Source organism: Tetrao urogallus (genome assembly GCF_951394365.1).
Source record: "Tetrao urogallus genome assembly, chromosome: 17".
NCBI classification, from domain to species: domain Eukaryota; kingdom Metazoa; phylum Chordata; class Aves; order Galliformes; family Phasianidae; genus Tetrao; species Tetrao urogallus.
The window spans coordinates 1181768-1470125 of NC_136830.1; the positions used below are offsets into that span (position 1 = coordinate 1181768).

General features: G+C 43.0%; 8 protein-coding genes across 11 annotated transcripts; 5 read left to right on the forward strand and 3 right to left on the reverse strand.

Annotated features, from left to right (window-relative positions):
* Nucleotides 1-79587: 79587 nt before the first annotated feature.
* Nucleotides 79588-88952, forward strand: TANGO2 (transport and golgi organization 2 homolog; the record flags this gene model as incomplete). Of its 2 annotated transcripts, XM_079543952.1 has the most annotated exons (8): nt 79588-79643; nt 82563-82651; nt 84296-84415; nt 84589-84703; nt 87278-87348; nt 88354-88507; nt 88618-88722; nt 88832-88952. In XM_079543952.1, 8 exons carry the CDS (start codon nt 79588-79590, stop codon nt 88950-88952), a joined length of 831 nt encoding a protein of 276 aa, XP_079400078.1. The 2 variants fall into 2 exon arrangements, with proteins under 2 accessions (XP_079400078.1, XP_079400079.1); XM_079543953.1 differs by lacking the exon at nt 84296-84415.
* An 8111-nt stretch (nt 88953-97063) lies between these two features.
* DGCR8 (DGCR8 microprocessor complex subunit) lies at nt 97064-107350 on the forward strand (the record flags this gene model as incomplete). Its single annotated transcript, XM_079543744.1, has 13 exons — nt 97064-97786; nt 98229-98391; nt 99642-99784; nt 100485-100767; nt 101196-101393; nt 102531-102632; nt 103664-103762; nt 105029-105111; nt 105376-105476; nt 105941-106047; nt 106255-106382; nt 106789-106902; nt 107267-107350. 13 exons carry the CDS (start codon nt 97064-97066, stop codon nt 107348-107350), a joined length of 2328 nt encoding a protein of 775 aa, XP_079399870.1.
* Nucleotides 107351-111545: 4195 nt separating this feature from the next.
* TRMT2A (tRNA methyltransferase 2 homolog A) lies at nt 111546-118237 on the reverse strand (the record flags this gene model as incomplete). The annotated part of the gene is made up of 11 exons (XM_079544083.1): nt 111546-111834; nt 112115-112211; nt 112421-112537; nt 113032-113107; nt 114065-114187; nt 114795-114906; nt 115423-115538; nt 115784-115898; nt 116521-116702; nt 117148-117256; nt 117777-118237. 11 exons carry the CDS (start codon nt 118235-118237, stop codon nt 111546-111548), a joined length of 1797 nt encoding a protein of 598 aa, XP_079400209.1.
* Nucleotides 118238-119613: 1376 nt separating this feature from the next.
* RANBP1 (RAN binding protein 1) lies at nt 119614-125400 on the forward strand (the record flags this gene model as incomplete). Its single annotated transcript, XM_079543646.1, has 6 exons — nt 119614-119622; nt 120079-120215; nt 121359-121516; nt 123039-123167; nt 124203-124268; nt 125279-125400. 6 exons carry the CDS (start codon nt 119614-119616, stop codon nt 125398-125400), a joined length of 621 nt encoding a protein of 206 aa, XP_079399772.1.
* A 3402-nt stretch (nt 125401-128802) lies between these two features.
* ZDHHC8 (zDHHC palmitoyltransferase 8) lies at nt 128803-211125 on the forward strand (the record flags this gene model as incomplete). 2 transcript variants are annotated; one of them, XM_079544097.1, is made up of 12 exons in its annotated part: nt 128803-128906; nt 192755-192876; nt 197105-197262; nt 199962-200134; nt 200794-200896; nt 204358-204449; nt 205675-205719; nt 206047-206179; nt 206720-206837; nt 207538-207647; nt 208489-209525; nt 210954-211125. In XM_079544097.1, the coding sequence occupies 12 exons, from the start codon at nt 128803-128805 to the stop codon at nt 211123-211125; spliced, it is 2367 nt and encodes a 788-aa protein (XP_079400223.1). The 2 variants fall into 2 exon arrangements, with proteins under 2 accessions (XP_079400223.1, XP_079400224.1); XM_079544098.1 differs by lacking the exon at nt 205675-205719.
* A 14592-nt stretch (nt 211126-225717) lies between these two features.
* On the forward strand, nt 225718-230150 carry PGAM5 (PGAM family member 5, mitochondrial serine/threonine protein phosphatase; the record flags this gene model as incomplete). Of its 2 annotated transcripts, none has more annotated exons than XM_079543784.1 (6): nt 225718-225981; nt 226427-226724; nt 227132-227257; nt 227660-227748; nt 228035-228168; nt 230000-230150. In XM_079543784.1, 6 exons carry the CDS (start codon nt 225718-225720, stop codon nt 230148-230150), a joined length of 1062 nt encoding a protein of 353 aa, XP_079399910.1. The 2 variants fall into 2 exon arrangements, with proteins under 2 accessions (XP_079399910.1, XP_079399911.1); XM_079543785.1 differs by having other exon boundaries at nt 225718-225977; nt 226546-226724.
* A 4571-nt stretch (nt 230151-234721) lies between these two features.
* On the reverse strand, nt 234722-250345 carry ANKLE2 (ankyrin repeat and LEM domain containing 2; the record flags this gene model as incomplete). The annotated part of the gene is given in 14 exon segments (XM_079543730.1): nt 234722-234767; nt 237075-237206; nt 237754-238477; nt 238936-239129; nt 239983-240089; nt 241184-241365; nt 242033-242099; nt 242472-242594; nt 242867-243055; nt 243221-243414; nt 243988-244179; nt 245421-245897; nt 249957-250212; nt 250214-250345. Coding segments are annotated over 14 exon segments (3015 nt in total).
* Nucleotides 250346-255012: 4667 nt separating this feature from the next.
* On the reverse strand, nt 255013-276716 carry GOLGA3 (golgin A3; the record flags this gene model as incomplete). The annotated part of the gene is made up of 23 exons (XM_079544065.1): nt 255013-255220; nt 256223-256377; nt 257277-257441; nt 257833-257955; nt 258160-258292; nt 259063-259202; nt 259707-259823; nt 260330-260527; nt 261113-261256; nt 261681-261897; nt 262668-262762; nt 263239-263502; nt 264412-264489; nt 265685-266053; nt 266478-266639; nt 267233-267370; nt 267749-267951; nt 268327-268633; nt 269179-269290; nt 270403-271097; nt 272234-272346; nt 273177-273458; nt 276584-276716. The coding sequence occupies 23 exons, from the start codon at nt 276714-276716 to the stop codon at nt 255013-255015; spliced, it is 4551 nt and encodes a 1516-aa protein (XP_079400191.1).
* Between the last annotated feature and the right edge of the window lie 11642 nt (nt 276717-288358).

Below are 288358 nucleotides of genomic sequence, written 5' to 3' on the forward strand. Positions count from 1 at the left end.
TGATCTTTTTGCTAAAACTCCTCAACAGGAATACACATCCCTCTTGCAGAACTAATCTCACTATGCAAATACTAACAGACTTGGAAAGAATTATATAAAAGACAACTGGAGGGGTGAGGAATGCCACCTTTCTCTCTACAGACACCTGGCATGTTTGACTTGAACAGCAAACGAGAAGTCTAACATTTTTGAAGCTAAACTACATAGTACAAAAAACAATTGCATTCATTTTTCCAAGTGAATGGAATCCCCCCAAATTTAGCAAACAGCAGCTGAAAATAGTTTTCCATTTTAAATTACAGGAGTATGCCGTAACATGAAAGATATTTTTAAATACAGACAGTGCAATTGCAGTTGAAATGCGCTTGATGATTTCAGCATGGGAGCCAATGAAGCAGTCCTTCATGCAGCTGTTCACTAATAATGTAAATGAAAAAGCCCAAATCAAACATCTTCAATGGAAAACACACAGGATTGCTTGTCTTTCAGTGCAGGAAAAAGAATTCAGAGAAGTAGATGTGTGATGTATGTCCTGCCTTCTGTCTTCACGAGAGTTATGAAGAATTTAATTTAAAACCATTTCCACCTGTATGGTACACGGAGCAAAACTCCCCTTCAATTCACAGATCTATCATTCCAACATCAGTTAAGATGTTTTTATAACTGTATAAAACCAGCAACAGAACATAAGCATTAAGTGGTGGCTTCAATGGAATCCTTTTCACTAAAGCTAAACTACTAACTAGTTTACTACTGCATGCTAGTAAAATACCCGCAGCTTTTTGGAGCAGAGCACACAGAGGTACAATTTTCTTCAGGTCCTGTAATCCAAGTGAATTTTATACCAATTTTATGCCAAGAGTTACACTACCTAGAAAGGACCCCTTCACGTGCATCAAAAGCAATGCTTCCTCTCACCAGAGAGATTCTTTGTTTCCCCCATCTATCAACAGTTAACATGAGCACTGGTGATACCAAAGCTTGGCTTCCAGAAGCTGAGCATTTCATCACTGTGTGTGAATTGGTGCTTTTTTCACATCCAATACATTTATCAGGTCTTTTTCCTGTGTTGAATCCATAGCAGCTAATAATAACATTCTGCAGTATTCCCAAAAGAGAGGTATTAGTGAGTATAGCTACTCACTATATATGTGATAACTGCATGTTATCACGTAAGTTTGCTGGAAACTTATAAATAACCTTGAGGTTTCTCTTCTCCTGAAGTCATCCAGAAGCCCACAAGACACTGAAGCAGAAGCAATTGACTAAAAACCCACAGCAGATACTTTGATTTCATAGGAAACAACCTGTCAATAGCTCTGTAGTTCAATGTTAGCTCCTAAAAAGTTGCTTTTGAAAGGAATCCGAGTGTTGGAAAGCGTAAGGACTACTATGTATTAATTTCACAATGTTTGCCATCATGATTTCAGTTTCTCATGCTTTCAGCTCAGTAAGCAAAAGTGTAATATAATAGAAAGACTTACTTATTCCTGTCTTATACTTGTTCTTACTTATGCATTGGATTTAAATCCTATTGATATCCTGAAGGAAAACCAAAAACCAAAGGGTTTCCAGATGCCATACACTGGTCAAACATAGACCATGCTGTCAACCATCCAACAGAACAGTGAACTTGCAGGAAGTCCATGCAAGGCAGGACAGTACTGCAGGACTCACCTGCTACAGCTCAGCAAGATTTAGCCCCAGCACAGCTTACACATAAATACAGCCATGCTTCCTGGACCTTAGCTGTCTGATGTGTAGCCAACTTGCAAATATCAACTTCTGTGCTTCCCTGCTTTACACAGATGGAGCCAGCTTTGCCTCCCAGCAGTGCAGACATGCTCACAGATTCCTCAGGATTTTATCCTGGATGTATTCATCCTGGATGTTGAGATGAAACTCAGAAATCCAATGCAGGATGAAACTTTTCTGTCCTAAATTAAACAACGGGCTTGTGTCATGATGGTAAGCCCACATACACGTAACAGAAGGAAGCAGAATCAAACGATAGGAGTCCTAAGCATTCCTCCAGGTTTTTCATCAGGAAAAGGTCAGAACTGAGCTCTAGTGGAAAGTAATCACTGTAGAGCTCATCAAATATGCTGTAACAATTTACCGCATTTCTTCATGGAGACAAGAGTTCCATCTTAAAAATAAGAAAGCACTAAAAATTATTCAGCCTCAGATTAAGCTTCATTTCAAGGATTTAAAAGACTCTCTACTTAAAAAATACCTGAGCCTCACCTGAGAACATATAACTGGAAGTTTCCTTTGTAGGACCTTCAGATTACACAGGGAGTTTGTTGTCTGCAGCTAAAACCACTTTTTCCTCATATGTGACCATGATATGAGATAGCTGTTCTCTTTTGGAAGCCCTGTGAGCTGGATAGGTCTATGGACTGAATTCAAAACATGAACCATTAGGACTGTGAGAAGAATACAAGATGTCAACTACAGTAACTAAATTCACAAAACACACTCCCTTTAAAATACATTTTGAAAGTTTCTGTTCTGAGGAAAGGCATTAGCAAGAGCAGCATGTGAAACTGAAGCATCTCCTCTACTACAGATTCTGAAGCAGTAACAGCTGGAATGATTGAAGCTAATTCTGATGGCTTAGCTAATGTATAACTTTCAAGTCACATTCAGAGAACGTGACAGAGACCCCATTCTGAAAATTCCTAATGAGCTGTAAGAACTTGATGCCACACATGAGAGATCCTAGAAACTTGGGTTCTCTAAACAGTACAAATCTCTTGAGAGCTATAGAGATCTCCATGCAGAAAATGAAACATTAACCTCCTTCCAACAGTAAATGTGGTGCTTCTTTTCTCTGCACAGAGAAAGACATAAGGCTGAAAATAAACATATATTTTCAGACGTACAATTAGTGACCATAAAATTCCTAATTGCTATGCAGAAACAGCAGCAGGACCAGTAACTGCCTTTTAAGAACAATTGGACAAAGACTGGCTTCTGCATTTCAAATGATTTATTAGCAGATAAATACTTGTTTGCTGTTGATTGCACTCCCAGTTATTTACTCAGGGTTTCAACAATTTACATTATCAGCAGTCTAGACTACAGACTAGAGGAGGAAAACAGAAGTACTGACTCATGAGTTACTCAGGCCGCCACTAGCAATTTGCTGCAATTTGTGACTAAATTAAAGTGCACTGAAAAGCCTATGACTAAATGAAAATATTAGACCTATAGCAGCCAGGTAAAGTATATTCCTTAGGCTGCACTTCTAAAAACAGCAAACACTTTCCTACGAGGTGTCAAAGGCTACGCTGACAGCAGCAAATCCTCTCCCACCCGCCTATGTGACTCTAAACACATTATTGTGCTGTGTTAGAGTTGAAGCCAAGTAAGAGGATCTATTTTTTTTTTTTTGACTGTTCACGTGAAGAACTAACGCATCAAATGACCACCTATAGGTCAATACAGCTTAAGTGTTCAAAAGGGATGAAAATCATCCCTGTGCAAAGGCGCAAAAGATGGGAGCCTGTACACTGCTAATGCCCCAGCTCACACTCGAGTTTGAAGGATCTTGGAGCTACTGGCACGCCCAGGGCCACTTGGTCCTCTGCACATTAATTTTGGTAATACAGAATGTAGCTGATGGTCAATAACTGTCAAAGAGCCCTTGAAATAGAGGTATCAGTTTCTCTGATATTTGTGCTTCTAAACTGAACAGTCCTTGAGAACCTCAAATCCCAGAATTGGGATGCTCAGAATGCTCTGCCATTTCTAATCTAAAGCAATTGCACACTAGAGTGAGCTGTGCCTGAAGAGAGCAGCCCACCAGAGCATTGCAGAACCTTCTCTTGGGGAAAGGGAAGTGCCTCTCAAGGCACACAGGAAATGTCTCAGCTCCAATAGTCCAAACACTGAGCGTTGCTATTGCACAGGACAGCCCAGTCTAAGTCCACTAGGTCCTGCTAGCAAGAAATGGTACTATGATGAGCAACAAGAAGCCTGTATGTACAGCAAATTGACAGCTGTAGTAGCTAACATGAAAGCATGCATGGAAACAGTTGCTATGTGCTTCTACAGGGAGGAAAAACATCAGCTTAAAAGCAAAAGCGGGACTAAAATAATTTGTGAAACTGAAGCATAGCGCATGCTAATTATGTTTTCACCCTGAAGTGCTGCAAGAGATGAGCAGCACAAAATGACTGTTATCACCCATGCCGTAGCACAAAGCATGCAGAGAAAACCAAGCAAGATACACACCTAGTGAATTACTGGGGTCTGAATGTCAGAGATGCTGTGACATCACTCGCTAAGACTAGGAAAGTAGTGACAAAGTAGGACAGCAGCCTCAAGCAGAACCAGCTAGAAGAGAGGAAAGAAGAAAGAGTTGGTTAATAAGGTATTACAGCCTCTTCTGCATACAGTCACTTCCCAGGTTCTCCTTAGCATGTTGTATAAATTATTTATAATGCTGTTTTGCTCCTAACATGGAAGAAAAAGAAAGAAACAACATTCAAAGGAGGCAATCTTGAGACTGCTGTAGACTACAAAATAATACCAAAAAAGGTTTGTGATCTGTTATCAGCAGTCAATACCTGCAATTCCTGAGAGTCTGCTGAACTGGGGCAGACTAAACTGGAGCACTGAGTTTGAACATTACAGAACTGGATGTTGTAGCCAAACATTTTACAACATAGAAATCTAACGTGACACCCTTTAATTAACAGCAATTATCTAGGCACACAACTTGGGCCTCGTTTTTGATGTATGAGCCCCCAAACAGTGCAAGATTGTTTCATGGATACCAATCAGAGGGTCGGTTTCTTTCTAAAAAATGCACGCAGCACAATAGTTTGAAGTCACTTTCTTTAGCCTGTTCGTAAACAATCCTACAAGAAAACTAAGTGAAAGTAGGCTCTTGGATGTTAGGTCTTTTATTTAACTTGGTAAATCTCTGACCTGTTTAGTCATAAAACATTAAGCACCACACTTCTCTGGGTCACTGGTTGCAAATACAGTACCTGTTTTTGCTGGATAACGTAGAGAATAGAATCCATTTCACAAAGGCATGGTTCCACGAAGCAGCATATCCAGTTTTAAGCTACAACCCTGCAGACATGGAGCAACCACACGGCACGAAGTACAGAGCCAATACAAACTAACTTTTGCTGGTCCAAATATTTCAGAACACTTTCAAAGAGTAATTTTGCCCCAGCAGATTTCATGCTTGACCAGGTACCGTCTGCCTTCCTGAAGCCAGCATAAACACCATTTCATATCTTTCTGCCAAATTACCAGAAATAGGATCCTTTCATTGCATTGATTCAGTCTCAAAGGGCAAGGAATTGCCATGTGAAAGAGCAACAACTCATTTTCCTTAAACTAAAGGAAGTAAATGCTGTGCTCAGAACTTACTAGATAGAATAACAGTGGTGAGGGTATGCCCAAACATGAAAGCAAGGAGGCAGAGTGAGAGAAACACTAACCTGAAGTAAATGACCAGGAGGAATAAATTAAGCATAATTCAGTTTCTACAGACAAAAGAGCAATACTTTGCAAAAACAAATTCCAAATAAACTGCTTCTCAGACCTTACGGTGAGATTTGTCTTGAGCGCGGCTCTCCTGCTGCTGCTGCTCTGGTTGAGGGAGCTCTAAATTGACCCTTACGTGACAATCTCCACCAATGAATAGCAATGAGGAATTCACAAAGAAGGCTATTTCAGTATAGTTCTCTCATAGGCACAGACAGACGCTGTGTTGGCATCAAAAGAAACAAAAAAGCTGGTCAGGGCTTTTTTTTAATTGTTAGGACAGAAGCAGTCTGTGAGACAAGGCTTCCACTAGGGAGAAGGCAAGAGGAGAGGAAATGCAGAACTAAGAAGGAACTTTGGATCTTAAAAAGCACAGCAACGAACGCTACAGCTTGCCAGTTCTATCACTGCAGAAAAATGTCTGCATAAAGTATTTGAGCACTACATCAGTACGAGATTTCATCCAGACATCCAGCAGGAATCATTTCACAGAAACAAACTGCAGAGTTACAGAACAAACTACACTCTGGGCTTGGCAACACACACAGAACCACATATACATACATCACTGCATGCACTGTGCTCTTCTAGGAGCTATACAGAGGTTCTACACAGCTTTTAAGTAGTACTTAAATATATATATAAGTATATATATATTTAAGCACATGTATATATATACTTACATACACTAAAATATATAAATGTTGTATTATGTTATAGATAGTATATTCTACATACTAATATATATTTAAATATATGGAAATGGAGGATACATATATAAAAACTATACTAATTCAAAGCACTTCTTGCATCATCACACCTGTACTTAATCTCACGCAGAAAGAAGTGCACTGAACAAAGTCCTCCCAGAACAGATACAAACCTGCTGGCAAAGGTGCATTTTGGATCACAAGCTCAGTTTGCAAGAACAAAGCTAATTCTACAATTGTACCAATGCCTACCACTGTCAGCAGAAATCTGCACTGAGACTTCCACCTTAATGTGCCACTTAAATACAGACCTTCTAGCTCATCTCTCCTGATTCACCTGTGCACATTTAAATGACACCAACCAGGGATTTTCTATGGACTTGGAAAATGACTCCTCACTTCCTAGCAACACATTACATCAAATTCTTCTGGATTTTCTTCTAAAATCCCATGCAGTGTTTTCAGGGCTTGATGACACAGCAGGCCCACATAGCTTTAATTATACTGTCATTCTGTCTCCCTAGTAAGATACACTTCTATTGCTACAGCATGCTCCCAAAGGGAGAGAAAAATAAATTAGAGAAATACAAAACACCTCTATAACTACATGCATATAATAGCATAAATAATTCAGAAGAGCATTATACAAAAATCACCCTTGTAAAGATATTTCAATATGAAGGAAAAGTTTGAGCTTATGAGTAGGTCTGCCCCAAAGTTCCATTTCATTCTGAAATTTATCATTTATAGACCAGAAGAGCATGACAGCGCCTTGCTGAAGCACAGCCCTTGCTCCTCCAGCCCTAAGAACTTGTCTGCACCAAGTAAGCTTAATTCTTCAATCACAGAGCATTCGTTATGCCACACTTCCCCTGAAGATCAGCGTTGGTGTTAATTAAGCATAAAATAGCACAGCAAAGTGGTGCTGTGTTCGCTCACACTAAGTGTCCACCCTAAGGTTTAATGGAGTACGCGATGCACTGTGAGTTCACACTGTGCACTGCAAGTTCTCTGCACAAATGCCTCCTCCCCCCACATTTTCACACGAGCATTTAGGTGGAGCAGTTTTTTTTAAAGTCACATATCAAAAGATGGGACAATGCAGAGATGGCTGCATTCGGACTGTGGTACAAGCCTGCAGAACATGAATGTGACAGCTCAAATCCCCTGCTATTGTTCCACCTCACTGAGTGCTAATTCCACCAAACTCAGTCAGGACCATGAAAACACAGGCATCATTCATTTTTTTCATTGCCATCATTAAAAGAATCACTGGTTTGCAGAACTTAATTTCCATTTATCTACTTTACTCGGGTAGCATTTGGGAAACAGCACTTTATTCTCCCATATCAAGAAGCCAACCCTGTAACACAAATAGCATATCTGCTACTTCTCAAACCTCTGACTCATTTTCTTCGTGGCTTGAAATTCTGCAAGTATGATTGCTACTGGCCTGATTAGTTCACAGGCCAATCACTTTAACGCCCTATAGCACATGCCAACGCATCCTAAAACAGCTGCATGTCATTGATTTTTCAAAGGTCTCCCCCGCTGAAATCAATAAGCAGCTCTACTTAAAAAAACGGATTGCACTTTGTGGCCCCTTTCTGATTCATGTATATTCAGGTTTCAAAGTATTCTCACAGCTGCTGTTGGCAGAAGCTATAGCTATGAGCTGCAGCTCTGCCCTGACCGCAGCCCAACTCCCACTGCCGTGGCGTTTGCCTGGCCCTCCACACTGAGCAGAACCAACCTGCACCTGTCTGCATCAACTTTAACCTAGCAGAAAGCTCCACCAGAAAGCAGGAAATTTCAGTAGAAGATTGCCATTTTACAAAGTACTGCCTTCCACACAGCCAGAGCAAAACTCTCCAGCAGTGCAGCTTACATGAATGCAAGATTCCAGGTGTTGCAGTAACTACTGGTGCACTAGCACTGCTACCTGCACTGGACAATATTGACAGACCTGGTCCATCTCATTTTCAACAGAAAGACTTCCTTACCATGCTGCACTGCCTTGCTGGGCTATACTGCAAGCAATGCCACTAAAAATCAATAGGTCTATTGTCAGAACAGGGCTATTTCAAGGAAAAAGAGGTATCTAAATCAAAAGCAGTGCATTTCATAACTTCACTCTCCAGTCCTTATTTTAGCATTTTAAGGCTTGCCTCCATTCATGCAAAGTCATGTTTGGCCATAGGTAAGTCAATCACATGAACAAACTGCAACTGCATTATAAAATTATTTATTTTATTTTTTTTAAACACAGAATACTTATACATTTCACTATACAATACAACCCTACCCTCATTTTTCCTGGCCTCCAGGTGTACTTTGGTAAAAGTGCTACCATTATGAGAGAAAGGCTACAGAAAGCAACACAACCCAGAGCGTCTGCATGCTGCCTACAGCTGAGAACTGCCATGTTTACAGCCCTTGCATCTCCATCTTCTGAAGTGCAAGAACAGAGGCAGCGCTAGGCAGCATCTCCCGTAGCCAGACCAGTTCTCCTCACTGATAAAATGGAACAACTAAAATACTACAGTAAGGCTGGAAAATCCCACAGATGGTTGTGATCATCATTTCACAGAGGATATTGTTGTGGTATCTTCTAACACAGACAAAATAACAAAATGGCAAAGCAACAACCATCAGGACGGCTCTGCGGTTCAGCTGAACAGCAGCCTGCTTTCTCTCTCCCAAGTGCTCCAGCAGCAGTGGCAGCAGGCAGCACGCTGCAGCCAGCGGACACCGGGAAACGGCCCTTCATTGCAGTTAGAGAGGAAAAAATTAAACGTGACCCCACAAAGCGGTGAGCGCTTAAAGCTCAGCAACAGATGTGCCAAATGACTTATCCCAAGCAGGAGGAGTTAACTGATGTTATAAATAGTGCTCTGAATTAAAAAAAGAAAAAAAGGCCAAAGCCACAAAAACCGCTCCCAAACAGATAAGTCTGACATCCAAGGCACACTGTGCAGCTTCACTTAGGAACTATTTTCCTTTAAAACGTGGGCTTGGGTGTTCTACATGCAGATTAACAGAGATAATTTGATTTCAGGCTACTGAGAGATTTCCTTCCTTTCATGTTTCAGAACAGGGCTGCAAGCAGCTAAATGAGATCTGTAGATTACAGTAGAAGAAAGGCTAATAGAACTGCACAGCTACATTCCTGGGTAATAACCAACGTTCAGTAAAACAGGGCTCCAGTCTCAAGGTTTATGAAGACATTTCCCATTAGTGCTTTTAAGATTAACGCAAATAAATGCATCAAAAGGAAACAGATCTTTTAACCCATCTGAATCAAACACTTAGCATTTTACTCCAATAAACCATCTGTCATTGCTAGGGAACAAAATAATCACAACTCATGTTTAAAGCAAGCATCTTTCCTGTGGTTTTCCTATGGCTTTCAGGAGGAAAACAAAGAGCAAACCTCTGCTGCCTTCCTTCTGAACATGCATCTTGGTTAACTCTCACTGCCATGTCTGGTGGGTTGTGAGGCTTCTGCGTCACCCAGAAGGAAACTGAAGATATTGGTACGGACAGGAAGGATAAAGTGGCAACATTCACGTTTAATTCTTGAAGCCACTACATCAAATGAGTTTTATTAGCTGCTTACCAATCAATCCTACTGCATTACTCACTCATTAATGAGGTATTTCAACCTCTTTAAAACCAGCCAGATTTAGACCCCACATTGCTTTAGATCAGGACCAGTATCAATGAAAAGGAGATTAAAGCAATATGAAGAGGGATGGAACAGAATGAGGCCCACTAGCTCTAATTCTCTCCAGTAACATCTGTCTTATTCTAAATCAAGTGTTTTTTTTCTACCAAGCTGAATGTGGAAGCCTGAGGCACAATGTAAAACCTACTTAGAGCAGAACTATAGATCTGCTTTCTGCAGTCGTATGTGCAGATAAAGATGGCTCAGATAGTCCCTCTGCTGTCTCAGCATCTGTAAATTTAAAATGCAATCGAGTTCATTTTACCCTCATAAGTTTAGGATGAAATGCAAGTTTGTCATGGTTAACACCACAGCTGTTGTAGAGCTACAAGACAGGCATGCATCTGAGAACTGATAAATAATATCTGAACAAAATAGAAGTACTGAGCTCATCTTGTGTCATGAATGGTCATTCAGTTAATGCATAAACATTTAAGGGCAGAAAAAACAGATACATTTTAATGACAGTCTCAAAGAAACTCACCATTCCATATGGTGGATTTTGGCAAGTAAGATCTCTAACGCTGCCAGCAAAACAGCTGTTGCTACACATTGCAAAACATCCCCTCCAGAGCCTTGCTGTCTGAGGGCAGAAACAATGCCATCAGAACTGCCCATTTACTCCTCTGCATTCAGGTGCAAGACATTGTTTCATCTTCAGAGTAGGAATCTTGTGTCACCCAGAAGTATTTTCTGTTCTATCAGCCAAGCATGTTGTCTTCTTCAGGGTTATACTAGCAGCCAAAATAGCCTTCAGAGAATAATGTTCAGCACATGACTTGTTCATATCACTGGGTAAATCAAGAAGCCACAGTAACCCAATTGATTGTGCACAATCTAGTGTTCTGTACTCATTTAGTGCTTTCACTTGCATGGAATAGAAGTGCATAGCGTTTGTTATTTCATCTGTTTATCGATAAAGATTTTTGACACCACTGCAAGTAACAATTTAAATTAACATTAAATTCAGATTAAGATTTGACTATTTACTATACAAGTTCTACTTTAAGAAAAACACATTCGTTTATAACTACCAACATTTGAACATCTCAAGTTTTCCCTGACAGGCCTGTCTCCCAGCTCACTTTCTCTTTCAGAAAAACTTCAGCTACAATAATTTGACAGTCTCCCACATCACTAAGAAAAAACACAAGCGTGTGCTTCTTCCAGTAGTGGCCCAGAAGACAGAGCCAAGCAATTTGCTATCAGTCGGCAGCCCCACAGCTGCCAGCACAGTGTAGAGGTGCTGGATGTCTCTCTTCAGCTTTGCCCAAAGGCTGCAGAGTCACCACAACCTTGCTATCACCAACATATTAACACCTAAACTGAACCTCAAGGGATTTCCCTCTTTCCTGCCTATAAGACCTGCTCCAAATTTACCTCATCATAAGACTTTATCTAGACTCCATTTAGACTACTACTATTGCGCTGATGCTCCTCTTGAATCTGCAGTTCAGAACAACAAAAGGAAACTTCATGCTTTTGCTGTTGGCATCCAAGCAAAATGAAAATGAGTTTCTGAGACAAAGAGAAGATTAAAGGTAATGTAATATCTATTTCCCAGAAGATGAATTCAAGTCTCACAAGACAGCCCTAATTACAGACATATCCTAGTTTTCTAAACACTTAGATTCCAAACACCTTTATCACTAGATTCTATTCCATCACAGCAAAGAAGAACCAGAGAGCCTTAAAACCAATCAGTCACAGGAAGAAGTGGTACAGATAACTTCCTCAGTGGCATGCTGAATTAGGAAAGATTTCCTTTCTGTTCTCTAATTCATGACAAGAAATCCAGCAGTTACAACTGAACACTCTGGTACCAGACATGGAAAAAATACTGATAGCAGAGGCAGTAGAAATCTGTGCATTCAATTATTTTCTAAAATAGCAGAAACAGTTGTGCACCTTGGCCTCAAAGCCTTTCAAGTGCTGCACTTGAAGGCCCTTCTGTTTGTGGCCTGGTGGCACATAGAGTTTAGGTACCACGTTTTTAATACTTGCCATCCTACCACTACTTGAAAATCAATTTTAGTTGGCCTTCAATATTCTACAGACTGATGCATTTCCAAGAGGTGTAAAAACAAAACAAAAAACAAAGTGTAATATCTTAACATACACAGAAACAAAGCAGCAAACTACTAAAGAGACACCTGGTAAGCAACTGAAGAAACAATACCTTTTACAGTGTTCTTCTCTTGCAGAGGCTTTACAACAGGAATTCTGCCTTGATTTGATGATAATTCTGTCAGAGAAACAAAGAAAGGAAAAAAGACATTAAATCTGGGGAAAATGGAAAGAGAGAATTATATTTATATAACAAATACTGTTCACATTGTAAAGGGGAAATCTGTTAGTTCTGTCTTTACTTGATTTCTATTCCCTGAGTCATGCAGGCACGCAAGAATCCTGTGTTACTTCAGGCATCTGTGCCACCATCACCTGAGACCCTCAGAGATCCCATACAACTGGAGTACAGAAAGTAAGCTCGACAGGAAACGTTCTTTGGCTAAGGAGCCCTTCCAACCCTCTTGATTTTTGTCCCAGTAGCAAATTCCATGTATCAAATAATTCCAAACATAGAACTTAAATCAAAGAACATTTAATTTGCCACTGATTCATAGCAAAAAATGTTTCCTCCATTAGCACACATCACAGCATTTTCAGTCATTCAGGCCTAAATGCCATCTAGTTGACTCTAAAAATGTCAACTGTGGACACAAATACATCCCATACTGCTTGACATTTCCTACTGCTAGAAGATACAATATGAGAAATCAGGACAGGGAGAAATTCACCAGAAAGAACTCAACACTTTAAGACTCTTTTTTTTTTAGTTTGAGCTTCAGATGCACCCTATGGACAGGCAAAGAATGGGAAACTGCACAGGTTGCTCCCTGCCATACAGTTTGCACAAAACCACCCATGAAAGGCATTCTTTGCTCCTGAGCAGATCCCTCTCCTGTGCACAGATACAATTAAACTGCTACATGTGAGGCAAGTAGAAGAGATGAGAGACATGACAGTGTGACGCGGCCAGACAAGCAGGCTACTTCTCAGTTCAGTCGGACACTGCTTTATAAGCAGGTATTGCAACACCTTGCCAGCAGAAGCCTCTATCTTCAGATCCTTCTGTCAGTTGAGCTTCTCTCTGGCTTTTCTGGCACTGTAATAACTAATATGTGGTTGACATGGGTTACGTGGGAATGGAACAACTACCTGCAGAATCATTGCTGCCACTCTCACTGCACTCAAACAGCCCAGAATGTAATATTTCCCTTACACTAATAATTATGCAGGCAGCACAATTTTGATTAACAACAGAATTACACAGATGAAAATGAGGCCAGCGGAAAAGAACTCACTTGGTCTAAAGAGAAGTCTGTCAGTGTCTTGTCTGTACTGATTGCCAGCAGCCCATGCCTCCAGCTGTGTGTTTGCCTCAGCAAGGACTTTGTCACAGATAAATCACTGGGAGCACAGGCAGAGCTGAGCTGTACTCCTCACGCTGTATTCTGCCCCTGTTGTGAACTGCTTCTCTTAAACAACACAAGGGAACGAGCAGAAGGAATTTCCTACCGAATCTCCTTCTCCCTTCACCTTCCATTCTCCTTCGCCAAATTGCTGTTCCGTTTCTCTGGGAAAAGCAGACAATTGTGACAACAGGGCTCTGCGTTCACAGCGATCGCCACACAGGAGCCATGAGGTGCCTCCACTGCACGGCTCCGTGCGGGCACACCGTCTGTCACAACTGCATCACCGCGTATCAGACACCCGTGGGAAGCACGAGCTCCGCACTGAAGGATGTGGTACAAACACAGCTACCACACCATGCGTAGCAGCAGTGAAACTGCTACAACATTCCACCAAGAGATGAACGACCAGCTGTTTGATATTCCAATATTTGCCTTCAATTATCTTTACAAATTCATTTTGAAAAGCATTTTCTGTGTCACATATGCACTTGGAGTTCCCTTATAAACTCCTACTCATTCTTAATTATAATGTAAATCAGTGGATCGACATCAAACAAGCAACCATTAACTAAATCAGCTGATAAAAACACAAAGTTCAGACAGCAGTGGCAAAACGCCCAGAACATCAGAAAAAGCCTCCTAACAGCTCAGTCAACATGGATAGACACATAGACCTTTCAAAATAGATGCTCTGGGTAATAACAGTTACTGCCAGTAAGTGGTATATAAGTACTGCAAAAGAGATAAAAAGCCCACGTACCACTACAGACGTGTCACAGGTCTGATCCGTGGCTTTTCTAAATGTCAGAACTGAAGACACACCACAAGCCAGAAAATGCCACTGAAGTCATTACATGCAGAACAGTGAAGTAAATTATTTGTTAGGGTAACGATGGCTGAGCTAACTTCAGCAACCTACCTGCACCTATCTCCTGCAGTTTGAATGCGCCATGTCTTTATCGACAAAGAAAACTTGACAAATGCAGAACAGAAGGCAACACTACAAGGTAGTATGAGAAGAGCAAGTGGCCCTTACGCTAACCCTCTGCTGAAGGAAATGCACAGTAGTGTTTATAAGCAGCCCAGAGAGCATTTCCTGTAAGACCAGGATTATCTACTGAACATCAAAGTTACATTAAAACTGCCAATTCTGCATACAGATCTATGAAGGGCAGCATTTCCAAGATTTGCTTTCCATCACATTGTACAGATTAGCAAACAAGTTGCAAAATCCACCAGGTAGCCATGAATTATACGTTGCTATCGGTATTTAAAGTTCACAATCCTCCTACCAAGATTCTGCTGACAGCAGGTCATACCACTACTAGGCATCCAGGAGCTAAAGGACAGGTAGGTGTGCACAATTTCATTATGATTACAAGAACCAGAAGCACCCTGCAGCCAACATCAGATGACTCTGGGTCCATCAGGCATCCTTCTAGCAGCTGAGCAATGCTGCTCCAGCTGCCAGTGGCTAAAACATCTCCCAGGCTGGCAACTGAGCCAGCAAGGTCTCAGTTCTGAACAAAGGAGAGTTACCAGATATTCTGTCAGTAGAGATTCAGGTTTTTTCCCAATTTCCAGGAAAAGAAAAAGCAGCTAAAAGGTGATCTTAACTCCCAGAAATGCGTGTCTCCATATTCACAAAAAGATTATGCTACTACCTATAATTTCATGTTAGCTGGTGCATGCTAAGCACATTTATTACATATTACATATCTTGTTCCCCGGTGCTTTCAGTTCAATAGGTTTAGGAATGGTGGAGTCATAACAGTTTGTTGGGTATTACCTTGGTTTTAAACACTAAAGCAGGGTTCTGGCTCTTACTTAAAAAAGGCTAAGGGGTAACAGCAGGAGGAATCTGGTTATCCTGGCACTACCTGAGCAGAGTTACTTGCTTTGCTGTACTATTTCCATTTTTATGACTGCTCTCATCTCTTTTCACGTACTGCTTTCCCTCTGCCAACATAGAAAAATTTACTATGATCCTGCTGTAAAGAAATGGAAGCGATTTCCTAATGCTCACACGGTTTTATATTTATCATTCATGTCAATGAAAGGAGATTAAGCTAAATCATATTCCTAAAATGCTGGCAATCCTTCTAATTGAGAACAGTTTTTCTAAGAAATGTTGCTTTTTCTAAGAAATACTGTGGTGTGGAATGCTAGAGAAAACCCAGACAAGAAACATCCAGGGAAAGCACAAGCCAGTAGAAAAGGAGAGGAAGGAGAGGGCAGACTGACCACTGGAAATTTGGTAGCATAAAGCAGTTAATCTAGTTCAGTGACAGCTTGACCTTAGAGTCCCAAATAATGCATTTTGTTAAAAGTGGAGCCATAAACAAGAGATGGAAGATGTCTCTGAAAGGTCACTAACCCACTAAATACAGTGGCAGCAAAATGGAAGAGTATGGCACACGCTAGAAAACCTCGCAATGAAACGTGCTGACACCAAATAAATTGGAGTGGGAAAAGCGCAAGAACAGGCAAAAAAAGGCACTTGGGAGATGAACACTTCCAGGGTAAACAGTAGCAGTAGTGCCAAGTGCAAACCGGCTGTGTAAGCACTGCCAAAACGTCTTTGGAGCTACGACCAGGAGTGTCAGTAAGCGCCTGAATAATTACATCTCTCCCTCTCAGGATACTTGTCTTGTGGCTGCTGTGATAGCTTGCTCACATAAGTATTAGAAGGCATGGAAGTAATAACAGACATCTGAAATTAATGTTTTTGATACATGATTTAGAGACTGCAGAGAATTTTTTTGTTCCTTGGCAGAGGGAAAATAAGCAGAAAAACATACACAGAAGCAGGGAAACAAGGAGAGTAAGGTCAGAAGGCGGCAAACACTATGTCTAAAATGACAGAGAAATACATAATATGTATTTAATGTAATTAATACATCATTAATATAGAAATAAACAGATGAACAATTTGCAAAAACGTGAATCATGCTGCTGGTTTTGCTCCCAAAACAAAGAGAAATAAAGTAAGAACAGAAGCCAGAGGGACAAATGAGCACATTATGCATTTTAAAATGCAGATGCACAATGCACTCGAGCTTCCTGAGCTCAGATGCCATCAAGATGCTGAGACTTGCAGAACCCTTTTGTCAAAGCACACCGCTCACAGTTCAAACTCACCCTCCACTCACCAGAACACAGGCAGAAAGGAGAGCAAGACAGCACAGGTAGCCACAAAGCAGGAAGAAAAGCTGGCAGGTCTCATTCTAGCTCTGCCAGCCTGGACAGCCTTCTCCTAACAAACCGCAAATGTGATAAAACTGAGGAACGGGCATGACTGTCAAAAATACAAAAGCAATAGCTCTACCACACAAGTCTTATCTGCATCTTAAATGTTTATAGTCTTCAGATTTCAGAGAGAGTGTGGCTGCACATCTGCTGTCAGTCTGAATGCACGCCTTCTAAAATAAGTGACTGCAGACACTACAGAGCCACAGCAGCTCAGGGGGAATTCAGACGCCAGCTCCCAGTCTGCCTCCATCACTGGAAGGCTGTGGCAGACCAGCACTGCTCAGATGCTAGATTGCTCCTCTCTAATTATATTATTCCTTCTGAATGATTCAGTGACATCTCCAGTTTCTGTGGCATTAAAAAAGCAGTGAAAAAGCTGAGGCCAATATTCTAGACTCAGAAATCCTCAGCTTGACTCGTTAATTATTAGAAAATAATACATGTCCTGAAGGTACCTTGAAAATAAGCAAGATATTTTGATTTCCAGCCACAACAGTACCACACAGGTTGCAGGTGTTTCTCAGATGTGAAAACACATAGACATTAAACAGATCTACAAACACTGTAAGGGAGATGGTACCGTATCAGCCCTGCAACGTTGCACACAAATCTATTTGTCTGTAACTGTAGAATTATTGTAATGAAAGAACAATGTTTTGCTTGCTACCAGAAAGAGATAATCATCCTTAGTAGGCTGACAGAACTTCACACAGCTGCTGAGCACTAAGCTGCCCATACGATGTTAATACAGCCCCATGACAAAACCTAACCAGCTGCCGTTCCCTCCAGCCCTCCTGTGGCTCTTAGTCACCAGCCCTCAGAAAGGCAGACAGCCTTTTCCATCTGTCCAAACACCAAGAGCCTCCACCCTCCACTGAAACTATGTTATTAACAAAGTTCAATGGATAGCACTGGAGTTTGAACACTGTTGTCCATAAATTTTGGAAAAGCTATAGCTTTGTGCTGTGCATTTTCCTGAAGCTGTTACATGCATAATCTTAGTATTACAAAACCTAGCAATCTTCCCAACTGCTGACCACACACAAGTTCCGCACGAAGGCAATGAGAAAGCAGACTGTCCAAGAGCTGCACAACTTCAGGATAGATGTTAATAAAAAGAAATCAAAAATCCCATGAAAGCTTAAACTGTTAACAGATTAAAAGCTCGCATTCAGGAGGAATCAAAACCTAGGGCTAAGGCCAGAATCAACCTAAACAGCACTCCACTGCATTCACTGGTGTTGAGCCCTGTAAATCGCACTGTCTTTGCTGGTACAATTCACAGTCGCATCCTTTTATTAACGTTGTTGAAGAATACCATTGAGCTTTCCTTAGGTCTCTGTGGTTTACACTTCTGAAGGGCAGCTTTCAATTGTGTGTCAATCATAAGCTCCATCCAATTGTCACGGAAACACTCACTCCAATGAAGAGTCCAATGACTGACTTGGCTGCAGGAACACAAGTTTTATTGCTGTAATTCAGCAAAACTGCCTAGTTTGCATATATTATGCTGAATGGAATCACAGCAATGGCCATGCTGCTGGACACTGTGCTCTGCCAAGACTTTAAATGGATTTAACTTTTTTGTAAAAAAACAATCATATATTATTCTCACTGTATCTAAGAGAGCACAACATTACAGGGCACACTTCACTCTGTAACACTCCTACGGTTTTCGTCTGTTTCTCTTTCCAGCATAGTTTCTACCCACAGTCATGACTAGGCAGGTTAATTGAGTTAATTGAGAATTTAAGGCATAAGCAGGACCATTCAGGCTTAATGCACTGCTTTGACAAGTGCTGCAGATTCGTGTCGTAGCACTGTGATAACCCAATGTTCAAGAGGTGATGTTCAAAGACAGTCACAAAGGTTTGGCCATGACTGCTTTCCCAAATCAAGGAACACGCATACTTGGCTCCCATCACCCAAAAATCCTAAAACAGAAGCAGCAGAACTTTTTTTTAAGCATCCAATCACCAGAACAAACTCACCATTAACATCACAACACCAGTGTTTTGTATTTGAGCAGCTTTTTCAACTACAGACAATGTATCTGACAAGGTAAAGGAAAGGTACCACCAGAAATCATAACAGACAACACACTGTAACATGTCAAATGCAAAATACACAGCAAAACGTGGAATTGAAAATATATATATATTTTTTTTACTTTGATATCCATGTTCCTATTCTTCAAGCCTCAGATGTACTCCTAAGAGCCAAAGTAGCTTAAAAGAAAATTGAAAACTTTTCATTAAAATTCAAAACCCGTAGATAAAGGAATGTATTAATGATACATGATTTCCTGCACACACAAGTGGATGCATTCCCACACCTTCACAGTGATTTCCAAAGTCCTGTGGAAATGGACTAGCTGTAGTAGCAGCCTGCTGCAGGTTCGATGCCCGTGAGTTCCAGCAGCCTGCAGCAGGCCCTCGGCACACTGTGTCAACTACCAGAAGGTTTTAACTTCATTTCTTGAGTAACAGTTGCAGCCAAACACAGAGGCTTACATCAATAACCATACTTCAAATTATAACAGGAAAGCTGAAACCTTGCATAATTTAGAAGAGAAAGATTTTATGCCACATCTACATACTTTTATATTCAGCTACATTTTAATACACATAATATTCTTTTTAATTTATACATTAATGTAAAGGAGCAAGATTGCATCAACTCATTCTGCTGAGAAATTAAGACAATGTTAACTGGCTATAAAAGAATTAGACTGCAGAAACTATAGAGGCTAACTCTATAGGAAAACTGCAACTGTAAGCAACGGATTAAGATTGCGTCCCAAAGCAATGTAACACAGCAGCACACAATGAGATTGAACACTGTCCATTAAAGGAACAGGCACGGGCAGGTGGTTATTTGGGGAGGGGTGTGTGTGCCTCCACTGTTTGTCCCCACAGCCACATACAGGTAAGGGCTTGAGGTCAAACACCCACACGCAGAACCAAGTGCAGAGGTGAGAATGGGTAGGGATGAAATATGGTCAGTCTTACTCAGAGAAGTGGGAAATTAGAGTAAAATAGAAGCAACCACGACTGCCAAGCTGTACCCAAATCTGTGGGACTTTCAAGAAATCACAGTGAAATGGAAATAAACTAATTTTAGCAGGCTGAGGAATACTTCTTCCTTGCCTATGGAAGAACGCCCTCAGTTGGAAATGCAATCATTTTATGTTTCCATTTAATTAGAGAGCAGGTGATTAAATCAAATAGTGTAAACTGCACAGTGTTCATCTTGAATAATATCTGGTAATATAAGTTACCCAGTCATAACCTTGAGATCTCATTCCCCCACCACAGTTCCCAGCCTTTACATCCACTGTAACATTCTGAAGTGTCCACCTGGTTCCTCCTGCACATAAAACTGCTCTTCTGAGTCCAACTGAGAAGGAAATCAGACCATTAGAAACCCTCTTCATACAGAAACACATGAACAAAGCTGAAAATGTCACTAATCCTGTGTTTTCCTTTCCATTTATTATATCAATTTACTCAGAATCACTCACTATAGGCAGCTCTCTGACTTAAATTTTCCCACTCTCTTAATACAGGCTGCCCAGGAACACAGGTACTACGCTGCAGACTCTTGTTACACAGAAAAATTCCCATTTGTATGAAATTTATGCATAAGCATATAAACTGTGACAACATTCACCTTGAAGAACAAGCTGTGATAGTGAGTTCCATTAAAGAAAAGAACTGACACGGAACTGTGCTCTGTATTCACACCACCAGACCACAGGAGGAAAGGGAACTGCCACACCAGTGCTGCTGCCCTCAGGCCACAGCTTGGAGGGTATGAAATTTCATGCTACGGCATCTAAAAATATGTAGAAATTGGAACAAACTCAACTTCATTGTAGAAGACTGGCCTGAACTATTCCAGCTATTCTAGTACTCTAGACTGCTACGTTAACAGCGGCCAGTACCAAACGCCAAGGAAAAACACAGACAAAACTACAGTGCTACTTTGTTGGGACAACGTTACACACAGAGCGAACGCAGGCTCCTATCCTGAATAACAAATCTAGACGTTCTGCTGCAGTGGTGGCACACATCCACAGCCCAAATGCTACAGAACAGCACATCAGCTGTTATCTGAACTCCATGCAATTGCAATTCGCAGTGAAATCCTCAAATGTTGAATCTTTCCATCCACAGATCTTTTCTGAAAGGAAAGGCAGAGGATTATAGAATCCACAGCAGACTGTAAATTATGAAACATGGGAATGCTTCTGAACACTTCTGAGTCCTGAAGGCATTAATTTTCTGCATATTTCCTTTACGACGAGATATGAGGTTTCTCACTGAGAAACTGGCAAAGTGTCTTTGGATTCATCCTTCCTCCATTCCACAACACTGAGCCAAGAGCTCTCATTTTTTCCTTTATAATCTTCTCAGTATTGTCAATAAGCTTCCATGACAATGTGAGAAGCATAGAGATTGGGAAGATTTTGGGACATACAATATTTTTAAATAAGCCTAAACCACACAGTCCTACATTTTAACTTGATGCAATCTGAAACTGATTTTTATTTTTATTTTTTACAACCTAAGACAGTCCTTGTCTTTACTGTATTTTGCACTTCAAATGCATCTCCTAAAACTGTCTGTTTTTCCTGCAACCATTTGTTTTGGAAGTCCTCCAGGATACACTGCCATCATCCACAAACATCTCTTAAGATTTTCATAAGGCACTACAATCCAAGTCCTAAACATAAGCCCAACTGCTGCACACTTCACTGTGGGTAAAATTAATCCAACTCTCCTGCAGCAGTACCTCACTATGGTGAGCTGAGTGAGTCCTGCTCTGTAAACGTAGGAGGATTGAGCTTAATTACACTGGCAGATTACACTTGGATCTCAACATTCACAAAAACTTCATAATATTAAGCATTCAGTGATAAATCCATCTTTAAAATCTAAACACAGTTCTGGTCCATGACTAGGCATGAGGAGAGCCTATCCATATGAGGGGTTCGTACCTATTTTGATAAAGTGATGGAGGATTAGAAAAACAGAAAGTCACATATTTTGTATATTAAATCACCTGTTTTATATATACAAATACACATATAATATGTTCGTTATCTCTAAAATTGAGATAGAGATAGATAATGCAGTTCTCCCTGCGTTATTGGGTTGTGCTCTGAAGACATAAAAACCAGAAGTACTATTTAGCCACTAGAATTGTCTGGTAGGGAATGAGCCACTGCTAAAGAAAGGCACTGGAAGCAGAACTGCACTTGTTTGGATTGGTTACTGGACAGATTTAACTGACACGCCAGCAGGCCACTTTGCTGAACTCACTGTGTGTACTCTGGTTCTACTCGCAGATGAATCAGTGATGTTCAAATCTTGTTACCTGCCCCTGTAGCTTCAAAATATCTCACTGTGCAAATTATTATTTTATCCCTTTTGATTTAGTAGGCTAGCTGTGCTGTCTCTTCACGAAAACATTGTGCACTTTTTTTTTTTTTAAGCATTTCAGGATAGCTTATAATTAAGAGTCATTTCCTAATACGCCTGTACCTGCCAAGCCGTTAACCCCACACAAGGTAAATGAATCGGACCTGCCAGGAAGCCTGTTAAAACAGAGGAGGATGAAAATTAAACTCTTGCAGCAAACCTTAAGGCTTCCCTTCTATGGCAGTCACTTCACATTTTCTGGGCAAACTGCCACGAGGAACGTTAGCCCTCAGGATCAAACATCTTACGTTAGACTGACACACACCTCGATCTTCCTTCGAGCCAATGCCCAGGACGGCCCAGCCCCAGCTCCCCGAGGGCCGGGCTGCAGGCAGCAGAGCCTCGGCTCCTTCGGATGAGCCATGCCCCCTCCTGGCAGACGCCAGCACTGTTCCGGCACGGCTGGTGCGCGCCCGGATGAGGAAAACCCAGCCTTTCTGCTATCAGTACCGGCACACGTCACTGCAGTGCTTCTATTACAACTGGTTTATTAAGCATTCGTGTACCATTAGCCTTCCTTGACGCTATAGCAAATATACCGAATACACACACACCAAATAACCCCGCATTTTTATTGCGGGTCTGGCCTTACAGGACAGACAGAGCATTTAAGACAGCGAGAAAGTCATCACAATACCCAATAGCAACCAAGGAAGGAGAGTGGGGGAACGTAGAATATAAAGCCTAGTCTCAGCTCCGATACTTTTAATTAACAACGGGTTCACAGACCTCCCCTCGTGGAGCAGTGAGTTCTCCCGCTCTCAACTCAGTACCATTTAGCTAAATGGAAGGACTTCTCCATGAAATTCATGCTACATTTCTTCACCAAGTCCTGCCACTCACAAGCAGACCCTAAAAGCAAAAGAGGGCAGGACAGAAAAGCTGCTGTTAACATTAAACAGCACAGGTTTGTTGTTGGTCAGTGCCTTGAAGTAGGTTCTACCAGCAGCCTGATACTCCCAGGTGGAGCCGCTTTGGAGCCACCTGCTTTGAGCGCTGGGCTTCGAGTGCCAGCAGAACTGCCCTGCTGCTCTCTAACCTTACAGCTGCAGCAGATTTAAAGTCACTGCCTGAAAAATATTTATGACTATGTATTTTTCCCCTCAGTAGCTGTCATTGCATTTCTGCTTCCTCAAGTATTCTTGGGCAAAAAGTTTGACCAAGCAAATGTTTACGAAACAAATAAGTTTGGGGAAAAAAGTCAAAATGTTTGTAACAGCAAATATTCAATCATTAATAAATTATATTTGATACATGAACTCACGCCCCACGTACCTTATGTCAAACCCAGACCATCTTGAATTCCAAATATTAAAATAATTTATTGTGCCTATGGAATAAAAAGACCCTTAGAAAAGGAGAACCGATGACGACAAGACAGTGTCACTTGATATTAAAAGTGCCATTGCTGCTAACATCTGAAGCACAGAGATCAAACTGCCATGCGAAGCACTGGCTATGAGACAACAACATGAAGATGTTTCCTAGAAGAAATGAATGAATTTCATTTTTTGAATTTCTGTCATAGGACAGAGGCCTTTGTGCCTCCTCTTCTCATCACACTGGTGAATAAACGTGATTCATTGCTGAAAACAGTGCAAGCCTACTCTAATCTGATAAGGAAATCTAAGAATTAGCAACGCTGTATGATTCAGGAAGTAAGAGTTCAATAGGAAAAAAACTGCCTGGATTACCCAGGAAGGAATGGCTTCTTGGCTTCTAAGATTTCTGTGAAGATTAAAGCAGATGCTTTAAGCAAAGAGATCCAGAGATTTTTGAGACCTCTGGAAATGGAATTATAATGGAAATGGACAAAATATGAAGCAAATTTTAAGTATAGCAGAAAAAAAAAGTATCACCTTCCCTCCGGATTGGACTGCTCTGCTTCTTTGAGGTGCAGGAACAGCAAACTGGCACAACTTTTGCCTTCTATTTAATAGATCCTATACAATCTCAGGCATACTGCAGTTTCTCATACTTCCCTTCTCCTATAGCTTTTCTGAGTTTTCCTCAAGGGCACTGCTTACATTTGCACAGTGCCCCATATGGAATTACAGCAAGTAACCATAAATGGAAAATGAATCCACTCCTGCAGAGAGATGCTGCTCTGAGGATCCACGGGGTAAGAACTGGGTCCTGGTGGATGCTGGGGTGCTATTCACTGGACATGGTGCAAACGCTGCAGTTAACAGACAGTAATGCATCATTAAGTATTACTGAAGTGACATTCCTGCTTCCAACTTGCACACTTGCTCTCTGTCCCTCCTTTCTTCCCTCTACTTTCAAGAGAGCACAGAACTGCTCATTAACATCGTTAGAGTCTCATTCCAGACTGTTTCCAGGTTCCACACCGCCCATCCATTTTGCCAAACTAAGAGAGGATTATAATTCTATTTCCATCTTATTTTTCCCAAGGAAAAGTGAAAATGAATTCATGTTTTTCACCTCATCCATTCCACATTGGTGCCGAGCTCTAGAGCCAAAATGCTAATCAGAACCAAGAGCCCGGGCAGGAAGGAACTTCACAACAAGTCAGACATCAATTGTTTTGATTTATACCCACAGGAAACCAAGTCAATCTCAAAAGACTAAGCTTAAGTTAATTAGCTATTCAGAGCTATCTATAAGACATGATTAGCCTGAAAGATATAAGAAGTGAGTATGAAGCATGAGTCTGAAATTGCTCCTGCTGAACAAAAACGGCTTACAATTTCATCTTCATAATGGTCATACATCCAGAACACCCCCTTATTCCATCCAGGCTTCACATCTAGATTTTTCTGCCACCCACATCAAGCACAAAGCACTGGGCACTTGTACAGCTATTGACTTAAAAGAACACTGAATATGCAACACCTCCAGCTGCATCAGCTTTATGACATTCTATCACTGGACTGACCATCTCCAGCATCTGTTTGGGACGCACAGCATAAGGCAAGTTCACCAGTTCAAACCTTGCCTATAAATAGATTCTGCAGACGCATTTCATAGTAGATACTGTAGACTCTTTTCCACTTAACACTGCATCTTTCAGGTAATGCACGTACATGAATACAAAACAGTAACATAACAGCTTAAGAGATGCAACCCGGTGCATTTTAAGCTAGATAAAAATTTGCTGTTTTATGATGGCATGAAAACAGTTGTTAGATTCAGATGCAGGTCAATGCACAGTATGCAGTTTTCAGCTCTGTTTTAAGTTGGGTGTCCGCTTCGTGCAGATCAGAAGGTTAACTTCAGGCTGAGCAAGCACTGCCAGAAACCGTGCAGCACAGCACAAATCTTCCCCCAGCAAAGCCACTGGGGAAGGGCCATCTCATCTCCCCATATGCCACAGGTATGCAGCTCTCAGCCACTCACACGCTCCCCACATTTTAAACAACAAATTCACTTCCCAAAGCTAAGCTGTCTCCAATTCCAGTCATCCAATATTGTAATTATGTTTCTGATTGTGGTAACATGGAATGAAGCAGGGAGGAAGAGAAGGTTAACTGTAGAGTTCCAGTTTACAATCTTTTTTTAATAAATAATGAACCCAGAAAGGAAGGACTATAGATGAATGGAAGATAGAACAAAAACTTAACCATTTGCTGAGGTCATTTAGTCTGTCAGTATAAAAAGAAATGGAAGCCTTCTAATTTAGTTCTTTGCATAAGGCCCCAGTATGAAAATCCACAATGAATTCTCAGCATTTAACTTCAAATAAAAATCAGTACTGTAGCTTAATAGTTATCTCTCAGGCATTAAGGCAAACAAAGGTCAGATTCCAGACAGCATCACCAGCTGTTTAGAGCTCGGGCAACTTCTTTGTTCAGACAGTAAATCAGTATGTATCCCAACTTGGAAAGCAAAGTCTGATGACCTATGTATTTTAAGTATTATTTTATTCACTCTGTGGAGTTCTGTTCCAGACATGGCCTACATCAACCTAGGCCAAGCATCCACAATGAACCAGACATGCATGGCACACTTAAAAATTCTCACCAGCAGAGACGACCCATTATCAGCACTGCTGAAATTCACCACCCAGCCCTCACTGAGCTCACAGCCACTGCTTGGCCTCCATCACCATTCAGCAAGCATTGATGAATGTCAGTGGGTGCAGTTCTTTCCACATGGAGCACCCAGTGACACACCTGTGCTCCATACACACTCCCATGTCAGATGCCATTCTGTCAGAGTGCCGCCCTGCTGCCATCTGTCACACAGCAACCAAACATAGCGGGATGTTGGTGGGAAGCTTCAACCTCTGCTGCCATGCCACCAGCAGCCGCCTCTGATGTCATGGCCAGCATAATGGAACAGGAGGCATTACTTTTGGAGCAGCCTTAGTAGATCCATCCCGTCTTACCAGTAGAATTATTAACCCAGAGGTATCATTCAGTTTGCTTTCTTCCACCACGGGGCACCATCCTCCTGCTGTGGTTTCCACATGCCCTACAGGTCCCAGTCCCTTCTCCAGGAATGGCCATACCCACCAGAGAGGCTCTCAAGAGCTGTTCTCTTGCACGTAACACAAACAGAGCCAGAATTCTACTGTTCAAAATATTTCATTTTTGTCATACCTGCTGGTTTTAATATTCAGAAGTTAAAGCACTGCTGAGATGGCATGCAGTGTGATTTCGGAGCTGAATGTAAAGAGGAATTACTAAAAAAAAAAAGCCCTGCAATGACTGAGTAGTACAGTCAAAAAATACTGCAGTTGCAAGACCTCTCCCATCAAACATTGAGGATATGAGGCAAATAAAACCCACACACATTCCTGTCTTTCAGGCCTGGCCAGATAACCCCACAAAACACACATGGAGAGAACTGACTGCAGTAAGTGCAAGACAAAAACAAATCCAGTTACAATCACTATCAATAAGCAAGACAAAATAAGTATGTTCTACACGTGGATATTTGGCAGCCCATTACTCTGCTGTCTTTTTGTCCTACACGATATAAAGACAAATGCAGAAAAAACAGAAATAAGAATTGTTCATGCTTCATATTCTCAATAACTGGAGCTGATTTTTTTCAGTTTAAAATGCATCCACAGAGACCTAACCACAACTGTCATCACAGCAAGATTTTTTTCAGCTGAGTAGTTTGGGAAAGGACTGACTTAATTCCCCTCATTTGCACTGTGCCAAGCACAGTATGGTCTCAGTCCCAGCTGAGGCCCCCAGGCACTGTCACAACCCAGTCACCAGATGAGCAAGGTGATGTGCTCAGTGCTGAGCTCCTCAGCTTTAGCAGGCAGCCTGAAAGATGCAAGGATAAGCCACTCCAGCAGCAGTAAGCATGACTTGATTAACTTTTAAAATTAAGCTCGATTTTTACTGCTTAATCCTCCATTCACTCTCCTGCATCTGTTACCTCCTCTGCGTAACACTGGGGATAGAATTTACATTTATTATTTGCTCTGACAGGTACTTAGCACATCCCAGGAACACCATAAAATTAGAACAATATAAAGTGGGTTGGAGGGTTAACATCTTTTTGTTTCTATCACCACTGGAAGAAAAAAAAAAAGACTGAAACATTCTTTTTTCAGCTATAATGACAAGATAAGCGTCAGACTTAAAAAAAAAATAATAAATAAAGTTCCACTAGAGCTTTCTGCAGCTTAAAGCCCTGTTAAATGTATTCATATTCAATTCCCACCCTCAGAAAGTCAGTCCTCTTTTGCCTTTTGTTGTTTGTGTTAGATACAGTGAGTCACAGAAATAAAGTGACATGAAGCCACATTTATGCTAAAGAAATCATCCTACATCTTTCCAGACTCTCTTGCCTGCTATTTCCGTGCCATACCTCCTATTGAGTCTGTGAGACTGATTACCCAACTGAGGGCTAAGCACAAATTCTTGACTCCAGATATGTAGATGCTTACATTCTCTTCTTGGCTGACAACTCAGAGGAAACAGATGCACCATCCATCCGTCACCAAACCTCAGTGAGCTTACAGTGCTACCTACCTGAGCAGCGCATACAAATAACAAAATGAAGCTAACAGAAAACAAACACAGCCATCTAAGAGTGCCATTAGTTTCCTTTTCTTTACATTCGCATAGCTTATGATTTAACCTAGTAGAGATCCCCATCCTTCTGCATGTAAGAAGTCAAGCACAAAATTTCAAGGTGAGTTTTTTCTACCCACTGTTTACTAGAGCTAAAATGGTTACAATTTCAGGTTTATGACTGAGTGATTTCTAACCACAGCTTCAAACTACCCACACGTGCCCAGTCTTACAAGGACGTCATCAAAGGTTTGAAGACCCTGTTTTGAGCAGAGGTTGGACCAGATGACCTCCAAAAGTCCCTTCCAACATAAATTATTCAATGATTCAAAGACTAAAACCACTCTGGTTTCCGACAGCATGCACTACATAGCAAGACAACAACCTTCAAGAAAAAAAACAAAAAAAAAGGATGTACACCCTCAGGCTTTACTCCTCTGAATTTTCAGAAGGTCAAATGCTGACAGGAATTGGGCATTGGCAATTCCTGTTGGAGTCAAAGGAAATCACAGCCTCTCGTCCCTTCAGTGGCTTCACAAACACCACTTTTTTTTTTTTTTTTTTTTAACCACTGACAAATAGAAGCAGAACACAGGCATACAGGTTTGCTTAAGGGCTGACCACTTCACCTCACCATCACTCCAAGTCCCTGCCTACCTACAAAGCACCTCCAGCAGGACGAATCTCTCCTGATACCTTTTAACTGATACATCCGTATGTAATTACTAGATCTTTCATGCACAGTATGCATTTCTAAGGTGTTTTTGCAATCAGCACACAAATGTGTTTCAGTTCAACTTACACTGCCATCTTTTCATCAGGTTTCTGTATGGAAGTCCCACCCAGTGTGAGCAGCAAATCCTCCATGCCAGCCCCAGCACGGTGCCTCCATGGTTAGTGCTGTGTGCAGCTGCCAGGGATGGGGAGCAAGAGCAACTGGGAGATGTCTGTTCACAATAATTCTAGCATCAATCCAGGTAACAAAGGATCCTCTTTCTGGACTTGCTAGGATCATGTCACTGAGATGAAGAGTGTGCTTCCAGCCTCTCAGACAAATCGCTCCTGTGAAAGATGCTGTGCTTTGGAAACTGCACAGGGGAAAGTTGATCCCTGCCTCCCACTTAGGGGTTATTTGCTCAGAACTCTACTTCATGTAGCAAGCTTGTTCTTTAGGAAGCACTGGAACTGCTAACTCTCATTTCTTTGAAACATTATGTTCTTTATTACAAAGCACCTAAAAATAAGCAAAGGAAGCCCTCCTCTTAACAGCTCCATCAATGCACAAACAAAATGTTACTGTTTGTGTTGCCTCCAGGAAAGGGAGCATAGGAAATAATTGCCAATGATCTCAAGTTTAGTTACAGACCTTTAAATACAGTCCCAAACAGCATGCAGTGACAGTGTATGATTGTTCTTTTATGGGCAATATTTGTGAGAGGCAGAAGTCCTACATACCAACATTTTGGAAAAACATGGAGTGCTTTTTCTTTGTATTTTCAGTACATAATTAATGCTATACAGAACTCCTGCTGTAGCTGGGATATGCTGTGACATCCCTGGAAGGGTGATAGAGGAACTGAGGTTTTTATTATGTCTTTAGGAAGTATTGCAATGAAACAAAACTTAGAGACGGAAGGATGTGAACGTGAATTAAACGTTGTTTCATACCTGAAATAACAATCTCGCTCTTGACTTCAGCTAGCACTGCAGAAAAGGTGAAGTCCTCTTGCTGTAACTTGGTTTTAAGTCTTAACGCAATAGGTATACCTACCTACACACATCATCTTACTTCATTAAGCTCCAGTATCAATCCTTTCACACAGGCAGCTTATACTAAAGGATGGAAGAAACTGCTCTGCCAGAGCCTCACAGCAGGATGTTTCCCTGAATGCTCCACAACTTCAAGATGTTCAGGTACCTCCATCATACCGACCAGTTTTGCAACCTACATGAGACCAGTTTATCTGGATAATACACAGCATTTCTAAGAGCAGGCATTCATGTTAGAGCCTTCACAAATGCCTGTCTTTAAGACTGTAGAATCATGCAACCCATGCAGGAAAGTCAAGGACATCTAGAGCCTTTAAGTGACAACAGGAGAAAGCAGCCAATTACCTCAGTACAGTGATCAGAACTCCAGCTAAGCCTGCAGATGGTAAAGAATGCTGTATTACAAGTCATTAGTGACCCGTGGGGATAGGAAGAAGATAGTCTGGTAACAATCCTCACAGGCAATACCAGGACGTACTGAGAGGACAGCAAATACAGAAGACAAATTGCATCAGCATCTTGCTTCAACAGCCTACTTCTCAGCAGAAAGGACTTCCAGCACTCATAAGTGTCCTACAGCTATGTAGCCCACTGGGAGCCCCACGTTACATGGTTCCCCCACCGCCCTGAGGCAGATGGCATTCTCATGCATCCAGCAAAACCAGGCCTGCAGGGAAATGTTTCTAAGGGACAGGCAGCACTTCCCAGCTTTTCTTGGAGTTGGCAACTGGCTCTGCAGCAAGAATATAATCTTTTGATTAAGAGAAAAACATTGGGATTGAGCTGACCAGGATTTGATTTGTTTCTCTGGTGTATCATTATAGCTGGAGATAGGCAACTATTTTAGAGAGACGCAGAATTATTGTGTGCTTGGTATGCAAGTCCCAGAAGCATCTATTGCTATAATTTTCCTTGTCACACATCAGCTTTTACTGTAATGAAACCCCGAATTAGAAGAAATATAAAAGGGAAAAAAAATCAATAAGTGTCATTTCAACTCTTCTATGTCCAAGATGAAGCACCAGGTTTCATCAGCAGCAGTTGTCATACCAATTCAAAATTAAAATTCTACATATTAAACCCAATCCTTAGTGAACACAATGTTCACTGTTCTGCCTACACTTAATTCTATGAAATTATTCATTTTCATGCGTGACACTCAGAATATACATCATACCTAAATACAGCAAAGGTGGCTGTGCACACAGGAACGACAAGCAGTAGCAGTAAATCACTTGGTACTTGAAGAGTGGAATTACAATTAAAAGTGGGAAAATGAAGCCGACTTGGATGGATTATTTCCTTACTGACCAATCCCCTGCGTTTTTCAGTAAACCCACATGGATTTCCGCTGGGTTCTAGATCTTCAATCCAAAAAAAGTTTCGCTGTGGAACTCCTACAACCCTCTGGTAGATGACTGCTTTAAAGCACAATATGCTTATTGCTGATAAGTGCAATCATCCTGATGGAGCACGCTTCTACACGTGCAGCTGCCTGGTAAACCTCCCTCACCCATGATTCTAACAGCACAGCACCAGTATGACAAGTTTCAACTGCAGTTCCAGGGTACATTTAGCAACAAACACATTGGTGTAATTCTCCTAAGCTCCACAAGAAGGGCTGAGAACTTCCAACAGAAAAGGCTGAACTACTCCACGCATCCTACCAAGAGCAGCAAACAGATCCTAGAAATTAGAATGTGGGGAATTACATTTCACTCCACTATTAAAAAGACAATAGGAAAAATTCAGACCAAAAAAAATCTATCAGCTGAATTCAAGTTGCATTGGCAAGGTTCTGTGCCTTGCAAATCACGGACACAAAGATTCTAGCTAGGAGCCTGTACCATCCAGCTGCCCTTGCCATCAAAGCACCACACATATTTGCCTTCAGACACCAACGCAGCAAGCAGTAACACACCTAATGTTATGGATTCTAACCCTGCACAAAACAAGCTACAGATAAAAGCCACGATAATTTTGAGTCCCACGCTTGTTCCAGTAGAATATCAGTGTACCAGTTTCCAGCTGTACTGCAAATGCAGAAAAGCCACAAGTCCTGCTGACAAGGGGAACGAGGGGACTAAAAAAAAGTGCTGCAGAGCACAAGAGGAACAGAAAACCTTTCTGAAACAAACACTTTTAAAAAAACTTGCATGTTCACTTCTTCGTGTAATATCTTTACATATTTACATCAAATCCCATGTGCCTGTTGCTGAGTACCAGCAGAATTAAAGAAATAAAAGAATGAGAAACTGGAAAAAAACCACAGCAGCACATTGACTCAACATCGGAACATTCCAGGCGTGGTATCAGTCATCTTTAACAATTACATTTAGAAACTGATGAAAAACCCTCACCAAACCGGCAAGCTCCGTAGCTATAGCAACATGCTTAGCTTTGTAGGAGAAAAATTTCTTCAGCTGGTTCAAATCAAATAACCTGCTCTAAAATAGATGCAAAATACCTGACATAGCACATGTGCAGTTTCAGATACAGAACACAGCTACAGAAGGAGGTTTTCTCCAAATACACAGAGCTCACCAAACAGCCAATGGATGAGAAGTGAGTTTGATTCCATTACTCTCGGCATTTGAAAAGCCAAGTGCTTTATCCCAGTGCTAAGTTGCGCCTCCTAGCAAATCAGGCTTCACTGAAAATCATCTTTTTTCCCTTTTCTTGCTACGCTTTGAAGGAAGCATCTGTTAAAGAGCCAAAATGAACCATTTTCTCTTCATCACACAAAGAGTTAGAAGCCATCCCAAGTTCACAGTGCTTCAGAAAGGAATTCCTGTTCATCAGAACTATTTGATGTGCATTCACTCCTCTGCATGCAGTTTTGTGGTCAAGTTTCCTCAAATATTTAGCCTTATCTTGGCTTTAATATGCCATTAATATGACTGTTACAGAAACTGTAGGTTTCTTTAAGTTGTTATTCCATGTTAGCACTGCTAAAAATATTCCTTGGGTTGCCTATGTGTTATGCTGTGTGATCGCATGTTCCTCCTAAGGAATCACACCACAAAGCCACAGTGGCAGAACCCACCTGTGCCATGGACCTGACCCACATCCTGGAGCCAAGCAGAAGCCTCCTGCTCTGCCTTCTGCAAGAGAAAGAAGGGCAGCTCATCTCTGCCCACTCCTGAAGGTGTTTCAGAGCAGCAGCCACATCGTAGGCCATTACACAGCAGACAGTGACAATCAACGTGACACATTTTTACAAGTTAGGAAAACATTAAAACATTCTTCCTAAATATAGAACACAATTTAGCACAAGGACAGCTTAGTTTATGTATTTTTCATATAGAATACCTAGACTGATTAAAATCTCTGCAATTAAAAACGTTATTTTCCACAAGATTTAATCTGTTAATCAGTTAAATGTGATCTCTCGTTAAAAATTTGACAGATAACCAAGCCGCACAGTTTCACAATCTTTATCAACATAATTCACAGCCAGTTAAAATTATCACGTGCTCCACGTTAAAAATAATCACGATTCTCATCTTCTGATTGTGCTACACTGCAGATCTCACCACTGACCTTGCCCCTGCCGCACAGACGTGGCAGAGCTCTGACTCCTCCCTGCTCAGAGTCCAGTGGTATGAAGTGCTTCATCCAAAGCCTTTCGCTGAGCAGAAGCGCGCGCTCTCCCCCTCTACAAGCAGAGAAGGGCTGCAGAGCAGTTCTGACCTCTAGACAGACATCACACGAGAGAATTATATAGAATTAAGTTCCCAGCAAATCAAAAAACATTGGTTCTACTTTCACCAGTTACTGTACAGCCTGCACCCTCACAACAGGCAAGCACTTGGCACAGCCTTCTCTTCATGTTCAGCACTGCCCTCTGCATTAGCCAGGCAGATGCATCTTCTCAGTAATGAATGGGATTGCCTCCTTAAATTTGCTTGTTTCATTTTAAACAGACCACATTTTTTCCATCAAAATGATAAATGTAATCTTAAAAGCCTGGATCAAGAGCAACTATTAATTCCCTAATCTCTTGTCAAATACCATTGATCTTCATGGAACTTCTCATTAAAAATACTATCCAGAGTATTTTAAAATCGTTTCCTAGATCGTCTGATTCGGTTTCACAAACAAAAAGCTGTGTGCAAGACTCAGCTCTGCAACCACTGCTCTCAGATCAGCACCTAACAACACTGGGAAGATTAAGGAAATGATTCCAAGGCCTGGTAAAACAGAACAGGGCTGATTTTGGTTTAGGTTTCACACGGAATTGTCTATTACAGATTTTAAAAGCCTGAATATGATCTGACTTAATCAAATCCTTTCCTTAATGATATGACAACAAAGACAAAACGGTGTTTGTACCTTCCTCATTTCAGTTGCTTAAAGGAAGGGCTTAACGTAGTTTCAGGATTCAGCATGTTTCTCATGAGAAGTTTAAGCACACACTTTCAGTTAACTCACAGAAAGCGTCATGCCTACTGTTCAACAGCTCCTCTCTGCAATGACTGACCAAGTAAGTCTTAACAGATGAATTTACCAATCAGATACTAATTGGCACAACAAGGCTGTTGCCACACAAGCCCAGCACTATGCTATGAGCAAGGACCATCAGCCAGCTTTATTGTCACTACCTGAGTACAGCTATGTAACTTATCTGAAACCATCAGGCAAGATTTACACTCAGAGGCCAACAACAAGAAGGACCTACAAGTATCATAACTGTCATCAGGAAAATGAAGTTCCTAATGCATCTGGGAAAAAAAATCCCCTTCTGAATCACAGGCACATGATCTGTAAGCTTAGAATTCACTTTAAGTAGCCAGCAAGTTTCGAGAAAGTTATCGTCAATTCTGAATTAGTGATTTCAAAGCTCACTTTCCTCCTGCAAACAGACAAAGCTAAAGGCATTTGCTGGCTGTTGGCTGTGCTAAAATGAATGAGCTCCAAATGAGAGCTGTCATCCTACCAATGATATTAAAGCACCTCCCCTCTAGCACTACAGACCATCACAGTATTCACAACAGGATGCAAACTGCTTCCTCAACATCATGTAAACAGGTTTTAGCAGGGATGTGTCAGAAGTCTCACACAGGAATTCTGAATCAGAACAAAAGTGAGAAATAATGCATTTTAAGTAACTTAAACCTGTCTGAAGTAGACAAAGTCAAAATTTGTTTTCATCTAAAAATGCCTGTCAGGCTTTAAGTGCTATGTTATGTACATAAGTTACTGCACCTGTTGCTAATATGGCATTCCTTATGTTCCAATGGTGCTGCCTTGAAGGCAGATGGAGTAAAACAAAGTATCTTGAAGAAAACTTCTCCACAGGCAAAAGTTAGTGCCACTACTTCATTAGTGGTGCTAAAGCAACATGCTGTGCCCTGCAGAGCAGATGAAGATGTTGAGCCCATACCATAGATGCCAGTTCAAGGGCACAAAGCAAAGCTCAGCGCTTACTACTGTGACTAGTTCTGTCCAAATCAGGGAAGTCGTTCAGAAGAATAAGCAGAACCCTCACTGCAAGCATGGAGCTTTACCCCAGATACCAGATATAATGAAACACTGCAATGAAGAGAAAGAATAGGAGCAAAAGCAGAGTGGTAAGAAACAAACTGTATTCTCAAGCTGTACACCACAAACGTACACATCTCCCAAGTTACACATTCATTTATACAGCTCTTTAATAGATGGATGCCTCACAGGAGTTGTAAACAAATGCACTTTATGTAAATACTTAAGGTTTCAGGCATTTGTGTGAAGGAAAAGTGAGGAGTATCCTAAGTTTATTCCCTTTGTGCTTAAAACAGCAAGCCAACAGCTACAATCAAACAAATTTAGCTGACTTTAAGCTTCATAAAGCCACAATTCAGATAAGGAAACTCCTAGTAGTCACAGAGAAGAAAGAATAACTAGCTGTAAGGAATGGAAAATGCTTCTGAAGAAACCAGCTTGAGTTTCCAGCATAGATAATTCATCTTCAGACTACGGAATGTGCCACAAAGAAGATGGAGCTGCAGCAAGACATCTAAGTGACCCTGCGAGGGTGCAGTCAAATTTAGACTGGCTTATAACTACACAGAGAGAAAACTTTTCCATATATTGTTATCGTATTTTTAGTATATTTGAAAGGAAACTGGAATGAATATTTTCAGTTATGTTTTCCAAGAACAGTAGGCTGTATTAAGTTCCGTACCTTAAACAAAAACATGTTCCATTTTAAATTAATCCATTGCTCAGCAGCATAAGTTGTTTTCCCAGAAACAGAACTATATAGGTAAGAAGCAGAAGAGAGATCAAAAGTTAGAGGCAACTTCTGAGCATTATTATGTACTTCATTGCTATTTTCCACTATGGATCAGTACAGACAAATGCTTTGGTAAAATCTTTTTCTTTCCTGTCACCTATGCTATAAGAACAAACTATTACTCCAAATCTTGTCTTTTTTCTCCTACCTAAGAGGATACTCACATTCTCACTCACTATTTGGATACCTGCACACTTGCTTAAGTTTGGACTTGCAAGCATACCAGCCAACACCTGCTGCTCAGCTGGGACAGAAGCAAGCACATGGCAGTTAAGAAGCAGTCTAATTTCCCTTTAATTGCTAGCTACCAACATGATATCATTGATGTGAAACTGTAAAAAGAGAACGGGAAGATTGATCAGCTACTGTCCTCAAGCAGCACGTCAGCTCTCACCACCACCACAGCCCAGCACGTTCCTTCACAGCTCTCTTGCTCGCTGAAGACAACCTGCTTTATTTTCTGCGAGAGGAGAGCAGAAGCCTCATATGGCAGAGACACTGCACAGCACCCTTCTGAGACACAGGAAGGATGCTCTCCTTCAGGGGGGAAGGGCTCTTCCAGCAACTCCCTCCCATGAACTCAGCACAGTCAGGATGGATGGCACAGAAGTGCTCTGCAGGTGGAAGTAGTCGCACAGCTGGCTTCTGCTCCGAGGGAGGGAAGGTCTAATTGCTGGTGCAAACACACCCTAAGGCTTTGTTCCTCACACCACGCCATGAGCAAGAGCAAGTTCTGTATAGCAAGTAATTAATACCCTAAGGGAAACTGCAGGGGATTCCAGGTAGTTCAGAGCTGCATTTCCCTCATTAGCACCAACTGCCACTGAACTCTAGTGAGCAAACAAGTAGCCCCAGTATTCCCACACTTGTTTGGAACCAAGAGCACATGGAAAATTCTCACTTGCGCCTGGCTGGGTGTAATTGTGATTTGCCCAGATCAGCTACAAGTCAGGTCATCTAAACAGCATAAGCAGCCCTAGGACTCCAGCACTGCAGAACTTTCTGCACTGAAGAGTTACAGAAAGCCAGATGTGCCTCTCTGAATTGAGTTTCACAGAAAACAACCAAAGCACTCATAACCTGCATTAGATTACAGCTGCTTCCAAAATTAAGAAACAGGCTGACAGGAGCGCAATCATATCAAGCCATTAACACTTAACTTGGATGCTGTGCAAGAATGAGAGACAAAACAAATGCACTGCATTGAAGAGCCAAAACCCATTCTTTATCAATTCAGGAAGTTTTCTTAGAAACCTAAATGCCATTGAGATGAAAACAACTGAAGACCTTTTTCATAGTGCTACATCCTCAGCGTAACAAATAAGAAATGACTGGCCTGAGACTTCAACTTGCACCATGAGGCTCCACATACTGAACTGCACAGGCTGCACACCGGCAGGTTGACACAGCCATTGCTGGGATAGACTTGCTCCAGTGAAAATTCACACAGAGGCTGAAATGGTCTTCAGGAAACGTCTGGCACCTGCGTGCAAGGCAGCCTGGGGATTTCTGACTTTTATTTACAACCTACTGCTTCAGGTTCAGCACAACCTATAGTTATTATAGATCAAATTGTACATTAAGTGCACATGCCCTGCAGTCACATAAGGTATGACAGAACTGAAATATGTAAAGTTACTCTTTTTAAGAAATTTTATATTTACCTTCACTGATGTTAGAATGTTGTTTGGAAATGAGCATCAAAAATAAAGAACTGTTAGAAAATGTGCAATTTTGTGTCTTCTTAAAAATACCACCTCCTTTCCAGCAGTGAGCACATCCAGTGCATGCATTGCATAACAGATCCCCAAGTTCCATTACATAACAAATCCCTAAATCCCAATCACATTAGCTACGTGCTATGCATATTTTTCCACATAACTGCACACTTGACATTTACAAAACCTGGCTGAACATTTTTCTTCTTACATGCGTATTTATTTAAAACTATATACTGCCCTTCCATCTTCAAGTTATCATTTTTTTAATACATTTCTGCTTTTCCTCAAACTCTACTCTCTAAAATACCCGATTTAAGCTTGTTTCTACATCTGATGTGTAATGTGTAAATCTCATTTACTTCTCTAAAGGTACACACGTATTACACGTGACTAATGCATTCAATTAGAAAGATCTCTGCCTTCAGTGACTTATAAGGGCCCGAAGCATGCAGCCAACTGTGTTACTTTATGCATAGATATACAAGGATGTGAAACAGGCAAACATGTACACACTTTTCCAACAGTATCTGACACTGCATGACAAGTAGAAAAACTCAACCATTCAGTTTTGTGCTATACAGCTAGAACATACCTGCCTTCCAAATCAAGTTCTGCCCTAAACACCATTAAATTTAACATTGCTGAGTTTGATGCCAGTTGAGTTTACTTGAAACATGCACACGTTCGTAAGAATACTGCATTAGATACAAGAAAGCTCCAGATTATTAATGTGTGTACTTTTACTATACATCACATTTACCAAGGAAATATTTGGAGCATCATTTTTAAGTGGTACAGCCATAGCTTTAGAACAAGAACAAACAGCAAAAACTGCATTCATTTGACCTCTAAACCTTAGCTGTGTGCACATCTGTCACGCGCTCTGAGCAAGACATAATGCCTCCTGCTGGCACCCCTCACACCACTGCACGCACGACAGGGAGCAACACAATCCTCAGGTTTGCTGCTGGGATGTTGCTTCCAGCTCCCACAGTTCTCAGCACAGTCTAAGTTAAAAGAAAACTGAGTATTATTACTGTGTATTTTTTTCAAAAAAAAGTGCCAAATGAGTATTAGGGGCACCAGTAATAACAGACACCATGAACCAGCGCAGCTATTGCGTAAGGCTTCACTAGAACTTGAAGGTAATTTTGCATTGTCGTAAAGATGCATCTCACCCCCAGCAGAACAGTACACAGCCCTTCTCCTCTGCCCGCTTCTTTTTCAGTCGAGTCCATTCCCATTTAAGCTGGGCACGAACCTTAAATCCCATTAACTATAGCAGCAAACAAACCAAACAAACAGAAATGGTGTTTGTTCTGAAAGGCGTGCAGAATAAAGACAGATCATCGTCCAGAGCAGCACAATTCATCTAGGAGAATAATTCTCACTAATAGCCTGGCATCCTTACATAGCTCTCAAAAAATTTAATGGTTTAGCTGCAGAAAGGTCTACTATTATGGAGATTTCATTACTTTCGTGGAATACTACAGCATACAAGAAGAATCATAAATAATGAAAATTAAATTACACTTGTGAAGACAAATAGCCCATAGAACATTTTGTGATGCTACATCCTTGAGTATTTATGATATTAGTTCACTTACTAGGAAGACAGAACATATGAAACACCCACATATGGAAACCTTGCAGTTTGTAAGACAGAGGTGAGCATCCAGCACAAACCAGCAGTACAGCACTGCGCCTTGACTCATATTTTCAGTCTGATCCCAAAATTTAAGCTTCAATTTCAATTTAAGGGCAAATCAGGTTCTCAGTATCAGTCAGGATAAGAGCATACACTGGCAATATTTTAAGATGATTAAAAATTGGTTTGGGAAGTCATAACAGATAATGCCATCGCCATAGTACCGGCTTCATCACAGGCACTGCAGAATGGGACCTCATGAATCACTCCGTAATGCACTGCATCATCGTACTGCCATGAATCAAAATCTCCTAATAGAAACGCAGGCCCAGTTCTGCAGGCAGCAAGCCCTCCCTTCCAGCAGGCAGCATGACCTTCATCACAGGGCTGGAGAACCAGCAGCCAGACACACAAAACAGAACGCAGTAAATCCAAGTAGAGCGCCATGCACAAACATTAGCTTCACAACATTATTAGGATGGCTCTTATTCAGTAAGACAGATTAATGTTTTGATTTGCTTCCTATTCCTCTGAAATAGAAGAATAAATATGCGTATGTATGCTTGAAGATGATGAAAAGGAGATGGGGAAAAAGCAATCCTAATTTCCAAAGTTCCGCAGTTGTACATAACTGAGCTGCACACTGCAGCACATAAATACCACAGCTACTGTCAAAAGTTTTGTTCCCTGCACTCTTGCATTAATGCAGACCTAAAGCACCTGATGGTTCTTCGTTGTTGACCCCATGGCAGATGGAGCCACTCACCATTTCACAGCAGCTCCCAGAGGGGGGCTCAAAGCAGGACGCCAGAGCACCTGTGAGGGCTGCTCCAAAAGTAATGCCTCCTATTTTGTTAGCCCACGTCATTTTTTTATGTAAATTCACACAGAGAACAAAAGTAAACCTTAGGGTACACACATGGGAAAAGAGGAAAAGACTACAGTAAATCTGGAAACTTTAGAGTGCACATAACACTCAAGAAACAAGAAAAATAATACAGCAATTGGATGTTCACCTTAAATTTGGATTAATTACAGAGAGCATCTTTCCCAATATCTCCATGGATAAATTGTATTTATTCAAATGCATTGTGTTTTAGGATGAAAGGGTGCTGTTAATTGTCCTGTTTTCTCTAAAGATTGCATTATAAGCTAAATTATAGGATGGCTGATGCACTGTGACATAGCTAACACCATCCTATGGCCAAACTCCTCTCCCAAACTCAAGTCTAAGCCATAAGCTCTCTGGAGGAAGTTGTTAGAGCCTGAACCAATCAGCACAATCCTGCTTGACTTTAAGGGTACCCTGCCTGAACAAGCAGGAAAACCGCCTCAGAAACATGCTAACAAGGTGCAGTTTGAACTCCTAAGGAAAAATGTACAGACATTTAAATATCTAATGCTATTACAAAGAAAAAAACAAGTTTAAGTTGATAATCTACTACATTTAAGAATATCTCACCTACTTTCAAAAAGCCACCTGTCAGAGATGGCGATGAGAGGAGACAGGCATATAACAGCTGTTGAACAACAGCAAAAAGCAATCATAGCTTTTGGGCATAACAGAGACACTATTTTTTGAGTTCAAACTCAGAATGTGCAAATTAAAGATAGCACCTACATATCAAGTTCCAGCACGGAATTATAACAAGAACAATATTTATGATGTAGCAAATCCACTGATGAGGATTTGTCAGTTTTCTAAGAACTCAAAAACCACTTTAAAAAAAACACATTATTAATGGTGGCACTTATCTATCACTGCCATCTCCACACTCCTTTTGTTTAAAAAAAAAAAAAAAAAAAAAAAAACAACCCAAAGTGTCATTAAAGGCTCAAGAGCATGAAAATGAATTGTGCAACACTGCAGCACATCAATGTAAGAGCTAGGCATAGAAAACAGACCTCCTAGTAGCAAATCCTTTATCTCACTCATTAGACCATGTCTCTGATTTCAGCACGTTGCATTTTATACTTTTAGCTAAACAGCAAGCTCTAAATTAAAAACCCAACCTTTTGTGCATTCTTTGTGCAGTCAGGTTCCTCCGAAGCAAATTCCAAAGCTGTCAGGAGCATCTGACAAGCACACTGTAAGAACGAAAGGTTACCAGGGAGGATCACTGCAGGAGCTACAGGGTGGACTGAATGCAGAAAATGCAGCAACTCGGAACGCCTAGAGAGCAGCTCAGTCACTGGCAAGGGCAAACTCCTTAGAGCACTAGAGGAACCACGCCTCCACGGGTCCATGCCAGTACTTACAAGATAAAATTAAAAGCAATCAAACAAGATTTAAGCAGTCCATTCTCCATTTCCTGAAAGCACCATCTCAAAGTCTTGCAATTACCCCTCTGGTTCTGGGAGACCCTCACACCAACAGTCCCAGCAGCTGCTTCTCTCTATTCTAGCTACTAAGGAACAGCAATTCGAGGCATACAAACTAGCATTACAAAATTTGTCTGCCCCAAAGCCTTTTCCTCTAAGAGGATTTTAACTACTCACATGGGTAGAAATTGCAGGAGACATAATTTGTCCTTGCTCGAAACTAGATAAAACGCTCCCATAGTAGATGTGGCTCGACTGAATCTCCAAATAGTTTAAATTAACAAGTTCCAAGCTTATCCCATCTTGTGCATTTGCAACAACCTTGTAGATCCAGCCTTCCTCTTAGGCTCCATTTACACACAGAGGTTGTTTACAATAAATCTTCAATACAAAAATCTCTGCTCATTTAAACCAATATAGATATCTTTTCTTGATAATAACGTGAGAAAAAGCTTGAGACAAACATTCAGTTCCTGGTATGTTAGGTTTTCTGCCTGTTTGTTTTAATAGAAAGTCAATCTACTTCAAGAAAATATCAAAGATAATAGTTCAGCCTAAACAACACTTGGATTATGAGGTGCATTACACACACAAAAGAGCTGGAAAGACATTTGATTACTGTCACTTCTGCAGCAGAATCTGTGTGAGCATCAGAAAATGGCTGCTTTTCTTCTGCGCTGGGGGAAGGTTAAAAAAGGCAAGAGGAGGACTGATCAAATAGCAAAAGGCATTCAAGCAAAAAAAACATTCTATGAGAAAAATCAAATACAAACACAGCACATTGTTTTGGTAGATTGTTTTAGGAAGGCTTGTGAAAGAAAACTGAAACTTTCTCAAGTTTTAGAGCAAGAAAGAGTTGTTATTGTCTGAAATTTGAGGATTACTCTCCTGGAGAAACTGTCAATTAGCATAACTTTGAACCCAGCAAAACTCTTCCTGACTAGCAGATGTAACTATGGAAACAAGATCCAGGAACCTACAATAAATATGATACAGTGTCAATAACAGTCTTTTTCATGTAAATAGATAAAGCACAAGGAAGACTGAAGACTGTTTCCAGTGCTTTAGATAAAATTTAGACCTCTTCCATGCCAGGAATGTTAACACATTCCAATGAGTAGTGACAGAGAGAAAACCAAAGCGAAAAGAAAACAATTCTCGTTGGAGTAAAAAGGAAAAGCCTCAGAACTTAAGAGAATGAGGCCACACTTACGGATTTGCTCCCATCAAATCTGTGAAATTTTATGTACAGAAATATGCCCTATTAAATTATTCAAATAGGTTTGAAATCGTTCCAGAATACCTACTCTGTTTAATGAATAATTGAGGTCTTTCTAGTGGAATATTTAAGTCAATCCTAGAAATGAAATAAACAGAACAGAGAGCTTTACAGGGCTCTTACTGGCTACGTCTCCCAGTTGCATCTGTAAAGGAATGTTATTTTCATATACAGCAACGTTAAGTCAGAGCTTCATGCAACAGCACAAACAGCAACAGAGCATAAAGCCCAGCTTCTATAGAGGACAATTTCCCCAGCTTTTACAGCCATGAATCACAGCTTTAATTAAGCTCCCTGCCCCTTTCAGGATAGTTATGGGAGCTTCATGGAAAGGTATAACGCTCTTCCTTCCCCGCAGTTTAGAACTATCAGTGTAGACATTTAGAAGGGATGATATCAGAAGCACAACAAAAGCATTACCACCAGGGGAGAGAATGGCTTTCTGCCACCTGAACCTGCCCTTCCCCCTAAAGGAAAGGGATATACAAACCAGCCTATAAACAAACAACAGAAAAACATGTCCTCTGACCAGGAAGATGTTGCATGTTTCAGAGCACAGAGCTGCAACACGTGGTGTTGTCAAAAAGCCCTAGAGCAGAAAACATAGAATGAAGTCGTGGGATTGAACCAGAGAAAGGGATAAGGCATAAAGCTGGAAACTAATGAGCAAACTGGAACGAAATAGGCAGGGAGAAAACTCTTGAAGAAAAGTAAAACTAGAACAGAAAATTCACAAAAAGGGACTGCTGACAGAATGACAAATCCCAGACAAGATGCAGAAGTGACACCAGGGAAATGAAAACCCATTATAAACATGAGCACTGTGAGCAAGAAAGCTATAAAGTCACTGCCTACCAAAAAGATCCTAATCCACATGCCATTTCTGCCTCCCTATATCTCTCTCCAGTTGCGTCCAAGTATGAATAGCTGACTCCCTTCTATCCCACTATAAATAGCTTGAAGCCACAGTATTAAATCACTGCAAGAGCTCGACACACGTGCTGGCCTGGGGTTACCAGATGAGTACAATAAGGACAATTCCATCTCCATATAGATGGGTCTCCAGAAGGGCAGAAAGACACTCCACCCTGATAGCAAAGATTTACCGCGGCATCTTCATATCCACTGAAGTCATAACATGGGCCATCAGGGTTGTGTATTACCTCCAATTATTTGCTACATTATTTTTCCTACAGGTCAAAAATTCCTTTAAGGTACGGATATTCTGCATGCAAGTCAAAGCACACAGAATAGGATGGCTTAATATTAGGCATATTTTTAGAGATGGTATAAAAGGAAAGGCAATAAAAAAATTGGAATTTCACAGAATTAAATCAAAAGAGCCTGAGATTAGGTCAGAAGAGACTCATTTATTCAAATACACATAGTTAACATTTTAAAGTTTCTTGCTATTCAATGACCTATTTTCTTATATAACAGATTATCAATAGCTGAAAGCACATCTGTATTTGTGTTCTGCCAGTATACCACCACAACCCAGACACGACCCTGTGACAACTCCCCATGTAAGCTGCTTCAGCTTCACACCACAGATGGCCAGAGCTGAAATAAGCTGACTTGAAAGTTTTGGCATTTTCCTTTCCATCTAGTCAACAATAGCTACCCAACCCAAATGCTGGATTTGCTATACTGCATCCAGTCAGAGAGCCACCGTTCTATGAGGGTGGGGAGGGGGAAAACCACAGACATATATTCTGCTCGATACTCCTGAGAAAAAAATAACTAGAGATAATATACTATTTCATTCTGTGTCCTAGCTCGGGCTGTGTGAATAACTGATTTCTCAGTTCAGCAGATTGAACTGAGTTTGAAATACCTCCTTCCTTTGCTCAAACCTACCCACATTTTGACATAACACGTTCCATTTCACAGCCTCGTAACAAAAGCAGCGGAACAAAGAACACAGAACAGGGAGGAAAAAGAGGAATTCCCTTAATAGAAAAGGGCAGGGTACCCTCACCTTGTCCCTGGGACTCCACAAGAGAGCTAAGCTAATGCCTCAGCTCCACGGCACTGAGAGGAGCCAAGTGTCCTCCCTCCCTGTGCTCCCACAAGGACACACAAGTGCAGGGACCTTTTGTGCAGCACTGCCTACTTACCAAGTTAGCTTAGCTGTACCACAGAACCCCATTCTCAATGATCAAGCACTCAAAGTGAACCTTCTCCAACAGAACAGACCAAAGACGACCTACCTAAAAAGCAAGCAGCTGAGACGTCTTACCAAACAAGTGTCCTGTCACTCAAATTTAGCCTTCAGTAAACACAAACACACCATTGTAAGCATCAGCCTTCAGTAAGCACTCACTGGAGACACTGGAGGTAGGAGTTACAGTATTCTGTGCTGGATCATCCTGGGCAGTCAGCACACTTTTGGACTGAAGGCTGAACGATGTACCATTTTACATTTTTTTCAACTTTTTCCACAAATAGTTTGAGAACTTACTCAATTTTTATTTTTTTTTTTAATTTATTTATTTTTTTTTAAGTCTTCCTATTCACCAAAAACATTCCCTGAACTGTTGAATAGCAGCATGTTAAGGATCATTCCTGCTCAACACTTCACTTGTGGACAGCGAGTGCTACAAGCAGGCTGTGTTCTCAGGAGATGTTCCCAGGAAGAAACGGCAACGCAGGAAAATACTGATGCTGTTCAAAATACAAATTCAGTTTTTGAAAGGAGGGAGAGAAGAACCATGATAAAACTGGAACAGCAAGTGGAAACCTCCTGCTCTTACCCAGCTGCTAAGCAAGGTGACAGCACTCAGCTGTGAGCACAGCTGACAAGCACCAAGCATACATGAAGATTTGATCACAGGGTTTTGAAATTACCTCAGAATTATAAAAATATTTTGGTCACTAAATGAATGCAAATACTAACAAACATGCTGCACAAATATCTAAATCCCACATCAAGCATGTCATACTTTTAAATTGACCATTTAAAAATAAGAAGCGTTAACTTTCCTAAGGTAATAACTTCATTACTGGACAATACTTTATTTCACATGAGAATGTGATTCATCCAAGATTACAGCCTACATTTGCTGACATCCCATTATACAACCACAGTAATTGCAACTTTTAGCACATCAGATATGAGGGAGAACCATGCCAGCAGCAGCTCAGAACTCGGGCTTTCAGCCTCCCCGAGACACAGAGGATGCTTCTGACTGCTGCCTTCTGTACGATGCTGTCAGCGCTGCAGTCCTGCAGCCCAGAGCTGCCCGTCCCATTGAGGTCTGCCTGCCCTAAGATCCAACTCTGCAGTACAGTAAAACGTTACCTTTAAGAACTTGCAGATCCCTCCAGACCCTTCCAGGAGCAGAAGTGTACGGAAGCAAAAAGGAGCTGTTTCTAAGGAGCAGTAACAAATAGAAAATTAAAACTAGGAACTACTCCACACTCAAAGTTCTTATTCATGATGCACCAGCTGATTATCTATGCCCCAACTGCAATGCTCAGGACACCAAGTAATGCAGTTTCCCTTTAATAAGCTGTTCCTTCTGATTATTATTGTTTTCTTTAATTCCCTCAACAGCCTACCATGTAGCTTATGAACAGTTAATGCCAGTACTATCAGCTTTTGCCAAATTGGATATTGAATTTATTAATAATTTACTGTAACTTTCAGTAACACTGTTAAAAATAGCTGTCCTGTGAGCTTTCAGTTCATATCAGAGCCTCTAGTAATTATCCTCAGCATCTAAATCATTACACTAAAAGCAAAATAACTCAGTGGTGCAGAAGCCAAATTTTAATCTTTGTGGGTGACATTTCTCACTTAGTGCCAATTCCTGCATGTATCCTGGAGAACACTGGAACACAGACAGTTAATTGCACACTCCTGAAATTAAAAAAGCATGCTGCAAAAAATGAGGAAAGAGCCATCTCTAAGCCCCTCTTTCCACATGAAGGACTTTAAATCACCTCCCTTGCTTTCCTTATAATCCCTTCTGCTCTTTTCTCCGTGCTGCCCCCACCTACATACAATCACTATGGAAAATAAGCTCATTATAGTGCAGCACGGGTAAGCCATCGCCGGTCAGAAACGCATCAATTGATCCAAAGCTTCATATTAGTGCCTGCCATTTGCATCACAAGGCAAGCGTGCTGGCATTCCTGCAGACAGTCACCGACACTGAGATCCACCCCCATCTCGATGAGTTTATGCTACCAGAACAAACCTTGTTTATTCCTCTGTCTTCCAGGTCATCTTGACGGATTCCCTGCTGCATGATGCTAAGCTCAGTCACTATGAGTAATAATCCATGTTATTTCATTTTGGCATTAAAGTTAATTGTATGCAAAATGCTGTTGATTCTATAACCATAAGAGTCAAACAAATCAATACCTATTCACCTCTGTCTCTCTGCAGTAAGTGTCAGTATATTTATCCCCAATTTTGAATTATTTTAGCTTTGTCTCTACAGACATTGATGACAAGCAGCCTCTTTCATTCCTTCGTATTTAATTTTGTCACAGAACTTGGATGTGACTCAGCTGAAGTCAAAAGGACGCAATTAATAGGATTTTGTCTCAGGTTTGTCACAGGAGATTTATATTGCCATAACCAAGATACATGCAGTAATAGAACTGTTCAATTATTAAACTTCCTACAGTATCTCAATAACAGGGATTGCACAAATCATCCCCCGCGTGTTGGAACACAAAAGACACCTGCCTACACAAGCACTTCTTGATGGCAAGTGTTTTAACACAATCCATAGTTGTTTTCAACTAACAATACCCATCTCATTTTTACTGTTCCCATGCATCGTTATGCTTAAATCAAGATAATCTGGACCTTCGGTTCTTAACACAATTAATGTAATATTCTCATGTAATACAAAGGGAAAGAGAGAAACAAGTATCACTGAAAAAGAAATCAGTGTAATTTTCATCTACTAACACTCTTTTCATTTAAAGCTCTACAACAGCTTTTACAGGTACACTCTTCCTTCCTAAAGGATTCCAAAGATGTCCACTAATTCTACTTTTAGTATATTTCTGCATGTCTACTCCCATTAAAAACTAAACCCTATTTCAGATCGTGGCAAAGCCAAATGGCACAAAGGTTGGGAGATGTTCCAGACTATTGAGAAAGCACCTTTAAGATGATTTGACATCTTGATTCCTTAGGAGAGCCTCCATAGGCAGCCCCATTTCAGTGAGCTCATTACTGACATTTTTGCTCAACCAAAAGACAGAGAATCAGGCACAAAGTTATTCCTAAGGTTCGTGTTTGACCAGATTGGTCTGAGCTGTATCCTGTTCTGTGTGACTACGGAGAAAGTTCACATCTCCTACACTGCCATTGCTGTCATACACACAAAAAACCAGCAGCCCTGCCTTCACTTATCAGACTGTCAGTTAAGAAGAGAAATTAAGAAAATAGCTCACTTTATCTCTTCTATAAATTTACTGCAGAGATACAGAATTTCAAGGATTTAAAATAATTGCTCTGAGCATCCTTTGACCCCAAGCATAGACAGCGATTTTTGTGACAGGTTTCAGTATTATTAAAGCATACCTTAGCATCTGGCATGTTTTGTTAGAATTTGCAGGAAAGGTCTGCAATCATGGAAAAGACAAATGTAAGGGGAAAGGGAGATCATGTTTAAAATTCCTTCCATTCCCCTGCAGTGGTTAACCAGCCTCTAAAAATTGTTCAATAATGGTTAAAGCCGAGATTCCTAAAGGGATTAAGAGAAATGGGAGAGGAGCTAGCACAGTGAAAACAAGCTTTATGTACCAGATGTCCTGTCTAGTAACTCACAAGGCATAGAATTGCCTCAGATGCTATTTGGTTTTGCTCTAAAGCAAGTTTAGTTTGCCAATTCCAGAGAAAAGAAAAATCAACATAACGCTAAAGCAGAAACTGTGATGTATTTACTTCATGGATTTCAGGATCAAAATAGGCCACTGCTTTGTTTAGGAATTTTTTTTTTCCAAGCAGGTATGATTCACTCCCTTCCCACAGCCCTACGTAGGACAACACATACTTTTCTTTCCACTTCAACCAGTGCACAATGAATGCGATGATCTTAAAGGTCTTTCCCAAGCTAAGTGATTATAAGGTTCACAACTCACTGAGGGCACAGAGCGGGGAAGGAGTGCAGCTCAGGGGGTGGAAATAAAGCAAAACAAAACAGTTTCTACCTTTTGCTTCACAGGTGAGTGAACAAACTGAAGTTTAGAAAGACTCAAGTGGTGACACTGGAAGCAGCTGTTGTCAGTGATGTCATGAGAGCTGGGAGAAGAACAATTCATGAAAATAAAATGCATCTAAAAGTTACAAGCCAGAGTTGTAACTGTCAGAAAGAAGCCTGACAATGTGGTTCAGTAATTCAATGGATTCTCTAGCTCCTGGGTTCTGTCTCTCCTTCATCTGCCACCCCTTCCCAGCAGCATTTCTTCTTGACCTCACAATCCATGAATAAAACACAGTTTCGGTCTTGCACCCTGTCAGCCACTCGTCACTCTGAAGTCTCTGTGCTTGCTACTTGCCAATTTATGCATCGTAAAATTCTGTACGTGTTTAAGAGACCAGCTATTTAGAAATAGTTTTTTTTTTTATAGAAGGCTTAATGCTCAAACAGGTCTGCCACTTCAACTTCTCCATTCTGCTGCTAACTATCGTCAAAGGGGAGTGCAAATGTTGACTTGCAACCACCTTTTCCTTTTCACAAACCCACGGATATTATGTCAAATATTAGGCAAATGAAGAGAGCAGACTTATCACCAGTCATAAATCAGTTCCCCCACTTGATGTGTCGAGGCACAGACTGTCACTGCAACATACGGATCCTATGTTATAGTATCATTTTCCTCAGATATACTGAAGAGTCAAATCAACTGTAAACAACAAAGCAAATATGCTTAAGTAGTAGACTGAACTGAGTCTAGGCCATTGAAACAGCAGGCAAAGCAAAGACAGTATCAACATCCAGGAACTACTACTCCTTATTAGCAAATGTTAACCTTCTCACATTCATACATTATGGCTTCTTGCCAAAGTTAATTTCAGCATATCATCTCCTGCAGATCTGAGAGGAAAACGCTTTAAGAGTGAAGGAGCTCAATTTCTTTTCAGAGACCAAGAGAAGAGAAGATCAGGGCAGGGACAAGATCATCAGGTTTCATTAAAATTCTAACCAATTTTCTTGTATGTAAGTTTTGATCACTATTTTGGAAACAGTGCCTGTCTTTGCTATTAATTTTGGTCAAAATCAGAAAAAGGATTTTACCCAGAGATACAGCATTCTGAAACCACCTCCAAATCATATGACAACACAGCAACCAAAACACAAACACCAACTATTTTTAGGAGGAAGCTTGAACATGTAATTGTATTAAGCATCAGGGTTGTGACAGAAAAAGCTTAGCAACTCTTTTCTAATCAAACCCAAATTGAAGATACCAACTTCAGAACATAGATGTTCAACTCATTCTCATCAATGGGTCACACATTCTAAAAAAGGACACAAGTGAGGTTATCATGTTTCTAAATGATGGAAGCTCCTCCACACATATGAGAATCTCATTAGAAACATTACACTGTAACTGATAAAGGAGATAGGGTCCAAAAATGCAGATTCCAGTAAGGGGGAAAAAGCAATAACTAAGAGGAAAGCCTTACTTAACCCAAGATGGGAAGAGAATCCTAAGCGCAGAAATTATATTCAAATGCAATGAATGCTGTAATTACGACTTCATAGATAAGTGGAAATATTTTGAAAAGCAGTAGTTCAACTAAAGCCATATTTTGAATGGAAAGTGCAAGGTGTTAAGACTGCTACTACAAAACAATCAGAAATTAACCAAGAGTAAATATCTTTAATTGTTTATGCCTCCTGTATGCTATAAACCTGACTGTAAATCCCTCTGTTTGGAACTGGAAGACTGTGGAGATCTCAATTTCAAACAATGCCCAATAAGGACTAAACTAGAACTTCGAGAAAGAAAAAATAGAGCAGAAAATAGAATGGTGAAGAAGGAAAAGGAAAATACAGATTCATTGTACAGCTCTTGGAAAGGTAAAATAAGCAAAAGCTGAAGAGAAATATTAAAGAAAGGGCAGCCAGCAGTCAGACAAGAAAATAGCATAAACATTATGCAGGAAAGAGCAAGCAAAGAAACGTCAAGGATTTTCCAGGAGAACAGAAAGAGGAAGGTATGGAATATAGGCACTGGAAACTGTATTTTTGCAGTTGAGAGGGCAGTTTGCATTCCAGAATTAAAAAGGAAGCACTATCAGAAATCAAAGAGCACCCGGGTATAAGGAAAAAATGAAAAAGCATGATGTCTTGCAACAACAAACATAAGCCCACACAAAACCCCAAGGATCCTAATTAGAGAGAACAGGGCTGATCCTCAGCCCTATTTTCTTCCACATATTCAACCAACGAACTACTGAGAATTCCAGCAGCCAGAATTGACAGTGACATTTTAAGTCAATGAGAATCTATTTTACTCTTCCTCCCACAGCACAAATGAATAGTAGTGCTAATGAAATTCCTTTCCTATTATAAATTGACATACACAATCCCACATTTATCCCTTCCAGCAAGAACTGCCTCTTAACAAACTCATACTATTCTGAAATACCTTGTAGTCACAGTATGACAAAATAAAATGCCACTCTGCTCCTCTTTCGATTAACTTCACTTCAGTGGACCAAGATAAAATTACTTCTACTCAATTTTACACCTACAGTATTAGATGAATATTAAGAATTTGCAGCTTTAGTCACACTGTAAAGTAGTTTGATTATTTCACAATTGATCAACAGTTTCTGATCAAGAACGGTCTTCTAATTCACTACAGGATAATTTGCTTTCCAAAAACATCAAAATCCATTGCCACTACTATCATTTCCATTGCTGCCTTCCCAAAGAGACAAGGAGTTACATTATATGCAGGAATTAGCAAAAGTTTACATAATAAGAAGAGTTGATTGACCATGAAGCCAAGGTACAAAATGTAATCTGTGCACATTACTCACAAAAATAGCAGTAACGTTCAGAAAGGCTGAGTAACCTTTTCTCCTGTAACTGTGGCATACTGTGAAATAAGCTGTGTCTCTCTCCAAGAGCAGAAAGACAAATGAATGTAGTGTTATGCTGTAAGTCATCTGCTCTCATAATCTAAGCAGAGAATGAGCAGCCCACAAAGCTAGTGAGACACCAAGCACACTGAGTGAGGCAGCAGCATTCTTTTCTGTTTTACACAGGAAAAAAGGCAAAAACTTTCATATCCAAACTGAGCTGTAAGGAAGCCAATCAGCCTTTTACAAGCGTGAACAACTCCACAGCACACACGTGTGTTTGACAAATTCCATTGTGACCAAAGACATTTTTCCCATAGTCTTTAGCTTGTACACAACTTCTTCCATCCGTGAAAAATTATGCACCCCATTGAGCACAGTAACTCGCTCAGCCTGAAAGCCAGCCAGTAGACACATCTACTAGTAAGCTCTACCAAATTTGAGAACTCCCACTGCTGTATCTGCTGACATTAAAGACAATAAGTGTGTTTTCAGTATTTGTCCTTTTCCAGCATAGTTTCAATACAAGCTGAATGATATGAGTATTACAGTTGTCTGACAGCTTCCCCTGCTCTTGACTTTGTCAAGAAGCCACACAGCTTTTATTACCTCATGTACCACCCTGACAAGCTGAACTTTTCAAGGCTCTCTGCTGGACCGGAAAACTTGACCACCATCATGCCTCCCATACAATAAACAGGAGTAACTGTTTACTATATAATAGTTATGTACTAATGCAGATTGCATGAAAACTTCAAATTAAATGGTCGGATCCATTTCTGATCTTCAGCAGACGTTGCTTTCATAACCGAAGTTGCCAGGATGGCCTGACTAGTTCTGAATTCAAAAGCATAAAAATCCAGGTAGGCTGTGTGTCGCAAAGTATTACCACTCTTTCCAAGAAGAATCTCTTCTTAATCCCGACCCAGCACAACTCAGAGCAGTTACCTCTTGTCCTCTCACTTGCCACCTGGGAGAAGAGGCCAACCGCCCCCTCCCCACACCCTTTCAGGGAGTTCCAGAGTGATACAGTCAGCCCAAGCCTCCTCCAGAGTGGATGATCCCAGTTCCCTCAGATTCTCCCTTAAAACTTGTGCTCAGACCCCTCAGGCTCATTGCTCGTCTGAAAACAGTCCAGGGCCTCAACATCTTTCCTGCAGTGAGGCCCAACACTGAGCACTGTACTCAAGGAGCGGTCTCACCAGAGCTGCCTGTGAAGGGACAATCACCAGGAGTGTTCAACAGGCACTAATTAGCAAGCTACAATTCAACACTCCTTTCATAAAGCCTTCGTTGGAATATTCAGTGTTTCTCTCTCTTTTGACCTCAGTGATGTGTTACAAGGCTGTTTACAAACATCACCAAATTCAGATCTGAAAAAAAAGCAAAGCACAACTTCTTGAGAGACACGCTGTTGCATTACATGTTGGAAACCATCTCACCTTTGTGCTGCTCACTGTAACTAGAAATGCACAGAGATCAACCAAATCTTCATCAAGCTTCCTCCAAGAATGTTGAAAACTACCTTTGTGACCAAATAAAACATTAAATCTGTGTAAAAACAGTGTCCTATGCCTGTATATAGTAGAAGTTGAAAAGAAAGTCTGCAGTTATTTTCCACAAGTGTCTAGCACTAAGAGAAGAAATACTCAAAACAGGAAGTACTGTGAACTGTTTCCATTGAAGTACTATGAATTAAATCTTCTGTCCTCAAGCTCACTGTGGTAAATATCAATTCTGATTCTTTAAGTGGAAGAAACATTTCAGGAAAGCCAAAGAATTACCACACAGCAGGCTATGATTTAATTACAAGAACGTGCAGAAGATAATTTCAATAGAAGAATATACTATGATTGTTTTAAAGCCATAAACATATCCCCATCTTCCCAAATAAAAATACTTAGCACCCATCTTTGCAATGGTAGGTAGCAGCTGCAAAGAGCAAAGCCTCCTTTTTACTGATGTGGGTGCTGATAAAACCGAAACCATTACTGGAATTCCAGTCAGAAAGAAGAGGAAGAACAAGCCATGCTTTCAATGTCTGAAACATATCACAGCATATTTCCCTTTCGTCCCAGGGGAGCAACCCCTGCCAGAACTCCCTGGCCAACTGAAGACTCCCCGAGCATAGCACTTCAAATGGAGGGAACACAGCTTCAAATCTAAAAGGCAAGGGTAGCAGTTATATTTTGAACCAGGCCTCAAATACATGCATAATAATGTCAAGAATACAGAACTAAGCATAGCAGCTTTTCAGAGGAAGGACCAGTTATGTTATATGAGGAAAAAAGTCTGGAAAATTCTTATTGACAATCTTCAGTGAGTTTCAACTCTGAAGCTGACAAGCCAGTTTTTGAAGACTTCTTCAGGAACATCCTTGTTTCGGTCAACCCAGCAAACAGCTTTATGGGGAGGAGAGAAAAAACAGGGCAGCATTCAATCAACAGCTTTTCTCTCCAGTATAATCTCAAAATATTTACAATAGAAAAATAATACTAAAATTGCAAAACATCAAAACAGTAGCAAAGGCCAATATAACTGCCTGTCATTTTTCATGAAGTATACTTTTTAATACCTGGGAAAAAAAACAATTAAAAACAGTTTTGTGGTGCATGGTGCAGCTGGTGAAATATGGCTGTATCTCAACTGCATCTCCATCAGTTCTGGAACTGGAAGTTAATTGAAGAGGATGCGTCTCTAAAGTGGGAAAGATGAGAATGTGATATTTTTCAAAGCTATTTCTAAATAATGCTTTATGCTTATTGTTTAATTCTCCTCATCAACTAAATCTCCTTTATCTGCTTGGAAGGGATTTTAATGGAGCTAAATAAAGAGAAAATTCATCTAGCATTTATGTCTTGCCAATTCTATTATATGTTGCTGTAAGAAATGTAAATCAAGAGATTGGGTCTTAAAAGTGTTATTCACTGTAGTTTTAATAGACCAGGCCAATTTTACTCCGGTATTACCAGAGATGTTTCCAGCAGCACAGAACGAATACTAAGAAGGACCACCATGACTCCAGCTACAGAAGTGTGGATTAAATCCTAAACTTTTAATCTCCCAATTCAATCAACATGATGAAATCCACACGGCTCCAAAGAATGTATCACAACAGATATCACTGAGTTAAACTGCATATTTAACCAAGATGAAAGCTCATTCTATGAGGATGAGGAGTGTTTTCAATACTTGTGTGCATAGGTGCAATTTTTTTTTTTTGACAGAACCACATTAGTAAGCAGGCACATGCATATAGTGCCTATGCATTGTGCCTTTCAGGTCCAAAACAGCAAGTTTTGAATACCAACACATTTTAGACACAGCAAGTCTTCATTGAACCACAAAATAGAAAGCAAGAAAGCACGTTATGAAGCATCACAGATTTCAGCATGTGAAAGTCCACTTCTAAGGCCAGCCTTACCTAGATGATTCAATGAAACTCCATTTCACACTAAGTACTTTTGCAAGACATTTTGCTGACAAGCCAGTCAGATGTACCACTTCAATAAGTCAATTAACTACAAGTAAAGATAACACCCATCTGCATTGCTAATCAGTATTGCAGATGTTGGTACTCCCTGACGTTAATTGTGACTCATTAAAATACTACATGATCAAGCTGTAATAGCTATAATAAAAGCTATAGTATTTCTGATAATACAGCCTATCTTATGTTGTCTCATAAGTCGCCCCACAAACAATGAACTGGAAGAAACAAAACAACCACAGCCTGGTGCCTGCTGTGCCGTTGCTGCAGGGCAGCTCCTGCTGCTCTCATCTTTGCTACAAGATTGAAGCACAAAGGGCAGCAATTTCCAACAGGTCCTCGTGGATTCAGAATCACGTAATCTTCCAAGAACTGTAAGCCCAGCTCTCCATGTAATCTTCACTAATGCCAGGTCCCCACATTAGGTTCTGATTTTTTTCGCTTCTGGTAGAAGTGAATGATTAGCACTGAAATAGCACCCAAGAAAAGAAACATGAATTGAAATGGTTCTGATTTCTCGAATTACTGCAGTGCCTATTTCCAGGTATGTTTTCCTTTTAGTGTGAGACATGAGAAGCCCGCTGCTGTATTTCTGTCTGTAGTAACTCCTTTATTTGTATGATCCACAGCTGACTGCTTTGACAGATTTCAAAGAACTCAAGTTCCATTTAACAAGAACATAAATGGGCTAATTCACAATCACATGAGTCACAGTGCTCCTGTAGTGACGGGAGCTGTGTGACAGACTTGGAATTCCCCCCTACGCTCTCTGCTTCACCGGGTCGCAGTCGCGACAGCTCACAGCACAAATGAAGTTCAGGCATTGTGTCCAGGCAGTGCCTGGTGATTGCTTCATGCACGTTAACACCAGGTCAGCTCTAAAGCTGGCCACACCACAAAGCCATCGATAAACCGTGCCAGGTCATAAGCAGCATCAAGGTAAACTCCTCTATGTTTTCTACTAAGTGACCATTTTTAATTTCAAAACCATTTAAAATAATTCCATCACAAATACGTGAAATGAAATCAAATGCATATATATCATCCATAAGTATTCAACAGTCCTTAAGACCATTCAATATCACCAAAGGCACTAGAATCAAGGATAATAATGAAGGCAAAAATAGGACTCAGCTGCAAATCTGAGAAGCTTGTGCAATCATTTGCAAGATAATCACACAAAAAGGTAAACTCTAAAGCATGCAACATAGAGAAGGTCAGACTTAATTTGCAAATTACGTCACAGAAACAATAGAAGTTTAAACTCAAAATAAATAAATTTGGTGTCAGATATACCAGATAAAAATAGCTGAGAGCTACATAAGGAAGTCACTAATTAACATCCACACATCCACGCTACATGAAAGGGAAATTCCGTTCTAAAATTACTCAGCACAGGCTTCTTATTACTGCAAACATTTATAGGTTAAAATGCTATTTCTGTCACAAATCGCAATTCCCAAAAATTTTCATAATCAAACAGTACAACAGTTAATGAGATTGCATGCAACTTTACCCTAGAGATGATTATAAGCCATTCTAGAGAGAAGGCAAAAATTCTTCCCACTCAGACAGTATAATGCTACTTTCACTAAAAGCCACAGAAATTCTTCTGCTGACCTTTGCAAGAACAAGAACAGTTCCAAACAGCTCCAGCTTTTCAGAGCTGTCTATGGTTTGAGAAAAGCACAGTTCTATTTTATTATCATAAATTGTGAACAAATACAAAAGCAAATACCAAAACAAGCCTAAAATACATATAAGCAATGGGAGCTTACAAGTTGCACTTGTGAAGGAATTACCCAGTGATCTCCACAGCTGATGAGCAATAAATTGAAAGCATTGCCATTCCGAAAATGTATGGCACACCTGATTAAGGGTGACATTCTTTAAAGTGAGCACAGAGCACACCTCCCTGCTGAAACAAGCAAATCAGTCTCAGTCACAAACTCTACAGAAAATGTCTTGATAATGATGCACAATTACTGCTGTTTCTTCAGTGAAGAAGGAGCAGGAACATTTTCAGAGCAGCACATCCCTTAGTAACAAATAGGCTGAAGAATAATCATAATAGGTTGCTCATGTTTCCACACCAGGCATCGGAAGCCAACTGCCAGTGGGCACAGCCTGCTACTTTCTTCTAGTTTTGAACAGAGACACTGTTTGGTTAACTATGTACTTCTACTTCCTATCACTTCATTCCCTTTCACCTCTGCAGTTATTTGCCTTTGGTCTAAATATTCCAAATTTCACCTCTGGATTACAGTTACAGTGTAAAATCTCTGAAGAAATTTTCCATATTTTCTATATTGTTTAGAAAATTCAAAACCAGCAACTTCCAGTATTTCTTGTTCTATGTTAACTTAATTTCCATCTTTCAACCAAAATTCTTTGTCTGAAGCAAAGTTACAAAGAGAACGTTATGAGAAATAAAATTAGAAAACTAAGGCATGGCAAAGTTGGATAATTTGATTCCATACACTTAGCAAATGGAATCATCTTCTGGCTATAGTAATTTTAAGAACTTTTTAAAGTCCTTTTACCCCAATGTAGATGGTTTTTCTGTGTATAAACAAAAACTGTCTGGTTTGTTTACTCAGGAGCAGCTTCCATCCTAAGTCATACAAATTAATGCATCACTTGGTCTTCAACTGCACTGGCTGTACTCTTCTGTCAAGGGCACTTAGGGCAGCAAAAGGGTCCAGCATTGCAGAAAGCATGCCGCTGCACAGACAGACATACAGTGAAGGTTGTTAAATTAACACTACCTTTGTTAAATTAACATGCCACAGACTTCAGGGTGAATCGTATTCCTTCAAAAGCTCTAAACACTGCCAATTCTTTGACTCTAGAAACCAGAAAGCTTTACCACTGCAAGGAAAAATAGCTAACATCTGATCTACTATGCATACAGTTCAGAGAACGACCTCAGATGAAGCCTGAACACAATGAACACAAGTGCTCAGAGCGGCTGACAGCAAGCTGTTGGAACACTGAAGCCAGACCTCTTGCCTTAAAGGCAGGACAGCAGCAGAACAAAACATTTTGCAAAGGTTCCTTTATGAAGTTTGGGAGGCTATATGACATATAGTTAATTATTCTGCATTTTGGCTACATAGACAAATGTCTTTGTGTGACAGATTGCCAAGCAGACTAGTTAAAAGTCTCGCATATCTTGGGCACACAGTTCAATAACCCTCCTGTTTGACAAAAGCTACTAAAGACCATTATTAAAAAAATGAATGAGTCTTTCATCACTTCATTTGTCTGAAGTGACAATTGTGAGACTGTCTAGAACAGTAAGCAGCAAGAATTAAATTAGTAACCGTTATGCCTTCCACATTTTTCAGCCATGAGTGTACATTGCTAATAAAAGGAGTCAATGTAATGAAATTCTGGCTCTTACCACTCTTTTCAGGGAGTTGTTAGGTCCCTTCTCTTGTTCATAAAGCAGAAATCAAAGTTATGGATATTTCTGAAAAACATAAGAAACTGATCAAACTCTGAGCAAAAACTACATACCCAGTGCCCAACAGCTTGTTGAGCTGAGCAGTGGGGCACTGCTATAAGCAGCTCACCAATTCTGCACTGCTGTCCCTAGGCAGTAACAGCTAAGACAAGACTTCCACCAACCCCAGATTTGCTGCTTCTGGGAGACCAAGTTCACATCAGAAGTTTCTTATCTGGTTTCAATGCTGCAGTAAGGGAACACGTTTCTACTGAAACCTCTGGCTCACAAAATCATTTGCTGTAAGTCTACAGTAACAAGAAGTCAAACAGCTGAAGTGTTATATATAAATAAAATCATTCTGATCACATGCTCTACTTCAGTAGCTCAATGGTAAACTGAAAACCAAAGTGATGATTCTTAATAACTAGAATCCATTTCTCTGTTGCACATCAGAAGAGTTCTGCAATAGCCACAATAATTGAAGGCACAAAAAACTTTTCATTTGTAAAAGACTGCATGAATACGTAGTATGTGAACACTGACCGTATTCACAAGGATCTTAAATCGATAAATATTTAACTCTGTCATATTAATTATCCAATCTCTTTGATTTAGCTTCATTATATTAAGGGCTATTTACCACAGGAAAGATAAATCAGCATCTCTGAAATAAAACACATGAACAAATCATAAAGAAAATACTGCCAGTTGGTTTCATTCATTTTACCGCTGACCAATGCCACAACACAGAATGCTACAAGATACCAGTAGCTGCATGGTCTTTAATCACTGCGATGTAGTTAAGCAGTTTTTAAAAAGGAAGACAGTCCATAATTTTCCAGTCAACATGACTGAGATGACAGTGGTTCAGCTTACTTGCTACACACATACAATATTCTCTATACAAAACATACATTCTGAGAAGTTAAAAGGAAGCTGTACAGTTTTTCAAGTCAACAATCACACTAAACAGTAATTTCCAGAGAACACAAACACTGTTTCAGACTTCACTTTGCAAAATCCTGATCAGCTGCTCTTCATGCATGTTTATTTTAACACCACAGACCACACATCTCCAACTATTTTACCTGCCTCTGACTCAGGAATCCATCTGATTTGATACTTGAAAGTGGCATTTGAGCCTGCACCTAACACAGAGTGTGGTGAGTGTGCAGGACTGGGTTTGCACAAGAAAGGAGACCTGATCCACTCCCATTCCTGTGAGCCAGTCAGCATTTGGCTGCCTTACAAGAGCCGTGTGATCTCCATGTGCACCTTCACCTTCCACAGTAAATTTTAATATATATTATTTCCCAACTTACAAGATTCAAGGCAAAGCTCTCTCTTAATACAGCAATTACAGTGCCTTCAAAAGAACACCTGATGAAAGCTAATCCACTTAGCTGAAGGTAAACAAAGCACTGTGTTTAGTCCAATAAGGAAAATGATTTTGAGTACTGCAGAACAAAGGGGAAATCACAGATACGAAGCACACCACCAAGCAGAGCACATGCATGGAAATCCAGTTAGGAAATGTCAATGAACGGGGCTGCTTGTTCCAGAAGCAGCACTGAGAGAGACGGCAGAGCCAGAAGTGTGTGGAACAAGAACCAACCCAACCCCGGGCAGAAACAAAACTTTGGAGGAGAATTATTATCAGCAGCTCAGACTTCACCTGCTGACCCTCTTAATCAGGAGCTGTGAAGCAAAGTTTTCTCTGTTAATTTTTATTTATTTATTTATGCTTTGCCTTAACCAAAGACAGAAAACATTAAGCAGACATAAGGGGCATAATGTGACAGAGTTAAAAAAAACACATCAGGAATTACTTGGATTATTCTTCTAAAATTATTCTTTTGTAATTAAGCACAACATTCTGTGACCCATTTAGAAGGATCCTGCTCCTAGAGAGGGAAGAAGTTAAAAATAATGGCCTAATTAAAAAAAAAAAACATCTCACTGATCAAGAGAAAAAAGCTGAATGGCAAGCTATTTTAATTCATGTTTTCACTATGAAAATCAAGATGTCACTCAAGTTAAAAGTCTGTACACTACAAATGCCAATATCACCTAAGATTTCAGGAAGAACTAATAATTTTATATAGCTTACAACTATTCATCTTAAAATCTACGTTTTTCTGTTCTTTTGAGCCATGTAGCTCAAGAATAACGTTCCACATGCTGGTGATCTCCCTGTGATTAAAAAGCAAACATTACTCAGCATTTTACTGCCAGGAACAGAAATTCATGCATACGATGCACACACTGCGACAAGACCAGCACAGCTCTTGACAAGGACAGTCACTGCTGTTAAAGCAGGCCTCCAACCTTCCCAAGCCACATACCTGCAAGTTGCAAGAGGTGTGGATGCAATGTGATTTTGAACACCCTCGTGCAACGGAGCTGAGCCAAACACCAGGCAAGTCAATCCAGGGAACGCAGTGCCGTGGAGCAAGCCTCCTGGCTTTGACTACACTTTTCTAATAACATTGCAATTGAAACGCCAAGTGTCAAGAGATCTGAACTTATCGGGAACCAAGGCAGCAGTGGAACTACAGAAGTAGCACGAGTAGAACTGTACTTTGAAATTGCCAAAGTATCATGGCTTAATATACACCACTAAGAAGGAAAAATCAGAGAAAAGAGTACTTGATGTAGTGGCTCATGATGAGCTTCTAGACAGTTCTGTCACACCCCTTACCAAGAGCCAACAGATCTACACTCTGACTGCAGGAAGGACCACCTTAATAAGTCTTCATAAATATTCAAGAGTCCCACCACATCAGCAGTTCCAAACAAAGGGTGAAGGACTCAGAGAACAACTCCAGGCATCACACAGACAGTTCTGACTGGAACGTTACGCTGAACCAATGCTGGCTGACAAGGGCATGACCTTCCACGATGCTAAAGATGATGACCTGATTTTAAGACTGTTTCATTTTGCTGCCACAGATTTAACAACTCAGGCCTCACCCCCATGAGAACAGTAAAACATGCTCGTTGGGTAACTCAGTCCCACAGTACGGGATTTTAAGCAGAGGCTAAGCACCTTTATTTCAGTGTTACAAATGTGTCCTTGAGGCCCCTTCATGCAGCCCAGTTGTAGAGATGAAAAGCACAGATCTTCAGTTCCAGGACTGTCCCACAGCAGCACACCCTCTACAAGTGGATTGCACTTACCAAGTTAAGGGACAGAAACATGAAATAAGTCAACAAAAAGCAGTGAGTGCTGAGCAAAAATACAGCTCCAAACAGCATCAGAACAGCTCTGAGGCTATTCAAAAATGCACACAAATGAAAGGAAATGATTTGTTTGGTTTACGCAGCCTAGCAGACAAGATAATGATGAATGATTTTAGCAACTTCTTTCAGCTTGTCCAAAATATTTACTGCCCATTGTTTTCATCTTCCTAGTTACAAACATGCCAACGCCAGACAGTATCTGTTATAATCAACTTGGATTTACTATGCCTAGCATCTGCCTTAAATCTAACTAATAAAATAACATTGAACAAGAAAAGGGGATGAGCAGAAGAATGGAATCAAAATACTACAGAGATAAGCAGGCAGTTATTTCTTACTCTTAATGCAAAAACAAGAACCCTAGAGACAAAAATGTTCCAGCTGAGCTAACTATGGCTTCCTGCTGCTGTTACTAACATGGTTTTGTAGAAAAGCCACTGCAAATATTACTCACCAAGCACAAAATACCAAATAGAAATGAAGAAAATCATGAGATGTGCATTTCTTCCATCATAAAGCCCAAACTCATTAGAAGATTACATTCAATGTGCTTTCAAACTAGCTGCATGCAGTGACAGCAGAAGCCTTTAAATAAATGTTTTAAAATTCTTTAAGATTTCAACTAAAAGTTGGAGCTTAAGGTAGAATCTCAGCAGATACAACTACACTAGTTAAAAATGACCAAAATACATAAAAACAGCAACAAATAAAGTAAAAAGAGACACAGCTGTGTCAGCCCCTGAAATGGGGGTTCTTAAATGCCGATGCTAGCAATGCTATGGTGGAACTGCAGCCACATCCCCACCTGCCTGCACAGCTCTGTCCATCCGGCTCTGCTCTCACACTCCTTGCCTTCGCTCAGGGACTCACTGATGGGTTACAGTGGTTTCTTGACACCCGCTGGTCAAGAAAGGCGGGTGGAGATTGCCTCTTGCACCATTAGGATCATTGCAACTTTGTTTCCTCTTGCAAAAGAGAAAATAATTTGAAGAACATTTAATTACTAACTACTTTCCTTAGACTGATTGATACACAAAGGGTCCTATGAAGACCCCTTTAATCCAGGCTCCCTCCAAATATCTGAGTTAGTCTAAGCAAATTACAATCTTCTCAGGTTCTGAAAATCTCCAAGAATGAGATCTCCACAGACTCTCCAGACAACTTGTTCCAGTGTTTGGTTCACCCTTAGAGCAGTTTTTCCTCTCGACTTTCAATTGCAACACAACCCTTCACTTAGTTCCTACCAGCACACTGTGCTGTGCTGCCTGGTGCAGTATTCTGTACTGGTGAGAGCTACTTAAATCAATGAGCTCCGAAAATGACAACGAGATGTATGACCATGAATTTTATTGAACATGCCTGCATGCATTAGTTATGACACAGTATGGCCTCCGGGTCCAATAATGCAGAGCTGGATTCCTGCACCTTCCAGTGACTGCTCTGAGTTCCCCATCAGCTGGGACACACACCACACGCACGTATTTTTCTCTTGGATACGACGCCTACTCTCAGCCGTTGGATTCTGTCTTGGTGCTCCACATGCTTTATAAGTTTCTTTCAAGTTCGTACTACCAAAGACATTTACATACCTAACTTCTCATGAAGAACCCACAGTTTGCTTGCCTGGCCTCCAAAACACAAGTGAGAACAATTCTGAGATGGAATTGGGAGAAATCTGTATAAAATCAATGTTGAAATTTTTATCAGAAATCAGCCGCTGGAGTTCATGTGAAATGACCAGAATACTCAATTGGGTGTTGGGTTTTTCGTCTGTAGGTTTTTTCTTCTTCATTAGAAAAAACCCAGGTGGTATTTGCTGTGAGGACTATGTTGAGGCAGAGAAATGCCAAATATTTCCCAAGAAACAGTCAATTCTGTTCACAGTTCTCTTAAAACACAGTGATTCACATACACTGAGTCAAACTGCACTGATGTAAAGAGTATCCAGTGATTAATGACTAATACTAAAATGATGCAACTCATATACATGCATAAATCCTTTCCTATTTTGCTTTCAATAGAATTAAATATCTTGAAAGAATTCTTTCCCCATTATAATTTGCCATCTCGCTGTAAATATTTTTCATCTGTGCAGCTACTAGAGTCACTAAGTAATCAATCTTGAACTCTAAAAGAAGGAAGACTATTCTGGGGATCTTTTTAAAACCATTATTTTCATTCTGGACTCCCCACACTGTGCTGTGATCTGTATCTGTACTGTAGGGTCCTCCTAATTAGACTTCAGTTCATCAAGTCAGAAAAGCAAGTGACAGTCTAAGCCTGACGGCTCCTTGAAGGCTGTCCTAGTAGGTCGAATGATGTGTATGTAAAGGCTTTAAGATCCCTTTCACACAAGTAAGATAAAGCTGGTCAACATTTCAGATGCTTTCAGTAATGAAAAGCAAAGTAACAGGTATTGATTCCTTTTACAGCAATCTCAAAATGGTAAACAATTACATTCTGTGTAGCAGTACACAGTGTAACCTACATGCAGATATCCTCAATAGATTTACAGACAGCATAAAGCTCTGATTCAAACACTGAAATTCTTGTTTTCTTAACTGAGCCACTATACTGACAGTAAAGCTTCTGAAATCTCTGCACCATACTGATGAATTTAATTGAAGTCCAAAATTCCTGGAAGATCAGCCTTTCCTACAGACTACAGCTCAAACTTCACCCTCTGAAACAATCACTCTGTTCTTCAAAATTCGTCTTTGAAGATACCGAGATACAACTGTGGTTTCAGAAAACAAGAAGTATAAGAAATCTCTCCTTTGCACAACCAGCTGCTTTCCCATAGATTTCAGCAGGAAATAGTTGTGTTCGTTCTGCAATCCTCATTAGTCTTTCCCCTCCTTTGTGGTACCACGACAAACTACACTCTAAAGACTAAAAAGCTTTTTCCCACAGGCCCGGCTTTCTGCATCACCGGTGGACCCACACAGCACAACCACAGAGCACACAATCTCCAGCCTACAGCCTCCTTTTCCCAGCTGTTTTGTTGCAGCAGACAGAACTGCATTTGGCACCTGTAAGCTCTTTCACTGCAGGGATCAGTAGCCAATTTGTTTAATAAAGTAAAATAGCACTTTCAAAGCACAGTAGTGGTTATTCATTATTCCACAGGTATTGAGCCTGTAGCTCAAAAGCCAGAAGCAATAAAAAGCCAATAAACAGTTTTATTTATGCATAAACTGCTTATTTTTTGTGGTTCTTTCAGTACAACTAATGCCCATCTCCTGATAGGAAAAAAACCTTTTCACTGTCTCAGTTCCCAGGCTAGTATGCTAGCATCACCTAACACTCCGTGTCATCTCTTAGTTTGTAAACCCTTCCCTTAGACACATGGTCCTGAAACAGGCAGCGTTACTGAGGTCAGAAGTGTCACAATAGCGACAGGAGGAGCAGCATCCCTTAAGTTCAGTTCTTCCAAGTACCTGTTGGAATATTCCCTCTCTAAACTATTTTTTTTAATCTCCTGTGCTTGTTCCTTATACAAGTCCCCTTATTTGATTAAAAATGAAACAGTGCATTTAAGAAGCAAAGATTTCCTTTGGAAGACGCACATATTTTTGGAAATTTTTAAAGACTGTAGGCCTAGCTTGGATTTCTTCAGTAAAGGAAAAACATAGTAGTCATCTAACTGCCTAACAACTGGGAGAACAGCACATAAGAGAGGACACAATAATACCGGGATATAACAGGAACTACAGTCAGTTTATATGGCATCAGAAGAACTACAGCTGGATTTTAATGCAGTATTCCCAAGACCTATATTGGTGATGGGCTGACTCGGCACATAAATGAATTCCTGGAGGTAAGGAAGTGGTGTTACCAAGCATTACACGTTTCATCAACTCAGGAGCAGCTCCTGATAGTCTCTGCCTTCACTGCACTGAAATCTTCAGAAATCAGGTACTTGAAAGTGAGGCAAAGAGGAGACTTTGGATCACTGTACAACATCCCTGTCTGAAGATAAGAGTTCGTATGCTATAGGGACAAAGCTTGCACAGAATGGACTAGATGACCTAACAGATCTTTACTGCGTCATTTAACTTCCTCTGACTTGTCTTCTGTCATTTCTGTTCCACAGTTTCTCTACTCTGAGCCCTGTCTCTACAAGATCCATTACAGCAAGAAGTTTCTGCACCTTCTTTTGACATCAGCAAATGATGTGATGACTTCAACTAAACATTAATCTCTATAGAATTAAACAACTTACTTCCAGATGAAAAACACAAACCAAAGTTCTTCGAGCTAAGAAGTTACAGATTCTATAGCTTTGGTTTTCATGAAAAGTAGATTTCTTTGCATCGTTCTCTGCCTCAGTTGTAGTCCTCATACATTTCAGAACATTTATCCTGTGAAACTTTCAAGTTCTTCCTACTCCTCCATAGCATAAATTGCTGGCTTTTACTTATTATTACATTCAGCTAGGATGTGAAGCAAGCCTCTTGCTTAGGACATAGAAAGACTTCATCTAAAAGGAACGGAGAGAATACAAGGCAAAAAAAAAAAAAAAAAAAAAAAAAAAAGGGAAAGTAAAACATACTATAAGACAGTGCTCCAATTGCTCACAGTTCAATGTTAAAGTTACCAACATCAGTACCCTCCTACAGAGAGGGAAATGAGAAGAATTTGCTAAATATAGACAGAGCTGTTTAGAAGGATGCCTATCCTTATTTGTGCATTCATCTGTTTAATTGTGGGCAATATAGTCCACTACAGCCCAAAGCAAGTATGGATGCTCAATATTCTCTGAATTATTGAATCTGGAGTAGAGACTGGGCTCCGTTATGCAGTTTACAATAGTATAAGTTGAAGCTTTGTATTCTGAAACTGACATTTCAAGCACCTCTGAATGACTCTACTTAGGTTGGGAACATACTAAATGCCTTCAAAACTGAGCGTAGTTTTAAACGTGCATGCTGAAAAAGGCCACAGAATTTTCATGTTCACCTTATGACCCAAGATCTTCCAAATCTTACGGATTTCAGGAGTTAATGAGATATCACGGAATTACACAAAGATATCTGGATACCAAAAATCCTCCATAACAGACAAAGTAAGAACATCACTAAAACGCCTTAAGTGACAATAAAGAAAACCCAGAAGTTCACCAAGAATTAGAACTTCATCCAATAACCTGAATAACAGCAAACCTGCAGACATTCATATTTCTTTAGACTACACTGAGATTACACCTGCTGACAAACTGTAGATATATTTGGACATAAAGATGGTAACAGCACCCAGAAATAGCAGGCTGTGTATCCAGGCAGCTAGCGCACAACATTTGCACATTTCACTTTTGTCTGGCATTGAAATCCAGATCTGCAGTATACACCAATCTGCATAAGCAATTACACTGGAAGATTTATATAGGCTTCACATGCCAAGATTATTTGTGATGCATTGCTAAAGTTTTCATGTCACACTTAAAACCTAATAAAGTTTTTAAATCAACATACATACACAGTAATTTTCCACTGGACTCACAGCCAGTCACCTAATCAACATAATGACTAGAGATGTAGCAAATAAGAGATTCAGCAAGCATCTCCACATAGCTAGGTATTACTTCTTAGGAATACTCTTATTACCAATTCCCTGATAATAATCTGCACACACTCCTCAGTTTTTACCAACTTTAGGCTTAGAAAAATCAGAGGATAGAATCAATCTCTTAAAATACGTTCCTCAGTTAGTGAGAGACAGGAACACATATCAGTACTAAGACAAAATTACATTGCAGTTTAAGAACTGCAGTAAGGATAACTGTTACTGATAAAGAACTTCTACCAAAGTTTCAAACTTAAGGATGACAATTCAGTAGAATTCCACTGTCAAATCACATTAAAAACATCTTACCTCCACCTCTAAATACTGCCTTGGGAGAAGGAAAATGGTTTTTCTCTTCCATTATCTTTCAGCCTGCAGCAAGGAAGTGCCTTGGTCCGGAATCAGAACCCACAGGAATTTAGCAAGCACTATTTCTGCTTATAGTAAAATCTTCAATATGTAATTTACATCTTGAATTCATCATGTCATCATTTCTTGGTATTTAACTTACTAACAGCTTCTCCAAAGTAGAGATTTTTATTACATAAATTATGGAAGGAGCAGGCTGGGGGTAGCGCAAACTGCATAAATTCCTGAATCAATATGAAATGTGTCCCTGGTAGTAGCTGTTATTCCATGTAGGAATGTTATTGATCACAGCCATAATGGTCTCACTTCAGCTGCTGTCAATAGCCCACTACTTGTATTGTCACACTGAATTAAAGAACCACCAGGCTGAAGGTATGTGCAGAAGTTATACCAGCATGGCATGGCCCAGCCTGTGGCACAGAGGAGCAGAACACTGCCAGTTTAGGTTAGGATTCACGTATGATACTTCACTTGACATTACTTCGATAAAATAAAGCCAGATGGGATTTTTATTCAGGCAGAAGAAGTGATTGGCTTAAACATACTGGAAAATTCTTCAATTTAGAACCACTACTTAAAGCAAACCTATGTTTTCCATACCTCAGGGCCATTACTGGGAACACTTGCTGACATCCGAAACCAAATAAAACATTATGGGTAGCTGTCAGTTCACTGATCAACAGGTACAAAGCTTCCCTACAGACTGTTGTTTGTCCACATCTTCCCACTGCTTTTTTTTTTTTTTTGCATCTTAAAGTGACTGCCGTCTCTAACTCAAGTATCTCTTTGACACAGCTGCAGTTACTGAAGCTATCTCAGCAGAAGTTGCACATCTCAGAGACAGCCCACACTTTATAAACCACATTTGAAGTCATCCTGCAATCCACTGCGCTCTGGGGAATCTGTAACCTCTGCTGCTCTGCATACTACCAAACGATTTCTACTTTTTAATTTAAAACATATAAAAGTAAGTTGACCCAACACCATTACATACATTCAGCTCTCTCAAAAGTCAGGTAGTTGATGCTCAGGCAGCTGATCAGCAGACACTGTGGACTGAGCACTGCAATGCAGCCTCTCAGCTACGGGAATAACCAGAGCGAACGCTTCCCTCGCTGTCCTGACAGGCAGTTACCTGGCACTTCATCACTATGGGAATTGAATGCAGCATGTTTACTATAATGGAGGAACCACACTTCAACACTTCGGACTCGGGGGCAGAAATTACAGCTCCAGAGCAGATGAAATATAAACAATAAATTACTGGCTAGAATAACTCTAGTTTCGTTAACTCTGCACTGCAACAAAGGTAGCTCAATTTAGACTTCATTACAGCAAACAATTACAATAACTTTCTTTGGTATTAAAAGAAAAGCGGGGCAGCAGAAATAAGAAAAAACATTATACATAAGCTTAGAAAATAATGATACTAAGCTCAGACCCTGGTTTCTCTGGCCAGTACTTCAAATTAAACTACTGCTTTGCACTTCAAAGTCAGTAGCACCACACCTGTAAGAACCTTTACAGAGACACTGCATTCGGTGAGTCAAAAAACATCCAGCTGAGAGGTCTGGGTATCAGTTCCCTGGGCAGTCCTGTGCAAAAGGAAGCACAGATGTCTAACTTCATACAGCCAAATTACTAAATCCTGCAAGAAATAAGGAAAAGGAATACTGTGAATCTACTATATTATGTCAGGTCTGGCCCCAAACCAATCTACTTTTTCTCTCTTACTTGCAATGTTTAATCTGTAACTCTTCAGTAATGTATTTCAGAAGACAGTAAATACTTCACAACTCTTAAACAAACTCCACATGGCTAAACAGTAATGTTCTAGAAGCAAAACACTCGACTTCAATCTTCCAGTGGCTCACAATAGTAATAAGATGACAAACAAATTAAATAATAAAAATGAAATGGCATAAGATACCTCAACAATGCCCTTTTAATCTTCAGCAAACTTGACATACAACGTAAGCACTGAAGCAGCAAGGAGATGATGCTGCTTAGAAAGCAAAATCTCAATTTCTCCCTGACCTACAAATCATAAGCCATCAGCAGTGCCACTACCATACATCCACACTGTAGCTCATGGAGATCCTGCTGTAGCTTCTGAAGTCTCAAGTCCGCAGAGATGTAAGAAAAGCACAACTATTAGCGAGTAAACCAGTAGTTATCCACAGAAAGCAGAGCTGAACCCACCCACCTGGTGAAGGAGCTCCCAGTTACACAGTGCTCCTCCTCTGGAACCAACCCAAATCCAAGAGAGGCTCTTCCTGCTGGACCTTGTAAGAAGTGGTTCCACCCCTTCTGCTCAGGTGGGGAGCACAGGAGCAGTCAATGTGCCTGAGCCACAGCCCTTCACCAGGTGCTCAATCAGCAGCTCAAGCCCTGACCTAACAGCTCCCTTACAGCAGCAATGGGTTTATTTCATGGTTCCATTTTTTCTAAGCTATTATGGCACCCTCTAAACGCAGCGGTTTTAATCTGGAAATGAACTAGTGTCTTAAATAATGCTGGATTTTTAGGATGGGACATTTCCTTTAATCACAACCACATGGAAAGAGGGACAAATAATCTTCATGTTTTCCAAATGTTTCTTGTATCTAAATTGGAGGAACCACTGCCTATGCTGGAAATCATTTCTTTCACACGTCAAGACAATTTTAGAGATCTCCAAGATTGAAACGATTGCGAGGACCTGCCTAGCAGCATCCAGACTACAAGAAACCTATCTTAACAGCCATCAAACAAGTGTGGGGTCAAAACCGCTTTATTGGGCAGCCTGGGATCTGTGACCTAACCACTACGACACTGGTGCTTTCTAAATACGCTCAACATTCAAAGTCACTTTTTTCATTTTAATTACTATCAGTTGATTGCAGAGGATTAAGACTTGCCAAATCAGACGAATAGATCCTTCAATGAGATATTCAGAGAGATGTAAAGCTGCACATGTTCTGGTTCACAGGTTCATTCCTCACTGTACTATTCCATTTTCTAGCTTGTGTAAATCCTACACTTGTCAAAACATAGTCAGGTATCTACAGAAGCACCCACTGATTCTCCTAAGTTAACTTGTCAGAGGTTCTGAAAAATATAATTAAGCAGATTCCTTTATGTTCATTGTGGCCAACCTCCTAAAACCAACTTTAGATGGCTTTTATTTGCTGGGACATTTCCACTGATTTTACATAGACTGGATGACAAAAATACAACTCCATAGCAAAGAAATAATGGTAAAAGAACAGTATCAATTTTAAAAGAATTTGAATAATTAAATTAGTGAAAACAAATCAATCCAGTTGTTTCAGGGGTATTATGGTGCCTTGCTTAGTTAAGAGCCATAATTCTCACAAAGAGGCTATTTGTTTCAATGGCCATATATCCCAGCCCTGGCAACTATTTTAGGATGCGTCCAGCCATGTTCTCTGAAGGAATGAGTAGCGACTTGGCACGAGACTCATTAACTAAATTGAAATCTTCCCTATAAGAGATTAATCTATAACACCAGCCATACTTATATTTCTAGTGGGTCTCCTGTACATTTTCTATTCCCAAGTTACCGACGTTCTAGAGAAGCATGCAGGCACGTACTTTGATTGGTCAAAAAGTCAGTCAGAGCATTCCAAAACACCATGGCAATCAATGACTTTAATCACTACTTTCAAATGCCATTTTGTTTGATGTAGTGTGTACAAATTAATGATGAATAATAGATGCTGTCCACTTACTATTAAATGGTTCCATGTATACATGCCAAAAATGCTACTTCTTTAAAACATGGCTGCAGTAAGCCTGGCTTCCAGCATTTCAAAAGATTGGCTATTACTTAATTGAGTTGCCTATTCTTATGGCATTGAGGGGAAAAAAACCAAAATCAACCATAAAAAGAATTAGGCAACCTATTTGCCTTGCATGCTATTTCAAATGAATAAAATTTAAAAAGACTTAAGCTAACGCAGAAGATGTAGACTTTGGAACATCAGTGCAGAGAACCAACAGTGGCCTTCCAGAGTGTTCTGGATTGCAAGGAAAGTGGGAGAAATAAACAGGAGCAGGACGCAGTAACGGTGAGCAAAAATCTTTCACCACAGGATGGTGGCCTTGTTGGTTTGACACAAAGTGGCCAAGGGAAAACAAAAATATTTCATTAAGTAAACGTTCATCAAGTTGCATGCGTATCCTAAATGTTTTTATTATGGGGAGAACACCTTTTCAAAAAAAAAAAAAAGTGGGGATTTTAATCCTTAAAAATAAAAAAAGTAAAAAGAAATCCCCCAGTTTCAGATGACTCATGTAATGTCCAACTAATCTTACTGAATCCTATAAATCCTTTTCCAATCCATATTGATTCAACTCTGGAAGCGGCTTTTTTCCTCTCTCTTTCATAGACTCCAGCAAGATAGTAAAAAAATTGATCTAACCTTTCACCTCTGATGATTACCCTGACGGCCATTAAGAAAACAATCACCTTCAGGCTGGCCAAGATAGTGCCACACTTTGGTTCAAATGTAAAGACTAAAGCTAAAGGAAACTCACACTTGGCTGCCTCAGTGTTTGTTTACAATGCTTGTGCCAGTGCTTCGTGCTCACATCATAAATTATAAACCTGGTACCACAGGAACTCTTAACAGGTTTCCCCCACAGTGCATCAATTCTGACAATAACAAAAGCCCACCAAAAAGCTGCAGAAATCACGTTGCATCAAACCAAATACAGAAGCTTAGTTTTATATAACCAACATGCATGCAGATGGTCTTCATAAGACACCTACTCTAAACTGCAGTTTGTACACAGTATGTTTGTACCAAGTACATGGCAGGAATTTTGCCCTTGCTACACAACATCCTGACTGAACATAATGGGAATGTGTCCCCCTCTGCAATTGTTACCAGTTCCTCCCACATTAAAGAACTTCTGAGACTAAAATCCACTGCAGACATTTTAAATGAACAGATGAAAAATCAAGAAGGTAAAAAATTGGGGTCAATCCCAGCTAAATACCAGGTCAAATCCGAGAGCAGGTTACACTCATGGAATTTCAGTTACTCACATTGACAGCAACTACGGCAGACAAAATAAAATCAAAGCCAACTCTGTAAAGATCACATGGTAAATAAAATATATTCTAAGCACCTTTGGACAATACATGAGGATAAACTGCACAGTGAAAGTATGCACTGTGACAGCACTGTTCTTCTAAACCTTGCACTCCTAATACATTCCTTTAGCCAAGCAAAGGGAAGATAAACCCATTTGCCTAATGGAGCATGTAATTTAAATATTTTAGGCGTTTACAGAGAGGTTGCTTAAAATAAATTTAACAGCCATCCATCCAAGCAGCTTGATGAAAGGCACTGCATAGTTCACAACTTATTTTTTCAGAGCTATGCAGCCCCTTCAGTTACTCCAACCACGGGGTATGCTCTGTTTTACTGAATATAACTAAACACCTCTTCCCAAGCAGATTTAACGTGGAGCTGCAGTTTTCTCTATTGCAGTCACATTCCTAAAGCCACTACAATTTCAGCTCTTAGTGCTGCACCATGTAGTCTTCCACAATTCTGTAAACAAAATATGTTGAAAATTACAGATACTTAAAGGAGTGATGTACTTAATGCAGGCTGCAGCACTTCATCATGGGAAGACACGGTAAGCAGTGCCAGTATTCCATCATGGAGAATCACCATTTTTGCTATAAAGATTCTCATTAATGCAAACAGTGCTGTTAGACACACAAACTTGTACCCGCTATTACTAGCATTGAAGCAGGTCCTCACTTGACTTAAATTTACCAGCCAAGGATTTTATTACATGCTAGGAATCACATGCTGTACTGTGACCTGCCTAAGGCACAGCAGTACCCTGTAAAATGCAAAGGGTTATAAGAATTACCCCTTCCACATGCACAAAGAAGTACGCCCATCTAAAAAATAAAAGGATAAAGACAGCCTTTAGTATAGGAACGCTTAAAGTGAGCATTTTAAAGAGTTGTGTTCAAGTTCTGCAAGCGTTAGATTTTAACCATGCACGACAGCGCTGCAGGAAAATGAAAGGAAGGGAAAAGGAGAAAGAAAAGAAGGAAACCACCTAACTTTGGCTCCTAAGTTCGTGACGGATTTCACATTAGTGAAGGAATCGCTCCGTTCCGTTCGGTCATTGCACAGAGCCATCTCGCCCGCAGCCAAAGCAGCCGGAGCGACGCCGCCCCTCCACGACACGAGCCGCCCGTCACAGCGCCGCCGTGCCGAGGGGCCGCAAGGGTGCGCGGCCGGCAGATGCGGCTTTGGCCATTCGTACGCATCAACTCCTCCCCGCGTACCTCGCGATGGAGCGAGGCACGCCGTTAAACCCGAAGCGCCGAGCTTCGGCGAACAAAGAAGGCCGCTCCGCAATCGCGACGCAAAATCGTCCCCAGACGCGCCGCACCCCGAGGACCCCCGGAGCCCAGCCGCCGCCCGGCCCGCCGATCCGCTCACCACCTCCTCACCGCCTCCACCTCCTCACCATCTCCTCCGCCTTCTCCCGCTTCTCTGCCCTCCGCTGATCTTCCTGGCTGCCGCCGACTTCGCGCTGCGGCCGGGAGCGGGGCGTACGAGGGAAGGAAAAACACAAACGGCGCTCTTCAGCGGAGCGCAGGGCAGCAGCCGGGCAGCGCGGCACCCCCGCACCGCCGGCCCCGCAGCGCAGCCCGCACCGCCCCGCGCATCCCCCGGGACCGCGGGCCTCGCCGCCTCCTCACCCGGCGCGGCGGCGCGGGGCCGGCCTCCCCCCCTCCTGCTCCTGTCTACAAAGGGCACCCGGGACCATCTCTACCCCCGGGGGAGGCGGGCGGGATCCTTAACCCTTTCCTCTCGTGTACCTCTGCCGGGAGTATTTTGGCTGACGTTTGCGGCGCGGGGCGTTTCTGCGGCTCGCCGCCGCCGGGGCCGCTCGGCGCACAGCTCCGAGGGCGGCGCCGACAGACGCGCACCTTCCAAAGCCGCATCGAAAATAAGCGACTGCCTGCGGAGCGCCTCCGGCCGCGGCTCCTCGCGCGGGCCCCGGGCCGCGCCGCTGCCGTCCCTCAACTCTTTATTCTTTTAATCGGGGCATTATCATTCCGCAGCGTTCACGCTGAAAGGGGGGAGAGAAGCAGCACCCCCGCCCGCCCCACACGCGGCGCGGCGACGTGCGCGGCTCTGAGGGGGCGGATCTGAGGGGGCGGCCCCGCGCTCGCGCTCCCGCCACCGGCTCAGCCTCGCGCTGCCCCTCCGCAGCCGCCGCGCGAACCGGCGCGCGCCGCCAGCTGCCGCGAATTTTCCTATTGGCCGCTTCCTCCGCGCTCTCGCTCAGCAACCAAAATCTCATTGGTTCTCTCCGTTCTCCGGCTGGCCGCCGCAAACCGCGTCGGCCGACGGGGCTGTCCGAACGGCCCGGCCCACCTCCTCGGCGGGCGGGCACGCGGTGCGGCTCGCGGCGGAAGGGGGGAGGGTTCGGGGCAGCCGCTGAGGCGCGGCCAGGGGCGCCGCTTCCCCCCCCCCCCCGCGACGTCATCCGAACGGCGCGCGCGGAGGGCCGAGCGGCGGAGCTCCGTTGCGAGGGAGTCAGTCGAGCGCTCTTGCGCGGGTGCGGAGCGAGGAGCGCGGTGGGACGCGCAGGGAGCTGCCAAGCCGCGGGCTTGTCCAGTTTCATCGGGCTGGGATGATCTGATGCCGCGTCAGGTGGTTCCGTCGGTAAATCCGTCGCGTGAGCTGCCCGTCCAGCCGCCGTCAAAGAAGATCTCGCATCGCCACCTATGGCCGCGCATAGCGGCCAGGAGCCGGGCCGTGGCCGCTGCCGCGGTCAGCGGATCTGACAGGACACTGAAAGCGCGCTCGGTGCGTTCTGGCTACGAGATAGGACAAAGTTAGTAACAGCAGAGCCGGTTCCCTCTTAGTTTTTGTGAGGAACTCCGGACAATCTGCGAGCCGTTCGCCAGGCACGCGATTGCGGCTCCCAGAGGCTGGCAGCTCTGGCCCGGGCTGCCCGCAGCGCCGCGGAGTCGCCGCCCGCCTGCGAGCTTCGAGCGGCACCGACGGCGGGGCTGAGCGCGGAGCCCCCGGACGGCTCCAGAGCAGGACGTCGCCGCTGCGGGGCACGAAGGGGCGGTGAGTGTGACGGCTCCTCCCGGTCGACAGCGGATCTCCAGAATCCTTCGGCAGGTCAGCGCTGCCGTCCCGCTGCTGGCGGCGGGGGCTGTGGAGGTGACGTGCTTCATGCCACGGGACCGACGGCAGGGCTGACCGCCGACCCCGAGTTTTTTGTTTTCAAGATGAGAGGCTTTGCCTCAAAAGCCACGTTACGTACTCCAACATCCCTGGGAGGTCTTTCCATTAACGTTTATTCTCTTGTGCATACGAAGTTTATTACTCTTAGAACGGTCACGGGCTTTCTGCTCTTCCTTAGGAGGCGTTACCATAAAGCGTCCTTAATTTACAAGTTCCACTGAAACGGCCCGTTGCCTCCTGTGAAGGATTCAGAAATAGGGCGGAGGGAAAAGCGGGGGCACCTGCGCTCCAACGGCCCTGAGCGGCGCGGGAGCCAGCCAATGGCGGCTCGAGGAGGGGAGGCGGGGGATCCGTTCTCCAATAGCCCGCGGGGGGGGCGGGGCTCCCGCAGCCAATCGGGGCGGGTGTCGCTTCAAACTCACCGTGCTCCCGGAAGCGGCTCTGCCGGGCTGTGCTGCTGTCCTCGGCGCGCTGGGTGAGTGCGGCGCTGCGCGGCCGCGGGGGATGCCTTCGGGTGCCTGTCTGCGCCTTCCTGCGTCCCCCTGCGTCCTACCGCAGGAGCTCGTCGACTGCGGGTGTCCCTGTAGGGCCCGGGGCTGTTGGGTGCTACCTGCGTACGGCCGTGCCTCGAGGCTCGGCTCGGCTGTAGTTGTACGCGTTCCGGTGTTTCAGTTGTGGCTGTAGTGAGTGTGGTGTTTTCCTTGTCAGTGCTTGTTAATAGAAGCCAAGTGGCTAAAAAGTTAGCTAATTTGTTTCTCTCCTTGTAAACTGTGTGCGCACTGAAATAGAAAGGCCAGGAGCAGGTGGGTATGGTGGGCTCTGCAAAGCGTTTCCACTGACTGCTTCCTTGTGTTTCCCAAGAATAAGTAATGGTAAGCAATTTTTTGTCACGTTCCTCCCTAGGAAGTGAGGAAGCTAAAGCTAACTGTGTTTGCATAACAGGAGGAAGAAATCCAGAATGGGCCCTGGGCCTGCAGGGGGAGAAAATAGGGACACAAAAATAAAGATTAGGTTATAAGTCTGAGGTCATCAAAGTTGTCAGCATCCTCTTCCTTACGTGTGATGTTCTTTAATCTCATTCTGGTTTGCACTGCTGCCTCCTGCAGTGAAGATGGTCCCTTCGCCCCGGTAAGGTTACCAGCCCTTCATCCTTCAGGAATAGTTTTTGTACAGAGCAGCCTGAGAGCTGACACGACAGCATCCACCTCTTCCTTCCCATCTGCATCTCACTTTCAGCCCTCCTACCCTTGCTGTGATTTTTTTCCAATTGCTCCTGGTTGCAACTGGGGGAAAAAAAAGAAATCATTCTTTTCAATGTCTCGTAGTTCAGTATGGAAAACTCACTGTAATACTGAAAGAATATCCATCCAGTTTTCTTCTTTCATGAGCTTTTGAGGAATATAGCGCTCAGTTTCCTGTAAACAAATTGAAGCAGTAAACCAGTTGTATACTCTGGCTGTGAGTTACTGCTGTGCCACATAACCTGTCAGAATTAAGTGACTAATGATCCTCAAGCTATTTTTTAGACTTGCTTGAAGAACAGTTGTGGATCAGCTGAGAGGTGTTTGAGATTGCTGTAGTAACTGACATGTTATTTATGGCACTTCATTTGGGAGAACAAAATACATAATAAATGACTTCATTTTTCAAAGGCTGCTATTGGGAGATCTTATGAGTGAAGTGGTTTTATGCCAAATTGTGAATTGATTGCTTCTAATCAACCAGATGATGGTACAAACCTAGGAAAAGAACATCCACAATCTATCACAATTTGGTCTCCTGTTACCTCCTGTAACCGCTGCTTTCTCCTGGCGGTGTACATTCACATTCAGGTTTTTAACAGAACATTAGAGCTGATAAAACAGCACGCTGTGCTGAGGACGGCAGCACAGAATGAGAATGCTAGTTATTTCAATGTCATTTCCAAGCCACCAGCACCATTTGGAGCAGAATGCCTAATCTCAGTGTGTTTGTTGACTTTTGTCAGGCTGGTTTGTGTGTGTTAGGTGTAAGTTGGATGGCAGACTAGAAACAAAGAAATAGAGATTGGTGCCATCATTTCGTGCATGAGAATTGTTGGGCCATAGACAAAGAATAATAAAACTGGATGTTACGAAAGCCTGTTATTTGGAGAGCAGTAAGTTTTTGCAGGGATTGCAACACCTTCTTTTATGTGAGTATAGCCTTGAAAGAATGACAGTTGTATGAAGATATTCAATTAAATATCTCTGTAATCATCATATCTTACTGCTTTTGTCTGCTGCAACTAACAGTAGCAGTAATTTCTTATCTAAGCTTCATATAGGGTAAAACAGTGATAGGTAATTGGAATGAAAAGAGAATCAAGGTTAAGTAACTAGTCACTGAAATCTTCTATGCTAAGGCAAGTTTTAGAACACTGCTTCTCTAGAATGAGAATTGACTTCAGAGACACGTTTTTAACAGTGCAGAACAATGAAAAGTAACCAGAAGGAACTTGAACAATCTCCCTGGTCCATGAGACTTATGGTTTTCTGAAGAAATAACAACTCTACCACAACATCCCATATCACAGCTTGGATCGTGAGACTACGGTCTGTTGATTACTGCTATGTCTTTATTGGAATAATGATTCTATAGAAAGCTTTCGTTTGGAGTATGTTTATAAAACATTAAAGGATTTTAAAAGTAACACAACCCAAAGCCAATGTAGCTCATAGAAGTCCCAGAATGGCTCTTCAGCTTCCGTATTATATTTGCTTTGCTATTTGTTTTTTCATATGTTGCTGACCAAAATATATTTAAACCAGCTTTTCAGTAAGCAAGGGTATGAGCACTGCAATCTGTAGCACTGCTTCAGCCCAGAGGCAAGGTTATCCTCTGTGTGATTTGTGGCATAATGGATGATCTGCATTTTCTTTGTAGGCTGTTACAGAATGACCTTGCACTGAGCTTTTGTGGAAGAAACAAGACTTAATCATTCTTCAATGTGCATCATTCTATTCAAATTTGATCCTCGGCCCGTTTCAAAAAATGCCTACAGGTAAGGATGGCTGAAACAGAGCTGTTTCTGTAATTTTTTTGTGCAGTTTCTTGTGGCCTATGTTTGAATTACAAACTCAGGAGTTATTACTTGGTGTTCAGTTATGCTCATGTAATGTCTAACTTAGATTTTCTCTGTGGGAGTACTTGAAGGGTTCTCACAGGGTCACTTTCATGTGTTGTTTTGCACCCTGGTCAGAGGCTCAGTCTCTAGTTATGGGCCTCTTGATGGTGATCTGTCATGTGGTGCAGGATGCGTCCTTCATAAATTCTAATCAGAGTTCCAAGTTCCTGCCTTCTCTTGTATCCTAAGAGCTAAGGGGAATCATGTTTGATGGACCATCAATTGCTTAATTGATCTCAATTTTCTCATTACTTTTTGTTAAGCAGAGCCTTGCTCTTTACCTCTGTAATAAATGATTCTGACCAGCCTTGCATGTCAGCAGTAAGTACTGTGCCATGTTGTTCTTGGTGGCTGATCTTAATTTTATTGCTTCAATCAAACGCATAACTTCAGTCCCTTTTCTCCTTCCTTAACACAACATGACTAAACTTTGTTGTTTTTTTTTTTTAAAGAAAGTTGAGGTGCCTGGTTGTTGTGTTGTTAGTTTTTACTCTAGTTTCTTCACCTTCGTCTCAGCTTTCTGGTGAACATAAATATCAGCTGGAGACGTTGCCCAGTGCTCTGGGAACTGGGAGCTCTCATTTCTCTATGAGACCTCTCTGCACTGGCCTGCTGCTAACTGTACTTTCCCTGAGGGCTCCTGTGTGTAACATTGTGCTTGAGCTCTGTTTGCTTCGCACTGAGCTCATGGAACGCTTCTCCCAACCCAGAGGGGGATCTCTGACTGCAGGCCTGCTGCTGTGTTTGTCCACCTCAAAAAAGACATCTACAATTAGCTCTTATTATCCATTACTTTGTTTCTCTTGGTGTCTAACCATTAAAAGTTGGAAAGACAAACTGGGTTTCTTTGGCCGAGCTAAACAATGTTCTCCATAATGCTTGGGAGGGTTTCCCATCCTAGAGAACTTGATTTCCACAGCAGTACATCTGGCCAGTTTTTGTGGGTGCCTGATTTAGCACAAAGCTTTGCAGATGATCTGAGTGCATGAACGAATTCCTGTCCTCCTGTATGTTTGCAGCTGACTGTTCTGCCCTTGGTGTTCTCTCTGGGGACCTACGAGAAGTAAAGCTCAGGGCAGTGTAACAAATGCTTTACTGTAGTCATTATCATTGTCAAAGTTACTGCACTGCCATTATGCTATTCCCAACTATACTGTGTGCATCTTAAGAATAAATATGTTTTAAACTTCAAAGCTGTAATTGGAGACTTTTTATGGAACTGAATTTCACTGTGTGGAATTGCTTTAATGGAACGATTTCTCATGTTTTTCTGTCTCAATGTTTAAATAAATCCTAATTAGTAAGTCCTAATACAGTTAATTTCAGCTGTAAAATAGCTGAACAGGCCTTTTGCAATTTATTAGATGCCAAGGGTCACTTCAGTAGTGATGCTTTTCACTGTGATTATGTTCCACAAATGGCTAAATGAAGATGCTTTCAATGTACCAATCCTGTCTACTAGCCTTGTGCTAAATGCCAAAATTTATATATAAACTGAAAGATGGGGAATATTCTACCACACTGGAAAAAATCCACTTACTACTATTTAGGTTCCATAAACAAGTAGTGTTTGCTTCACTAGGAAGAGCTGCTCTTTTTCCCCGTGCATCCTGTATAGGAATCGCTTCCCAAAGACCGTGCTGAGCTACGTCTCCCACACTGGCAGATGCCTCTAGGATCCTCTTTCCAAGGAGCAGAGGAAGCCAGACACAGCGGTGACAGAGAACACTCTGGGAGTTATTTCCTGCTTGTGTTGTTTAAGAACTATCTGCTTTAGCTGGATATCCAAAGAGTGGCAGAGCACTTTGAGTACAGGATGGCTGTGGAGTAAAACGTGCTTATTAAGAAATATATGTGTTTCACCCAGCAGCATTTTTCAGTTGCATATTTCTTATAACATCTGCCTGCTTTCTGACTGAGCAGCCTCCAGGGCTTCCTACAGCTTGTCTGCTGCAAGGACTCTCATTAGATATTCACATCTTGTTTCCTGCTGTTCTCAGATTATGCAGCAACCATACTTGCAGAAAGGTAAAAAGAAAAAAAAAAGGGGGGGGGGGAAACAAACAAACAAAAAAAAAAACAAACAAACAAGAAAGGGGAGCACTCTCCATCCCCATACACTTCTTGACTGTTACAGAAAAGCATTATTTTCCCTTTGCATCTCTGCGTTGTTGAGTGTGCTGTCTTCTCTTATTAATTGAATGAATTTCAGTCAGGATGGGCCTTGGGGGCTATCAGGTTTGTCTCTGTCCTGGATACTTTCAGACAAAAGTATTGTATCTTTCTACTGCATAAATAGTGCTTTAATTGTTCAAGTTAAATTAAAAAATACTGTGGTTGTGTGGCCCTAACTAAAAATAAAAAACATGTTCTTGTGCTTCAGATAAGCTTCCTATAACCTACAAGTTCCCTTTAGAGTTCCTTGGGTTGGTTTTTTTTGTTGTTGGTTTTCTTTTTTTTCTTTTTTTTTTTTTTTAAGCTGTAACTTCACGTGCTGAAGAGTTATAAGATTGCTTTTCAGTCTTAACTCAATCTCTTGCTTTGCAAGCATTCTTCTGTTCTTGGATATGAGCCTCATTTGTGCAGTAAGATGAATTTGTTAAATGTCTCAGGACAGTGTGAGAGAAGGCTGTGGTTAGCTGATGTTCAGCTTCTATGCTGATAGAAGTGAGATGCTAAGGTAAAGGATGGTTTAATGCTTACAGTGAACTGTTGCTCTGGCAAAAAATGTTCTGTTCTCTGTGTTATAGAATCCCTATTTCCAAGTACATACCTTGCTACTCTTGTGTTCTACAGACTTATTCTAGCTGCTAATAGAGATGAATTTTACAGCAGACCATCCAAATCAGCAGATTTTTGGGACAGCAGCAATGAAATCCTGAGTGGTACGTAATGTTCTTGTATTTCTTGTTGTCCTGTGTAGAGAGTGCGATGGGCTGTTATTGTCTTATTTGTGTTTTAGAATCATGTAGTGGTTTTCCTCCCAATTTTCTTTTTACTGACTTTAGGCCAAGCAGTGTAATGGAAATATAGTAATATGTTTGTCCATCACAAACAATTACTTGAGCTTTGGCAGATATGCTGAAATGCTTTCTTAAATAGGTGGAATTAGTTACTCTACAGGCTCATTGTCTGTACTAGTGACTGGAAATCATTAAAACAAGCCTCAAGGAAATTCTTCTAGTTTCTTATCAGTAATTTATAGGCTACATAGTGGTTTTAGTTATTGATCCATTAGTTTATTAGATTTGATCTACAATCAGTTCAGTAAAATGTAGTTATTCAATCGTCTACTTTTCCTTTGTAGGGAATCTATCTGCAGCCTTGGGTAGACAAAGCAATGCTCAGATCCAAGGCAGCAAACAGTATTTGCAAAGTCACAGGTGTTACTGTCACACATTGTGTGTTATTGTCATTGGCAGGGAGAGCTGTGAGGATAAATGACTCCCACTGCACTGCAGCTCCTTTGCTTCTCAAGCTCTGCCTGACATTCCGCTTCTGTGCCAGACATTCTGGGTGCTGCTTCCCTTGTGTCACAGGAATTTAAAAACAAAGAACTACCCCGAAAACTGAAGAGACCTGAACTTGCTCTTGCACCTTTGTCATCTCTGCCTGCATTTGGCATGAGAACACACGTTCTCCATTCAGTGGGTCTGTCTGTGGAGAGCCCATTAATATTCTTCCATTGAGTTAAAATTGTTGAATCAAAGCAGCAGTTCAGAGAACAAAAACATTAAATTCTTCCATTGTATGAATCTATGAACGTTTTTGGACCTGATATAAAACCAGGAACTGCATATGTTCACATATCAGTGTAGCTGTATGTTTTGTTTTTGTGTACCTTTTAGTTAAGGTGAAGATACTGATGAAATGTTGTGTGAGGATGTGACAAAGCTAAACTTGACACTGAAATTCTGGAGACTGAAGGAAGGAAAGAGTTTCTGGAATAGCATCCAAGACTTGGTTTTCTTCTCTAATGAAGGATCTCTTATGAGATCTGAGTTGAAATTTTTCCAACAATATGCATGTTAGATTGCATAGAAGAGTCTTGACTGTGGCTTCCTTCTTGTAGCTGCTGACAATTAGCACACCCCACCTCCTAGGCAAGTTACTGTTACCACAGTATAATATTCTGCAATTACCTAAATTACTCTAAATTGTTCTGGTTACTTCTAAAGTCAAACTTGCCAATAGTGTTAATCTTCTGAGACTTTGCTTTTGAATGAACAAGCGTTATGAGCCTACTTAGTTTTCTGTGTATTTTGGCTTACAGACATAGCTTATAATTTCACTTTTACACCTATTACACCTTTTACATCGTTCTTCATCATCTATTATTTCAGTAACTTGCTAGTTCAGAATCGTGGATGGGTAATAGAAGTGCTCTTACCCTCATGCGTACTTATCCAAAAAGATTGTACTGACTGTATTTTATTCAGCCTCATCAAGACTCAGCATCTGTATGAAGAAATTATTTAACCTTGAGATTTTTGAAGATGAATGTAATCACCTAGTTCTTATTTTATTAGGTCTGGATATGGAGGAAGGAAAAGAAGGTGGGACGTGGCTGGGAATCAGTAAGAAAGGCAGGATGGCAGCCCTGACAAACTATATGCAGCCAACGACTGACAAAAATGCAAAAGGAAGAGGTATGAAGGGATATTATTTATATTTTTTATTAATCCTTTTATGAAGGAATGTGTTTCTGATTACTATTACATTCTGTTGGTGGAAGATATCTTCTGTAGTGTTGTTTGTTTTACCAAGCCCTTCAGATTAGTAAGTTCACGTGGTCAAGTTGCTCTGTGTACTTCTTTCTTAGGTGCTCTTGTAACGAACTTCTTGACTTCAGACCTGGACTGTTACTCTTACTTGAAGAAAGTTTCAGTAGAAGGACATCTTTATAACGGATTTAATTTAATAACAGCTGACTTGAAGTAAGTCTACAAACTTCAGTGTCACAGCAGAAAGATAGCAGTAGTGAAGTACATGTATTTGTTTTAGCACATGAGTGTAATAATAAGAAGCCTGTCACCAGACGAGCTCTCACTTCATTTTCTTTTGCCAGTTGGCAGGTAAGAGCCCAGTGTCACCCTGGTTGTAATTCCCTTTATTTTTTCATCTTTCAAATGCTCAGTGGCTGCCATGTATTCTAACTGATACTTAAGAGCTCATAATTACTCTTTTCCCTGCAGATTGTGTTATGATTTCAAGAGAGCACAACCTTGGCTCTATAATTTCTCAGAGATGTGCACACTTTTGTTTGATTATGAAATCTCTTATCCTCAAACTTTCAATCTAAAATTCAGTTTGCATTTATTTTTCTATATCCTTCAGGCTTCCTGCCTTGAAAAAATAAACAGGAACAACCAAAAATCCTATGCTAGAAAATGGCAAAGCAAATGCCATCCAAAAATTTGGACTTGATTTATTGTTTTTCCATGCACAGTTTATGTACAGCTTCTCCAACCTCAAGTTTGGGCTGGACAAGCAAGTATCCCCCATTCTACCCTTCATTTTTCCTGTTGGGTAGCATGCTGTGGCAAGGTTAGAAGAGCTGAGAGCTTCTAGGCTGATATTACTGTCAAAGTTCCCTCCAACCTCCCCACTTTGATGCAAGTATGGTTGGTTGCTGCTCTCTTTCTACTGTTTTGTGTGGCTTTGTTGTTTGCTTAAGAAAGGCTTTTATTTCAAATTCTGCCTATTTTTCATTTTTAAATTTACTGTGTTATGGTGGGAAAGTGAAATAAAGCTCAGAGATAACCAAAGTCTGAACTGAATTTACAAAGGCAGATATGCCACCTGTAGAGATAAGAGTATAGTTCTGTTTTTTTGAAACAAGCAGAGAAGTTGGTGCTTTCAGAATGTTAATCTGTAAGCTTGTCAGACAGTTTGTGTTTGCTGCTCTCCTTTACGGTTTGTTATCCTACCAGTGACTTGACAAGAATTTTTCCTTTTCTGTACATTAATTTTTATCGTGGTCAGAGGACTTGATTTCTTGTACTCTGCCACACACTGCTGCCTGGCTGCCTTTCACAGGTTGGAAGGCTATCTGGAATTTCAAAGGTAATGGAAGAATTAGTCTTACTATGTTTTTAAGAAAACACAATACTCAACATGTTTGATGTAAAGTAAGCAAGCAGTAAATAGTTTCGATTTTCTTCATTTTAATTTAGATGTGTTTAATAGTTGTAAAGCCTGTTAGTGTAATGATGTTGAAGTAGTTTTGATTGATGTTACTAAAATAATAATTCATGTGTTACTATTTAGTTCGCTTGATTTTTTTTTTATTTTTTATTTTTTTACTCTATGCTAAGGTAATAGGGAATTGTCTGCTCAGCTGGATAGACCTTTTGTGGTGATGCAGGTCATGATTTCACGCTAGGTCCCACTTTGAAGGCTGTATGTGTTAATTCTCCATTGTGACATCCTTAGCCTTGGATACTCTGGTGAAATGAAATTCTTGGCGAGTTAATGATGCAAAGCAATTTCTATATAATATATAAACCTGTCATCTTAGGAAATTAGAAATAGTCCTGAGAGGTGTGATGTACGAATGGAAGCTACTTTCCTATGTAAATAGAAAAACATTATGGTAGCTGATGTTATTTTGTTGAACCATGTTACTGTTCAAAGAAGAGATTGAAGCCTATTCTTAACATGTTCATCTCTTGTATAACAACAGTGACTGGCTCTGCTACAGTGGTGTGAAATGGAGAGGAAACTCCAATTGGAAGAGTAAATGAAGCAGTGTTGGGAAAGGGAATATCTGAGCATATGATACTGCTGTCTGTAGGTGGCACGCTTAAAGAGAGATTGACAATGTTTGAGTTCTCAGGTCCTTAAGAAAACAAACTTACTTTCTCTCAGTATTACTGTGATGACAGAACAGGTGCAGTGATAAGAGAGAGGGAGCTGGAAAGAAGCATAAGGGTTGTGAAATCTGGTCACTTATTTCCACAGCTTTGTATGACTTATTTTAAACAAGCATGTTCTTTGATGCTTCTAGTGCCATTCATTAACTGTGTTCTACACATTCTTATTTGCATCAAGGCTAAGACATGTCCTCCTAGCTCATAGGAAAATAAGGAGCTGGAAATGGCATCTCTTCTTTATTCTGTTTTATGGTACTCAATCCAAATTCAATTCTAACTGCAAGTTCTGTGACGTTTTCTTTTAAATTCAAAGAATATTTCCTGTTTCAGGAGGTGGAGTTTGCTCATGTTTACAGTATACCTGCCTGCTTTCCATGCAGCAGTTTTGGGTTTTACTGAATTGCATTACCACTGTGTTTAAAAGTGATGATGGTAACATTTGACTGTGGTGTGATAGACTGTTTCAGAGGAGGAGAGTAATGAAATTCATCAATTAATTTCTGGGTTGTGGTGTCAGAGCAGCAACAGTGCCAGCAACATCTTGCTGTGTTTGAAGGTTGTGTGGAATTAGCAAGTAATCAACTACAGAAGCTGATGGTTTTTTTTCAAGGAGAAATTCTTGTTTGTATTTTTCAGTACCACCAAAGGAGATGTAATTTGCTACTATGGAAACAAAGGAGAACCGGAACCTGTGTTCTTAAATCCTGGTAGGTTCACATCTAAAAGCTTGGAATATTACTCTGTTACTTTAAAGGACTCAGAATATGGTCATGTTCTCCAGTATTTTGGCTGGTTAAGCATTGTCTTTGCTAACTTTCCTTGCATTCTTAAAAATAAATGCTTAAATTCATTTAAGTATTTGCTAATATATCTCAGTAGTGTCAATAGTTTATAACAGCTTCTATCCTTGTCAGTGTTCCAATCTGCACTGCAGTTACTGGAATGTTACTTAACTGTGATCAGGGGACAAAGGTCTATCTTGAGAAATGGCATTTTCAAAGTCAGAGCTAACTTCTCTTACTTTGCGGAGTTAAGAAGGTAATTTGACTGTGTCCCCCTAGGGACAGAATTGGCTTTAAAAAATAATGAGCTTTTATCTTTAAATCAGGTAGTCTGATTTAAAATATTTAAAATCTAGTCCTTTGCTAGCCAATTATATAGGAGACTTCAGTATTCATCACCAAAAACCAGCAGAAATGGACTGAGACATGCAGAATGCTTTAGCTGGTTGATAGCAGTTGTGAAGGCTGCATTAATATACAAAGGTTTATTTTGCTTGCTCAAAACAGTCAAAGCGTTGCTGCCAATAGGCAAATAGTTACTGTACCAGTTATGGCATCAATTCTTGGAAACAGCTATTAGACTTTTGTACAACCAGAAGCACAAAACAGACTTTAACACAAACAAAAAGCTGGTCACTCCTTTATTGTGTTACCTCTGTACAATATGAAATTGAATTTCATTGATTTCATAATGTATGAAGCTTGGAGAATTGGAATTGCTTGACAGAAATAAAGCCAACAATGTAGTGAGTAAGAGTTATTTTGTGTTTAGGCTGTGCAATGCCCTCATGTTTCTGTTAGTGTTGTGCTCTGGGCAGGGAATCTTTGGTATTTCACAAAAGTCTGGGAAAAGGTTAAGTTGTTTGAAGTGTTACACACTACATTTACATGTTAGGGTTTTTTTTCTCCTTTGTGCATGCGCATGTATAGGAATATATGGACTGAGTAATTGTTTGTTGGATACGCCATGGAAGAAACTCCAGTATGGGAAACAGCTTTTCACAGAAGTCGTCAACAGAAGTCAAGACCTTGCCAAGGAGGACTTGGTGCAGGAGCTCCTTACAGTGATGAATAATCAAGAGCCGTAAGAAAACAATATAGAGAGGCCAACTTCACAGAAAACAGCTTAGTGCCAGAGATGGTATGATGGAGAATTAAAAATAATAATAATAATTTCTTCTACAACTTTTTCAGTCAATTACCTGACCCTGCAATTGAAGACCAAGGGAAGGAATACATACGTCCTATACTGAACAAGTATGCAGCTGTGTGTGTTCGTTGCCCAGGTTATGGAACAAGGTAATATTTCCTGCTGGACCAAAACATATCTCAATTCAAATGTATGTTGTCATAAATGTTAACTCTTTACTGAGCGTTCTGTGTTTCTTCTGCCTCTATGCTGTTTCAGGGCAAACACAGTCCTTCTCATTGACGCAGAAGGGAACGTTACTTTCACAGAGCGCACCATGATCAACGAGGATGTCAGCCAGTGGAAAACAAGCACCTATGAATTCAAACTGCACATGTAACAACTTTCCATTTGAATGCATTGTAATAAAAGCAATGAAAGCAAGCTGTTAAGCTCCAGGAAATGTTTTCTGCCAGCCTCTGGAAGCCAAAAATAGCAAGAGAAGCAAAAGTTGTTTTAAATAGATCGTGTAAGCTATCAATCTCACAAATCCTTTGCATAAAACCAAGTTTCTGGCTGTTCTTATATTAAGTTACAACTTTAAAACAAATTTCTGGCCCCATGGCTTTGTTTTATCATCTAAGCTTAAAAAATTGTAAAATCCAATGGAAAGTACCAACAGGATACTGTGACTTGCATATCACTTATTTTTATTTCAACCAAATCTTAGAATATATGCAGCTTCTTGGAGAATCAATCTTCAGCTAACCTTCAAATCTAAATTTTGTCTAAAAATTAGATTTTTATCATTTGCACTTGGAATTGAAAGGAAATCAGCTGCAGTTCCATTTCTCACAGGTTCCTTTAATTTCTTTTCGCTCAGATACAAACACACTGCATGATGCCTGAAACCAATGTCTAGCAGCCACAGAACAAAAGATCAGAGGCATCGTGAGGCCACCTGGTCTAACACCTGTTTCCAGGGCAAGGCTGTCTTTGCCCAACATGCAAGTTGTTCTTTGTTTTTTTAAAGTATGTTTTAAAGAACTACTAACCTTGCATTCAGTTCAGAGGAGGAGAAACACTTGCTGCCTTTGTTTTTCACAAAGCTCCTCTCCTTTCAATATATAATTTTAAGATTGTAAGCTGATGCCAATGTGCATTGAACGAATGTATGTTTTCTTTGTAGCATTAAGTGCTTTAGTAATATTTAAACTTGTCACCGTGCCACGGTGCATTGTTCTGGGGAGGGTGGGGAGGGAAGAATTCTTTGTTTTGTTTACCTGTAAATAGTACAGCAATAGATCTTAAGTACTCTCAAAGCTAGTTTTAGAACTAAGAAATTAAGTTGTCACTGCTCAGTTTTATTCAGTAAGGTTTAGAGTTGTTTATCTTTGAAAATAATAAAATTGTGCACTGTGACATCTTGTTTGCTGATAATCTCATTAGCAATATTAGTTTTTTTTCCTTCCCAACCAGAGGGATAAGGAATAATTATGCTTGCAAATAGAAACTGAATATGAAGTGACACTAACTTAAGACAACCTTAGTGATCTGCATACCTGGATGTTGCAGTGGAGGTGAAATTTGTAATTATCTATCTATAATTATAAATAAATTGATGGAGAATTCAGAATCACCTTTAGAATGGAATATCTGTTGTAATGTGACTTGATTCAGCCATGCTGAAAAGATCACTCCAGAATTCTGTATCTAATATCTTGTGTAAGAGTGTACTTTTACGAGTGGTCATAGCACAAGGTATGGGAGAGGAGCAAACAGGCAAAAACCCCAGCAAATAGGGCTGGGAAGTTGAAGGATCCATGGTAGCATTTTCAATGGAAGCAGTAGGATTAACAGGCAAGTAAAAAAGAATAACCACCATTTTCTGAGCAGCTTTGGTAAAATTCCACTTTTGAACATGCATTTTGTTTCCATCTCATTCTGTGATTGATATTCTTTGTCTTTACTAAATACCAGTATGAATTATCACAGTACTTACTAAAACTTTGCTTTATTTGCCTTATTAAATAAACAGGTCTCCCCAGAAAACCTTGATTTATATTCTAGCATTATAAAAGTCCATGTGAAGCTCTGATCTCTCTCCTGAAGAGTTTAAGCTAGAAGTGACATTCGGTGATGATGTGTTTTGTGGTTTTTGCTTGTTTTTAAATCTAAAGAAAAGCCTTGGACATGGGTTTCAAATCTTCTAATGAAGATGTGATTATTAGATATGTGTGCAATTTGAACTTCGTTACATTATTTTGGATAAATATACACGATTGGCTACTAAAAGTAATACAAAAGGTAATGATACTGTATGCTTGGTCTCTGCAGTTATGATTGTGTAACTGTGACTTAAAATACTTCAAGCAAATATATAAGCTGGCCTTTAAGTAGGCTCTTAAGAGTGTTTTAGTCCTTATTTAATATAATCTAAGTTGATGGGACTTCAGCATACATTTGGTAATCAATATATTTTTAAATATTCTCAGTAAAACGTTCTGGATCTACTTTTATAAAACCTTGGTTTTGAGCTTGTTCTCTGTGCCCTCTGAGGAAAGCACTACATACTGATAGCAGTGAGGTACTCTACAAGCCTGTCCTCTAGTGACAGAGGAGGTGTATTCAATGGATCTCATCTGATATTTCAGCCCTGATGGGCACGCAGCCAGCGGTAGTCAATAACTTATCTGATGGTGTAAACATATTGATTGCTTCTGCTCTGTGAAGAAAACCGCATCACTTTTCAGGTGTTAATTAAGATAGATTAAATAATAAGCTGAGAATATGTGGAGCCAATAGTGTCATTTCTTGTAGTACAACATTATAACCAGTATTCAATAACTGGGGCTTTTACCTCTCCTTATGAGAAAGTATTTTTCTTAGAGAAAAAGTGGGAAAGCAAGCTTTTCTCTTGGTATGCTGGCTCACTTGTGAAGGGCTGTTGGAAGACACCATAGAGCCAAGGTCTTAGCCACGTGCATTTATCTGTGTTCTGATTCTCCCATCTCAACTGAATGTATTCCATTTGCAAAGCAATTAGCTGTCCTTTCAGTTAGAGTGTACAAGTGTATGTATAGTAACTACATACTATATAATATTTAATATATTAATATTTAATTTAATATGTAATACATAATAGTAAATCTTAAACAATTTTTGAGTTCGCGTACAAAAATAATTTCACGTGAAGTAATTATTTTGACATGTGGATTATATTTTTAATTGCACTATATTTAACTTTCTGTGTTCGAGAGCTGTTGCAGGCTTCCAATTTATGTAGCTGCAGTTGGAGTGTTACTTGGATGTAGACAAGGCTCAGTCATTTGCACTCTGGCCCCCAATATGTCCAGGTGCCAGGAAAATGGTCTGCTTGGAAGCACCTCCATGCTGAAATTCAAAGGTTAATTTTTACAGAGCTGCAGGTAGTCTTGGGTCAATTTGCTTCTCCCTCAGTGTCCAATGTAGCTGAAATGTGAATATACAGTCACCTGCGTAGCACAGAGATTAGAAGGTAACACTAAACAGCATCTTAATATCTTAACTAAGGATATCTTTTTTAAAAAAAGAGCTCCAGATCTGTGAGTGCAGAACAGCACGCTGTAGGCTGTAGCTAGAGTGACTCAGCTCCGTTAATGTGGTCATTATAGTTTCCATCTGCTTAAAAATACATATTGTAAAATACCCACATCTGTTTTACACCTCAAATTTCTTTTATGCCTCAATGATTAGTGTCTAAAGTATGTTTTTAAAGATAAGCCCTACTCATTTTTCTATCATGAATGTCTTTGGAAGGTAAATACCTTTTTTTACTAGAATTACAGTAGTGTAGTCTGAGTTTAAAAATTGTCTTACGGTAGATTTAACTGTTGGAACAGCACAGCACGTACTGCAGTTACTGACATTCAGTCAGAACGGAACATTGACCCCACCTAATTCTTACTGCACTGAGTGCAGCCTATGCACTCTTTGGGAAGCCAGCAGTACTTTTCATTACTGAACTCTTCGTTGTTTTGGTGGCAGCGACTGTTTGCCCTGCCGAGGGAAGGGAGAGCTGCGGTTCGCAGCGTCTCAAAGCATCAGCTGTTGCATTTTTGCTGGAATTCAGTTTTATGACTGTGAAAACAGCTGCACAGTGGAAGCTGACGTAGCAGTTGTTTGACTTTCAAACCACTGTGTTTTAATTCTTCCTGACTGACTTTCTGACTCTCACCCAGCAGGGTACGCAAAGCTGAGACACGTCCCGTGCTGTGGGAATTGTCTGAACGGAGCTGGGAGGCTTCACGGCTGCGGCCCCCTGCAGCACGGCCTTCCACAGCCCGCCCCGGAGCCCCTCAGCGCAGCTCGGCGGATCCTCCTCCGCTTCCCGCCCCGGTCGCATGAAGCACTGACGGCCGCGCGGCTGCGGACAAAGGAACCGGGCCGGGCCCCGGGCCCCGCTCCCGTCACGGCCGGCCGCGCCCTCCCGCCGCCTCGGTCCCGCCTCCTGCCCCCTTTCATTGGTCGGGCTTCGTAAGGGCGTGCGCTCCTTGCGTCGTTATTGGTCGAACTATTTAACGTGCTCGAGAATCTGTCAATGGTAACCAGGATTTCAAATTCGAGACGCATGAGACGGGAGACGCCGTTGGCTACCGGAGGGGAGAGTCCCGCCCTCGCGGAGCCGCTCAGAGCAGGAATTTAAAGATGGCGGCCGAGGCGATGGTGGCTCGGAGCAGGGGGCGGCTTTCGTGAGGCGGCCGAGCTCGCCCTCCCACCACCCCCTCGCGGAGGAGAAACCGGGACGCCGGGGATGGCCCAGGTGGGTGCCGGCCTCGTGGGGCAGAGGGAGGCCGTGCGAGAGCGGGCCCAGCCGCCTGGAGGGCTGTAACCCTTCGGTCCCCGCAGGCCGCGGGGCGGCCCCGGCCCGCCGCCCGTTCGGGCGGGCACCGCCGTCAGGCGCCCCGCAGCCGCGCGTTGGCGTTTGTTGCCTTCCCCCCTCCCCCCCCCCGCTCGCTTCGCTGCGGGCGGCGCTCAGAACAGCAGGAGAGACGGGAGCGCCGCGTTCTCGTCGGGGCCAGAGGGGCCTCGGCTGCGGCCTCGAGCGCTGAGCGCTGCCGCTCCCGGGCCGCACGGCCCTTTGCAGCACGTGCTGCGCGTCCGGCCGCCCCGGGGGGCTGTGGGGCGGCGAGGATGGGGCGGCGCGGCCTGCCGAGCTGCACCGCGCGGCTCCGCGCGTTCCCGCCGCTCGTGCTCTCCGCGGTGAAGCGCCGTGAGGGCTTTCTCTGAATTTCCTCATTCGGTGTCTGGAAGGTTTAGGCTCGAAAACTTCTAAACTTTCTTCTTCCCTCCTGAGAAAGCAGCCTTTCCGTTTTGCACCTCGTTTTTCTTTAAGCTTCGCGTTCATTTCTGCAGCGTTCAGCTGATTGAGATGGGCCCCTCATTATGCCTCCTAAAGCGGGCTGAGCGCATCTCGTCCCTTCGGTGCCGTGCGGGCGGTGCAGTCCGGTCTTTGACTTTTCCTTTATGAGCGGGGCTCTTCTTCCTTCTGTTTAGATGATTAACCATAACTGTTCCCGTTTCTAATTGCGGCCGAAAGGTTAGTACCCTGCTTCTTCTGAGCGGTGTCTCCTGATTGTTGCCAGGATGCTATTTTTAAGAGGGTGAGAAGAGAAATTAGTTCCTAATTGTGCTGTTTTCCTTTACAAGTAGGAAGCCTCTGGGAATGCGGTTGAAGAATATTTTTTTCTTCTTTCCGAGGCCCTAAATTGCAGATTTAAGAACAAATGAACTTACCTTCCATGTTGCACCATTAATTGCAGCCATCTAAACTCTGCCCGAAAACTGGGCAAGCTATCAAAGCACACTCGCTCTGCTGTTTTCTGATGGCACTTTTCCCAATTTATGTAATTCTGCTAGCTCTGAAATGGGATGGCGCTACAGAGGTTCTTCATTCTTATCTGGATTTTATACTGATAGTAACTGTTGGGCCCCTGAGTGACTTTTCTTGCACTGCTTTGATGACTTGCACAAAATGGCTGGTGTTTTTTTTTTTTGTTGTTTTTGTTTTTTTCAGAATATTTCTGTGGTAAAGTTGGCAGTGTGGAAGGAAATATGTGTGTAGTAGTAGTCCACTGAATATCCTTCTGCAGAGATTTCCTATGCAGATTTAATGAAAATAATCCACTTCCCTGGTTTTGTTTTCTTTTGGCAGTTCATAATTAATGATTCAGTATTGTTTTACTGTACGTATCAGAAAGATACAGGTGTAGATAATAGAAAGGGTCTGAGGTTGACAAAGATGGTAGCTGAGTAGGTTTTCAAGTGGTTGGTGCCTTGTGAGGAGGGAGGCTGTGTGTTTCAGAAGGAGCCACTCTACCTTTTGGGGCGTCTACAAGATATGAAGGAAGCAGTTTCTGATGATGAAACCAATTTCTTTATCAAATGACTTTTGGAAGATAGAATCTGTGATGTGCTGTTCCTTGTTCCCAGGAGCAGCTGCAGGTATCCACGTGTTCTTTGTTGAACTTGTTTGTGAGTCTCCATACGTGCTGTTGTGGGAGTTTGCTGGTTACACATTCTAACATTCTAGTTTTCTCTTAGAAAAGAGGTGCTGTTTTCTCTGTGTTTCTTTCATGATCTTGCTGTGCTGATTGAGAAGAAGGGCATTATCTGGCTTTGTTTTGTTTTTCTTTCTGTCTCCAAATAACATCTGTAACACAACCAAGCCAAGAGGAAGTTCTCCAGCTCTGCTTTACAGTTTGCTACATAACGTCCACCACGTATCCATCTCTTGGGGGTTACTTTTACAGTGAAACCTTTTCGGATGATCCGCTAGAACAAGAGTAAGCTTAAGTGAAAAATGCAATGTTTCCATTTATTGGTGATCTGCGAAACATCATTTAAAATTCTTATTTTCTGCAGTTCATCCAGAGTTTGTTCGCTGTTCTGCACTGCCTGTTGCAGCTCTCCATAACGCTCCTAATATCTTTCAGAGGGCCATGTGGGATCTGTTGGTGTATTTCTGTGGAGTCTTGGTGAATAAAAGGTCTTTTTTCAGGGCACGTTGGTTAAGCATGGCCATAGGTGGGCTAGCTTGTGTTGTTTCTAGTGCCGTGTGACCTAATATGCTAAGTCTGTTTTCATGGCTTTCTGGTTGTCTTGTCTAAGCTCCACTTGGCTGTTTTTAACCTATAGACTCATATGTCCTTTTTTGTATTGCTCCTTTCTCTCTTTCATCAAAATCTTTTTTTTTTTTTTTTTTTTTTTTTTTTTCCTCCAGCCTCTCACATAAAGGGCACATTGTAAATATCAGTTTGCAGCAGAGCAGATGGGAATTGGACTTCTCTTCTGCCTCTTCCTGTTTTGGAGGGGCTTTCTTTTGTAGCAAATTCTATTGTAGCCCTCTGTAACAGTAGATTTGCTGGACTCTGTTACTTTACCCTGGGGATGGGGCAGGTTTGTGGCCAGGAATACAAAAGCAAGTTTAAACCAGCCTTGGTTTGGTGCTTCCTCTGACTGCAGTATGTGTACGGGCTGGCAGTGATTTGGTAATGCTACTCATTACTTCAGGGCCAGCAAGAAGGAAAAGACAGTAAGTGTTTCCTTGTTAATAGTGCTTGAATGTAATAACAAGACACCTTTTCTGCAGAGAGCACAGGGGTAGTATCAGAGGACTGCCAGAGCTAGCTAGGTAGGTAAAGATTATTGCTCTGTATTTCCACATTTGCACTGAGTTTTTAGCAAGTTAGGTTTCCTGTTAACACTTCAGTGCAACATAGACATATCTGTAAGTTTCAAAAGGACACGCATTTCCAAGAACCATAGATGTTGAAAGCATGCCAGTATTGCATGTCTGCTGTGTGGGTAAGTATTGCTCGAATGCCAGGTTATTTTAAGCAATGGAAGAGGGCCCCTAAATACCTACACTTAATATCCTGGTAGCTAAACAAGCAGGATGGTCAATTAATTAAGCAGGTAAACTGCGTTAGCAAGTTCTTGCACCTCAACTTAGAGACCAAGAAGTTGTAACAACAGCCTGATCTCAGCCTCATTCAGAACAGTACTGAGATGATCTGTGTTTGGTTGGTTTTTGTTTTTTTTTTTTTGTTTTTGTTTTTGCTGCAAAATGTAGTTCTTTTTTCTACTTGGAACGTATTACAGGAAGGAATAACTTTATTTTTCTTTTTGCCTGGGATACCGCTTTCCATTTTTCTTCTGTGACATGTGTTTTTTTTTCTTGTAGATTGAAAGAAGAAAAGGAGACCTGCTTGTCCAGTGAAGATGCAGTCTTAGTCCTCAGCTATTTAAGCTGAATGCATTGTGATTTCCAATAATTGAGACAGTGATTCTGAAAGCTGTCTACATTAATGAAAAGAACAATGTAGTCAGCTTAACTGAATCATCAGTGTTGCATATTGAATAGGACATGATAACCCAACCCTGATGGACTTACGCATGTTAGGAATATAGATCTAAACATTTATCGAAAGCATTGTGTCTTTTTAAAACAGTAGTTTTACAGTTTAAAAGATGGAGAAATACGAAAATGTGCCACCCCTCCCTAAAGAACCTGCGAGAGACATGAATGTGGAGAATCACACTTGTCCCCCACCTCTGCCGCCTAACGAACAGCCTCCACCACCTCCCCTGCAAACGTCCAGTGACGCAGAGGTAATGGACGTTGGCTCTGGTGGTGATGGACAGTCAGATACCCCTGCTGGGGACACGCACAGTATCTGCAGAACACAGCTTCTCACAAAGGGATCTGCCTGCTACAAAAGTCGTCTTATAATAGACCCTAACAGTAGTGACCAAAGCCCGAGAACTGCTCGTCACGCACCGTCAGTTCGAAAGTTCACCCCAGATCTTAAGTTACTGAAAGATGTAAAGATCAGCGTTAGCTTTACAGAAAGCTGCAAAAGCAAAGATAGGAAAGTTCTGTACACTGGAATTGAGCAGGATTATAAGGCAGATACAGATTTTGGTATTAATAATGTCAATGGGGATTTGCATGTTTGTCCTTTCGGTGGTAGTAATGGTAAAGCTGTAGGTATAGGGGGTGAAAACGATGACAAGAAGGATGATGAGAATGATGTTGATCAGGAAAAGAGAGTGGAATATGCAGTTCTGGATGAGCTTGAAGACTTTACCGACAACTTGATGGAAATAGATGAAGAAGGAGGAGGGTTCACATCTAAAGCAATCGTTCAAAGGGATAAAGTGGATGAAGAAACCATGAATTACTCGTACGAGGTAAGTAGATACTGAGATTCTTGGTGGGCTAGAGGATTCCAAGTAGTTGGAAAAAGCTCACAAAGGTGTTTGTTAAAGACAGCCTCTCCTAGAAACGTGCAGTGCTGGAGTTAAAAATACAGAATTTTTAAAGGTGGATTTTGGCTGAAAGCTTTCACAATTCTCTTGGTGGATCTTCGGAGTTGTGTGGTATCATCTATAGCTTAGTTTAAAAATAACATGAAAAAGGCTTCTTACACACTAAAGCTTGCTTCATCGTAAAAAATGCCAACACTCACTTATGAAAACTTTCTTGTTTTTCAGTCATTTTACTGGGATCATTGGACATTTCTAGTTCCTCTCTATGTGGAAGTACTTAGGGACAATGTATGCTTTTTCTTTCCGAGGGGAAAGGGAAGTTAGCAGACCTCAGGAGGGCGGTGTCTGATGACATCTCTTTCAGGATGACTTTGATAATGATGTGGATGCTCTGCTGGAAGAGGGTCTTCGTGCACCCAAAACGAGGAGAGTAGAAAATGAGAAGTATGGGGCTGAAAGTGATCACCAGTCTGATGGAGAAACAAGTGTGCAGCCAATGATGACCAAAATTAAAACTGTTCTTAAAAGTAAGTCAACGTTTGTTTAATATTTATAAAGCTTTGCGTGACGTTGGTGTATTGAATGGAAATCTGTGGAAATCTGAGTTCGGTCGCAATTTTGGTAAGTAGTGGGTGTGGTACACAGTCTTGTTTGGAGGCTTCTTCATATCAGATGATTTTTTTCATACTGCTGAACATGAAAGGCGATGTTTGGGCGTGCTTGTTGTCTTCATCTGTTGTTTGTGATGAAAATGTGTTTTGGTGCATGGATATGTGGAAAATGAGAAAGACTTTCACCTCAGTAGCAGGTAAGTGAACAAGGATCTGGCTTTTTTGATACTGTGAAAGAGTTGAAGGCTGGTTGTGGAATTCTTCCTACTGCCATTAACTCACTTCTTTTGTTGAAATGTACGTGTGCAGTCTTAATGCTTGCAATACCAGGCAAGCTATTGCTAAAGCCCATGACTTGCATTTATCAAGGTGTTCATAGTGTGTTACCAACAAGTAGAAATAAAGAGTTGAGAATGCCATCCAGTCCACAAGAACGTAACTGCAAGTAGTTTGTGTCAGAATCAAGCCTTAAACCTGTTCTAAAAGATCAAAGCTGTCGAATGCTGTGCTCTGAAGTAAGAAACCAAGCACTTCTTCCCTCCAAAGCTTTACATCAGCACAGGATTGACACAGGGGTCACAGCTAAAGGGAGTCTGTTTTGTTCATTTCTGATGTAGAAAGCAGTGACGCTGTTCTCCAGTGTCTAAAGTAGAAATAAGTAAAACCATATATTGTCTTGAATGTGAGTGCAAGCATTTTACTGCAGTGTTACTCCTTTGTGCTGTGTGTGTCCCAATACTGGCTTACTACATGAGTAATTTCACTCATGTTTTGTGGAAGCAGCAGCATTTTTCATGGCTAAAATATTTAAGTAGAAGGCCTTGTAGACTTATTTTGGTTTGTATTGTACTCCTATTGAAAAATATAACAAAAGGTTTTATTTCAAACTGCTTCCTTAAGTCTGATAGACTTTCAATCAGAGAAAAAGCTGCATGGAAATGGAGCAGTGAGAGACTGAAATCACAAGAAATCTTACCCAGCTGCACAAACCAAGGGATCAGTGGCCACCTATCCCTTGTTTGAGTGCCTGAGAAAGGTAGAAGACAACACTGCAGATGACTGGATACAAACAGTGCTTGGTGATTCGCAGTTTGGGAGCAGGCCACAATTCAGTGTCTATTGAACAATGAACTACTCCAGGTCTAAAGCTGTTCTTTGCTTTAAAGGTCGTGGCCGCCCTCCTACGGAGCCGTTACCAGATGGATGGATCATGACATTCCATAACTCAGGCATTCCTGTATATCTGCACAGAGAATCTAGAGTTGTTACCTGGTCTAGACCTTATTTCTTGGGAACAGGAAGCATAAGGGTAAATACTGTCAATTATTTCTGTACTGATATTTAAAAATAAGATTTATTCCTTTAAATGGTTGAATAGTTTTTCTTCTCGAGCAGGGTTGTTACAGTACTTGAGAAATAAACTACTCTATTTCTGAAGTATGATGTGACTTTTCTTATGCTTTGTTTTTCAGTTGTTGATAATGAGTTTGGGCAGTTAAAGCAAATGAGGTGGTCTTGTTTTGTGCCTTCTTTTTCTAGAATATGACTGCAAAACATTAACTTTATTCCACCATGAAATACATTCAGATTGTTTATTTGTAGCCATAAACTAGTCTGAGATGTGTTTCATGGTCCACTTACAGAAATAGATCTGTGACGTTCATAAACCAAAGGAATAGGTAGAGACCGAGTTTAATATTGTGGATTTAAACCCCAAGAAGGCTCAAGGGATTTTATGAAAGCATGTAATGTTTGCTTGAAATCAGCCAGAATATAGTTTGGACTTAAAATGGGAAGCACCCTGTGAAGGTTACTGTCAGTATGAACGTAGTGCCAGGATGCCATACTAATGAACGTGCGAAGGTTTGAATGGGATCAGATTGCTAACCAAAGAGCAACCTGAGATTAGACTGAATAACTCTAGCTTCCATCTTGACTACATCTGGTGAGTTTTGGATTTGCTTTTGGTTACCTCGACATACTGAAACTGTATTATTTTATATTTGCAGAAACATGATCCTCCCCTTAGTAGCATTCCCTGCTTGCATTATAAAAAAATGAAGGAAAATGAGGAAAGGGAACAAAATAATGACATAACCCCAAATGGGGAAGTATCACCCATAAAGCACTTAGATAAGTCTTCAGAACTGGACTGCCAAACAGAAGAACCAGATTCCACTGCTGCTGATTCTGGGCCTTTAGATGAAAAAGACACCTCAGGGGGAGATGCAGCACAAGGAGCCTTAGGACAAGTTAAGGCCAAAGTTGAAGTATGTAAAGATGAATCTGTAGGTAGGTATGGGAACTGGGACTCTTTTCTTGGCTGGCGTTGGGTTAATGGCATTTGGCACGTTTTTCTGTTATTCCTGACATGGCAGTTGAGTCAAACCCTGCCTGAGATCATCTGGTAAGTTGTCTTTCTGCGCTGTTTTTTCTTAGGCAGAGATTGAAAAAATAGGACCAGTTTTAAAAGGGAATTTTGATTGTAACAGGAAGGGAAAGATACACTAGGAATTCTGCTGCACATCTGAGAGATGATATGGAAACTTTACACACAAAAATATGGAAGATTTGGGGTATTTCATCCACTAAAGTTGTATATCAGTCTGAGACTCAGTTCTATCAATCTCAGTTGTCACTGCTATGTATTTTTTGTGCATCTTTGTGCATTGGTGGTTTTTTTCCGTATAGTCAGCTGTAGTAACCTGCTTGCTTCTTAGATCTGGAAGATTTTAGACGCTACCTTGAGAAGCGTTTTGACTTTGAACAAGTTACTGTAAAAAAATTCAGAACCTGGGCTGAGAGACGGCAATTCAATCGTGAGATGAAGCGGAAGCAGGCAGAATCTGAGCGGCCTATTCTGCCTGCCAATCAGAAACTCATCACCTTGTCTGTGCAAGATGCACCTACAAAGAAAGGTTAGTTCATGTACTGAGAGATTAAATATCTGGTGTGGAAGTTCCAAGCTTCTTTAGGGGGAAAAAAGAAAAAGAATCCGCTTGTTCCTTGTTGCAGAATTGTATGTTCCTGAACTCACCATACAATACATAAAGGGAAAAATGCTATCTAACAAGAACTTTTGTTTAGGGCTTTAGTCCTGGTAGCTGGATCCACCATCGCCCACTTGTTACTGTTGGTGTTTATAGAAAGCCCTCCAGCCCATCTCTGGTTGCTCCTGCCTTCTTAGTTTTACACCAGTTCATACCTGTCCCAAATTAGGGACTGGTTACAAATGCCAGGTTGATCCAGATTAAAACCTGTAAGTTAAAATACAGTTTTAAACCACTTAGATGGAAACAGGAAAGAACTCTGTGCGGTTACATATCCTTTGCTAAGGAGTAGATTTTTGTCTGATGAGAAGCTGGGGGAATCTTCTCTCACCTGTGTTGGCTGTGTGGATGTGTTTAACTGCAGTCCAGCATTCAAAAGGCCCATACTGGTGGTTTTTATTCTTGTTTTGTTGGCTGTCATGTCTGTGGGCGCTTTTTCTTCAGCAGAATTAAAACTGATAAATTGACCATTTCCTCCTATCTGAGCGGAGCAGGAGAATTTCAAACTGTGGTTGTTCAGGAATTGTTTCTGTGCGGTTTTGCTTTGTTTCAAAGCATATTTTTTTAACTATTCCATCCATACTTTATAGTTTACCCTTGCATTATAAAACCGGCTTCTTTCTGTGCCTGTCAGTGAGAGTTGGACATAAGCTGGTTAGGAGGAGCTGTAACAGGCTGCTGCAGAAGTACTTAGAAGATGGTCTAGTGGAGTTATTTTTCTGAAGTATCGAGTGAGGGATCAGGTGTAAAACTGAAGTGTTTGCCAGTTGAAATTAATGATGAGCTAAAAGGTGGGAGCTCTGGCTTCTATTTTTGAAACACATAAATGAGATGAGTGGAACGTGATGTGCATTATTTGTTGCAGGTAATCTTGAAACACATTGCATATAATTTGAGCAGCAATTCTCCCTTGCAGTTTGCCATTTAATGCTTTGTTTCTCATAGCAGTTTTTTCCTTAAGACCAAAACTAGCTGTTGTTTTCCTTTCCCTCTCTTTTTTTGTAGAATTTGTCATTAATCCCAATGGGAAATCTGAAGTTTGCATACTGCATGAATATATGCAACGAGTCCTAAAGGTTCGCCCTGTTTACAATTTCTTTGAATGTGGTAAGTCTGTCATGGTTTCAAACTGAGCACAGTGCTGTTGTGAAGAGCTTCTCTCATAGTGAAATAAAACCAAACAATGGACGTTTTTCCTAGAGGATGTCTGGAGAGTCTGCTGTGAGCCACGTTCTAGCTAGGAAATGTTTTCCACGCATCTCAAACAAGGACCTGTTTAAAATAACAGGTGTATTTTTTTCCAAGCAAAAACCAATACTAAGTGAAAATGCACGGGAGTAACTTAGCTGTATTTAAAAGGGTACCTCGTGGAAACATACTGGTTATGAACAATTAATGTTTGCTTAATTTCTGTGTCAGTAATGTCCTGAAAATCTGATTGAAGACGAACAATGGAATTTAGTTGTAGGCACTTGATTAGGAGGCATTTAAGAATGAGAGGTTTCTGCAGAGATGTTTGTATTCTCTTAAAGCTGCAGTATTTTTGTGGGATTGTTCTGCTCTGGTTTACACAGTGCGTGTTCCTTGTGGGTTTTGCTTTATAGCAACAGAATTTATAGCATTAAGGCACTCGGTTGGCTGGCATTTCTTCATTCTCTGGAAAATGATAGGAGTGTGATTCTGTTACAGGTATTTTATGCCCTGCAGGTAGCATCCAAAGAATTAAGTCAGGTGCCTTAGGTCAGTGTGCTGCTATGGTTTCTGGTCTTAGAAATGCATTAGGTAATGTAATCATTAGGTAATGATTTTTTAACATCAGCATATTGTGTTTGCACTGTAGTAGTGATGCAAAAAGCCTTTGGAATTAACATTTGAATTCTGGCAGATCTTAAACCACTTCTTAAAGTGGAGAAATTCTTTGTTGGGAAGAATGAAGTGCATGTGGTGGGAAGTGTGTGTTAGTGGAAACCATTAGGATTTCGTGTGCTGGAGTGTTCAGTCTCTGAATAGTGTGCAGCATCCATCCTACTTGAAGTTGAATGAGGAAAACAAACACTGAGAACAGTGATATTTCATGTATGTGGCTGTTATACGTGGGGACTCCTGGAAAGGTTTCATTTTCTCCTCTCTGTTTTCAGAGAACCCAAGTGAGCCTTTCGGAGCCTCGGTGATTATTGATGGAGTAACTTACGGGGCAGGAACCGCCAGCAGCAAAAAGCTTGCCAAGAATAAAGCTGGTAACGGTTCTTTCTTTCTTAATGCCAACTGCTGAATTGTTTGTCTGTTTGCATTTCTGTTTTGAAGATGACCATATTTGCAGTAGGAAGTAGGAATCACTTTGATAATCATTTATGAAACGTGCACCCATGTGGTCTTATTAAAAGTACGACTTCAGAGACTTCCCGAAGTTCCGCAGTGTGCTGGGATAGAAAACCATGAAGAAACTCAAAGTTAATTTCTGATTTGTGCTGAAAGCTGTAAGAGCGTCTGTTTCCAGTTATCTCACCAGGTGTACATGCTGCTTTTTTTTATAATTCAGAATCACAGAATCCTTGAAGTTGGAAGGGACCTTCAGAGGTCATCTGGTCCAACTCCTCCTGCTGCAGTCCCCTGCTGTATGAACGCCTACCTCATGAATTTTAGTGCAATTTAAGTCTTAACCTCTCTCTAAAAAGAGCAACAATCAAAACGCAACCAAAACAAAACTGAAAAGAGCAAACAACAAAACCTCTAAGCTTCTGGTTGAGCTTGTTCCCTTTCTGGTGATATTGCACTGACCTGTATTGTTACTTACACTGATTTCCAAGTAATTATCTCTGTTACAGATAAAATCAGTCACATTAATAACAGACAGTTAGAACTATGTATATAGTGAATAACTAAAGGGAAATGTCTTGCGTGTTCGAACTTCTTCACATCTCCAGACTGTGATGTTCAGCACAGTGCCAGCGTTTGGAGGTGTATCGTGCACACATGGTGTGGGACCTCATGCTTTGGTGAAATTTGTTAATGTGGCTAAAATATAAAAAGCCACCACACAATTGTTTGTGCATGAAAAAAAGGTGTTTTGTGCAGATAACTGAGGCAAATAGCGAGTGCCCTAGAGGTTCAATTGTAAGGTTCTGCTGGAACAGTGAAGGGGTGATGATGTATTTCTTGTATTTTAGGTCCTATGGGGTCATAGCTTGATGTGAGAATGAGATTTGTGTTTTGTTCTCCCTTTATAAGCTTGTGCAAAAAGCAGTTTTTTAGTGCAGTTTAATAGTTGTGGGATGTTTCTTACCAACTTGTGCTTTTTAAGACAAGCAATCCTATGTTCATGTGGATATGCTGGTTGCAACAGGATGAGTGAGATGCTCGTCTTACCTGTTCAGTTGTTCTCTAGGATGTTTGGTGATCTCCAGGGGAGCTGGGAGGCTTGCTTAAATTGGGTTTCATTCTGCTTCTGTTTACGGTTGTCTTTTAAAATAAAGCTAATCACAACATCAAATCATTTTCTGCAGCTCGAGCTACACTGGAAATCCTTATTCCTGACTTTGTTAAGCAAACCTCTGAAGAGAAGCCCAAAGACAGTGAAGAACTTGAGGTACCAGCTTCTTGCCTGATGGCTGTGATTACTGGAGTCTCAGTTTTTAAATACGTTTTCAGTGTGGAAAAATCCATAGCCTTGTTTTCTGAGTTGGATGGCAATTTTAGTGATGTTGATAAAGATGTTTTTGCACTTAAAAATACTTTTTGGTGCAGAGTAACGACGTTTGTTTGATGTTACACAGGAGAGGCGATCTTTTAGAACAGTATTTGAGTTTGATTTGCACAAAAACTTTTATACCTCTTTTCAATTCCTTTGTAGTATTTTAACCATATCAGTATTGAGGACTCACGGGTATATGAACTGACCAGCAAAGCTGGGCTCTTGTCTCCATATCAGATTCTCCATGAGTGCCTTAAAAGGTAAGGCTGCAGCACGAGGACTCTGTTCTGTACACACGTTTGAGGCAGGGCACAGGGTTTGCTTGGATGCTGCTGCCCGGTGTCCCTCAGTAACCTAAGGACACTTGCAGGCTGGCCGAGCTTAGTGCTCTCACTGCCTGCCTGTAAGAGAGCTGGTTGGACTGAACTGTTACTGCTGTGTCTTTCATGAACTGGTATTTTGTGGGTTTGCTTCTCTGAAGAAAATTCTCAGTTTAGGATATAATCGTGGGACATAGACTTGTTTTTCCTTTATGTGGGGTTCTCTTCTCATGCAAGTCAAGTCACTGATTTAAACAATAACTCCCTATTAACTAATGTCTTAAAGTTTATTATTGCTGTATCTAAGACCACAGCAATTACTGACAAAGATAACTGTGATTACTTTGTTTATTTGCAATTGTACTTAGCGTATGATGTTGGTTTATTTATTCATTGTGCTCAAGAAACCATGGAATGGGTGACACATCCATAAAATTTGAAGTGATTCCTGGTAAAAATCAGAAGAGTGAATATGTCATGACTTGTGGCAAGCACACAGTGCGAGGCTGGTGTAAGTACAGCACCTAGTGTGACCTCTGATACCTTCCTTTTCTTCCTGTTCTCTATTACCCATTTTGCAGGCATTTGTTCAGTTACCTAACTTGTTCTATTACTATTCTGCTCTTTTCTGGTGTCTCAGCTTTGAATAGCACAAGTCAACTTGGTGTTTAACTGTGTAAAGTACCGGTATGACACGTTTTCATGGTTATTTTTACAGGCAAGAATAAAAGAGTGGGGAAACAATTAGCTTCACAGAAAATCCTACAGCTACTGCATCCACATGTGAAAAATTGGGGCTCTCTTTTGCGTATGTATGGTAGAGAGAATAGCAAGATGGTCAAACAGGTGAAGATGATTTCCTTTAATTGTGATCTATGTTGTGACTGTATTTTTCTATGTTTTGTTCTTGGTTTTTAATTTAATTAGAAAAAAACTGTGGTGGCATCTATCTCAGCATCATCTGTTTGCTCCCTGTCGCGAGCAGGGCAGTGTGCATTTGGTGAGCAGGTCTCAATTCTTCCGAATTGATGAACCTCAAACCTTGCTCCTGCCACAGTGTGATGCTTTCCCTGGCAATCCTGCCAATCTCATACTGCCAGACAGAAACTATCTAACCTATGTAATACGAAACTAGCTCATGTAAATCTGTCTTAAGAAAACAGCTGTCAGAGAGAAAATTTCTCATGTGAGTGTGTGTGTATTTTTAAATCAAAACAGCTCATCTGTTGTTGCTTATGGTCTCATTGAACAGGAGACCTCTGATAAAAGTGTGATAGAGCTTCAGCAGTATGCCAAAAAGAACAAGCCAAATCTGCACATCCTGAACAAGTTACAGGAAGAAATGAAAAAACTGGCACAAGAAAGAGTGAGTATATGCTCCTGTTTTGGTTTTATTTTGGTTTTGATTTACAAACAAAAATGCCACAGGCCAGGCCTACTAATTGTAACATTTGTGCTTGTCTCCTGCAGTATCTCACATAACGAGCTGTTCATTACTTTTTTAAAATTTAAATAGGGCTGCTTTTAGAGAGATGTTCATGCTCCATTTTTAAGTGGGTTTGTTACTTAGTTTTACTTTGGTAAACGGTGTAACATTAGAACAAATTAACCTTCTGCAGAGACTAACACAAGTTTGGCTGCAGCTGTGCACAAGTATTCCCGCAGTGCTGTGTGTTGTACGTGCCCGCGAGGCGGCTTTGTTCCACGTGTTTTGTGTTTGTGTTGCTCAGGAGGAGACGCGGAAGAAGCCCAAGATGACGATTGTGGAATCGGCCCAGCCGGGCAGCGAGCCGCTGTGCACTGTTGATGTCTGAAGGGAGAATTTCCAAGTAGGGAGCAATAACACAAATGGAGGAGCTAGATTTCCAACGACGATTTGAAATCTGTTTGCTGCAGAATGCAAGATAACTTTTAAAATCCAAGCTGCTTCAGTTATGCATTGTTCTTTTTGCATCATCAGGGCAATATTACTTTTTTTCTTTCTTTTTTTATACCTCTGAGATACGATACGTAACGTGTCAAGGTTTGATCATAACGATCTCTGCTTGGGCAAGATGCACAGAGGACGGGCATGTTCACACAGGACACGGTCAAGCAAGCACTTTTTCCTTGAAAACATCCGTGTTGTTTGAAATGGATGTGTTTTAAGGATGAAATTCAGAATATCTATATACAGGTTAAAGCTGATACTATATATATACACACACACATATATATGTATATATAAAAGAAATATATGTACGTGTCTTGTATGAACATGCCTAAAACTGTTTTTGTGTAAAGTCTTGTTGCATTTCAGCACATAATAATATGCACTGATAAGACACTTTGGTGGCAAATACATGAAAATGATGAGCAATGTTCCTAACGCCATAGGATTAGGCCAGTAATGCTGTTTCTTCTGTTTTATTTTGTCTCCTGCCAGGCTTAATAATTCAAGATCACAGTATGCAGACTTTTTTTTTTTTTTTTTAATACTACTTGAAAAGAACAAGTATACCTGGTAGTGTTAAGAGCAACAGGCTGGATATTCAAAATTGTGTTTTATGTTAATTGAAACGAGCCAATGTTAGTTTACTGATAGTTGAAAGGGGAAAATGAAGCCCTGCTTATCAGATTAAAGTGAAAACAGGAATTTCAAAGGCTGTTTTCAAAGCTTGGAGCCAAACTGTAACTGAAGATAGTTGACAGTCTGAAAACATTTTGCCAGTGCGGTGTTTAAAGATGTCCCGCTCCCTTTTCCCAATAAGAAAGAAGTTTCTTGTTTGTTTGGAGTCAGAATACATCTGACCTGACAAATTAAGTCTTAACTTGCAGCTTAAAATCAAAAAGTTTTGAAAACAACAAAGAAAAGAAAGACTAAAGAAAACCCTGAGAAATCTGAACTAACTGCAGCAATTTAGTTTTTTTAAGAAGCTTTGTTTTTACTTGTAATTGCATTTTTAGTGTTTGAGGAGAGAGCGTAACTTCTGCAATGAAAACTAGAATGTAGATTCAAAATATGGCGCATTAATGAGTAGAATGTGAGACCATGACCAGTTGTGTGGAGGGATAGGAAAACCACGAATATGCAACTGCTATCGAGTGCAGCCCTGGTGACCAGGCAGCGCTCCGTGCTGCTGAGGCTCGGTGATGTTTAGCACAGAAGACACAGCTGTGGCTGTAGCACGTACTGCTGTGTGAGGGTTCTTCCTTTGCTGTTATTTACTGGGTGACTGCAGTTCGCCTTCTCTTAGAACCATTCCTGTGGGTTCTTTGGATTGCTCTTAAGAATAGGAAAGAAGCAAATGGGGGGCAGGGCTTCGACCGCTTTCCCAAGAGCTGTCCTGCTCTCATTTACGTTCCTGCCAGAGTGGAAGGGGTCAGTTTTCTGACTGCTGCAGTTCCTGGTACTTATCTGGACAGCAGGCTGGGGCTTGGGGTGGGGAGGGGCGATGAGGAATGTTCTTGGATCCTTCGGGGGCTTTTTTCCTTTATTTGATTGTTTAATACCGTGTTGTGTGTAGAATGCTGCAGCATAGTGAACATTGTGCCTACTGGATTTTAACAATATTGGCATCAGTACTGTCAGACCTCCTTTTAATGTCACACCTGTTATTTTGGAATTGCAAGGATTTTAGTTTTTACTGAAGCTGTTGTTCTCATTACGTGGCTTATGATGCCTGAGGTCAAGCAGGACCTCAGAGCCTCGCCTGTCTCTGTTCCAGTGCACGCTCAGAGCTCTGCAAATACAGATTTGCTCACTGTTGATGATTCTGTTTAGCTTCTGTTCCACAAGCTGTAAACCTGTGCTAACAGGATACGGGTAGTTGGAAGACCATACAGAAACTAGGATTTAAAGTGGCCTATCTGGAAAAACAAAAACAAAATACTGCCTCTGCTGCTTTTTTTTTTTTTTTTAGCAGCGTAGCTTTAGCCAATCTCCATCTTTCTTTGGAAGGTATGTAATATTGGTGCAGTGCTGACAAGCAGGGATTACTGTTTGTCTCTTGGTTTATTTTTTTCATACAGACAGGGCTTATTCTCCTATGCCTCAGTGTGTTACTGCAGTAGGTAGGCTGCACTTCGGCTTGTGTGTTTTCAGCAGAATACCTGTATGTGGACAGCACTGTAACAGACAAATCACCCTGGCAGATCCTTTGTTGTTCTGAGATCAGAATGTCAGTGTCTTTGCAGGTCACCTGCAGAATATCCGTAGATGCCTCACTTACAAATTTGATTTTGTTCCTTTTAAGAGGATTGCTGTATTACCTCAGTCTGCCACCATCAGATCACAAGGTGACCGCTGCCCTTAATTAAAACATCCACAGATTTCATTGTGAACCAAAGCCTAGAACGTATATTATGCATTCTAAACAAAAAAAAAAAAAAAGATGGTATTAGACCTTGCTGCAGCCTCTAACTGGAGAGATGTCCAGAAAATAGCGCAATAACTGCTGGAACAAACAACTTAACTGCTGTTAATTGTCATTGTGAAGTATTCTTGTGTTTTAATGTTTACTATTGTTTGGAGCGTAACAGTCTTGCATTTGCACATAAGCACGAGCTGCTTGATAGAGGATAGATCATCGCATTAACTTCAGCTTCTGCATGAACACTTACAGCGTGACTCGAGATGTATCCTAAATTTGTATTGTAACTTGTGTGTTTCCTAGGTAACTGGCTGTAAAGGTTTAGATCTTGATTGTACGAATGCATAAAATCAACTGCTGCTTTTGTCACTGATGTTCGTTCTTTATCCCTTCTGTACACAGAGGAGGATGGGGGTATTTTTATAGGAACGGAGTGTATTTTTAAGAACTGTTCCCTCTGGGAGTTACAGTTTTTGCTCTGCATATTACGTGCTACTCAACAGCGTGTGGTTTATGGACTGTAAGGGTCAGTGTGCGTTCCGCTCATCACGGTACTGATGGAGAACTGACTGTGACTTGCAGTGACCAGACAGATGCTACCTATTTGAACACCAGTCGTTCAGCTTTTTCTTAAATATTTATTAGAAACAAAACTGACCCAGTAGTTGGGTACTCAGACGTTTGGAGAGACTATTATGCATAAACTTAACTATTGTATGTGAGCTTCCACTTTCCTGCGCTGCTGTTAGGCTTTATACTAATATATTTTTAACATCTAAGTATTTAAAAGCATGATTTATCTTAATAATTCTCTAGACTGTACTTTGGTTCTGGAGTAAAATTCAGGAAGCGGTAGCTGCCTAACTTGCCCCAGGAAGAAAGGTGAAGTGCAAGAAGCCATGCTGTTCTTAACCAAATAAAACGTTCAGTTACAGTATTCTGATGTGTATCTGAGAAGGGAAAGGGGGGGAGGGGAAAGAAAATCGTTCTTAACGCCCAAGTAGATAACAAAGGTTGCTGTATGAATTGTAGTGGGTGCAGTTGCTTGATGCCAGTGCTGAATTGGTACAACTATAAAGCCTCATTTTCACTGAGCCTCTGCTTGCTTTTTTCTGCACAATCATATAAGCCTCCGTGTTTGGTCTTTGAGTACTACATGTGTATTTTTCAGACAATTAGTTTTGAGCAATAAAGTTTGATATTATAAAGTGCTGCAGTGTGATCAGTATTGTGGTAACAGAAGCATATTCAGGAAAAGGAATGTTGCTTCCTTGCTTCCTCAAGGTATTTTGAAATAGAACCTAGACTCCTCAGTCACTGCTGTTAAGCAGCAAGCGCTCCCTGATACAGGGCGCAGCCTTTGGCACGGTGTGGCACATCACCATTCCACCCAGCTTCCAGCTGCTTCCACGACACTGCAGAACAACTTAATGGTGCATCTCAACCAGAGGCCACTCTGTATATTCACACACCCAATTTCCCCCAAGGCAGGCTGAGAAAAGCTGGATTTAGCCTAATAGGATACAATTAAACCGATAAATAAGCGAAAGCCTTGCAACCACTCTGTTGTTAAGATTTATTACCTAGGTCTTACAGCAATAATACTACAGAAGCAGGTAAGACACAAAAGTAGTTTCTGGAAAGTATCTCACAGGCGTTAAGTCGATTCCTTCTCTTTGCATGCTGTATCTGTAGCTACAGAAGCTGCCTGGTTTGCATCAGTGTCAGCTGGGTTGGCACCATCTAAGTGCTCGGAGTCGTCGCATTCTGCTGCGACTTGAGCAGCATCAGGCTTTGCTTCAGCAGAGCTTCCGTTTGCATATTCAACCCTTTCAAAGAGTATCAGTAACTCACAGTGCTTGGTCTGAGGGAAGAGATCAACAGCCATTGCTTTAACAGGACGGAAGGCAGCTCCTCTGACTCGGTTGGAAGGGGCCCGGCAAAGGCTTGGTGGGGAAGATGGAGGAGGAAGAACTGTATTAATATTATACTATGCTGTGTATCACCACTACTCTTCTAAGCTTTTTCTTCCCCAAGCCTCAGCAGTGATAGGGTTTGTCAGCACCCCTGTACATAGGTTGTTCCCAAAGCAGCACCTTTTGCTTCAAGATGAAAAGTAAACTGCAATGAATAGGACTTAAAAAATAAAAAGCCAATCTCAGCCCTCCTCCCCAGCAGCAGATTTTTTCTTTCTACCACGTTCTACTTAATACAAGAACTACTTACTCCACAAAGTTATTCATTGCAGCTCTAGGATTGCAGGACACATAAATAAGCTTCTTCAGCTGTTCAGCTCTTCTAATTGCAAGAATTACTTTGGAATCTAGACAAAGAAGAGACTGGATGTGAGTGTCAACAGACTTCAGAAAAATTCCAGCACAGACTCCGTCACAAACAAAACTGGTGTGGCACTGCACCGCTCCAAGTCACAGTTACAGTCTCACACTTTCTTTATTCTATTGGTATTTTCCTGGGCACCCGCCAGAAAACAACTGGGAGAATGCACTGAAAACTCCAAGGAGGAAAACTTACGCAGTCCTGCTCGAGGTGGATCTACAATAGTGATCAGGTTCTGGGGAGGTAACGCGTTAATTAAGGAAGGAACGATATCTTCAGCCTTCCCACAGTGAAATTCAATATTACTCAGTTCTGTAAAAACAAGTTAATGTTATTAGTTACAGCATCTTTCAATACTCCCAAGTTTCAATACTGTCAATATGGAAGCCTTATGCCTTACAAACTACAAACTGTTTTGTCTACCAGAAATTGAAATTACCGCTGACTGCTGCATCAAGGTGTTTAAACAGCAGTAACTTATGTGTGTGTCATTATCTACACTAAAGCAAAAGCCCACAAAAAATAGCTGCTGTTTAATGTTTAATTCATAAGGGCAACTGTGGCTTTGTTTCACATTTGCGTTGAAGTGTTTATTTATGAGAAAAAACAACAAAGCTAGCAGTCAGCAGGAAAATTGATCATACAGATTATCATGCAATTTTGTTTTCAGGAGAGGTTATATTGTTAAAATGGACAAGATTATTATGGATAAGATGTAATTACAGGCTGCTTTGATAAGATGAATTAGCTGAGTAACTCCTACCCTTCCTAGAAAACAAAGATTTTAGCCTTTTAGCTTAACGAACCGTTAATCTGGGCATTGGCTTTGGCATCCTGCACAGCTTCTTGGCAGAGTTCAACTCCAATCACTTTCTTCACTTTCTACAGAATGAAGGGAAAAGATCAGCCCACCACACGTAAATGTAGCAGTTATTCACAGCAGCAGTAATTAACGGGAACTTGGAGTAATACCTGGCTAGAGAACTCATGCCTTGCAGCCAGAAAAGGTTGAGAAGAAACCTGTGCAAACAACAGGGTCTTCTTAAGATTGAAACTGGGGGATGAATAGCATTTATCCCAGCAGGGAAGTAACAGACTCTACTTATGCTGGGCTTTTTATTTTCTTAGGGGAGACTCCAGACTTCCTCAAATGCTACAGCAAGCTCTATGCCAAAAATGATGCAAGTATAAGAAATATTGGTTATTCAAAACCAAAGATTTCTGACAAAACACAACTAGTTAAGTGGATACACCTTTTTTATTAAGTTTTGGCTACCCTACAGAATTATGGCCTCTTTTTTTAATTGAAGATAATTTAGGGCACTCAACACAAGATTGAGTTTTCATAAATAGCTGAAAACAGCTTAATTAGAAATCAATTATATATATGTATGGGAATTGCTAAGTCAGCCTGAACCAATGATTGAGCACCTGGGGAAGGGATGCAGCCAGCCCTGGGAGCACAGGCAGAAGCAATTCAGCTGCATAACCAGAAGGGGTGGAGCGTGATCCAGCTCTCCCCAGGCCTCATTGAAGGGCTGGCAGCTACAAGAGAAGCATCCCTAGCTGGAGATCCCTCCTGCAGTGTCTGGTGAGCTCTGAGCCTTAGGATGGCTAAGCGAATTTATCTCTTTTCGTTCCTGGAACTAGATTGTGACCATCACCCCTTTTTTGGGTCATTTAGAACTGGTTATCTGCTGTTGCCTTTTCCTACAATACATGTGTGTACATACAAATACACACACACACCCCCCAAGTATTTTTTTTGTCATAAGCGTAACAAAAGATCTACATCTGACTGTTAAAAGAAGATTATACCCAGGAATAGACGTTACTTACCTTGGCCAAAGAAATCCCAATAGTTCCAGTACCACAGCAGATGTCGAGCACAGTGCTTTCTTGGCTCAGCTGTGCCCACTCCCTAATGGCAGCGTACAGAACTTCTGCAGCCTGTGTGTTTACCTGTGAAATTAATGTCAAACCAGTCTACTTCACAAACAGTAAACGTGTTTTAATGAGCTGCAGGAGAACAGTTTCTCTTTTACCTCATTTCTAAGAAACAAGCCCCATTCACGTGTAACCCAAAGTCACGCATGGCTGACTCCCAAGTCGTGACACCATTACAGGAGTTTCATTCAGTTCTGAAATACAATGATTTGGTTTCTATGTTCCTTCTGCTTCAGCACTTAACTCCGCTGCAACAGCGCAGACTACACGGTCAGGATTAAAAGCATTGGGAGGGGAGAATTACCTCTTGGAAAAGGAAACGAACTACAAAGATTATGGAACTGCTGCCGCACGTTCTGTGCAAGGCCACTCAACAGGAAGCAAATGATATCAAAACACTGAAGCAGTGAAAGGAAAAGCTATCTTTGACATCCCACCAAACACATTAACGCTCATTTACTGAGTTTTAACAGCAGAACACAGTACTCAAATGTATTTAATTGCAACGAAAGTGTAAAAGGTTGCATCTCCTAAGTATATACTATCTTGTGATGGGGAAGTAGCCAATTTTGAAGGCAATAATGCAAATCCAGTTAAGTTAGCAGTTCAGTATCATCCTTACTTGAAAAAATGCATGAGGAGAAATTCTAAACTTTAGGCCAAGAAGTTCTTCATAGATGTATTTATCGCCAGCCACGTGCTCCAAAGGCAAGTCTTCCAGATTGGGAGATTTCCTGGAGGAAGGGGAGAAACAAACACAAAAAGCAGACAAGCACGTTTGTTGCCATTTTTCCCAAAGCTGAAGTCATCTTGAAAACTATACTGCTACATACAGACAGAAATTTATTGTCTGCTACATCAATTGTGTTCTTCTACAGAACGTCGTCCCGAGTTTTTTTCTTCTAATTCCTGTTCTATTTATACACAGTTGGGCCTAAAAGAGGCAGAACTTCACAGCCGAGAGCAAACAGCCACCTCCTGCAGCAACACCTCCGCAGTGCGGCAGCTACCCACTAACAGCGGGTTCACCACAAGGATGCTGGCTGCCTTTTTCCAGGCAGCACTACGTGGAAGTTTCAGGAGTTTTGTGGAAAAGGTAAATAACTGTTCAGCTAATTAGTAATGCTGCTGATATCTTCAGGAATTACAAAACAGATGAACTAAGGGTGTGGAAGTGCCACCTACTTTACTGTTGAAGACAACAAAACTGCCGCCACCCGAATTCCCCACAGCAAAGCTGAGTCCCTTACCTTTGGCCTTCCTCCACAAAGTACAGGGAAGTAACGCCGCTCTCCTTCCCTGCCCCTGCAGTGAAGTGCTCTGCCAGAGCAGCCTTCAGCTCAGCCAGCTCCTCTCTGCTTAACTTCTAAAGGTTTCATTGGAAAGGAGGGAGAATAATAATCTGTGTGACTTAAGAGAGATTATTTGCTACACGCCACCTGTACGGTAGCAGCATATAATAGAGAAGATAACTTACTGATGTAAATTAATTGCTCATTTACATGTATCAGACCATTTTAAATAGAAAAGTAGTTGCAAATAACTACTCATTTCTCTTTCACGTGCACTATTCAGAAAAACAAATTAATGTAATTTAGGTATCTCAAATACCTGAGGATTAAAGTAAACGACTGCCATGATGTGGCCATTCCTGCTGGTACGGACCGTGAGCTGCTTCCAGTGACCTTCGTAGGTTTCTGGGCTGTAAACTGAGTAAGGGGTTGACCTGCAATGTTCAGAAGCTGGGTTATTTAAAAAGGAATTGCTGTGGGGGGACAACATTCAATAGTTTATTGAAATAAAAGCAGCTCGGCAGGTAAAGCAATGAATCTGTTAAATAAAGCAGAAGCTACATTGATTTGTCAAGAAAAGGATGACTTCCAAATCTGAACTGAGGAAAAAAAGATGAAGTAGATCCTATCTCCTCCTGCAACAATCTGTCCTTAGCTTTTCATAATCCTCATCCGCTTTAATCCTCCCAAACTCATAGAGAGCACAGGCAGCCTCTCACCGTGTACAGAAAATGAAACAAGTCTTAAGTGCCTTCATGGCTCCATGGCAAGTTGGAACTGCCCATTTCCACAATTATTCTGAGGTTTCAATGGCTGAGGATTTAACTGCTTTTTTAACTAATCTCTCCTTTTTAAGAAAGCATTGCTGCTCGCCCATTAATGTTTTACAGTTGTCTTGCAGGGTGATTCTCCCCCAAATCAGCCACGCAGCTGCTTTTTGCTAATAAGAATTCTACGTAAAGCTGTCTTACAACTGCTTGTAGTTAATCTTATGAGAACTTTTGAGTATCCCAGACATCAAAACTTTCACAGGTAACTCATTTTACTTTTGCTCACCTTATGTAGTCTTGAAAAGTTTTTACTACTTTTTTGGCAACAGCAGGAATGTGAATGGTATCAAACGGCTCCACTACAGCGCAGGTACCGCCCTTGTATTTGCCAAGACGACAACCCACAGTTTTGTCTTCTTGATTTACACCAATCCCAATCAAGAACTCGCATTTGTTGCGATATTCAGTCTAGATTTAAAATAAAGTAATGGAAGAGGTTTATACAGCACTCTCTGTATATGCCATGTTCATCCTGAAACAACTCTCACGTGGCCACAGGTACTTATGCACGCCTGCAGGACATTGCAGGTCTTACAGAAGATGCTCCCAAGCTTTGGTGGAGGGGAACTAATGGCCATAATGACAAAGCACAAAGGACTTGCTATTCCAAGAGCAAACTCCTGCGCTCTCCGCAACATGCTTCCATTAGCCTACAACATGCTTGTAGGGACAGCACGCCTTTTAAAGGTACATTATTCTGCTTCTAGCAAACTTTCCCAAGCAGTATTTGCATGAAAGGCAACAATGCCTACAATTCATGATTGTGAGAGGAAGAAAAACTCTCAGTTTCTTCACTGTCTCTTCGGACGGCCGCCTGAACGCTGAGCTCCCTGCCAGCCCAGCGATCCGTTACCTGTAACGGTGAAGCCTTCACTCCCTCTACCGGGCAGCACATTCTGTTGTACTTCTGCTTCTGCAGGAATAGCCAGGGCAGCAGCGCTCTGTTGGTATTTCCAATTTCCCTGCCCGGATCAGAAACAACAATTAAAAGTACACGTTTGGATCAAGTGAGGTTAACAGTTACATGAGACTTTTTTTTTTCCTGTTGTGGCCCACAAAGGCACGAGTTATCGCTTGGTCAGAGGAAAACCTTCCATGGTTTAACAGGGGAATAGAGCTCTCGTGTCACAGGGCCCGCAGCGCCAAGAAACGAGACTTTGTGCAATTTTATGATAGGTGCCGAAGTGACCAGCGCACCCAACGCACGGGTGGAACTTTATCTACGGGATTAAGGGAAACGATGGAAAAACGCTTCAATTTGCAAAGACCGAACGTGAGAAGCGAGGGGATAACTTGTGAGAGAAGCCCAGCGGTGTGGGGCCGTCCCTGCACAGCTCTGCCCGGGCCGGGCGGCCCCTCTTGCCGTGCGGGGCCCCGAGCCGCGCGTCCCGCTCCCGCAGCTCCCCGAGCCGCAGGCGGTGCCCGGTGCCCGGCGGCTCCCCGTTCGCGTCGGGCCGAGGGCGGCGTTACCGGCGGCATTACTTGGCCAGCTTCTGCAGCACCCGCTCGCACTCCCGCCGCTTCTCGGCCAGCTGCTGCTCGTAGGGCACGGCCCACAGCGGGGTGACCACGTCGGCGATCCGCTTGCCGAGGGGCTCCCCGGCCCCGGCCCCCTCCTCCCGCTGCCGTTTCCTCGCCATGGGATCGGCCTTGGGCTTGGCCGCCCGCACGCCCAGAGCGCGGCCCTTCCACGCGGCGCCCTGCAGCGCCCTGACGGCCTCGTCTCGCTGCTCCTCGCTCCTGAACGTCACGAAGGCGAACGTCTGCCCGCCGAGCAGCTTGATCTTGTGCGGGCTCAGCCCGTGCTTGGCCAGGAACTTCTTCACGTCGTTGAAGCCGACGTACTTGGGCAGGTTCCGAATCTCCACCTTGTAGATCTCGGAGGTGAACAGCTCCGCCCGGGTGTAGCCGTACGCGTCGGGGGCGCCCTCGGCCGCCTCCATGGCGCCGCGCCGCGGGACGGGAGCGGCTCCGGGAAAAGGAAGGGAAGAAAGCGAGCGGCCGCCACCCGCTTCTTCTAAGGGCGCTTCTTCTAAGGGCGCTCCTCGGGGCCGCCGCGTCCCATAAAAAATCGCTGCGAACGACGCGCCGCCTCAACGCTCCCTCAGCGCCGCCGCCATCTTAGGCCGGGCCGCCGCGGCGGGGGGGGGGAAGGAAGGAAAAGAGAGGAAAGGAGAGGAAAGGAAAGGAGAGCAAAGGAGAAGAAAGGAAAGGAGAACCGCCGGGCCGGGGCTCCGCGCTGCCGGGCGGGGCTCGAAGCTCCGCGCTGCCCCGCGCGAGGTGGAGAGGCGGGGCGGGCGGCGCGGAGGGAAGGGGGCGTTTCCCATCGTGCCTTGCGGCGGCGCGGGCTGCGGGAATGAGGTAAAGGCGGGAGGGGCGGGGGCGCGCGGCAGGAAGCGCAGCGGCGGCGAGCGGAGCGCAGCGAGCCCGGCCCTATGGCGGACACCAAGGTGAGCGGCGGCGGGAGGGCGCCGAGCGGCGAGGGCGGTGGGCGGGAGGGAGAAAGGCGGCGGAGCGGGCCGGGGTGGGGGATGGGGGGCGACGGAAGCGGGCGGGGGCCGCGCAGGGCCGGGGCCGAGGCCCGGTCGGGGGCCGAGCCGCGCGGAGGCGGCCGGGGCAGTCGGGGCCGCGCTCGGGCGGAGCTCCGCTCCCCGGGCTGTTCCCGCTCCTTCCGCCTTTCTTTGCCGCGCGGCCCGGCCCGGAGCAGCCCACGTGCCGCCTGTCGCGATACCGGCCTTCCCGCTCCCGCACGTGGCGGCGGGGCCGCGGTACCGCGCTGGGGCCGCTCCGCTCCTTTTCCTTCCCCTTCCCCACGCGCTCTAACGCGACTCGCTTCAATCTTAACGTCCCGCTCCATCGGGGACGCGCCGAACCGTAGCGGAGCGCTCGTTGAATAACCGAAAGTTTTTCGCAGCGTTGTTTCCTGTCCTTTTCTTTCCGTGGAAGCGCGGCGCTCCGTGCCGCCCCTCAGCCCTCAGCAGGCCCCGCGGGCCGGGAGCGCCGTGCGTGCGCCCTGCGGCTGCGTTCGCCTTTGTGTTGTTCGAGCAGCACCAACGAAAAGACGCGGATCGCCTCTCTCCGCCTGAGATCGCTGTTTTGGCCTCGTTAAGTTTGCAGATCGCTCTCCCTTGTAGGCTCCTTCGCTGAGCGCGCCTACTGGCGCACCTGCCTGCCACGCGGCCGTGGTGCTGAGCCTCCTCACCGGGCTGCAGCTTTCATGAGCCCGGCTGTGCAGGTGGACCCCGAGCGGCTGAGCAGGAAGCCTTATGTTGGCCATTTAGCCACCGGTTAAAAACAAAGGTCCTCAAAGGGTGCGGTGATGAAGAAAGTAAACTTAAATAACTTCATGAGTGTTGTTGCTGTGCTGCAGAAATCTGTGTTGGGGAGTTCTGACACATAGGGTGAGAACAGTGAACTTCTGTTGCCTGTCTTGATGGAGTTGGGCTGGTAGAGGTGGTTTCTTTAGTGATGTTTTTACCCCCTGTTAATGGTAGGTTGTCAGCCATGAAGTAGTGTGTCCATTAGTAGCATAAAGCACATTGTGCTGGAGAAATGATTGGAGAAGTGACTTTTCAGCAGCCAGAAGCCAGGACAGTAAAACAAAACCAGCATGAGGCTGTTTCTTTTGTAGTCTAACTGACATTAGCACAAAGCAATTAATTTTCAACTATGAATTTGGTTTATTTTTAGAGCACGGCTCAGTTGCTGAGATGCAGTTGCTGAATAGCTGTGAATATAAGTATGCAGCAAGTTTATCTTTCTTTTTTGCTTTTCCCCCTTCCAGGAAGCACACGAGGAGCATGATACTTCCACTGAAAACGCAGATGACTCTAACCATGATCCTCAGTTTGAACCCATAGTTTCCCTTCCTGAGCAAGAAATAAAAACTCTGGAAGAGGATGAGGAAGAGCTCTTTAAGATGTAAGTAGAGCACTTCTACGCATTATCTAACCGCTTATCATACTTAAGCTTGACTGTGTTGCAGGGAAGTTGGATGACTTGTTAGGAGTCTCTGTACGAAGCAGCAGTGTAAATTGGATGCTGTTTGCTGTAGTGGCAGAGTTTGAGCTGGGGAGGGCTGACAGCACTGCTCCCAAGGAACTGATTAAGGTCTGGAATAGCATGAAGGAGATGGCATCATGAATTTGGTTTTAATAGTGTCTCATTTAGCCTGAAAGAAAACATTAACTTGGGTAATAACTAAAGGTTTGAAGGTATGTGGTAGTAGTCTAAAACATATAGTGCAAAAGAAATGGAAGAGCAGCATGGGACCCAGGCACATCCCAGACAAAACTCTGTTTGGAACTAGTGTCTCTTGAGCAGATGTTTCCTTTCCTTTAGCAGTGTCTTAAGCTCTTCAGGCTAAGTCTGTGATCAGTGTTGACTGATCTCCCAGACTATTCCTGTTTTTCCCCTTTGGCACACTGGCATCTTGAAAAATTAAAGAATGATGTTCTAAAGCTGGTAAGCTGCACTGCGGTGCAGCACTAGGCTTCCCTTGTACCTGACTGAAGAGCAGCAATAACAAGGATTTGGGAGTTGGAAGGGAGTGATTCTAGAGGGTGAGGGGCTTTGTTAACAGTGCATCAAACACCAGGCTTGGAATTACACAAGAGCCTTAGTTTCAGGCTACTCAATTTTTTGAGTTAAAATTACTGCTGGCTGGCTGTAGCAGTTGTATTCCTAATGTAGGAACTCTATGAATAGCAAAAGCTGTTATTTATACGTTAATTAAAAATGCCAAATACATTCACTTCCCAAAGTGTGTTCAGAATATAATAAACCAGGGTAGATGTTAAAGAATTCCTCACAGCTTGCAAGTAAACTTCAGTGTGTGTCAGTTTCTGACACTGCATGCTGAATAAAAACAGTGGTCACAGAATCACACAGAATATCAAGCTGGGAGGGACCCACAGGACTCATGAAGTCCAACTCCTGGCTCCACACAGGACCACCCAAGGTTCTTGTGTGGCTTAAAAGCCATCTGCTGTACCATACAGCGGAAGTGTTGTTTCGATGAGCTGTTACGTGCAGGCTGACTTCTTATGTTCTTCCTTCTTTAAGGCGAGCAAAGCTGTTCCGATTTGCATCCGAGAATGACCTCCCAGAGTGGAAAGAGCGAGGAACTGGTGATGTCAAACTGCTGAAGCACAAGGAGAAGGGAACAATTCGCCTCCTCATGAGGAGGGATAAAACTCTAAAAATCTGCGCAAACCATTACAGTATGTTATGCACTGCTATACATGCTACTGTTTTGTGTTGTTTTTTTTTTTTTTTAATTAAGCTTGATGGAGCTTTGTACATTGAAAGTTAAGAGCCCAGTGGCTTTTAGCAGTATCTAGAGAATTGCTGCCTCTTAAAGCTAGTGTCCAACTTCCAGCAGACTATAAATACTGTCATTTCTTGCTCTGACCATAGAAGACTTGTATCAAAACATGAGTGCTCACCTTCATGAACAGAAGGAGGCTGTGGTTTGATGATGGCCTGCAGCATTGAGTATGAAAGCTCTTAGTTTTAAAGAGTGCTGATGTTTGAAGACACTTTGAAATTTAACTGGGATAGACACACACAGTGTCATTGATCCCAACAGTTTGTTGTTTTTTAATGGTCACAGAAAATGTGGACTTATGTAGTATCTTTGGAGTTAAGCTACATGCAGGTAGTTTGAAACAATTGCTTAATTTAACAATACAGATCTGAGGACAGAAGTGATGACTTATTTTTCTGTGGGCAAACCTTTACAGAAGGTCAAACAATCAGAGCACAGGTATTCCTGGCTTTGGGTGAAAGAAAAGGCAAATACGAAAGTAGCACAGTCCCTAACCAGTAACAGTAATCAACCTTTTCTTTAGGAAAATATCCACATAAACAGATGTTTTTCCTGGAAAAACTGCTTGCAGTATAGATTCCTTTACTGAATTTCTGGCAATGTGCAGGCAGACAAAAAGACCCTTTTCATTTTTTACAAGCATTAAGTGAAACAGTGAAATCCCATCTCTAAATTTATTTAAAAAAAAAAAAAAAAAAAAGTGAGTTGACTGTCTTTAGATTTCTTCTGAACGAAACACAAGAGCCAGGCATTGGGATGGGGGGAAGCAAGGAATGCACATGTCTGAACTGTGTGCAGTGGGAGAGGGCTGAGTGGTGTGAGCAGTAATGTTCAGACTCCCCCATTCAGTTGGGTTAAGTAACAGTGGTGTCTCGGAGGGAAGGGGCTCCATTTTGTGGGAAGGAGCAAAAGGGCTGGAAATGTGCTGTGTGCCTTTTACAGCAGTGCAGAATTTTGTGATCCCTGGTAGTAAAGCTCTCAGTGAGAGAGCAGAGAGCCTGATTAGATGACTAAGTGTAGGAATAGCTATTTTTCTCATAGTATACCATATTTTCAGTGTGCAAAAGAAAGGTCTTTCTCTCAGAGTGTCTTTTCTTCCTAAACCGTTTGACTGTTCCTAAGAGTTGTGCTTAATGCTTCCATCTCTCAGGTAAGTATAGAAGTTGTTTGTTTTGGGACAGAATTAAGATGCACTATAGTGAATCTAACACTTTTATACAGTGATGACATTGTGTCATTTTACTGGAGGATGCAAAGAGAAATATATTTGGATGCCACTGGTTTTTTTTATTTATCCATAAGTAATTCTCTATAAAATGCATTATGTAAGCAACAAAACCCTACAGATTTATGAAGGCTGGTGTGGAAAACGTGTATTATTGTGCTCTGTACCTCTTCTAATGCTTGCTTTTCAGTCACACCCCTAATGGAGCTGAGGCCTAATGCTGGGAGTGACAGGGCATGGGTCTGGAACACACATGCTGACTTTGCAGATGAATGCCCCAAGCCTGAGCTTCTGGCAATCCGGTTTTTAAACGCGGAAAGTGAGTGGACAGCTGCTGAACTTGTTGTACTGTACTCTGAATGCTGCTGCAGAACACTGTTAGATATGGTACCCTACCTAGAAGCTTTAGCTAATTGCTGCTTTCTCTGGGAGAAGTCAGTTACTATTTTACCAAATGTGTTGACGTATGGTGTAACAGCTAAATCTTAGTAATGTTTTCGGAGCTTTATGCCATAAGAACTTCTTAAGCTTAAGCTTTTTCATGCAAGCATAATGCTGACTGAGCAGATGATGGGTGACCAGACATAAGTCAGCCCTTCACGTATCTTTTGTGATGCTTGAGAAGGAGTTGTATTTCTTGAATTAGTTCACAGCTGCTTCTGAATTTCCTGTGGGGCAACAGTGACCTCGTGTGGTCAGTCGTGCCAAGCTGGCAGACCAGATTGCTGTTTCTATGGCTCTAGTGTTAAGTACCTTGACTGAGCAGACTAGCAATCTATTGTTGCTTGTATTCACTGTGTATGAACATTGTTTAGGATAACTTAGACCAAAACATAAGACAGATCATATTTCTCTAGCTATTGTAGTCAAGATTAACTTGAATTCGAGTCTTTGTCTCACAAGTACAGTACTCAAGCTTTATCTTTAGCACTTGTTGCTGAGACCCTAAGTTGTGTTGTGGTGTTCCTCTGGGGTGTAATGTAGTGAAGGGCCAGTAGTTCATAGCTAATCTTCAGTCTGCTGTGCATAGCTGTGTTAGGGTACCATTGTATTCTTTGTGGGGCGGGGGCAGCTAGGAGTCTTACTGACCACAGGGCAGTTCCTTCTGGAATCTTATTTGAAATATTTTGAAAGTGTGAAGAGGCTTTCTTAGATTTGCTGCTCAAGATCTGCACAAAAAAAGTGACTGAAAAACTTTGTGGAGCTTTTTGTATGATCTTAAGCTCAACCACTCTGTAAGTACCTACAAGTTTTGTTTACACAGCCACTGATTTTGAGGGAAGATACTTGAGAAACATTCAGTGTTGCAAGGAGTTAAAGTTAATGAAAAAGTATTCTGTCTTTACTGAAACAGATGCACAGAAATTCAAGGCAAAATTTGAAGAATGCAGAAATGAGGTAGACAAGAGAGCAAAAAAAGGTAAGGGTTAAGTCTTACATGTTGTGCCTCTTCTGTTTGCTGGTTATAGCCCCCAGTGCATCGTTGTGCTGGAGCAGACTCACTCTGTACCGAACTGCAGCCTTCAGTTCAGGTGCTTTTTTTGTCTGCAAGAGTAATCACTCACAGGCGTGATGAATGCCTTCTTTCTTGTGGAAGGCTGTTACAATTGCTATTGGGACATGGCTTTGCTTTTTCTTTTCTTTTCTTTTGTTTTTTTTTTTTTTTTTTTTTTTTTTTGAACTGCTGCAGAAGTGTTTTGGTTTATAATACTCAAGTGAACTGTGAGCACTCTAACCACAGTGATATTTTCTCCTCCTAGTTTCCCATCCTGAATTCCACAACTACGTAGTCATGGAAATAGAATGTTCAGTTCTAATACTTAATGTATTTGGAGTGGTAGAATGTCTTCACAGGTCTTTATTGAATAGCTTAATGCGTCACATTGTGTAATTGTCTGTTACAAGATAGCATATCTTGTGAAATAAACACCTCCATCTTCCTAAAGTACAGATTACAAGTAGTTGGCGAGCAACGCTTTTGATATTGAGATCAGAATCCTTCACTCTTAGGAACTGCCCGTCTGTCCCACTTCCAAAGTGGGGAGGTGGGGTCTTGGGGAGGCTGGTTTTCATTTGAGATGGACTAGAAGCTGGGACTTGGGAGATTTCCGTGTTGCATGGGGTCTGTTTCTGGTAGCATGAAAGCTGACCAAATGAGAAGTATTTCTCTGTCAGTACGGTTAGACACTCATCTAGTGATTAAAATATCCAAATGGTATTTCTTGAATTCTGACACTGGAAGGAATTAGTAAAGAAGAAACAGAATGAGTCACTTCAGTGCTCAGTGGAAAGTTGCTTTTGCTCTTTCTCTAAATACAGGTTGTCTCTCCTCCCTATCCTCTTTACCTTCCACCTTTACTGTTCCTCTGTTACAGGAAAATTGACTACTTCCTCTGTGTAACTTTTTTTTTTCCCTCATCAATCTTTTAGCAGGCACAGACAAAAATGACAGTGCCGATAAAGTTGCTGAAAAACTAGAGGAGCTTTCTGTAAAGGATGAGAGCAAAGAAGCTGAGAAGAAAGAGACCAAGGAAAATGAAGAAAAGCAATAAATCATCCTGGGCCTTGCAGTTTTTCTTTATATTTTTTCTTTTTTTTTATTTTTACAAGGGACTTTATAAGGAACTGAATTCAATGTTCAGGTTGTTTTTTCTAAGCTTTTGCCCTTTTGAAGATGTCTTCAGAAAATCCATTCCCCAGTCATGAAAATGTACTGTGCTAACTTTCTTTTCCATAGTGGAAACACTTATTTATGGTCATCCAAAAGAGTGAATAAAACAAACTTGAAACAGCATCAGAGGATAGAACTGAGTTTTCTATATGCTTTAAAGGCTTATGAATACAATTGTTTCACTGGGTGTCGAGATGCATGTTGTCCTACCCAGGCTAACTAGATGAACAGACTTTACGAACAGGGAAGATTAGGATGGCATGCACGTCTTCTGAAACTAATACAGCAATCCTTTCACATTCCTCTCTGCTCTTTGTTCCTGGGCAGGAAACACACCTGTGATTCTTGAAATGCAGCAGGTTTGTGACATTAGACAGTAGAGCATTCCTGGTGCACTATTAATGGTGTTCCATTGGACAGGGAAAATAAAGGGGGAGCAAACATTACGTGAGACCTGAGTATTATCTTCCTACTAGAAAACAAAATCTCAGCTCCACTGCTCATGAAAGTCATTAATGTTAGCAATGCTTGAGCCTAGCACAAAGCTGTAGCTGTGAACCCAGATCTTCCACAATGTGCTTCTTGCTGACTGAAGGCGGTATTGTCTCTATATTAAGATGCACGCAAAGAAGTCTTAAATGTTGGAGTACCAGCAGTCAGCATATTATAACAGTCACACTCTAAAATTTATAAGCCTTTGTTTTTGTGTTTTTTTCAGGGCCTTGGAGCTTAATATTGCTTTTAAGAATTGGGGAGGTGGTGACCTTACAGGATGCCTTCTGGGAGTCTGTCCCTCTTGAAGGGAGAAGTTCAGTTATTCTCTTAGGTGATCATGTACACACTGAAGGGGTACAACTCTTGCCAGTAATGAGCAAGTTGATCAAATCTTTTTCCTGCAAGCGTTAATTGCTTGCCAGGTTTCAAGTTACTGCTAGAGAGTAGGAGAAAATATATATTAAGTGATAAAACCAACACGATTTAAGTTGGATAGATTAATTGAATTTTGTTGTTAACCACTAATACAAGGTTAGTGTTAGATAGCAATGGAATTCTATGTTACTATTCTCAAACTATGAAAACTGAACAAAACTTGCTAAACTTTGTATGGTGTTAATATTGGCTAGTGAGACCTCTGTCTTCATAAAAAGGCTTTCTAAGTAGACTGGACTCTGCAATCTATCTGAGGAAAACAGACCTAAAAAAGAACGACTTGTGTTTCTGCTTAGTACTGCCTTTTATGCTACCGAACCAGTAGTCTTAAATGTGGAACTGCAACTAAGGTACTCACTTCATTCAAACAAAGTAATTCCTTTAGTGTTGTACACGTTCCCCTTCAAGTACAGCAGATATTAAAAGTCTGTTAATTAACAAAGATGGTCGAAAGGCAAAATAGGGTGTTCTTCAGTGTTTCTGGTTTGGAAATAACAAAGCAAAGCTCTTTTGAAGTACGTAGCATTTGAATGTAAAAGCCAAATTGTTATCCATGAGTCACTGTAAATTCTCTGATCTGATAATGTCAAACTGTGTCTAAATTGATAGAAATGACATTTAAAAATTTCAAAATAAATGTAAATTTTCATTTAAAGGATTTGCTGTTTATTTAAAGAACTGCTGGGAATGTGCTCTTGGCCTGTGGGGCAGATGGAGATGACAGAGCATGATGGAGGCAGCAACATGGGTGGATGTGGTTTCACTAGCATTGTGCAGAAGACAGGAGGAAGCATCATTTGCCTTAATATTCTAAGTGTTCCTGTCTTAATGTTTGCTTTAGTATTGACAAAGTCTATTTAACTGTATTACCTTCTTTCTCTCTCCCTTCCCCCCCCTTACCTGTGCATACTTAACTGATTTTCAGACGTTTCCCTTCCTGCTTAGGTTATGTATGTTTACAGTTCATGGATTGGTAACAAGTGATTTCTCTGGTTAGCACTTGGCTGAGGAACGTTCTGGTCCTATAGAGCTGGCTACTCAACAGCCTGGGGATGCCTTAAAGTTCTTCCAAACTGGACTTAGCTAAAATTACTATTGCTTTGAAATAGAAGGAAGGGGAATAACCCAGTGCTTCGCTGATGCCACCGAAATCTTCAATGATGTATCATTTCAGAGCCAGAAGATAAGGGGAAGAATTGTTCGTGTAACTTCTCAGCACTGAATTTAAGTACGGAGTATCAACGAGAGGTCTGCTGGTGAACGTGCAGCCTATAGCAGTCCCTCAATGCGAGTTGCATTCGTGGAAATACTTTTTGTTCATGTGAAGTTCAGGTTTGTGTGTACAGCGTTACAAACAAGAACCGGTGTTTTAAGCACAGACCGGGTCGTGGCCCAGTTCTGCAGTACACGTGAAGTAGCGCTAGCCTGCAAGCTCTTCTGGGGAATTTTATTTAGACCTGACTCGTGTGGGTGGCCAAAGCGCGCTCCTAACACGCGTCTTCTGCTTTACTGCGTGCTTCAACAGTCAGCGACCCGCGTCCAGCCGCGGCGGGGCGGAAGCCGCCCGAGCACAGCCCTGCTTCGGCTCGTCGCGCTGCTACGTGCGCCGGAAGGCTTTCAGCACCGCGCGGCACTCTGTAAAACGCCGAGCCGTTAGGCGCGGGGCGAAGGACCGGCCTTCTCCGGGCCGGGCGTTCGGTGCCGAGCAGCTGCCGGCCCCGCAGCCCCTGGCGCCCCGCCTCCGCCCGCCCGGCGCGCTGCAGCCGAGGCTCGTGGCAGCGCCCTGCCCCAGGCTGCCGCCGCTTCCCAGCGCCGCAGAGCGCCGGATGACGCCGCGGGGCAGAGCCCGGCTCTCGTGTAACCGCGTGCCTTCGGGCCGGTGCTCGCTCTGCTTTTCCACATATTCAAAGCCGACGCTTTCGGTTTTATTGCAAACTCTGCAAAGCTGAGAGCCCTCGTTTTATTTGAGTTTTTGCTCCCGCAGTTCTTCTTGTTCTGTTCCGAGCTCCGCCAGGCCCGCAGCGCCCGCCTCCCGTCCCGCGGCCCCGCGGTTCGGAGCAGCGCCGCGTCGGACGAGCCGAGCGCCCGCACCGCCCCTCCGAGCTCCTCGGCGCCGCCCCGCGCGGAACCCGGGGAGCGGCCCCGGCACGGGGAGCGGCCGCGCCGCGCTCCTCCCGCGCCGCCTGAAGGGGCGGCCGACATCCGCCGGGTGGGCCGCGCCGGGGGTGGGATTTCCTGTGCCGGAGGTCAGCCGCGGCCCGGCCCTCGCTGCTGCCGCCCGGCCCCGCTGTGCCCGCGTCCTCCCGGCCGCTCCTCCCGGCTCGGACTCGCTCAGTGATGTGTAAGCCACAGGATGCCCAGCAGCACCGGCAAGAGGTTTAAACCGACCAAATACATCCCCGTCTCCACGGCGGCCGCCTTGTTAGTGGGTTCGACGACTTTATTTTTCGTTTTCACGTAAGTACCACCGTGGGGGCCGGCGGCTCCCCGACCCCGCTCCCTTTCGGCCGCCGCCGGGCCGGGTTAGCGGCGCCAGAGCCGCCGGCCGTGCGTTCTTTATGTAACCGAGCCTGGAGCCCGAAGAGCTAACGGGTGCGTCGAGATTTGCTCGAGGGAAGGAGCGGGGGATGGGGGGGGGAATGAAACTTTTTGTTGCCCCCGTTTTCTGTCGCTCCCGCGTCCCCTCATGGCAGAGCGCAGTGCCGGCCCTGCGGGGCGGTGGTCCGGCCGTGCCGCCCAGCGCGGGGTTCGAGCCGCGGGTGGCTGCGCGGGTTCGGCTGTGCGGGGCTGTGCGGGCTGTGCGCTGGAGCGGCCGAGGGCTCGGTGTTGGTGTGCGCGTGGCCGCGTTTTTAACCTCCTTAAGTTGTGCCGTAAGGTAATGCTCGGCGTTTCACGGCGCTCCTTTCTGGTGCGGGTGTCGTGGCTCAGCATGCAGAGCGAAATGCAGATGTCGTTTTGCCAAGCGGTTTCTTAAATCAGAGCGGCGTTTGACGCCGAGCAGTGCTCTTGGCTTAGTGTGACGTGATTACTGGCTGCTGGCTTTAATGCCTCTCACGCTTAGGGATCGCCGAGCCCTTTCAGGATACCGCACCGTTTCAGCTGGTAGAACCGGTATGTGTATAAACCCATCCTTGTCATTGGGCTCCTCATCATGGCTGGGGCCTCGTGGGCACACGCAGCACACAAGTTGCCTTCGGCCACAAACTCGGCTCACAGCGTGCTGTGTTTATTCTGTTCACGTGGTTTCACAATCAGAAAAAGGGATCTTAATGCCGGCATTTTCCTGCACCTGGGGAGATGGGTGCATGCTGAGGTTGTCTCGGGAGCTGCGTGTTGCTTTTCATGTGACGCTCTGAACGTGTGGCTGTGATGGATGTGCTGCTGTGCAGCCCTTGGCTGTTAACCCTGCCATGGCAGCGGGGTGCCGCGGGGATGTCCCTGTCAGAATCTGTCGCTGTACGGAGGAACAGTTTGTAGTCTGTTACCAAATCTCAAACTTAATCCCGCTCTCTGTTAGCAGTGAATAATTACATGCAATATCAGATATTTTTAGGATATCTCCATATTGTAACTTGGCCTGTGCATCTTGGAATGTTAGTACTGTGTCAGAGACCATCCCAGACACACGTTCCGTGCTGCTGCCAAGCTGTGTCTGTGATGAAAATAACACTTAACTGAGCAACTGTTGTTAGGCAGTCTCTGAAGTCCTGTCCATTCAGAAATACTTGGACAGATCTGCACAGATTTGCTGTTGGTTTTTTTCATCCTGAGCAGTTTTAGTGATGTCTGTCCTTGGGAGCAAAGCATGCGGTGTGTGTACTGGTAGCATCTTTTCCTGGTGGGTTTTTCCTTTTGTTGTGACCCGTTACTTTAGGCTGTGCAGACTGCACTTTCCTGGTGCCAGCATGCACTGCTGCTGTTGGTACACACCCCAGTGGTGCAGCAGAGGAGGCACTGCCTGCTGCCGCTTCAAGCTCTGCTGCTCATATGAGCCTGCTTGCTGGTCGCAGCGCCGGAACTTTACCAGGTGATGATTTACTTGAGTTTCTGCTCATTTCTTGTTTGTGTTGTTGAGCTCCGAGGCCGCTCTGTCTGTTGAGGACCTTATCTATATGTAAGTGCATGAAACTGGCCAAAGGAGGGGATTCTCACAGCAGATTTTGGTGCAGATCGGCCCAGTGGGATGTCACAGACTCCACCAAATTCAGCATGTGGAAATGAATAATGGATGTTAATATATGTGGAAAAAGTGAATGATAATTTTAAAAACTGCTTACTGAGTAGGAGACAGCGTGCTTTCTGGGCACTGCACGAGTTCCTCAGTAGCTCTCTGAGCCTGCCTGTGTGCTCAGCCATGCACGGTGAGGGCCTTCTGCTGGGTGGAAAGCGCCCTGAGGCCAGGGCTGGCATCTAGGCAGCGTAATCTTTATTTGTAGCTGTGGGCCAAACAACTTTGCTAAATAGTAGCACCTGAAGGGAGTTTGAAATACATGGTGTGCACTGTGATGTCGTGGTGGTGTTGATCAGTGGTATGATGCATTAATTTGGGAAGGTTCCACGAGAGATGCTTCTCTATTCTTTTTCCTCGGCTGACTATCCAGCATTTGCTGTATCCCTGTGGTATTCCTTCTGGTTCTGTGAGGGGGAGCTGAGCTACTTAGCTGTTGCAGCGCTGCCTGGAAAAGCGTCTGAGAGCGGGTGCGTTGTGGGCCCTCAGCTCCCCTGTGCGCTCCTCTGATAATAAACAGAGCTGTGTGAGTAGGTGGTCTGGTTTGTCACAGTAGGGGAGTAAATGTGCATTAACTGTAAGCATTGCGAATGAATGCATACATAGTGCTATATATAATAATTAGGTTAATTTACTTACAGGAACAAATCAAATGGCATAATGAAGGAAGAATTCTGCTTAATGTTACCAGAATCCAGAGTGATTCAGCTGCAGCACATTGAGCTTTATTTCTTCCAAAACCTTTCTTCCTTTGTATTTTCATTAAGGATAACAGTGTAAACCATTCCAACCCAGTCTGGGCTCTTCTGCCTTGGATTGCTGGCTGCTGTGATATAAGCATTAGTGTGGTCATCCACAGAACCTGAATCTTGTCAACTTTCCAGCTTTACTTTCCAACTTTAGGTTGTGTAACTGCAGTATTAGTAGAGATGGCAACTTAGCTGTTAGTGAGCATTATGCTATAAAGCTTAACTTCACCCAGTGAACGATGATGCTGGAGCTGGTGATGCTCTTCACTGGTTCAAACTGTGCTACTTACTGTTGTTTCTATTGCCAGCATCCTCTCTATTTTAGCTTAGGTGCAGTGCCTGCATGTGTAGGTGCCTAAGGTTGTATGGAAAAACTGTGGCTTATTTTAGTCATGAAAATAAAGAAAACAAAGTTCTTCAGTCTTTTGCCGAATACAGTAGGCTATGAATTTCTGGTAATGGCCACGTTGTGACTTTTCTGCAGCATGCAGTCAGCTGGGCATTTTGGAAGCATGGCAGCAACACGGTGTCTGTAACAAAGACCAGGGTGCAATACTTTGATGCGATGGGAGTTGTGCTACTGTCTGTTGAGTTCTCCACCAGGATGGCATGGGTTGTTTTCTGGGTCAGGGGCACCACTGAAGTGAAAACTCATTCAGCCAGTGCTGAAGGTGAGACTTGAATTTTGCTTAGAAGTCACAATGAGACGTAATCATAGGGGTATGCCACAGACACACACAGCTGGCACTCTGATGGACCTTCTTACTAAACCACACTCTGCTGTTTGAAGCCTTAACCTATTTCTGATTATTATTATTATTATTACTTTTATTTTTTCACGTGCCAAACCAAGGCTTTCTGGCACTGGTGAGGAGCAGCTTCACGCAGGGTTTGTGCCAAGCCATGTGGATGGCACTGGAGAGAGTAAGAGTGTCCAAAAACGTGCATTGGTTTAATTAGGTGAATGTTATCACTGAAACAAACACTAATTTGGGAATTGTAATTTTCAGTGGAAAAAAGACAGGTATTTTTTAAAAATGTAAAACTAAGGAGAGATTTCAGCTTCCTTAGACAGTTTAACTTTGAAAGAGGTAAGGCTTTACCGACTGGCCATGTTTGTCAGCTTCTGAAAGGATGTTATTCTTGCTATGCCAAAGCAAAGGCCTTTTAGGCTGTGGCAATTTAATCTTGATATGTAATTTTATTCTATACTGTATCTAAAACTTGTCATAAAGGATTAAAAAAAAAAACACAAAAAGCAGGACAGGAGAATGCATTTAACTGAAGTGTGAGAAGTCTTTTTTAATCATTCCTCATGCTGAAAGGGAGCTGGGTTTTCTGGCTATAGCCAGGAGAATGTTATCATTGCTTCCACGGGGAGCAGCAGAGCTGACAGTACAGGGCACTTCTGTGAGCTAATACAGTTTTTTCCTCAAGGGAGGAAAAAATGGTGTTTATGTTCAGCAGGAATATTCTCTCCTCTTGTAGGAGAGAGGAGCTGTGTCTCATTGCGGGCGGTTGGCGGCTGGGTGCCTGCAGCGGGGCAGCGCTCTGCTCTGCTGCAGCCATCGCAGTGCCTTTGGAACGCTGCGTGCAGATCCAGGTTTGAAGCCCGAATAGGTAATGCAGGGAAAGCAACGTCCTGTCTGTTTTCCCTAGTGAGCAGAGATGGAGGATGTGGGTGTATGGAAATAGGGATGAGAGGCTGCCTGTGTTAGACCAGGGTGGGCCTTTCAGCCTTTGTACACGAATACACAAACAGCTTTTCTGTTTTTCTTTAAGGTCTTTTTTAGGATGCTATTTTAAATGCTATCCGTGTTTATCCAAATATGCTGCATATGTATCCTTTTATAAATAGAAGCAGGCTCTACAAAATTGTTCAGATGGTATGGGAGCTTACTTGGCTGTTAGCAGTGTAAACTGAGGGATGCTATTCCTCAAAACACAAAAAGAAATGAAGACAGACACATTTGGTGACCTTGGACTTGTGATTTTTGAGGTTCGCTACCTGAGGCAGTTGTTATTTGTACATGTACCTTTTTTGGTTAACAACTTATTCTGTTAGGTAGTACTTCTTAGCTGAAATCAACTTCAGGATCCTGTGGCACTGGAATCTCTGTGCGTGTTTTCATGGGATGTGTGATGGACAACCGGAACAAGAGCTATGAAGGGAAACCACAGATTTTGTTTAGCTTGCAGTGGGAGATGTCTGGAATAAAGCAATACAGTGGTATAGACTGGTTAAGGGCATGGAACAGATGCATGCTGGAATGGGGAGAGGCATCTTTAAAGCTGAATCAGTGTATTTCTGATTCCTTCCTCGCTGAGCCATGTGTAGCATTCAGTTGTGCCGGGCTGCCAGAGAACGGCCATCGCTTATTGCATGGCAGTGGGAGTGCCAATGAAGTTGGAAGGAAGAGGTGCAGGGACTGAAATAGTAATGCTGCTGCTTTTAGTGGAAATTTCTGTATTCATCTTTTGCAAAGAATGCCATAGGCTGGAAAACTAGTCATCCTGGTTCCTGTTTTGCTTTAGAAAAGGCAGTTTTGGGGATCCCAGTGTGGTGTTTGCTGTCGTTCATTTAAGTGAGTACACCACAACTGTGTGCTGCATTCTTCTTCAATGAGTAATCTATATCCAGAAAAACAATTTCTTAATCTCTAATTGTTCTTCTGTAGTTTCTAATGTAATTAGTTACATTTGCTTCAAAACTGTCCAAAGTTCCTAAACTTCTGAGCTCTCGGCCTGTTACACAGGCAGTGGTGGGTTTGTGGATGCTACAGAATAAACAGCACAGTAACAGAGATATTGCAGTGGTTACCATGGTTTTCTGTTTGTGAACCTGTAAGTGCAGAATTTGTTGTCCTCAAATGTGAAATCATGAAATATCTTTCATAAACACACGCTGCTGTGTTTTGATACCTAGAAGGGGCGGTGGAGCCATGTGCAGAACACGAGAACCCTTGAGTTTTAGACCTGAAGCTGAACACCAAAGCAGTTGTTTGCAGTGTACGTGTGCACCATTTTAAAATGCTTTTTAATCCTGTATGAAGTCACATAATTTGGAAGTGCTGCCCTTTGGCAACTGGATGTAAGTTCTATGGAGCAAGGTAGCAGTATTAAGATGGGATGAACGAGAAATGAAGATTTTTGTCAAGCTGCACATGAGATGATGCCATTGTTTTTTGAAGGAAAGAGCTCATGGAAGCTGACCAGCCAGTAAGTGCCTTGAAAAGAAGGTCCATGTGTGCCATTCTGAAGTGACTGCTCTCCAGGAGTCCTGGGTACAGCCTCAGACTGAATTAATAGCAGAATGGTCTTAAATGAACAAATTAATGTGTAAGTTGGAGCCTGACAAAACAAAGTTGAAACTGCCTAAATGTGTAAGGGCTATCACAAATAAAGTCAGACAGAGCCTTATTCTCCCAAGATTCTCAAAACTAAATTGGCATTTACATTAGCTCTCTTTCATGTTTTCGGGGAAATAATGCAGTGTAATATCTGTATCAACACAACTTAAGTACGGTGTTGGGAATACAAATGCGTGGACGTTTTTATAAACAAGTATCATTGTAATTTAAATTCACATCAATCACAGAAGTGCTTTGAAATGAAAAGGTTCAGCTTAAAACTTTTGTAGCTACTCCTGCTGGGGGAAGGCAGGTTTTTCCTTCTGGAAAAGCGTTTCCTTGCTATCGGAAGTTATTTGGTATTATTTTAATTGCTCATAAGCTCCTTTTCGATTTTTATTTATTTATTTACTTTCCTCACGAGTGGGATCTCATTTTACGTGCTCAGCTTTCTCTGTAGATTCCTTCCCTAGCAGTAGGCCTCTCCAGGTGTGCCAGGACCAGCAGCAGCGCTGCTCCCTCAGCAGGCAGCCCACGCCGTGCTGCAGCAGGGCTTGCAGGCGGCCCTGGGCCAGCAGCTGCTGCGCTGCAGGGCGGGAGGTGGAGGTCGGTGTGGGCGGAAGCTTGTTGGCTGTCTTTAAGAGCTTAATGGTTACAATGTCATGCTTAAACTTTCATTTGTATGTCATTCCACATGGGTAAGTCCTTTTGCCAAACAGTATTTCTTGCGCTGTGTTCCAAAGGCCAGTGGGATTGAGCTAAATCTGTGGTTCAAGAGCTGAAAAATTAATGATTTCTTTTCTAGCCTGCTGTGTTTGATCTATAATTCATATCTGGTAAAATGAGAAATGGGCTTTTGAGTTAGCCATTGTTTCTCCATTTACTAGCTGGGTGTTTGTGGTGGTGTTTTTAATTCATCCCTCACAGGATATCGGGGTGTGAATTTCGGGCCATCGAGTGCACCTGAAGGAGGAGGCTGTTCAACCCACTTTTTCTTCATCTGTCATCATCTTTTGTTTTGTTTTGTTTTATCCCTGTGATATCTGCCTCCAAACGACACAGCTGTTGTAGCACACGGCTGCACGGCCCTTGATTTTTAACGTTGCTATAAGAGCAAAGGATTCAGGGTTATGAGATACAGAGAAACATCTGATCCTGTCTGTTGAGCTGGGATGGTTTGTGTGGGTTGATGCAACAACTTTTCCGTGTTGAAACTATCCTCTCCAAAGGGGTTGGCCAAGGCCTGTGTCTTCCTACCCACCAAGTTCTGCATTCTTAGTCTGAATTCACTTGATTCATAAACACAAGCGGAATTTGTTCTGGTGAACAGGGAGAGAGGTCTGTCAGCTTGCCAAGTAATTGTCCTTGAATGCAGTGGAGCCCTGTTAAGTGGAATGGTGCCCTTTTTTTTTTTTATTTTATGGTGATGAATATGCTTGTTCTTTTGTTTGCTTTTTTCAGAGTGATGCTATTTATTTTTCTTGCTTAAACTGCTTTGGAAATGAGGAAAAGATATTTTAGTGTAAATCCACTTGGCTTGCAAAAAAGCATCTCATCTTGCCAGCTTTCTTCTTAGTTCCTATAGAATTACTGTTCTGTTGGGCTGCTTCGACCATGGTATATGTTGTAATATGTCTCCAGAACAGTGTACTGTGCATGCACGATGGGTGGATTCCTGCATGTCTGATGAAGCATTGATTCTCCGTGCTTGTGAGTCCTGCCAACACTTCAGTTAGGAAACTTAAGGTTTTAATGTACATTCTGTCTTTTAGTCCCAGTTTGGCCTCATCTTTTGGAAGACATTTCTCTGGAACAAGTCATGATGTACCAGGATTTTTTATAACATAATAAAAAAAGAGAGTTTATACTGAGAAAGTTAATTAAACAGTCTGCTTATAATTCATATTTCTCCCTTGATGTCCTTTCTCACTCTTGCTTACCGTTCCTGTTCAGAAACTCAGTGAAGGTGTATTAAAATAATTAAAAAGATGGGATTAAAACATGCTTCTGATCTGACGTGCCACTTAAAATCTCACTGCAAAGTGATTATTCCTGGGTATTCACCTGACTTGGTTTAAATCCCTGGGAGGGCTGTTGATTGCCCCAGCTGACTGCATTACTTCAGCTGTGTCCATCATCCTGCACTTCCTGGGCTTTACCTTCTGAAAGAGGACTGAACTCTCCCTTGCCCAAGGTCCAGATCATGTTCTGTGACAGGATGACGACCTTTTCAACAGAAAGTAAAATAGAATTTTTGAACTTTGCTCTTGGAAATAACTGAATCCTTGTGGTTAGGACCATAAGGAGAAAGAAACATTTTGCTTGGAGGAGAGAGCTAGCAGGAAGACTTCAATCCAATAGTTAATTTAGCGAAGTGATTTAGGATGGAATATATCATACAGCACTGCTATATATCCGCACGCTGTGCCATCAGCAGATGCCTGGACATGCTCTCATCCGCTGGTTATTGCGGATATGCTCATTCCAGTGGCTGGTAGTCTTTAGATGCTCCATTCCTCAGTTTTCCATCTGGACTTTGTAATTTTCATGACTTACTCCAGAATTCAGGCACCCTGGACCAGACCTGTTTGGTGACAGTTTGGCATCGCTCCCCTTGCTGTGGATGATCACCCCATCAGGAACTGCACCGCTGCGATGACAGTTTGCTGGAAACCATGCACAGATTCAATGGAAGTTGGCTGAGCCCCAGCTCCACAAATTAGTGGTCAGAAGAGACTGTAGGGCACAAGTCTATGCAATTTGTAGTGTTGTCTTGATTCTTTTCTTAATTAAAGCTTTAAAAAGTGTGTCAGCAGAGTGCCAAGGACAAGAAATGATCAGCTCAAACATTTCATTGCAACAGATGATGCTGTTCCATATTCTCACAGGAGCATGGCACTTGAATACAGCAGTTATTTTTTTGTCACTTTTGTTCACTTTACGGTCATCAATGCTTTGAAATACTGTAAATAGTCTTCATAACAAATTCTGGTTTTTGCTTTTTTTTTCCCCTTCTCAATTCCTTAAGTTTTTTTTCCCAAATTCTTTTAAAGAGTAGCGTCTGAATGAATTTAAAGCCAGAGAAAAACAATTACACTTTTTCTTAGCTGCTTTTTTTCTGTAAGGCTGCTTTCTGTGAGGTTTCTCTAACATGTAAGGAAGCACAGTTGCTTGCAATTCTTCAAAGATCTAGTGAGGATTACTAGAATCTGCCTGGCTAACTTCAGGTGAGATCATCTGTATCCTTTTACTGTTGTTCTTAAGCATCAAGCTTTTGAGTTGCTGCTTCCTCAGTGCTCCATGTGTTACTGCTCCATCCCAGCCTTCAGTATGGCACTGCAAGGGAAGGACATGGCAAGATGGAAGCGTGGAAGGTCAGAGCTGGTGATGACAGTAATCTGAGAACTGCACCTCTGCTTAGGTTTAAGTGTTTCCTATAGAGTTGCTATTTTATGGCCTCAGATTTTGGATGTGTTCTCTGTGGTAGGATTGTGCCACATGCTGGGGCCATCACTATAAAGCAAGTGTCAGGACCCCATGCTGTTCCTGAAAAGTGTTTTGCACACTCAACTTGATTCTTTCATTCCCAACCCCTCTGCCTCCTCCTGTCCCCCTGAGCAGCACAAGAGGAAGGGGAATAGAGGTTGCAGTCAGTCCTCAGCAGCTCCTTCTCACACCTTCCCCTGCTCTGCTGTGGGCTCTCCCGGCTGCGGTTCCTGTCAGGAGAACTTGCTTCTATGTGGGCTTTTTTCCAACATGCAGAGTAAGGCTGAGAGCCCTTTGTGGAGAACACTAGGATGTGAGCTTAGCTGTAGGTAATGCAGTTCTATTTATGTAAGAATTTTTATATGCGGAAAGAGACAGTGAGGCAGTGGGAGTGGTAGAACAAAACAAGAACAAAACAAAGCCCTTCTGACCTTCTTCATCCTCGGTGGAGCCATCCAGGTCAGTCAAACAAGGAGGAAAACAAATTTTCTTAATTCTTTCTGTAAATCAACCTTTTTTTTTTTTAGTAGCTCTTACCAGCACCCTCTCCAGAGAAGCCGTCTAATGTGAATGCGCAGTGATGGCTCACAGCTCTCTGAGCTCCTCAGAACTTCCACTGTGATTCAGTGAGTCATGTAAACGTGACTTGTTCAGATGTGACTCAAGTATCCTCCGTGTGCCTGGGCTCCTGAGTCGCTGCTCTGTCACGGGCTGGGGGCTGCCGGCATCCAAGCTGGCTGTTCCCTTCATGGACAAGACATAAGGAGATGGCCGTTCTCCCTTCTTAGCGCCTGCTGAACGCTGGGTTTCGGTTACAAGGCTGAACTGTGGAACAGACCTCCCAGAGAACATCTCTGCCCTCTGGGGCCAGGGAGCAGAGCTGAGAGCTGCGAGGCTGCTTGTGGAGAAGTCCGTGTAGGTGGGGGGACAAAACATGAGACAGTTAACACATTTTCTGGGGGAGTGTTTGAGTAGCTTTGGCAGCTCTAACCTGCTGTTGGAGAGTACAGAGGACTGGACAAGGAGGAGTGGTAATCAGTTAATGTCAGGAAAACCGGCTAGCTCAAAAATTCTGTGAAAAATTGAGCTTCCAGAGCAGAAATACTAAAGCTCCAGCTTAGTTTGTAGGGTATTTCATTTTCTTTTCTCCTGCCCTGAGGCACTCCACCATAATTGCCTTTGCTCATGCTGCACCTGTCAGGAGCTGACAGTGTTGGGCTCCAAACCCGGACGGTGTGACAGCGGTGTGTTTCACCCTGCCAGAGTGGAGCTGGCGCATGTCCATCCTGTAGGACTTGTCCCAGCCTGCCAGCTTTTCTTCTTCCCACTGCAGAGATAATGCCAAACTGCTTTTTAACTATTTTCCCTTTGGCTCATCTCCCCCATGATGAAGTTTGAAGTGATTTCTGCATTCCTGGTATAGATACGCGAGCAAGGCTTCTTGGTAATTTTTTTCTGGTGCCAAGAGACTTGGTGGGACTGCCCAAGCCTTCTGGTGAACGTTGTGTGCAGGGGTAGCTATCAGTGGGCACACTTGGCTGTAAAACACAATCTGCATGTAGACACAAGCTGGAACACTTATTGTAGACAGTTTATCATTGCTTGTGGTGAGTTTACTGTGGTACCAAGAGAAAACAAGTACTGGAGAAAGGCATTTACAGGTTTGATCTGAACATCTCTTTAATGAGAACTACTCAGCTGGTTTTCACTGGACGAGATATGCAGAGGTCCTATTGCAACAGGGCCCCCCAGGATTGACTTGTTTTAAAGATGACTGTTGAGTATAGCCAGATTCGCCCTGTGTACCTGTACACCTCTTGAAAATACCAACTTCTTCGCAAGCATTCTGGAAACTAGGGAAAGTCTGCTGTGGCATTCTGGATCTTTTTTGAACACTTTGCTTTTTTAATGTGGTTTCTGAGGAAATTAGACTTTGTTATGTTAGTCTGCCTTTCTTCTGTTCTGAACTTGTAAATCCATTGCTTATTTTTTTTCAAATTCAGTAATAGCACTGAAATCATTAAGATGATAAAGAAGTGTGATGCATGAACAATAATTAATATTAATAATTGTTTCTTTCCACTTGAGGGAATGAATTGCATGTAAAATCAGCAGTTGCATTTGGTCGTATCTTCAAATTTGCCATCCTGGTCAGAGAACTGTTCAGCCAGACCCCAGCTGTGTTTTCCCTTGTTTACTTTCTAGGGGGACATGAAGAGAAACTGAAAGAAGAGTTTCTTCAGGGGTAATAGATAATATTCTGATGGAGGATTTAGTGAAGTTTTCTATATGTATCCATACAGAGGAAATTTATGAAGGAAGAAGTCATAAAAACGTGAGCAGTGATTGCAGAGGGGGTTGGGATGGTGTTACACAAGGACACAGGATGCGTATCCAGGAAAGGCATTTGTTCATCTGTGCATGAAATATGTTGTTTCATCTTAATATAGACAAGTTCACAGATCTCCTGCTTGTATAATGAGAAGAATCGTGTTGGGTGTAAACCCATTTGAGTGTCCTTTTTTGGGCTCCTTTAAAAATACAGAAGAACTGTTTTTAATGCCTGTATTTATTTTGGTACAGTGTACAGACTGCTGGAAATATGTTTATAGCACAGTCTAATGAGCTGAGGCTCATCTCTAATATTCCACTGCCTCATAGCTGGATAGAAAAAGCTGATGCTCTCTAAATACGTATTTGTGTCAGACACTGGCTTCCACTAACAGTTAATGCTGTGAGGAGCTGCCTATCTAATACCACCCAAACTAAGAGTTTGGGCAACAACTGCTCCTAAGCATATGATAGAGAATGATCCCAGTTAATGCAGCGTTGGTTGACTTCTGCAGCAGTTAGATTCATCAGCGCCTGCTCTGTGTTCTCTCTTTAGTGAACATCACCATTTCTATTAGTTCACTGGTGTTCAAGCTTGATGACCTCATGCTGAGAAGCCATTTCAATTTGCAGTCTACCTGTGAATTACTAATTCCAGGTCAGCCTTGAGACTGGTTAATGTTTTAGATGCAGGAAACCTGGTTATATGGAAATAGCGTTACTTCTATTGGAACAGAGGTACAACTCTTCCTGGACCAAATTTATGTGATGTGAGTATGCTGTTCTTCAGCGTGCCAGTGGATTTTCTTCCCACTTTAAATGCAATGGTTTTAGTTTCTTCCCACTTCTTTTCCAAGAGGAAGGACATTTTTACTGATGCACAATTACTTATTTCATTAACTGGGAGACAGTTTTGGAAACTGCATTTTTAAATAGGAATGTCTTCCACGGTACAGGGAATAATATTCAAGTCTAAAATAAAATAGAAGTATATTTTGAAACACGACTGTGCTGATCATTGAACAGAGAATAGTGCAGTTGGAGTTGTTTGTGTCAAACTTGCTTCCTGAAGTCACAGTTGGTTCCCAAATGTTTGTGAGAGCCATTCTGCAGCATCTGCTCTGCCTGTCCATTGAACATCCCCTTGTTCCTGTTGTCCCTGGGTTGCCAGGGGTCAGCACTCACTCTTGCTTTTTCTCTAGGCTCGCACTGCTGAACTTGCCGCCCTTTCTCCCTGAAATTGGATGATACTGAAAAGCTGTCATTCTCTTTCCTTGCACTCACAAATCTGAAGACCACCACAGATGCTAACTTTTCTTGCTGTTGGTGCAGCTTGTGTTGGCAGAGACGGAGAAGTTTTAGAAGGAACTGAATGTTTTCCAGTGTGCCTCTAAAATCTCATGTTTGCTTTTAAATGTTAGCAGACAAAAAGCTCCTATTAGTTATGATCTCCTTAGGCTTTCTGGAGAAGAGAATTGATTTAGGGTCTGGAGCAACTTCTCTGTGTTTTGGCCACTCTGCTTACTGTGAGTAGTAGCTAAATCCTGAATTGCAACACAGAGTAGGCATTTCAAACGATTCACAGTTTTTGGAAACACTGGTATCATGCCATGACAGTGTTCTAGAGAGCTACTTTTTTGAATTACAACTGGAACTGGAGTAGTAGCTCTTTTAGCACATAGGAAAGTGGCTGCCAGGAATATATTGAATACCTGAAGCCCAAATTGAATATATTTAGTCTAGCTGGCTTATGGAATAATTTGTTAGCGAAGCATAAAAATTCTATTGGAGCGAACTCAGCTTTTGCTTTTGAAGAGCATTTCAGTTCTTTATTAACAGGTTGAAGATTGTTTAAATGGTTTCATTGGAGAGTGAGGAGGGAAGGTGTCCTTGTTCTGTTACAAAACTCCAGCAGATGCCAACAACTGTCTGGTTGGGGCTGTGACTGATCTAAGTTGTTCTTGCTGTCTGTAGAGAAAACCTGCTTAGGAGGAGAGAGCAAAAAGGTGGATTTCAGCACTTTGGTCACTGTTTTGGGTCTTCACTGTGCATTGGCAGTTTCAGAATGGAAATGGGATTTGGCTTCCCAGGGATGATGCCTGAGGAACCTTCCTTTGAAGGCCTTGGTCAGCAAGAGAGGAAACCTATCCTGTTGCATCCCGTTTTGTTTCTGGGAGGAATGTGATCCAGTGACCAAGGGCAGGTGGGGTGTATTTCAGACAAATCAAAATGCAGCTCTTCATGCTTGAACATTTTTACACATGTGCTGAGCTATATAAAGAGCCTATCTCATATTAGATATTTTAAAACATGTTAGAAAAATTAAATGACTGCCTGGCATCCGTTGCTGACATCAGTTCTTGTTCTTTATAAGCAATTTTATTGATTTAAGGTAGTGCAAAGGAATACTGGAAAATTTAATGGAATTGATGTAGGTTTTTTTCTCCCTTGGAGTTTTGAATAAATAAATAAAGCAGAGGTCTAGAGTTGTCATGATATTCAGTGCAAATAAGAGCGTAGCATTACGTGTTGTTTCTGATACTTGGACCTTCAGTGAGCAGCACATGGAGAGAGGCAGACCTGGATGGGGCTCCTGTGTTGTAACCTGCAGTCTCTTCAAACACCAGCACAACATACAACTTTTACGCTCTAGTTGGGAAATCTGAAAACGCGCAGTCTCACAAAGTTATTTTCTTAATGAAAAATGTCATTTGCTTGGCTGGAAGTTGGTCTTTTCTTATATCTGCTTCTTGATGAGCTCTTTGCCAGCTGTTCTTTTGAAGAGGAAAATAAACCTGGAAATATTGTGGTCCACACTTATTTTCAGCAGGGCTTTGTTTGGAAACCAGTTGAGACTTCAGATTAAGTAATTGTTGTCCAGGGATGGAAAACATTTGGTATTTTTTGCCTGTGCATGAGCCTTTCTTGCTCCTCAGAGCTTTCATGGTATAGTAAAACCTTAAGAGCCGGGATGCTTTTGGTTTAATCAATGAAACTGATTTTAATTGATTGCTGAAAAGAACTTCTGCTTTTAATTAAGCAGATGCTGTGTACACCTAGATGAGTGACCATTGATCTGTGTGTTTTAATTACAACAAAGAGCTTGCAGTTTTCATAAAACCTTGGCTCCTCACTCACCAGTTTGGGTAGGACTTACCAGTCGCCACTGTGCCCTAAAGGGCAACTTCACTGGCAGGCACTGAATCAGCAGAACCTGGGGCCTGCTTTAGAACTAACCCCACAAACAGCCTGGATGTCAGCTTTATTGCTCACCACGTGAATGTGCAAAAGGCTGGGCTGACATTTTGGAGATAAAGGGAACAGGGCAGCAGTCCCTCTGTGGCAGTACTGCTTTATGTTGGCTTTAATTACTTCTGGAATGGCCATGTTGTTACAATGCATGATGCTTAAGATGTTGAAAAACGGGATTTTAATACTTGAGCTACTTCTCAAATTTATATCCATTGTAACTTTTCTGTAGCAAGAAAGGCTAAATATGTTCATCTGTTTGTAGCTTCTGAACTTGGTTGACTGATTTTTTTTTTTTTTAGGAATGGCCTTTCCAAAGAAGGTGATTTCTCAGAACCTTGGCTATCTCAGAGGTTAAATCAGGGGTTATTACTGCCTGGCAGTTAACCTTGTGAGTATTCATCCTACTGAGACAGTAGCGTTCTCTGAGCCTTCAAAAATTAAAAAGCTGTTATTTAATTAGTCTCTCCTAAATCCTCCTTGGAGGTCATCATTAGGAAGAGCATTCACAGTGCATGTGGCATGCACACGTGATCCAGTCTTCTCTGCACAGCTAAGAATCTAGAGCTGGCTCTGGTGACAGCAAAAGAACCCAAGGTAATAGCATGGAGTAGTCCAGTGACTGGCAGAAACTGGGATTACCCTGAGCTACTTCTGGGAAAGGTAGCAAACCTCTTATGTTGCTGGGGCCCTTTCCTCTGCCAGCACTAGTCCTGCAGCGGCACAGTGGTGCTGGTTTCCATCTAGGTGTGTTCTCTGATCCAGTTTGCTGCGCATCCAGCAACAAAGAGTGTTGGACCACATTCTCTGTAGCTACCGCTGGTGTTGGGATCAGGCTTTTGTCAAGCTGTGTCCTGAGCCTCCCTCGTGCAGGCACCGTATTTTGTGGTTTAAATTATAGGTTGCAGTGACAAGTTACCTTAATCACAATTATCCGCAACATTTCCTTTATAAGACCTTCTTTTTCATTCTGTGAAAGCAGTCATTTGGGTCAAGCAGTCTCTTCGTGCTGGGGGATTCTGCATGGTTAGGTGAAAACAGATTGATAGTAGGAAATAATGTTTAGCTTAGTACCCCAGGGACTTGAAATGGGATAGCAGCTTGGCTTTTGTGCTACATTTTATCTGTCCTGCTAAATTTGGCCGTGTTTCAAGTCCCTGCAGTGAGCAGCACAGTGTCTGAATGCTTCACCCCCCCAGCAGGGCTGTGCCCCTGGGCAGCACTGCGTACCCATGGCAGTGGGGGGCACTTCTCTCAGGCCCTTCACTTGGGCTTTGGATCTTGCCAGCTCCAGAAATGAGAGCAGAAGCATTTTCTCAGTGCAGTGAGGGAGCAAGACGGGAAGAAAGTGAAAAGCCAGGAAAGAGCTGGGAAAGCTGTTTTTAGTTCGTCTTGTAGCGGTTGCAGTCTTGTTTTCTGGGATGTTGTGTACTTGGGACTTGTAGCTCTGAGCACTGTCAGCTTCACATTGTTTGCACTGCAGCTTGCACGAGCTGCAAACTGCCAAGATCCCCAAGGAGTTGGGTTCCAGGAGGCACGTGAAACTTCGGGTTCCTATCTGCAAAATCAGACTAAGATGGAGAGATTGTAACTCCTAGGGGGTGTCATAATGATAAATGCTAATGTTAGCAAAGCATTCATATGCAGTTAATTATAACAGAACATCCCAGAAGGAAAACAGTTCTATATGGAGAACAGAATGTGTATAGCATGCAACATATATGGCCTGAGGCCACACGTTGTCTGGGTACAATGAAAAGCAACACTTAATAGCTACCTGCTCAGCAAGCATCATTGGTGCTTAAAGCTGCAGCATCCCTACAGGGGATATAGCAATAAAGAGATTAAATTTGGTCCTCTTGTTATATGCAAGTGACTTTAAAGATTCACGGACAATTTTATTGTGGCAGTCCAATTTTATGAGAAGTTGCCAGGGTTGTCACTTCAATATATTGAAAAATATGACAACTATGAACTTTCAGTGTCACATTGCAAAAATAAGCACAGAGCTTGGGGCCGTACTGCTTCTAATTTTTTTTCAGTCAATTATTAGTTTGAGGAAGGTGAAAAATCCAATGCTGTATCTGCAAAATGGGAAAACATAAAGGTTATTCAGCAGTTTGGGCTGCCTTGGACTGATTTAAGTTGTTTCAGTGCATTTTTTCACTTTAATTTCCAAGTCATTATAGCTGATCTCAGTCTGAGTAAGTGATGTTACTGCATGCAGAAATATTAGGAAAAATGCTTGCTTCCCCAGGAATTACAGTGGAGTCTATTCATCTCAGTGCACAGCCTATTTTTGCAAATAGAATTATAGGTTTCAGTTTGTTGTGGTCACATTTCTGCAAGACTAACTTGAGCAGTTCCATCTCTTGCTTCCAAAAAAGGGGATCATGTGGTGTAGAAGCAGTATCATAAATTTACCAGACTTATATTTTAGGAACAGAACCGTAGGCTTCCATGCGTTCTCTGTGAATGTTTAATATTTTACAAGCTTGGCTATTTTTTTAATCCTTTATGACTTTATAAGTTGTGTTTTTATGGAATTGAGTTCAAAAATTGATGCTGGTTTTTTATATCTTCAAATAGATTGAGTGAAAGTAATTATTATTCCTTTGAAATAATTACAAGCATAGCAACTATTTGAGACAGAAATAACTGAGATTTCAAATTCTTGCATGCACAGCTATTCATCAGCTAAATAAATCAGTCCCTGATGGCAGAGGGGGGAGCAGGCAATCAGTGTTCTTGTGGCACAATAAAGCAAGGAAGGCACTGTGCCTTAAAAGTCATAGCGCACTCATTTCTTTCGCTCCCTTCTAGTCTTTTTAACTAGGATTAGCAAAAACAAAAGAACACGCACAAAAAAACCAAACCATAGGTGTGTATGTGTACATAGGCATATGGATAGCCAGAGCTGTGCTTCTCTCAGGCTGTGAGATTGCCTTAGTTTTTAAAACGTGGGGTATTATATTAACTTCTGGAAAGTTCTTGGAATTAAAAAATGGGCTGTGTTTGAGAAGGCTACATGAGTTTAGCAATGACCCGGGTTTTGTTTTGATGCAATTCGGATCTTTTAAAAGTGAGCTTGGAAAGGTGTGTTCCTCCTGAGGAACTGAACGGGGCATTGCTGGCAGCAGTGGAGCGGAGCAGGAGGGCATGCTGCTCTGCTGGGAAAGTGGTTCCTGTGCCCGTCTAGAGCAGTGTCATCAACATCTCTTTCTGCTGTTGCGAGATCTGGATGCCAGGAAGCAGAACTGTTTGGTATTCAGACCTCTGTATATTCCAGCATCTGTTGGTTTGCATTAAGAGGGTTGTGGGTTTCTGTCTGGATTGGTGGTAGTTGCTTCCAAGCCTCCTAGCTGCATGAACGACAAACCGTGTGCTTTAATTCCCCAAAGAACGGAAGAAAATGCTATGATCATTTGGTTTGAAAGATAATTACTGCTCTAAGGAACTCCTCAAAAATTGACACTATTCCATTGAATTGAGTGTAAACATCTGAAAGTTGTTATGATGCTGAAAAAGAACATTTGGACTAAGAATATCTGTTGTGAAGCAGCCCTGAATTTTAAATCACACTCACTCTTATGGGGCTCCTCTTTCTGTTCTCTCTGTAAGTATGGGTAAAATGTTTTGAGTCTGAAGTCTTGAAGCTGGATGTGCGGCAGGGCAGGATAATTCCACCATGGGTCGGCTCTGAAGGTACTGAAATTTGCTTCTGTTTTCTCAGAAAGAGAACTTTGCAAATGAAACAGCATATATTGTAAGAAGCCATTCAAATAGAAGTGGGATTTCTGGTTATGCTCCTGCATGTCTGGAGCTCAGTCTTTATACATTTCATGCAAACAGTAACAAACTTCAAACCTCTTTTTGCTTCAGCAAAAAAAGCCAAACTATAATTGGTCACTGTTCTCATCTTCAATACCAAAATGAACTAAACAAAGCATTGCCTCGACTTCAGGAGAGTTTAGAATAGTTTCTCATGCTTATCCCTGCTCTCCTCCCTCTAATGTACTTCATGTAGTAAAAGTCCAGTATCTGTTGTATCATCTCAGCAGAGAAACCTTGTTCTAATCTCTTTCGACAAAGAAAGAGAAGCGGATGGGGAAAAATGTCGGCATGCTTTTTGTTTCAGAAAGGATTCTCTGAGAAGCGTTTAACATCCTCAAGGCATGCAGATGAACCCCTGCCTGCTCCTTCGCTTCCTGCCTTGCCTTCGGTACGCAGAGCTCTGCTGCAGTTCAGCAATGCTTAAACCTCCCTGACCCCTTGTTAGGCCCTTTTTTTTATTTATTAGGAGCGGGTTCACAACAGGATATGATGATGATGTCCGATCTGGTCACACCCGATCTCTGCTGGGACACACTGACTTCATTCATTTGTAGGTGCGGTGCTGATGAGGCAGCTTGCCACCACACCCGGGGTGTTTTATTGCAATCATCCCCTGGTTCAGCTAAGGGAAGCATTGCTTTTCTTTAGGAAAGAAATGGCAACTTTCTGCTTTCAAGAAGAACTCACTCCAGGAATGTGTAATGTAAACGTGCCGTGGCCTGGAATAATCATTGGGCTCCTACTGAATGTACCAGGGATGGCGTGGCTTTTTCCACTGAGCAATGGCATAGCCCCGTGTTTTGAAATGACTGACTTGGTTTGCATAGTAGCAAACTTTTATTTAATCTTGCGTAGAATGGCTGAAGGAGGGCTCGCGTTTCTCTTCCTCTGGCGTACAGAAAGGCTTTTTACTCTGTGAACTTCTTTGTGGGCCATTCAGAAGGGAAACTGCGCAGCTGTGGATGTGGAAATATTTAACTTTTTGGCTGAGAAGTTGTTCATGGCACAGAGCAGTGCTGGAGGGTAAGAATAAAAAGAGGCTGTGTGTGTTTCTGCTCAAAACAATATGAACTGGGTTTCAATTACCAGCTTGACATGTAACACTTTTCCGCCTGCTGTTAAAAGAAGCCTCCAACTTAATAAAAAATAATAATAAAAGCTGTCGTACTTTGCAAAGGACACAAAGTGCAGCTGAGGAATGCCCAAATTTTGAGCCAAAGTATTTTTAAATTCAGACTGATTGAAGAGAGCTAGGTTTGGAGACACATTCAAGTAGTGAAGTTAGGAGGAAAGACCCCAGAACAGCATAAGGGATGAGCCATATTAAGATAGGCCAGACTTTTATTGTGAAGGCTGCTGAAATGATTTCCTTTGGTTGCAGCTAGGGAAAGTGGCTAATACTAACCAGCCTGAAGCTGGCTTGTGAGAGGGTGCTTGTGTTGATTCTGCCATCGTGCCACTGCCTTTGGAACGTGCTTTTCATGCATCTTTTACTCTGGGCTTCAGCCCATCTGGTTGGTGAGTCGATGCTGAGATCCCAGGAAACCACAGGGCAGCTGGACAGCAGGAGAATCTCCCTGAAGAAGGCTTTCTAGATCTTTGCCTTAACTGGGTTTAAACCAGGATGGTCAGATAACCCAGTGTAGAGCCACATCTGTTAGAATTTGATCAACTTGATAGTCCTGTGTTTGTGGAAGAGGGAGGAGGAGAGAACGACAGCATTGCAGAAAGCTGCGTTGTGATGCAGGTCTTCCCTACCTTTTCTTTCTTGTAATAATTTTCTTTTTCGGAAGGAGCTGGCAGAGTTGATAAATAACTGTTTTAGCATGGTGTTAATGAGGAGATCCCTCATAATTTGTTGCTCTTACCAAAATTCTGGTTCTACTGACTATGCTGAATATCACTTACCAACTCCTTACATCTCTAAAATCCTTTCCCTACAAAATTTGCACAGGGGAGAGAACATGCTAGCATGGACTTTCTTGCTGTTTGTTGTGGATCAGCCCCATTTCCTCATTCATTGTAGATAAAATGAAATATAGAAGCCAACTATGTTTGCTATGCACATTTGGCATTTTTTAAAGGCTATTTTAAGCCTTTTATTATTTTAAGCAGAGAATTAAGAAATCGTGAGAGAAAAACACAGGCAGCACCAGTGGAACTGCTTTGAGGTTAAGTGCAATTGAAGGGCATTGGTGTGACTGCAGTTACCATCTGTCTACATCAGGATGAAGGGAGCAGGGGTCTCCATCACTGCAAAGGTTGCTGCCTGTCCTTCCAGTCAATTGTTTGCAGCAGCCAAGCTGTTTCGTGCATCCCTGTCCATGGGAAATCCCATTTTCCATGATGAGAATGTAGAAGAATCCCAGATCTCTCCTGTCTTCCGGCCGTAAGGCGACGTCCCAATGCTTGTGCATACCTGGAAGGTAACCTCAGATGAGTGCTGTGTAATACTTTGGATGATTGCCACTTTTTTAATACTGCACGTTCTGTAGGTGACAAAGCTTGAAGCAGCTTGACTGTAAAATTAACCCTTGGCAAAGTTGACTCTCTTTGCATTAAGTGTTTGTGCTACCTAACTGTAAATCAAAGAAATGCTCTGAACTACTGCTATTTAAGATAACATTAAGCTTTCAGATTTTTTTTTAAATTTATCATTATTTTAAAAATCGTTTTGTGCTTCTCATTTCACAGTCAGTGTGAGAATACTGTCTGCAGAGCAGTAAATGATGCGGAGCCACATAGTGCTTGTGTACAGCCAGGCAGGAAATGGACCCCCCAGGTGGGTGTGCAGGTGTGACCATAACATGCTCAAATGCAGTTCTTCATCTGAAATGAGTTATTCTAGTAAAAACCCTGGAGAACACAGTATGTTGGAACCAGGGAAAAGTTCAACTTGGCACGGCTATGCTTTGTGGACCCACTGCCCCTCCTCTAGCTTCCTTCTGCTCTGTAGATTAACTGGTACGACTTTTCCCTTTTCTTTTACTGACAGCTCTGTGGGCCAAAGGGAGCTCATCTTTTCGTCCAGTTACGACTTGCCTTACTAGGAGGCAGTCGGACAGTTTTAGGGAAGTGTGTGACAGACTTTAGGGCATTTCTTGTAACCCTTTTGTCCAGAGAAACATGAAAGAATTTCTTGGTCAAAAAGGATGCCACGCTGTTTTCTTCCCTTCTTTCCAGTATATCTCTAGTAAAGGGTTTGATAAAGGGCCAGAGAACGATGTGACCTGCTTTGCACTGCTGTTCAGTAGAGTAAGTGTGGAAAGGGTTTTAATTGTGGCTTTTAGAAACTGGCTGAAGTATGCTGGCACAACTGCCTTTTTGAGCTTGAAGTTGGTGTTGCAGGCACTTCCTTCTATTGGACATGCTTCCTATAGGAGATGCATCAAGTTGGCAGCTTGTTTCACATTGTCTCTGCCTATGGGAGGTGGTTTTGCAGCTGCTCTTGCAGAGCTTTAGCAGTAAGACAGCTTAACATTCCATTTTTTAAAAGTGTATATTTAAAAAAAGTTTTCTGGAATGAAACTTTACATTTATTTATCTTCTAGAGAAAGGAGCAGAGATTGTGCATTGCTTTGCTGTTCAATATCCACTGGAAGAACGAGCTGAACTTTCATACTGAGGGTTCTGTTAGTACACCCTGTCTGTATCCCTCTTTGTCAGCCGATCAGTAGCAAAGTTCACTCTGCATTCTTAGGGGAGTTTAGCGGTATCTTCTTTTCTGGGAGGATATCTTGTCTAGTCTTTGGCACTTCATTTTGCATTGGAAATATAGCAGTTCTTTCCTAGGGCGCTCACGATCTACAGGAATACCTTATTATTTAGATATGGGAGCACAAAGGGCAAGGGTGCAAAAAACAGCCCTGCTTTAGGAGGACTGTGAATCGAGTGAATAGGTGCGTTATGGGGAGGCTGCTTTGTCCAGGATCTCCAACAGACCATTGTGAAGCTTTCTGAACACATAAGAACACTGCTTTCTAAAAGTGGAACCTTTGTCAAAGTTACTGATTGGTAAAATGTTTCACAATCCAAATACATTACTAATCAAAAAGATTTTTACCATTTTAGGTCTTCAGAAATTTCACTTAGTTCTTATTCATTGGTTCAATTTAACGATGAGATTAGAACAAACACACTTAAAGAAAAGATACACAAAGTTCTGCTGTGTGCTTTGGTTGGTGCTTCTTTGGTAGGAACTCCAAAGCCACGTAAAGTATGAATTCTCACAACTTGTTGAGCTTTGGCGTTGGTCAGCAAATCAGAGCTTGCTTTTGGCCCACTGAAGATCTGATCCAGAGCCTACTGAATGTAATTGAATGGATTCCGGCCATTTTGTAAGAGCTCTGGGTCTGGCCCATATTGTTAGCAAACAGATAGTGTTTAAACATCTCTTGTGACCAAGGTTACATCTGGATTCTTGTAGCTTGCCCCTCCTTCATTTTAGACTTGGGTCTCACTCCTTGTGGCCAGGCTTATGTTGTTTTTCTTACTCCCATCCTTCCCTTCTTGAAAGTCATCATTAAACAAACAGAACAGAGTACCAGCAAGACCTGCCAGAACTTGCCTGTTGTGGATTTCTTTCTATGTTTATCTTCTATTAAATTTGTGAGAGGTCTTTGCCAACGTCTGCCTCCTGTGTCTCAGATTATTGCTGTTTTTCTGAGATAGTGGAGGAGTGTTTCTAACAAAGAGCACCACAGATGTAGCTACAAAACTGGCAATTTACTTGCTTGCTGGGAAGAAAGCTATGAAACAGTCTGCCCAGTTGCTATGCTAAGGAAATTATTTATCCTTTTGCTTCATATCAGATTGTTTTGCAAGTATGTCATAAATGGGAGTATGTTTTTAGGACATGTTTTAGGAGAATGTTTTCTTATCTGTGTAGGACTGATTAGCCAGGCCAATTTCATACTCACAGAAGTTTCTTTGCGTTCAAGAGGCCTTGGGTCTGAGTTAGTGCTCGTTTTCAAAATGTGTCTGAAAATTGGGATTTCACAAGGTATCAGAGGCGATGCTGGAACACCAGTGTCTGTTGCCATACGTGTCTCAACAGGCGTGGGTGTAAAATCAGCTTATATATGTGTTGGACTGGGGAGCCAAGAACTGCTGACAGGCACCGAGTGCTGAGGGTTGGTGAACGTGGGCTGTATGTAAGGCTCTCAAGAGGGGGAAATTGTAGCGTAAGCATCACTGCCCTGTGTGGCTGAAGGTGGTTGCCATTGTGCCTCTCCCTGTTCTTAGTAACTGGCAGGAGAGTCCCTTAGGTAGGCATTAGAAACATGTGGCTTTGTGATCTGCTTGCTGTTCAGATGCTGGGATGTTTGAGGGATGGAGGTGGGAAGGAAGGGGAAGGATTACAGAAAATATCAGAAAATACTACAGGGAAAAATTACTGCAAAATTTGTAAGCATCAAAACCTTTGAACAGCTTGCTGTGCCAATAAAGTATCAGCTGAAATAAATTGCTGCAGAGCAACCTCAGCAGCACTAAGAGATGAGGACTAATCCTGTCTCACTGTGGCATATATCATGTAAGGAATATTGCTAGATCCATTGATTAAATGTGCCTGCATGAGTAGGACCCAGCCTCTTGCCTTTAGTGTTTCTGGAATCATAGCCCTTGAGAAAATATTATTTTGAGTTTCTGGAGCTTGTAAGATAATCAAGTAAGGGTTTAGGGTGACTGGGATGGGAAGCAGGGAAATCAGCTTTCCTCTCTAGTGTTTTCAGTATTTTGTGCTGCACCAGCATGTGCATAAACGTGTGTGTAAATAAACGCATGGAGGAAACCCATAACAAAAGAGGACAATTGTACCTTGTTCATAAGAGTCAGCAATTCAATATCTCTTCCTCATCTCCTGTACGGTGTAATCCCATCACACATGGAGCTGCTGTTTCTCTCTGCTCTTGTTTTTTTCCATGACTGTAGTTAATTCAGCATAGCTTATTGTTCCTTTCTCTCACTGCAGCCAAATGGTCATTTAAGTTAACTCAGGGATGTGACTGAAAGCCATGTCCAAACAGGAGATGGTCTTTGAACTTGATGCATATTTGACTACAGTACTGAAATTACTGCAGGACTGTGTTGTTGTAGAAAAGGAAGTTGTATTTTTCTCTCTTTTCTGGACCTGGGCATCAAGCTCGTGTATCTGAGATTTATGCCAAGGCAGCTGATCGCTGTGATTGATTCTGTGGCAGACATTTGAGTGAGGCCATGGCTGTTCTACAGGTGCTTAAAGGCCTCTTGCTTTGTGCTGTACTGCTTGACTTCAGTCCAGAGGAGCGTAAGATGATGTGGATTTTGGTGGATGCCAGAACAATATGCAGGGTAGGAAACAGCCAAGCAAACAGCAATCTAGTCTTCTAGCAGTCATGACATTTTTGGGCATAGCGAATCATTGCTTCTAATATGTTTCTGTATTGTTTTTGTTATAGATTGTGCTACCATCAAAGTATCTATTCTCTGAGAGCTTAGCTAATGGGATCGTGGAATGAGAACAGCATAGGAAAGCAGGAAAAATAACATAAAATAGAAGTGAGCATGTGCTGCAGACACGCCGTGTGGCTGAAGAAAGGTTTGGGGCTGTATGTGCATGGAGCTGCCTGCCGGCGGCTGGGAGCTGGTTAACTGCTAATCCAGGGGCTGCAGCAGCTGGCTTGGGAGACCAGGCTTTTCTTGGCAACAGGATTTCGAAGCGTTTGGAAAAGAATGGGACTTGCTCTTCTTGTGTCCTTGAGGAGTGACGCGTGCTGTTTATCGTGGTTGGGCAGCACAAACACGGAGAAATCACTATGGAAGGAAGAGAAGGAGTTCCTACAGTATGGGAGTATTTCATGGTGAGGTGGGGAGCTGGCAACAAGACAGTTTGAACTGCTAGGCAATTCTTCCCCTCTTTTGCAAGAACTGAAATTACCTATAAATTACAGAGGAGGGTGGCTTAAATCAGAACATGTTTTTCTGTGCTGACAGTATACAGCATCTGCTTCTGCTTTAAGCTGGGGTGGAAGAGACTTGGCAAAAAAACAGCCTTTGGCATCACACACACGGGGAGCTAATAAAAGGCTATAAATTGAGCAAATATAGTGGCCTCTTCACATTGTCATTTCCCTTTGGAAAAGTTGGTAATAGGGATGGGGATGAAATTTTAAAGAAAATGTGCATTAGGAGACTTTGAGTGGATCTCAAAAAACAGAGGAGCAAAAAATCTACAGGTACTTTCTGGCTGGGTCTAAAATATCTCTAAAGACTAGACATGGAGCTGGAAGTCAGAAATTTTGCCCTAGACTCTCCCACTTGATGTGTGGTTTAGCCTGTGTTACGTCTTCCATTCCTGATGAATATTGAAAGATACTGCATTGTTGGGTGAAACACATGATATTCATGTTTGGAGGCAAAAGATAGAACATATATTTGTGTGCTTGGACACTAATCTTCTGAAGAGAAAAACAAAACCCAAACTCAGCCATGATGAAGTCCTGGCAGCAAAGCAAATGCAGATGCAGTACAAAAAAGCTTCAGTTTCCTCTTCCCCTGCTCTGGCTGAGTTGCCTTAACACTTCCCAGCACATAGCTTGCTGTTCCAGGGTTCCAGGCTGCTTCACAGGCTGCAGTGAGCTTTGTGCCTGCGTTCAGTATTCGGTTGGTGACAGAATTCCCCTGCTGCTTATAAGGAGAGTCCATGCATACAAAACATTACAGTACAAGTAAACAAGGGAATGTTGAAAAGAATCACTCTTGGCTGAGTTTTGAATTGTTTATAATGAGTCCTAAAACACTTCAGGACTGTGTATGTTTTTACAGTGCCTTTTCCAGAACAGTATTGCTTCTTGAGTGGTGATTCTAGGTGACACTGCTATGGACATGGTTATAGCAGGTGAAGTTGTAGCTAGAGAAAAATACTCTACAAAGTTGATGTATGATTTCTGCTTTCACAAGTGTACTTTTATTCAAGCAATATCCAAAACAATTTCAAGCAGATGTGAAGTACTTGAGATCAGTTGGGGAAAAGGCAAATTTAGTTGGAAATAGCTCAGAAACTCTGTGTTCTCTCCTGTAAATCCCTGATGTAGCCAAGGCTTTGAGCTGAAGTCTTTATTTCTAGTGGTGGGGTTTGAGGCAGATCCTTTTTTGTAGTCAGCGAGCTAAGATTGCCCTGGAGGGCTGATGGCATCCTGAGAAAAAACTGCATTACAAGAAGTCCCCTGCAATACTCATGCTTCTAATAAACTCTGGCTTCAGTTTGGTCAGGTCTTTGGCATACATTAGAGCCATTAACTGCTGGGATTTAACAAGCTCTTCACTGTAATGGAGCAGTCTTGCTGCCTCTTGGAAGTGGAAAAAGAGTGGAATTAATACCTTTTCTGACAGCGTGCAAAGGAGCCAGAGAGCTTGTGTAGGCACTAGGAGAAATGAGTGGAATTCCCTGGGCTCCATAACCTCACAGAGGTGCTGTGTGCTGTGTTGCTCTGCTCACTGCCGAATGGAGCAGGAAGGTGCTGGGCTGTGGGGCTGGTTGCATGGAGCTTGAAACAGATCTTGCTGAATAGACCAACAGGAGCAGCTGCTGCCTTTGGACTGAGAGAAAAAAACAAGCTGAGCAGACTCAATAGCAGGAAGCGTGGGTTTTGTGTAGGTACCACATAATGCTGCTGCTCTGACAGGTCTGTGGAAGTTTGCAGTTCACAATGTGCTGAAGGACTGCACAAGGCAGAGATGGGATGCCTGTGGTTCAAACAGCTCCATCCTGGTTACAAAGAATATATTTTAAAAGGGGCTTTTTTGAAAAACGTCTTCATTCTGGTGACCGAGTTCTGCAGAACAGCACAGGAAGGTGTGTTAGAGGGAAGAGCTCCAATTAGCACTGCTGAGAAGCTTTCTGATGTTTCACACCATATTCTTCAGCAAATGAGAAGGTTTGCTTTATCATCTAGCGCAACAGAATATGTATATTCATTTTATAATATACCGAGTAATTGAGGAATAAAAGGTTTTATTTCCAGGGAGAGCCATACTTAAAATAAGGGCTTTTAGTGGAAAGTAGTACTTTGAAATTTAGCCGTGGCTCATTTTTATATCTTGAAGCTTCATAGCTAGCATTTGGTTTTACTATGTGATTTACTTAGTGGCCGGGGAGGAGTGGTGTTAGCAATCACATTCCAGTTACACGGTGATTTGGCGGTGTTCAGTTCTCACTGCCTGGATGGCTGGAAAGCCAGAGGGGTTATTGTCCATCTTGTGTAGGGATGGCTCGCAGTGCTCCCAGAGGCATGGCAGGCTTTCTGCTGCTGTAGTTGCTAGTAAGAATCCTCTTGCACGATTTGGCCAAGTCAGAACTGACACTTGAAAATCTCATCCAAGAAGCAGAATAGCACAATCTGTTGATTTGTGGGATGGTGGGTGGATTTACAATGCAGTTGAGCAAACTAAAATCTTGCATAGGCTTCTGTAGTGATTCTGGTCCTTTGAGAACTCAGTAATTATTTTGTCTTTATAAACTATTGCAAACACTACAGACTTAAACCTTGAATAGAAGTGATCCAGCCTGAGCTCCTGGGCCACGTGGGGTTGTTCGGATCTCTTCCAAGCAGTTACATCTGGGTGCTGAGCTGCTGTCCTGCAGGCACAGCAATGCATTCAGACCAGAGGCTCTGACTCTGCTATTTAAGTGCAGAAGCAGACCGTGGGGTGAGGGATCTCAGATGACACAGAACAGAATGGATAACTCTCAAATTAACACTTATTTAGCTAGCTGCATATTTAAATAAAGAGATTTAAGCTTTGAAAGCAACTCTGAGGGAATTTTAGAACGTTTTCCAATGACATTTATCAGGATGGCTGGGCAAGATGCTAAGTAATATTCTTTGTGTATTTGGGTGAAACTGACCAATTAAAAAGTTGTGTTTTGTATTCCCTGCACAATGGACTTCAGCTCCAGAAAAGGGCTAAATAAATGCTGCAAACCATTAATCTTGGGCACTCTGAGACCGCGTCCCAAACTCCGTGCTTCAGTCTGTGGAAGACTCAAGTATTCACCTGTTTCTCCAGATCTGTCTCTCTGCTCTTCCTTCCTAAATAACTCTAAATCTGTTTCTGAAAGCCACACAATGCCTGATGGGCTTTCTTTGGCACTAAATATCAATCATATGCATAATTGAATATTCTGCTTCGGGAGTTTATACCTGAACCAATATAGAACAGAGTGCCTTATTTTAGCATTCAAGTATTGAAAACTTGGCCTACATCTTGAACCTGCAGGTCTTATCTCCCTGCTCATGAAATAACACAGTGGTTTTGGTTTTTAAGGAGCACTGAGTTTCAGCTTCAGTGATCAGGTGCAGTCTGCCTAGCTACTTCTTATCCCAGCTGTTTCCTTTACAGGGCAGCACGGTGGGGCTGTGTTGGACCCAATTCCTCATTTCTCTTCCTGAGAAGTTTGCCTGCAAAGTGTAAACCTTTTAGCCTTAGTTGTTGTGGTTCATATCTCTCCATAAGATGTCCAGATGTAAAGGTCAAAGCCATATTATCAGAGTTGGTGGTGTTGGTAACTGGAGTTTCTATGCAGCTCACAGGTAGGTTGTTCTTGGACCCTGCAGTTTAGCTGCAGTATCCTCCGATATTTCATGATGCTGGCAAGAAGGGAATTTTGCCACCTCTAGGGGGTTTGGCAATTCAGAGAGTCTCTGGAAACCAAGTTCCTGTAAGCTTGATTGCAGGTTAAAGGCAGCTCAGAGGCTGTTTCAGAGAACAGTAAGATCTTTGTATAATTTTAGCTGCCATAAATGGTCTTTGAGGGTGATAGAACTGGAGGGGATCAGGCTGAGAGGAAGGGATGCTGGTTTTGAACAAGGTGTAGATGGTTAAGACTATGGGAAAGATGCTTAGGCTGCAAGGAAAGACAATGTTGTAGTGGCTTGGGTACTTCAAACCATGGGGGAAGGAAGAAGCTCTGCAAGTCTTTTGTAATTGTTTAATTAGCAACTGCCTGTAATTTTTAGTACCCCTTAGTTGTACTTTGCTTCCCAAAGGCTTAAAACTTACATACGTTGGAGCACACATCCTTCTGGGAGTTAGGAGTGTGAGAGATCCATCGGAAGAGAGCTTTGCAAACCTGCTCAGGAGAAGCTCGGATCTGCCAGTTGCTCTCTGCATGCTGTATATAGATGTAATGCAGATGCAGTTGCTGTCTCTGCTGCCCTTTTCAGATGAGCGGCCCAGGGTTGTGTACATTGTGCTTCTCCATTTGTAATTAGGAGAGCAGCGCTTTTTTAAAGCTGGAGGTAGGGATGAGTGAGTGCTGCTCCAGATGGGATCTGACAAGTTTGAAAATATGTCAGCGTGTGTATATTTTTAATTTCAAAGGCGTCACGCTAGCATTAGAGATTTGCTTTAATTCTAGATGCAGCTCTGTAAAACCAGGCAATCCCTGAGCATCTCTACAGTCGCACAAGCACATTGTCAAAAATACATGCCCCTTCTGGCTACTTGGCTTGTAATCAAGGTGAAACATTCATGTTTGTACAACTTGATGAGAACATTACTCTTTGAGCTAATTCTGATGTTCTGTATGCTGGCTGCTGAACTCTAGGAAGATCTGGTATGGGCGGCTGTGTGATACTGGCTTTTGGTGTTCAGTCTGTGGTGTTTGGTGAGGATGAAACCAAGGATTATGGGTTCTATTAATGTTGCTGCTAGAAGACTGAGCGTGAATTCTCTGCACACCAGCTGATGTGTGCTCTGAAATACAACTGATGTTGATATTTGAGAAGTCAATTTGATTGGAGGTTGGAAAGATTATTAATGACAAAATTTGATCACAGGTTGATTATTTCGTTTCCTGCTTAGCTCTATGAAATGGCGTTGTGGTCCAAGGCTTGCCAGCAGGGATTCTCAGACAGACTGAAGATGTGCCTCCAGTTTTGCAGTGGGGAACTAAGTACAAAGCTATTTGTGGATGCTTCTCCCTTCCATTATGCAAAACTGATATGACAAACAGCAGGTCTGGAGGTCACATCTGGTATTCATTGTCCACCCTCTTGGCAGGAAGGCAGTGGAAGGCAAGACTGAGTGCTCAGTGTCAGTGGGTATTTGAAGCCCCTGCAAATTCCTTAAGGATGCCAAAATGTAGGTTACCATGAGCTACATAAACAAGTCGATGTCTGGCTTCAAACTATACTAAATGCTTCTAAGCTTCATCAGTGACTCCCATTGCTTCCATCTCAGTGAAAAGAGTACAAACACCGTCTGCTGAAGTGATGAACAGGCTCAAGAGCCATCGGTGTGTGAACTCCTTGTGGTTGCCTTCAAGAGGGCCATTTCCAGACAGCACTGCGCTGTTTCAGGTGTTGGGAGCAGTAGTGCTTGGTCAGTGGCCTCTGGCAGCCGGCGCTGGAGGGCTTAGCCTTGTCTGCTGTGGTCTTTGCATTGCCTTCCTGCCTGCAAACAGTGAGCTTTTATTCTGATGCATGGTGAGATCAGACCTTACCGAAAGTGCAGTGGAATAATCAAGTTGCCTAATTAGTAGCATACAAAGCAGATGATATAATTGCATCCAAAGGTGAAAACTACAGGTGTGAGTACTTGGGCATGCTGTGTGGTACTAATTTTAGCCCAGCGTGGGGTTGTATTTTTACCGCATGAATAATGTGAATAAATCCAAGAAACCCATAAAATGTTTCTTGAGCAACTTGTAATCATGTGGCTCTGTAGAAGAGATTAAACCAAAGTTCATCTTTCAAAGAAGAACAAAACAGATATGATGTGAGTCTGGGCTTGAGGTAGGTTCAGGCAGGCAGGGTCAGGTTGGCTGCCACCTGGTGACTGGACGCAGCCTGCCGGCAGAAGTTACGGATGCAGACTGGGTGCTGCTTGAGTGACTCAGATATTAATGGTTCCCAGCTTCTCAGATATGCACAAATGTTGAACTTCTAGTTGCTGCTTTTAAAATCTTCTATGTTGGGCAGCTTTTTATCTGTCTTTATTGCTTTTGGTATTCAAACAAAAGATGCCCAGATTGGATCTGAATACTGTGTATGACTATTTGCCCTTTTAGACTGCTTCCCAAGAAAATGCCAGGCTTCTGTGACTGCTCTGTCAGCTGAACAACTTCTGAGTTCATTGGTCAGCTTTAACCACATTTGAAAAGAGAGCTAGAAACCTGAAAAAGCATTGCTCTGTCTGAAATAGGAGGGTAACATAAATTAATGTCTCAGCTCAAAAGAAGGCAGTGAGCAGGCAGACTCCAGCTGTTCCACATCGCTCAGCAGCAGCTGACCAGCGAGCTGGGCAGTGTGGAGTGGGGTCACCTCCATCCTCAGGGCTCTGGGCTGCATGCAGCACGCAGTGCTCTGCCTGCTGCCAGCATGTAGGGGAGAACGCAGCCGTTGGAAGTGAGGGGTGAACTCATGAGAGGATAACGGATGCGAAATAGGAAATTCTTCTCTTCTGTGCCTGTGAAGTCATTTTTGGTTTTGTTTTTTTTCATTTTCCCTATTACTAGAGTAAATAACTCAGTTCTGTTCTGTGCAGTCTACTGAAGCGTGATTATGAAATGAGATTGCTAGCAGAACTCACTTATTTTCCCTTCTCCTGCATGTGGAAGTGATTTTCTTGTGTGTGTGTGTGTGTGTGTGTGTGTGTGTGTCATTTTTTGAGTCAGAAGTTATATCACACTTCTTTGAACACTAGCTTTTAGTCAGCTCCCTTTTGTCCACCCATGAATAGAGGAATCTCTATAGCTATTATTGATGATTGATTCATCAGCAGTATCTTTTTCTAGTTCATACAACCTCAGCTTGCTAGGGGACTGCAATATCATTTTCCTGCAACTCTTGTCGTATTTTCCTCTTTATACATGAAATGTACACACACACATATATTTCTAAAACAACATGTACTAAGAGATATTAGAAATAACTGAGGATGTCAAGTGGAACTAAGTGATGAAGTCAAGAGGCTACCTCAAATGTGAAGCAAATTTTCTCTGAAATATAGCTCTGACCCTTGGGTTGTTTTTCTTTGGGGCTTGTCTGACTGCTTGAACTTGAGAGAGCTTGAAGATGAGGCGCTCTGTGATTTGATATTATTGCATTGAGGAACTTCACGGGTCATCAAATCCAGCCTCATGAAAAAAGCGCATTCGACCAAAAGCACAGCTGATAGATGTACCTGCCCTTCTCCTTATGTCTTGCTTTGAATTTCTTACAGACTTCCTGTGAATGAGAATGGAAAATTTTATCGTTGGTGCTAAATTATGATCTTGATAGGTGCCTGCCCTGAGCCTTACCATCAGTGACGCAAAGTGACAGAATAGATAAAATGTGATGAATGAGTAGTCCTTACTTTTCCATAAGCATCTGCTGTTGGCCACTGTTAGAGACAGCAGACTGAGCCTGCTGGGCTTACGCTCTGCTTTACAACAAATGTTATTTTCTAAGGAATTCTGGTATTCCTCTCCCTTTGGAGCAGAGGGGAGTGAGAAAGGGGAACCCCACACGGCTGGGCTGCTGTAACACATCCTGCGTGAGCCAAGAAAGACTGTGACTTGCCAGCAGAGCATTTGTATTGCTTCTCTTTACCAAAGGTTTGATGGTTGTCTGCGCATCGTTTTTGTCTGCCATGTACCACTTCTTCTTCTCAAGGCAGGCAGCCTTGGCAAATGTATTCATCCTCTATCATGCTTATGTGTTAAAGAATATCCGTGAAAATGAGAGGCAAATCAATCAAGTTGTCTTTTGAATAAGAACCAGAACCTGGGAAAAAAAAAAAAAAAAAAAAAAAAGGTCAGGTTCAGCACACACCTTCTGAAGCAAAATGCTTGTTCTTAAGTTCAGCTTTGGAAAACAATTGCATTAGTCAGAGGCAGTACTGAGCCAGACACATGTAACCATGACTGGTTGTGTGTGAAGTTTGGATCAAGACTTAGGCATACCGTGTTTAGGACTGTAAGCAGCTAATCTACAGTCTAAGTTTCTATAGGGTCTTCAGATTTCATTTGAGTAAATTGTGACCAGTTTGAATATCTGAAATTGTTCTTACAGTTAAGCTTGTTTCTGTGAACAGTAATGTCATGTTCGTGTTCAGTTTGCCATTAGAAAGCTGCTTTGTGAATATCTTCCCCTATGATTGTCTTTGCCAGTGTGTTATTTGTTTCTGTTTTACTGATTCAGTGCTTCTTTCTCCTTGATTAATTTGGATTTCTCAAGTTTCCCAATGTTTACCTCTATGAATTTAGCTAGCTTGATCTTACCTACACCTGCACATGTAAGGTCACTTCAGCTTTGGGTGTTAATAATCTTAGCAGATCTGTTTTTAACTGAATGTTACGTCCACTTTTGATTTATTAAGGAAATGGAAGGAAGGACTGTTTTCCATCGAACATCCAGGGCAAGATGTGATTGGGATTACCTTTCAATTAAACTCGAAGTATCTTCTTTGTAAATGTTGGCTTGAGCTTCAGCCTTTTCCATTACCCCTCAATGGATCCTGTGAACGGACCTTGCACAGAGAGGATGTGATGATCTCTGATATTCACAGGCCTTGAAAACTCCTAAATAGAACAAATGTCTTTTTACCCTTTTTTAGTGCTTGGGTCTCATCCAAGGAAAGGCTGGGAATTAGCTCATCCTCAGGCGAAACCTGACTGCTTTCGTTGGCTCTTGAATTATGAACTGAAACTTCGTAATGGGGATGTAAGGTAAAATAGGCTAGCCATAAAAGTTGCCTTGCTGTGTTTTTTTGGATGAATGCAGCTAATAACACTGAAGAAGACCCAGAATATTCCAGGGTTTTTCTCTTAGCGAATTCGTAGCACTGAATTGTAATTTCAGAAGAATCTGTTGTATTGAGAGAAAATCTGCGTGGGTCCTCACCAGTCTTGCCTATCTTCAGCTGAACTGAAAGAGGCCTTTCTGAAGTCTCAACTGTATAAACTCACATCAGCCTGCTGAAGCCAGCTAGCATGTGCTCAGTGCCCTTTGCAAGCTTCTGATGGGGCTTCAGAGAACTGGAATTATTCGTCACTGATGTCTTTGTCAAAGCAGCCATGCTCAGGGTGAGGGAGAGCCATCTGCTCCCGCAGGGTTCAGCCGAGCGGCTGCTGTGCTTCACTGCTGGGGCCTCCGTGGGCATTTCTGCATTTCCTTCACCAGCAACAAAATTAAACACTTGTTCAGGGTATTTTTGCCTACGGATAAAAGAGGGGGATGGAACTAAGATCCGTAGTATCTCAAAATTGAACCATAGATTAAATATCATTTTGCTTATGGAATGTAAGAAGTATTTATTTGGTGAATTGGAAATGTCAGCAGAAAAGATAAATAAAAAAAATAGTTCAAGGTTTGCTTTTTTTTTTTTCCCCCCTTTTGTTTCCTTTGACTTTTCCTTTAGGACTTTATTATTAACAGTGAAATAACAAACTTGCTTAGGGGCAGAATTGCACACTGAGGATCATAATGGTGGTTATAAAAACAATGTTTTCCTCCATGTATGCCAGACAGCTTACATTTTAACCCTGTAAAGCAGAATCCACAAAGTGGGCCGTATGAATTTTTGCTGATAAGGTTTTGAATTAATCCCATTTTGTACAGACCTGTGCTTGCAGAAGCTTATGGAAATCCATCGCGGTTGCAGATTGTTTTCCAAGTAATATCCTCACAGACCACGAAGCCTATCTTTTTATGATAAATGCATAAAGGTTTTTGCTGAACTTCAGTTTTAAGCCACTCCATCTCTAATCTTTGTCGCTTGGTTTTTAAGCAGGCTTTGGGTGTCTGGCTGAGCCACAGCAGCGCTGACACAGAGATGGCGCAGCTCAGGGTGGGGGGAGTGGAGCTGCGGGAGGTTCAGCCTCGACGCAGCTTGCGTTTCCCTCCTCTTTGGTACAGCTGAAGCTCTTATTTCCTCCACAGACAAGCAAGCAGCGTGATTCTGAATATCTGGGTGGAGGATAATATACTGCAAAATAATTCAACCGTAATCCCTAAGGATGGGATAACAAATAGCATCCCTTCTGTACTGGCAGCTGGAATTACTTTAGAAGGTGTAAAGCAGCTCAGTGCTCTGAGGAGCTGCATTTATAGCACGCTTTTAAGTAGGCACGTCTGTAACTTTGCAGATGACGCTGCTCGCAGGCACAGCGGTGGCTGCAGGCTTGTTGGCTGCGCTGGGGGCTGATGAAGTGCTGCAGCCGCTGGCTCTGTGCCCGGAGCTGCAGGCGCATTGCAAGGCAGCTCGGGAGGGCAGATGCTTGCTTGCAGGCACCCGTGCATCGTAGTTGCCTGTCTTTCCGGCTGCCCTTGAGAAGATTACAGCATTAAGTAAATGTTTTTCTTGATACTGGTATGACTTCTAATCTGACTGGTTAAGAGTCAGTTAAGTAGTTGCTCAAGGAAGAGCTGGCTCTGCATCCAGAGGGAAAGCTTTAAGTAAAAATAACTTTAAAACTGCTCTTAAAAAACCCATGTAGCTGCGCCCAGGCCGATGTTTGCTAAGAGTGCTTCAGGGATAAGGTGGGGCCTTGGCCTGTTGTTGTTTCTCAGTTCTCCAGCCTGGGCCCTGGTAGTAATGCAGGCAGAAGGGGAGGTGGGAGGGAGTGCACAGCACCATGGCAGGAATGGCTGCAGGTGTTTGCTGGGCTCCAGCTGTTCAGAATCAGCTGGCCCAAATCCAATCCGAGTTAATGGGATCACAGAATGGAGGTTTATATGCCAGATAATGAAGTCCTATGGAAGCAAGTGCTTTTAATTTTGGTTTATACTCGCTGTAAGTCTTTGGAGAAATTAAGTTTCTTTTCCTCCCTAAGAAGGTATAAATGAGAAGTGCACCTTTTACGCAGATGAATACGTGAATGGTGAGGAGCTAACCTGATCTATTAGTACAACTGGAACTTTGTCTACTTACTGCTTTAAGCCAAACTGCAGTAGTTTTAGAAATAATCTTCAATTTAAAAAGCTGCACTTGAAAATAGGTCTATTTCTGAGCAGAGTATTTAATGCTGAGTGACCAAAGAGCAATGTGTGGCTTTATGAGGCTCTTACTGAGAACTGCTCTCCAACTGTGCAGCGCAGGTCTGGAAGCTGGGCATGCTCTGCATCTGCCCTCATTGCCAACCTTCTGCAGGCCAAACAGTTCCCAACACTATACTGAAATAAACAGATGTGCGTAAGAACTTCTTTACAGTGAGGTGACGGAGCACTGGAACAGGCTGCCCAGGGAGGTGGTGGAGTCTCCTTCTCTGGAGATGTTCAAGACCTGCCTGGATGCCTACCTGTGCAACCTGGTGTAGGGAACCTGCTTTGGTAGGGGGGTTGGACTCGATGATCTCTGGAGGTCCCTTCCAACCCCTACAGTTCTGTGATTCTGTGATTCTGTGTTGATTGATACTTCTTTTTGTAGTGCTTTTCTTAAACTGTTACATCGGCTGTACTGGGTCCATCTAGCCCTACATCCTGTCTCTGCCTGTAGCCAGCACAGTTGTCTGGAGAGCAGCATTGCAGTAAGCAATGGATGAGAGGATGCTGGGCCAAAATATTTTCCCTGCTTTCTGTGACTGCAGTCGAGAGTGCTTCAAAATAAATGGTATATTGCCCAAGGATGGCAGACACACAGGGCTGGTGCCAGGCTGAGTCTGCAGCATTGGGCTGGAAGGAGGTGTGGCCACACACTGCATGGAGCAGCCGTGCAGGTTCCAGGTGGGATCCTTGCTCTGCTCCTTCGTCATCAGCGTAGTTTGGGTGCTGGGCAGATGTCCCGCTCCAAAGCCAGATGTTCGGAGCATGGCTGGGAAGAGAATTTGCTTCTCTGAGCTCAAGCAATAGTATGTTTTAGGGTTAATTGATAAGGGGATGACTCTAATGTAAAATAATGGTTGTAGTGAGGCTGAATAAGTTATCACCTTTTGTAACCAGAAAACTATCCAGCTGCGATGGAAAGCCAAAATCTGCAGAGGAGAACCATCCTCCAGAAAGCATGGGGGCACCAGGTGGTGTCAGGAACTGTTTTGCTCTCGGAGAAGTGCTGGTCCCACTCTTCATTGCGTTTTCAGGCTGCCACTTTTCTTCCTGAAGGTCCTTGTTCCAGGGGAGGGTGAGGAGGTCATAGGAGTGAACACCCGTGCTGCTGTGAACTTAGAAAGCTTTTCAGTTTGCTAGACTCTGGCAAAAGCCTCTGATCTGCACTGCACAATCGAGCCTCAGTTCACGCTGGCGGTGGAGGCCTGTAGCTGGTAACGTGGGCAGCTTCAGGCTGTCCTGAAAGGTTTTGTTCAGCGTGTGCCTCGGCTCCGCTCGCTGGCTCTTGCCTTTCTCAAAATGTTAAGTATTCAGCCCTGCTCCACTGCATTATCTCACAAATCTCCTTTTGTTTGGCGCTTTTCTGAAGCGTGCATTGTGTGTGGTGGCACGAATGGTGGCTGAGCAGCATTTGCAGTGTGCTCAGAGGGGCTCTGCGGCACGACCCGCTGCGGGCTGCTTCGCGCTCGTGCACAGCCTCCTTGCCTGAAACCTGTGAATGGAAGCACAGAAATACCACAGCTTTTATTTGGTGGTGGCTGTGTCATGCTCCTATTCCTGGAGCTGTCAGACGGAAGGGAGCTAATCTGATAACCTGTAATACTTTGTCTTCTGTGATCTTGCTCGATAGCTGTGCTTTAACGCCCAATTTCTTATAGAGTGGGGCGGAAAGGGGAAAAAAAAATCCTGTTCAGGCTCAAATCCTGTGCAGCCAGGCTGCTGGGTTTTCATCAAAAGCAGGAAACAGATGGACAGGCGCAGCTGCAGGAGGTGCTGCAATTCTGAAATACTCTCCAGGCGTGTGCATGCAGGGACATCAGCACAGCAGTGCTGCTCTGCACCGTGTGGACAGGCGGCCCCACAGCCCGCAGCGCTGCTTCCGAGAGGCACTGCTGGCACCACATACAGCGCCGGGGCTCTGGGCCAGCTTGCTGGAACGGTGTTAAAATATGGGGCAGACAGACGCATCGAAGACTAAGTCTTGTGTTTGTGCAGCATGCTGAGGGCCCTGTCCTGGGGAGCTTCCCTCTGTATCCTCTCCAGACGCACCTTCTTACTCTCTGTTGAGTTCTCCTTTGCAATCTGTACAGCTACATAATGAAGGGGTCTTGTGAGCTGATGGAGTCTCAGAGGCAGCTAGAGAGAGCTCTGGGATGACCGTTCTTATGTGCTGGGTACAGAAGAGCAAAGAGGGTCTGCAGCCAAGCAGTGCCCCAAATCTGTGTCCAGCCACTCACACAGTCTGATATGCAGTCATTACTCAAGGGATGCGCTGTAAAAATTAGCCTGTATATTGTTTGTTGGACTTTTCCTGTTTGCTTGAAAGGTGCAAATATTTAGATCTCTTCCAGAACAGATCTGAGTTATTTTCCTCATTTGGGAGGTTTATTTTCTTAAGCAGTTCTGTATTTTTTCTTTCTTTGTATAGTCTTTTACAGAAAGTAAAGATATTTTCTGAGCAAGAAGTCTACATAAACACAACTGTGTAGAGGGGAGAATGTGTTTCGCTGCCTGCTTTCCCTTTTCTAAAGACAAAAGAGCCTTATTGAAACGTGTTTCCTTTCTGTCTGCTAATGGGTTTGCCTTCCTTCCTCCTCACAACGAGCTCAGCATTCTCCCATCCTGTTGGGTATGAATTTCAGCCTGGACTGTTTTCCCTGTTGAGGTGTTGAGTCATTGGCCTTGAATGGGAGCTGCAGCGGGACTGGGGGAATCTGTGGCTTGGGAAGTAAGAGGTTGTCCAGCCATGTGGTGCTAAATGGGATGAATTTTAAAAAACAAGTGTAAGGTGCTATTCACTTTTGTCTGGGGCTCCTCATGCTCTTTTCCTAGCTTTATGTCTGGATACTTTCTTACATTGTGGAGCTGGATAAATTCCAAAACATTATGCATAAAATGCCCCAAGGAAGGGGTGGTTTCCGTCAGTCAATAGCAGTGTTCCATTTTAAGCTGTATCAGGTTGAAGGGGAAAAAATCCTGTACTGTGTCTCTGGAACTCTTTTGTGTCTTGGAGGAAAGATGCTGAAAGTCTTTCTCCAAAGGCTGCGTGGGAATTACGTCCTGAAGTCTGGATATTCTCCAGAGCTTAATTGTGCTAATTCATAGAAATGCTAAACTCACTAAACTGGACAGCAGAGCTGCAAATTTGGCTGTAAGTGCAGATAGTGTATTGCTTTGTGTGCACTGTGATCACCAACACTGGGCTGAGGTGCACCCTTTGCAAGAGTTAGTGAAATGGACAGTAATTAAAGCAGGCTTTGCTATGTGCAAAACAGGAAGGAGCTAAACAAGTCAGAAGAAAGCTTCCCATGCTTTTCCCATGCTTCCCAAGTGTTGCACACTTTTAGTTACACTTTTAGAGAGATTCGGAAGAGTAGATTTTGGAATGGCATTTACGCTGATTGTTTGGTTTTCATGAAAGTGTTTTCAAGAGCACTCAAACACCCGCTAATGAGGAAAGAGGTGCTCGGAGGTAGACTACAGAATTCTGCAGTATTCCCCTCCTATGCCCTTTTCAGCACAGTTCTTCAGACAGAAGTAATGAGAATTATTTCTGGCAAATTTAGGAGGATTTGGGAACTTGTCCCTTCCCTACCCCTCAGCTTAAAGCTGTAGCTCCTCTGGAAATATTCGCAGAAAGAAAATCACAAGCTTCTGTGATGGATCACTAATCTATCTGTAAGGAAATAGCCATGAGAGGGACAAATGCGTCGCTTGAGCACGCAGTGGGGCAGGCCCACGAGGTCTCATTGACTGCTTGGTTAATGGCAGCATACTGAACTGTCAGGCAGGCTCATTAGGGACACGCTGCTAATTCAGTCAGGCAACGGCTGCCAGGCTGCATTGTGCAGAGCTGAGCAGCGTGAACAGAGCCCGCAAGCAAAGCTGCTGGAATCCGCTTTTGTGCTCCCTTTGGACAGCTGTCCTCCCTTGTTGGCTTCTTTCCCCAGTTCTAACTGGCCACGTGGAGTTTTGGCAGTGTTCGTGTTGCCTGAAGATTAATTGTAGATTGCAGAAGTAATCCAACTGGTGCTAACCTGAGTAACCCTGCTTCTCTTCCCAGCTGATTTTGCATACATACCTTTAGACGCAGTGTCAGAGCCAGCGTTAATTCACTGCGTCTGGTGACTTAATTGGAAATTGGTTTAAGCTTTCTCTTTAAACCCTAATTTGGAATGCTGTAGGTGTTTTCCTTATCTTCACTGCTCACATCTGCTTGGCAGCATATGCTGAAGTTTGCATTTCTTTTCTGCTGTCAAAAGACAACCTTGGTCTCCTGGCTTGATTTTTCAGTTACGTCTCTCTGGAGCGATGCCCAAATGACAAGACAGATCTTTAGCTCAATGACCTGGAGGCACACGAGGGCCTCATGCCTTCTCAGACATCACATGAAAATCTTTCCCAAGAATTGAAATTCACCAAAGAATTGCAGGTGGTTTCAGAGTCACCACAGTATTTGCCTTGTAAATCCACCACAATCCCTGGAAGGACTTGGTACTGAGCTGTAATGCTATGGGCTGGCTTTTGGAGCAGAGAAGTGGTGGGGAAAACCCGTCTCATGCAGCCCACAGGGGCTGGCATCCTGCTTTTTGTGTGATGGACCCCTTGGGTGATTATCATGGAAGGTTGAAGAAGGGTAAGAGATCGTTTCTGGCTCATAAAGGGAGCAACTAGATTGTGTCGGTGCTGTCTCTTTCTAGTGTGCATCAGAATATAAAGTTAATTGAGGAGTTGGAACCCAACAGAGGGTTTTCTGATTCTCTGCCATCTGCTTGACTTTATGACTCCAGCTCCTCTCCCGTTCTTGGAGATGATTTTCCCTGACATCTTCAGTCTTATTAAAGCTTGTTTTTGTTTCTGCCCAGTCTTCTGCCAGAGAAAGGCTGAAATGGATAAGTTTCTGGTAACCGTTTTCTGTGTTTTCACCTGATTTGTCTCATTGTTTTAAGGCTAGGTCACATACATAAGGATTTCAGATGTGATCAGAAATGAAGCAGAACAAGGTTTCCCAGGAGATGACTGTGTGTGCTTGTGCAGAACGTGCTTCCCAGGGAAATGGTCTGCAGAATTACCTTGCAGAATGCTGCACAGCTCCAGCACGTGTGTCGCTAACTGTCCATTCACAATGGATGATTTCTCCAGGTAATGCTCTCCTCCAGCTGTGTCAGGCTGTGTCACCACACCGGGAGGCTGCCCTCCTTCCCAGAAACAACAGCTCCTGCCTCTGCCTGTTCACATGGAGGGGTATCTGTGTAAAGCAGTACTCCATTCAGGGAAAGGAAGCAGTATTTTTCTAAGAATGGAAAAACACTTGCTGTGTGGGAGGGAAAACTTCTTGTGATCAAGCACTGAGTTTCCTTAATTCACTTTGTGGGGGGGTTTCTATTGGAGTAAGGCTGGAGGAGGGAGATTTGGGATGATTCTGGGAAGCTTTGACTCAGAAAGGGGAGAGTGATTCATAGATTTTTAGTGCTGTTATTTATTAAAGCCAGAACAGACCATTGGACCTAGTCTTATCTTTCCTTTTGAAAATGCAAAGCACTTATGCAATGACCCAAAAGAGTTTGTGGGTTTAAACTTAGGTCTTTTGGCATTAAAATATAAATCCCAGCATTGGGAGTCAGCCTACCACTACTTTAAACTAGATTTGTGGTCAGTTACTTCTGGAGTCGTGATGGAAGAGTTCATTCATTCAAGAGCTGTTCTTTAATTTTCATAGGGAAATGCTGATTACCAAGGAAATCAGCTTTTTTAGGAGGAGCCTTTTTCTTCTCCCTGATTTGGAAATGCATATTTACTTCTCCATAACTTCATTGTTAGTACTCAAAATAAACGATGAGTTGCAGGATGTACCTTAGAAAAAAAGATTTAAGCTCATCTTTTCCTTTAAGCTTGCCTTACACCAAAGGCTCACACAGCCCCAGTGCATTTGGATATGCTGTGTCAGTGGCTGAGAGTCAGGAAAGCTTCTGAGCTTCCAGCAGTCCGTGGTGGATCCTGGAGCAAACAGCTTCATTACCCTCCTGAAAACACTGCTAGCAGGGCGATCTCATCATGTCTAAACTGCTGCCTTGAATTTTGTTTGTACTGAGCTCAGTTATGCTAGGTAATGCCTTAATCTTGGCAGAGGTAGGGAAAGCATGCAGAGGCTCTTCAAGAGAGAGAAATGATGGAGAAAGGACAAACATCCATTGTCACAACAAATAGAGGAACTTGGACTTGGAGCTGCATTTAACTGCATTGGGGTAAACGAATCTTCCAGAACTGTGCATCAGACACTTCAGACAAACACAGCATCTGTCCTAGAAGGATTTAATTATGTGAAATAAGCTCAAGATAAACTGATTTGTGTCAATAGCTGTAATAAACACATTCTGCATAGTTAAGAAGTCTCCAAGGCTTTGGATAATCAACTGAAATCTCAATTCAGTTTAACTCTGATAAGCATTTATCAGTAATTTTAGACATTTAGTTGACTTGTAAGCAATCCTGTAAGATTACCAAAACCAATTTCTTGATTCACAGTTATTACTGCAGTTGAAACTTTTTTTGCTGAAGTATCCAAAGTGGTTACAAAAAAGGATTTCCTTGGGAGTGATTTTGCTGCCTGGAAAAAATCTCACACAGGTGCAACCGATTGGAAAAGCCAGACTACTTTTTTTTTGTAATGAGAAAAGCAAAAAAGAATCCAAAGAAGAGGCAGTGGTGTGTTGCCTTGCCAGCAAGGGAAGTCAAGAAGACTGCAAACTTTAATGGAAGTAGAATTTTGGAGGGAGAAAGCTATAGACTGCTGTGAAATGTACCCAAAATTTTCTGGTTTACAGAACCAATAGTTTAAGAAGCCAACAGAAATAAGCCAAGAAAAGCTTTCAGTCAGATAATCTAACCTGGCTACTGGGGAATGTTGCACTCTTTTGTGGAGGAGCTGGCAGGGGATACAAGTCATCTGCCATGCAAGATTTGGTCTGCTGTAACCAATTTCAACTGCAGCAGCCACCACCGGTTCCTGATTGAATGACACCAGTGCCACAGGGATGGTGACCTTCTTCAGCTGAGAGGAACAGAGCTGGGTGAGTGGCCATTTCGGCAAATTCTCCTAGCTGCACCTTGCCCTCAATCTGACAGTACAACACTGATGTATTCCTCTTCTCTTCTAGGAATGAGAACTTGGCATCCAGCAAGAAGGTAAGCAGCTTATTTGGTTATAACAAATTCCACATCCGTTCCAAAAAGTTTTTCCTAGGGATCGTTTCAGTCTGAAATTGAAGTCAGTCTCAACTAATTTCTCATGCAAAGGATTCTGCTCAAGTGTTTCTTTTTTGTTTTGTTTCAATTTAATACCTTATGTACATGCAGAATATAATGACTTACTCTTTTGTCTCCTTGGCTGAGGAGAATTCATTGTGTATTTTCGCTTTGCCCCACTGTTTTGAGGAGTTCATTTCACCTACCAAAATGATTACATGTTCAAAGTCCAACTCCTTACCACTGTTACACATACTGGATAAATTGAAGCCATACTATCTCAAATATATGTTTCTGTGACACCAAAGTGTTTGGTAGGATTGTAACTGTAGATGGAACTGAGAAATATTTTATGGTTGAGCAAATAAAACAACCAATCTTCCCCTGCTGCCTCCTTCCCTCACCATTCCCAAATCCACTGCAAACTGTGTATAACCATTATTTGATCTTTTCCTACAGCATCCATAGGAGCCTGTTGAAGCAGCCACCTGAAGCATGGTTCTCTGAGCACTTTCAACCTGTAGCCTTGTGTGCCTCATCTCTGGATCACCGCTTCCTTTGGGCTTTCTCCTGGCCCTGAGTCAATCTGCTCGCTGTTAAACGTTCTCCCATCTGTTTTTGGCTCCACATTGGATTTCTGCTGGACTGAAAGCAGTGAATAGTTGTGAAGGAAAGTGATGCAACTGAAGCAGAATACAATTTGAAGAGCCCTCCATGTGGAGTTGCTGAATACTGGAAGCCTCCCTTCAGCATTCGTGGTTCCTTAGTTACTTCAGTGCCCTGGTATGCAGAGCTGGCCTCCTTGGCTCTGGTTTTGTCTCAGGTTTTTTTCACTCCTCTTTGCTCAGACCTGTCATTCCTCCTCAGCTACTCTTCTTCCTCCCTGCCTCAGGTGCCATCTCCCTTCTGTGCAAAAAAACCTGACTTTTAAATCACAGTTGCACTTTTTGCATTTCAGTGTTAAATTTCATTTTATTTTTAATGCAACCACATTGCATATCTTTTTTGGGGTCACAGAAGCATGTTTGGTGTGTTTCAGTGGTCACTGCCAGGTTCTTCTCCAAACAGAACTGGAACCAGTATGTTGCTCTCTGTACTAGACTCTTCCTAGCAGCCATGTTTATGCAGCTCCTCATAAAATGGATCCCTGGTTAGGATTTTTGAACAGCTCAATCACTGAAAAAAAGGCATTTTGAACAAGCTAGAGCTATTTAAAAAAAAATTGGGATAATATATGATGAAAAGTTTGGGTCTGAAGAAATATCAGTGACAACACCCTTCCAAAATTTAGGTCCAAATCATTGTCAACATGAGTATCACAATTACGAAGTTACTGGCATTTAATTGAACAAGAAGTTTCTTGGGTTTTTTTAATACTAGAAAAATTTTTGACAAAGTTTGAAAATCGTGTTCAGAACAGTCATCCAAAATGGTACAATTTTGGTTAATTTGCGTGAAACAGAGGGCAGGTTCTTTGTTTTGGAATTGTCAAGCAGCAAGTTTGGGGCAATTTGATCCTGAATAAGAAACTGAACGTCAGAGCACAGCTGTCCAGACAACATGAGTAAAAACCATCCTCTGCTCTCACTGTCACTGGTACAAACTGCAGTCCTGGTATGTCGGTGTCAGTAGCCATCCTCTTCCTGCCACGCTCCCTTGGTGGGGGTGCAGAAGCCCTAGTTGGTGTGCCACCTGCAGTGCCTTCTGCTGTGCTGGGAGCTCTACAGACTTTAGTAGTGTTAAAGTGAAAAGGAAAACGTGCTTCATCTGAGCTATTCTGCATTACAGTGTTAGCAGCTGCATTTTCAGTATTTTGCAGATTTGGCTACATGCTTTGTTGCTGCAGCTGCTGGCACCAAACAAAAAAGATAAGCATCTATTAAGGCAAGGAAACAATTGTTGCTTCTGCTCCATTACACTGGAACACATGATTAAAGTACCAATAGCTACTTTGTCTGAGAAACTCCCTGCTTGAATGTTTTCCAAATCATAAAACGAGACCAAAGATCTATAATCTTGTGTCACGGCTCATAAATCCAGATCTCCTCTTGTCCTTCTACTCTGGATGGATGGCTTGTAGAGGAAACTGTGGTGGTTTGGTTAAGTCTGCATTTCAGCAGTCAGTCCTCTTAGGTCAGACATGCAAGAAATATCTGTAATTGAGCAATTTGGCAGTACTTAAATCACATTTTCCCCTTTGAAAGTTGGAAATGTCCATGTATCAGTGAGACTCACAATCCACATACCTCTGCCCTTGTTGAATTAGACAAGGTATCGCTTGCTGTTACATCGCAACTCCTGCTGCAGGATAAGAACAAGTTGTTACCTTGATGTAGTAAAGGAAAACAGCTTGATGTTCTTATAAAAGCATATACCTTTTTAGTATACTTTTCTAGAGTAAAACAAGGCTCCTGACTGCTCATTATAAGAAATAAAGCTGAACACATTTTGAAATGAGTCTTCTGAAAGCAGAATTTGGCAAATGGGCAGCAGTGGGAGATTTTAAACTGATGTCTGATGACCTTTGTAAAGCAAAGCAAATGGTTGCTGTTTGCTGAAAATGTGTTAGCGTTGGATGCTTCTGGTACAGATGAACAAAGGAAATTTAAATGGCTGTCTGACAATCAGCAAACTTTACCTTCTGATTGAGCCTACAAATGCTATAGCATAGGCCTCCAGGCAGAAGTTTGAGGCGCTGCTTTTTTTGATGACCACGTGATTTAAGACTTCCAGAAAGTAATTTTGCTTGCAGTAGACAAGCGTGACGAGAAGAGGTAAAACCCTGAGTAAGGAGTTGAGATCAGTTCCCACATGTTCCATTCCAGCATGGTGCATCCTTTGGTTGCCACAGTACTTGTTTGAGCATCCTGGGGAAGTGGCTGTCTGTCACAAAGCAGGGGTTGCACCTCCGTAGGAAGGACCAAATGTAGCTGTAGCTGTCACCTTTTGCATGGCCCTTGGTAGGCAGAGGCAGAAGCAGGAAAGTGGGCCTCAAATGAAGCTGTTCCTGGATCAAAAATACCCCCACTGTCTTTACTATGGCACTACTGTAGCACCATGAGAAACAGAAACACTGTTTTCTGGCAGTTCTTTCTGCAGCCTCTTTTACTCTTGCGTTCCTCTGTTCTTCTTTCTGTCCTGTATGCTGCTTCTTTGCTGCTCTCTTCTACGTCACTCCTGATTTCACTTATTATTCCTTTATACACTTAATCCAAGGTTGTCTGTTTTAACGACTCTTTTTCCTTTACTCCCTGGGAAACGTCTGCATTCTTCTTGTTCTCTTCCCAGGGCTTTTTTATATGGCATCACCAGCTCATTTTAGTGGGCTGTGAGCCTCCCCATGCTGCCAGCCAAGCAAGTCCCTGTGAGCAGCAGGCTGGTCAGCCTCACCTGCGTGTTTCCCCTCTGGGATGTTCGTGGTGGCTGCTGCCAGGCTCAGTGCAGCATGTCCCAGTTTCTGTGCACATGCTGGGGTTACAAGAAGGGCTGGCACAGAAAGCAATCTGGCGTCTTCCGCAGCTCTACTTGTTATTTTGTTTTCCCTCATGAAGGAATATAAGAATCCATTTCAGGAAAATTAACCCATGTGGAACGATTTTTTTAACATCTTTGGAGGAATACAGGATAGCATTTTTCTTGCAAGTCTATCTGGACCGCTTCAGGAAGCTGCACGGACTAAGCTGGGGCTGATTGGCAGCTGTCAGCCACTGGTTATACATGTTCAGTGTTTTCTTAGGCAGGATGAACTGCCGGCTGCAGCTCTCTGGGATGTAGCAGGAGGCAGGGCAGCATTTTCATTTAATTGCTTGTGGAGATAGCTGCAGGATTGTGGTGTCAAAATATTGCTAGGTCTCCAGGGATTTCTTGTCATTTTGTTGCCACAATAAGGTCATAGTTGTCACAGTGGCTTAGTGCAGCCACAGAGTATGTGTACGATTATTTATGCAACCTGAAAATGTAGTGCAGTAATAAAATGCAGTGTTGATGTGTCTGTGATTCTCATTCATTTGCGTCTTCTAACGCTTCTTTTGTCCTCTGCAGTATCATTTAAATGCTTATTTCTCATGTTGGAGATTTATGAAGATGTTATATTCTATCAGAGCGGCTGATTTTTGCAGTATCTGAAACATGATTCTGCTTGTGGGTTTGTGTCTCTCAGCCATCTTTATTACCTAGACATTTCAGTTTGATGAATCCATATTTATAAGGAATTTGTTCCACAGTAGATCTGCCATTGCACTGTTAATACCAACATGACAAGCAGCCTGCAAACGAGGTGTCAAGCACATCTAGGCAGTTTCCACTTGAGTTTTCTCCGCTGTCCTAAAGACCAGTCCGTGTTGTGGAGCATTTGCAAAGTGATGTGAACATAGTGCAGAGGTACTGGTGAATTACAGGAGAGCAAACATTGGAGATAAAAATGGGGTTGCTCGGTCTCCACCCCTCGCCACAGCAGAACCAAAGCTGGCTTTGCTTGAGAACTGAAGGGTTTCTGCCTTTCTGTGTCAGAGGAGATCCTGTTCAGGTTTGTGTTTTCTACATGCGTAATGTTAGCCTTTAGCAGGAGTGGATTTTTTTCAGCAGAAATGAGCTTAGTTGCTTAACGTGCAAAAAATCCTTTCTCTCTATTGTAGTTTTGAAGGCCCTTTACCCACACTATAATCTTTGTGTCTTTCCTCTTGTCTCCTGAGAGATGGTGCAGTTCAAGCATCAGGGTTGAATCAGAAGAGCTCTTATCCTGTGAACAATATGAACAATGCTCCAATTACTCTCTTGCCTGTGTGCAAAAGATTAGACCATGAACTCTTAGCTGAAAACACCCCTGGCAGGTTGCTAACATGCGCAGGCTTGCTGGCCCAAGCAGAATTGCTTATGTTAGTAAAAATGTCAATGTGAACTTGCTGTACCACTTACCAAAGTCATAGCACTGCAACCATTGCAGGGCATGGCTGGAGTAGCTTTCCTGATGCTTCTTTGTGGTTTTATTTTTTGCATTTGTCATGGCTTCAGTGCATCTTACTTCTACCTTCATTTTTTTGTTCATCTGTTATGACATATTTGAGAAATTCATGATTCTATGATTCTGTAAGTTGCTGATTTTTCTCCCAGAACTTTAACTGCAGATCTTTTGGAGGTGTTGCAGAACAGAGATGAAATCTGAGCTCGTGGAACTAATCTGTAAAAACAGGAGTTAATCTAATGCCAATCTGCTGATCCATATAAAGCATGCATGTGCAGTATTTTGTTGTCTATATCCACAAGAGGAAGCAAACATGCAAAAAAGATAAAGCCCAAATGTAGAAAAAGCTAGCCTCTCTGATAAGGGAGAGATGGAGCTGAAAAACATCCCTGGAAATCTGGAGGACTTTTAAGGTGAATAGGAGAAGGAAGAGAAAAATGTGCTTTCCGGGCTGCAATGAAAGATGGCTTTGGAGGAGGTGTGCGTGCCAGGAGCCTGAGGCAGGAAGCGGAAGGTAGAGAATGCAACGTCTTTGAACACTGACAAATCTCCTGGCTGTGCTTATGCTCTGACAGCATCTCCTCACTGACTGCATCAACACGAGGGTTATTCATCACTTCTGTAGCTTCCTCACATTAGGTAAAGCTCACACCCTTTCTATCCGTGCGCATTTTTGCCTGCCTGGGGAGCTGAAGAACAGCTTCGTACAATGACTTCATTGGGAAAGTGCACAAACACGCGTGTCATTCTCTGTTCAGATTATGTGATTTATGTCTCAGAACCACTTTTGTGTTCGTCTGCCGCGACCATTTTTTACCCTGAGTTGTTGATTTCAGAGGCTGCTGTTTTGCTGTCTGTCATCAGAGGTTTGGACAAAGATTTCTTCTGATCAAAATATTTGTCTTTGCAACACTCTCAGTGAGACATCCCTGGGTGTGCGTCCTTTGATGCAGTTTAGGAATGGCTGGAAGTAATAACACACATACAGTTGGAGAGGTTTTCATACAGTGTGCTTTGGGAAGCTGTGGTATCTTTAGCAGCTTTGCCATCACACTTGTTAGGAGGCAGCCAAATACAACACAGAGCTGTTTCTTTCTAAAAGCTGTTTTATAAGAAGCATAGTTCACACTGATCCACTGCTCCCACATTTGACGAGTAGACCATCAGCAACCAAACCAGAATAAGGGATCAGAGCATTAGAATCTTTGGATTTGCATTTCTTCACTAAACGTTGTTGTGTGCAGATCTCATTGGTGGTTTTGCTGGTGATGGTAGTGACGTTGATCATTCACATGATCTGCCACAGGTGGTAGCAATTTGGGAGCAGGGAGGACCAGTCAGCACTTATGCTATGAAGGTCTATGAATATACTTTATATCTAAAGTGATGATATTTTGTGGTTGAACTGAAGAATGTATGGAAAGAGTGGCGGGATCCATTTGCAGATAACATAAAAAGCAGATCCTCCTGCTTAAGGTACAGAGTTTCTGCCATTTCCTTTAACAAGCTATGCACACGATGATAAAAGATCGTTTAGAAATGTGTTCTGATTTGACCGTGCTTATGAGTGTCTTGTTTTAGCTGAGTAGATTTCTGTATCTGAATTTCCCTAAGAGAAACAGGGATTCTAAGCAGAGTTTAACTGAAACTTTAACATTCAACATTTATAAAAATGGACATTGTGTAGCTGATCACAGAAACTAGACCTGCTAGAGTGCAGGTACCAGAGACTAACCAGATAACTAACACAGTCTCCTATGCAAATATTCATAGTGGAAAAGCAATCAATCCCTTTCCAAAGGGCCAGTGCAAATCTTTCAATGGCACAAAGCCTGCTTTTGTGGGAGCAGGTGCTTAGCAACCTCTGAAGATTGATACATGCAAATATCTTGAAATCAAATTTTCTAACTCTTCTAAATTTGCTGTAAATTCTATGTGCTGTGAAAGTAGCAGTATATTACATGGCACGTGAACACTGTGTGAGCAGAAATTCTGGACAGTCATCTCAGTATGGAGCAGGACTGCATCAGCTTTAAGCTGGGGTATAATGGGGTATAACGAAGCTGTAACTGATGGTTTCCAGGCCTTCTTTCCAAGCTGCTCATTTTGATCAGTTGTAGCAAGAGACCCTCATTGTATAAAAATTCTTTTGTTGAAGACAGCAGACAGGTTCTGTTCTGTCCTCGGAGACAGTGGCGTGGTGCCAGCAGCAGCAGCCAGCGATCCAAAGTGTTGTGTTTAATCACAAGATTAATTTTTCTTTTTATTGTCTTTTCCTTTCAATATCACCAAGCATGACATGTTGTAAAACAGTAACACCAGTTGAACAAGGGCTGGCTAGCATCTCTGAGCCCCCTGGCTATGTTGATAGCAAAAAGGAACATTTGGCTTGATGCACTGCCAATAGAGACTCCCAAGAAACCGGAGTAGGAAAACACACTTGTCAATGGATGGGCCATGCGCCTGCTGAAGGGGAAGCAAGAGGCACCTGGGTGTAAGATCTGCAGTTAGGGATCACTTTCTTTATTTCTTACATGTTTCCAGTGCTGACTGTTTCAACAGTGTGTCAGATAACTGAGTTTTCAAGTGCTGGATCCAATCTGTTAATGGTCTGTGGTTCTCTTAGATGTCATTTATTTTAGTCCAGGCTGGCTGTATGCAAGTTAGTTTATAAAAGGAGATGGCAGCTGATCCAGATCAAGTTAAAGACGTGTACTCATCTTTCTGAACACGGTGACTGCAAGAGGATGTGCTTTGCACTGAATCATGTAAGAAAAATTACAGTTGTTTTTTTTTCCCCAAAGGATGATGATCGATTCAGACCGTCTACAGCTGTGACTGGGTGAGCATCCCAGTACTCTCTGCCATGATGCAGAAATGTGATCGTAGGTAGGAGGATTTGTAGGGAAGAAAAATATCAGCAAACAACTATTTTTATTCATCTTTGTTGAAGGGAGTGCTGGCAGTGTTTGTATGGCAGTTTGGTCTGGATGTAAGAACTGATCATTCTGCTTGGCAGGGTAGGGTATGTGAACTTCCAGAACCTGCTGTTTGAGGGATTATTAATTATATTGAAACTTCAGATATGATCTCCTCTATCTACAGTGTATCCTGTAAGCTATGAATCTTATATACTTTAAGGTCACCGCTGCTAAAGACAAATGATGGAACTTTACAGTATATGGGGGAAGATAAGTGTACCCTCAAGGCCGTATTTCTTTAGATTAAGATTTGTTTGTTAGTTGGAATAGTTTTACTGGTATCTTCATCTCAGAGGTACAGATCTGTGTGTGCTCTTTTTAGCCGAAGTTGCATTTTATCAGCTTTTCACAGTCAGTAGAAGGGGCAAGCAATTATCGGTTAATCTACACTCTGAATAACGTGTCTGCTAAAACATCAAGAACCATTGCATGGCACAGCTTGATGCTGGTGCTGGTTTGTCAGGCTGAATTCCCTTGAAAACAGTTTCAGGTTGCTGTCTTGGCTCGCAGTTGGCTTTAATATCCATTTTACAGGGGTTGCTTCTGTCATTATTATCTTCTGCTAAAGATACTTCTGCAGTGAAACTGTTCTATGGTTGATACTCTTGAGAAAAGATTGCAGGAACCCAAGAGTAAAATGCACAAGTGCTTCTGGTGCACTGTGCTGCCATGGTTGTATGTCACTTTTCAAACACACGGTGTGGCAGCTCCCAGGGAAGCAGCCTTGTATGTCTCAAGGATTGCAATGTAAACGTGACACTTCTTCCCTCCTACCTGTGCTTGCAGACCTGGGAGGGGTGGGACTGGACAGGGTTCTGCATTTATGTAAATATAAGGTATTGAATAGAGATTACAGGAAGAAACTGTAAGCAAACAGCTGTCTTTGCAAATTTAGTATCTGTAGCAAAGTTCAAATGCCTTGTTGTTTAGAGTATTATTTGCCTTGGGCACTGGCATAGACAGTCACATTGGCTTAGGCAGTCGTGTTGGCTGAAAAGAATTCCCTCACTGCCTTTTCCACACAAGAGATGATTAAGTAGATAACAGCAACAATTAACTTTTGTGATCTGGCCTTGACATGTGTCCCAAACACCTTCTTAAGTGTCCGGCTCAATTCTTTTCCATGGCTGCAGTGCTCCACCCCTATTTACCATCACTGCCACTTATGCCCCACAGGGGCTTCACCCTCAGCTCGCTTTAAAAGATTCCTGTTGGGTAGCATGTACATTCTTTATACATGGGGAATGTTTCTTGTCCATCAATAGTGTGCAGAGTCTTCTGGAGCTACTAGACAGCTCCACTGAAGGAGAAAAGTTCAAAGCAAAAGTTATGTGAATTATGTGAGGGTGTCTTTTTGATATCCACGAGCCCAAAACCTTGCTTGACACACTTACTGGTTTCTGAACAGAATTTATCAGCTGTCCCAGAGCTGCTCTGCGGAAGTGGCCGCAGGGCAGGTGATGCTGGTGACCCACCTGGAGTGAGGGGAGGTGGTGAGGAATCTTCCACAGAGCAGAAAGTGTGCAGCAGTTTACTAGAAGGGTTGCTTCAGTGACTGAAATGAAAATAATTCCGTGTATTTAGCTAAATAGGTGACAGGATCTGCACTGCAGATACAGGAAGGTTCTTTCAGCACAGCGTAGCAGTGATAACTGGTTGACTAAAGCGTGACAGTACAGAAACTGAAAATGGAGGGAAGGTACAGTGCTGTTTCTTTGCCTTTCACTGAATACACTGAGAATACTATCATTACTGAAAGAAAAAAAGAAAAAAGAATAGTAAAATATGCCTTTTCTATTCAATGGGGGAAAAAATGGTCATTGGAAAATTCAGAAATTTCCCAAACTCAAAATTTGCCAGAGAAATCATGAGCAAATGAACGTCATTTCTGATAAAGCCAGTAGATCCAGATGCAGCTCTTATCTTGCCTGTTTGCCTGTGTCAGTTCCTGTGCAGTCACGCTGCGGTTGCAGTGGATGTGAGGGCAGATGCAGCTCTGTGTGATAACGCCTGCATGCGCCACAAGGTGCAGCCTTACAGGTAGCATCCAGCACAGAAACAAATGGCAGGCAAGAATTAAAAAATGCTCTGTTTTTTTGTTCAGCCAACAAATTTGCTACGTTCTGATACTCGAACAGCAAATGTCCTTGTCAAACAGAGGTCGTAGAACAAATCTTGCTTTTCTCTGCCTGCAAACCAGCGTAGCTCAGTCACTGATTCCTGAATGCTTGGGGCTGTACTTGGGGGCTCAGGCTGGTTGAGGACCACTGGCACGGCCACAGCGGGATGGCATCGCCACGCAGTGTGCCTTTGTGGGACAGCTGCAAATCGTTTATTCTGCCGCCTGAGTCACAGTTTAGGAACCCTTAATCCAAAACGAATGCTGTAAATCGTCCCCTGTGGACCCAGCGAAGTCAACCGAGCTGAAGACGGATGGGAAATTACAGCAATTTGCAAGAGAGATGTTTCAGAATGGTTCTGCCTTTTGTGATCTGTGCTCAGGGCGGGAGGCTGAGATTTTGCAGTGTTGCAGGCTGCTCAGTGCTGTGTGCTGTGTGTGCACGGTGGGCTGGAGGAAACACCAGTCACGAGTCCTCAAGCCCCTCTCTGCAGGCTTTCTTCTGTTTGAATGGAGCTGAGCACTTAAGTTGTTTCTTTGTCTCTGGCTGTGCTGTTGTGTGTGAGCAACACAGGATGATACCTTATCTGAACAACTCCATGCCTGCGTGTTTGTGAAGGCGTGCTTAGAATCGAGTCGAACGCGTAGGAAACAAAATCCTGGTGGAAGTGGATCTGTTTTTCCCAGCCTTCTGCTCGGCCCTCCCGGTGGGGCAGCACTGCTGGCAGCACAGCCACAGCCTGCAGAGATGGGGGCTGCCCTGCGCCCGGCCTGAGTGCTGCAGGGCTGCGGGCAGGGCGCTGCCTGGGCAGACTCAGGGCTGTTTCTGGAGCCCTTGCAGTGCTCTGGGTTCACACTGACCCCGTGTTGTGCTGCCGCAGTGGTGAAGTTCGTGGCAGGGTTCTGCTTTCTTGACATCTGTTGCTGTTCAACGTGAGAATACTTCTTTTTCTCTTCAGCTGTGCGCTGTGTCTTTAGGATAACCATCTCGTTATCTCAGGCCTTTTTTTTCCATGACATTCACAGAATGTCCTTGAGAAACGAAAGCCATGGTTATGTGAATTGGAGAGAAGCAGGAAACACTGAAGGAGGTGCTGCATATCAATTACCAGAGACCACAGGCAGATTTATTTCCTCATCTGGTACAACCTAGCACTTCTTCTTTTCTTTTTAGTAACCTTTTGAAGGAGGGCTATTTTCTGTATAGCCTTTGCAAATGGTGAGTTTTGCAATTGAGAAATACTAACAAGTCTTAAGTGTCTTCTAACTCAGTGAAGAGGGAAGCTTCTGTTCCTGGCTGGAAGGGGCACAATCAGACCTCAGCCTCCTGGTGGCCCTGGTGGGACTGGGGGCTGCCTACAGCCCTGGGGAAGGGGACAAGGGAGCAGCACCCACTTCGTGCTTTAAAGAGGCAATAGAGGGCGAAAGTGCCTGCGTGGGCAGCGCTTTGTTTTGGGAGAAAAAGAGAATCCAAACAATTTCAAAAATTGAAGTAAGTAATGTGAAAAGTAAGCAGTGGCTGCTCCCCTGTGATCTGCAGCTCCACGCTTCCCCTGGTATTGAAGAGGAATGTCAAAGTATCCCAGATCTGTCTGCATTCTCTGGTGTAAGCCAGACCCACTTTGCTTGTGGCATGGGATTTTCAGGAAATACTGGAAGGAGAGAAAAAGAGGAGGAGGAATAAGGGGTTAACTCAGAACAGCTCAAGCAGTTCATTATTTCCATTCTGCTGTGTTAGCTGTTCAGCAAGAAGTAAATGTTCATATTTTCCTGAAGAGTAAAATGATGTATCCTACTCTTTAAATTAAATCAAGGGACAAAACAAACAAACAAAAAAACCCAAGTGGATGAACTTGAACAAAGTTCTGGAATAAGAGTGGTTTTTTTTGAAGTGCACATAGAAATGCCATTGCCATTGGAAGTGGTGGAAGAACTCCACAGACACAACATCATCCCACAGTTCAGATCTGTATCCAAACCTCTGGCTTGTCAGTTTGGCCTGGAAATTTCTCAACAGTTAAATCATAAGATGCTTGATGCTTCTCATTCTGGTCCCAGCTGGGAATCTGGAAAGTATAATGCTTAAGCTGAGTGTTCACTTTGATTCTTGGAAATAGGAACAACTTTTCTGTTTTTTTTTTAAATCTCTTTTTTTTTTTTCCTGAATTGATCTGCCTGTAGCATATTGTTAGCAGATGGTGACACATATGCCATTTGCATACTCTTCTATTTTGGTACAGGAGCTGCTAATTGTCCTGTTTTGGCTCAGGAGTATATTAAGTGTAATAAGTGTCTCTAATGCATCTCAGGTAATTATAATCCTGACTTGTGTTGCTGAATTATGGCAACATAGTTGGAAGATTTTTGATGCATTCAGGTCCAGTGCACAATTACACCTCTTCTGATAACTTTGTGGTTCTTTCGAACAAACATCCCCCCATATCACAAACCCATAGACTTTTAGTGAAATCTGAGCTATTAACAAGGAAAATGACAAAACAGCTACCCAGTGTCTGCTGCAGTATATGAACGAGGTGCTCTCTGTCTTTGGGATGTAGTGGGGTGTAGGGTAGAGCAAATAATGCACAAATTATTTTCACATCCATGGCTGCCACTGAGGTTCCCCACCTCAGTGCACTTCAGAATGCATTGACAAGAAATAAATCTGTATTCCAGGTTGAATCCCATTTTCCTGTCTCTGTAATCAAGATTATATCTCTTAGGATGTTTTCCAAGCCAAGTAATTTTGTTTTCTGTCAACCTGAATTGAATACCTGTGCACCAAACCAAATATTGGAAGACTCCCTTTATGCTTTTCCCATGCTGCCAGGAACATTTAGATCTAAGATGCTGCTGCCGTGTTTCATCACTTAGATATAAAGCCAGTTAATACGATAGTCATTATGTGTTTTAGTTTTTCATTGCTCCTCCAAAGCATTTTTATCTTTGCCAGGTGCTATAATAAGGTTTTACCTGCAGAAGCTGCTTCCAGAAGCCTGCCCTAATGCTGTTAGGTGAGCAGGGGCATTGCTGTGTGGGTAGACAGGAGAAGCTCAGGACTCAGGCTTGGCTTGTGCTGCTAAAGCTGGAAACATGTAATCTAAGCTGAGGGACACCGTTGTTTAATTGTGAAGAGTCTGATTCTGCTTCTGTCTTAGTGGCTCTCTGGTTGCTGATTCAGAAGTGCCTGAGGGATGTCCTGCATGCAGCAGCAGTAGCACCATGGGCTTTCGCTACACGAGGACTCGTGTTTTGCTGCTGAGCCTCTCAATCTGCTGCAGGGTAATGGGAGGGAGACAAGAAGAAGCAGAACCTGAAAGTTACTTAGTGATTTTTTGGGAGACTCAAGGAAGGAGAACAGCTCTATATAAAGAGAAGATAGGCTTCTAATAGAGAGGTGCAGAAAAAGGCTGTTCAGACACTGCTGCTCCCTGCCCAAAACTAGAAAGTAGAGATGATGGAAAGGGTAAAGATGATGAGAACAGCTGATGTTTCATGTTTCTTCATCTTGGTGAATGCAGTTGGAAGAATGCATTTTATTTTGTAACAGTTCCACTGCAGTGAGCGATGTCGCTTTGTTTCGTTACTGATATTGAACCCTTGGTTTTGGTTTTAACCTTTGCTTTTTTGGTTTTAACACACATCTCTTTCTTTCAATATAATCCTATATGTTTGCTTACTGGCATGTGTGTCCCACCACCCTCTGCTGGAAGGAACAAGGATTTTTCAGCTGTGGCTTTGTGCCCCAGGCAGCTCGAGTCCTGCAGCAGAAGCGGGCTGTGCGCTGGTGTGGGAGAGGCCCAGTTCTGCCCTGCTGTTACTGGCATCCATCCAGCAGAGAGAAGAGCGGTGTGTTGGGGTTTGGTGTATAAAATGCTGTTCAGTTTCAGGACAAGGCATGGCCGGGTGAGATGGTGAGCGTAGGGTCTGTGATAGCAGGGTGCTGAACTAGATGACTTGTCCTATTCTGTTTTGTTACCTTGACCACCGTTGTTAGGTCTGTAGATTTGAGGATGAATAGTGTTGCCAAAATAGACTGACTCACTGATGGTTCTCCTCTCATGTCCTGCCTGGAAAGGTGGCTGGTACCAGCTGCTGGCTTGGGAAGGGGTAAACGCCTCAAAGCAGGTAGCCAGAGGGAGCTTTCTTCCTCAGAATGGTTTCTTGTCTGGGCGAAAGCATAGAGCTTGTCTGTCATGTTTATTTTCTTACATCTCTGCCCAAGTTATTTTTTTCTTAAATTCTTCCTATCTTAAGGCCGCTTTATACCAACCATGTAAATACTCTTTTTCAGTGTAAAATATCTTGCTCCCAGCTCACATTTCCATAAAACTGCTTTGGGAGGGTATCCCAGAGAGAAGTTACAGATGAGATTCTAAGATAGGCTTTTGTTTTATTATTATGTGTCTGTTCGTGTATCTGATATATGAGAATGTTTATGCTCTTCATCTTCTTTATCTCTTTGCTGTAGAGATACCTCTATGTCTTTGTTTTGTTCATCTCTTCTGTAGAATATGAAGTCTCTAAACTTTCTAGTTCATACAGGGAAACCTTTCAATACATGCTGTAATTCTGTCACAGTGTCCAGAACTTTTCAGATGAGATCTCAGACAAGGACTGTCTTCCTTCCCCGCACAGGCAAGCAGTTGTGCAGATGAAAGAACTTGCACCACAGCTCTGAAACATGTTATTCAGGCCATGGACATGTACTGTTTCCAGATTTCAAAGGCAGTATATGATCCAGACAAGACTGCAAGAGCTTCTGGTCTTAATTAGCTGTACATTTCCTGAACAGCTCTCTCAAGTCATGGCAGAAACGTAACGGCCTCGCAGGATTTTCGTTCTCCTCCTTTGTACAAGGCTCTCTAATGGCCCCAGCATTGGAAAGAGCAGCTTTGTGCTGTAAAGTCACTTTGGATTTGTACCTTGTAAGAACGTGTCCAGACTGCTGGGTCCATCTGTCTCTGCTGAGATCATTGTATGGCTTCTGGACTTGAAGATGATGGTGTTATGGTTGTCCCTATGGTCATGTCACTCAGTGTTGGCTATTGGTATTGTTCCTATTTCTTCCTCATCAGTTCACATGACAGTAATGTCTTTTCTTAGATATTTAGAGACACTTAAAAAGGGAGAAAAGGAACATGCTCCAGAGCTTTCAAGTAGCTTTGTGGAAAAGGTAGAGTATATTTTATTTTGGGAGTATAGCCCAGATAAGACTTTTTACCAAGAACCATTATATCTCAAGTTGAATTTTTAATTGATTTAGCTCCTCTGATCTGTACTTTGCCAGACATGAACCACTCACCTTTGGACTGAGTCCAGGGTGTAATGGAAAGTTAGCTGAAACCTCATCAGCTTTTGTTAAACCTGAGTGAATTTCAGCCCAGCACATTTCTTGTGAATAATTAAACAGTTAAGCAGCTGATGGATTTGAACCTGTGGCTTCACTCAGCCGTATTTCACAAGGAATGGGCTCATAGTGTTTTTTATGGGTCTTCTTTTGGCCTCCTGCGATGGATAACTGCATCATCTGGCAACCCAGAGTGGATGTTTTTCCATCTCCCACTCATTACCAGCATGAGCTGCTCCATGTGGCACTCCTCTCATCAGTTTCTGCTTCTCAGTGGTAAAGTCTCCAGTATTTATTTCTCTTTTTCCCCTTTTTATGTAACATTCCGAGTTGTTATCCTTTACTTTAATATCACTTTCTATCAGTACAACTGCTGTAGTCACAGCGAGGGTGTAGTGCTATGGCAACAGTGTATTAGCTGCAGTCTTGCCAATGAGTAAGACACAGCACAGCAATCAGATGATTTATCAAATCTGCTGTGGCAGAACTGAGCAGTGAGCTGGTGGCCTGAGCTGTCCCAGAACCTGCCCATCTCTTTCCTGTTGGTTATGATACTCAGATACGTTCTCTGCTGACAGTTTCCAGCGATGCCATTTTAGCCCTGACTGACTTAGCACCTTGCAAAATATTTTTAGATGTGCAATAATCTCCCAGCTATCTTTGGCAGTGAGCAACAATGGAAAGCAAGCATTTTTTTTCTGTGACTTTTCCACAAAGGTACTTTCTGTGGTTTCAGGGAAGGAGAGAACATATAAATGGAAGAAAATAAAAAAACCACTCCTGGAATGGAGCGCATGAGAGATGTGTCAGATTTCCACTGCTGAAGGCTGCGAGCGCTGCCCTACACCGCGGGGTGCCCTGAGCTCCAGCTGTGGTCGCAGGGTGCAGCTGTGCACCTCTGTCCCACGTACACAGCTGCGATGGGCACTGCAGCACCGTGTGTTTGTTAAGCCTTTGCCCAGATGTGGCGGTGATAAGAAAACCCTTACACAGATTTTACATATGCAAATGTGTAGATGCTTCTCGCCATCAGGGTTTGGCCAGAAGCTCCTAGAGAGGTATCAAGCAAGAGCAGGCTGCTGCAGATGTAAGGACTCAGAAAGTTTTCAGTGAGAGTGGTACTAGTGCTTAGACAAATTATGTTTGCCTGTTGCCCCCTCATACCTAATTAGTCTCCAATTCTACTTGCATGCAGTGAATCAGTGAGTTTGTATTACTGTTGTCACTACCCTAATAGTACAGGAAGGTGATTTGAGTTAAAAGGTGCTTTATTTTTCATGCTATAAGCCCGTGCCTTGTGATTCGAGTGGACATTGTTTTGTTGCATACCAGCATACTAAAGTCATTTATCAGGTGCTGCTGAACAGTTAAATGAGCAGTCCTTAGAGTCTTCTTATTAGGTGTGAGTATCCCAAGTTTGGATGTCTGTATGCTTGAGGTTCCCACATCTTCCTCATCCCCTACCAAGGCAGATCATACCATCGCTCTGCTATGAAGAGGAGACCTTAGACTCCTGCTGCACATTCTGCTCCATGCCTCTGGCTGCTCAGGAGCACCCAGTAAAAGAGCCAGAAAGGGTTATTTGTTGTTTAATTTAGCAAGGAAGGCAGTTGATGATGCATGAATTGGTCTGACACCTATCAAGTTCTGTGATCTTATTTGTTAATCTTTTTAACTTTCTGTTTTATTAGGGTAGGGTTTCAAGAGCAAATAGGATAAATGAGATTAAGTCTGCCACCCCAAATTACTCTCCTCTGAGTTACGAGCAGATTCACTCTGTTGAAGAAGTATAATTAGGAGGAAAATGCTGCCTGTGTAATTGTGTGCTTCGTTCAGAAGAACTTGAGATCCGTAATTATCCGCAATGTGCCGGGGCAGCGCATGCTGGCACTTCATTTCAGCCGTAAACAAAACCATGGAAGGTTTCTGTCCTGCATGCTTATGGAAGTAGCGCAAAGCAGCATGGCTGGAATCGCACTGTTATCCATCAGGGCTCCTGGTTCCATTGTGGGATCTAAATTAACTTAGAGCATCAGCAGTGCAGTGCCTTTGAGAAGTGCTGGTGTGGTTACCTGGAAGGTGGTCGTTGGTGGCGGGGTGAGGAGCACCGCCTGTGTGGAGCAGCGTGTCTTTGGAGCCGTAGATGCACCTGGTGAGGCAGGTGTAGCTGCTGGGACACAGGCAAGTCCCTGCACACCCCGTGCTGCTCCCTTCACTTAACTTTTTCATGGGCTTTTCCTTTGAGTTCTGCAATGACTGCAGTTCTGCAGCTGATCATAAAGTGCAAGGGCTGTTTCTTTGGCTGTGTGATTCCATGGTGAGATGAGTTGGTGACACAAAGACCACAGCCTGTTGAAACCTTGGACCGAAGAAAGCTTTGAATCCGTGTGGCGTTTATCTGAATTCATAACAGCTTCCATTAAGTAAAGCCTATGAAAAGTTCATCTAGGTGTGTCCCAGAGATGAGCGTTATTGCTGCTGGAAGCAGCTCTCCCAGAGGAGGAAATGCACAACGGAGGCTCACTGCAGGGCCTGTCCGGACGTTTCTGCAGCTTCCTTCTCGTGGCAGAGTGCAGAAGGGCAGATGCCAGTTTTGCCTGATGGGTTAGCAATTAAACCAGCCTGCCAGATGTGGATTACAGTTTTTGTTACTTCGGCTAAAACTGTGTGTGCATTAGATGAGAAGGATAGAGAGGATGCATCATGTTTTGTGAGTCCTGTTAGCAGTTTGATTTTCTCTTTCAGACCATTTTGCAGTTATGAGTCAGGACTTGATCTCACATCTGTTTTTATCGATCAGCCCAGTTTACAAATGAGGCCTCTTCTGACCCATCTAAAATTTTATGTAATATCTAGTACTGCATAAACATTCTGGGAAGAAAAAAGGGAAGGATGGTGCGCAGACCTTCTGGCTAGTATGTCCGGTGACTCACTCTATCCTTCATTTCAGCTTCCATGAAGTATTTTCACACACAGTGTTTACCCATTAAATGAGCTGTTTAGTTTAGCTTATGGCTCAGGTTTTTCATAGTATTTTGATGTATTTGTTGGGAACATGACAAAGGGAATAACAAATGGGAACATTAACTCATCCTTACTTTAATCATCTGAGGGAGTCTCTCATGTAATCTTTCTGTGAATTAGCAGCTATCTGGAAGAAAAAGTCTCTTGCCTGCTCACAAAGAAATGGGAGAAAATGTGCTGTCCTTCTAATGCTGGCCACAAGAGCACACGTGTTTAACAGTGTCTCTTCAAGGTCAGTAACACCATTCTGAGCTGTTCAAAGCAGCACATCGGTAGCACAAGCAGTGCGAATTAGATTTGGGAGAATCTTGGGTGTGCATTGGTGTTTTTTTTTCTCTCTGCAGGCTTCAGGCTGGCAAACAGCCCGATTCAGCTGTAGATATAACTCAGGCAAAATGTGATCCGGAATGCGTGTGTTAATGCTCGGTTTATGTGAATGGTGGCAAGGTGCTGCTGCTGACTGGCTTGAGCAGTTTGCCAGGCTCCCTGCTGGCAGGGCAGGCAGGAACTGAAAGAGAAATAAGATTGCTGTAATGCTTAGCAGTGAGCTTTAGAGAGGCTGTAAATGGCTGAGTGAGTAAACGCTGCGTTTTATTGGACCCGGTTGCCTGTCTTGGTCCAGCCCTCCTCTGCAATGGGAAATGATCTTTGCGGTTAGAGCAACTGTCCTGTAAGTAACAGGCATTTCTCCAAGCTCTTTCCAAAGTCCCCTTGTTTCTCTCCTTGTCTTTTTTGTCCTCCCCTGTTACATGTGCTGAGTGTGCTGTGTCTGTCAGTGTTTTGGAGCAGTACTCTCATGGCAGTTGCCATTCCCTTTCTTTTCGGCATTCCCAAGTTCTGCAGCCACTGGCAGAGCTCATGCTCTGTCCAAATTCCCACCAGGGAGAGGTTTTGCAGTGTTGGTTTTGCTTGTTATTTAGAGTTGGAAACCACTCAGGAAGATTCTGTGGGATGTGAATGGCCTTTGCATTGTACCTGCTGTGGTGATCAAGGGTGTAAGAATCCTGTTTTGCTTTCTGCCAGATGAGAACTGGGCACTGTCTGTAAGCAGGCAGTGTACACGATAAACAGAAATGCAACAATTGAATGCAGCTTTTACACAGAGAAGCAAAATGCCAGGTTGCAAATAAAGCAATAGGGTTGCAAAGCCCCACAAGCCACATGAGCAGCTGGAGCTTTCTGTGCTCTGGAACAAAGCGTCTTTACAAAGGGCGGCTGCAGCGTACTGAAAATTGCTGAAACTGGCAATTGAAATTTCTGATGTTAAATTGTGAATCTGGCTGAATGGCTGGTGGAGAGTGGATGAGACTACTTTTGTGATGGTGGCGAATGGGAAGAAACTGCTCGATACAGCCAAAAGAGCCCTCACCTGTAACTGTTCTCCTCCACAGGTGCCCCTGGCTGACAAAAGCCATCTCCCCAGCCATCCCGGTGTACAATGGGCTCGTGTTCTTGTTTGTGCTGGCAAACTTCAGCATGGCTACTTTCATGGACCCTGGAGTTTTTCCACGAGGTAACAGAAAACTGATGGACTGATGGATGCCCCTTCCCTCCCTCCCTCCTCTCCGTTTTTCTTTTCTCTGATAATCTTTCTTGTAGATTTTTAATTTGTTTATGTATTATCTTTTACCCTCAGCTGACAGTAGAGGTGATATAGTAAGAAGAGCTTCTGAGACTTTCCAGCTTCTGAGCTGGGAGGTGTCAGTTGTCCTTGCACTCGCTGGGGCTGGCAGTTGAGGGTACAGCGCTGCACAGCATCCTTCTCCTTTGAGCAGCTCTCCTGACTGATGTGATTCCAGTTGCCATCCCTGTGTCATGCTGGCATGTTGGATTTAAGTTGCTGTCTTCACAATAAGAAGTTGAATGTAGTGGGGGGGAGAGGCTGAACTTTCTGAAACATCTTCATCAAAGCTGACTTTCCTTCCAAAAAGCCTTAAAACAAATGCGTAAGCATTGAATGCTAGAAAAGGCAATGATTAAGGCTCGCTTTAGAGTGTCTAAAAATGTATGCCTTTAAAAGATATCCCTGCTTGAATTAGTATGGATGCACAGCTGATTAAATAGGATAAAGATTGCTCTGCTCATGTAATGGGAAACACAGTGGAGCTCTCTCTTTTAACACAACTTAATGAGAGAATTATCACCTAATTTTATCTGTCTTCCAATAATTATTCTCATGCAGTTTGCATCGGAGACTGCTCTAGGCAGTCTTGCCAAACCGGTGGATCTGTGCTCTTTGCAAGGTGTTCTTGCCCAGCTCTGTTCTGTGAATATAAAAGCTATTTTGAATTGCCATTGCACCTGTCAAGAACAAGGCACCTGTCCTGCCAGCTTCCATGAATAGTGAGTGCCAGGTTTCTCCAGGTAGCGGGGCATAATGATGAGCATCTGCTGCCCTTCCCTCCAGCTGAGCCCTGTGAACCTCTGAGCAATTACTGCAGCACTCCTGCAAAGGAAATAATTGTGTGCAGAGGCAACATTTAGTCATTTGTGCAGGATGATGTGCATAAAGGTACAAATGGGTGGTAGTGAGATTTTAAAAAATGTAAGCACTTAGAGCTTCTATCTGGTTTCCTGCATTTTTCAGTGCCTCCCTCTCATCAGACATAACCACACTTGAATATGCTGTGAGTGTGAGGTTATTGATGGCAGCCCCGCTCTTGGCCTTCGGTAGGAGGAGCACTGAAACAATGTTGTTCAGTTCTGAACATCTCCGTTTGGGAATCTGATATCTTTATACAGTGTGCTTTCCTCAAAATGGAGCTTGCTGACTTTCTGTGCCCTGCTGTGATCAGGACTGAGCATATTGTAAATTCATGCCTTCCTTTAGACTTCTCTAACTTCCTCTTGCCAACAAGCTCTTTAGTTTGGTCTTTGTATTTAAAGGAGAAAAGAATATGGAGATCAAATGGAAACTTTGAAATATTCATAGCATCATTAAGGTTGGGAAAGACTGCTAAGATCATCTAATCCAACCATCAATTAATTCTCATCAGCTTCTTTTAATTCCCAGTTCCTCAGCAAAGGAGTCAGGAGCAAAGCGGAGTGCCCTACAGCTCGCCTTTCTTCCATCCCTTTCTGTTTACTTGTGGCCGCAGGCTTATCTCCCTGTGCTCTGCATGTACTTGGTCTGAAAGAGGTTGGGAGTAGGGAAAATGCAGGAGAGATGGGAGTCATACTTAAAGAAAATGAGGGGGTAAAAGTGTAGATGTGTGAAGGAAGCAATCTGATAAGGAAAAGATGGGAAAGACTATAAATACCATTGCTGGGAGGAAAGGGGAGCAGATGTTATTTCAGATCACAAGTGTGCATGCTAAAAAAGCTATTGCTACCCCACACCACCCACAGAGCTGCAACCCAAGGAGTTCAGAAACTGTGGGAGTGATTTAAAATGATGTACGATGGATCTGTTTGCTTTCTGCTGTCGAAATTACAGATTTAATCTTGGTTTCCAAGCTTTTTAGCACATTCCCGATAGTTACAAATTTACTTTAAAAACAAAATAATAGAAAAGCAATGCAAAAACGGAGTCTTAAGAAATGGCAGGATTCCTTTAAGGAAGCTGCCAAAAATCATGAGATGTGTTATAAAACCAGGAGATTTGGTTGCGTTTTGTCAGCGGATAACTGAAAGAATCTGAGTGGTAAGGTACCGACCTCTACCAATGGCTTCTTGTGCTCAGATCACCTAGAGCTGGTAATAAGGACATCTCCAGCTGTATCATAGGAGCTTACAGGTTCTCTGGCATGGGGGAAGTAAGCCCCCTTTTTCTTGTATTACTGAACAGGACCTAAATTTACCTCCCGGATCCGTTACCTACTTATGGATTCTTTTTTTTATTTTGCTGGCTCTCTGAATGATCCTGATATGAGCCAGGTCTTGCTCTGTGCAATTGAGCTGCCAGTAATACACTAAAATGATTGAGAAGAAAGGGAAGTCACTGAAACTGAGACTGCCCTGACAAATCTGATTTACAGTCTGAATTGAGTTTGCTGATGTTTGTTGCTGGCTAATTATAAATACCAACTGCAAACTGACTTCCAGTATTTTTTATGTGAATATTCTATAAATACTCTTAGTTGTGTCAGTTCTGCCAGACTGATGTGTTTATACAAGCACATACCACTGCACATAGGTATGTACAACTTACTGACTTTTTGACTGCATAGTCAGTATTTCTACAAGTGTTTAAATGGTGTGACCACTCTCGTGTCTTGTTTTCCTATGCCCACACATGCATTGCACAGCATGGACTGATTTGAAGCATTGAAGAACCCAAAGATTGTATTAATAGAAGTGCCCCAAGGGATTTGGAGTCTGGCTCCCACTGACTGCCACTGATCGTTTATGAAGGAAAACTGTAGGGAGCAGTGCCAGTACAGCAGTCTGCTTCCATGCACAAACATTAATCCAGAAAATATTCTTGCAAGGTAAATATTGTAGCTGAGCCAGATCCCAGACTCATCTAAGCGAAGGGAAAAGCTCCTTGTGAAGTTGGTGGAAATTCGATCATTTTAGTAGGGCTAACACATTTAGAGAAGATTTAATACAGAACAGCATGACAGTTATTGATGCTCCACCGGGATAATATCATGAATTTGCACCTAATTTGGAGTCTGTCAATGCCAGCTGCACTGCAGTGTTTTACCAGGTGTTAAGTAGAGTTTAACTACTTACACAGTCTCTGTCGAAAGGAAACAAATAAAGATTACAGGAATCTAGAATAAAAGATGAGCTGTTGTGAACATCCTTCTTTCCTTTTCTTCCCAAGATGCATTCTAGACTGGCTGTTATTTTTTGCATTTATTTTTAAATGGCCTCTTTTTTTAAACAGCAGCACTTGGTTGAGATGATAAGCCATTCACCCACTGGGTTGTCATTAATAAAATGACTGCCATATTGTCCTCCCCATCTTACTAATGGCAAAGAGAGGCTAAATAACTTATCCCAAGGTCACAGAGTGAAAAATTCAGAAAACAGGACTTGATGCCTTCCAGTCCTGTGCTCAAATCACTGGATTGTACTGCCTTTGAGAGAAGTGAGATCATCCCAGTTATGTACTGCTACTAAAGTAAGAATATTTGGGGTATGCTATGAAGAAGTGAGCAGGAAAGATGCTATAAGGAAGCAGACACTGGTGCCAGGGCTCATTGCAGGCACACAGATTGCTTCTCACTGTGGCATCAAGCTCCCAGGAGCAAAAGGACTTTGGGATGGTGGTGGACTGGCACTGGAGTGCTGGACAAATTATCGCATGGGGTCATCTGGGTTGATTTGGAGGTTTGAGCTAACAAAACCTTATTTTAATATCTCTTAATGTAATTTCTTGTGATTTATGTGCTGGTAAGCTGGCATTTAATTAATCTTAAATAGCCTTCTCAACAGGGGCTTGAATATTTCTTGATTTCTGTCTCCTCTTTGACTCTAGTTTGCATCTCATCCCATCCATTCTGCCTGTAACTGTTGGCTAAGATAAGACTCAAACACTTCTCTTTGTCCAGGCTCTGGACTGGCTGCCTGGTGCTCCCATGGGAGCTGCCTCGGGAGCAGAAGCAAGCCCAGATCACTGATATGTTCAGCAACCAGGACAACCTGTTCTGACAGTCCATCACTTCCACCACTCTGTTTCTCTGACAAGCCCAAGAGCGCATGCAGTGCCCCTGTATCCAAGGCACTGTCTGGATTAGATATTTTATCATTACTCTGTTATTTCCAGTAACTTTTAGTTTTGCATTGAGCAGCAGATGAAGATGAAGATAAAGACGATGACTTCCGAGCTCCACTCTACAAGAATGTGGAGATTAAAGGAATCCAAGTACGGATGAAATGGTGTGCCACCTGCCACTTCTACCGTCCTCCACGCTGCTCTCACTGCAGTGTCTGTGACAACTGTGTTGAGGTAACAGTGCTGCTGATTGTGTTGACTTTGGCCCTGTGATTGGGGTTGCACGTACATGCTACTGGAAATGTGCAGTTGGGTCCTTCCCCCAGTATTTCAATTCTTGGAAGTTCCCAGCTCTAACCTTGGTGATGGTCTTCTACTGATCGGTACCATTTGAAGCACAGCCTTCTGCTATATGTTACATATGCAATATTGTTTGATGTCAGCTTTGTTGCTGATGATAATTAGGTTAAAAGGTTTATAATCCTGGCTGTGTCTTCCTCAAGGTAGCTTAGGGATCATGATTGTAAAAAAGAGGTGAATGGGAGCATTTATGGAGAGGCAGAGTTCAGGAGAGCGGAAAGTTCAGGGTGAACTATTCTCACTTGTGTGTTTGTCCACCAGTGTGGGCACCAGTTTGTTTGAAATGAAGTGATGAACCATAAGATCACTGGGGATGCGTGGAAATCAAAGTCAGAATTCTATGTGCAGTTCTACACTCAGTGGAAGGGCTCTATGTTTACATCAACACCTCAGCTTGGAGCATGAACTCAGTCATGCTTCTAATGTTGTCCCTCTGAATTATAGGGCTTTCATGTTTCTTAATAACCCTGAGGTCTTGGTAATGCACACAGGATATTTAAAAATAACCCCTAAATAGTAAAGAGTGCTTCTGGGCTATAGACATCTCCTAAAATTCTAAGTACAGAGTACTGTATCCACAGTACTTGTGTTGCCTGGGGGCAGTTTCTATAGCTAAGCTAAAAATTCCATTTGTTAAGGATCATTTCTGATGCAAAGTCTTTTTTTTTTTTTTTTTTTTTTTTTTCCAAATAGAAATGTGATTCTTTTAATATGTCTACAATATATTCAGCTATGCCATTAAAATGAAAGGGGCTGCTAATCAGACAGCAAAAACTACTGGTATCAGCTAGAATGCTGTGTACACCATCTTTGTCCTAATCCTCGTTGCCAAAAGCAAGGGAACAGTCCCAAGGAAAGCAGTACAGTTGCTTGTGTGACAAAGGCTGACAGGGTTTATCTTGTGTCCGTGATTTTCTCCTTCAGGAGAAAATCCTTAAGGAGGATGCTGGATCTGAGAAGATGGAGAGAAAGGAGCTACTGAAGTCCCTGGGTGGAGGAGAATAGCCACAGCTATTTGTTCCTCGTCACACAATTGCATTAGACTGCTGCGTATTGTTAAACAGAGGTGGATTTTTTGGAGAAAGCCTGGCTCATATATTCCTAGTTTTAAAACAAATGTTCTCACTATTTCTAGATTCTAAGGACTGTTTAGATGATAAAGTTCTCAATTATCCCATAGAATTTCTTTCTTCTCCTCTCCCCAGTGGCTTAGCATGAAAATCCATTTTCAAGAAATGATGTTTTCTCAGAAAAAGATTGCCCAAAACCCAGTGGTACAAACACTTGTGATTTCGTGCTGCCATAGGGCCTCCAGGGGAGGCAGTTCTGCTGCAGAAATGAAAATGAGAGAGAATCCAAAAGTAACCCAAATAAACCATCGGAACGCAGGGTGACTGCCTACTTCTCAGGAGGATTTATTGATAGTCAGACTGGTTCAGTGTTCTTATTCTGGTGGGCAAGAATGAGTGAAACTCTGCTTGTTTAATTAAATTATGATTGCCGTGAAGAAATGTAGGCAGAAAGCATTAATAACTTCTGAATCAATAAATAGTGATCTTAAAAAGCATACTTTATTGATTCTTGTGATGTTTATTTCTGTTCACCTGTCTATTCTACAAGAGCTTGAAGACAGTGATAAGAGTGACTCTGCTGGCTTTTCAGTGTGGAACACATGCAGGGTTGGAATTCACCTCTTTTCTCATTCGGTCTAGAATGTGCTATGAAAGTTCTTAGCCTGAATATAAAACTTTTGAGCCAGTTTGATAAAAATAACCTAACAACAAAAAATGACAACCCTTGCAGAAATAAAATCAGTTGAAACCCAAAGCCTGCTGTGACCAGATGGACTGAAAAATAAATCCATGACAAAAGTAGTCAGATTTTTTTCTTTACTGAAATGTTCACAGTGGGTATTTGTATAGTTTCATAATCTGTAGATATTTTAGGAGTGTACAACCAGATTCACATCATAGGCATATGCTGGGTCAGCATTTCAAGCATAGCCTGGAATGATCCTTATTAAATCACCTCTGGCATTTGCTGATGTGCTTTGAGAAAACCGATCGATTTATTTAGTAAAGTTTTGGTAAATATATTGGGCAAAACTTACAAATATGAAAATCTGTAGGAACCTGCTTTGTGGAAAAGTATTTTTCTTGAGCTTGCTAATTAAAAAGTTTAGCTACATATAAATACAGAAATGTCAGGGAGAGAATTCTGCAGCCAGTATTGCATCTTCAGAATACTATAGGGTATGATAGCTTCATTGTAATTGACTCCTCATGTGATGGATGATTATAAAGAAATCAGTGCATCTGCTGCCAGATGAATAGCCTGTTTTATGTTGCGATGTGTTCTCTTAACTCTATGAACTCTCAAGTACCTCTCCATTCATATATAAAGAAGCCATTCTGTGCTGAGAAGAGCCTTATAAAGAGGCTGTACCTGGTTTGTAAAGCTTCAGAACTAGCTTGATGTGATTTTACATGACGACAGTTCAGATTTACCTCTAAGAAAAGCTGTTTCCTTTCACTGTTTGGATGTTGTTCCCTGTCTCTCCCTTTCTTTGCAAGGATTTTGACCATCACTGCCCATGGGTCAACAATTGCATAGGACGGAGGAACTATCGCTATTTTTTTCTCTTCTTGCTGTCCTTAAGTACGCACATGGTTGGAGTATTCACCTTTGGCCTGATTTTCATACTGAACCACATGGAAAAGCTGGGAGCAGCTCATACCACCATTACGTATCCTTCTTCTTGGTCTTCAGAGACACAAGGTGGCCTAGAGGAAAATATGAAGGAGTGGATATGAAGGTTTGTCTTCTTGGAACTGGTGCAGGTTTACTCCTCTCCTGATTCCTGTTGCTCCTCCCCTGTAAATGCTTAGGACAATTCTTTCTCTTTACTCATCTGACGCGTGGTTACCCCCATGCTGTGCCTGATCTTTTGTCTATCTCAGTCATTGCTAAGGCACACAGCAGAAAGATACAGCACCTCCTGAATTTTACTTCCAATTGCGTGTGACTCTCCACTGTTGAGTACTCTTTACTGTATTTAAACATATGATACAGTAGTGTTTGCCCTGGAGGTATGTCGTCTTCACGGCAGTGTAACACTCTAACCCCTGGCTCTGAGGATTGCTACTCCCTTTGGTAGGTTAGTGCAGAGCAGTCTTTACAAGATGATTGAAGCCAGGATCTGTGAGTTCACTTTATTTTTGAACAATCTCAATGATAAGGACTGTTGCTAGGAATAGATGGACTTAAGGTGAAATTTGATTAATCTAATCAAAGATGACAAACATGCTCCCGATTTCCCAGATTTTTTTCTCCTTTTCCTTTTCTTGTTCTTCACAGTTTCATTTTCCCTTCACTCACTCCAGTTTCTTTAACTCCTGGGTACAGAATGGCTGTCATGTGTGTGGCTGGGTTATTCTTTATTCCAGTCATTGGTCTCACTGGTTTCCATATTGTTTTAGTGGCACGAGGACGCACGACCAACGAGCAGGTAAGCAGCAGTTTTTTCTCTGTGTTTGTAGCTAAGATGTTGATTTGGAAAGAAAAGCCAGCAAGTCAGCTTGGACAAATAAAAAAAAGCCAACACTCTTCTTGAGGGTTTTGTGAGGATCTAGGAAGTTTGCCTCATTTTTCATTTTCACTTTTTTTCTTGAATGCACTACAAGCTCAGATGTTCCCCTTATCCTAACCACAAAGCCTTATTTAACATTTGAAATCCACTCACGTCCTTGAAATAGGTTTTATGTGGTGTGTACTGTCAACTCCAGAAGTTCAGACTTTATGAGTCAGACTGAACAAATCATGAGACTGAACAAAAGAAAGGAAAAGATTAAATCAAGTCTTTGCCCTATCTCCTGATATTTTGAACTCCCCCAGCCAGCCCACATGCTCTTAATAAGGCCTGAGCTAGCTCTTTGTCTCTCTCTCTTTGTCTCCCTTGTTCTCGTGTATGTGCATGCACACACACACACACACACACACACACAGGCTATTGGACCTAACTTGTTTTGCTTCTCCAAACCAAGTGCTGACAGCATCTTGTGCCAAAAAAACTGTAAACTTTAGTTCCCTTGCAGTTACTCACATGTATCATGTTCAGACCCTGTCTGGGGTCTGCATATATACATGTGCACACATTGATAGCATGCAACAGGTGATAGAGATCTAATCAGGGACCCATAGCATGCCTCTGTTTGTAAGGGGTACTCAGCTGGGGCGTGCAGCGTGCCAGTAAGCTGTCTGAGGTCTTTGTACACTGGGATGAGATTGTTTGCTATCCTACAAGAGACAATAAAACCATGCATAAAATCCATGAATAGTGTGAGAAGTTAACATAGGCAAAGAATCTGAAGTCATCCTGAATTGCTGCCTAACATGGACTTTGAACAAAGCAGGCTTACTGTAGCTGAAAATCCTTAAATGCTTTGCTGTGTCTATCTTAGTCTTGCTTGGAGTCAGCTGGTCTTAATTTTAAAATTGATTTTGGCCAAGTATTAAGTTTGATAGTGCTAACAATAGTAACATGAAATCCAAAGCATTTTAGTCTCTTATCCCATGTCATGTTCTATCTGAGGCTTGTTTCTCTGCAGGGGTTAAAATTGTCCACAAAAATTTGAGGGTGAGGAAGAAGGAAAAAAAAAAATTAAAAATTAGAAAACAAACGAAGAACTTATTCTGTGTTTAGTTACATTGACATTTGGACAGGTTGAGAATTTTGCATTTAATTTGATTGAAATAACTATTGGAAAAGTATTCTAGGTTGGTTTGGTTTCTTGAGCTACCAAAGCACTGAAACACTTCATTTCTGTGCAGTCCTATGTACTGCAGAGCTGTAACCAGAGCATGGATGTTGCCAGCCTTCAGGTACCTCTCTAAGTAATTAGGACCACAGGCTAGCCGTGATAGATAAGAGATCTGCTTCTGGCTTTGCCACTGTTTTAAAACATTCCCTTTTCTCCTGTAGTCTCAGTATTGATTTTCTTTTCTGACATTATTAGTTGTCTGCAGTCAAGGCTCCAGTTACAGTACGCTCAGCACACATCCCCTTTTCCCATGACATTTTTGTAGGCCAGCAGTGCAGACGTGTGGTGTTTTACTGTGCATTCTTGCTGTCCATTCATTCCAGAGCTCGTAGGTTTTGAGCATTCATAGAAAACAGATTGTGATTTCGGAGTGCCTGGTGGCTGAACACAGTTCTTGTGAATACCTCTGGAAGTATTTTATGGAACCAAAATAACCAACATCTGCTCATAGCCTGGTATTTTTAGTTTCTGGATAGAGTAAATAAATAACCTCTCCTTCTGAGGCTGCTTTCTGTCTGTATCTCAAACTGTGTTGGTCGTTCTGAAAGTAATGCCTCATATTTATTTCCACGGAAACTGCAACAAATACAAAGATCACAATGACATCACTTGCTCTACCAAATCCTCAGCCACAAACACACTCTTTTTCAGTGCAGTCATGAAGATTAGCTGTGTGCTTAGCCCGCAGTGATCAAGAGTCTGTATGCTGCACTTATAAAAGTCTGCACCAGTGGAGATGACCCACTGTCACCCCTGCTGAAATTCACCACCCAGCCCTCACTGAGCTCACAGCCACTTCTGGGTATCCATCGACATTCAGCAAGCACTGATGAATGTCAGTAGGTGCCATTTTTTCCACATGGAGCACCCAGTGACACACCTGTGCTCCGTACACACTCCCATGTCAGATGCCATTCTGTCAGAGTGCCGCCCTGCTGCCATCTGTCACACAGCAACCAAACATAGCGGGATGTTGGTGGGAAGCTTCAACCTCTGCTGCCATGCCACCAGCAGCCGCCTCTGATGTCATGGGCCAACATCATAAAATAGGAGGCATTACTTTCAGAGCAGCCCTTCTACTTTGGAAACCAAATTGCTATAATTACTAATGTGATTTGTGAGGTAGAGAAATTTTATTTTCATGTTGTGTCTGAGAAGCTGAACAGAGATATGAAGTGCTTTGGCAGCATCTGGCAGCTAGTTAGCTTAAGCCCAAGAATGAATGCGGATGTGCCAGATGTGCAGGTCCGTGCTTTAGTCATCAGGTTACTCTTCCAACATTCAGAACTTCCAGCATGTCTCTCTTGGCCTTTAAAGAGTTTTATGTAATATCAAATAGGCCAGCATAATATATTGCAAAATCATTTAATCATTGTTATTTTATGTGCAAGTAATTAAAGTATTTCTGGTACTCTTTAAACTCGGTGTTAGATCAGAACTGTGAGTTGATTAAAATGCATTACTTGCAAAAAGCAACGTAATGCTTTTATTGGCAACCACTATTAATCTCTCTGGCTTTATTGGTATTTATCCCCATATGGTTACTTTCAAGTATCTGCCTGCTAAGTACAAACCCTTTATAACGTTTCTGAAGCTTTGACTACATCCTGCCAGACTAATAAGACTTGACTTTTATTAAAGTAGCAAATTTCCAAGTAAGCACGGTAATCACTGGGGAGTTCCTGGCACCCTCCCCCATGAGACAGTGGTTCATGCTGCCAGGAGGAAGAGGATGATTTGGAAGAAACACTGATCTCATCCAGCATTAAGAACTGTCATTCCTTTTTGTTTGGAGGGGACTTAGCAGGGTAGAGAAGTGGAGGGAAGGAAAGAGACCAATACAGGATATTTGGCTGACAGCAGGCACAACTCATGCAGGAACAGCATGGAGAGGTGAACGTGGCAGCTTTAAAATGCACTCATATTGAGCTCGTGGTGCTCGTGGGAAAGACCCTTGACTGGTGTGTGTGGAAGCTGGTGGAGGGGTGTGCTAGAGCAGGGGGGAAATGTGCAGCATTCAAAGAACAGGGGTCTCCTGTTTGGGCAAGACAGTATTGTTAGCACAAGGCACACTTGTCCTGGCCTTTCTAAGGGTTGGGCAATGATTTACAAAACCAGAATTTGAGCACTGACCTGAATATGTTTCCAGGTGACAGGTAAATTTCGAGGGGGAGTGAATCCTTTTACCCGAGGATGCTGTGGAAATGTGGAACACGTGCTCTGCAGTCCTTTGGCTCCCAGGTAAGAAGAATGGAGTAAGGAAGGTGAAGTTGCTGGGAAAGAGGTAGCTGTGGTAGCAGCTTCGCTGTTGCATAGCTGTAACCTGCCCAAGCAATTGCTTTCTTCATATAATTCGTAATCCTCATGCCAGAAATAGGTATCTGGAATGACTGAGTCAGCTTAAATCAAGAGCTGATAGCCTTGTCTCACCAACTTGTTCATCCAGTGACTTTCAGTATTAACTTTCAGTATGTTACCACACTTCCAGCATGACTTTTTGTACTGCACAGTCAATGTCCAAGTATTGGTGAGGGATTCTAGCCTACTGGACGCAAAGAAGTTCTCTAAAATCAACATTTCCTCTTGAGACTTGAATCTGATTTAGGGCATCTGATTTTCAATCCCACTGTCACTTTAATTATCATAGAACAGATTTTCAACCGGGTCTACATTGTAGAACCAAGGATTTTGTTTATGGCTTTCTATTTTTGCAGAAATTGATTTATCCCTTCACATTCTGAAATGGGGATTTTAATGCAGTAGATCAGATGGAGTATAAATATCCTAGATTCTGAGCTGTCTAGTCTGTGTACACGCTAATAATATCACAACCAGAAGATTTATTTGGGCCTTTTTCATGATGCTGAGAAATCCCAGACCTCAATACTGTTATCTGTCTATTTTTTTTCTTTTTTTAATTTGCTGTAGAACAAATAACTTCTACAAGTCTGTTACTTTTATTAAAATGGAGACGCTGGAATAGCCAAAACTTAAAAATCAGGTCAAGATATTTTAAGCTGGACTTTAGAAGCTGGGAGATATTCTGTTTAAGAGAGGTGTGTGAGCAACATCACCACTGCTATTCTCACTTTTAGCAAGCCATGTTTTGTGTTTTGCAAAGACCTGTTCAAATTGTCCTGTATACTGAAAGACACTGAGCCATTCAGTGCTAGAATGTCCTTTTTACTGGATGAAACAGAGAAAGCTTGTGCACTGTGCTGCTTATGTGTTGTACAGCCATTGCCAAATTGCACTTACAGAGTCACAGTCTACTGGAAAGTAATTAAGTATCTAAAATCATCCATTTCCCTTTAGATTTGTTGCTTGCTACAGGCCTGTTTCTTTTACTTCCATTCATGTTAACACTCTAAACACACTACAGAAGCAAGTCACCATGTGATATGCTATAATTGACAGCACATCTTCTCCACATTAATTCCCCACTCGCTGGGTCTTATTCCCCCAGTCTCCTCCACCTTCCACTGCAGGGAAGCTGTTTCATGATAACTAGGTAAGATCTAGTAACTTGCTTCCTTTGGTGGTAGGCCTCTCCTTCTCTCTTCTCATGATTTGTGCTCTTGTGTATCAGTGCTTCCAAAATTACTTTTTTTTTTTTTTTTTAATACATCCTCTCCTTTTGCTCACTAAAAACCTCAATGATCTTTTTATTGCTTTTTAATTATTACTTGGGCTGACTTCCACTGAAATAAATGGAGCTCACTTATGTAGATTCTATCACATCCTTTAATCATGCCTCAAGTAGGAAGATTGTCTTGTCTCTATGTCTAATTTTTAGGCTATAGTTTATTTTAATGATAACTATTGAACAATTAACCAGGTACATAGTTGAGCCCAAGAAGAAGCTGGCTGTGAGCGTGAAGCCTCCTTTCCTCAGACCTGATTTATCTGAACGACAGATCACAGTGAAGATCAGCGACAATGGGATCCAAGCCAACCTCAACCGGAGCAAGGTGAGGCGTCTTTAGGCACTTCTGAGGAGCACATCCTGGGCTTTATGGAACCAAAGCCTGGAAAGAACTTTGTCGTAGAAAATCTCCTTGAGAGGACACGTCTCTCAGATGTGTCTCACCAGTGGTGATTGAGTCCTTGTCTCGTACTTCATCTTCTAAAAGTAACCCAGGTTCAGTAACAGCAGTTCTTAATCTATTATCAGACCTCCCGGCATCTTTTGAAAGAGGTTGTTCTTTGCAGTAGGTCATTATATTTTGTCCCAAGAATTTCTGCCTCTCTGTTCAAATTAATTTTAACTCATACTGTGAGAACCCTTGAACCACCAGATTGGCTGTTGTACTTTGAGGAAAGTTAAGAGCTTCCAGATGACGGGAAGGTTTCTGGTCCAGTGAAAGGACCACAGAAGTTGTGTTTCAGAACTTGTTGAGTTCTGAATTTGAATTCTTCACTCTTCTCTTTCCCTTTTTTCTTTTTTTTTCTTGTGGGGCTTTTTCTGTGTTTTTGCTGTGGGCAGTAATTGATTCGTTGGTCATTTGCAGTCCAAAATCAGCCTGGAAGGTCTGGAGGAGAAAGGTATGGATGTGCAACCACCGCTCCCACCCAAAGGAGATCAAAGCAAATACTCCGAGTTAAAAGGGCAGCTGGGGACCAGTGAAGGTATAGTTGCATGATCAGTGTTTTATTTTTAATAATATGAAAATATTTTACCCTCTTTAAAATATTATACTATTCTTTCAGAACACTGAGGGGATCTGGGTGAAGGGTTTTGTTTTTACAAGAGCTGTGAGTTAGAGGAATAAACAGCAGAAAGGGGAAAGAAAACTTGAAGTATTTCATTCTAAGTCTAAGCTGGGTATTTCAGTTTTGCAGTTTTTAAACTCTTTTAAACCCCCTCCTAAGTTTTTATCAGTTTAACAATGAAAAATGTCATTTTGAAGTAGGGAGTCAAAAATATTAGCATAAAATGCTTAGTCATAAGAAACAAATATTTCATTTTTGAAAAGATTAAAGCTTTGAGACTGTTTAAGAAATCTCCCTTCTTCAGACAAAACTATTTGCTGAATTGATCCCAAATAACCAGTAATTTGAAATACAGCAAAAATACTACTCACCAAAATATGTCACACCACTTTGTATAGCATACCTTTTCTTCTTCTCTTTAGATTATTGCTCTGGACGTGGGCACTGTTATTTCCACATGGGGCCCTGTTGATTTTGGTGGAATTCATCACAAAAATAGCAGAAGTTCCATTCTGTGTGGAATGGAGCTCAGTTTGCAGAGAAGCAAAGATAGCAAGAGCTTAGGAATGCTGTCCACACGTTTCAATATAATGTCTGTGTTTTTTTTCTTATCCAGAAAGTGGCCTTTCACCCAAGTTAATCAGCCCTCCCACACCTGCCATGTACAAGTACCGGCCAGCTTTCAGCAACAATCCCAAAGTCCACTACCATGCTGCTGCTGAGCAGGTGAGTGAGCTGCAGTAGCCTGTCACAATCTGTTCCCAATTAATGCTGGACAACTTGAGGCTGAGGAAAAATTCGTTACAGGGGTCTTGTGAATGTCACAGTGTGAAAACAAACAGCAACATTTGGCATCATTGTGCAGCAGTGTAGATTTTCACAGTGCTTCTTATGAAAACATGTCCACTTTTGCAGCATTGCTTTGTTGAGCTTGTTGCATCTGTCCTGCTGTTTTCAATGCAGATAAATAAATACTGGCCTGTGCTTCCTTCTCTGAGGTAAATTATTTTGTTGTCTAAATGGTGGGAGGGAGCCTCTCTACTCTGATTAATTTTAGATGCTTGATTTTGAAGACCTGTGACCTGATCTTCAGAATTGTTGAATATTTATATCTTGAGTAAAGTGAATAAGAGTGTGCTGGTCCCCAGTGTGCTGAAATGAAGCCCAAAGGATGTCTGACTCAGCACTCAGAACCAGACATCACTCAACTCAAGAGCTATTTGTGGAAAGACTGAAGCAGAGTGCTTTTCCAAGGGCATTATTACCAGATTACAATCTCATTTACCTTAACAGAGTTTCAGTTTAGAAGTTATCTCATTGTGCTCATGCATTGATGTACTAATTAGTCCATATTACTTAGCAGTGACTGTGACTGACTCCTTGATTCTGAGGGGCTGTCCACGTGCTGAGGAGTCAGATTCCTCATAATGAACCTTATGAATTTTGTCGTAGGCTGTGAGTCTGAGAGAAGATGTCCAACTTTTTTTCCTCCTGTGCAGTCCCACAGAGAGCAGATCTGCACATGTCTATTATAGGCTTTTGTTTCTCATATTCACCTCTGTTTTAGATCACCCTGCAGGAGGGACACAGCCAGGGGGCTCTGATAGAAGAGGATGGCAGGAGCCTTGATTACCAGTCCGAACCCAGCCTGGACATCCCCAGCTACCGCAAGAGCTCCCTTCACAAGACCTATCAGTCTTCCCCACTCCAGATAGATTCCTTTGCTATCAATTCACGATCTCTGAGCCTGAAATCTGCTGGCAGGAGAGGGACAGACAAAGTGCCCCTTCATCCAATGAAGTCTGAAGGGGCGGCTTCCACTCCTTACAAAAGCATCTTTTCTCCCAATTCCCTGTCGAACAGAAATGGGAGTCTTTCATATGACAGTTTGCTAAACCCCATGTCACCCTCGGGGAGGAAGTGCGTTGCCCATTCTGCAGTCAGCTCTGTCGGGTACCACTCACCATATTTATCAGCCAAAATGTGCCATCTACGGGGGAGCGAGCTGCAACGCCAACCACCTCAGAGCTTCAGCCCAGTGCTGGGGGGCCCAGCTCCACATCAGCGAGACCCCTCTCCAGTCCGCTATGACAACCTCTCCAAAACCATTATGGCATCCATTCAGGAAAGGAAAGAGATGGAAGAGAGAGAGAAGCTCCTCCACTCGCACCCTGATTCCGTGTTTGCAGACTCAGGTGTCTATGACACCCCTAGCTCTTACAGCCTTCAGCAAGTCAGCACGCTCTCTGAAGACCCACGCAGCATGGCGATGAGATACGGATCTAGAGACAATCTGATGGCTGCTGCCAGTTTTAGCACAAGGAACCCTATACTGCAGTCCTCAGTGTCTTCGCTCTCAAGTGCAATGACAAGAGCTCCAAGGACTTCCACAACCTCTCTGCAAGCTGATTTAGCCAATAACAATGTCCAGACGCACCAAGCACTACAAGGCAGGGTGAGCAATGGCTCCTACAAATCACCAGGCCACCAGGTCCCATCGTCCCCCACAGGAATGCCTAGGTCACCCTCTTATGGAGGCCCAAAGTCTGTCTCCTTTGTAAACACTGTGGAAATTACAGAGGTGCAATCAGTGGGAGCACAAAGGTATGTACTGCTTATGGTGCTGCTTAGAAATGAGAGGCTGTTTGTGAGATGCCTCCCTGGAGGCACGGCCCTGGTTACGTGTTCATTGTAGGCCAACAAAGGTGGCATATTTTTGGGTGCTCTTCTGTTCTGTGACAGCGCAGAGCAGAAATGACAAAATATTTGCATGTTTGCTATAACGTGAACTGCAGGTGGTCAATGAAGCTGTGAAATTCATTGTGATTTAATATCTAAGGCGGACTTGATAATTATTTGCAAGACGCAGGCCAAATTATCCTTCCTGTTACACATGAAAGGGTGAAGCTGTTGTAGTGCATGGCCTAAAGAGAGGCTGGACCCCACCTTTGTCTGGGCACAGAGGCACTAACAGGATCACGGCGTGCACAGATCCTGGAAGCTGTGCTTGGCATAGAGAGCTGTGTGTTCAGCTGTGCTGCATGTCCTGTAGTACAGAAGCAGTGATGAAAGCAGAGGGCATCTCCTCGTGTTCTTCCTTATCGTTAGAAGTGGCATCTTAGCAATATCTTCAGCTGCAGCTTCTGCATGCACTTACCTTTCTCTTCCTTCTGGAGACTTGACCTTGCAATGGAAAGTCTGAAAAGAGCCACATGACCCCGCTGAGGCTGCAGTGTGGGGCCTGGAAGGCTAATTGGAAATATTTAGGCTTTCTTTGCACCTGGCAGTTACTGCACTATGCTGTCTTCTGGTTAATGTCCCAGGTTTCTCATTGTTGGGACTTCCAGAACACACATGAAGTCTTTTATCCCATCACTTGGTGAGTCCTGGGGATGAGACATGCTATGTTTTGATGCAGACCTTTAAAAGGTCTTCTGAGAAAAGCCTGTTGTTGCTTCACCCTGGCAGTAGGTCATAAGAAAGGAAATCATTTCAAAGAGTTGATCAGGATTATGGTTTTTAATTACGGGCATCATAATGTGCTTCCTGACTTGATTCAGTTTGTGTCTTCTATGATTAAGAAGTTCTACACTCCAGTTTTTGTATGTCTTTCAGAGATGAGCAAGATAATTTTGTTTAACTTCGAATATTTATCTAGAAAGTGTTTTTTCAGAGCATTGTGTTTCTAATTGTAAGTAAGCACGGTTTGGGTTAAAGTCAGCAGTGGAAAGATTTAAACTTTCCTGCAGATACTTTGCAATTAGTTCGGTTCAACAAAGCATCTAAGCGAGTGATTAAATGAGCATTTTAACAAATATTACTGCAGTCTGATCCACTCATCTAACGGCCAAGTGAATTCGCTCATTTCAGTGGCTTTTCATCTTGTGCATTGGCTTCAACCAACTTTCATGTTCAAATATTTTGCATCAGTGGGACTCAGTCTAACAGCAGTTGTTGTTCATCCTGAATAAAGCCATTCCGTTATCAAACTTTGCTCACTAACATTATGTCCTGGTATTTCTTTTGATGCAGGGATGATATACAGATGAAGACACCGCACAGTAAAATAAATGGACAGCCAAAAGGAATATCTAGGCTAGGCTCAACGTCAAGTTCCCAAGGAACACCCGTCAGCCCTGCTAGACACTCAAATGTTAAGAAGGTGTCTGGAGTTGGTGGAACAACCTATGAGATTTCAGTGTAAAATAAAATTAAATGAAAACAAAGAGCCATCCACTCAGCCAGCCATGAAGCTAGGAGCACTGTGAAGACTCAAATAACAACAAAGAAGGAGCAGCAGCAGCTGGCCACTCTCCTTTTCTTGTTTTGGATTCGTTCCGTTTTCATCTCTATCTTTTGGCCAAATAAACAGCTGCAGCCTTATTCTTGACGGAATAAAATTGTACAGTCCATCAGATTCGTCTTAACCAACAGACAGGAGCTGGCTGCCACCTACCACCCCAACCACAGAGCGGATTTTTTTATGCAAGAGAGTGCTAAAGCCATTGTGCGTCTGTCTGTCCAACATTGCGTACCAGTAGTGCAGTGAAAAAATGGTCAGTCCAGGATCGTTCTGTTTTCCTGTGCCCCTTCCCAGTTCTTCCGGCCAGCCGTGGGTCCAGCTGCTGCTTTTCTGCTGGCGAGGAAAGGGTGCTCCCTGTGCCGGGCAGTCTGCAGGTGTGAGAGCTGCCCTGCGTCTCCCAGGCATTGCAGGTCAGGTTCTGCTAGGCAGGAGCGTGGCAGGGCACCCTGCACTACAAACGCTGTGTCATCTTCCAAAGGCTCCCTGCTTCTCAGTCCCAGCTGGGTGCAGGAGAAAAGGCAACAGCAGCTTCTCCAGTCTGCTGTTCGCCTTCCCACGTATGAAAAAAACGTGTGTGCACCCATGTGTCTGTCTGATGGGAAAGGACTGCACCACCAGTGAGGATCTTCCACTCTCACCCTCTCATCCCTGTTTTTTAAAGGCTTCTCTGACTCAGAAATAAAATCCATGTGGACATGAAAGGAAGTGTTCAGATGGGAACAAGTTCTTAACAGTCATCAGCTGCTTTCCCTGCACCCTCCCTCTTTCCTGTTGGATCCAGGCAGTAAGGTGCTTACTGCCGTGCCTGGTGCCCTGTGCAGTCCTGCAGCAGGGTTAGCATGAGCTGTTGAATTTACAGTGTGTGTAACTGAGCCAAGCGTAAGTCTATAGGATATAAATTTGGTGTCTGCCTGATGACTAGCACATTCCCTCTGGTCTTCAGTACTGTAAGACAAAGGATTTTTCTGTTTGGTTTTTGAATTTTCTTTCCCTTGGGGAACAACTTTTTAAAATAATATTAATCAAAATGTTTAACATTCTGAGGTTTCCTTTCCCTGTCTCCAGAAAACTACATTTGCTTTGTTGAATTCAAAGACAACTTTGCTGTTTAAAAACAAACAGAAAACGCAAGAAAGGGTTACGCCATTTTTTGTCTCAGAAATCAGAACTCTGGTAACTCTAATTTTGGGACAAATATTTATTTCTTTTTTTTTTTCTTTCCGTTCCTGATCTCCTTCTCATTTGTACGGAGGTCCCGACCAATGCTAAGCAGCCAGAGTGTGCGTTCTGTTAAAAATATCCTGAGTGACTGTTGCCAAAGTCAGTAAAAATCATTATTTATCACTGAGCCAGTCAGCATATGAAACCTCGACTTTTCACCTCATTCTCCTGGTAAATAGTTTTGACTAGAGAGCTAAATTCCTTGTTTTTCAAGATATTGGTTTCAAGGGGGTTAAATCGTTTCCAATCCTTGACTATAATGGAGAACTCTCCAGCTAATTGGTAGCAATTCAGGATGTGTCGATAACATTTTACTTGTGTTCATCTATGTCGAGATTAATTATTCCAGAAGGCAAATATTGACCTCAGTTTTGCCTGGTTAAAATTGATCTTTTGATGTGATAAATGTTGACATCTACTGCAATACAGAGTTACTACATGTTCCTTTTGTATCGCATGATTTTGGAGAGGAAACCATAATTATGTGTAAAGCTCTATATTGTCTGAAGGGAGAAATCGAGAAAGCAGAGCAGCTGAAATAGGCCAAAGTTATGAGAGAGTGAACTAGGAATCAGTGTGCATTTTATGGTCTCAGTGATATTTTAAATGCCTGCTGTAAGGGCATTGCAGAGCAGAGAAGCAGTCGTCCTTCTGTGCAGTTTGCTGGCATGTGGGGTATCACCACTAGTTGGAGGCACCGCGGTGCCAGACGAGTGCTGGCAGACTGGCTCAGATACAGAGGGCTGGAAGACTGGACAAGCTGGCTGATAGGAAGATTCAAGGGGCTAGAAGCGTGTCACTGGCCAAGCAGTGAATAGGAAATTGAGTATGATAATTTTACGGATGTGTTAATTAAAATAGGTAAAACCAAAGGCAAACCAGAGTTGTTCCCAGTAGCCGGTGGCCAGTCTACATTCAGAAGGAGGAGTCAAGATGATAGGGAAAGAGAAAGGGAGTAGTCTTCCAAGGCAGAATACTGGAGACTACAGACTGAAGACAGACCTTATTCAGACACATGATGAGAGAAGGTTCTGTTCAAGGTGGAGCTGCAGGGCCGAGGGGCTACGCTCTGCCATCTTTAACTGTTACTGATCTGCAATTCTACCCTGATGTTAGCTCCTCTGGAAGGTGCAGGACTTCCTCAAGGGCTGGAATTCACTCTGGTGCACAGAATAACATGAGACTCACCTGTTTGTTAAATGTTATGTCTACCACACGTAAGGGATGGTGACACAGAATTTGGGCTCACCATCTAGATGAGGGCACATATTATCATGTATCTATGAATATGTGCATGAAATACATGCAAGCTAAGCTGAGAATCTGCACCAGTGTTGTATTTGAGATTTGCATCCCAGTGATGCTCCACTCTGATCGTTTCTCCTGCATTTGTAAAAGAAAATGCTACTGAGGAACTTGAAGGGCCAAAGAGCCTCTGAAATTAACTGCAGGTCAAGAGAGAAGAATCTCTCAGTAAGACTGAACACAGTGATGTACGTATAAAGCACTAATATCCAGGGTTCTTTCTGAAGGAAAGGGCAAGAGAGGAAAGGATGGCTGCACTGTGTCATTACAGGCTCAGATGTAAGGATTATGTATTTTGTGAGTAGTTTTAGCCACAATTAAGACACGTTGGATATGGTAACAGGTTTACAATGGTACCAAAGTCTTTTTTTCTTCTTCTTTTTTTTTTTTTTTTTTTCCTTTTGAGGTTTGCATGTAATTCAGTGCTTATAGCATCATTCAGATCTTCTGGCAGAATAAGCTGAGCAGAACTGTTAACAGGAGATTGCATGCAGCAAGTCCAGCCTCCTGCCCAGCCAAGGCACTGAACCTACAGCCGTTCTCTTAAATGTAAGCACCTGTGTCCATAGCTCCATTGCAGGGGACCTACTTACTGCATCTGATTTAGGAGCAGAATCTCTTCCCTTGTTAAAATATTGTTCTTCAAACAGTTCACAGGTTAGCAGCCAAATTCTTCTATCGCCCAAATCCTCAGTTTTTACAGATACTACAGCCGAATTTTCAGGTGGTGTAAACTGGTGTGGCTCCACTGAAGCTAAGTAAGTGATGCTCATTTTCAGTAGGTGGGATCAGCTACAAAAATCCAGCACAAGTTAATACATATTATAAAGTAGCTTCTTGATTTTGTCATGTTTATTTCATGTTCAGAAGTCTTAAAGCTTTTCAATGTGTTTTTATTTTTAGCTGTGGATTGTATTACTTTAAAAAAAAAAACAACAAAAAAACAGCAATAGATTTTGTTTAGCTTATGCATCAATGTTCATTGCATATTGCATTTCATTAGCTGTTCATACACTCCCATTTAGCCTCCAGGTTTCCATTGTAGTGCAATCTGCGTTGAAAAGTTGGATCTCTGTATTGTTAATTGTATAATATATTGAGCATTATGAAATTAAATGTACCTTACTATGTGGGTGGGAAAGAGAGGAAATATTTTTACTTGAAGCCTTAATATTTTCTTTTTTTACTGCTTTGTTTGTTGACCTCATAGGAAAGTCTAAATAGCAAAGACTTTGGGCCAAATACTGCACTGATATGCAACCAGCATTTGGCCCCCACGTCAAAACTGGACGCAGACAAAACCTGAAGGTAACAGGGGAGAAAGCCTCAGGGCAGCATCTTTTCCTGGAGGCCATTAGAACAGCCTGAGTGCTGTGTCTGTAAGTAAGCACATTAAAAAAGTCCTCAAGTCTTGAATTTTAAAGAAAGGTGATAGCGGAACCTACCCAAATATCTTACGTTTGCATTTTCTTTTTTAAATGAAAACAGATGTAATTGCAGTTTGGTCAAAGCTCTAAGGGTTGCACTAAGGGCTGTGTTAGTAGCCATGTGCAGCAGATGAACTGTGCTGAGTTGCCATTCTGAAATTGCTAACGAGGCATAAGGACACATCAGCTTGGCCTGAGATGATCACCCTGTGGGTGTTACCGTGGTGCTCCTCGGGGAATGCCTACTCTACAAGCCTAATGTGGAAATGTGGTTTTCTTTGGACTATATCTATGTCCAGACTAGATATATATATATAGACTTATATATATATATATATACACAATTTTTATTTTTATGTGGGGAAAATGAGGTTAAGATTGCTGTCCCTGACAGTCTGGAAAGCTAATGCTGAACCGTTTCTATGGTCTGTATTTCACCTGTTCTGCCACCTTGAATTGTTGGAATGTATCCGTGCAGGCTTTGTGGAGCTCTGTCTGTAACCTTTTTTGTGGCTCTCGTAATACATATATATATTTTTAAACCTTTGAGTCACTTCAGTACTTTAAAGTGTCCAGCGTCCCTGGTGCGTTATGCCTGACACGGCCTCGTGTGCTGAGTGGGTTCGTGGGGTGCTGCCCCTGTTCATTTCTGCTTCTGCAAAACATGGACTGAAACAGCTGAACTGGGCAGGCCAGTTCCAGTGCAGAACCCATGGGTGTCAAAATATTAAACCAAGTGATTGCAGGTGCTCATCTTCAAGGTGCTTTGAGTAGAAAATAAGAACCTTCTAAAAAGTGCCTCCTGGTTATGACCAATGGATCGTGCTTCTGGGGCCGCAGCGGGTGGTGCAGGGCAACACGAAGTGAAGCTTCTCCCAGTGTCTGTTGTCGAAGTTGTGGGACTAAATAGGAATCCTGTGGTCCAGCACAATTGGGAATTGTTGCTACAGAGTAGTGTGGAAAAAAGTGTCCTATCCAGGATATCTGGATGTATACATCCCAAAGATGTGTGACTTCTCATCTATCTGTCGTCATCTGTTTCTGTTCTTTGGAAACGCGTCCATTTGATGTGTAAGATTGGCTTATAACTCACACAACTGCCAAACTCCTAACCGCAGCTGCTTCAGGATTTCTGATGCTGTAATTTGCATATGTAGACTAATTATATTGAGCAAGAACCCATTCAAACTTGTTCATTATAAATACCAATCGTATCTGCGTGCCGTAGAGGCAGAGGTTACCTTACTGCATGTCCAAAAACTTAATCAGCAGGCTCCATTGATGTTAACTAAGTCAAACAGATTTATGTAAGGTCATGAACTGTTTTAGTACATTTTATTTAAAGACATGTTGGCTTACAGAGGTCTTGGCTTTCCTCTCTCTAAGTAATGGATAAATTATCCACGTTTATATTCAATCCTCCATCACTGTTTTTTTTTTTCATTCTGCAGGATGAGTTTCAGTTCACATTTTGGAACATAATAAGGAGAGACAAAGGGAACTATTTATACAGGTGAATCTATCTTCTAAGAGAGAAGCAGTTATATAATAAATGGATTAGAGTTACTGTCAAAATAGGTTTTGTTCGTCTTGTCACAATAACTTGAATTTTAAACTAAGGCTTATTTCATAGCTGATATCTGTATAACCCTGAAACATTTGAAAGATTCCTTGGCTAGACATTTCAAATTATATGAAGAAATATGATCTACTTCTGCAAATTAAAGAGTCTCGGAGAAGTGATGGTACATTTTACAGTGCCTTATATATATGTGTATATATATATATGTATATATATATAATGCCTATGTGTATATAATGTATACATAACTGTACATATATATTCCAGTAAAACTAGTTCTAGGTGTCCCTATCTGGTGTATTTTAAATGGAACTGATCTGTGTTGATAGACAAAGAAATGGTTGTATCAGCAGCAAAATACAAAACCAAAAATACTTATTAAAACATTAGCAAATAAAACAGACTGAAAACAGTGTTTCTGCCAGTGGTTATGTTCCATGCTGTGGAAGACTGGTAGGTATGCCCACTAATTTAAGGCATATTTGGAGAAGAGAAAGCACCGATGGAAGCTTGGAGAAGGCAGAGAACATCGGAGAGCTTTCCTTTCCCCCCGGCACTGTGCCCCAGTTTGAATATCTGCACTCACTGTGTTACGAATTTGCCCTCTGCGTGATGAATTCTGCTTTTTCTCCTGAAGCCACGTACGAGTTTGGCTGTGGGACCTGAAGGCCCTGCTGCTCTGACCTGCTGCTGTATTCACTGCCCCCGTATTCACTGCGTGCCACGTGGCTGCATCAGCAGCAGATGGTGACGCTGGGCGTTCCTGGAGCTGGGCCTGTCTGTGGGAAGTTGTGAGAGCACCCCAGCAAAAGAGAGCTGAAGTGGGGGGTGGGCTGTCTTCCATGGGGCAGCTAAGAGCTCCGATGAACTGTCAGAAATTGCCTGAAACGAGTGGCCTTGGGAAACCCAGCTCTGACTGCAAGACTCCTTCAGCCTCGCTGGCATTGATCCACCGGTTCTTTCAAATGGGCAAAATGGTTCTTTCCTGCCAAGTGTTTTTTTCTCCCAACAGGAATGCGGTCTTCCTGATACAGGCTAGATACAGGATGGGAAGTTTTGCAAGGCTTCAGACAGTGGATCTTACCTAGGGGGAGAGAGAAGCGTCTTCTGAGGCAGAGATGCATCTCATGATTGTAAGGATTCTTTGTCTTGCTTTTTTCATACAAATTATTTAATGCTGTGCTGCCATGCTGTTTGCCCTTTAGACATGCTTTTTTTTCTACTGTGGAATTTCATATAATAGTGTGACCGTTTACTTGCAGGGAATATAAAGGACTGACATGTCCTACCCTCACAGAATATTAGATCATAAAATGCTGGCCTGAGGAGGACGGCATCTGAGTAGTGTGGGCAGTGCTGAGCTTTACCAATATTTCCTAAACACAATCCAATTTTTTGGCCAACTCTATTTTTAAAGCAGCTTCTCTCCCTGCTAACAGAACCTTGATGTCTTCATGTATGTGCTTTTGAGTAGCAGCCAGCAAGGAGGGATGTGGGTGTACTAGTGGAGCACCAAAGCAGTGCTTTCCTGCTTTCTGGCTTGTCCTTTCCCATCACGTGCAGGTAAGTGTCTCCTAGGCAATGGTTTCTTCCTGCATCCCCTGCATGAATGGATCTGAGCTGGAAGGGTCCTGTGATGCCATTTCACTGTACCGTGTAAAACCAAGGAATTAAGTACTTCTAAGTAGGTGTTGGTTATGACTAGCTTTTCAGATGCACTGTGACAGCATGCAGACGGGCTGCTGTGTTGTTGGCCACAATCTTTTAGGATTGTGACTTTGTGCTGCTGTCTTGCTTGTGCTTTCCCAACATTGAGCTGCGATCTGCAGGATGAGCCACAGCAGTTAGATGTTCATTTGGAAGCACAGTCTGCACTTCAGGTGCAGGAATGGGCACCGGGTAGTTTGGCACCATTTCCTGGCTCCACTGCAAATTGCTGCTGACCTTGCACATCTTTCTGTGCCTCTTTGCTCCGTGTCGGATGGGGATGTGACTCCCCAGCCTCACAAATGTGTTGTGTTTGTGAGAAGCACAAATCCCATTGTTCTGAAGTCTGTGTGGCTGGAGCCAAGTAGTTGCATCCCACAGGTACCTGGGAGAAATAGGGCAGATGGGGGCCAGATTTAACCTCATTTCAGGACACGTTCTTGGGAAGAAGATTTTGGGTGTTTGTGTGATTGGTGTTGCTGACAGTCTTCTTACTCTTCAGTGCTGACTTTGAAGGGTAGTTTTAGTAAAAATATGGTAGAAATGTCTGCCTTGATCATTCCCTTGACTTCTTGCATATTTCCCTATAATCCAAACCTCTTCATAACCCTGACACAGCACTGTCCTCATTCTAAGGGGTCGTGTACTTGATTGCCTCCAGCAACTCAGCTTTTTCCTGCCTGCTTATTCAAGCAGGTGTACATGATACAATACAATAATAATAATAATTAAAGTTGCTGAGCAGAAATACAGTAAAATAGCTGTAAGGCCATTGCAGTGTGCTTTGATAGCGCAGAACGCAGAGTGAGAGCTGGAAAAAGAGGTAATGGAAAAGAGAAAAGATAGCTTCAGCTGACATGAAAGAGAATAGATAGTGTCAGTAGAGAGCAAAGGGCAGCTGGTTTTATTGCTGGCAAGAAAAGTTTCCTCCAGTTTCTATCAGCGTGAAGGATTGGCTGGGTCAGGCAGCACGCTGTTAAGTACATAGAAGGTCTTTTCTTCCTCTCCAGATGGATTCCCATCATTATATTTTGGAATGTCAGAAGGTTATAATGTAGGCAGGGCCTTGACCAGGGCAGGGCTGTGAGGCAGAGCAGTAACGTAAATCTTCAGAGCCCTTTAAAGGATTAGACTGGGGGCAGAAAACAAGCCAGCAGGAGAAAGATCAAATGAAGATCTGTCCTCGCAGGATAGCCATTAGTTTTTGGCAAAAAAAAATCTAATTTGGCAAATCTGCATTTGTCTCTGAGAGGGACTTTATATAAAACACGTTTTGATTTTAAACAGCAACCAGTCCTACAATGCCACGTGTCTGTCACCTGTACCATAAAAATCCCAGGGCAGTGCACTGACAAGGAATTCCCCAAGTGAAGTCATTCCAGCAAAGACAGTCAGAAACACCCTTAGTTTGAAACCAGATGGCTACTTCTGCTGACACTGGCTGTATTTGGCAAATACTGGATAGAATTTCCAAGTCACTGCACACACACACATGGACATATTTACATTTTTATGCGTGTGTGTGGATATACATAATAAAAAGCACAGCCTTTTAATTGTGTGTGCTGTGATTCATCAGCAGCAATAGCTTTTGGCAGGGACATAATTTCAAATCTCCTGCTGAGGGTGTCTGCCAGAACATTGTTGGACAGAGATAGGATGAGGAAAGTTATTTATAAATGGGGATAATTAGGTCTTGTGCTTATTAGTGCTGGGAAGGAGGCAGAAAAGCGACGTGTAGTACTACTTGTAATACAAGAAGATGCTCCCCATGATTTTCTCCTTGATTCAGTGAGAACCAAGCACCTCAGCTGAAATAGCATCAATATGTGCTGCTCCCAGGTGGCAGATCTGGGGCGGGGGTGGGGCTGTCATGCTGTAGGACAGACAGATCTCAACTGCACTTAGTCAAGTTTAAATAGCGCCACAGGATTCAGCTTCACTGCTGCAGGTGCTGAGCTCTTGTAACCGATGTGACTCTCATTACTGACTTTTGTGTTTTGCGTTCAGGTAAAAATAAACCCTGAACAAATAGGAACTGCACTAACTCCTCTTATTCGGAACTGCTGGCTCTCGGCCACACTGTCAGGAGATGGCCCTGGCTCCATCTGATGTCGTGCTTGTCTCTGTGAGCAGAGGAAGGGCTGTGTCTGTGTCACAGCAGCCACACGATGTATGTTACGCCCATTTGCCTTGAGAAATACTGTCATTAAGACAAATGCAACATTCCTCTGGTATTCTCCCTGGAGGTATAAGCCTAATGAACGCATAATAAGGTCAGGGTTTCTCCTGCAAGTGCAATTTTTTTAAGCAATGGCACAATGCCGAGAATACGAATTTTACTGTAATTCTGCTCAGCAACTTTAATTATTATTATTATTGTATTGTATCCTGTACACCTGCTTCAGTAAGCGGGCAGGAAAAAGCTGAGTTGCTTGGGGCAATCAGGTACACAATCCCTTATCAGGGTGATCAGCGTGCTTAATGGCAGATGGCTCTGAGCAAATGCTTTGCTTTGCCTGGGCCTCCCTGCCTGACATGGGGCTGCTGCTGGGGGGAACGGCTCCCGGCTGCAGCTGCTACTGCTGCCATGTCACCAGCAGAGAACGGCATGGATGTGGGTTCTCCAGACCCGTGGTTAGAACCACTTCATCTAAAAGTTATTTCATCTATTTTTTTCCCTACACAGCCTCAGTGGGGCCTGTATGTGAACACACTGCATGTAAAAGCTTGCTTCCAAAAGAAGAACAGCAGGGTATAGACAGCCTGTGTAGAGCTCATCCCTAGGGTGATAGTTCTGAAGGAACACGGGGATGCTGGGAACCAGCTCTGGACAGAGGTAGGAAAGAACAAGGGGATACTGGAGTTTTGCCTTTGTAGTTTTTGTTAAATATTAATGGATTGTTAAAAGTAGAAATCCCCTGAATTGTGTAGTGCTGTACATCTCAGCACCTAAAATGGTTTGCAAGCAGAGTGCTGCCATTATTGCCGACACTGACAGTTTGTTAGCAAAATCAAGGCTTACTGATAGCTAAGACAAAAGGGTTGGGAGGGAGCTGTTCTTGAGGCAATAGTATCAAATCTCTGTTTGTTTCCTGGATAGTGATTGCAGTAAAACACTCTGCTTATGTTTCCATTCCTTAGACCATCTGTTTCCAATGAGACCCTTCTGGCGTGATGCATCATTATTTATTAGAGCATTACAGTAGATAACACAGCGTTAGTATTTTTGTAATAAACCCTCCATTTTATGAGCATGACTTCAGGGGCAGAACTGGATGCCTTTCCTTAATGAAAGAGGTAGAGATTGTATTAGTGTAATTCGTTTACCAGTTCAGAAATGTTCTTTTTAGTCTTTCACAAATAACATTTTTGGTGCAGCTTTTGATTTGTAACTCTGCATGCTCATGTTTGGTAAATGCAGTTCTAGTTTTAAATGGCCCTACTGCTTACTGAGGGAGAAAGGAGAGACACAGCCTTGGTCAGCTGCTCACGACTCTATTTGAGATGCTTCTCTTTACCAGCACTGCTAAAAAATTTCCTTTCCATGTGCTTCAGCCCGGGAGATGGTGACTGTGAGCTCCAGGTTAAGAAGTGGGTTAGTCTTCCATGATTGACTTTCTCTGCCCTAGATAAGGTGAAGCCTCATTTTAAGTATGTTTATGGAGAGGGTGTCTGTGGAGGAGGGCAAGTCTTTCATCCTCAGTGAGCTCCTCTCTCGTTTTTGTGGCCAAAAGAAAGCTGAAGGATCCTTGAGTGCGTGACTCACAATAGCGAGATTAAAGTCAAAATCTGAATCAGATCTGGCACGGATTTGTGTAGACTTCCTTTCATGCCAGAATCTCCCTAGATTTTATGTTGTATTTAACCAACACAGATCTTGTGTGGTTGTGTTAAAGTCTTCAGTGGAGCAGTCAGATATCATCAGAAAGCCAATAGCACACAGCTTCCAAATCTTTTTCTTCTTTTTTAACTTGTCAAGTCATACAAACCAATGATGCTTAAAAGCAGTATTTCTTGCTCTCTAAAACATGTATTAAACGAGCTCAAGTAGACATCATTTTATAACCCAATAGTTTAAACTAGCATATCATTTAAATTTTCTGGGCCTGAAGCAAGCCAGGATGACATCAGTATTTCCTTCACAAAGGCCAGCAGTGAGCCCACAGTGTGTCTGAATGCATTTGCATCCAATGACCTCATGTTTCCTTTTCTCTCTCTCCTCTTCTGCTAATAAATTTACAGCTGCATTTTGTATCATGCGAGATGATATATTGTGAGCAAACATATCGGGGTCATGGAAAAGCTTTTCAAAAGCACGTTTTCTTCATGTCAGATGTCCTTTTACTACTCTAATGGTTTTGTTATAAAAAAAAAAAAAAGCCTGAAAGTTCCTAAGTTTTTCTTGCCAGCTGTAAGCTAGAGACCTACACAGCTAATGGTAAACATCCAAACACTGCCTCATCTCTGCAGTGATCTGGGTCCCGTGCAGGAAACAGGAGTTCTTCATTCTCCTTGTGCAGTGAGGCTCACACCGAGCTGCCGTTGCTCCTGCTGTCACCATCAGGTTTTGCTGCCTGCCAGGAGAAACAACATCGTTTGTCAGACAGCATCCGTGCCGTCTGTTCTGACGGCTCTGTGATTTCTGGAGGTTCTGTGGTAGCAGCACAGCCCTGGCCCTCAGCACCTGCGTAGCTCTGCATCTCACACAGGTGGGATGGCCACTGCAGCTGTCAGTAGCGCCAGCGTGCTGCTGTTGGACTAACAGGATAATTCCATTAGTGCGTACCATCAGTAGTTGTTATCCTCTTAGGGGGATTTTCTGCTCGCAGATGAAACGCAACACAATGAAATGGGATTAGAATTGTAGTCATATGAGTATTAAAACAAACACAAACAAGAGCATGGAGTGAAACAGCTCCTAATGCAGTGCAGGGCGGTATGTCTGAGCTCTGGGTACCGCTGCAACAAGGTGTTTTTTTCAGCCTGGTTGACTTCAGGCTTTAGAATGGTAAACTTACATTAAAAATAATATTTTTTGATTTATTGAGCAAAGTAATACTCTCAAAGGTGATCTCAAAAGACTTTCGCATATAAATTAAGTATGATAGTCCCTAAAGCAACCAAAACTGAACTGCAGTGTGAGCATCTGCAGAGATTTCTGATGGTGTTATCACAGAAGAGACATCCAAGATGCAGCACTGAGGCAAGCAATCATATTATCCATTTTCTCTACTAGCACAGTGAGATTGACCAGGTGCTCAGCAATGTGGTGGGGTTTTTTTTGCTGAGAAAACAGTTCTGATTGCTGCTTATGGCCATGGAGTGGTCTGTGAGTTCCCTTGCTGGTGGCTGAGCACAGCCCTGCAGTGAGCTGGTGATGGGCAGAATTCCCTCTGTGGGAATGGGGATTTGGGGCATTTTGTGCAATCAGTGCTCCTGTAACAACACCAAGATTGAACCAAGATTTGATTTGAGATTTCAGTTCACACAAGTGGGAGATTTTTATTTTTATGTTTTTTAGCAATTGCAGTGTTTGTCCCATCCGGCTTCAGCCCAGCCCCAGGCAGGGGATGGGACCACGTGCACGAGCAGCTCTGTCAGCTGCTGGGAAAAGAGGAGTGCTCTCTATGGAGATTTGGTTGCAACGTTCTGTAAATAAGCTTTTGTTCTTCTCGGCTCTTGACGAGAAAGAAGATATACAGTGTAAGTACAGCATCTACGATAAGGGCTAATACTTCCAAGTTAAAGAAAATAACAAAATAGAAATGTTAAAGCTACGTGAGAGGAAACATTAAGCTCAGTACCTTAGCTATAGAGACAGAGGTATGCAAGAAGGACGGAAAAAAGCAGCAAGTCTGTAGCAAACGTTCCTCAGTCTCTGCTCTGTCCGAGCTGTGTGGCCGCAGCGGGTCTGCGGGGTGCGTGCTGCTGTGCTGCGCTGCGCTGCGCTGTGCAGTGCCGTGCTGTGCCGTGCCGTGCCGTGCTGTGCCGTGCTGTGCCGTGCTGTGCTGTGCCGTGCCGTGCCGTGCCGTGCTTTGCTCCGCTGCGCAGTGCTGTGCTGTGCAGTGCAGTGCTGTGCTCCGCTGTGCTGTGCGTGAAACAGAGACACGGAGCGGCGGATGAGGGAAGGACGCAGAGCTGAGAGCTGGGAAGGGCCCGAAGTTCAGCACGAGAGCCGCTCCCGCCCCGCCGCGGTGTGGTGCAGCTCTGTGTGCGGGGAGCAGCCCTTCGTGCTCCGCTCTGCGCTCACCGCGTGCAGCACGGCCGCTGCCAGCCCTGCGCTGCAACACCGCGCGCTCCGGCCGTGTGCTGTGTGGGTCCGGGACCCGCAGCGTGGAGGGGTGGATGGGAATTGGAAGGATGCATTGTTAAATGTGAAAAATCTGAAATGTGGCAAATACTGCACTTGCAAAACTGTGAATGCATTAGGTGGAAATGAGCGATGAATTGGGATGTCGGCTCAGAAGGAAAAGCACCCCGTTCTGCTTATCTTTCCGCAAGGATTCAGTCGGTTTTAACTCGCAAACAGGTTCATACAAAGCTCTAAATGGTTGCTCGTGAGACCATGTGAGGTTTAGCACTGTGTGCACAGCGAGCTGCAGCTCCGCGGTGCGGGCAGGGGAGGAACACTGGAGCTCTGGGCGTGGGGCTGCAGGGCTGCCGGACTGGGAGAGAACTGCGTGGGGCTGCTGGGGTTCTACAGCCGTTACTGCGATGCTGGACGTGTCTGTGCAGGGATGGGCTTTGGGCCTATCTGGAAAGCCGCCGTTCAGCTGCTTAGTCGGAGGTATTTCTGGGGCCGAAAGTTGAGATGCCGACCAAATCACACGTGAGGAGCGTATTGATCGGGCAACAGAAATGATCATTTGTTTTTCTTCTTGATCCGGAAAGCAGAAGGAAGCCTGCACAAAGGAAGCGGTGATTGAAGCAAGGCACGCTGCGCAGAGACGTGCGGTGTTGCGGTACCCAAATGCCGTTATTTAGAGGCACGCCGTGCCCAACCGTTAATGAACGTCTTTTCCTCCGACCTACGCAGGCCGTCTCCTCGGAGCCGTGCGGACCCAGCTGCTGTGCTGCGGACATGGGCTGCACGGGGCAGCTCCGACCGGCTCTGCACAGCGCTGACGGTGCTGCCGTGCCGCGCCGTGCCGGTGAATGTTGCCCCACTCGGCGCTCCGTCCGGGGCGGGGCGGCGCGGCGCGGGGCGGGCGGTGCGTGGGAGCGAGACACGCGGCCGCCGCCCGCGCCATGTCGTTCCGCCGCGCCCTGGCGTTGGCCGCCTGCGGGCTGGCCGGCGGCTCCGCGCTCTTCTCCGCCGTGGCCGTGAGCAAGCAGCCGGCCCGCGGGGACGCCGAGCCTCGCCCGGGGAGCTCCGCCGCCGCTCCTCCCGCTCCCGCCGCGCCGCAGGGCTTGCTGCTGCTGCCGCCCGCCGCCTCCTGCCCGCCGGGCCCGGGTTGGATCGAGCGGCCCGCGGGCGGCGGCGGCTTCTGGGACAGCAACTGGGACCGGTGCGTGCGGCGGCGCGGGGGGCGGCACGGGGCCGGGCGGAGGGAGCGGAAGCCAACCCGGGCGGGGATGGCGGCGGTCGCGGCGCCCTTCGGTCGGAGCGCCTCTTGGGTGCCGCGCGGCCGGACGGCGCCTGTTGCGTGGGGGCGGAGCGGGGCCGGGAGCCCCGAGGGCCGGGAGCTCCGCGCCGCCGGAACCCCGCCGACATCTTGCAGGCGCCCGGCGGAGCCGCGCCGCGCAGTGCGGCCCTGCGGCGCTGTGCGCTGTGGGTGGGCGCTGCGGGGGGCCGCGCCGTACCGGGGGGCTGCGAATGGGTTTAGCGGCGGCTGTGGCCACATTTATTGGATTTATCTCTCAGTTATAAGCCGTGATCTGCGGGATTCCTTTTTTTTAACGCGGGATTTCATTGATCGCTCCAGCTCGGTGCTTTCAATCCGTTTTGCGATAGAAGTGCTTAAACTGTCCATTTCAGTGCTTCGGGTGCGTGGAACTGCGGCAGGCTTCTTGGGTTTTGAAATTCCTGTCTCTGTGTTCCCTCCCACAAATGCTGTTCCGCACACACCGGTCCAGGCGCGAACCGCTGGCTCTCATCAACCTCAAAAAGAAGAACGAGGAGACGGGGGAGGAGGAGCTGAGCTCCCGCCTGGAGCACTGCAGGGCGAGGGCCACCCGCCACATCTTCCTCATCCGCCACTCGCAGTACAACCTGGACGGCCGCGCCGATAAGGACAGGACGCTGACCCCGCTGGGTATGTGGGTACAAGCTGGACGCTGTGCTCCTCGCTTCGGGCACGGAGATGGATGGATGAGAGCTGCTGGCCCGGCAGCGCAGCTCTCCTTCGGGTTTTGCTGCCAAAGCTTCTTCACGGATCCCTTGTAGCAGAAAGATGTTGCAAACGTGGTTTTCCCATTTTTGATCTTGCAAATCCAAACATTTAAACTTGCTTTACGGCATTCAGAAAGCACTGGCTTGTGAGAAAAACATAAAGGAAGTTTCCAGTTATTGTAAGGTTTTTGAGCAGGTTTTCCTGCTGGCCAATACAGTTTCCCTTGGCTGTGGCTTTTGTCTTAAACTGAGCTCCATAGCAGCCTTTGAGGTAGAGTTCCCATTAACCAATGGGTTGCATTTGTTAATTTGCTCATTTATTTCCTGAAGGTCGAGAGCAGGCTGAGCTGACGGGACACAGACTAGCAAGCTTGGGATTAAAGTTTAATCAGATCATCCACTCCTCCATGACCAGAGCAACTGAAACAACTGAAATTATAAGCAAATACCTCCCAGGTAAGTGACTTCTGTTAATTTCTCAGTATCTTCTGATCCTTCGGACCACTTCCAGTGGGATTCTGAGCTAGTCCTTGACTTACAGTGTAGTTGAGCTGTTAGTAATCAACCTCTAGACCTGTGTGAATGTCTGTAAAGAAGCTGACAGCCCTCCTGTGCTTGTTCCCAGTTTCTCTTTAAAACATCAAGGGGGAGCTGCCCCTCAGTGAGATGCTGGTACCTGTGTGTGCTGCTGTGTGGGCAGCTCTGCTGGTTGCTCTTCCTTTATGCATTTTGTAAAGCTAAGACTGCTGCAGGTCATCAGGAAAAAATAAGAAAAATGTGTTGGCTGCAGAGTTGTGGGCCTGTTTGCATGAACATGTGCCGTAACAACTCCCTTCTGAAAGGCATTTAATATTCTAGGTGTCAAAAAAATTAGTACTGATCTGCTGAGAGAGGGAGCACCTATAGAACCGGACCCTCCCGTCTCCCACTGGAAACCAGAAGCTGTGGTAACCTTTACACTTTGTTTCATGCGTTTTCATTTTTATATCTTTGAGTATACTTTATGTGGACAGTGGTAATAACTTGTGGTGAGCTGATGCTTTTCATCATAGACCTTAGATAAGTATGTGGTTCTTCCTCCTCGTTAAGTGTACAGAGCCCCTACAATAATTAAAAATCTCTCTGTGCTAATTGAACCTCAAAAGAGTGCATCTGTGTAGAGATCTTTAGAAGATGTAGCCAACATGCAAACCTGCTCTGAGCTGTGTTTAAATCTGAACTCTGTGCCATTAGCAGTATTATGAAGATGGAGCTCGAATTGAGGCTGCATTTCGAAACTTCATTCATCGAGCTGACGTAAAGCAGGAGGAGGACAGCTATGAGATCTTTGTCTGTCATGCCAACGTGATCCGCTATATTGTCTGCAGGTGTGTGTCGGACTGCATGCTCACCTGTGTTCTTTGAAGGTGGAGTTCTGCTCAGTCAGCATTGGTGTATTTGTTGCGCAGAGCTGGGAGGACTTTGTGTGCTGTGTTAGAGATGGCTGAAGGTGGGTGCTCACAGTAGGAGCAGCTGATCCTGCAGCTTTGTCACACGGTGAATTTGGAGATACAGGATTTGGAAATTAGAACACTTGCAAGTGAAAGTGGCAAAACTGGGGACACTTGATGCCCTTTTGTATGTCTGAGCAGTCTCTTTAGCACCACGTGCCTCTGCATCATAAAAACGGAAGATCATACCTGGAAAAGACAGCAGATAGAGCACCCACCTAGCTGCCTCTTTGGGGAGATGCAAATTTGATTCTTAGTTAATGAAAGGCTGATTGAGTTTTGGCAATTCCTTACTAGTTGTTTTTGCAGTACATACAGATGGTGTTAGTGTGTTCTTTGCAATAACATCGAGTGTAGGATTGGATGGGAGAGGGCATCTTCCAGCTAATGTCAGTGTGGCCTGTGAAGGAGAAAAAAGTTCTGCATCTTTGCCTGTCTCCATATCCAGTCAACCAAGTCTGTTTGAATCCTCTTTCTCAACAAAATGCTGTCTGTAAGATAATGTGTTTTGAGTGGGACAGATGCGATTAAGCTGATCAATAACTGCAACAATTTCAGTTAATTTTTTTTAGCTGAGCTAGTTGTGTGCCAGCCTGCCTGTTCTGCAGACTGCTTAGAGCTCTTTGAAATTGCTGTACTTAAAGTTATTGATCAGATACACAGAGTATTCTTTTCTGTGCCAAAAGGGGTTGCCTTTCTGCTCCCTAGGCTTCTGAAATACTTGCATGCTTTTTCTCATTGCTTTCTTCCATCTTCTTTTCACCGTACCCTCTGTATCTGCCATTTCAGACTATCTCATAGCAATTGAATGCAATCCACAGTGTTCCTTTTGAGTCCAGCTTGACTGTAGCTATTATCTGTTCTTTCAGGTTTTCTAAAAGACCACTGTAGACTCAAGACCAGGTTATTCCTTGGCACCAGATTGAAATGTTTGAGTCAACTTCATGTTTTCTTGAGCTGTTTACCTGCAATTGGTTAAACTCCTCCTGAGGCCGTTCAGTTAGGGATTTTAGAATAGCTGGAGACTGGGCAGATCTGTGAGATTGCATTTCTACAGGAAGCACAGTGCACTCATTCTTTTCACATCTGGGGAACAGTGTAACTGATGGGAAGTAGTTGTAGCCACTGGCTTCCATTAGCACACGCTGGTAACTAGAATGATTTAGACATCACTGTCTCTTCTCTGGTGGATTTCCTTACACTGTTTAGTCTTATCAGCAGAAGTAGTGCTGCTTGTGCCTTTGGTCTGCTGGAGAAGAGTCTCTACCTGCCCTGAACAGCAGTGCTTAGTGGTGCTGTGTTTGGCTCAATGACCAGCTGAACCTTTGGCATGCGCCATCCTATCTGTTCCTGGGTTGCTCAGAGCACTCCCAGCATCCAGACTACATTACACCTTCTACCTTCTGTCAATCTGAATTAATCCTGTCTACATTAATCGCATCCATCTGCTCGAATCTGCTTATGAAAGTACATTCTTGGCAGTGGTCCAGTTAGACCAAAGCTGCACTTCTGTATTAATTAATTGCAGGAAAAAAAAAATATCCTAGGCTCAGTAGGAGCATTTACATGCAAGCTGCAGAGCCACCAACAGCTTTTTTTTCCTATTTTGAACAGAAAGCGATGCTGTCAACACGTTAGTACAACAGTATTAGCAATATTTTGATATATAACAATATTTGTCTTTCTTTCTTGTTTCTTTTCATAACAGAGCACTGCAGTTTCCCCCTGAAGGCTGGCTGCGAATGTCTCTTAACAATGGCAGCATCACTCACTTGGTGATACGGCCAAATGGGAGAGTGGCCCTTCGAACGCTGGGTGACACAGGTTTCATGCCTCCAGATAAAATCACACGCACCTGAGGAGTGAAGGTGCTGGCTGCCTCTGGACTCTTTGCACTCATACACTCAGCTACAGTACCACTAGATTTTTATATGTTGTGATGCTGTCTTAAAAATGTCCTTCAGCCCCTTTGCCTCCTTCATGCGCACTCATATCTGCCTTCCAGTAAAGAAAAGAACTCTAGGCCTGAAGCTGTCCTGTCCTCAGGTATTCCCCAGAGCTCAAAGCTGAGCTGTGGAATACAAAAAGAGTGAATGTCTGTGTGCTCAGCAGCTGCAAGAGCACCGACTTTTTATTCCCCTGTGAATTCCTATAGCCAAAGCTTGCTCCTGTGGATATTTTCTTGTGCAGGAAAATAATTGCTATGGGAACTGTATGAACAGCCTTGTATTGCACACTGCAGCTGAAGATGTGCCAGCTTGTTTCAGCTGTTGCAGAGGAAGTGGCAAAATGAAGGTGTTCTGCTGTTGAAAGGAGAAAGCTGAGGAAGATGTCCATTTTTGTTGTGTCACTGTTCCACTCTGCCCTGAGAAGCTCATGTAAACTGTGCCTGAAGGTTGTAGGTATAAAGAGGGTAAGAAAACATTTGCCTCAGAGCTGTGGTGCTAGCATTAACTGCTGCTTATACTGAGTGTTCCTCCATCCTCAGGAAGTACTTTAAATATTCTGAACGCTATTTTCTCAGCCTCATAAAGCCTTCCATTAAAACTTGATCTGTAGAAAGATGTAGGGATGGGATTTGTAGCAGTAAGACAAAAGCAATGTAAAGCAGTTTTCTCTGCACATTCTTCTCGTTACTCTTATATTTACAAGGAGTAAACTTTTTTCCTTTTGCTTTCTCCCATGGATTTCTATTTGTGGATTCCTTGCTTTTGGTGTAGAGAAATAGCAGCACTGAATTCAGGGCAGTAGTACTTCAGGTCACAGGTGCTTCAGGATTGGGGCAGACAGCTGCTTAAAACTGCAGTTGCCCAAATGATGACAGGGCGTCTCTGGTCTGGCTTCTCTAGGCCAGAGCTTCGTGTAACCACCAGGCAAATGCTTTATGCTGAGCTAAGGTGCTCCTTTCAGTGGCTTTGGCACAGCTGGACTTGTGTAGGAAGAATAGAGGTGGCTGAGAATAGGTAGCATTTTTGAGAGGAGGGCTCAGAAGCATTTCATCTTACCGGTGTTTGATTAGCTCACAGTGCCTGTAATGCTGAAAAGTTCTGTATGCATGGTCTGCTGTGGTGATTGATTGTGCACACACTGCAGTATGGTGGACATAAATAAGGTGTTTTATTGTCTATAGATTTTTCTTATCTTCAAAAATCTTAGAGGAAACCCCAGGCTGGCTCCTGTCAGAGCTGTGAAGCGTGATTGTGGCACACCACCCAGCAAGACAAGGCTTAATGTCTTGTTTCTTACAGGACTGCTACATCAGAATGACTCCAAGGGAACTGGGGCTCATGGGGAATAAAATATGGTCGTTGTAGTGCAGCTTGTGGGGGCAGCAGGAAACCGTTGTGGTGTCTGTCTCATTGATGCAATGAGAATAATTTATCAGGTTTTTTGTCTATTAACTTTTTAAACGTTTTGAATAAAATAACTGGTCTGTCTTTCTTTCTTGTCCCTTCAGTTGAATAGCAAAATGTTGTGTCGGTTACCACTGCCTGGAACAGGAACACCAAACCTGTAAGATGAAAGTTCCATGCGCTATGCAAATATTGCAGAGGTGCTAGAAAGTCTTCTCAAGCTCAATGCTAAGTAAGTGCACTGGTGGGACGGGTGTCTTCCCCCCTCCCTTCCCAGCCCTTTGTGGTGTCTGGCCACACTGCACATCCAAAACGTGTTTGCACACATACAGAAATCAGCACTGTAACAGAAGTGCTGAGTCACGGCCTGAAGCAGTGATGGAGCACCTGGTGGGAAGGCAGGGCCAACCCAGGGGAGCTCAGGTTCAATGATTGGAAGGGGTGGAGTCAGGATCCTCCCCTTCCCAGACCTCATTTAAGGGGTGGCAGTGGAGTTGAGGGTATCTTGCTGGAGATCCCTGCGTGCCTGAGGCCTTCTGAAGGTAGGCAGATTTTCTTTTGTTTCTGTGTCCATGACTGGGGCTTGTTCTCATTTGCTGTAGCCTAGGATTGTGCTGCCCTGCTATTATTGCTGTATTTTCCATCACATCGTAGTCCTACAGCCACTTTTTTTAGCAGCATGTAAGTCAAGGTGTGGGAGGAGCATTAGATCTCAGTGTGTAATTTTGAATGCATTCAGATTTCCTCCTTCTTGAACACTGTGGTTCTACTTACATAGTGGCACAGTCAGACTGCCCTGTGCACACACACACACAGGCTGTGTTAAAGAGTCCTGTACAGCTGTAACTGGCCTGCACCTGGCCTTGATCCCAGCTGCTTATCACCTCCTGCCATGAAGCAAACACAGCCTGACACTTTGAGCACTCGTTTATTTTTGAATAGAAAGCAAGGTAACTGTATTTGTAACATGACACTTGGCTAATTCAAACAACAAACAAAAAACCCTGATCTTTTGCACCTTTAGAAGTGAACTGAAGCAACCCCAGTCTGATTCAGTGTCTCCACAAATGCCATTCTTCACAACTGTGAGTGATCAGTTGCTACATAAACTGCTACTTTTAAAAAATAGCTGAATTAAATATATTGTTTATTAGAAAAACTACCTCTTAAAATGCAGTACAACTGGAGTAATGCAAATCGTGTAACAATTAAAAAAATATTCTCTGGGCTGAACCAAACCAAATTACAAAGTGGAAGGCAGGGGATTGGTGGGAAGTGCTGCGGGGCTGAGTAGTGCCTCTGCCTGGCTCGGTGTGTACACACAAACATAGCAGTGATATACATTGAAATATTAAAAAAAAAATCTTAATGTAAGAAGGACAGAAGGAAAAAGTACTACTGTGTTTGTTAGTGTCAGTCTGCTGGCTCTGACAAACTTCACAAAAGCACAGTGTTGCCCTGTGAGGAATGAAGAAGGGCCAGGTCTCTGCACAGCTTAGGACAAGAATCTGCCTTTATGCTTTTACTCATGTTGTCAGGTGATTATTTTCATTTAGCATTTGAATAATTTCTGCACAATGAGTGACATCATTTATGTTGGATTCATTATTAAAAATAACCAAACCCCTCCCAAACCTTTTAAAACTAAAGCTGTAGGACTGTGGGCCCTGCAAAAGCACCTGGAGAGCAAAGAGACCTCAAACAACAACAGAATGCTGAGCAGTCAGTTAGCTATGTTGTAGAGTATGTTTTTTCTTAAATATCTGCTCAGGAATGACCCCCACAGCCAAGCTGGGTGCCAGGAGTACCACTGAAGGGCAGTCCTCTGATAAAATGGCTCTTCCTGATGTCCAGATCATTGAAAAAAGACTTATATTATAAAGAAGAAGCTCAGTAAGTTCTTTTAAATAATTAATTTCTAAAATAGGAATGTTTTTCCACAGTGTCGACCTGTTGCACCAAATAAACTTAGAAAGAGACATTAAAATATCTTCAATTTAGAAATTTCAGAAGAAAAAACTTTTGTGCCCCACTGTAAGTAAGTGAGTGGATGACACGTCTTCACTTTTAAAAGAACAAAAGTGTAATTAAAAATGTATGTTACAAAAGGCACTGTTAAGCTTGCAAAAGCACTAAGTGCATTTTTTAGGTTTCTACCAAATAAGGACCCTGTTTAAGGGTGTATGGGACAGCTGCTGCAGTGTGTGCTGGCCACAGAACGTGGCAGCGTGTGGCTCCTGCTGCCCTGCCTCTGTGGGTCAGCCCCAGTGACCCAGCACTGCATGATGGCATCCTGCCTGCAGTTACTGTCTCCTTAGGTGTAGAGTTAGGTTACAAAGTCCAAGGTTACTTTTACTCTGTGGCACCAGTGAACCCCAACCCATCCTTTTAACTAGCATGCCACTGGCAGGTTCTAATTAATTTTTCTAGTTAGTTGTAGGATGTGAGGATAAGACTGGTTGCCTTTTTTTTTTTAAACAGAAAGCTCCCTTTGAGTTTTGAAACTTCAGCAGTGTACAGCCAAAATGAGTGGTTCTTTCAGGAGGCTAAAGAAGGAATAACAGAAATGGGTTCCCACGTCCAGCCTGGAGACACAGTGGCAGCTCAGATGCGTAGGCCAGAATCTGTAGTCCTCTCTTAGCAGCTGGGAACTGAGGAACTGTATCATGAGTCACTGGAGAGCACTGTACTGCATTGCAGACTACACCATTAAGGTACATTACTGGTAAACTTGCTGAAATTATTGCTGATGTGCTTTTAATAACTAATTATTATGTTCTGCAAACGAGAAAAGCTTTTGTGGGGAAAAAGCGACTACTTTTAATTTTTTTTAAATCTTCAAGCTACCACTGAAAGGATTACCAGTATTTCTACAGTGCCCTTTTACTAAAACACTCATTACATCATGTTAACAGTCTCAGGTTAAGACTCAAGGTTTGCTGTGTAAATACATGCATACATCTAGAAGTATGTGTGCATATATATTCGTGTGTGTGTGTATTCAACTGTCTCCATCAGCCTGCTGGCTGAAACACCTCCTTTCTGGCTATGTTGAAGGGTCCCACACTGGAACGCTGTCACCACCCAGGCTTTGTTGCAGGCTTTTCCAGTTGCACATCCCCCCTGTAAGCAGAAGAACATTTTACATTTTGCCCTTAATTTCTTTTAGTAAGGTTTCTAGTAGGGTTTTACTGATGTGCTTCCTTCAGCCTACCCAAGCAAAGAAAAGTTGCTGAGGGCTAATGAGGTCGTCGTGCTAAGGACAGCAGGTGACAGTGAAATGCCACCAGCTCTTAGACAAGGTTCAGCTCATTGCCCTGGGGGCAAGAAGGGAAAAGCCATAGCTACTGGACAACTGCACTGACCTCACTAACTTCTTGCATATCACCAGGAATCTGTCATCTCCTATATGACATAAAGACATATATTCAGTTTTTGTAACATACATTTGTCCTCAATTGAGGAAAAATAAATAGCCGAGTGCAAACCTCGTGTCACTTGAGTAGCATTGTAGTTTTCTTCCTTCACTCTGACAAAGAAAATTCAATTAAAGTTTCAGGAAAATGAAACGTAGTTTAGTGGGCAGGAGGCTCTGAAAAGTAACGCAGTTTTAACACAGAGTGGTTGACACAGGCAGGACTGTAGCGGCCAGGGCTCCCCAGATCTGGAGAGAACGAGGCAGCATTGCCATGGCTCCCTGGACTTCCCGTCATGGGACTGCTTCTTCCTGGACTAGAATACACTGAAGCATTTGGTGGGCCAGCAGTTGCGCTTTGGGACCTGAATTTTCCCTTTAGTGATGGACTTGGCCAGCTGAAAGAAAGACAAAGTCATTTTGCGTTACGAATGGCAAAAAGAAGAGCAGTCATTTTCCTCAGAATCCCTTGCAGAAATCTTAGAAAAAAGTGCACAAGCAGAGAACAGCCGGAACGGGTCGTAGCTGGGTTTGAGAAGAAAAAGAGACAGCACAGTGTGTGCCATTTATTGAGACGTGTTGCTTAACGAGTGAGATGCAATTTGCTCCAAAATGGCCATTAAGAAATAGGTGTATATTTGTGAAGCATCTCAAGAAAAGGCTTCAGGATCAAAGCTGACCATGGCTCAGTTAGTGCCAGAGCTACCAGCGTGGATATGATTTCTCTCCCCACCTTCTTTTGTCAAGTTCTCCTTGTGGTGGCTGCCACACAAGTAATAAGATAAGGTGGATACAACAAATATATTAAGGTTTTTAATACGTACGGATGCAGCTAATTTAAAACCTTTTGAATTACTTTTATCAGACGGCTCTGGTCTTTGTGTTGTGCTTTAGGCAGAGGTACCACTGTACAGTGAAGGAGCTGACAGAGCAAGCTTTGGCACTGTCAAATAATTAGTTCAAGGCATAGTTTTTAAACATTGTTATGTGATAGAACAGTGATTACACCTAAAAGTCTTGCATGCAGTTTTAGCACTTTAGAAGAATGCGTCGAACCTCTCAGACAGTGGAGTAAGAATGAAAAAGAAGCCTATTAATTAGCCTATTTCATAAAATTAATCACAGCAGGTGGGGAACAAGAGAATTTGACTCTGAAAAGTGAAGGAGTGGTACAAGGACACTGCATCAACCAGGCATAAGAAATAACTGCCTATCTATCTCTACCCCACTGGAAATGGATGTTTTCTCCCACCAGTTCTTAATGGCTCTATTTCAGTGTGCTCTTTGAAACACAGCCAGAAGCTGCTGTTTGTTTCCAGGTGCCTGGCACACATGGAGCTTCTGCTCCTCATCTGTACCCCACAGCAACTGCACTCAAAATAAAATGCATAAATGTGCACAGTACCTATTCAGGCATACCAACTACTGTTACCATTATTTGTGTAGCTTACAGTGACATTCTTTCTAAAAACTGACCACATTCTGTAGTTGACATTACTCATTCCTTTGGAATAGGGTCACAGAATGTAAAATAAGATGCATGAAAATACTGAATGAACATCCCCCTGCACATCAGCCCCTGAAAACAGTACAACACTACTGTATTGCATCCACAACGGAGAGAATTACCAACACTGTTATTGTTACTGCATGAATCCTTCCTTGGACCTAGTTAGTAAATCAGCAACTTGGCACCTTGGCCAAGGAGAAAACACTTGTGCTACTGAAAGCCTTGCTTTCTGTCTGCGTAGCCTGTACAGAGATGCTGAGGTTACCAGGAACTGCAGCATGCTCTGAGGAATTTTGACTGAAACAGTAAACTTTCCTTATTAACAGATACCAGCCAAAATATCGTGCTGACTAATTACTGAAGCACGCCTATAGCTAATGCAGTTCAGTATTCCTAATGAGGTTTTGTGAGTAGTGAGGTCTGAAATCCTAACTGTTGAAGCTGTTCTGCAGTTAACCCACTGAAAACAATATTTCAGCTCATTTGTTTGACTTTGCAGAAATACCTTTGCCTGTCAGCTGAAGTGTAGGACTGCACCTCGTGTTTCCATCTGTAAATGGCAGGGTACTTCTGGGAATCAATCTGTACTGCTTCGATAGCTGCCAAGACGTCACTGTCCAGCTTTGATGGACGCTCCCTAGAATAACACAGAACCAGATGAAAGGAGAACTACACCTTTGTCCAGGCAGTGACATCCCAATTCCAAAGCACTTCTTATTCTAATAAAAGCAAACAAATCGGCAATGTTCCTCTCTGAACTTCCTTAGCTTCCCTAGGAACACTTCTCAGCAGACCCAGAAGTAAATGACTGCCCATTATTATGCAGCAGCCTCATTTAAAAAAAAAAACAACACCTTTGAACATGTAATCTGAGGACATGCCAAGAGTGGTGAACACTACATTAATCTAAGTCGGGCTCTCCACAAGGTTCCAAGCCTGTCAGGTGAATGGTAAACAGCAGTCTGCTGCAACTGTAACTAGGAAACAAAGAGATTCTTCTGCTCCTTGTGTTTTAGCTAGAGTTAGGTCAGTAACTGCAAGAGAACTATGTGGCTACTGTACAAACGTTGGAGTACTTAAAAAATGAGTTGTTGCTTAGTATCACATGATTTCAACCTTGGTGGTGATGACATTACAGTATCTCATTTTGCATATACGGAACACAGGGCAGAAATAATACGTACCCAAGCAGAAATAATTTCGTAGAGTTGTCGTTTGCCAGTGAAGTCTTCAACAGAAATTTCTGGGCAGGTTCTTGAGACTGTTGTGCCTCATTAGGCTGGATTCCAGATTCCACAGACAATCTTTCCCTTCCTGACTGCATTTTATATTCTGTCCTTAGCTTGGTCTCTCCAGGCTTCCCTGTAACACCTGGCTCAGAAGAACTTGCTGGTGAAGCTGCGTAGCAGGACTTATCCAGCCAGTCCTTGGGTATTCTAACCTGGCTTGTTCTTTCAGGCAGAATTCTCTCGTTCTTAATTCTTTCACTGATGGTATTTGATTCTCCTGCACCTGCTTGTGGCTGGAATGTTAAGCTTTCAAATTCTGACATTAAATTGCAAACAGGTGACACAAGGCAATCTTCTCCGTCATGCACATGCTTTCTGTCACCAATTATCCTTTCGCTGGCCACAGGGTTACAAAATCCATTTTTGCTGGAAGAAACCCCCTTCTCATAGTGCCTGGGCTGAGCTGATGTTTCTATGATGTTTCTGGTGTGCTCCATTGACAAGATTTCACACTCAGCATCTCCAATAGCATCAATGCTGGGTTCCTTCAGCACAACAGGTGGGCTGTTATTCCGTGCTGCGTTTTGTCTGTTCTTAATTTCTTCTAAGCTCATGTCATCATCATCCTCATCCAAAAACGCTCCAACAGAAATAGAATTGCAGCACTTTTTACTCTTGCCTGGAAATAATTTAATAAGAGTAATGTGTAAAAAGACTTGCAACTCCCATCAAGTAAAGTGGGAACAAATGCACACCTTTCACCACAAAGTGTAAAGGATTACTATTCTGTTTTAAGAAGTTACTTATTCACTATCTGTGGATTACAAAATTCCATGCTCTACCAAGGAATTTCCAAATGCTCTGAGTAAAAAATATACTGCAAGTAGAGAGGTCTTCTTACAGGAATTTCACTTAGAGGCTACAATCACATAAAGGACATCTTCTGAGAGCTGTTCTAATTCTCCCACATCCATGTTGTCCTTAGCTACTTTTTCAACAATATAATCAGACCGTTTGGATAACAGATGAACAACAGCAACCACAACAGGTGAACAGTCTCCCTGGACACCGTGCTTTCTCCCCTCCCTCTTCTCCCTAGGTACACCCTGTTGTTTGTAACATTTGCCCTGTCCTTACCAGAAGGATGTGGCGTTCTGTGTCTGTTGCAGGTTTCATTTTCCCCTGTTTCTTGCTGAGCCTTTTCGCTCATTTCCCGATGGCTCAGGTACTCTTCTAATTTTCGCAGCCCCTCCTGGGAAGACAGATCAACAAAACAGCCCAGAAATTCCCAGTATTCAACCCACGGGAACCCCAGTTCATGAGCTAACTCCCTGCAATAAATAAAATAAAACGAATCATTTGTGAAGACATGAATATTATTTTGACAATAACTTTTTCTGAACACATTTTATCAGCTATGAGCAGGAATATAAATATGCAAGTAGGCAACAGAATTCTGCAACAATCAACATTCTGCAACAACACACAGTTGACACACACACATGGGTACCAAGCATGCTGTAATCTACTTTTTCTAGACCAGTTTTCCATTTTTTTCTTGTTTTTACATTTAGCAGTGTACATATTGCTGTTCTTAATCTGATTGCATCCAGACATCAGACAGAGATGAATCCACACTAATGTAGGCAAAATTTGAACAAGACTCCATTCAGTAGCTTTTTTTTAAATTGGGAATGGAAGAAAATAGGAGGGAGCAAAGGCTGACTTAAAGGAAGAAATGCAGGGCACTTATAGCAAGGTATGTTTTCTGCAGGTGCTGCTGATACAAAGCATTTCAACAGCACGGACACTGCAACACAGTTCAGTAAAGCAGAACATTTGCATTGGGAACTTTCCATTCAGCTACCTTTTAACAGGGGAAGTACCCTGTGCATAGCTTTAAATCTCCTGGGATTTGAATTTGAGAAAAACATTCTATACATATCGTCAGTAACAATTTAAATATCTTTTTACTTCCAAAGCTGGACAGCCAAACCAGGTCCCATGTTTTTACCTGAACTATTCTGTTTAGACAGAAGTGCAGTAAAAATCCAACTGCAATATACTTCATAAAATATCTCCAGCAATATTTGCCTAAAGAGTGTGTTTTACTATCCAACTCAGTACACTTGTTTTGCTTTTAATTACTCTATTAATTTTCTGTGCTGATACTCCATTAGATACCTTCCAACTCTTTCAACACCTCTTTCCAGATCAGATTTCCTGACGTTGTGAAAGAAGCCAGCTCTGTCTCGGGGTGGAGTCTTCCACAGCCTGCGAAATTCTTCAGCCTTTAAAAAAAGAAATAGTTTTTTAAAACCCACCTAACTCCGCCCCAACATGGAAGTTAATCAGTGCTAAATGCTTCCCTATAGCTCTAGAAAACATTTTGCTGTGCTCGGACTCAGCTTCTGCCACTGGTATTGCTCAACTCTCACTACAAAAGTCTCACCAGGGATCTAAAGGCAGATACTCCTCCCTGTATGTTTACTGATACATCCCATACCTTACTTCTGTGGTCTCGTAACTGCTTGCTTATTAGAAGAATGACAATGATATATAACCACCTCGAAGCAACCTGGCTAGATATGAAGTCTAACTGGTTTTCATTTGTGTGCAGTGGGAAATAAGAGGCATGTCTTACAACACTGCACTTTCATTTCATGACACACACTCTCCTGGTCAGTACTTTCCAAGGCACAAAGGTGTTCTCATATACATATTGCTGGTTCCACAGACTGGAATCAGTTACTGTAACATGTTCCTGCTGTTTGAACTCCTAAAGGGAATGAAGGGATTTCTGCAAACTCCCAAGCTTTATGCCTTTATGTTCAGACATCAGAAGTATCTGCCAGCAATCAAAGTAACGCCTTACTTACACAACATACAAATTTTTTCAGAGTATAAAACATGTTCACATTTCTGTCAGGTGAACAGAAAACTGACCGAAGAGCATCTTTAGAAGAAAAGAACACAGTAAGCACTGCAGTGAAACTCAGACCTGGAAGAGCTCAAACATCACACGACATCTCATGCTCCCACTGTACCTGCAGCTGCCCTACCGCCCACATGCTCATATTAAGCAAATGACTCACTAAATGCCTACTGATTTACAACACATATAACTGGTATTCCAGTGTTCCACCTGAAAAAAAAAAGACTGTTTTCTACTATACAAGCACAACTCTTCTAGAACTATCCAATATCTACTATTTGCTTGCCACTATTTCCATTTAGAAAAAAAACGTCCACATGAATTCAGTAAGTAAAGTTGAAGTGCTTCAAACATTCCAGAAAGGAGACCAAGAATTTTTTTAATCCCATCCACAGCTCCACCTTCACTAAACAGCACCGACGTCACACAAAGCTCTCTTCAGCTCCTTACCTTGGAGGGACTCATGGGGCCTGCGAAAGCTCGTATGGACAACACGGGATCTTTGGGGCTGCCCGTGTACTTGGACAAAGCTGCCTGGGGACTTTCATCTGTCTGATCCGGTGACCACGGCGCCCCGATCACAGGAGCTGAGGAGTTGTCTTCTGCTCTCAGGAGTGGCACATAGTATCGACCTGGAATAAAACAATACCCAGCTTTCTGAAGCTGATCTTACATCAGCTTGCTCTTTCCTCCTAGAAGATCAATACACCTGTATACTTAACCTTAATCTGACTTCACTTTATCGGCAAAACTCAAATATTATTCAAATTCACTGTTTCAGTGTTTATTGGCCGCTTGCAGATCCTAGTCCAGGCTCCCTTCTGTCTCAAATGCAAAAATACATGCACTGATACATACAACAGTTTCTAAAGGATTTTCACTCAGTTTCAAAGCCTGTTTTACAGATGCCCAAACTTGCATGTGACAGAGAGGGAAGACTTTCATGTCAGGGAAACCACATGGACATCAAACATGACCAAGGAACCTCTGGACCGTGGAGGTCTTCTGTTTGCTTTAGGAGAAATGTTTTCTGCTGGAGCCATACTGAATAAAATAATGCCTATGTTACAGAGAGCTATGAGGAAAACCCTGCAATCCATACAGCATGAGTACCAACCACATAATTTAAAAGACACAGTAAGTTTTCTGTTCCCAGTCAGTTTTAGAGCTTCTCTGATTTTTACAGTACTGTACAGCAGCATCTCTTATGGACAGGAATGCTAAAGAAAACCAACAGAAAACACTGAGAGTCTGACAGAGTATGTCACATGCCTGATGTAGTTTAAACTGAATACTGACCTTTCAAATACTCTCTCAGTTTTTCTTTCAATTCTGCAGATTTATTCTTGCTTCTCTCACAAACTACCTGTTAATAAAACATTAGTGTTTTACTAATAAAACAAAAGACATCAATTTCCAATCAACTGCAAGGTATTTCTCAACAGCCACACTATTGGCCTTTACCCATTTCATCCAGTTCTTTTAATTCAGAGTGTAACTGACCACTAAATACACACTTATCCATAAAAGAGGGACCATAAACAAAAAGCAGTGAATGCTAACATCCAGAACTTTGCTCTAGAGATAATCAACACAAAATATTTGCAATGTTCCCAGAGATTTTCACTCTGAGCATGGCACTGGCAGCTCAGCCTGTGAAAGAAGCAGTCTGTGAATGTTCCAAGTTGAAAAACCCTGCTTTGGCATTTGACTTTGTTGTGGACATGGACAGACTTACTTCTGCTGGAGTTTGATCATATTTATTCCTTGAGTTTTTTACAATAGCCGGGTGTGAGGTAAGCACATTAACCACATCCAAATTCCCAAACTTGCAGGCAAAATGCAAAGGAGTATCAAATCCCTGTGACATTAAAGAGAGAAAATTCACATGTATTTGAAAACATCATAAAATCAGGACCGTATGTTTTGTTTTGAAGCTAGGGTAAGTAAGCAAACAGGGCTCATTAACAGATCCTTTCCCATAGCACTGTGGAACAACGACTGTTAAAACCCACAAAACCCATGACCAGCTATGTTTTGCTAAAATGGTCCCTTCCCTCTTTTCTTCTCCCTTCTGTTTCCTTCTGGTAGCTTTCACAGTCATCAGGAACTGTCCCACATCCCAAGTCTCACCATTTTATCCGGTGTATTGAGGTAAAGGTCAACGATGTACCGGATGCGATTCCTTAGCATCGTGTCGTCGTCATCCGGATACATGAGCCGCATGAAGTCAGGATTTTCCAGAGTCTCCAATAACTGCTGGCAGATAGCAGGCTGGTTCTCCTTGGCAGCAACGTGCATGACGTTGTACCTGCACCCCTCCTGAAAAATGAATCAGAACTAACTGAAATCCAACTGCTTGCTTACACCTGCACACAGGGAAGAAGTGAAAAGCAGGGAAGCACATCCATCCCAGTTACGCTTATCAGGCCTCATATTACTAGACCAGAACTTGGAGATATACATTTATTTATGTATTTATTTTACCTGTACAACTGTTGGATTGTCTCCAGATCCAATAAGATAGCGAGGATTACTCCAAATAAGTTCTGAAAATGTTGATACGTCTCCTTTCTCCACAGCTTTCCGAAGCTTAGCAGTAAGATCCTGGGTACGCGGACTTTTGTAACTGTTGGCCCTTTCCTTGTTAGCAGTTTCCATCTCAAGTGAGCATAAGCCATCTATTAAAACACAAGTGTCATGCTTCTAGCTGCTCTCTTTTCAGTGATGGCTATTTTCATGCCACCAGCATAAGCATTTAATCCAAACTATCTATTAACTTTGCATCTTTAATGTAAAGAAGTTTCTTTAAAAAATAAAGAAACAGATTATTGGCACTTTAAGACCCTGGTAGTGATAGGAGGTAGGGAAGAAAATACAACATAATCGACCTATAGAGTTTTTTAGTCCAAAATAAAGTCTAAAACAGCCTCACAACAACTAGCCTGCTTCCACCCAAGCCTGAAATGAAAGTTCGACAAGAACTTCCCATCCATGCAGCCTGTTAACATTTCGGCTTCAGAAGAGAAGCAGTATTTTTTAGTGCAAACTTCAAGCAAAACTGTACAATCATCATCATTTTTTAAAACAAATTTACCATCAGGCCCATTTCAAAGTATTCAGAGGTTTCAAAATACCGCTCTGATTTTTTTTCCTGTTATTAGCACACTGCTAATGAAGGGACTGATTCCCTTCTCTCAAAAAATTACCACTCTATATTGTGTCTGCTGTACACAGATGAATATCCTCCAAACCTCTGTTCAGTGATCCTGTTTTCATCGGAGACAAACACAGAGAGGACTTGCTTGGAGATGGAAAGTAATCACAGATTCCTTTAGCAAATTTCTCAGCATCTTCCCTGTTTGAAAACGCTTTAAATCGTGAACCTTTAATCATCTTCACAGCTTGGAGAGCTTCCTTCTTATCTTCGTAAACGTGTACTCTCTCTGAAACACAGTACAGCCACAATTCAAGCTATTCAAGTATTCAGCTATTCAAGTAATCTCAGATTTGTTCATAGAAACAGACTGAAATTATCAAGCCATCCTTACAGTTTGGTTTCTCTACAAACACGGCCAAGAAATCAAAGTCAATTTAAATTTTACCTCTAGAAAACTGAATAGAAGAATATTACACATTGCAGGGGACATCAGGGGATATCTGTACAGTGCTCAGACCTTCACATTCATCAGATGTGAGCGCCTGTTTCATACAGGTGAGCCTACATCAACAAGAGAGCATTTCACACCTAGACTGAAAAGCGAACCAGGAGTTTATTCACCCTGCATTTCTGTCCCTGTTGCTCTCTACAGAGAGTTCAACTACCAAGTGACCCGTTGCCATCACTATAAGAACCTCTAAAAAGAACCTTTGATATTCATCAAACCCTTCTCCTTCCTCTCCCTTTGCATTTAAGTTACTTTGTTCAACTAAAGACATCCAAATGTCGTTGGAACAAGAACAAATCCCAGTGCCTCAGAGGACCATCCTGATTTTCCAAAGAGACTGAAATGAGTCAACTGAGAGCACAACATTAATTCTAAACTTTAAGTAACCATGCTACTAAAATCAATTAATGTTAATGCTATTGATCACCTCCTGTAACATCTTCTTTAACATCTGTCTCCTCACTGCAGCACCTAAGCACCACTGGACTCTCAGTCTCAGCCTGTTTGACTACAGAGATTGCTAGAAAGACTTCACAGAATAAAATTTCAATTTAGGTCCATAATTATAAACAGAATAAAATACATAAAATACATATCCATCCATAAGATACATTTGTTAATAATAAAGCTTAGTCCTTTCAAATATTAGCCTGACGTTTAGTATTTCAGTACTAATTCAGATATGTCCATAATTAATTCCTGCCAATTAAAGCACACACAAGAGAAATTATTTCCTTTTTTTTTTGCAAGGCTGCTACTACTAATTTTCTCTCTCTCTTTCTCAAAAAAGATGGTGTCATAACAATTTCGATCACTTGAAATCATTTGCATTCATGCTTTGCCAACATTTTTTGCCCACACTTGGTTTCCACCTGCTTATACCAACCTCAACTGACAACGATATGCAACTGAATGCTACAGAAAGCATTGCTGAGGAAAGAGCATTTCCTTATACTGCCTGCCACAAGAAGCACACACTGGATTTGAGCACATTTGAGGAGCACACAGATGCTACTTGCCATTTCTTGCCAGGATGTCATCATAGACGGGGCACACGCCGTAGTACAGCGGAGGGTCTCTGGATGGAGTCTGAGCACTGCCCTGTGAGCCAGCATGCCCTGCCCCACAGGCTGGAGCTGAACAGTTCATGTGTGCCACAGCTTCTTCTTCTGGAGGGTTCAGCCCGACACAGTACCCAAAGTCGACCTCTTCAGACACGCTTCCATGATGGTTGTGATTCACTGCAGTAGTTTTCAAAGCTGTGTGTGTGCCATGGGACGGGTCGCTCCCAGCAGCCCCCTCTGACCACGCAGACCCTTCTCCTTCCAACGTTCCTTGCTGCTCCAATAAAAACTGAGCCAATTTCTTCTCAAAGATAAACCTGGTAGTCGAGGTGACAGGCCCACACTTCAGCCCTGCTCTTACAACTTCTTCTCTAAGCTCATCAGGGCTGAGCTGCTTCAAGCGGGATAAGATCGCATCCATCGTTATCTGACCTGGAGGAGAAAAAGATGAGATCAATTGCAAAGTCTTTTTCCTATTATTTTAATGCTGTATTAAACCAAAGAAAAAAAGTGTCTGTTAATTTTTCTGACTCCGATGAGATTAATGCAGTTACAGAGAAGGCAAAATGTTTTCCAACTCATTAATAGTGTTTAAGCCATCAGACTTATACTGTTTCTTCTTCCTCTTGTGCCTACCTGAAAGAGTATTTACAACATACATTTTGTTCTCTTTTGCTCCTTTTAAGTTTCATTGTGAAAATTTAACCCAGAACATTTATGTCACTGTGAAAATTTAACCCAGAACATCTATGTCTGAAAATTGATGACAGATATAATAATATCACTCCTGTCAAGAAACCAACAACCTGTGCATAAAATGGGGCAGAAGGCCACATGGCTGCAGTACAGTGCTGGTTAGACAGCCCCCACAGCTGGAGCACGGCTGTCTCTATTGCAGGAAGAGTTTCTCACTGAAAAACATAACACACACGTGTGAGGCAGCAGCCAGGGCAGCACTGCCTTTGGCAACGACTCAAGGCTGGAACTATTGACACAACTTGGTTTTTCCCAGCTCCTGTTCCGTGATCAAACAGTCAGGAAAGTGGAGCAGCTGACCTTTCCAGGTTTCCCTCCCTAACATAGAGCAGAAATGTAAAAATTTCTCTATTTCCACAGGGAAATCCTTCTTTCCAGTGTGATGCTCAGTGCTCCTGCTCACCTTCCTCCATCTTGTCCACACACCCGCAGCTTCTGCACAAGCAGCAAAGAGACACTGAAAAGCATCACGATGCCAACACAATTCCCTGCTGTGAGAAACCTCTGACCCTAAGAAAACAACTGAAAATAGAGGATTTGGAGAGCTCAATAACATACGAAGCTTCCATGTCATTTCGTTAGATACTACATCCGCACAACCAGAAGAGCTGTGCCTTCCTCCTGCTGCACACTGTTAGCAGTGACAGCTTTAGGACCGAGATGCTCGCACAGCCACAGCCCTCGCAGTGCTGGTCTTCCCTCACTGCCCCACCAGGCCATGCCCCGTGCTGGCACTCACAGCATCTTTAGGATCAATTCAAGCAAGCTACTGCTTCACAAGTAAAAATGTTACTGAAATGGTTGTACTTGCACATAGAGATACAGGTCAGCAAGACTGTGCCCTTCTATTCAAAGCAAAGGATTTTCTACAATCTTAAAATGGTTTGAGTTGAAGAGACCTGTAAGATCACCTATTTCCAGCCCCTCGCTATATGCAGGGACACCTCCCTGCAGTGCAGGCCGCTCTCAGCCCCATCCAGTCTGGCCTTCGATGCTTCCAGGGTGGAGGCATCTACACAGCCTCTCTGGGCAACCTGTTCCAGTGTCTCACCACCTTCACTGTAAAGAATTTCTCCCTAATATCTAGTCTAAATCTCCCCTCTTCCCGTTTAAAGCCATTATGGCGGTGTTTGAACGCGGTATGTGAAACACCTCATCGGCTCAAGTGCTCCCTGCTTTAGCAGCAGTGTTGCAAGCAGCCCTCAGCACCAACCAGAAGATGCACCAAGACGTGTGAGGCCCTCTGGGAAACCAACGCAGGGCTGAGCCAGCAAGCACTGCACAGAACAGAGCGGGCTGCAGCACTGCAGGCACTGCGCCCCAACAGCTGAGCCCTCCTGCCAGCATTCCAGCTCAGAAGAAATTCCAAAATCTCACCTTTCTCACACAACTGCACAGCCACCACTTCTTTATTCCCACATGTACTGCCTGCAGCCTTATCACAAAATACACCCACAAACTGTATGTGACTACTTTGCATATTAAGTTGTCCAAGATTTAGTTGGTAGAGAACCTCTTAATATAAAAAAAACTGGAGCCTGCCCAGCTTCTTGCAGCAGTGATAATAGCCAAGCGAAATCCTGCCAGAGATTGAATTCAAAGCTATTAGGCTTCTGAAACTAGGAAATACCATGAAAACAACGCTAGTGCCAAACTACAGATCGATTCCAAGTAGCACAGCCTGGCAGGTATAGGTGTGTGTATATGTATGCGTATGCGTATATGAGTGTGCGCTGTCTTCTGTGCAGTGTTTTCTTTTAATGTCTGATTTCAAACTTGTGCTTCGAGCACCCGCCTCAGCCACAGGTTCTTTCATCAATATGAAGCAGAAGCACACTGGAAGCATGGGAAGTGAGAGCAGGGCAGCTTCAGGAACTGAGCCCCACTGCATTCCCCCTCCCCAGCAGCTCTGGAGCCACCCAGCCTCCTGCCATCGCCTGCCTGCCCGTGGTGAGCCCACACAGGCCGGGCTGACACACCTTCTCACTTTCGTTTGACACTTAATCTTCAAGTATTTTGAGGTTTCTTTTGGTAGTTTTATGTTGCTGTCTTTTAATTAAGGGATAAAGTCATGAAGTCACGTAAGAGAATATTAGAAATTGCGATTCTGATTGATAGTTTTCTTTTTGAGATTGACTGCAAAACCACAATAATGGTAAAAACTTAAGAGCAGGAGAGTTTATGGTACAAACACCTCAATGAAAAATAATTTAAGATAATTTTATATAAAGCCTGAAGAATTAATTCAGGAAATGCTCCTGTTTCAGGGTTCAGAACCAGCAGGGCCATTCCAAACACTGCATGAGAGCAGACACTGGAACCTGCATAACCATAGACACACAATGTGCAGGCACACAAAACCCTTCTCCCGGCATGTGGTTCAGCAAAAAAACACAGTAAAGGACCAATTCTTCTGGTGTCTTATGTTCTAGTTGGATTACTGCCTAGAATTCAGCAGCAGCAGCAGAAGAAAAAGAACTCATTTCATGTGCCCATTTCACACGCTGTAGACTGCACACAACCAAATCCAAAAGCGAGGTGACAAAGCAGGCAGCCAGGGGAGCAAACAGCCCTCGGGTTACGGCCCTGAGCACAGACAGCACTGCAGAGGTCAGTTCTGTGGATGGCTCTGTCACCCAACGGCCAGAGGTGGCACCCAGCCGAGCTGCCTGCATGTCTCACAGCAATGTATTTCACCGCTGGGAATCAGCGGGCAATTTCCTTGGAGCAACACTGCCCAGAATGCTCCAGAGCAGTTCATTTATTTGAGCAGCAGAGACTAACTTTTTTTAATCAACACGATGATGGACCACACGGGTACTGGGCCTTCCACACTGCAGCTGTTTTGTTGTGCAATTCACACTCTTTTTAAAAAAATATGGTTTATTTTTAAGATCCCTATAGTTCACTTAAAAAAGCAACAGAACACCGAAGAAACTGATGACAACGTATTAATTTTTAAAGGCACCGCTTATTTTTACCCATCCAAATCAGAAGCGTGCCTTGCAACCCCACACACCCGTCTGTTTTAAGGCAATTACGTGACAGCTTTGCACGGATGGCAGCGGGGATGACACGAGCCCGGCGGTGCTCAGTGCCTTCAGGCACTGCAGGCAGCTGCACCCCCCGCTCCCCCCCCATCCTGCAGGGCCGCCCCGCCCCGCACCCAGCGGAGCCGCCACCGCCCTTCGGAGGCTCTGCCTAACAAAGCACAACGGGGCAAAAACGCGTTTCTCTTTGCTCGCGGCAACAACGTGAACAGGATCCGCTTCCAGAAATTAAGATCGATACCGGGACAGAACGAGCCACCGACACCAGAGCACAGCAACACGGCTCTGCCGTCCCGCTTATCAAAACGAGCAGCTTAATCGCAGCGCCGCGCAGCACCGCACACACGAACATCCTCGTTTTCCCCCAGCCCGGGTTCGGGACACGCCCGGCCGGGCGCCCACGGGAGGACGCGGCGCCAAGGAGCGGCCGGAGCTCAGCGCACCGCCTGCGGCCGCTCGGCTGCCGGTCCCGCCCCGCGCGGCGGACGCGGGCGAACCGGGAACGAGGTGCGGGAAAGGCGGCGCCGAGGGGACGCGGCGCGAGACGCGAGGAGCGGCCGGAGTTGTGCCGGGCCCGCGGGGCGCCGCCCGTGACCGAGGGCCGCCGATCGGGCGATCCCCGGCGCGGCCGACCCGCGCTCGGCTCCCACTGCGCGCGGAGCCCCGGCCGTCCCGCCGCTCTCACCTGGTCGGCTCCCGCCGCGCCGCGCTCTCTCCGCTTCGCCGCGCGGGGTCGGGCAACGGAGGCCCTCCGGCGGCGCCCCGCGCCCGCCCGTCCGCCCGTCCAGCAGCCGCAGCAGCCAGCCCACCGCGCCGATCAGCGCGCAGGCGGCCAGCAGTTCCCAGGCCGGCCAGCGGCCCCAGCCGCCGTCCCACAGCGAGCCCCAGCCGCCGCCGCCGCCGGCCGCCCCGGCCCAGCGCTCCATGCCCCGGCCCGCCCGCCCGCCGCGCGCAGACGCCGGCCTCCGGGCACGGTACCTCGGCGGCCTCCCGGCTTCCGGCCCTCCGCCCCGCCCCGCGCCGCGCCATACAGCGCCGCAGCGCCCGTCGCGCGGCAACGCGGCCGCATGGCATGGCGGGAGGGCCGCCGCCCGCGCGTTCCCGCCGCGCGCGAAGCGGCGCTGCCCGTCTCTCGCCCCCGCCGCTCACCTCCGCGCTTGCTTCGGGACGGAGCGCCGCGCCCTGGCCTCCGCTCCTTCGGCGCCGATCCCCGCGGCCTTCGGCGCTCCCGCGGCCGGCCCGCCGAGAGGAAGTCCGGTGTAAAACGGGAGTTCGGCGCCTGAAGGGTGGCGGGGCCCCGCGGGAGGCGCCGAGCGCAGCGGGGATCGCCCGGAGCTCGCCGCGGGGAGGCTTTTCTCTGTAAACGTCGCCGCTCCTCGCAGCTCTCGCGGGGCCGCCGGCGCCCCCTGCTGGCGGAGCTCCGCGCCGCGCTCCGCTCGCTGCGCTGCAGCTGCCGGCGGCTCGGCGCCCCGTCGCTCCGCTCGCAGCGCTGCTCTCCGGCTGAGGAGCGAATGGGAATAGCAGGACCGGCGCCTGCGGTGTAGTAAAAAATCCTTGGGGAAAAAAAGATAAGAACGAAGGCAGTGACGAACTCTTTCAAAATATCTTTTAAAAAATTGGCGATACAGCACGTTCTGAATTCTAAATAAATCGTCAAAATTAAGAGATACTGGTTTCTCCTTATAAATAAAAACAGCATGGAGCCCTTTACCAAAAATAGTTTATTGCACAAAACTTTTAGAGGAATTCCTATGCACACCATTTTATAACGGACATGCTTCGTGTGATCGATTGTGCAACTCCTCCCTCCCTGGGTTATCCCCTCACAACACAAAGCAACCGGCTCCCATCTTTACACACCCAGCCTACGCAGACATTACATTAGCGAGCATCGTGTATAAAACATAACGCTGCTTTTACAACACTGAGAACACCTTTATCTCCTCTAGGGATCTGTGCATCCGTACTGGAAATCTGCTCTGCTCTCAGTCTGCAGTGTTACGCAGCAGCGGGAGACCACTGTGATCAGACTGACAGCTAACAAGCACCAGTAATTTGGACTGGTGTCAGTCATCAAGGCTCTGATCGCAGCAGGTCACACGTAAAGTGCTCACACCTCCCTGGCAGAGTTATTGTAACATACGTGACAAGCTGTGTATCACCAGTAGCAAACTGGGACTGGTGGCACTGTGTGTGCCCAGTGCACAGCTGCTGTCACACCACACTCGTGCTGCTGCACTTCACTCCCCTAAGGAGGTAAAGGTAATCCATGATAATACTAGCACTCCAACATTCATTCTGATAATACTCTGCTCTCCATGCCTGTGACGATGCCATAGATTTCAGCTAGGATGCTGTCTGAATGAACAGCGTGGGATCCGATCCTCTACTGCATGAGTGGATGCGGGGCTCAGCTGGCCCCTGTACAGTGCATGAGTATTTCAAGACATCTGGAAGACGACAGGATGGAACATTACAGTGTTCAGCAACATCACAGACAGTAACTAACACTTCTTTCGTTGCAGGTTTTTCTTTGTTGTTGTTTTAATGCAGTTTTTTCCAGAGCCTCCAAAAACCCAACAGCATTTGGAAACAGACAGTACAGCCTTTAACAACTTTCAACATCTGGGAAACATTCTTACTTTACAGCAACATTTCTGCCCCATCATCAAGCCTGTTCAGTGGGTAGCAACTGCTGAAAAACAGACAAGGAAAATACATTCCCCTCAAATACTTGAGAAAGCAAAAAAACCTTTTGAAACAGTATTCTCCAATTTCTAAAAGCACATCAACATCAATGAGGCACTGACACTCTTCTGACACATTTGGCAGTTCTCAGACATGAAGAGGGGACCCACTTCTCATTCCAGTAACTACTCTACTGCCCAGACAGCAAGAGACCTCTGCCTCTGTAGAGAGAGCGTGTTCAGCCTCAGGGCGAGGCCTCTTAATTAAGCAGCAACTATTTCTCTGGATAATTAAGATACATAGCTGATAGCTTGAAAGAAAAGGCCCTTCCTTTTGTCACATCCTGAGTGCCCCTTCTAGAAGGCTTTCTAGTGACTCCTCTGACTTCAGCACTTAGGACCACACGAGGTTTGGACCCACAGACCTTATCTCTGATCTGCAATGAAACAAATGGCATGGTGCTTGTGTCTATAGAAAACCACACGGTGAAAATAAAATAACTAGTGCCCAGGAACTTTGAAAGAGAGACAGGTCGATCGATGCAGAAATCTAATCTCAGAATTTCACAACAGCTCCTTCATCTTTAAAAAGAAAAATACATACCTAAGACTACCTGACTGTACCAACTCAGCTGCCTTCATAAGGAGCTAGTGCAAAAACACAGCGCTGCACCGAAGACAGAATGCAGTACTGATACAAAAAGAAGAACAGACATTTTTAAGACAAGACCTATGAAGGTTTCTTACAATCCTGGCTTCTCTGAGATCAGATAAAAGCTTTATCTATACAACTGTTGGCAAACTTCAGAGATTAAAACATAATGGATTAACTGTAGGCAACATATTCACCAAAATGAACACCAACGTTAACCCTGCACAAGTGTTATTTTATTTAAAATCCTCAACATTCGATAGCTTTTTGTACTGAATATATTACTCCCTATGTAGATTTGATTTTGTTATTTAACAACACTGCATATGTTTTTCTTCTTAGAGCTTAATATACAGGCAACTTCAAGAACATGACAGCAGCGAGATAACCAGTACCATTGACTCTGCAAAGTGGACTGCAGTGGTTTGCAGACATTAACATGTTTAAGCTAGTCAGTAAAGCTTCTGGCTTTTCTTTAAATTCGTCAGTAACTCTGTATGTTGGACACCTAATTTACACTAAGGCATTTCTCCCTTTGCTAACTTGAAAACCTTGGCTTTTAGCATCACTTGACTCTGACTCCACAAAATGCCAGTTAAAATCCAGGAGCTGAGCAAAGGGAACAATGTCATTCAGTACAGATGCTAACTACTGAGTGCTCAACTGGATTTGAGCTTCAGTAGGTAATTATGAGCTCCAAAGCTGGATAAACGTTATTCCCTCCACCCAATCCCCACCCCTCATCCAGTTTTGACTTATTTGAAGAGAACTGCAATCATCTCCTCTCAAAACACCCAAACCCATCCAAAAGCAGCCTCCTCCAAGAAGCTACTTCCTCTTGAGAAAAATAAACAAGCTGGACAACTGACAGGGAAACTTCTCCAAACCCTGGGTTATAGCTAATTATGAAAAAGTTACTTGAAGAGATGCTTTTCTTTTCTTTAAACAGCTGATCAGTCTCCTTGCACTTGTTAGATTCATTTTTCACACCAGCCTACAGTGAATACAATTGACCTGTTTTCTGTCTGTTTCAAAGACAAAACCACGCCGGCACAAGCAGCCACTCAACCTTCCAAAGAACATCCCGTACATTTTGGTCTGTGCCTTAGGACACTGGATGCAGCAGTACCTCTGCAGCAGTTTTTGAATGAGGGGTTTATCACTGCACTCTGAGCCACGCAGGCCCACGGGACCAAAGGAGAACAAAAACAGCTTAGCTAAGGCGTCACAGTGCCACCACTTCCACTCACAGTGGACGCCTTATCATAGAGGATGTAGGGGGAAGGGGTGAAGTGTGTTGGGAAGATAATAGAAATAATAATTTTATAGGCATTACAATTCTGTCTTCCAAAGCAAAATAATTATATATCTAGAAGCTCTGGCTTTGGGGGCTAACTTCCCTAAGCCATTTGACAGTATATTAAAACCCAGCAAACTTAAAATGTAATAATATAACAAAGAGAGTAACAGACAACAACAACAAAAAAAACAACCTCATGTCAGCCTTGACTTACTGCATACAAGCATATTAAAACAGTCAGAAAATTATGATTTTTATCTCTTATATATATAAATATATATTACAAGCATACCTTTAATCAAGGATGTCTACTTCAAAAGTCGAACTAAAAAGGTGCAAGAAGTGTTTGTGCAGTGAAGCAAAGCTCCCTACTGGCCTGCAGCTGTAAGAGAGAAACTGTGACACTTATGAAAACATCCCAGGCAAAACTGCCAAAGTTCTGTCATCTTTGTAACTAGAAAGGGCTTCAAATGCTTCTTTTTTTTTTTTTAATTTTTAAATACAGACACCTGTAATCTCAAATTTAAAGAGATTATAGGTGTGGGGAAGGATAATGTTCTATTAGGAGTAGCCATTTTTCAACCACTGCCTGCAGCTGAACATGAGCAGGACTTCTCTTTTTTTCTGTGCTCTGGACACAGCCCACAAAGAGAGAAAAAAACAACAATCTGACCCTCAACCCAAAGAAAAAAGAACTAAACAGAACAAAAAACAGATGAAGCATAATTAACTGTCATCTGCTAACAAATTTACTCAGATTAAACAAATGCAGACCTGGAAGCAGATGGTCTTCTGGGGCTCAATGTAAGTCTTCAATTTAACCTCTCACTAAACCCAAAAACAAGCCAGATTTCTCACTCGGCAGTCCCCAGCATGGTAGAATTATTACAATAAAGTTTCATTACAGTAAGCTTTCAAACAAACCCTTAGAACAGCACATTCTGCACTTACTATTATGCTGATGTCATAAACCGTGCCTTTTAATTCTACAGACAAAAGCAAAATTCTGAAGACCAGTTTAAAAATGAAATAAATAAATATTTCTGATAAAGATTTGTTTACACACTTAAAGCAATAGGAAGAAAGACAACTGCTGAGGAGGTTATAGTGTCAAAGCTTCCTTGTCGCTAACATCGCAATTCTGCTTCTTTTCAACCAAAGCAGGACGCTCCTGCTGCTCTGAAGCAGCTGCAGGACCAGTGGAGGTAAAGTCCATTAGCTGCTCCTCAATCTGAGTCCATGAAGACATTGATTCATGCACTGTAATGGTGTGTTCCTCCATCTGACGCTGAAGACTGTCCATTTCTTGCCTTTTGAAAGTTTTGGGAGCAAAAAAAGAGCAAATGTTATCAAGAAGAAAGCTAACAACTAAATGAAAGACAACTTAATTAATTTTCTGATTTCTGATACCTACTTCAACATTATCCTAAGCTAGAGCTGTATACACTAGAAAGAAGTCTAAGCAAAACTTAAAAACCGTCTGTAATTTAAGAGAAAAACAAATGCAATACACTTAACCCAAAAGTAAGTGCCAACACTGCAGCAACTCCTTTACTACACATACTTGCTGCCAAGCAAGATGCAGCACCATTTCCTCAGGAAAGGCACCCAGAATCTGCAACCTGATAGACATGGCTGCCTTGCAGATACTGAAGACAACAGGGATGTGGAAGTGAGGAAAGCATCAGAGAAAAATAAACAAACACGCTGTGACTTGTATTCAGACAGCAGCTTTGCAAAAAGATGAGTCTGGTAATACAGATTCACTGCACAGATATTGCAGGTTCACTCCCCTAAAAGAGCAGCTAAGGTGGTATTAGTATCTCAGTTATCACATAAGCCCAAGTTCCTGAGGTTGGAGCTTTCTTCCTCAGAACTTTGCATACATCCTTGTGAGGGCAGACACAAAAACATACACTTGGCAGAATCAAATTCCACTGTAGAGATCCATTAATTCGTTGCTTGGGCTCCTATCACAAGCAACCCTGCTGATAGTGAGAAGAAACAAACACCACCTTCTCCACTAGCAAGAGCAACTAAAAATAGCAGTTTCTGGTTTGTTTTGCAGTGTATCTATTTTTGTATTGAGAAATTTAGGATGAACATTTTGTCTACTTGTTCTTTCCTTATTCCACTGCCATATAAGCAAATACTTAAGATAACAGAACATCCTACTGTCCTAAATACAGCCCTAATAAGAGGAAAATAATTCATTTCACAACTCTTTTTTTTTTCTTCCCCCCTTTAGTTGGCAGCTGGTTTCCTGGAAACGTTTAAAAAGTATTTAATACAGTTTTAGAACCAGGTCATACTTCAATTGCCGCAGACAGCTGTTCAGATTTTTTAAAGGCTCCTTGCTCACAGCTGTCGATGGTTTTAACAGTTCTTCCAGCAAGGCAGCAGGCACCGGGCAATCCGGGATCTTGACTGGAGTCACAGGATTTGAAGAATTGTTCTCTCCTTTCCTCTGGTTAAAGGGAAAACAGAACAGTCAGAAATCAATTAATCCATTCCATCCACTTCACTTGTACCAAATGGAGCCTCACACTACTGGTACGTAACACGAACACGCTTCTGATACAGTTAAATCTCATGGCTCACAAGTGTAAGTTCCTAACCTAAAGTCAACTTTTAGCCATACTCATAAGTAAACAGAAAGCATGCAGGGCTGCTCAAGAAATCACCCTATGAAAGAAATAAAACAATAGGGATTTAATACAATTTACTTCTGTTTTCAACACAGAAATTAATGACGTTATTTCAGTATAGTTAAAGAGAACAATTCAGGGAAGAAGAAAAACCAAAAAACCAACAACAGTTGTGTATAATCAAAGAAGTCCTTCTGGATATCCTGAGACCTGCAGGATGAAATACAGAGACAGATGTCTACAGAACGAAACAGAGAAGTTCTATATGAAACTCCCTTATCGCTCGAGAGAAGATAAGTGCAAGAGACCAAAGAACCATTAACAGCTAGCTTCTGAAACTGTGCAAGGTAAAAAACTAGACGGGTCCAGAATGGAGAAGACAGACATGTTAGCATCAAGAAAATATTATCTAAATACTTGCCCACTAATCATTATTTAAGCACTTTCTTTTCTGCTTTATAATAATGAGTTAAAATGGAAATGTAAGATAATATGCTAAACACAAAGAGTTTTAAGGAAAAAGATGTGAAATCAAATCAATCAAGTTGCTTTTGCCTGGAAATGTTGCTGTATTTTTTATTTCAATCTCAGAACATCATTAAGTCTGTATCACAGGCAGGCATTTCAGTTAGGAATTTTCACCAAGTTCCCTTGCAGCAGAGTATTTCCCAGTACTGTAATCTAATGGCACTGCTACATATTCCTTCTGCTAAAATACCTTCTTCATCTTGCCATGCTTCAGGTCCATCTTCAGTTGCTGGTTCTGCTGCAGCAGTGACTTCATGCTGTTCTTCAGTTCACTCACTTTAGCCTGCAGCATAAACTTATCCTTTTGAGTCACCGACAGATCTTCTCTCACCATTTCCAACTCAGTCTTGATATTCTGAATAGCAAAATAAGGAAATGAATACGATGCATGAAAAAATATAGAATTCCAGCCAACTAATGCCTTCATCACCTTATTCAGTCTCCAGGGGAAACTAGAAAAAGTAGCAAAATGTAACAGTGCGATATGAAACTGATCAACCTTGGCAGAAATCCAGAAATAAGATAAAAAGTCAATGATCTGTTTTGTCTAATAAAATAAGAAGCTAACAGCCCAGTGTAACTAAGAAGAAAAGCTGAAAAACACAATACGTATTTTATTAAAATAAATTTACATCTACTCAAATAATCAGTGCAAGTATGATTTTAAACTAGAAAGTGCTTTCTTAGTTATCCCCCTACACCAACACCTGTTACCCATCAGAATCTCCACTTGCTAGATTGAATACCTGCAGGACAACTTGCATCCCTTCCAGTTCCTTATGGCTGCGCTGCTCACTCATATCCAACTGCTGCTTAAGTGTTTCAATTTCTCTTTCTTTTTGTTCTACTTCCCACTTGAGGTCTTCCACCTAGCAGAAAGAAGTACCGTTAGCATTCTGTATACATCCACTGAATCACAAACTCTAAAGTATTCTTACTTAAGTCTCATGAATCCTTCCTGTCTCTAAGAAAACCTCCGAAACCAAACTATTAAAAATTGCTGAACGAAGGACAAAAGAAATCACACAACACATCATAAATAAGGATAAACACAGTAAGCGTGCAGCTTTTACCTCTTGGCTTACTAAAGGCTGCTCACTCAGCTTTTCATCCAGCTGTCTCTGCAGAAGTTGGAGCTGAGATCTGGCTTCTGCCAGCTCTTGCTGAAACTGTGATACTTCCTGGGAATGCTTCTCATCCTCTACCCTAAGCAGCAGGATGAACAGAAACACACACAGCAGTTACTCACTCTGCCCAAGTACTTTGTTGTGTTAGCTATGGAATCACAAGTGACGTGACAGCGCGTGGCACCTGCTTACAGCTTTGAAGTCTTTGCCAACACAGTCACAGCAAGAGTGAAGTCACCAGTGACAGGTGCATAACTACTGTAAGTACCACAAAAAAATCTGTGTTCCATGAACACTGGTTGACTTACAAACAACAGATTATGTAAACAAAAAAAAACCTGTCAGTACATTTTGTTCTAGGAAGAACGGAGTTAGCCTTAGATCCACTCTCACATAAGTCCCGTAGTTCCTTACAGTTTAAGAAAATACGCTCTATACAACAAAACAAACTGAATTGCAATATATTGTGGAATATATTCAACCCTCAAATTCATCCTCTATGTCATTCTTCAGAGCTGTAAGGAGAGGAGAACAATATATATTTCACTTGCTAACTTTTACTAACAAGAAATAGTAAAAATTCAGGTTGAAAAATGTAAAAAAAGAAGAGGATGGTGAAACCTATATACAGCCCACTTCAAATCTAATTTAATCACCAAGAGACAGAGACATGCAAATACATGCCTAGCATCCAGCCACACATTTTATGATCAAGCTCAGCTAGGGCACATTTCACCATAATCCACTCCAGAGCAGTGAAATCCAATTTCACTAAGATAGATGTTTTTCAGACGGCTTCTTTTGTTTCCTGTACTCTCAGAACTTAAGCATTTACTACAGCACACTTACTGCAGTTTGTCCACTTCAGCCTGAAGGGCTTGGACAAGCAGTTCTTTGGCATGTAGCTCTTTCTTGACCTCATTGAGCTCAAGGGCAGCAGCTCTGTAATGACGGCGGTTGTGTGCTGCATCTGCTTTGGCTGCTGCTACCTGCAAGAAAAAAAAAGATGCCATTTTCTTTGCTCTGTCACAGTAGGAGAATCATACGGGGATGTTGGCCAAGGGAGTGCAAACAAAACAAGAAGAAAGTTGTGCAGCAGTATTAATGTGCTGCTAACACTTCTTATTTTCGTTTACAAAACACTGTTAGTGTTGTCATCCTTATTACCACTAGTGGTAAATAGGTACGTAAGGGAGAACCCTGTCTGCAAGACTGTTTTTTCAATGCAAATTTTTTGATGAAGCATCCTCACTTCAGGATACGCTCCACACATTGCAAGTTACAATGGAATTTTCTCGGTAGTCACAGAGCATGGCTAACAAACAGGGCATAACAGAAAAGACATCAACTGATCTTTCAACTATCATCCATCACAATGGAGGTCCTACTGGTAGCACTACATTGTGAAACATACATTTTCTGTAAAGCCACTGCCCAAATACTTCACATTTAAATCATCTTTTAAATGAATAAAAGAAAAGATGACTTATTACCTGCTCCTTAAGGTCTTTAACTTTTGACTTTTCTTTCTCCAAGGAAGCCTGTAAAGCTTGAATAAGTTGTTGCATTTGCTGGTCCTCTTCCTCCTTCCGCTTTAGGACTGCCTGAACCTGCATCACATCACAAAAACAAATGCATGTTTTGTCCAGACTCACAGGAAGATCAGACAAGCTGGTAAATATGAACACTAGCCAATGCAGCAACTGCAAAGCTTCCCTCTGCTCTTCAGGTCAAATGGTAGCACGTTATCAGCAATTCTTTGTCAATATTCCCATTTGTTTATATCCCAGGAATACATTACTACTGGCATACAAACCAACGTTCATCTCAGTGAGTCCTTATGTGACACAGTCTGCACATCAAGATCCAGTCTTAAACGAGTCAAACTTTCACTACTGCAAGTTTTTCTGCATGATTTATTCCACCTCCCACCAGCAGCTCTGCCTAGTGCCAAATCTCACTTCTGTTGTTGAGTCTCATGCTACTGCTGTTATGCAACACATAGGAGATCTGGAGCTGAAGAAATTGTATCAACCTTGCATCATGCAAGTGACGACCTCTACATCTTGTTATCAGCCAGTTCCTTTCTTAAGATATTAAACCAGAAGTCAAATACCTGTAGATTCAGTTGGACCAAATCTGCTTCTCTTTTTGCTAACGCTGTTTCTAGAACATTGTTGTGCTCTCGCAAAGCAGCATTAGACTGACTAAGGCCTGTGAGTTTTCCACGTTCATGTTCCAGTTCAAGGGCCAACTTCTTGTTAATCTCTTCTAAACGTTTTATCTTCCTCCTGAACCCTCGAGACTCCTGAAGCTACAGTCAAAGAGAAATCCAAAATAAACAAACAGTTCCAGATTACAACCTCAAAAAAATGAAGTCATTAAGCTTCTCTGCTTTCACAGGTTGTTGTTTTTTTAATACATAGTTCAAAATAGGCACAGTTACACAGTAGTTGTGGAGTTTTTTAGAAGACTAGGATGCTTGCTAGACAGCTGAATCTCCGAGTACTGCTCAGATGCAGAAAAAAAGTAGTTGATTTTTTGGACTGTCATTACCATCCTGAGCTTCAAAACTCACTGAGCATCCATGACTCCCAATAAACAGTGATTCATGCACAATCACTGTCTTGTGACCACACTCAGCTGGTAACTAATAAAGGAACTACCCATCTCTCTTCTTTTCCTCTATGCTAAAATGATTCATAAAACCATGAAGAGCCATGAAGGGCAGCCATGAAGGGCAGCACAACTGGCCAGTGCCACAAACACAGCATTTCCTACAAAAGGTTCAGATTTTCAGCACTGTTGGAATAAAATTACAGTACTCAAATTTCTCTTTTCCTCTAGGTACTTTGCCTGAATAATTACATGACAGATGGGAAAGTGGCAGTACAATCACCTCATCCTCAAGTTCCAGCACTTTCTCTCTGTATTCCTCAAGCTCTTGGCTGGTAAGTGAAATCACTTCTTGCAACTCTTTTTCCAGCATCAACTTACTGCTTCTAACAGCTTGCAATTCTGTCTCCAGGGCTTGAATCCTTTCCTAAAGACAAAGAGATAAGGCAGATTATTGCATCATTCACCTGCAGAGGCAATTGTTTTGCTAAGGAGTTTATTCTACTATCAAGCATTAAATGAGCTGCTAGCGCTCAATTTAAAGGTCTTGCTCAGAGCTTTACTATTTTGGAAAATCTTCAGATGCTGAGACTTTGGTTTTTTTTAATCAGCTGCAATCAGTAATCAGAAAAATATGGATGAAATATAACAAAAAAAAAACAAAGCTTGCCAAATCATCTCTCTCAAATGTAATTAAGGAAATTCCAAGTATTTAGAACATTGATACATGGTTCTTATCTATCTCTATATTCCAAGTATTTTCATCACTTCAGTGTAAAATAATATTCTGACACATTTAACAATGTAGCTGTGCTATCTTCGTATTAACAGGGTTAAAGACATCCATATACTTGAGCAATCTGGTTGCTTCCACCATCAGTGATTTGTGCTTTTAGCTTGCTCAGCTCTGCTTCAGCAGACTCCTTTGCAGTGAGGGATTCCTGCAGACGCCGACTCAGAATGCTGACTGCATTCTCATAGGCTTTATGCTTTGCTTTCATCTCCTTCTGAGCACTTGTCAGATCTGACCCTAGACGCTTCATTTTCTGTTTCTGCTCAGTAATGGCCCTAGAGTGAAAGCATAAACAAAACAAGGTGAAGACAAGATTTGCCTGATAACACCGTTGAAGGATTCATTTTTAACATGGCTCAAATGAAAAGTTAAATAAATAAATAAAATCTACATACAGTCCGCTGGTAGCTACCAGCTGAGCTGTAAGGATCCCACAGCAGACAGCACCAAAGCCTTGCTGTAGTGCAGGCAAACAATGCCCACTTCTCTCCCCTAGCCCCAAACCATTCATCTCAGAAAAAGCCATCAGGTTCCTAAGGAATGATTTTGGCTCCTGGCGAGGTAATGACTAAGACTGCTGAGAGCAATTAAGTAACCAGAATCTTCATACTGAAGTATGTAATGTACACTGAGTTTAGAGTAAGAATTCAGTTTAATGTGTCATCCAATCTGAGATCTTTGATATGTTTTGCAAAAAGTTTTCTTCTATGATTACCAGTGAAAATAAAAAACAAACCCAAACTTGTTCTCATTAAAGCCATCATTCTAGCCAGCTGGGGCTATAAGACACTGAAGGAAAACTAGGATTAACTGAATGTTAACTCCACTTAACATGTTCTACTATGTTGACATAACATACATGCTGCACAGCATATATCTTTGGTTAAAAACCATGAGTGAATCAGAGAAGCTGGAACTCCTGCTTAGCACACAATCAACATTTTCCCAAATAAGACTAAGAAATAGGAAAAGTCTTACTGCTAGAAAGGTGCTCACAAAAACAAACATCATAGTTCTTTTGTCTGTATTAAAAGAACAGACTTACTTCTTTGCTTCTTCTTGCATTTGTTCTACTTGCAGTTTTAATGTCTGATTTGCCTCAGCAAGAGATGCCATTTGCTCCTTATCAAACTGCAGAGACTTGATACAGAAGGAGAAAAAAACACACATTTGCTTTATGTTGGATTACAAGGAAACAGATGTAAAGTTTCAAAATTATTTTCAACTCTAAATAGAAACAGAAGAAAAAAACCCAGCTATTTCAAGGTTCTCTGTCTTCTTTCCAACTCCTCTGCATTTCTTTTTAAATGAATTCCTCTGTGGCCACTATGATAACGTGTGTGCACAGAGCTCTGCTTTGGTCTCTCAGACTGCACTCACTTTGAGACCAGGTTAACTGCTTCCATGTCACCTCTCTGCCACTCCTGTAGCACCTCCTCCCTGCTGACTTACAGGAGATATCCATTACTGATTGTGGAAGGCATATGCACACCCACATATACAGCATTAAGTAGGTAATCAAGAACCTTAACTTGCAGGTAGCCAGAACTATGGGAAATGACAACATATCCTGTATGCAACACTCCCCAGTGTCCAAAGCTTAACAGCTCCCATACCTGTAGGCGTGTTTCCATTTCATCTCGTTCTTTCTGCACGGACTGAAGATGATTTTCTATTTCCACCATCTGCTGGCGAACCTCAGTCACTTCCTTCTGTAGTTTTGAATGTTCAGATTCCAGTGACTGCTTTTCTACTTGAATTTTTAGCAGTTCTCGTTTTAACTCTTTCATTTCCGTGTCCAGGCGCTTCTTCGTAGCTTTCAGTTCACTAATCAGCTGGTCCTTAGAACTTGCATCTCTTCGATAAGCTTCCACCATTACCTTGTTCACAAGAGTTCAAGAGGAAAAGATCATCCCTGTAACTCTAAAATCTATAAAGTTGTTTTTTTTACTAATGTTTTAATTTACTGTGAAGTATTCACTGCTGTTGTTCAGTTTTGTGGCGGCATCATCAAATAATACAGACCGACATCATCTCTGTGACACACTCATGCAAGTTCAGAGACTTATGCAAGCTCAGGTATCAAATAATCAGATAATATCAGCAGTTCATTAAAAACTATGGCAAGAATGTTTACAGCAATATGGTACACTCGTCTTCATATTCTTTATAGAACTTCTTAAATGCTACTTCTTAAAAACTAAACTAGTTGTAAAAAACTATTACATGTGCACAATTAAAAACTGTTGACACGAGAAGGGGATTTGTTTGCAGCCCACCGTTTAAACAGCCTTCTCAAAGCTAAACCAAACAAGCTACAACAACTGCTGGCAGTGGGATAAAAAGTAATCAGTGGTGCCATAATACAAATATTTTTGCAAAACCAATAACATATCAAATTACTATTTTAAAGCTATTCAGAATAAAAGTCAAGTAGCAACCACTTTTCAAAGCTGCAAGAAAATGATGATACTTGAAGATTTTCCTGAGTGCTTTTGCAAAAGCAAACTTGATATCAGCAAGCCAGAGAAATGTGATATGATGGACCATTTGGCAAAGTTCCTAAAGTCCTATGAAGGCACGAATTGATTGGTGGATCTACTTTTATCTTAACTGCAGATAAAAATTCACTGTACAACATACACAAACAAAATAATTATGTCACAAAGTTATTTGTATTTGGTACTGAAAATGGATTCCAGTTTCCTCACAAAAGCCCTCAGAAGTACCTAGACTGTAAAAATCTGTTCTTTGCTTCTAATTCTCTGAAATAACTTGCTTTTGTTTACCTTCTGCTGTAGGAACTGTTCCTTCACTTTTTGAACCTGTTTTTTAAGGCTGCCATTTTCCTGTTGCAGATTTTCTACCTGCCAGAACAAAAACCAAAGATGTTGCTTCACATGCCACACCACATATTCCACGTTACTTCAAGCACTGACAGTACCTTCTACTATGGTTGAACACACTGTTGAACATACAACATACTAATGAGGATCCTGTTTGTGACTAGGTCTGTCAGTGACACTGTTAGATAACCCAGCATTTTATACAGAAATAAATTTACATCTTATAATGAACCGTGTAGTAAACAAGGGCTCCTTATTCTGACATTAAGATTTTAGTTTGTGCCACTGATCTGTATAATGGTATCCATACAGCATCAGTTCTCACATACGTGACCTAGTGAAGAAAGCAGCTGGTTCTTTGAATGGGAAAAAAAAAAGCAATCTCATTATATGTGCATCCACAGCTATTTTACACTTCTACTGGTAATACTAACAAGTTCCATTGCTCTCTTCAAGAGAAACCTCTACAGATTACCAGGCACCCATCATAAGCTGTATTCAATAAGCAAGCTCTTCGTGGAGCTTTCACGTGGAGCCTGGACGCCACAAAAGATAGAGAACTTATATGATTATGACACTAAAGGTGCAAAGGGAAGGGTCACAATACTTGAAAGCAAGCACAAGAAGAGTAAGGATATGCAGTAGACTTAAACTTGTTAACCAGCTCAGTGCCTAGAAAAAAGCCTTGGCTGGTACACAGCAATATCCAAACCTCACCCTGCTGTACTGGTACAAGATAAAGGCTCAGTTAAACACGACTAAATTACTGCCTATGGGAGATGTTTGATGGTGTCAAAAAAAAAAAAAAAAAAAAAAAAAAAAAAAAAAAAGAAGGAGCACATCAGAAAGTTATTTTCATGTGGTCTGTACTCAATTTTTTTTTAAACTGTTATGTTTTAAAAAGATCACAGAACAGAATCAATTTACTTCAGCTTCCCATCTCGTATAACGAAAATGCATAAATCCATACAGATACCAAGTAGTATGAAACTGTAAGCATTCTAATGATATAACAAAATATAAAGCATCAGTCTTCCAACAGAGAAATATAACAGAATTATTAAAACGTTCCCAATTAGCTGAATGTTGAAACCACAGACATAGATGAACCTGCCTATACAAATCTCCTGCCAGGTAACTGGCAATGCCACGTGCCTGTGGCAATACTGAATTGCAACAGCTATGTTTAATACAGACACTTTTAGGGATTTATTACCTGGCTTGACTTAATTGCCATCTCTTGTCTCAACTGTTCCAAGATTTCTGATGTTACTTCTGTATCTTCTCCAAGGCGTTTTGTTCCTTCATCAAGTTGCTCTTGGCTTGCTTTTGCTGTCTGCAGAGCAACTTCCAAGACAATCTTCTCATTTTGCAAATACTGTATCACGTCATCTTTAGAAGTAGCATCACTTTGGAACTCTTCTAATCTGGCCTTCAGTTCATCATACTGAGTTTGCAGGTCATCCAGGGTCTGCTCTTTGGTATGCAACATCTCTTGGGTCACGGTGAATTGTTTCATTAGATCTAGGTGCTCTTGCTGTAAAGATTCAAGCTGCAAATCTCTCTGATGCAAAGTCAGTTTGACCTGAGAAAAGTATTTTAAGATTAAGTTCATACAAAATGAACATTGTATTTGAGAATGCACTGCAATAAAAACAAAATATTGTAACTACCATTGAGCTTCTAGGGGAAAATAACAGAAGATCCTGACTGCCTAGCAACTTTGGACATTGATCTATGCTTCTTGTCTGTATTTGGAATAATTACATATTGAATTCACTAGCAAAAGCAACTTCCAAGAGAACAGATCTGAAATTTCAAGAAGGTATTGTTATTGAGATGATTAAAAAAAAAAGAGAATGAAAGCTTCTCATCTGAAGCGGAGCAATTTTCACATGGATTTCATTTTCAGAAGATTTACAGAAGTTCAGAGCTCAGCATTTACTTATTACTGCCTTTTCAGCCAACTAGCTGAATCCCTTGCAATCTTTGGGAAGTTGTCAGCCTACCTGATCCAGCTCTTGCTCCAAAGCTGCTGCAGAGTCAGCCATTTTCTGAAGCTGTTCTTTCTCATCCTCAAACTCCTCTAGTTTTCTCTGCAAGTCTTCTTCCACCATGGTTTTAGCCTCTTGGATCTGCATGAAGGCAGCTTCTTGGTCCAACATGTCAGCCTGCACAGAAGAAAGTAAGGAGTCAGCATTTATAACTTCAATGGGTAGGGACTGTGTACACATGGTCTGTTGGGAGAATAAAAATGAGAAGGATAAATGAAGAACATTTCTCGATGAAAGAGACAAGCGAACATTTTGATGTCTGCCCTACAGCCCAGTAGATCTTTACTGAAGTCATCCACTAACGCACGTAAGACACAGCAGAAAAAATAGTGAGCACACTTGTGACAATCTGAATTCCTCTTCAATAACTTTGCATACTTTCTAAATTGACCAAACAAGATATAAATAAAAAGAATCTTTGAAGTATTATAATTAAGCCATATAGAAAATTCTGAACCAGAAGATTCGTGAGATGCCGTAGCTACTCCACGAAATAACATTTCCTGTCATTGACACAACTGCTATTAGCAACACCAGAGATGAGGTGCTTCCACTAACCTGCTGCTTTGCTGCCCTTTCTAGCTTAAGAGATTAGGAGCAAAATTCAATGCTCTGATGGAAAATCCTTCTGTATTCAAATATGACATTTGCAGAACCTAAACACACAAGTTCAACAGAATATAAGTCACAGAGACCATCTACAGCCTTACCTCAATATTCTGCAGCTGTGCTGCAATACGTTCCTTTTCTTTAATAGATCTGTGCTGGGTTTCAGTCAACTGCTGAGACAACGCCACATTCTCCAGTTTGAGATGTTCCAACACACCTGCTTGGGTCATTTGCCCAGCCTGAAGGGAAGGGGAAAAAAATACACTGGTTAGAAAGAAGTGCCAAAATTCAGCCAAAAAAAACACCACAGTCCCAGGGGAAAGGGGAAAAAAAAAAAAAAAAAAAAGGAAAAACAAAAAAAAACAGAATCTGTGCCTCATCTCAACTATTACCTACATGGTTCTTCACAAACACACGACAAGTGTTTTGGTTATATTTGTGTGTCAGTAGCGACATGACCTAACACACCATGATGAAAACCAAACCACCCCCCCCACTCTACTCTCCACCTGAAGTACACAGAGTGAGGCTCCCTTATCAGGGTTCATACACAACATCCCCTCGATCAAACGAAACATGCAACATCCTCAGTCCTACGTGCAAGCCAATCACAACACCTGTATATTGGCCATCTCGCTCTGCAGCCTGACTCGAGCCTCCTGTGCAAGAACCAGCTGCTGCTGGTACCACTGTCGCACATTTTGGAGAGAAGTGATTTCTGTTTCAGATGCTTTCAGCTTATTGGTCAGCGTGGTTCGTTCCAGCTGCACTTTCTGAAGTTGGTTCTGTAAGGAAGCTAACTGCTGTCGCAGATCGTGAACTAAAAAAAGGAAAAGAAAGCAGAGGGATTATCATACACCATCACTCTGCGCTCATGCACAGGTTTTTAAGGCTTATTGCTGTGTTCACAGCTATTTATTTGATCAAAAACATATGCACCTCATTACACAAAGACTGGCTATTCCAAGTGAGCTGAAATTCTAGAATAAAAAAAATCTAGGCCATAAGCAGAACAAAATTAAAATAAATGAGTAATTTTTAAGCTTTTTAAGGGATAGAGGTATGAAATAATTAAAAAATAGAATTGAAGATCAGGTACCCTGAGATGGAGATTCATCATTACAAAGAATTATGTCAAAATAAAAGTGTTTCTAGAATATAAAAATTGTAGAGATCACAATTTACATCAGCCCACCTGTGCTGTCTCTGGTGAGAACACTTTTTTGCATATCTTCAACTTTCAGCATGAGTCTTTGGTACTGCTCCTCTGCTAGCTGCAAATCATTATTTGAAGAAGCCAAACTAGCGTTCTTTGCTTCCAAGGTGTTTTGCAGGTCAGCCATTGCTCGTTCCAGGTCCCAGCAAGACTGCTTTAATGTGGCCACTTCGGAGCTCAGTGACTCCTGCTTCTGTTGGCTGCTTTGGCTGTGCTCCACCTGCGCCTGAAGCTTCATGTTCAAAGCTGCAAGTTGGGCCTGCAGCTCAGCCTTCTCTTTCAGAGCCTGAACGCGTCCCAAAAATAAAACACAAAGGTCTTAACAGAAAATACACTAATGGCTGACTACAGAAAATAAACAGCAAAATGAGTTTGCTAAAGCAAAGACCATTTTGTTCTAAAAACCATTTTTTGAAGTGACATCTTGCCTACCAAATTTTCAAAGAAAATACAGAAGACAGCACAGACAAACCACACAGTGTTTCTGTTATAAATCCTGACATGGTTATTGGCATATAAGATTTGTTTCCACCCTTTAAGTAAGAATGTTCTGCGTTATGTACATTGTACCATTAGTCAGTACAAACTGAAAATACAGCATTACAGGCAATCACTTGCACAACTCTGTATTTATCATCTCTGGACTGCTTTTGTCCTTTTTTTTTTTTTAAACCTTTCAACAGCTTTACTGGCTTTATCTCCCTAAACATCCTTGTAACGCAAGTAGTTCAACAATGTTTTTACAAAACACACTTCCCTAAGAGTAGGAAGCCCTTGAAAATTAATTAACACATTAACATAATTTGCTAAATACAGAAATTCATTTTCTACCTGATTAGCTTCTACAGAAAGTGCCTCTAGTTGTCCTTCAAGTCTCATCTTCTCCTTTAGCACCTGCAACATTTCGTCATGAGTTCCTGCGACAGAGCTTTCCATAGATACACTGCAGAGACATCCATACACAGTTAAGGGTTAGAATACTGCTGAGCAAAAGCATTGCAAAATTAAGAGGTATTCAGAGTCCATAAGATAATATGCTTCCCACGTGACCTAGCAACATGCACTCCAAGTTTGAAGGATCCAGAAAAGAGGGGAACAAATTCAGTACCATCTAAAGAGAAAGAAACTACATTCACACTGAAGTTTTACATGTTAGCTTCCTACATTTGCAGCTACTAGAGTTTATTCTGATACCCATACTTCTGTTACTTTTACAGAAGTGCAAGGTAACAACAGGAAGTGCAGAAGAAGGAAGAAAAGGTATTTGGCAGAAGGGTTTCCTTATTCTCCTTCCACCATATACAGCTGAGGAATCCAGAGAAAGCTGACAAGATCTTCTCTCTCATTACTGCAAGAACTAAGCCCATGATGAGACAATCAGTGACAACTGATTTTACCCTAATGTCTCATGGAACTTCACTTTACTCCGAAGTGGGGAAGGAGAAGAGGTAATCTCTAAACTGCTACCATATTTCCATAAATATACCATATTTCAATCACTGCATTTGCAGACAAGTGATTAAAAAAAAAAAACAACACACAAATAACTGCATCAGTAAGGGCTTCAGCTTGCCTATAATCAGTTTAACACCTATCACACACATGTAAGCTTGTTAGACTCAAGGGCTGCAGAGACTAAGAGTATTAAGGGCAGGACTCTTAGCATTACACAGTGACTCAGGGTCTGAAAGATCACATAAATGATCATAACAAACATCACTGCTTGACTCAGTTATGTCAACACTTTCAGGCCTTAAAGGCCAATGCCACATCAGGGACTCTGCGAATAAATGCTCCACAAGCAAATATAGATGGAGGCAATTGCTAGCAGAACTTTTAAAACATCCGATCAGTGTCAAAACTATCTTCTCTAAAACACATTTAGTCAGTAGATACCTGGTGATCTTTCAGTTTCTTTTATAATCTCTAAGTTAAAAGCAGATTTTATCATGATGAACAGAAGTTTCATCCAATTGTTAGCAGAAGAGCAATAGAGCACCGACTAAAAAAGTGTAATGCTTGGTAACCATCTGACTGTGTATCAGTCTTTCTTACCTGCTAGAAATACTGTCTCTCCGGCTCCGTATTTCCCCATTAAATTCTTGCTCTTGGGCTTGGTGCTCCACTGCTGCAGCCTGTAGCACTTCACTGATGGAAGGAAATTGTCCTATCGCATCAGGATGTATTTTCTGACCATTTATTGTGTATGGAATTCTCTGTTTGCCTTCTGAATTTGGTAAATTGTTACACAGCCCCTTTCCTGATACGCTGCTGTAGGTAGAGCTGTCGCTTTCATTTCCATCCAGCCTCATTCCCACTTCACTTCCATCAATCTCTGAAACGCTATCTCCTGCCAAGGAGGAATCCTCTACTCGATCATCTGTGTCAAAAGGCAGACTAATCTCAGAAACAACTGATGCTGGACCACTTCTGCTTTGCTTCAAAGTCCCACCAGGTAAATCGGTAGCCACAAGATTCCCTGCAGAACTTCCAGAGCCTGAATCTTCAGTTCTGTAGTCAGCCAAGGACCGGATCTTAGTGGACTTCGAAGACTTTGAACTTTTTCTCTCTTTTGAAGATGCTGGAAGTCCCAGGCTTCCCAGTTTCGGCCCCCTGGGGACACTGGTCCGCAAAAAGGAGTATTCCTTTGTCATTGCTACAGTGCTAGCCCTTGGTAAGATTTCTGGGTTTAACATCAGCTCAGGATCCAGCGTGCTGGAGGGCCGGCTCTTGGATGTAGACTGGTTAGACTAAAAGAAACCAAGAGACTCCAGTAAATTTCAGAACGTTACACCTGAACCAGTGTCAAGGATTTATTTTGTTGAAGCTCTGAACTTTCATATTTATATTTATATTTCTGCATTACTTCATGAACAAGTGAACTATGGCAGCAATCAACTCTATCAAGACTCATGATCAAGGTAGAGTCTAAAAATGAACAGAAGGATTGTTGTGGCTGAAGCTGGCAGGTGGCTGAGCACCACTGTCCTGACCACTGTCCTTCCCCCAGAGGGATGGGGGAGAGAACTGGAAAAAAAAAAAAAAACAAAAAAAAAAAGAAGAAAAAAAAAAAAGAAAAAAAAAAACAACAAAGTGGAACTTGTGGTCAAGATAAAAACTACTAAGATGCAAAAAGGAAGAGGAAAATAGGATAACAGATATAATAATATAAATACATATGTACACAAAACAAGTGATGTGCAAGCAATTGCTCACTACCTGCTGACTGACCCCCAGCCAGTGCCCACGCAGCAGCCGCCTGCCCAGCCAGATCCCTGCCCTTCTCAGGCTTTTGTTTTGGCATGGTGTCCTATGGCATGGAACATCCCTTTGGCTGGGTTAGCTCAGCTGTCCTGGTTCCGTCCCCTCCCAACTCCTGGTGTCCCTCAGTCCCCCTCACTACACAACAGTGTGAGAAATTCAAACGGCCTTGGTTCAGTGCAGCACTGCCCAGCAGCAACTAGAAGCATCAGTGTGTTATCAACATGGCTTTCCACTAAAGCCAAAACACAGCATTGTACCAGGCACTGTGAGGGAAAAACCAACTAAGTTCCAGCTGAAACTAGCAGAAAGATAGAAGAAAAAGTTTTAAATAAGATTTGAAATAACTATTAGAGTTTTCTTAAGCTTAAGGTTATCTCAGTTCTGTTATTTTTTTCATATTCTGAGTTGTTAAAAAAAAAAAAAAAAAAAAAAAGTGTGCTAGCAATACAGTAACAGAACCACATTTTGTACATCCAGAAGAAAAAAAAGCATGCTTTTTCACATTTGGAAAAGCAACTGAATTTTTAAAACATAGAAAACATAATTTAAAGCCCAGAGAGAATGAAGCTTCCAAGCCTACCAACAACTACGGAAGCTACAACACCTGCTGTGTGCTACTCACTCTCTCCTGATGTCTCTTCACCCTGTACTGTCTGAGCTGCTCTTCTAGCCGTCTTCTTGCTTGAAGTCGTATTTGTTCTTCATTCTCCAACGGGAGGGAAGCCTCTACTGAGCCTGTAAGTGAAGGGTATCTTCACAGTTAAAAAAGGAAAACTGCAACAGGCAAATCTGATGCAAAAGGAAACAACCCCTTCTACCACCAGCAACATGCTTCATGCTTAAGCAAGAAATGCAAGGAAAGCCCAATAGCATGCACCCCAAAACGTTCTCTTCTAACACACTGTTGTGTAAGCATTGATAATGATTGTGTATTTCAGTTCGTCCAATTTCCCAGTGCTGTAGTTCCTCTGAGTACATAAGAAAAGAGAAAGATCCTACAGCAAGTTTAGTTCACCTGTTCTGAACTTTGGGCAGTACTGAAATTGAATAGCTGAGACAGACCTACACAGTCTGCTCATTCCTTCAAGGTCTGAGAAAGACTATTCAAGGGATATATTCTGTCACTCTGCTAACTCACATGGTCTGTCCAGGAATGCTTTTAAAGAACAATCCACAAATGTTGTGCAGCACTAGATTTCTCACAGTAAAGGCTCTTCCTTTCTCCTCTTCCTCTTCATTACTTAGCTCAAAATGACCTCCTTTTGTTTTGCTGTCACCTGTTACTCCCCATAATCAGGCAGGAAGATCAGAACAGCCTCAATCCCAGAAAGCATAGATCCCCCTCCAGCGTGAGAATAATTTCTAAATGTTAAGGCACGTGCTTTAGCTGCAGCAGGGGGTGGTATACTGAAAGAAAATGAATTTTAGTTCAAAGTAAAAGCTTACTGCAAAAACGACATTTAGTCCAAGCTGAAATGATAGTAGAGGTTTCCACAGTCAGGCTCAGAGAAAAAAGCTTTATGCAGCAATGGAAAGCAGGGGCACCATCATAAACAGATGCTTACACAATTCTGTTTCTTGCATGGGAAGGCTTAGTTTGAGAGACTGCAAAGCTTCTTTTCTAAGAGCTATGCCCTCAGCACTAGTTCCCTGAGACTTCCTTAGGCTGTCATGGAAACCAGGCACACCTGGGGATGACTCTTGACCCTGAGGACTGCTGGTGGGATCAAAAGATATGGGAGAGTCAGGGAAGAGCAACTCTGGCCCATTCTGGCAGGCGTCCGCTTTGCTGTTTAGCTCCAGACTTCCCTCTTCATTTGGCACTTCGCCGAGGTTAACACTGGTGGCTGGAAAAGAAAGGTTCACTGAGCTTTGCTGTAAACCACTCCGTGTATCCTTGCTGCCCCATCCACACACGACGCCCATGCTGCTGTCTTTGGACAAGAATACAGGAATTGCTAAGACAGTAAGTGGAAAACACAGTGTTACAAGGGGACATTCCTCCAATTTAAGAAATGAAATACCTTCGATTTGCCTGAACACGGTGCCTTCAAACAGGATCTCAAATGCAATCATAAAATATCTTCAAAACTTCACACAAATCTTGTTAGATTTCAAAGCACTACGCACCAACACACACAACACAATCTGTCACAGCACACTGCAAAGCCACTGCAACCACACTCAGGCACTGCAGGCCCTGCATGGTGACTCAGCTGTTGGGCACAGCCCTGGGCATGGGGACAGAGAGCACCCACCACCCAGCTCCCCACGTGGGTCAGCCACAGCTTCCCAATTTCAAAGATTAGCTTACAATTTTCACATAGTATATCTTCCATCAAAAGTACGATAGCAATCCTTATGTGAATCAAAGCAATAAATCCAGCAATTAGAAGGCAATTCAAAAACCACTTTGGTACCAATTCTGTCTCATCTCCTTTCCCATCATGATATTTCTTTAATGCCAGACCAATATTTTGTAGGTTTGTATTTTTCACACGTTTTTACTTTGCTCCACCAGGGGTTACTTCCATTTAGGGAACTGCTGCTGCAGCAGAATTATAAATCTAACTTCAAATGTGTTACATTAAACCTCTGCAAAACACCTTGTCAGAGCAGAGAAGTGAAGCAGCCCATCTTTCTGCTCACACACTGCGTATCACTGGGATAACCAGAACTCATGAGAGTGATGTGGAAGAAGTCATCATGGCTTTCCATAAATATGTCTGACAATATTTAGCATGTGTGACCACCAGGTATTTGCAAGCAGAAAGATCAAGTCTTCCATTTCCCCTCCCTTGAGCTGCAGATATGAAAACACAGTTTCTTGCATTTTCTTTTTAAAAAGTTTGACGTGGGGAAAATAAGAGAACTCAGAAACATTCAATTAGAAAACAGATCCTGTCAGAACTGAAGTGTTTCTAAGACCCACACACAGGAAGTTGGTGACACTGATTAAATACTTCAGTTACTGACTTAGACATCAGTCCTTCACCATGCTGCTGTTGAACAGTTACCCTCACATGATGAATCCCTGCAATATTCTGAAAGCAAAACAATTAAAAAGACAAAGCTGTCCATGTCTGTGGCGAACATGAAAGCAGACCTGAAGTAAAACCAGCCAGATGAGAAGTAGGAAAGAAAGCAGGGCTTTTTCCACTGCATGCATCCATTGCTATGTCTGTGAGGCACCCACCCATCCCAGCAGGGATGTTTGCAGGGCTCTGACCAAGGAAACAGCGTGCGTAGAAAATCTACAGCTTTTCATGGCAGGTGGCCTGAGCGTATCAGCTCCCTATGCTTTGAACTGAAATGCTCTCGAGTATCACCTCTGTCATACAGGGAACACGTGCAGCCCCTCTGAGCCCAAACCAGTTCTCTGATGCAGCTCACCGGACAGAAGGGATGGGTACAACCAGGCTGCAGAGGAGCAGAGATGGAGCTGCTCTCTAAATGACCAACCAACATAAGGTTTGGATGAAGACATTTTAAAACTGCAGCTCAGGAATGCAAAAAGGAAATTTCAAAGAGAGCGAGTGCTCTGAGTAACAACACCTTGCACATGCAGAAATATTTTCTGCCCACATTTCTGAAACTGCAGCTATTACTGCGCTGAGCCCGTACTCTATTAATATTTTTTTCTTTCACAACCTTGAGTGGTACACATGGATTAAAAAAAAAGATACTGGAGCAAAATTCTGGAAGAATGGTTTCCTGGCAACTTCCTGAGGCCATGAGACACTCAGCATCTAAATTTTGTCTGGAACTAAAGTAATTTAATGGCAATGGTGTCAATACAATCGTGGTCAGAAAAGTGTGGGAAGAGATGGAATTTAATTGAAAACACTGGAGTCACACATTACCTATTTACAAGCCACAATTCGACTGTTTGGATGATGTCCAAGACAGGAGAAAGCAGGAAAGCGTGATCTCTGGCTTCATAAAAGATGAATGAATCAGCACACAGCCGCACTGCCACTCTGATAAAGGGCAGAGTGATAAGTGCACACAGTTTTAGGACTCCACTTTCCTGCCCGTGACAAGGCGACGGTCTGTGACACTAGAGGAGGAGCGAAGACTAAGAGCTTTGTCACATGATCCCCTCTGTATCAACAGAAAGTTCCTTTAACATAAGCACTCTGTGTCCTCCTTCAGCGCACGCCTGCAGCTGCAACACACAGACCCCCTTCGTATCAACTTGTCCCTCGCTATCTGCAGTAGAAACATGGGAACATCAATGCAGAAGATTTTCACAACGAAAGCAGTTCAGTGACAGCACGGGCAGAAAAGCTGTTGATTTGGAGATTTTCTAAAAGCCAGCATGAGGAGGGCCTGGGCAGCCCTGAGCACTGTGACAGCAATGCTCTGTGCATAAGACCTGACCAGATGATCCACAGAGGTCCCTTCCAACCTCGGTTTTTCCATGACTTTGTAATCTACTCAGATCTGTACACTTTTAAGTTTCTTCTGAGCAGCTGCATGATTATTTTACTACAGTGCCTGCCTACATTATTTTGAGATAATTTGGGCGAGATAATCTGGGACGTACATGCCAGCATCTCTCTTCCACAATGCAAATTTAGAGAGACTTTCTGAGTACGTTTTAACTTAGAACTTTAAATACTAGAATAAAATACTCCATTTCTGACCTGTTAGAATTGGCAGTTCTGAAGAGCTTCATGCATACGTGACTGGAAGTGATTTCAGAAGACAGAGTAACACTGTGAGCAGCACGTGCTCAGTTGGTGGCTGACAGTATTGGGTAGTGTGGGTTTGTTTTGAAAGAATGAATTTTAAAACAGAAAAGATGTCTCATGTGCAGAGTCATGGCTTTCACTAAACTTTCTATGTATTGCTGTACAAGAAATCTCTGACCTCAAGGACAAAGATGTCCTTCAGCACCGCCCAAATAAAAGTAGCAGGGAAGCCTTGTGAGACTTGGAAATGATGCAGTTCATAAGAAATAACTTACGGTTAACTTCATCTCCTGTAACACGCAAAGCTGACTTGGCGTTACAATCCCCATGTTCTTGAGAGGTGCCAGGAGCCCCACTGCTGCTCCTGTTGTCCAACAGAACATCCTGCTGCATGGATGAGGATTCCATGGTAAAAACAATCCAGATCACAGGAAAGTATTTCTTCTAAATGTGCTGCCAAGCAAACTACCGAGTCCAGTTTCTCTCCATTAGCAACAGCATCAAGGTGTTATGCAGGGCACAGTTCTGAGCTTTCAGCTCTTGGTGAGCAGCAGGCAGCTGATGATTCCAGATCATGAAAACAGCTTACGGCCAAAGCTTTAATCAGCAAGGATCCTCATTCCCTACAAACAAACGTAGTTTGAAAACAGCAGTTAAAAAGCAAGCAGCACTCACAGACTGCCCACCAGCCCATCAACTTCAACAAACAGAACCAGCAGATGGGATAGCAACAGTGACAATGCAATACCACAACTGTCCAACTTCTCTAAATATGAAATGATCTACTTAACACCATTTTAGTCACCTTCTATTTTCCAGTTGCATTAATAGATCAGTGTAATAAGGCAATGAGATACCATTCAGCAAGACTGATTTAAGATCGCTGTCCTTTTTAACACAAACTTCTATTTCACCTTGGCTTTCACAAGCCAGACAGCACTCAGCGCTGCATTCTGCTTTGTGAGTCACAGTCTAGACTTTCATAACATATTTCATTCCAAGGACCTACTGCCATCCTGGTTCAAATCCTTTGGTCATAACACAAGAGGGAACCAGGGCTATTTTATACAAATGACATCACTGCTGTTTACTTGCCCGCAGAGCGAGCGGCACACACATGGTGCACTGCCTGGCCAAAGTCAGCACAGCAGCAGGGAGGGCACGGCCCAGTGCCTTGGGGACTCAGGAGGGATTCCCAAACACAGAATGCAAATCCCATAACCTGCACTCAGCTCCTACCTCTACACAGACCCGGACTACTGACACCATCTGACAAAAGCCATTGCAAGCAGTCACTGCGGCTGTCAAAATGTTCAAACAGGCACCGACAGCTGAATTCGCGTTGCAATTACCAAAAGAGCAGAACCCCCGATTCTGTGTGGCGGAAGGGATTTCGGGCCAGGCCTAGGTTCGGTGAGTTTCCACACACCGTAAGCAACGCCGCGTCCCCATCTCCAGAGTGCAGCCGTGTAAGCGCCGCAGCAGGGAGCCCTCAGGGAGCGGCAGGGGCACGGAACGGACATCTCCACGGGAGAGGAAAGCAACGAGCTCACGGCCTCGGAAGGATTCCACGCTCCGCGTCAGAAGCTCACGGCGGCCGTCTGACGAGCAGCTGCCGTGCGGGCAGAGGAGCCGCAGACAAAGACAGGACGGCACGCGGCGCACACTGAGCGGGGCAGCTCTCCGCAGCCGGGCTCTCCCGTGCGACTCAACCCCAAAGGCCGACGGCTCCCAAGCCCTTCCGCGCACCCACTCGGAACGCACACAGACGCGCCGCGGGAAGCCGGCTGTGAGCCCGCTAAACCTGCCCGCTCCGCTCCGAGCACGGAGCGCGGCGGGGCCCGGGCCGGAGCGCGGCGAAGCCCCTCGGACCGCACGTCGCCCCGCCACCCCCATCCCATCCCCGTCCCCGACCCGGCCGAACCCGCGCAGACCTGTGGCCGCCCGCCCGGCTGCCGCCCGAGACGTGGCGCTGCCTCCGGCGGGAAGGGGCGGGCGGGGCGCGGCGGTGCACCGCGCTTCTCCCTCCCCGCCGGCGGCCGCCGCCGCCGCTTCCGCAGGGCCGCGCGAGGGCCGCGCCGCCGCCGCGCTTTCACCGCCCCGCCGGGCCCGGCGCCGCTCGGCGGGAGCTCGGCGGGAGCTCGGCGGCCCGGGGGAGCCGGCAGGGCGGCCTCCGCCGCCGGGGCCTGTGGAGAGGCGGCGGCTTTTCCGGACGGACCCTTCCGGCAGAGCGGGGAAGGGGAGCGGCCTCCTCGGCCGGGCCGCCCTGCGGGGCGCGTTCCTGCCGGGCCGGGCGGGGCCGCGCGCGGCTGACCTGCGCGAGCTGACGGCCGTGCGCTGCGGGAGGGGCGGCACGGGAGGTGGCACCGCGCTGCTCTGCCGGGCGGTTTTGGTTTCGTTTCTCCCGTTTGATTGCTTTCCGCGACTGTTCTGCTCTGGATTTGTTCACGCGCACTGAATTTCGTGAAAGCACGTCTCCGCATACACCGCGCTGTGCCTCGTCGGTGGCAGGCGGGTATGTGTGCGCAACCTTCGGTCACCCTAAGAGCCTGCTTGTTCCATGGATCCGGAGGGAAGAGGTGGCTGATTTCCAGCTGTTTCCTACTGTGATGTTAAAAGAAGGCCGTTCGATAAGTAGAAGTCAGGAAGATAGCAAAGCCCAAACCATCAGGGAGTCTATAAATTGTTTAAAGAACTCACAAAGATGCTAACCAGGCTCCTGCCACAGTGCTGAGGGCACTAGCAGGGCGCTTTCCTGTACGTCTCATGCAGTGGTAGCCCCTAAGGGAAGGCTTGGAAGAGAGCGTTACAAGCAAATTGAGGAAGAGGACTATTGCAAGTAGAAATGCAGGAAAGCATGGCCAAGTGATGCTGGCAAGGCAGCTGGCCAAAGACAGGGACAGGAGGAGTGTGATCAGGAAAGGCTGTGCAGTGTGCATCTCGGCACGGTCTTCTTAGAGAATTTTCTGAGTGAGACATCTTTTGCTGCTCACAAATTCACAAACAAGGTCACAGTAAGGAACTTACACAAATACCTAGAAAATGTACATTAGGATTCAGAGAACAGCAGCTATTCTGCCCTCTCCTTCAATGAGTACTCCTCTACAGAAATGCCAAGGACAGCATGGTGAGGAAGACTTCAGTGTTTCACCCTCATACACTTTTTTTGCCCATCCTAAGGATGTAAAGCAAGACCTTTGCCTCCCACAGAGAGCTCAAATTGAGAATGGATGAGTCACTAATGTAGTTCTTCAGTCTGGATATGTGTCTATATTTGCTTCTTGGCTTTGATGTCAGGTCTCTGGGACAATTTATTGCCTGGACAAATCTCTGATTTTACTTGTTAGCCTGCCACATGGCACCAAGCCCCCAGTGCCAGGGATAACCACTGCTTCAGGGTCTGCTTCTAAAAGAGGCACAGAGCTGCAGCAGACTGCCCAAAGAAGACGGAGGAGCCCTCAGACTGAAAGATATCTATCGTCAGTAGCGTAGGCTTCGGCAGGACAGGGAGGTGTCGTGGTAGTTGCTTAAAGTGCCAGGAGAATCATCAGGCACTCATGAGACCCTGGAGCACAAAGGTTCCTGCAGCTGTGCAGGAGATGTATTTGTGTGCCCTGCAGCCTCTCTCGGCAGAGAAAGAGCCAATGGCATCTCCCAGAGTTTCCTGAAATCCCTTTTTCCAAGCACTCCTCTCCCCTTCAGATACAGAATGCACACACTGCCCTTCCACCACAGCTGGCACAGCTCTCCTCCACCCGGCAGCCAAACAGTCCTGCCACTTCTCTGCAAGTGAGCTCCCTCAGACCTTAATAGGAATTGTCTTTTTCGGGAACCCACAAGGCTTTGCCCCTAAAAGGGGAAGGCTGTTTTATTTATTTTGGCTCTGACAGCTTTTAGAGTAAGACAGACCACATGCAGAGTTACCTGTCCATCAGGGTGTTTGGGTAACCCACTGCAATAAACTCAGCTGAAAACACCTGCCCTCTCATTATTCCCCTTCTTAAGGGACTGGTGGAGCAAAGACCAGCAGGTCTGTTAAATGCAGTGAGTCTGTCTGCACAGAGCTGCAGAATTCAGCCTATTCCTGGCGTCATGAAGAACGAAAGCATTCCAAGGAAAGGCTGCTGCTTGTACAAGTACAAATTCTGAGCAAATGTCTCAGAAGTAGCAAAAGAGGGATAGAGGGGGGAGAGAAGGGCTCTGTGCTCAGCAGGAGCAGAGGGTGGCACTCTCTGCACAGCACAAAGCCGCTGTGGCGCTTTCCAGTTACAGCTATGAAAGCTACAAGCATGTTTTTCTAAATATTTCCTTAGCAGAGATCTCACTCCCTAACCACTGACAGCACCACGTTCCAATTCCCTCTGCTTACTGCATGCTTTTCTGCTTACATCCTTCTATTATTTGGTGTCACTCAGTCTGCAAAAACTTCATTAAAAAAGAAACCTATGCTAACCATGCAGAAAAAGCTCTATTACTGGCTGGCTGCAGTCAGACTCCGGCATCCAGCTCTTCCCTCCCAGCAAAAAATGGCTTTGTGTTAAACACAGAACATGTGGCTGCTGCCAGCTCTTCGGCAATGGGCTTTAGGAAAGGCTGCCTTAATATTTTATTTTTGTATTTTATTTACTGATCTGTTATTTATATGCGTGTAACGTTTACACGCCACTGCCTAAACAATTTTAGCGTGTCTATTTTAACGGCGATAAGGATTTGAAGTGTTGCTTTCCTGACCCATTCCTATGAACAGAAGAGAGACTCGGATGGAACTGTGGCATGCCTGATGTAACAGCTTCACTCAGAATTTAACCAACCTCTATCCTACACGAAAGAAGACTGTGAAAATATAAAAAGCAGTGTTGTGTAACCGAAAGGTTTGCAGATGGGGACTCTTGCAATCAGAATAAACTAAGATTTAAGGCCTTGTTATTGAAAGTCTCTTGCCAATGCCCTGCTCCTGTTTAAAGCTGCATTCCCTTTGGTCAAAGCAGCTGTTCTGAAAAACAAACTTCTAAGAGCTCATTAATTTCCAAGGCATATTACAGTGTTGTGTCCCTGGGTCACAAGGGTTAGTTCTGCTGTCAGGACGCCTTATGTATTTAAGGAAACTAATTCAGAAAGTTCTTTTTCCATGTGTCAATTCATGTGTTGTGCGTGTGGAGGGAGGGGAAGGAAATTACTGTTTTTTAGTGGTTTTAAGCTTAGGTTTTACACAGTAAATGATTTTTCTGTCATCCCGAAAGAAAGAAGTTTTTGTTTTTCTTTCCTGGAAGTTACTTTCCCAGCCTGGGGTTCCTGGTTAAGAAAATGTTGAAATTGCACCCACTAACTCATAAGTGCTACTGTTCTACTGCACTATAGGGCTTCCCTCAGGGACTCCAAGAGCCCCCGGACAGCACTGTGCAGCAGGCAACATGGGCCAGTCCTTGGAAGGACTCACTAAAGGAGTGTGGAAGCCTGGAATTCTTTCACAGGATGCTCAGCACAAAAAGCAGGACACTTGTTTCCTGTAGGATATCTCAACAGATGTGGAAGAAGCTCCATCTTGCTCGCTAATGGACAGGCACCCTGCAATGCATGGTGGAGATGAGCAGCTGGGCTTTGCAGCAGCTATGTGCGAGGTGAGGCTGTAGGAAAACATTGGATGGGGAATAAAGAGTGGGCAGAAAGCAAAGTCCCAGTCACCATTCTGCCCTGACTTGATCCCTCCAGTAAATCTCTCTGCTCTATCCCAGCTGCCTGGCACAGCTGTCCTCCAGACACTGGCTGTGGAAGCTGGCTCAGCAGCCAGATGTTCCCTGGGACGGTGGTGGGAGTGCTTCTGCTGGGCTCAGTGCTCTGCCGTGTGCCTGGCCTCGTGCCTGACACCTTCAGCAGGCAACCAGACATCTTTTGGTCCTTGTCTCATGTGCTCCCTCAAGCAGGAAGCTGTCCATGCCATGCAGTGTCCCCCCGACAGAAAGAGCTCACAAATACAGAGCAGAATTTCCGTAAAAGCTATAGCCTGGGGGAAGGGGGGTCACTGCTCTGAGCTGGAAATCCTTCTGAGCGGTCTGCTCTCAGTTTGGTCCTTCATTCTGCATGCTAAGTTATTGCTAAGCCAGAGTGATGCAGTGTTGTGCAGGCAGGTCCTGCTGGCGGAAGGATGCTGAGATCTGCACAGACATACAGACAGAAATGGCTGGGCCAAGAACTGAGGAAACAAACACAAGAAACCCACGTACGTTTGTGTCTGTGCTGCACTTCAAGGTCTGCAGCTTGGAGCAGCAGCACAGCCCAGAGCACTGCCTGCTTGCCTCAGAAGGATTACGGGCGCCTGCACTCAGATGACCCCTGGAAAAGAATCCAAATAACAGGGATGTAAGGTCCTTAAAAAGGGCACTGCAGTGCCAGACTTGAGCACATTCTCTTTCTTTCATTTAGGTATTTCCTATACTGTTGTTCCAGGCCTGCCCAAGTGACAATAAAACCCACTTTTTGAATACCCTTTCCTGCCAGCTAGCCCTTATGCCCTCAAAGACTGCAATAACATAAGGAAAGAGCAGAAGGAATCTCTATATTTACTTCTGTCACACTGAGCCTCATGTGGGAAAAGATTTCTCGTTTCGGGGATTTTTCAAAGCTTAACATGCATTTATGGTGACATTGCCCTGAGGTTTAACTGCCGGTGTTAAGAACAGCAGCGCAGCACAGCGCTGTGCCACAGAGCCCAGACTGCCCTTCAGGCAGAAGCGTTCTGCTGGGAAAAATCCCTTTGCTCTCTGCTGTTCAGAACAGCCATCATGCACTTGTATGTGCCGTTTCGGTTGACAGGGAACTCAAAGAAATATTACACAGGAGGAGCAAAATGCAAATTTGAACACGAGCAATCACGGCAAATAACTGACAGGGTCATAGCCTGGGAACACCACGTACACAACATTTGCCCTGGGAAGAAAAGAGTAAAATAAGAATTGACCACACAAAGAATTATTTGCATCTTCTTCTGCCCTCAGTGCAAGGAGGAAAAACAATCCTATTAAGGTACCAAGATATTGCTCGTGCGCCCTGCTTAGAGCAAACACAAGTCTCCCTGGGGAGGGGCTGGTGCAGAAGGGGGTGAGCACACACAGCAACACAGCACCAGCATCCCATCCCCGATCCTCTCCAAGCCTTGGGCTCATCAGCCAACTGAAGGTGTTATGTGGGGATTTTTAATTACTGTCCCTCAAAAGCCAGGTGAATGCCTGAATGCCTGCTTTTGGGAAGGAGGACTTTGGGACGTGCCATGCCAGTGCCCCTAAGGCCAACCGGGGCCAGCACAGGAGGTTTCTGGGCAAGGTGTGCCAAACCCGCACCCACCTGCTGCTGGCTTGAGTCTGCATGCTGCTTCATGGGTGTGCATGCAGCTGAGCTCCATAAAGATCCAAGCATAAAGCAACTGTCATTTGTAAAACCACAATTTTTTGACCCCAAATTCTACTTCTATGCTAAATTATTGCAACAACTTCTGCAGAATATGAGAACTAACTGCAGCTAGCAATCGGCGTTCGCTGCCACCTGCGAGTCCTCAGCGCTGGGGCTGTGGGGCTGCCAGGTGCCATTGCAGGACGGGGATGAGAGAGCTTTTCAGCTGGCAACCCACAAAATGCCACGGAATAAGGAGTGTCCCTGCCCTCCCATCACCTCCACAGAGGTTACGCGGCTGAGGGACGCAGATTAGCGTTTTTTGCGCAGCTCCCTCTCTTTGGGCTCCCTGGGATGCACGGCGGAACTCCTTCCCTCCGCTCCTTGCTCACGCGAACCCGGGTCGATTTTTCCCCCCGGGAAAGGCTCGGGCACTTTTCCCCTTTCCCCTTCCTCTGACCCTGCCCGATCTCCGGGGCACGGCCCTGCCCGCCGCCAGCACGCGGCCCCCATCGCCCCCATCTCCCCGCAGGAGGAACTTTCCCCCGGAGCCGCTCCAGCCTCTGCCCGCGAGGCCGCGCCGCCTGCAGTCCGGCGCTTTCCAAGTACGGAAAAGACAAAACCCCGCGAGCCCCGCTCCCCTCCAGCCCAGGTCCCCCCGCCCCGCGCCGCAGGTGCCCCCCGGGGGAGGGCAGGGGCCGGGAGCAGCCAGGGGAGGGGGCGAGGGGCGGGGAGGCCGGGCTCGGGGGGTCCCTGGCAGCGGCGCCCGCTCAGGGCACGGCTCCGCAAAGCCCCGCTCGGCACGGCGCGGCTCGACAGCGCAAAGCTCGGCACGGCACGGAGCGGCGCGGCTCGGCACGGCGCGGCTCGGCTCGGCTCAGCGCCCCGCGCCATGGGCCGGAGCTTCACCGGCGCGGAGCTCATCCTGGCGGCGACCGCGGCGCTCTGCCTCGGCGGGGCGGGAGGCAGCAAGGTAACCCCGAGCGGCCCCTGCCCGCCCCCGGCGGCACGCGGGGCACGGCGCGGCACTGCGGGGCACGGCGCGGACGGCGGTCGGGGCCGGCACACCCGACGGGCGGGAGGCTGCGCCGGGAGCGGGGTTCGGCGCGATCCGCCGGGACGCGGGGATGCGGCGGGGCTGCGCTCGGCCCCCGCCCGGGGTGGGGTCTGCGGCCGGCTCCGTAAGGCCGGCTGCGGGAGCCTGTCTCGGGTCGTTCCGATTCGGTACGGGCGGACGCGGGATGCGGGGCGAGCCCCGTGGATATCGATATATCAGCGTTCCCGGCAGAAATCGGAGCACTTGCCCAAAGGCGGCCAGAACGAGGGGTAGCTTGGAGCAGGGAACCCAACCCAAGCACCTCCCGTCGCGTTACCCTCCCTTTGCTCTCCTGCCTCGTGCACATCTGTGGTACCGAGAGCAGGTGAGTAGCGGCAGGGACGGGCGCTCCGTAGGACGGGCGCTGGCAGCGGCCGGGGACGGCAGTGGGAAGCAGCGCGGCGGGGCAGAGCGGTGCCGGGAGCGCCGGGCGGCTGCGGGGCGACGGGAGCTGGGTGCTGCGAGAAGGGCGAGAGCCCCGACCCGCTGCCCTCGTGGGGATCCTGTGGGCTCTTGGAGCAAAATTTCACGCTTGTGGTGAAGGTTCTCAGATCTATGAAATATGAGCCATGATGCTATAAGAGAATAATATTCTGTAAAAGTATTTCTTTAGTTATGTATAAATATATCAAAGAAATGTGGGGGATTGCTTAAGGGGGGAAAGCAGCATGGTATGATTCAGCCTGCCACAGCACATACCAGCACAGCAGTGACTTCGTGGCTGAAATGAAGATGTTTTATCTCACTCACGTGAAGATAGCTACCGAGAACTTCTTACTTAAGCCATGATCTTGATTCTGAAGTACTGAGTACCAACTTCACAAAGGTGCACACTTTAATCTATTGAATTGTACGGCTGTGGGTTTTTGTCTTGTCTTTGGTCTCTCTTTTAACTCAGAACTGCAACATGTAACCTGGAAACTTACCCTTCCCTCGGGCTTGTTTCTGGGGGTGAACAACTCCCGCACCCAGCTGCACACTTACACTGCATAACTGCTCCCTGCCCGAAGTTGTTACATCCTTCCTGTGCTTCGTTCTAATTTTGCCTGGACAGTCATGAGACGGAACAAATATTTGCTGTCGTGTGTCTTTGGGTGTGAGTTCAACGGTGTGACACCGTGTGCATCAGCAAACCCTGCTTCACTTTGTTCCATCTGTCTTTTTCCTGTCTTTCCCAGCCAGCTCCCGTTGATCTCTGGTTCTGAAGCCAGGACCATTTACCTTCCCAGTTAAGCACTGACCACAGGTACCATAGCAGAAATGCCTCCCTAAGGAAGCAGCAGCAGCCTCCCCCTTACTTTCCCAGGCATGACTTATTCTCATGTCAGCTATTCATGTGATTGCACACTGCCTTTAGTCTTTAAACATGCAGGACAATTTCTTTTGCAGAATAAAACCTAGGCATTTTCTATAGCTTATCTGCCTAAATGTGACAGTGAAATTCATGCATGTAGACACACGCACACATCTCTTGCTCCCTGGTTTTGTTATTCTTTTGATTAAGTTGTACTTGTTCCTCGCTCGTCAAGGTCTGTGTAGGCTTCATTATTTTTATCTGTTTTGGCTGCCTTCTGATAGTGTTGCTATGCTAGGAAAAAATCCTCTAAATGGTTAGTTCAAATCTGGTTCGATTTAGCAAAAATGAGAAATGAATTATCTGCCTGCGTGGAAGGTATGAAAACCACAGCAGACTCCTTGGAACGGGCACTGTGTGTGTGAGGGATGGCGGGCTGAGCTGGGCATCCAGGGAGGTGGTCTGTGCCAGTCAGAGCTGAGGCTGTGGGGATGTTGTAGGGTTGTGTGGATGCTGAAATAGGTTTTGTAGCAAAACAGAGCCTGCTTTGGAACCCCCAAACTAAGGACTGCAGCAACATAAGAATCAGAGTGAGAGCAAACGAGAGATAATTTGAAGATAAGGTGAATGGTGTTTCCTCCTGTATGTCTGTACCAGATGGAACAAAATGTGCGGACAGGTGGCTTGTTTATCCAGGAGGAAGATGCAGGAAGGAAGAATGGAAGCCTGATGAAAGAAACACATAGTCAAAATTCCAGGTCTCTGTATACCCATAAAATATTATGTGTTTAATCAAATCCTTGCGGAAGAGGTCTCTGTGTCAGTGGCATCTTTCACCTAGCATTCGGCCGCTCACTTGATGGCTTAAAAAAACATCAAGTCTGTGTTATTTCTTTCAAGAGAAGAAATCTGCAGTGATCCCAACCTTCTGGTGAAAGTCTCAGTCCCAGGGAGGACCGTGGCAAAATTCCCGTTTGCTTCAGAGGGAGCAGGATCCTTCCCAAGATCAGTGAAGGATTAAACAAAAAAAAAATCAACTACTAAAATATGCACCTCAATTAGCAAAGAATGTGGCCTGATTAGTAAAGTGTATGAAATTTCAGCTATTAGATTCTACGGCCCCCATCAACAAAGCACACTGCACAATTGGCAATGTATCCAGAATCTCAACGACTGTCCCAGGCTCCTGCCAGGCCAACCAAGCATGCAGCTGAATCAGGGAATTATGCAACTGGAGCAGCAAAATATGCACTTCTGACTGGGGAGGGAAGGGCATGCAGACACTCAAGTGTTGAAAGCTGACAAACAGTAGGTTTGAGGACTTTTGTGGTCAACCTCTGCCTTATGAAAAGTGAAGGCAAAAGAGATACATTTGATGAAATCTCTCTGAACAATTGCTGGGCTGGAAAAGTCCATCCCTCAGCCAGCTCAGTGCTGATGGCAGCAGCCCTGCTCCTGCCCAGATGCGCTACACATCTGGTTCATATCCCAGCTGCCAGGTGTAGGGTTTATTTCATGGCACATGAGCAGGGTTTGTAGCTCCAGGTAGGTTTTACTTCATAGGTCTCTACAGAGCACTGTGTTTCTGTCCCAAGAATCTGAACCAGTCAAGACAAATAAGGGACCTTCAAAGAATCTGAAAGTTTTGTTGGCAAGAAGCTCATTGTCTATTAATCTCATCACTGTTTGTAAAAGTACTCTGTGCTTTTGGAGAAGAAAAGTGATAGGTCTTTCCTATTTTCTTTAGACCTTGATGAATTGCTGTAGCTTCTTCCTATTGCGTTTACAACATACCTTGGCAGCTAGGTTGCGAGCAGGGCTTGGAGTTCAGGCAGTGTGGGAAGCAGTTCTGTCCTGATGTCCTGAAGCAGTGGAGTCGTTTCTCCCCCCCTCGTGCCTGTGTGCTTAAAAGCAAAAATCCACAGCTGCAGTACCTGGTCCTCATCCTCAGAAGATATTCTTGCTTTACATGATTGCTTTTGTTTGATACAGAAGAGCTGTAGGTTGTCCTGTTTCGATAAAGATACGGTTTCAGGATTTCTATAAACTGCTTTTTTTTTTAAATATAACTTTATTTCTGGAAGTAAAGTGCATTACATCACCTGTGCGCAAGGAAGCTGTGAGAATTGCTTTGTTTTACTGCACTGTTCATAGAAGTCTGAAACATTACTCAAGTCTAAGAAATTTGTTTCTTTCTCCCCTGCCCCCATTTAAATTTTTTTTTTAATCCACTGCCATCACTACATGAAACTGGCTTGCACTGAACTTATTTACCAA